The following is a 288,358-nucleotide window of genomic DNA, read 5'->3' on the forward strand; positions in this document are numbered from 1 at the left end:
CAAAATGTTCCATTACCGTTTGTAGAAACATGTCAAACGATGTTTACAATCAATCCTTAGAGTCTTTTTAACATAAATATTCAATAATATTCCAACCAGACAATAGCGTATTCATTACAGAGGAAAAAGAAGGAACGGCGCGCCTGCGTACTTGCGCAGTAAACAACTCCTTGATCTCAGGCAGTCCACTGGTTGACTGGGCTCTTATTCTCTGCCCAGTAACAGTAGAAGCATGAAACAAGGTTCTAAAGACTGTTGACATCTAGTGGAAGCCTTAGGAAGTGCAATATGACCCCACAGACACTGTAGTTTGGATAGGGATTCAAATGATAAACTACAACCCTCAGATTTCCCACTTCCTGGTTGGATTGTTCTCAGGTTTTTGCCTGCCATATGAGTTCTGTTATACTCACAGACATCATTCAAACAGTTTTAGAAACTTCAGTGTTTTCTATCCAATTCTACTAATAATATGCACATATTTGACTCCTGGCCCCGAGTAGCAGGCAGTTTACTCTGGGCATGCTTTTCATCCGAACGTGAAAATACTGCCCCCTATCCCTAACAGGTTTTAAGACACCTGACCAGCTGAGTGCAGGTGGGCTCTCCTGTCAACCTAAGGCTCCTACCATTGACAGATTTTTCACCTAGTGTTACGTACGCGTCTTGGAAGAGGGAACGCAACCCCCTGCTACAACGCAACTCCCAGTGGAGTGAAAGCGGTATGGGATTGTAGGTGCGAATAAGGTTGACAAAGGCAGAGAATTTACTGTTTACTGAGAATGTATTGCTTCCTTCACACGGCAATTTGGGGAAAATGGGCTGAACGGAACCAAAGCAAAGAAAGTAAATGTCAAAGCCCCCTCTCATACCTTACCTGCCTACCCACTACTTACCTAACTTAGCACCACCTGGTGCGCTAACCAAAATACAAGGGGTGGTCCGCCCAGGTCTTACCTAGTGTGCATAGACAGTAAATACAACGGGTTATGTATGCCCACAGGCCTCTTGCCTAAGCACTCCCTAGGTGCCTTCCCCTTCCCCCCTGGGAACAAATGAAACAGAATAATACAAACGTAATTAAACAATTTCAAGAATCAAAAACACTGCATCCTATTGGCACACGGATACCTCAGGTCAGCGGCTACAAAATACTTAACAAAAACCTGTCTCTGAGCAACAACCAACACAGGACATATGAATCAGCTCTCTTCTAACAAAGGAACACTTGCTTTTCTAGCTTCAGAAGGAGTCGGTAATTGAAGACAGCTGTTTCTGACGAAAGGGCGGGGTCAGCTCCAATCATCAATCGGGCCGACCAATCAGCTGCTTAGAGGAATCCAGGAAGCCATTTCCTGAAATACAAACCCATAACACAGAAACTGGGGAATGTAACACCAAGTCGTCTCTGGGATTGAAACCAGAGACCTTTCGGTTACTGGCCCAACACTCTTAACTGCTAGGCTACCTGCAGCAGGAGGCCCATGTTGACAGGAGAGCCCACTTTTATTTTTCCCTCATTATGTACATTCATATTGGTCAACAGTCAACCTATTGTGTGTATTGAACATTCATATTGGACAGCCTTACCTATAGAGTAGCACCACCACCCATCAGCCCATTCTCTTCTTGACTTCAACACTGCAGTGTATTGTTGGTATAGGAGTTTATGATTAACAATCCTATTTAATTCAAGCCACACTAAGATGTCACCATACTATTCCTTTAAAGCCCCTCTGTCAGATATAAATCATCAGAGTGGGAAACCAACTGAAATGGAAACAATGGAGCAAATGTATCACTATCAGAGGGGTGTATTATGACATCAGATAGAACTACTCAAACATTCCAAATATCACTTGATTATCAGAGGGGTGTATTATGACATCATATAGAACGACTCAGACATTCCAAATATCACTTGATTATCAGAGGGGCTATTATGACATCATATAGAACTACTCAGACATTCCAAATCAGGCTTCATCCAAATCATGAAGGTGGATATTGATCCAACCATTTCAAAAGTAATGACCAGGCTGATGGAAACAGGATTTGCCTGTACACTTTTATAAATGCCGACAGAAGATTTGTTAGTTTGTTTGACATGGTCGGGTCATTTTGTGTCAGTAAAAATGTATGAGCGAGAAAAGGCGGTGGAAACTCCTTTATGCGCAAATATTTATATAATAACCATCACATCGAAGTTAACTTTGAGTCACACGATGATATGTTGATTGGTCCTCCCACTGTGACTTGGGAACCCATGCAGTTTATTAGGCTACTGATGAAATAAATTATGAACTTCACAGGGTGGTGAAAGTGCAGGTGATGAGCTTGATGCTCCTTTCCAATACATTTTGATGGTCCTATTCTGGTGACATGATGATCGATGATTGGTTGCCATTTGACAAATAAAATAATATCTCTCTTATCCATACTAATCTCATCATGTAGGTAGCCTACCCGCACTGTATCTGTGAGCTGCTGGCTACATTCAAAGAGCATGTTTGCTATTTCACGCAACAGTTTTTTAAAACCATCAGAGTTGAAAATGTGATGGAAACCCATTTAACTCGTTTTTTTAAATTCGGTACATGGGAATTTAACAGCAAACGTAATTTTTTTGTGCACCACGTCAGCCTTTTATCCACAATAAGTTTGATGGAAACATTTCGGGTGGGAAAATGTGTATATTGTTTTAAGCAGATTTGAGAATATTCACATGAAAATCTGTCGCAAATTGCATGGAAACTTAGCTACTGAGGTGAATATTGATCCATAAATAAAAATACCTGATTTTTTAAATGTATTTTTTATTTCACCTTTATTTAACCAGGTAGGCTAGTTGAGAACAAGTTCTCATTTACAACTGCGACCTAGCCAAGATAAAGCACAGCAGTTCGACACATACAACAACACAGTTACACATGGAATAAACAAACATAGAGCTAATAATACAGTAGGAAAAAAAGCCTATATACATTGTGTGCAAATGAGGTAAGATAAGGGAGGTAAGGCAATAAACAGGCCATGGTGGCGAAGTAATTACAATATAGTAATTAAACACTGGATGAATGTGCAAGTAGAGATACTGGGGTGCAAAGGAGCAAGATAAATAAATAAATACAGTATGGGATGAGGTAGTTGGATGGGCTGTTTACAGATGGGCTATGTTCAGGTGCAGTGATCTGTGAGCTGCTCTGATAGCTGGTGCTTAAAGCTAGCGAGGGAGATATAAGTCGCAGTGGTGGGTAGTATATGGGGCTTTGGTGACAAATGTTGATGTTGATGGCTTTTCACAAATCCAATCAGTTTTGTACATTGATCTATCATCATCACATGGATTTGTTTTGTTGAAATGATGTGGACCTCTTCATTGAGACAATGATGAAACAGCAATCCGTGATCGAGTTGTGGTGGATATTATAAAATAAGGATCTGCTGGAGTCCAAGTCAAACCAAGATTCTTTATTTCTGAGCTCAGAGAGAATAACAGAGTTACGCAGTGTAGACAGTCTGAATTCCTGAAGCATTGGGTGACGAGCACATATCTTTATAGATTCCTGTTCCTGGCAGGACTTTATTTATACAAGGATGCAGGTTTGCAACGCAGGATGATACTCCCAGGAACAGATTATAATAGGACAGTTTCACAAGGTTAGTCACATACTCAGTTATGTGGACACATACAATTAACATTTTCCATTACAGAGTCTGTGAACATTTTCATTTAATTAAATTATCAGTGGGCCAACAATGGGAATGTCAACAATGGAGCAAATGCATCACATCCAAGTATCACTTGATTATCTGTAGTGCTGGAGGAATGACACACCCAGATAAACACACACACAGAGATTAAAAAAGGACGATTTAAACACAAGGAATCTGATCTACTCTATATTCAAACTGACATACTCAATATTCAATTCATGTTTTATAATAAAACTTTAAATATATGTTTAAGAATACTTTGTACAATTCAATATGGTATAAACAGTAAACACATTCTCAGTCAACAATATAAGTAAATAGGAGCACCGTGTATGTTCTCTGTGATGGGAAATAAGTTCACACACTAGGAGAAGTAATTGTTCTCCCCTGTGTGCAGTCTCATGTGTTGTTTCAGCTTTCTGAACTGGTTAAAACGCTTTCCACACTGGGAGCAGTGGTAAGACATCTCCCCTGTGTGCATTCGCTCATGAACTTTCAGGTTTCCTAACTGAATGAAGCGCTTTCCACACTGGGCGCAATGGTATGGCTTCTCCCTTGTGTGTATTTGCTCATGAACTTTGAGGGTGTCTAACCGCTTGAAACTCTTTCCACACTGGAAGCAATGGAAAGGCTTTTCCCCGTGTGGATTCTCGCATGACTTTTAAGTGACTGTGATGAGTAATATGTCTTCCCACAGTCAGCGCATTTGTAAGGCTTCTCCCCTGTGTGCAGTCTCATGTGTTCTTTTAGGCTTCCTAATTGGGTAAAACGCTTTCCACACTGGGAGCAGTGGTAAGGCTTTTCCCCTGTGTGTATTCTCTCATGTCGTTTCAGGTCCCCTAAATGGTTAAAACTCTTTCCACACTGGGAGCAGTGGTACGGCTTCTCCCCTGTGTGTATTCTCTCATGTCGTTTCAGGTCCCCTAACTGGTTAAAACACTTTCCACACTGGGAGCAATGGTAAGGCTTCTCCCCTGTGTGTATTCTCTTGTGTTGGTTCAGGTGTCCTTTCTGGTTAAAACACTTTCCACACTGGGAGCAGTGGTAAGGCTTCTCCCCTGTGTGTATTTTCGCGTGTTGGTTCAGGTGTCCTTTCTGGTTAAAACTCTTACCACACTGGGAGCACTGGTGTCGTCTTGCTGGTCTGGACGTTCCTGGCTCTGGTTCCTCTGAGTCTGGTCTTTCTCCTGCCAAAGACAGTGTGTTTTTTAAAATAGAGACCTGAATGAAACCTCTACGTGATAAAACGACCTTGCTACGAGGGTTAATCCTAATCAGATCCCTCAATAACCTGAGGCCAGTTTTAACAATTTTGGTGTGATTTTAAAACAAATGTTGTGGAGCTTCCGCCTTATCTCAACTCACAGGTTACCATAGCAGCACCCACCCATAGCACGCGCTCCAGCAGGTATATCTCACTGGTCACCCCCAAAGCCAATTCTTCCTTCGGCCACCTCTCCTTCCAGTTCTCTGCTGCCAAAGACTGGAACGAACTGCAAAAAATCACTAAAGCTGGAGACTCTTACCTCCCTCACTAGCTTTAAGCACCAGCTATTAGAGCAGCTCACAGATCACTGCACCTGTACATAGCTCATCTGTAAATAGGCCATCCAATCTACCTCATCCCCATACTGTATTATTTATTTATCTTGCTTCTTTGCAGCCCAGTATCCCTACTTGCACATTCATCTTCTGCACATTCTACCATGCCAGTGTTTAATTACTATATTGAAATTACTTCGCCACCATGGCCTATTTATTGCCTTACCGCTCTTATCCTACCTCATTTGCACGTGCTGAATATAGATTTTTCTACTGTATTATTGATTGTATGTTTGTTTATTCCATGTGTAACTGTGTTGTTGTATGTGTCGAACTGCTTTGCTTTATCTTGGTCAGGTCGCAGTTGCAAATGAGAACTTTCCTGAGGGGGAATAGGCTTTGTCGTGCCCTCTTCACAACTGTCTTGGTTTGTTTGGACCATTCAAGTTTGTTGTTGATGTGAAAGCAGCAGCTCTACCCTTTAGCTCAGTGCGAATGTTGCTTGTAATTCATGGCTTCTGGTTGGGGTATGTACGTACAGTCACTGTGGGGACGACGTCCTCGATGCACTTATTGATAAAGCCAGTGACGGATGTGGTGTATTCCTCAATGCCATTGGAAGAATCCCGGAACATGTTCCAGTCTGTGATAGCAACACAGTCCTGTAGTTTAGCATCTGCTTCATCTGACCACTTTTTTATAGAACGAGTCACTGGTGCTTCCTGCTTTCATTTTTGCTTGTAAGCAGGAATCAGGAGGATAGAGTTGTGGTCGGATTTACCAAATGGAGGGCGAGGGAGAGCTTTGTACGCGTCTCTGTGTGTGGAGTACAGGTGATCTAGAATATTTTTCCCTCTGGTTGCACATTTAACATGTTGATAGAAATTTGGTAGAACTGATTTAAGTTCCCCTGTATTAAAGTCTCCGGCCACAAGGAGTGCCACCTCTGGGTGAGTGGTTTCCTGTTTGCTTATTTCCTTATACAGCTGAGTGAGTGCGGTCTTAGAGTCAGCATCTGTTTGTGGTGGTAAATATACAGCCACAAAAAGTATAGCTGAGAACTCTCTAGGCAAGTAGTGTGGCCTGCAATTTATCACAATATACTCTACTTCAGGCGAGCAAAATCTAGACACTTCCTTAGATTTCATGCACCAGCTGTTGTTTACAAATATGCACAGACCGCCCCCCCCTCGTCTTACCGGAGTGTGCGGTTCTATCCTGCCGGTGCATCGTGTATCCCGCTAGCTGAATATCCATGTCGTCATTCAGCCGATTCCGTGAAACATAGGATATTACAGTTTTTGATGTCCCGTTGGTAGGATATTCGTTATCATAACTCGTCTCATTTATTGTTCAATGATTGCACATTGGCGAGTAGTATTGACAGTAACGGCAGCTTTCCCAGTCACCTTCTCCGGGTCCTGACCAGTAATCCGGCTCTTTGTCCTCTATACCTGCATCACTTCCTCTTGCAAATAACAGGGATGTCGGCCCTGTGGGGTGTTTGGTGAACGTCTTGTGCGTCGCCCTTGTTGTAGAAAAAATCTTTGTCTAATCCGAGGTGAGTGATCGCTGTCCTGATATCCATAAGCTCTTTTTTGCCGTAAGATACGGTTTGCCCTAAGATACGGTTGCAGAAATATATCTGTAGATCAGATGTTAATGAAGCAATATATACAAATTGTCTTGAGTTATGTTTGCCTGTTCTAGAGTCTTGTAAAGATAGGGGGATGACTGGTATAGGCAATGTAACAATGTTTTGAGAAAATGTTTTTGTAATCGGATCATCTTGAAACTCTCCCTCTAAACCTAACTTTCATCAAGGTTTTATATGGTCTATTGGTTTCTCTCTTTTCATTGGCAGAATCCTTTTTCAATGTTATGATATTCATAACATCCATATCCACCAGTCTATCTTCCTGTCAACTAACAGAACTCTGCTGGTGTCCTGGTAACAGATACCAGATCTATTGTATTTGTTCTAACTAACCTACAGCACTTACTTTGAGTCAAATCTGATCCTTTCTTCTCTTCTCCTCCTCTCACAGTTCCACTCAGCCCCGTTGTTTTCCTGCAGTCCACCAGCAGCACAGACAACCTCTTCATACCCAGCAGTAAGGTGCTACCGGGAGAGGCATGACACAGGGACTCCGGGAGGGAGGAAGGGCTAGCGTTGTCCTGGTAACCATAAAGAGGGCACACAGACACATATCATTATGGATGCTGATGTCACTGTTGACATAAAGTGCTTTACAGAAACCCAGCCCAGACCCTGATAGAGCAAGCTGTATGCTAGACCAGACCAAGCTGTACCATCTGGTGTTCTGATCTGGAGAGACTCTTCTCTGCCTCGTCAGCATCAGGATGTTGTTGAGGCTCCCCAGAGGATCCACAATAGTCATGTCTCTCTCCTGTGTGAATGAGAACATCAAACAGATGGTCAACTTATGATCTTCTATTGCAATCAGAGGGTCTTACAGGAGGCCAGGTCTAAAAAGGGCCTAAAAAGGCCACTTCCATCATGATTTTATAAAATATTGTTTGTGATGCAAATGCAAAAGGGTCCTTCCATAAAATGGGTTCCTTTTTGCATCCCTTTGATATTTTAAGTATCAATTATTTACCATTACTGAAATTTAAAATCATGTTGTATTAGAAGAAGTGCACTTTAAATATAGACAACATGGAGAATTCAATAAATAACATTTAAAAGTCCCAAACATATGAAACAATATATTCAAGTGTAGAACTTCAGTAGAATGCCCCTTAAAAACCCCACAATAGTTCAACAACTGCATAGTTTGTGCCCCTGTTTTTAAGACAGTACTCACTGGTGGTAATCTGATATTCAGTCTCCTCCTCTTTCACTCCCAAAACGTCTTCCTTCTTCACCTTTACTGAGAAATAACCGTTCAGAGAGGATGCTTTCTCTCCTTTCACTATAACAGCCTCCTCTTCCTCCTTTTTCAGTCTGAAAGGTTCTTTCTCTTCTTTTACTATAACAGCCTCCTCTTCTACTTCCACGACAACGTTCAGCGCCAGAGCTTCTTTCTCCGTCCAGCAGATATCCTCTTCTTTAGCAGGGGATGAGTAGTTTTGTGAGCTCATGGTCAGGGATGCTAGCTAGCTAGTTAGCATTAGCGACTAGCCTAGTGCTAGGCTCAGTATCAATCTTTAACAAGTTTGCAAATTGAACAAGCAAATTAGGTTAAACAGTTGATACGTCAACAGAAATGTGCTTAAAACACTGAGATTAGCTAATGTACACAAACATGGTCTAAAGCATCAATCTTTCAGTTTTATGTTGGCTAGCAAGCTACCGAGGTGGTTGAAAGAGTAGCCGCGCCTTGTTGTTCCTGAAGAAGCGTCCCGTCCAGTTCATTATACGTCACGCAAGAAGCATCACATGAAAGACGCACATCGTCATCTGATGACTGGAGTGGGTAACGCAGTTTGGAAACAATAGTTACTACACTTTTTGTATTGAAAGAACGTCATAATAACTTAACGATAAGCTGATATATTTTCTATTACGTCTTACAAATAATAATTTCCTGTACACAGACGTAGAAGCTTAATATGAATATGTAGATGATGAATAAATACTTCCATGAATAGGTAGTGTGTTAATACACATTTGCTCTGTTCATTTTTCACATTCGTTTTTATCTAGATGTGACCATACTATTCCCTTAAAGCCACGCTCTATAAGATACCAATCATCCTGTAAACAATAGAGCAAATGCATCACATGCAAATAGCACTTGATTATCTGTAGTGCCATACACTGAGTATACAAAACATTAAGAACACCTGCTCCTTCCGTGACTTAGATTGACTCGGTGAATCCAGGTGAAAGCTATGATCCCTTATTGATGTCACTAGTTAAATCCAATTCAATCAGTGTAGATGAAGGGGGAGAGACAGGTTAAATAAGGATTTTTAAGCCGAGAGACAATTGAGGCATGGATTGTGCATGTGTGCCATTCAGAGGGTGAATGGGGAAGACAAAATATGTAAGTGTTTTTGAACAGGGTATGGTAGTAGGTGCAAGGCGCGCCAGTTTGTGTCAAGAACGGAAACGCTACAGTTTTTCAGCTCAACAGTTTCCCATGTGTACCAAGAATGGTCCACCACCCAAACAGTGGCGGTCAGTGGTGTTTAAGATGAGGCAGGATGATTTGTTTTTTCATGAGCATGGCCTTATTTCTATTACAGCATATTGGATGACTGTCATTCATATTCCATTTACCCTGTTCAATGTAACAGCAATAGGTTCAGACTACTACATGATTCTCAAATTTATATTATTATTTGGTGACGTGATTATATTTAGTATAGATTTATCTAAAAAGGATTCAACATTTTAAATGTTATAACATTTTTATTTTTATGAAAATCACTGAGGAGGATGGTCCTCCTCTGAGGAGCCTCCACTGAACCCAAAGGACATCCAGCCAACTTGACACAATTGTGGGAAGCATTGGAGTCAACATAGGCCAGCATCCCTGTGGAATGCTTCGACACCTTGTAGAGTCCATGCCCCGACGAATTGAGGCTGTTCTGAGGGGGAAAAGGGGAGGGTGCAACTCCATATTAGGAAGGTGTTCCAAATGTTTGGTATAATCAGTGGATACAGTTGAAGTCGGAAGTTTACATACACCTTACCCAAATACATTTAAACTCAGTTTTTCACAATTCCTGACATTTAATCCTAGTAACAATTCCCTGTCTTAGGTCAGTTAGGATCACCACTTTATTTCAAGAATGTGAAATGTCAGAATAATACCAGAGAGAATGATTTATTTCAGCTTTTATTTCTTTCATCACATTCCCAGTGGGTCAGACGTTTACATACACTCAATTAGTATTTGGTAGCATTGCCTTTAAATTGTTTAACTTGGGTCAAACGTTTCGGGTAGCCTTCCACAAGCTTCCCATAATAAGTTGGGTGAATTTTGGCCTATTCCTCCTGACAAAGCTGGTGTAACTGAGTCAGGTTTGTTGGCCTCCTTGCTCGCACATGCTTTTTCAGTTCTGCCCACAAATTTTCTATAGGATTGAGGTCAGGGCTTTGTGATGGCCACTCCAATACCTTGACTTTGTTGTCTTTAAGCCATTTTGCCACAACTTTGGAAGTATGCTTGGAGTCATTGTCCATTTGGAAGACCCATTTGCAACCAAGCTTTAACTTCCTGACTGATGTCTTGAGATGTTGCTTCAATATATCCACATAATTTTACTCCCTCATGATGCGACCTATTTTGTGAAGTGCACCATTCCCTCCCGCAGCAAAGCACCCCCACAACATGATGCCGCCACCCCCGTGCTTCACAGTTGGGATGGTGTTCTTTGGGGGAGGCTTGTGAGGGGGAGGCTTGCGAGCCTCCCCCTTTTTCCTCCAAACATAACAATGGTCATTATGGCCAAACAGTTACATTTTTGTTTCATCAGACCAGATGACATTTCTCCAAAAAGTACAACCTTTGTTCCCATGTGCAGTTGCAAACCGTAGTCTGGCTTTTTTATAGCGGTTTTGGAGCTGTGGCTTCTTCCTTGCTGAGCGGCCTTTCAGGTTATGTCGATATCAGACTCGTTTTACTGGGATATAGATACTTTTGTACCCGTTTCCTCCAGCATCTTCACAAGGTCCTTTGCTGTTGTTCTGGGATTGATTTGGACTTTTCGCACCAAAGTACGTTAATCTCTAGAAGACAGAATGAGTCTCCTTCCTGAGTGGTATGACGGCTGCATGGTCCCATGGTGTTTATACTTGCGCACTATTTTTGTACAGATGAACGTGGTACCTTCAGGCATTTGGAAATTGCTCCCAAGGATGAACCAGACTTGTGGAGGTCTACAATTTTTTTCAGAGGTCTTAGCTGATTTCTTTTGATTTTCTCATGATGTCAGGCAAAGAGGCAGGTAGATTTGAAGGTAGGCCTTGAAATACATCCACAGGTACACCTCCAATTGACTCAAATGATGTCAATTAGCCTATCAGAAGCTTCTAAAGCCATGACAAAATTTTCTGGAATTTTCCAAGGCTGTTTAAAGGCACAATCATTGGACACATGGAATCTGATCTACTCTATATTCAAACTGACATACTCCATATTCAATTCATATTTTCTAACAAAGATATACAAATGTATTTTAGAGTATACTTTGTACAATTAAATTTCATATGGTATAAACAAAACACATTCTCAGTCAACAATATAAGACAACGGGAGCACTGTGTATGTTCTCTGATGAATTTTAAGTCAATGTGATGTGAAATATCAGTTTACACACTAGAAGTTATTTTTCTCTCCTATGTGGATTCTCACATGCCTTTTAAGTGACATTTGTAAGGCTTCTCCCTGTGTGTATTCGCTCATGAGCTTTCAGCTTTCCTAACTGCATAAAACTTTTTCCACACTGAGCGCGATGGTATGGCTTCTCCCCTGTGTGTATTTCGCTCATGATATTTCATGTTTCCTAACTGGTTAAAACTCTTTCCACAATGGGTGCAATGGTATGGCTTCTCCCCAGTGTGAATTCGCTCATGAGATTGTAGATTTCCTAACAAGCTAAAACTCTTTCCACACTGGGCGCAATGGAAAGGCTTCTCCCCTGTGTGTATTCTCTCATGTCTTTTCAGGTTTCCTAAATGGTTAAAACTCGTTCCACACAGGGCGCAATGGAAAGGCTTTGCTTCGGTGTGTGTCCTCTCATGTCTTTTCAGACTTCCTAACTTGGTAAACTTAGTTCCACACTGGGAGCAGTGGTAAGGCTTATCCCCTGTGTGTATTTGCTCATGAGATTTCATGTTATCTAACTTGTTAAAACTCTTTCCACACTGGTCGCAATGGTATGGTTTCTCTCCTGTGTGTATTCGCTCATGAGCAATTAGGCTTCCTAACCGGTTAAAACGCTTTCCACAATGTGAGCAGTGGTAAGGCTTCTCCCCTGTGTGTATTCGGCCATGAGCTTTCAGGCTTCCTAACTGGCTAAAACTCTTTCCACAATGGGAGCAATGGTAAGGCTTCTCCCCGGTGTGTATTCGCTTATGAGCTTTCAGGCTTCCTAACTTACTAAAACTCTTTCCACACTGAGAACAGAGGTGTCGTCTTGCTGGTTTGGACATCTCTGGTTCCTCCGAGTTTGGTTTTTCTCCTGCCGAAGACAGTGTTTATTTAAAGAGAGACCTGAATGAAACCTTCACATGATAAAACCGCCTTGCTATGAGGTTTAATCCAAATCAGATCCCTCAATAACCTGAGGCCAGTTTTCAAACATTTCATAATTTAAAACAATCTTTGTGATTGATTTTAAATCAAATGATGTTGTAGAGCTTCCTGGTAATATAGTTACATTACTTATTCATTCTGTTTTAGAAGTCAGAACACAAAACACTAGACATTTCTATCACACTCAAGACACAGACATCGCTGGATTCCTATCAAGCAGGTGGTTCTTAATTTATAACCTTCATATAGCTGTATGATACAGAATGGGACCTACACACTTCCTTGAACCTAAAATAAGTAAAGAAGTAGTTTTGTGTTGAAGTCAAACACTTGTTTTTTTTACATTGGAGACAGACACAAAGCACCTCAGTAACTTTTTGAATAACCACTAATGTCATGATATTTTGGGTAAAGTAAAAAGAATGAAATATTTGGGGCAGATTTAACCCCTTTTTCTCCCCAATTTCCGTCAATTGGTAGTTACAGTCTTGTCTCATCGCTGCAATTCCCGTACGGAGTCGGGAGAGGCGAACGTCAAGAGCCAACCCAGAAGCCAGCCTCACCAACGTGTCGGAGGAAACACTGTACATCTGGCAATCGTGTCAGCATGCATGCGTCCAGCCCGCCACAGGAGTCACTAGAGCGCGATGGGACAAGGACATCCCGACCGGCCAAAATCTCCCCCAACTCAGATGAAGCTGGGACAATTGTGCGTCGCCTCATGGCTCTCCCAGGCGTGGCCGGCTGCGTCACAGCTGGGTATCGAACCAGAATCGGTAGTAACGCAGCTAGCACTGCGATGCAGTGCCTTAGAATGCTGCGCCACTCGGGAGGCTGTATTTATATTTCTGTTCAGTCAAAAATTTTAGAACACCTACTCATTCAAGGGTTTTTCTTTCTTTTTGCTATTTTCCACATTGTAGAATAATAGATGAAGACATCAGAACCATGAAATAACACGTATAGAATCATGTAGAAACCAAAAAAGTGTGAAATAAATCAAAATACATTTTATATTTGAGATTCTTCAAAGTAGCCACCCTTTGCCTTGATGACAGCTTTGCACGCTCTTGGCATTCTGTCAACCAGCTTCACCTGAAATGCTTTTTTCAACAGTCTTGAAGGAGTTCCAACATATGCTGAGCACTTACTGGTTGCTTTCTTTCACTCTGTGGTCCAACTCATCCCAAACCACCTCAATTGGGTTGAGGTCGGGTGATTGTGGAGGCCAGGTCATCTGATGCAGCATTCAATCACTCGCCTTGGTCAAATAGCCCTTACACAGGCATGGAGGTGTGTTTTGGGTCATTGTCCTGTTGAAAAACAAATGATAGTCCCACTAAGCCCAAACCAGATGGGATGGCGTATCACTGCAGAATGCTGTGGTAGCCAACCTGGTTAAGTGTGCCTTGAATTCTAAATAAATCACTGACAGTGTCACCAGCAAAGCACCATCGCACCTCCTCCTCCATGCTTCACGTGGGAACCACACATGCGGAGATCCTCTAATTCACCTACTCTGCGTCTCACAAAGACACGGCGGTTGGAACCAAAAATTTCAAATTTGGATTCATCAGACCAAAGGACAGATTTCCACCGGTCTAATGTTCATAGCTCGTGTTTCTTGGCCCAAGCAAGTCTCTTGTTGTTATTATTATTGGTGTCCTTTAGAAGTGGTTTCTTTGCATCAATTCCAACATGAAGGTCTGATTCACGCAGTCTCCTCTGAACAGTTGATGTTGAGGTGTGTCTGTGAAGCATTTATTTGGGCTGCAATTTCTGAGGCTGGTAACTCTAATGAACTTATCCTCTGCAGCAGAGGTAACTATGGGTCTTCCTTTGCTGTGGCGATCCTCATGAGAGCCAGTTTCATCATAGCACTTGATGGTTTTTGCGACTGCACTTGAAGAAACTTTAAAAGTTCTTGACATTTTCCGGATTGACTGACCTTCGTGTCTTAAAGTTATGATGGACTGTCGTTTCTCTTTGCTTATTTGAGCTGTTCTTGCCATAATATGGACTTGGTATTTTACAACATAGGGCTATCTTCTGTATACCACCCCTACCTTGTAACAACACAACCAATTGGCTCAAACGCATAAAGAAGGAAATAAATTCCACAAATTAACTTTTAACAGGGCACATACGTTAATTGAAATGCATTCCAAGTGACCTCCCCATGAAGCTGGTTGAGAGAATGCCAAGAGTGTGCAAGGCAAATGGTGGCTACTTTGAAGAATTTGTTTAACACTTTTTTGGATACTATATGATTCCATATGTGATATTTCATAGTTTTGATGTCTTCACCATTATTCTACAATGTAGAAAATAGTAAAAATAAAGAAAAACCCTTGAATGAGTAGTTGTCCTAACTTTTGACTGGTACTGTATATGGTCGATTCAGTGGGAAAGTCGACCTGAACATGTGTAACGGAGGTAAGAACGTGCCGTAAGATCACTCCACAGTTAGCTTGAAACGTAACAGATGGAGCTATCCAACTGGTACCTTTTGTATAGCTCAATAGGTTTATTGTCAAGGAGAACGGTCACGCATGTTGAGAAGCAGAGGATCACTAGTTTCAGCCAAGTATGGGGACAGTGGAGGCAACTAAACTGTTAGCAGCACACTGGCATCAGTTACACATGAAATTAATCAAGTTAGTCATTTCCAAATGAAACCATGTTCTGTAAGGTCTATATGTTGGAGTTCAGGCTTTATTTGACCTGTTAAAGTAGGAAATTAAATGAATTTTTGTCCATTACAGAGACGGAGGCCAAGTCTCACAAGAAATGCTTTTCATTCAATCATATTGCATAGCTTTTAGAAAAGGCTTACGGAGCTTGTTTTAAATATATATATTTTACATTTTTAACAAGTTCTGTAGATCAGATGTAAATGAAGCAATACAGACCACATTGAAGTGTCTGGAGTTTAGTTTGCCTGTTCTACAGTCTTGTAAAGACAGGGGGGTTGACTGGGACAGGCAATGTAACATCCATAATGTTTTTAGGAACAGTTTTTGTAAAACATGCACCTTACATTGGATCATCTTGAAACTTTCTCTCTATAGTTAACTTTCATCAAGGTTTTATATGGTCTATTGGTTTCTCTCTTTTCCTTTTGCAGAATCCTTTTCAGTGTTATGATATTCATAACATCCATATCCACCAGTCTATCTTCATGTCAACTGATGGGTTTTGACCTATGTGGTAGCAAAACTCATGACTCCAATATTAGCAGGCAGTATTTAGACTGTCCACTTTGAAGTGCTTAGACAGAATGACTATATAAGGAATGGAACATATATGACCAGGGCCCACTACCATTATAACGTAGACAGCTGTCAGATGTGGGCGTTAACAAGTAAGAACTGAGATGGAAAGATAATGGTAAAGAAAGGTCAAGAGGAGTTATTTTCGTAGGGGAATCCATACGTTAAGTAGAGACAGAATACTATAAAGGCAGGGCTCCGGGATTAGAGAATTTAGCTGTTCCGTGGAATTGCTTCGCTTTGTTATGATTGTGATAGTCTAATTGAATCTACAAGTTCCGGTATCTGTGCAATTATTTGACTCAATGTTTTTCCACAAGACCAATAAACTTCAAACATCCTTAAATCATGTCACGGAGGGAGAGAGAGGAAGGCAGGACGTGTAAATACTGTCAGAACATGTTATTGTTAGACATCAGGGATCCTATGGAAAGGAGGGGTGGGACACAGACTGGTACGATTCAACAGGACAGCTCTGAGTTAGGGAGGATTAAGGAATTCGGGCTGAGGTCAGATGAAGTGAGAAAGAACAGTCATCATTACAGTTCTGCCTAGCAACAGAGCGGTATTGTCTGACCAGGAGGAGACTCCGTCTAGGAAGAGTTAAATACCAGTGCTGGTGTGAATATGTTTCTTGTCTAATGCAGCTGTATGAACAAATGGGTGAATAAACTTGATTTAAGCTTTACTAATCGTCCCTGAGTTTTTTTACTCTGTTTACTTAGAACCTAACACAACTAACATAACTGTCTAATGTGGTGGAAATATACCAGTCTGTCGTCATGTCAACTAACAGAACTCTGCTGGTTGTCCTGGTAACAGATACCAGTGGGCAGATCTATTGTATTTGTTCAAACTAAACTACAGCACTTACTTTGTGTCAAATCTGATCCTTTCTTCTCTTCTCCTCCTCTCACAGTTCCACTCAGCCCCGTTGTTTTCCTGCAGTCCACCAGCAGCACAGACAACCTCTTCATACCCAGCAGTAAGGTGCTACCGGGAGAGGCATGACACGGGGACTCCAGGAGGGTGGAAGGGCTAGCGTTGTCCTGGTAACCATAAAGAGGGGACACAGACACATATCATTATGGATGCTGATGTCACTGTTGTCATAAAGTGCATTACAGAAACCCAGCCCAGACCCCGATAGAGCAAGCTGTATGCTAGACCAGACCAAGCTGTACCATCTGGTGTTCTGATCTGGAGAGACTCCTCTCTGCCTCGTCAGCATCAGGATATTGTTGAGGCTCCCCAGAGGATCCACAATAGTCATGTCTCTCTCCTGTGTGAATGAGAACGTCAAACAGATGGTAAACTTACGACCGTATATTACAATCATAGGCATTCATATCTAAAAATGCCTCTAAAATGTAAATGTAAAAGGGTCGTTCCACGAAACGGGTGCCTTTTACGTCCCTTTGATATTTTAAGTAGAAATTATGCACCAATATTGCATTTTAAAAGCCTGTTGGCGCAGGTAGGCTAGTGGTTAGAGCGTTGGACTAGTAACAGAAAGGTTGCAAGATCGAATCCCCGAGCTGACAAGGTAAAAATCCGTCGTTTTGCCCCTGAACAAGGCAGTTAACCCACTGTTCCTAGGCTGTCATTGAAAATAAGAATTTGTTCTTAACTGACTTGCCTGGTAAAATAATGGTTAAATAAAATAAAAGATGAGGGAACTTTAATGTAGACCACATTGAGAATTCAATAAATCTCATTTAAAAGTCCCAAAAATATATGTACCAATGGCGGATTGACCCTTTAACAATTCCTACAGTACTGAACAACATATTCAAGTGTAGAACTTCAGTAGAATGCCCCTTTAAAACCCCACATTAGTTCAACAACTGCATAGTTTGTGCCCCTGTTTTTAAGACAATACTCACTGGTGTTAATCTGATATTCTGTCTCCTGCTCTTTCACTCTCAAAACGTCTTCCTCCTTCACCTTTACTGAGATAGAATCTTTTAGTGAGGAAGAGGATGCTTTCTCTTCTTTTACTTTAACAGCCCCCTCTTCTTCTTCCACGAAAATGTTCAGTCCCAGATCTTCTTTCTCCATACAGCAGATCTCCTCTCTCTTCACCGTTATTGAGATAGAATCTTTCAGAGAGGAAGAGGATGCGTTCTCTTCTTTCACTATAACAGCCTCCTCGTCCTCCTTCACTATAACAATCTCTTCTCCCTCATTTTTCATTCTGAAAGGTTCTTTCTCTCCTTTCACTATAACACCCTGCTCTTCTTCTTCCAAGACAACGTTCAGCGCCAGAGCTTCTTTCTCCATACATCAGACCTCTTCTTCTTTTGCAGGGGAGGAGTAGTTTAGTGAGCTCAGGGTCAGGAATGTTAGCTAGCTAGTTAGCATTAGTGACTAGCCTAGTGCTAACCTCAGTATATTTAACACGTAAAAATGAACAAGCAAATTAGGTTAAAGTTAACCAGTTGATACGTCAACAGAAAAATGTTTAAAACATTGAGATTAGCTAATGTACACAAACATGGTCTAAAGCATCAATCTTTCAGTTTTGTTGGCTAGCAAGCTACGGAGGTGGTTGAAAGAGTAGGCGGCCTTGTTAGTCCTGATGAAGCGTCCCGTCCAGTCCATTATACGTCACGCAAGAAGCAACACATGAAAGACGCACATCGTCATCTGTTGACTGGAGTGGGTAACGCAGTTTGGAAACAATAGTTACTACACTTTTTGTATTGGAAAGAACGTCATAATAATTTAACAATAAGCTGATATATTTTCTCTTACATCTTACAAATAATACGTTCCTGTACACAGACGTAGAAGCTTAATATGAATATGTGGATGATGAATAAATACTTCTATGAATAGGTAGTGTGTTAATACACATTTGCTCTGTTCATTTTTCACGTTCATTTTTATCTAGATGTGACCATACTATTCCCTTAAAGCCACGCTCTATAAGATACCAATCATCCTGTAAACAATAGAGCAAATGCATCACATTCAAATAGCACTTGATTATCTGTAGTGGTATACACTGAGTAGACAAAACATTAAGAACACCTGCTTCTTCCATGACATAAACTGACTAGGTGAATCCAGATGAAAGCTATGATCCCTTATTGATGTCACTAGTTAAATCCAATTCAATCAGTGTAGATGAAGGGGGAAGACAGGTTAAATAAGGATTTTTAAGCCTCGAGACAATTGAGGCATGGATTGTGTATGTGTGCCATTCAGAGGGTAAATAGGGAAGACAAAATATGTAAGTGTTTTTGAACGGGGTATGGTAGTAGGTGCCAGGCGCGCCGGTTTGTGTCAAGAACTGCAACAGTGCTGGGTTTTTTAGCTCAACAGTTTCCCATGTGTTCCAAGAATGGTCCACCACCCAAACAGTGGCAGTCGGTGCTGTTTACTATCAGGGAGGACCATTTTGTTTTTCATGAGCATGGCCTTATTTCTACTACAGCATGTTGGATGACTGTCATTCATATTCCATTCACCCTGTTCAATGCATGGACATAGTCATGGTAGGATACATGAATCAAATCAAATCAAAATCAAATCACATTTTATTTGTCACATACACATTTACATTTACATTTAAGTCATTTAGCAGACGCTCTTATCCACATGGTTGTGTAGTGAAATGCTTGTGCTTCTAGTTCCGACCATGCAGTAATATTTAACAAATAATCTAACCTAACAATTTCACAACAACTACCTTATACACACAAGTGTAAAGGAATGAATAAGAATATGTACATAAAAATATATGAATGAGCGATGGCCGAACGGCATAGGCAAGATGCAGTAGATGGTATAGAGTACAGTATATACATATGAGATGAGTAATGTAGTATGTAAACATTATATAAAGTGGCATTGTTTAAAGTGACTAGTGATACATTTATTACATTATTTACATGATTATTTTCCATTATTAAAGTGGCTAGAGTTGAGTCAGTATGTTGGCAGCAGCCACTCAATGTTAGTGAGGACTGTTGAAAACCTCTTAGGGATAGGGGGCAGTATTTTCACGGCTGGATGAAAAACATACCCAAATTAAACTGGTTACTACTCTTGCCCAGAAACTAGAATATGCATATTATTAGTAGATTTGGATAGAAAACACTCTGAAGTTTCTAAAACTGTTTGAATGGTGTCTGTGAGTGTCTGTGAGTATAACAGAACTCATATGGCAGGCAAAAACCTGAGAAAAATTAAACCAGGAAGTGGAAGGTCTGAGAATTGTAGTTCTTCTTTTGAATGCCTATCGAAACTACAGTGTCGGTGGGGTCACATTGCACTTCCATTGGCTGTCAAAAGCCTTCAGAAAGTTGTTTCATACGTATCCAGTAACTGGGCAGAATATAGGAGCTCAGTCACTGAGTGGACTGCCTGGAAACAAAGGGATTGTATATGCGCGGTCCGGCGAGCGTGCCTTTCCTTATTTTTCTTCTGGAATGAATACGCTATTGTCCGATTGGAATTTTATTGCATTTCTACATTAAAAACACCATAAAGATTGATCGTAAACAACGTTTGACATGCTTCTAAGAACGGTAATGGAACATTTTGACTTTTTGTGTCTCAAATTACGCTCGCGCGTTATGCATTTGGATAGTGACCTGAACGCACGAACAAAACTGAGGTATTTGGACATAAATATGGATTATTTCGAACAAAAACAACATTTCTTGTGGAAGTAGCAGTCCTGGGAGTGCATTCTGACGAAGATCAGCAAAGGTAAGAGAATATTTATAATACTAATTCTGAGTTTAGATGACCCCAGAGCTTGGCGGGTGTCTGTATTGCTTGCTTTGATGGCGAGCTATGTACTCAGAATATTGAAAAATGTGCTTTCGCCGAAAAGCTATTTTAAAATCTGACACAGTGGTTGCATAAAGGAATACTGTATCTATAATTCTTAAAATAATTCTTATGTATTTTGTCAACGTTTATGATGAGTATTTCTGTAATATGTGTGCTCATTGTGCACATTCACCGGAAGTTTTGGAGGCTAAACATTTTCTGAACATCATGCGCCAATGTAAAATGCTGTTTTTGGATATAAATATGAACTTTATCGAACAAAACTTACATGTATTGTGTAACATGATGTCCTAGGAGTGTCATGTGATGAAGATCGTCAAAGGTTAGTGCTTCATTTAGCTGCGTTTTGGGTTTTTGTGACATATCTCCTTGCTTGGAAAATGGCTGTGTGGTTATTTTTGTCTATGTACTCTCCTAACATAATCTAATGTTTTGCTTTTGCTGTAAAGCCTTTTTGAAATCGGACAATGTGGTTACATTAAGGAGAAGTGTATCTTTAAAATGGTGTAAAATAGTCGTATGTTTGAGAAATTGAAATTATGATATTTTTGCTGTTTTGAATTTGCGCCATGCTATTTTGTCAAACGATCCCATTAACGGGATCCTGTCTCGAAGGGGTCACTAAGAGGTTAACAGTCTGATGGCCTTGAGATAGAAGCTGTTTTTCCATCTCTCGGTTCCAGCTTTGATGCACCTGTACTGACTTCGCCTTCTGGATGATAGCGGGGTGAACAGGCAGTGGCTCGGGTGGTTGTTGTCCTTAATGATCTTTTTGGCCTTCCTGTGACATCGGGTGGTGTAGGTGTCCTGGAGGGCAGGTAGTTTGCCCCGGGTGATGCGTTGTGCAGACCTCACTACCCTCTGGAGAGCCTTACGGTTATGGGCGGAGCAGTTGCCGTACCAGGTGGGGATACAGCCCGACAGGATGCTCTCGATTGTGCATCTGTAAAAGTTTGAGTGTTTTTGGTGACAAGCCGAATTTCTTCAGCCTCCTGAGGTTGAAGAGGCGCTGCTGCGCCTTCTTCACCACGCTGTCTGTGTGGGTGGACCATTTCAGTTTGTCTGTGATGTGTACGCCGAGGAACTTATAACTTTCCACCCTCTCCACTACTGTCCCGTCAATGTGGATAGGGGGCTGCTCCCTCTGCTGTTTCCTGAAGTCCACGATCATCTCCTTTGTTTTGTTGACATTGAGTGTGAGGTTATTTTCCTGACACCACACTCCGAGGGCCCTCACCTCCTCCCTGTAGGCCGTCTCGTCGTTGTTGGTAATCAAGCCTGATAGAGGCAACACATGGAGTTGGGTTGGATATAGTCAAGGTAGGATACATGATAGTGGCAACACATGGAGTTGGGTTGGATATAGTCATGGTAGGATACATGATAGTGGAAACACATGGAGTTGGGTTGGATATAGTCATGGTAGGATACATGATAGTGGAAACACATGGAGTAGGGTTTGATATAATCATGGTAGGATACATGATAGTGGAAACAGATGGAGTTGGGTTGGATATAGTCATTGTAAGTTATAGTATTCCATTTTAACTACAATTGTGTTACTAAGTGCAGCATTTATTCCAGTTCAAATAGTTTATCAAAATACAAATTAATTACTTAAAAATCATACAATGTGATTTTCTGGATTTTTGTTTTAGATTCCGTCTCTCACAGTTGAAGTGTACCTATGATAAAAATTACAGACCTCTACATGCTTTGTAAGTAGGAAAACCTGCAAAATCGGCAGTGTAACAAATACTTGTTCTCCCCACTGTATATAGAAGGTAATCAGAGAGGTGATGGAGTCCAGGTGAGTCTGATGATGAGCAGGTGTGCGTAACGATGGTGACAGGTGTGCGCTATAATGAGCAGCCAGACGACCAAGAGGCCGGAGAGAGAGCACACATGACAACACGTTTTCTGTTTATTTAGGAATAAATGATTGACAGGATATGGACCACAAAACAAAAAAAAGGTAATTTTACCCCATTAATAACCTTTTACTGCAGAGGGCTAAATCAGGGGCACACCGAGTGTTTTCTTGGTAGTCTTAAACAAATCTACTGTGAAACAAAAGTATCCACATCACACACATGGTTATGGGCTTAAAAAAAGAAGACAAGCAGTACAGATATAGTTTTCATGTATTTATATTTGAGTTTGCATCTCAATATGACACTTTAAATAAACTCAGCAAAAAAAAGAAACGTCCCTTTTTCAGGACCCTGTCTTTCAAAGATAATTTGTAAAAATCCAAATAACTTCATTTTGACAAAACAATATTGTTAATGTATATAATAGTTGTTTAATAGACATTCTAACATATAACCCAATGCCTAGATTTTATATGCAACATTTGAACAACAATTTCGACCACCCTTGGGTTATGATGTATATGACATGACAAGATACATTGGCTACTTTAGTAATCTTTTTTTATTGACATGTTTATAATCCAAAAGTATGTTTTTAGAGGGGAGGGAAATACTGTTTATGTTAAACTGTAGAAAACAAGAACCTCTGGTGAATCAAGGACTCCCTGATATTTAAATACTACACGTGTCCAGAAGGCTGGTTATGACAAACACATTTCAAAGTTTAAAACGAGGCTGTCAAGACTTACATGTCTTTGAGTCGTCAACTAAAGTGAATTCAACACAAAATGTCATTGGATTTAGGTTGCAAGTTGGGTGAAAAATATTTGTAAAAATACCTGATGTTGATGGCTTTATACAAGTCCAATTAGTTTTCTACATTGATCTAACATCACATGGATTTGTTTAGTGAAATAATGTGGAAACAACATTTATTCAACCAGTGGGAGGCTTGCACATTCCCCCAGGAAAGTGGAACAAGGAACTCTTCATTGAGACAATGATAAACAGCAATCCGTGGGCGAGTTGTGGTGGATATTATAAAATAAGGATCTGCTGGAGTCCAAGTCAAACCAAGATTCTTGATTTCTGAGATCAGAGAGAATAACAGAGTTACACAGCACAGTGTACAGTCTGAATTCCGAAGCATTGGGTGATGGGCACATATCTTTATAGTTTCCTGTTCCTGGGAGGGACGTCCTCTATACAAGGACGCAGGTGCAGCTGGTTTGCAACACAGGACGAGACTCCCAAGAACAGGAAATTATAATATGACAGTTTCACAAGGTTAGTCACATACTCAGTTATGTGGACACATACAATTAACATTTTCCATTACAGAGTCAGTGATAACTTTCATTTCATTAAATCTTCAGTGAGCCACCAATGCAAATGTCAACAATGGAGCAAATGCATCACATCCAAATATCACTTGATTATCTGTAGTGCTGGAGGAATGACACACCCAGATAAACACACAGTCAGAGTTTAAAAATTGACCATTTAAACACATGGAATCTGATCTACTCTTTATTCAAACTGACATACTCCATATTCAATTCATGTTGTTTTCTCCCCTGTGTGGATTCTCACATGTCTTTTAAGTGATTGTGATGAGTAATATGTCTTCCCACAGTCTGAGCATTTGTAAGGCTTCTCCCCTGTGTGTATTCGCTCATGAGCTATCAGGCTTCCTAACTCGCTAAATCTCTTTCCACACTGGGAGCAGTGGTAAGGCTTCTCCCCTGTGTGTATTCTCTCATGTTTTTTCTGGTTACTTAAGTGGGTAAAACTCTTTCCACACTTGGAGCAGTGGTATGGCTTTTCTCCTGTATGCATTCTCTCGTGTATTTTCAGGCTCCATAATGTTGTAAAACTCTTTCCACACTGGGAGCAGTGGTATGGCTTTTCTCCTGTATGTATTCTCTCGTGTATTTTCAGTGTCCCTATCGTCGTAAAACTCTTTCCACATTGGGAGCAGTGGTAAGGCTTCTCACCTTTGTGTATTCTCTCATGTCTTTTCAGGTCCCTTAGCTGATTACAACCTGTTCCAAACTGGGAGCAGTGGTAAGGCTTCTCCCATGTGTGTATTCTCCCATGTTGCTTCAGGTGTCCTTTCTGGTTAAACCGCTTTCCACACTGAGAGCAGTGGTAAGGCTTCTCCCCTGTATGTATTCTCTCATGTGTTTTCAGGTTACATAACAGGGTAAAACTCTTTCCACACTGAGAGCAGAGGTAAGGCTTCTCCCCTGTGTGTATTCTCTCATGTTGTTTCAGGTCCCTTAACCCGTTACAACCCGTTCCACACTGGGAGCAGTGGTAAGGCTTCTCCCCTGTGTGTATTTTCTCATGTTGGTTCAGGTGTCCTTTCTGGTTAAAACTCTTTCCACACTGGGAGCACTGGTGTCGTCTTGCTGGTTTGGACGTCCCTGGCTCTGGTTCCTCCGAGTCTGGTCTCTCTCCTACCAAATACAGATTGTTTATTTAAATAGAGACCTGAATGAAACCTCCACATGATAAAACAGCCTTGCAACGAGGATAAATCCTAATCAGATCCCTCAATCTATGGCCAGTTTTAACAATCTTGGTGTAATTTTAAAACAAATTATGTTGTGGAGCTTCCTGGTAATTACAAACAATGTTTACATTACTTATTTTATTCATTCTGTTTTACAAGTCAGGACACAAAAAACTAAACAGTTCTAGGACAATCAAGACACAGACATCGCTGGATTCCTATCAGCAGGTGGTTGTAAATATATAACCTTCATAGCTGTATGATACAGAATGCGACCTACACACTTCCTTAAACATAAAATAAGTAAAGAAGTAATTTTATGTGGAAGTCAAAAACATGTTTTTACGTCGAAGACACAAAGCACATCAGTAAAATCTCCCCATTGTTTAAATGGCTCGACACGATATTTAAATGGCCCAATTTATTTAGACGTTAACAAACTTTCAACATTTTGACTGTCACTGATGTCATGACATTTTGGGTAAAGTAAAAAAAAAGGTACAAAAATATAAACGCAATATGTAAAGTAGAGGTCGACCGATTATGATTTTTCAATGCTGATTATTGGAGGACCAAAAAAAGCCTATGCCGATTAATTGGCCGATTTTTATATATTTGTAATAATGACAATTAGAACAATACTGAATGAGCACTTTTATTTAACTTAATATAATACATAAATTAAATCAATTTAGTCTCAAATAAATAATGAAACAAGTTAAATTTGGTTTAAATAATGCAAAAACAGTGTTGGAGAAGAAAGTAAAAGTGCAATATGTGCCATGTAAAAAAGCTAACGTTTAAGTTCCTTGCACAGAACATGAGAACATATGAAAGCTGGTGGTTCCTTTTAACATGAGTCTTCAATATTCCCAGGTAAGAAGTTTTAGGTTGTAGTTATTATAGGACCATTTCTCTCTATACGATTTGTATTTCATATACCTTTGACTATTGGATGTTCTTATAGGCACTTTAGTATTGCCAGCCTAATCTCGGGAGTTGATAGGCTTGAGGTCATAAACAGCGCTGTGCTTCAAGCATTGCGAAGAGCTGCTGGCAAACGCAGAAAAGTGCTGTTTGAATGAATGCTAACGAGCCTGCTGCTGCCTACCACCCCTCAATCAGACTGCTCTATCAAATCATAGACTTAACTATAATAAACACACAGAAATACAAGCCGTAGGTCATTAATATGGTCAAATCCGGAAACTATCATCTCGAAAACAAAACGTTTATTCTTTCAGTGAAATACGGAACCGTTCCGTATTTTATCTAACGGGTGGCATCCCTAAGTCTAAATATTTCTGTTACATTGCACAACCTTCAATGTTATTTCATAATTATGTAAAATTCTGGCAAATTAATTACGGTCTTTGTTAGGAAGAAATGGTCTTCACACAGTTCGCAACGAGCCAGGCGGCCCAAACTTCTGCATATACCCTGACGCGAATGCGCTTTTGTTAAATCATCACCCGTTTCGCGAAGTAGGCTGTGATTCGATGATAAATTAACAGGCACCGCATTGATTATATGCAACGCAGGACAACTATGTGTAGTTAACTAGTGATTGTTAATATTTATATTCTGGGTTTTGGGTAAACTTCTCCTTTAAAGCATCATTGAGAAATAATGAATTGAAGTTGGAACATCTGTAACATTTGTAGACTAGCGGTTAAGAACGTTGGGCCAGTAACTGAAATGTCTCCGATTCGAATCCCCACGACGGCAAGTAGGAAAAATCCTCCTTTAAGACTCTATAATGTTTCACCATTAGATGCTACAGGCCTCCTATAAGACTCTATAATATTTGAAGAATCTAGTTATAGTGTAGCTATTATTATATATAGATAGAAATGCTTTTCATTTAATCACATTTCATGGCTTTTAGAAAAGGCTTACGGAGCTTGTTTTAAATATATATATTTGCATTTTTTAACAAGTTCTGTAGAGCAGATGTTAATTTTTTTTACATTTTTTTATTTCACCTTTATTTAACCAGGTAGGCTAGTTGAGAACAAGTTCTCATTTACAACTGCGACCTGGCCAAGATAAAGCAAAGCAGTTCGACACATACAACAACACAGAGTTAGACATGGAGTAAACAAACATACAGTCAATAATACAGTACAAAAACAAGTCTATATACAATGTGTGCAAATCAGGTGAGATCAGGGAGGTAAGGCAATAAATAGGCCATGGTGGCGAAGTAAATACAATATAGCAATTAAACACTGGAATGGTAGATGTGCAGTAGATGAATGTGCAAAGTAGAAATACTGGGGTGCAAAGGAGCAAGATAAATAAATACAGTAGGGAATGAGGTAGTTGTTTGGGCTATATACAGACGGGCTATGTACAGGTGCAGTGATCTGTGAGCTGCTCTGACAGCTGGTGTTTAAAGCTAGTGAGGGAGATATGAGTCTCCAGCTTCAGTGATTTTTATAATAATTAGTTCCAGTCATTGGCAGCAGAGAACTGGAAGGAGAGGCGGCCAAAGGAGGAATTGGCTTTCGGTGAGATATACCTGCTGGAGCGCGTGCTACGTGTGGGTGCTGCTATGGTGACCAGCGAGCTGAGATAAGGCGGGCCTTTACCTAGCAGGGTCTTGTAGATGACCTGTAGCCAGTGGGTTTGGCGACGAGTATGAAGCGAGGGCCAGCCAACGAGAGCATACAGGTCGCAGTGGTGGGTAGTATATGGGGCTATGGTGGCAAAACAGATGGCACTGTGATAGACTGCATCCAATTTGTTGAGTAGAGTGTTGGAGGCTATTTTGTAAATGACATCGCCGAAGTCAAGGATCGGTAGGATGGTCAGTTTTACGAGGGTATGTTTGGCAGCATGAGTGAAGGATGCTTTGTTGCGAAATAGGAAGCCAATTCTAGATTTAATTTTGGATTGGAGATGTTTGATGTGAGTCTGGACGGAGAGTTTACAGTCTAACCAGACACCTAGGTATTTGTAGTTGTCCACATATTCTAAGTCAGAACCGTCCAGAGTAGTGATGCTGGACGGGCGGGCAGGTGCGGGCAGCGATCGGTTGAAGAGCATGCATTTAGTTTTACTTGTATTTAAGAGCAGTCGGAGGCCACGGAAGGATAGTTGTATGGCATTGAAGCTCGTCTGGAGGGTTGTTAACACAGTGTCCAAAGAAGGGCCAGAAGTATACAGAATGGTGTCGTCTGCATAGAGGTGGATCAGAGAATCACCAGCAGCAAGAATGCAGACCACATTGAAGTGTCTGGAGTTTTGTTTGCCTATTCTAGAGTCTTGTAAAGATAGGGGGTTGACTGGGAAAGGCAATGTAACATCCATAATGTTTTTAGGAAAAGTTTTTGTAAAACATGAACCTTACATCAGATCATCTTGAAACTTTCTGTCTAAAGCTAACTTTCATCAAGGTTTATATGGTCTGTTGGTTTCTCTTTTCATTGACAGAATCCTTTTTCAGTGTTATGATATTCATAACATCCATATCCACCAGTCTATCTTCATGTCAACTAACAGAACTCTGCTGGTTGTCCTGGTAACAGATACCAGTGGGCAGATCTGTTGAATTTGTTCAAACTAAACTACAGCACTTACTTTGATGAGTCAAATCTGATCCTTTCTTCTCTTCTCCTCCTCTCACAGTTGCACTCAGCCCCGTTGTTTTCCTGCAGTCAACAAGCAGCACAGACAACCTCTTCATACCCAGCAGTAAGGTGCTACCGGGAGAGGCACGACACGGGGACTCCGGGAGGGAGGAAGGGCTAGCGTTGTCCTGGTAACCATAAAGAGGGACACAGACACATATCATTATGGATGCTGATGTCACTGTTGACATGAAATGCTTTACAGAAACCCAGCCCAGACCCAGATAGAGCAAGCTGTATGCTAGACCAGACCAAGCTGTACCATCTGGTGTTCTGATCTGGAAAGACTCTTCTCTGCCTCGTCAGCATCAGGATGTTGTTGAGGCTCCCCAGAGGATCCACAATAGTCATGTTTCTCTCCTGTGTTAACGAGAACATCAAACAAATGGTAAACTTATGATCTCCTATTGCAATCACATAGTCTTACAAGAGGCATGAATATGTCTAAAAAGGGCCTAAAATGGCCACTTTTATCATGATTTTATCAAATACTGTGTGATGCAATTGTAAATGGGTGCCTTTTGTATCGCTTTGATATTTTAAGTAGAAATTACACACCAGTATTACCTTTTATATTAGATGAAGTGCACTTTAACAAATCTAATTCAATAAATCTAATTTAAATCTCCCAAAAATATATGTACCAATGGCAGATTGAACTAACAATTCCTACAGTACTGAACAACATATTCAAGTGTAGAACTTCAGTAGAATGCCCCTTTAAAATCACACATTAGTTCAACAACGACATAGTTTGTGCCCCTGTTTAAGACAGTACTCACTGGTGGTAATCTGATATTCTGTCTCCTCCTCTTTCACTCCCAAAACGTCTTCCTCCTTCACCTCTACTGAGATAGCATCCTCTTCCTCCTTTATCATTCTGAAAGCTTCTTCGCCTCCTTTTACTGTAATATCCTCCTCTTCTTTTATCATTCTGAAAGCTTCTTCCTCTCTTTTCACTGTAACACCCTCCTTTTCAACTTCCACGACAATGTTCAGCCCCAGAGCTTTTTTCTCCGTCCAGCAGACACCCTCTTCCTTAACAGGGGAGGAGTAGTTTAGTGCGCTCATGGTCAGGAATGCTGGTAAGCTAGCTGGTAAGCTAGCTGGTAAGCTAGCTGGTAAGCTAGCTGGTAAGCTAGCTGGTAAGCTAGCTGGTAAGCTAGCTGGTAAGCTAGCTGGTAAGCTAGCTGGTAAGCTAGCTGGTTAGCATTAGCCTAGTGCTAGGCTCAGTATCAGTCTTTAACACGTTTGCAAATTAAGTTAACCAGTTGATACGTCAACAGAAATGTGTTTAAAACACAGATTAGCTAATGTACACAAACATAAAGCGTCAATCTTTCGGTTATATGTCGGCTAGCAAGCTACCGAGGTGGTTGAAAGAGTAGGCGCCTTGTTGTTCCTGAAGAAGCATCCCGTCCAGTCCATTATACGTCACGCAAGAAGCAACACATGAAAGACGCACATCGCCATCTGTTGGCTGGAGTGGGTAACGCAGTTTGGAAACAATAGTTAAAACACTTTTTGTATTGGAAAGAACGTCATAATAATTTAACAATAAGCTGATATATTTTCACGTACATCTTACAACTAATACGATTTGATTTAAGAATGTCCTGTACACAGACGTAGATCTTAATATGAATATGTAGATGATGAATAAATTAGTCTATGAATAGGTAGTGTGTTAATACACATTTGCTCTGTTGATATTTCACATTCGTTTTTATCTAGATACTAGTGACTATATTATTCCCTTAAAGCCACGCTCTATAAGATACAAATCATCCTGTAAACAATAGAGCAAATGCATCACATGCAAATAGCACTTGATTATCTGTAGTGCTATACACTGGGTAGACAAAACATTAAGAACACCTGCTCCTTCCATGACATAGACTCACTAGATTAATTCAGGCTAAAGCCATGGGCCCTTATTGATGTCACTAGTTAAATCCAATTCAATCAGTGTAGATGAATGGGGGAGACGGGTTAAATAAGGATTTTTAAGCCTTGAGACAAATGAGATTGATTGTGTATGTGTGCCATTCAGAGGTTGAGTTGGGAAGACAAAATATTTAAGTTACTTTGAGCGGGGTATGGCAGTAGGTGCCAGGCGCACCGGTTTGTGTCAAGAACTGCAACACTGCTGGGTTTTTCAGCTCAACAGTTTCCCATGTGTACAAAGAATGGTCCACCACCCAAACTGTGGCGGTTAGTGCCGTTTAAGATGAGGGAGGACCATTTTGTTTTTCATGAGCATGGCCATATTTCTACTACAGCATGTTGGATGACTGTCATTCAACTGTCATTCATATTCCATTCACCCTGTTCAATGTAACAGCGATAGGTTTAGACTACTACATGATTCTCAAATGTTCCCTTTTCCAATCATGAGGTTGCTACAACCTAGCCTATGAATGAGGTTTACAACCTAGGAGCACACAGGTCAGTGACAGTGACACATTCAATACCACCTTGCATACTCTTGCCTGCATCTAGCTGATATAATATAATCATTAGTCCAGCAGTTGCAAACAAGAGTTTCTATTGGACAAATTCAGGTATGTTTATTCCCGTTTTGTTCCGTTTCAGAAAGGCGTCACCCTTCTTTACCCTTTCAGATAGTGTCTTGAACGCACGAACAAAACGCCGCTATTTGGATATAACTATGGATTATTTTGAACCAAACCAACATTTGTTATTGAAGTAGAAGTCCTGGGAGTGCATTCTGACAAAGAACAGCAAAGGTAATAACATTTTTCTTATAGTAAATCTGACTTTGGTGAGGGCTAAACTTGGTGGGTGTCTAAATAGCTAGCCCTGTGATGCCGGGCTATCTACTTAGAATATTGCAAAATGTGCTTTCACCGAAAAGCTATTTTAAAATCGGACATAGCGAGTGCATAGAGGAGTTCTGTATCTATAATTCTTAAAATAATTGTTATGTTTTTTGTGAACGTTTATCGTGAGTAATTTAGAAGTTTGCGGGGGGTATGCTAGTTCTGAATGTCACATGCTAATGTAAAAAGCTGGTTTTGATATAAATATGAACTTGATTGAACAAAACATGCATGTATTGTATAACATAATGTCCTAAGATTGTCATCTGATGAAGATCATCAAAGGTTAGTGCTGCATTTAGCTGTGGTTTGGGTTTATGTGACATTATATGCTAGCTTGAAAAATGGGTGTCTGATTATTTCTGGCTGGGTACTCTGCTGACATAATCTAATGTTTTGCTTTCGTTGTAAAGCCTTTTTGAAATCGGACAGTGTGGTTCGATTAACAAGAGTCTTGTCTTTAAAATGGTGTAAAATAGTCATATGTTTGAGAAATTGAAGTAATAGCATTTCTAAGGTATTTGAATAACGCGCCACGGGATTCCACTGGCTGTTACGTAGGTGGGACGAAATCGTCCCACTGGCCCTAGCAGTTAACTTCTCTACACACAGCTTACATCGTTGTCACCATATTAGCTAAAGTAACGTCATAGTCAACACAGCTAATAGAACTAATGCATTAGTAAACCTGCTACAATCATGCAGTAACGTTACAGTGTACAGTCAAAGCTGGGACCGAGAGACTGAAAAACAGCTTCTATCTCAAGGCCATCAGACTGTTAAATAGCCATCACTAGCACATTAGAGGCTGCTGCCCTATACACATAGACTATTAATATCTGGCAACATTAATAAATGGAACTCTAGTCACTTTAATAATGTTTACATATCCTGCATTACTCATCTCATATGCAGTGTACAGTAAGCAGTTTTAGCAATTACACCGAAGGGCCCCGGTGGCAATTAATTTGTCAAACCAAAAGCTTACCTTGACTTGGAAGAGTTACAGTGTTGTGTTGGATAGTCATAGCCAGCTAGCTAACATAGCATCCCTCTGTTTGAGCAGGGTGTTTGAGTAGGCTAAACTAGCTAGCTGCATTTGCTAACTAATTAAGAGAAACTGAATGTGGAAAAAAATGACAAAATCAGTGAGAGACAGAATAACAACAAAAAAATCCAGAAAAACGCATGTCAAAAATGTTATAAAATGATTTGCATTTTATTGAGGGAAATAAGTATTTGACCCCTCTGCAAAACATGACTTAGTACTTGGTGGCAAAACCCTTGTTGGCAATCACAGAGGTCAGACGTTTCTTTTAGTTGGCCACCAGGTTTGCACACATCTCAGGAGGGATTTTGTCACACTCCCCTTTGCAGATCTTCTCCAAGTCATTAAGGTTTCGAGGCTGACGTTTGACAACTCGAACCTTCAGCTCCCTCCACAGATTTTCTATGGGATTAAGTTCTGGAGACTGGCTAGGCCACTCCAGGACCTTAATGTGCTTCTTCTTGAGCCACTCCTTTGTTGCCTTGGCCGTGTGTTTTGGGTCATTGTCATGCTGAAATACCCATCCACAAACCATTTTCAATGCCCTGGCTGAGGGAAGGAGGTTCTCACCCAAGATTTGACAGTACATGGTCCCGTCAAATGATGCGGTGAAGTTGTCCTGTCCCCTTAGCAGAAAAACACACCCAAAGCATAATGTTTCCACCTCCATGTTTGACGGTGGAGATGGTGTTCTTGGGGTCATTGGCAGCATTCCTCCTCCTCCAAACACGGCGAGTTGAGTTGATGCCAAAGAGCTCCATTTTGGTCTCATCTGACCACAACACTTTCACCAGTTGTCCTCTGAATCATTCAGATGTTCATTGGCAAACTTCAGACGGGCATGTATATGTATTCTTGAGCAGGGGGACCTTGCGGGCGCTGCAGGATTTCAGTCCTTCACGGCGTAGTGTGTTACCAATTGTTTTCTTGGTGACTATGGTCCCAGCTGCCTTGAGATCATTGACAAGATCCTCCCGTGTAGTTCTGGGCTGATTCCTCACCGTTATCATTATCATTGCAACCCCACGAGGTGAGATCTTGCATGGAGCCCCAGGCCGAGGGATATTGACAGTTCTTTTGTGTTTCTTCCATTTGCGAATAATCGCACCAACTGTTGTCACCTTCTCACCAAGCTGCTTGGCGATGGTCTTGTAGCCCATTCCAGCCTTGTGTAGGTCTGCAATCTTGTCCCTGACATCATTGGAGAGCTCTTTGGTCTTGGCTATGGTGGAGAGTTTGGAATCAGATTGTTTGATTGCTTCTGTGGACAGGTGTCTTGTATACAGGTAACAAACTGAGATTAGGAGCACTCCCTTTAAGAGTGTGCTCCTAATGTCAGCTCGTTACCTGTATAAAAGACACCTGGGAGCCATAAATCTTTCTGATTGAGAGGGGGTCAGATACTTATTTCCCTCATTAAAATGCAAATCATTTTATAACATTTTTGACATGCATTTTTCTGGATATTTTTGTTGTTATTCTGTCTCTCACTGTTCAAATAAACCTACCATTAAAATTATAGACTGATCCTTTCTCTATCAGTGGGCAAACGTACAAAATCAGCAGTGGATCAAATACTTTTTTCCCCACTGTATATTTCTTTGAGTTGTCAACTAAAGTGAATTCAACATGAAATCAACACAAAATGTCACCTGTCATTGGATTTAGATTGCAAGTTGGGTGAAAAATAAATACAAATACCTGATGTTGATGGCTTTTTACAAATCCAATCCATTTTTTCACATTGATCTAACATCACATGGATTTATTTTGTTAAAATGATGTGGAAACAACGTTTATTCAACCAGTGGGAGGCTTGCACATTCCCCCAGGAAAGTGGAACAAGGAACTCTTCATTGAGACAATGATAAACAGCAATCCGTGGGCGAGTTGTGGTGGATATTATAAAATAAGGATCTGCTGGAGTCCAAGTCAAACCAAGATTCTTTATTTCTGAGCTCAGAGAGAATAACAGAGTTACACAGCACAGTGTACAGTCTGAATTCCTGAAGCATTGGGTGATGAGCACATAACTTTATAGTTTCCTTTTCCTGGGAGGGACTTCATTCATACAAGGACACAGGTGCAAACTGGTTTGCAACACAGGATGATACTGCCAAGAAAAGGAGATTATAATATGACAGTTTCACAAGGTTAGTCACATACTCAGTTATGTGGACACATACAATTAACATTTTCCATTACAGAGTCTGAACATTTTCATTTCAGTAAATCATCAGTGGGCCAACAATGCAAATGTAAACAATGGAGCAAATGCATCACATCCAAATATCACTAGATTATCTGTAGTGCTGGAGGAATGACACCCAGATAAACACAAACACAGTCAGAGTAAAAAAAAAAAAAGACAATTTAAACATGTGAAATCTGACCTAATCTATATTAAAATGGAAATACTCCATATTCAATTCAAGTTTTCTAATAAAAACATACAAATATATGTTTGAGTATACTTAGCACAATTCAATTAAATATGGTATAAACAAGTAAACACATTCTCAGGAACAACATAAGACAACGGGAGAACTGTGTATGTTCTCTGATGCATTTTAAGTCAATGTGATGTGAAATACAAGGTTACACACTAGGAGAAGTAATGAAGTCAATGTGATGTGAAATATCAATTTACCCACTAGGAGAAGTAATGAAGTCAATGTGATGTGAAATATCAATTTACCCACTAGGAGAAGTAATGAAGTCAATGTGATGTGAAATATCAATTTACCCACTAGGAGAAGTAATTCTTCTCTCCTGTGTGGATTCTCACATGACGTTTAAGTGACGATGATGAGTAATATGTCTTCCCACAGTCTGGGCATTTGTAAGGCTTCTCCCCTGTGTGCAGTCTCATGTGTTCTTTCAGCTTTCCTAACAGGTTAAAACTCTTTCCACACTGGGAGCAATTGTAAGGCTTCGCCCGTGTGTATTCGCTCATGAGCTTTCAGGTGTCCTAACTGCTTAAAACTCTTTCCACACTGGGAGCAATGGTGTGGCTTCGCTCCTGTGTGTATTTTCTCATGTTTTTTCATGTTAGCTAACTGGTTAAAACTCTTTCCACAGTGGGCACAATGATATGGCATCTCCCCTGTGTGTATTTGCTCATGAGATTTCAGGTGTCCTAAGCGGCTACAACTCTTTCCACACTGATGTCTTTTCTCATGTCTTTTCAGGGTTCCTAATGTGGCAAACATTTTTCCACACTGGGAGCAGAGGTGTCGTCTTGCTGGTTTGGATGTCTCTGGTTCTTCCGTATTTCCTCCTGCCAAAGACAGTGTTTATTTAAAGAGAGACCTGAATGAAACCTCTACATCAGGTATTCCCAAACTGGGGCAATGCCATCGGGGTACGCCAAATACAAATGTGATTGACATTTCAAAAACATTTTTTTTATAAATAATAAATCATTTCACCATCTAGTGTTCGCTAAATTACAACACAATGTCAAATACAGGTAGCCTAGTCAAATAATTATGTAGACAAACGTAGCTGCTGCTCATTCCGTTTGCTCTAAAATGGAAATATGGTTAAAAAAGTAAGGCCCGCGTCCATAGACACACATACCAGCTCTACTGGTAGTACTGATACTACCAGCAGTACAACACTTGCAACTGTTGACGACACAAGTTGTTCTGCTTCCATGAACACATCCAATGCTAGCATCAGTAATTCTACATTTGTTTTTAGCCCAGCTAGCATGGACACTGACAGTTGTAACTGACAATTAACCTGTAAGTCTATGTCGTTGTTTTTTGTTTGAATTGTTTACGTGTTCGCTATGCGGGGGAAATGATAAGACAAGCGGAACTACGTGGCTAATAACTGTTGTAACGGGACTCATTATCGTAGCAAGACACCATTGGAGTGAAGGCAATCCCGCGCTGTGTTAGCTAAATTTTCATGTCATCGGGTGTAGTTCGTAAAGGTTGAAGTGTGTATGTTAGGATGGTAACGTGATAATAACTAAGGATGAAGCGTGAATTCATGGCAGGAATAATAAGTGTGAAGTTTGATTTCCTCCCTTCTGTAATAAGCAGCCAATGAGGTATTTTTCATTCATTCATGTGTTTAATCTGATACTGTTATAGCTCCGGCTAAACTGTTTATGTATGTAAGCACTTCAGAGTTATACCAAGCTAATAAGTCACTCATAAGACAAGAAGGTTGTAAGAGTGTGCTGTATTTTCATTTACTTTATAGTGATAGGTGATAATTCTGACTAAATCTACAGAATAAAGCCGCCAGTTAAAATCAAGGAACGGTTGTGCTCGTGGTTACTGGAGGGAGCTACAACAGTTGTGAATCTGATGCAGCCGAAGAGCGACTGCCCCTTTACCCGGGAAAGCACCGAACAACAGACATGAAGGTTAGACCATCGAAGAGGCGCAAATATGATGAGAACTACATTGATTTTGGGTTCACTTATATTGGGAGTAGTGCCTTTCCTCAGTCACAGTGTTATGTGCAAAAGTACTCTCTCACAACTCGATCACACCTTCACTCTTGCGCAGACATTTAGAAACAAAACAACAACAACAAAACAGTAATTGTCATGCTGACTGCAGGAATATCCTCCGGACCTGTTGCCAGAGAACGGAATATTAATTTCTCTACCATAAATCGCCTCCAACGGTGTTTTAGAGAATTTGGCAGTACATCCAACCGCAGACCACTTATAACAATGTCAGCCCAGGAGCTCCACATCGTCTGAGACCAGCCACCCGGACAGATGATGAAACTGAGGAGTATTTCTCTCTATAATAAAGCCGTTTTGTGGGAAAAAATGAATTATGATTGGCTGGGCTGGGTTATGCCCTCCCAGGGCCACCAATGGCTGCCCCCCTGTCAAGTCAAGTGAAGTCCATAGATTAGGGCCTAATGAATTTATTTACATTGACTTATTTTCTTATTTGAACTGTAAATCGTTGAAATTGTTGCATGTTGCGTTTATATTTTTGTTCAGTATATATACAGTGCCTTCGGAAAGTATTCAGACTCTGACTTTGTCCAAATTTTGTTAGGTTACAGCCTTATTCTAAAATTGATTAAATCATTTTTTCCCCCTCATCAGTCTACACACAGGACCCCATAATGACAAAGCAAAAACATAAGACATTTTTGCTAATTTACTAAAAATAACAAACTGAAATATCACATTTACATAAGTATTCAGACCCTTTACTCAGTACTTTGCTGAAGCACCTTTAGCAGCGATTACAGCCTAGTCGTCTTGGGTATTTGCGGAGTTTCTCCCATTCTTCTCTGCAGATCCCCTCAAGCTGTCAGGTTGGATGGGGAGCGTCGCTACACAGGATAATCAATGGAAGCATGATGAACAGGTTGGATGGGGAGCGTCGCTACACAGGATAATTAATGGAAGCATGATGAACAGGTTGGATGGGGAGCGTCGCTACACAGGATAATCAATGGAAGCATGATGAACAGGTTGGATGGGGAGCATCGCTACACAGGATAATCAATGGAAGCATGATGAACAGGTTGGATGGGGAGCGTCGCTACACAGGATAATCAATGGAAGCATGATGAACAGGTTGGATGGGGAGCATCGCTACACAGGATAATCAATGGAAGCATGATGAACAGGTTGGATGGGGAGCATCGCTACACAGGATAATCAATGGAAGCATGATGAACAGCTCAGTTTCGAGTCTGATAGCAAAGGATCTGAATACTTTCTATTTTTAATACATTTGCAAATGTAACCGATGTGAAATGGCTAGTTAGTTAGCGGTGGTGCGTGCTAATAGCGTTTCAATCAGTGACGTCACTCGCTCTGAGACTTGAAGTGGTTGTTCCCCTTGCGCTGCAAGGGCTGCGGCTTTTGTGGCGCGATGGGTAACGATGCTTCGTGGGTGTCAGTTGTTGATGTGTGCAAGGGTCCCTGGTTCAAGCCCGGGTTGGGGCGAGGAGAGGGACGGAACCTACACTGTTACATTGGTGCCGTGACCCGGATCATTGGTTGCTGCGGAAAAGGAGGAGGTCAAAGGGGGGGTGAGTGTAACCGATGTGAAATGGCTAGTTAGTTAGCGGTGGTGCGCGCTAATAGCGTTTCAATCAGTGACGTCACTCGCTCTGAGACTTGAAGTGGTTGTTCCCCTTGCGCTGCAAGGGCTGCGGCTTTTGTGGCGCGATGGGTAACGATGCTTCGTGGGTGTCAGTTGATGTGTGAAAGGGTCCCTGGTTCGAGACCGGGTTGGGGCGAGGAGAGGGACGGAACCTACACTGTTACACAAACATTTCTAAAATCCTGTTTGCTTTATCATTAAGGAATATTGTGTGTAGATTGATGAGGAATATTTATTTTTTTAATCCATTTTAGAATCAGGCTGTAACTTAACATAATACGGAAAAAGTCAAGGGTTCTGAATACTTTCCGAAGGCGCCATATATAGTGTATATAATAATGTATATAGTGTATATAATAATGTGTATAGTGTATATAATAATGTGTATAGTGTATATAATAATGTATATAGTGTATATAATAATAATGTGTATATAATAATGTATATAGTGTATGTAATAATGTGTATAGTGTATATAATGTATATAGTGTATATAATAATGTATATAGTGTATATAATAATGTATATAATAGTGTATATAATAATGTATATAATAATGTATATAGTGTATATAATAATGTGTATAGTGTATATAATAATGTGTATAGTGTATATAATAATGTGTATAGTGTATATAATAATGTGTATAGTGTATATAATAATGTGTATAGTGTATATAATAATGTATATAGTGTATATAATAATGTGTAGTGTATATAATAATGTGTAGTGTATATAATAATGTATATAGTGTATATAATAATGTGTATAGTGTATATAATAATGTATATAATAATGTATATAGTGTATATAGTGTATATAAGTGTATAGTGTATATAATAATGTATATAGTGTATATAATCATGTATATAGCCATGTTATAAAGTATGAAAAGGCTTGTGGAAGACACATTTAGGATGAATGGGTTCGGTTGTGACTGACTAGATATTCTCTAATGTTTCATCATTAGATGCTACAGTCCTCCTCTAAGACTCCATGATGTTTCATCATTAGATGCTACAGTCCTCCTTTAAGACGCCAGGATGTTTCATCATTAGATGCTACAGTCCTCCTTTAAGACTCCATAATGATTCATCATTAGATGCTACAGTCCTCCAACAATGGGTGTCATATGAATCTTTACCACTTGCTCTGTAATAGGAGTAGCATTTTTCCTTGACTACCCTGTGCCCCCACACATTGACTCTGTACCGGTACCTCCTGTATACAGCTTCGATACTGTTATTTTACTGCTACTCTTTAAATATTTGTTATTTTTCTTTTTTTTACTTATCTGTTTTTTACTTAACACTTATTTTTCTTAAAACTGCATTGTTGGTTAAGGGCTTGTAAGTAAGCATTTCAATGTAAGGTCTACAGCTGTTGTATTTATCGCATGTGACAAATCAAATTTTATTTGTATTTTGATTTCATTCAAACCAGTGGGCAGATCCATTTTATTTGTTCAAACTAAACTACAGCACTTACTTTGATGAGTTAAATCTGATCCTTTCTTCTCTTCTCCTCCTCTCACAGTTCCACTCAGCCCCGTTGTTTTCCTGCAGTCCACCAGCAGCACAGACAACCTCTTCATACCCAGCATTAAGGTGCTACCGCGAGAGGCACGACACGAGGACTCTGGGAGGGCAGAAGGGCTAGCGTTGTCCTGGTAATGATAAAGAGGGGACAAAGACACAAATCATTATGGATGCAGATGTCACAGTTGACAAAGTGCTTTACAGAAACGCAGCCCAGCCCCCGATAGAGCAAGCTGTATGCTAGACCAGACCAAGCTGTACCCTCTGGTGTTCTGATCTGGAGAGACTCCTCTCTGCCTCGTCAGCATCAGGATGATGTTGAGGCTCCCCAGAGAATCCATGATAGTTGTGTCTCTCTCCTGTGTGAATGAGAACATCATAGATAGTAAACTTATGATCTTTTATTGCAATCACAGGGTCTTACAGAAGGTATTAATATGTCTAAAAAGGACAAATTGACCACTTTAATTAAGCTTTTTTTTTTACATTGTTTGTGATTGATTCAATGTAAAAGGGTCGTTCCACAAAATGGGTTTCTTCTACGTCCCTTTGATATTTTAAGTAGAAATGATGCACCAATATTGAATTTTAAAAGCCTGTTATACTAGATCAAGTGCACTTTAATATAGATCACGTGGGGAATTCAATAAAAAATAATTTAAAAGTCCTAAAAATATGTACCAATGGCAGATTGGCCCTTAAACAATTCCGACAGTATAGAACTGAAGTAGAACGCCCCTTTAAAACAACACATTATTTCAAGAACTGCATAGTGCCCCTGTTTTTAAGACAGTACTCACTGGTGGTAATCCGATCTTCAGCCTCCTCCTCCTTTTTCACTTCCAAAACGTCTTCCTCCTCTTTTATTGAGATAACCTCCTCTTCCTATTTTACTCCAAAAGGTTCTTCCTCTTCTTTCAATGTTACCGCATCTTCCTCCTTTTTGATTCTGAAAGCTTCTACCTCCTCCTTTTCCACTCTTGTAGTAGAGTTAAAATGGTTATTCCAGCAAACTTCAAATTATTAGAATAGTACACAACGCAGAACAGAACAATCAGGTTGAGGGTCAGTGGCCAAAGCCCGCGAACAGGAATATTCCAAGTTCAGACAGAAGGGGGGAGTCAGATCGCTATGATCGCCAGGAACTTTACTTTTGGTTTCTAATTTTAATTGTTGCGCTACTGGTGATGCCTGTTGATGTTAGGTAGGCAGCTACAGTAGCTGAATGATGTTAACATCTTCAGGTTTTGTTTCATTAAATGTATTTTATTTTATCTGGGTGCTTACGTCACCTACTAACACCCTGGTACTACCCATAGCTCCCGATCTCCTCAGTCTGAGAAAACACAGAGAGAAAGGTACGGGTTGCAGATTACTCCTTTGTAGAAGTCCGTAACGTGAAATAAATAAAACGTCCCAAGGTTAATGCTGTAGATATTGTTATAAGGGGATGTGAGACTATCGAAACACGTAACTTTCAGAGTTTTATTGTTATTAATATAGTTACAGTGTGCTAAAAGTGTTGCTAGCTAGCATGACTTTCTGTGATGCAGAAGGCTAGCTGAGCTGCTGACTAGTGATGGTGTTGCATTAGAGGGCAAAAACTACATCCCCCATAAGGCGATTTTACGTTGTAACTTGTTTGTGTTGCAGTGGTTTTGTACATGAGTTGTTGCATTTTGCTACTATCAACACTGAAAGTACCTAGCAATGTATTGGGGATGTGAGACAGGATATGTGTTTTACCTTTCTTCATGCTCCTGTGTAGAACAACTTGTCAGGCGTTGCATTGGAGACTGATGTGTTCCTGTCCTGTCTTTTCATAATACTATTGCAGGTATGGTTCTATTGTCTAAGAATTAAGATTATACATTCTTTGTATTAAGGACTGGTTATTATTTTATACTATACATTATGGCTTTATGTATGAGTGTGATTCTGAGAGTCTGAGAAAACACTGAGAGAGAAAGAACAACTTGTCAGGCGTTGCATTGGAGACTGATGTGTTCCTGTCCTGTCTTTTCATAATACTATTGCAGCAGATCAACATAAAAGCCTTAAAGACAGCCGTGGTGTCGCTCTTCAATTCTGGGTTCTCCTGTGGTGCATAAGAAACCCGCTACACTCTGACAACCTCTTTCCCATCTTCCTCTTTCACTGTAATATCATCCTCTTCTTCTTTCAATGTGATTAAGCCTCCTCTTCCTCCTTTTTCATTCTGGAAGCTTCTTCCTCTCCTTTCACCAGAGTTTATTTCTCCGTCGAGTTTAGTGAGCTCATGTTCCGGGCGATTGGCCTAGTGCAGTATCAATGTAACACATATGCTAATTTAACAAGCAAATTACGTTTAAATTAACTAGATGATAGGTAAACAAAATTATGTTCAAAACACAAAGAGTAATATACACAAGGCTGGTCTTAAACGCTTCAATGTTTCGGTTTTATTTTCGATTGCAAGCTACCGCGTAGTTGAATCTGTTGTCGTTGTTGAAGAAACCTCCCGTCCATTAGATTACACGTCACGCAAGAAGCATCACCTGAAGTACTCACATCACCATCTCAGGGGAGCCAAGATGGGGTCGCTGTGAGAGGGAGTGTTTTCTCGCTCGTCTAAGCAACATTGAGGGTTAGGTGGTTAACAGTCTAATATTGGCTATCAATTTTGAAAGAAACTAACTATAACTTGTTTTAGCAACATAGGATAAGTTTAGAGTTAGTTTTTGTAAAGTTGAATGGGAAGAACACGACAGAAAGACAATAGTAGACGGAATATCCAAGTCTCACAGAAGACGGCAGACATGCTAGCTAGCCACAACGAGAACCAGATCAGCATGGATACACAAGAAGCCGCGACCTCAAGCAAGAGAAAGAACAAAACTGACCAGGATGAAATCCTTGCAACCTCTTTACCCCAGACCCCAATTAAAAATCCACCGGTGAAAAAAGTAAGAGGCCATTTCCATGTCTGAACTTTTCTCTGCAATCCAGTCCCTGTCTACTAAAATAGACGACGCCACGCTCTCCAAAGTGTCCACCATAAAGCGGGCTACCGAAGAAACTTCAAATCTGATCGATAATTTGGAAAAGATAACGTTCCTAGAGAATGAGTTGAAGAAACTGCAATCCCAAAATAATGAGCTGTGTGAGAATGTAGCTGAACGTCAAAGGTACTGTCGCAGGTGGAATCTGAAAATCCAAGGTGTAAAAGAGGTAGAGGATATTAGGGAAGCGGTCATTCATATCCTGGGAAAGGTGGCTTCGTGCATCAAATACAGGCTAAGAGATGTGATTGTGGTACATCGACTTGGGAAACGAAGATCTGATGGACCCCCTCGCAATATCATATTGCACTTAACTCTGCGCCATTACAGGGACATCATCTGGAGAATGGCCAAGGGGAACACGTTTCTGGACGAGAAGTAGCTCCGCATCAAAGCAGCTCTGATACCGCAGGATCAGACTGCCAGGGAGAAACTGTGGCCTCTTATACAGAAGTCACGACAAGAGGGAAAGAAGGCTAGGTACAAGGGCCCACACACGTTTATCGAAGGAAGAATGATTACTGGGTAACTCTGTTGACATTAACCAAACTGGAACTGTGAGTACTGCCAAGAGTACAGTTAATGTACTGACACAAGTAAATGTACCGTTCGAACTACAACTGATGAACACTTGCCAACTGAAAAAAAAGGAAGTAAATAGATTTGTTATACTGTTAACCACCGCTACCTCAGCTGAGCGTAGTTTTCCGTCGGAGTAATCCTCTGAAGGTTCACTGTTTGTTTTATTGTTCACATTACAACTTCTGTTATCTAGTTTGTGTTCTTTCTTTTTTAACGCAGGAGTTCGTTTTCAACTCACTCAATATCGTTAGTCTGATTGCTAGGGATTTGAGAGATCTTACAAAAAGGAAAGCTTTATTTTTATATTGTAAACGCAGTAACGCAGATTTTGTCCTTCTTCAGGAAACTCATTCGGGTGAAAGTGATTTCAAATGTTGGAAATCACAATGGGGAGATATGGCCTATTTCAGTCATGGATCAAGTCATTCTGCTGGTGTTTTGACACTTATTCACAAGTTTAAAGGTGACGTTCGAGAATCCACATTTTCACAAGATGGGAGATGGGTCATAGTAACTGTTAAACTTGACTGCTATTTTCATAATTTGTAATGTGCATGGACATAACTCACATTCTCCAAATAAAACCTTTTTTTACCCAATTTACCAGGAAAGTACAGGATTTAAGCAACAAATACTCAGAGGCTTTTCTAATTATTTCAGGGGATTTTAATGAAACACCTGATGCATCTGCTGATCATTTTCCTCCTAGAACGAGTTAAAGCCCTCAAAATAGCAATATTATCACTACATTATGCAAGGATCTCTGTGTTGAGGATGCCTGCCGTTATTTCAATCCAGATGCAAAGGGTTATACCTGGACCAACAAAACTGTCACGTAAATCTAGAATAGATTTATTCCTAATTTCCCCCTTTTTGTTACAATTTGTTATAGATGTAGATCATCAGTTGGCTCCCTTTTCTGATCATCATTTGATTTCCCTGAATTTACAAGCTACTAAAAATTCAAAAAGGTACTTGAGGATATTGGAAATTAAACAAAACACTTCTTAAAGATACAACTCTTATTGAAAACATCAAATCGTTAGCTAAAGATATTTTTGGAAGTAGATGGGAATTTTTCTAATATAAAGTCAGTGGTAGCCATTAAACGCGCCAAAGAGCTGATGCAATTAAAGAACCTTAAAGAAAAGGAGATGATGAGCAAGCCAGACAGATTATCTTTCTTTAGAAAACTATCTGAAGAAGAGGAGTCTGTATTCAAGTCTTTAGAACAGCTTTACACGGATCTGGCAAAGGGTGTCTTCGTAAGGTCAAGAGCAAAATGGATTGAAGAGGAGGAAAGAAACACTAGTTACTTTTTTGCACTTGAAAAGAGAAACTACAAAAGAAAATCTATAACTGCACTCAAAATTAATTATGTTTTATGCAAAGAACCCATTACAATATCATCATTTGTCAATTCCTTTTATGAAAACCTTTACAGCTCTCAATTTCAGGAAGATGGTTGTGAAAGCTACATTTGCCACATTTAGAATTATGTCCCTGTAATTGAGGATGATTTCCACTCCGTTTGCGATTCACCTGTGTCAATTGAAGAAATTTGAGAGGCTTTGAATTCAATGAAAAAAGGGAAATCCCAAGCTAACAAAGTTGGTGCCAGATGAGTTTTGCAATGGAGCCCTCTTTGTCTGGAGAAATAAATTAAGGGTTCCAGCGCTGTAGGAGCTGTATCTATTACGCTTTGTTTCTGGACAAACCGGATCACTCGGAGTTCCAATGTGCCAATTGTTTACTTGCTGAGGATTATAGGTTTGCTTCCATGATCACGCAGATCGTCAGCCTACGAAAGAAACTGGGGAAAACGCAGAATGGAATGTTTACATTTTCTACGCCAGTGGCTGGACGGCGTTTGCGGCAGCTCCATGGTAAGAAATGTGACCGTTCCTGCAGCAAAAAAATCAGAGAGTTGATGACATTACTAAGCTGCTCCCGAATGTCAGGACATGGACATCGATTCTATCGTAGTCCATGTGGGTTTTATTGACATTATGCATGGCAGCACTGAACAGTTGAATCTGGATTATAACCCTTGTGTAGTCTTAACAACAGTCTTCTGTATACTCCCCTTTGTCCTAAGGGTAAAAAATGACTCGCCTTCACTAAATCCCTAAAATAAAGCAGCTTAATTGAATTTTAAACTCCAAATCTATTTTGCATGAAGAAACAACCTGTCATTCATCACAAACTATGTGAATATCTGGGTTTTCCGTCTTCACAATGCAGAAAGACTGCATTTAATCAGTGGACACCACTCGTTTTTATTACAATACACCTGTCATAATTGTTTTCTTTACTAAAGTAGAGATTTATTATTATTATTATTATTATTATTATTGCTAAAGGTACTGCATAGGTGTAAACATACATTTTTAGCAAGTGATAGCACTTGTATAGCCTAAGAAAGTAGAATAAATGTGCAGAAAGTAGTTTTGAATGCATTTTAGCAGATGTAGGACAGTATGCAAGTGTGTGTGCATGGACTTTGCAGATGTATTTCTCACATGTGCAGCACATAGTATTTGTTTCACAGTCCTTCTTTGCGGGGCAGAATTGGCATCTCCTCCTCTTGCCTGCCCCAGCTGCAGCCTCAGGTGGATCAGGACAAGATTCAGCTCCCTGAACAGCTTTCACAAGCCCTGCAGAGGCTGCTGTGCGGCGGAGGCGCTCCCTTCTTTCAATGTGTGGGGTTACAAGTGCCTTTCCCAGCTGCTCCAGGAACACCCTCCTCTTGTTCCGCTTTTCAGGCATCCAGGTAGGGTTGAGCTTGTTCCGTATCACGAAGGCATTGTATGGGGCAGCAGCGTAGCCTAGTGGTTAGAGGTTGCGAGTTCGAATCCCCGAGCTGACAAGGTACAAATCTGTCGTTCTGCCCCTGAACAAGGCAGTTAACCCACTGTTCCTAGGCCGTCATTGAAAATAAGAATTTGTTCTTAACTGACTTGCCTAGTTAAATAAATGTAAAATAAAAATTAAAACAAATTTAAAAATGAGGACACATCAATGATGTTATGGAAGATGACCAGGGGACAGCGGGCAGTCATCCTCCTGCAGCTGTAAGTTCCAATCACCTTGTCCAGGTTGTCAATGCCTCCTTTGTTGTGGTTGTAGTCCAGGTTGATGTCCGGCTTCCTGTCCTCATGATCACTGATCTCAGCCGTTTTGTGCAGTGTGCTCAGGAAGACCACATTCTTGTTCCTCTTTGGGAGTTAAGAAACTAGAGTGGTGGTGGGGGCGAAGGCAAACTTTGATGAGAAGGCCTCTTCCCCCTTGTTGCGAGGAGTGCAGGGGGAGCTCAGGCTTGTTCTTTCTAACTGTGCCAACCATGGTGATCTTCCTCTTCAGGAGCTGCTGGCTGAGTTCAATCAGTAGCACACATAATCTCAATTTCTCATTGTGTGTGTGTGTATGTGTTTTTGTGGTGTGTAAATGATTTTATAACTGCTGGGTCAAAAATGACCCTAAGACAATCATTGTACCCTGATGGTGTACAGCTTTCATGGAAATATGAACAAGGTGATGTTTCACTTTTTCTAATGTTGGGGTCACTCTAAGAAAAGTCATAAAATTTCAAGTTGAATAAATATCATTTTGGGTATTTTCTCTGCTGTTAAACAGAGTGGTGGGTCATTTTTTACCTTTAAGACAACACAAGGGTTAAAGAGCTGATTGACTCTCTGCTAGACACAAACAAAAAGACCCATCATATCTGGCCCTGTGGCTTCTCTGAATCGTGGCATTGAACGCTTCAGTAGGGTTCTTTCTCGTCACAGCTGGCTATGTGATTATTGCAGCTCAATGGGTGTAACTTTTGTTGACAATTTCGATACCTTTTGGAAACAAAACAAGTTTTATAAGGAGGATGGGATCCACCCAAATCATTTGGTTTCCTGGATCCTTTCACGGCATTATAAGGCTGCATTGAGACAATGACTTATCAATAACCCAAGCCCAGCTCAGCTAATCCCTACCATTGGGACGCAGCATAGTCATAATGCTTCAGCAAATGACATTACACCAGTGGTGTCGGTAGACAATATATGTAACCTAATTTATGTCCCTCTAACTGCTATGAATGCCTCTACTGACCCTACAGATATTGTATGTAGTAATCATGTGCCTACGAACCCGATTTATACTGTTAGCACTGAGCCAGTGTGCCCTAGGAGGAAGTCCACTGTGTGCAGCTCACCCTGTACTAGTATAAATAACATGAGCATGTCTACTGCTAAGCTTCCCAGTAAAGCAATAAAAACATGTAAGCATCCCAGAAGAAAAGTGCGCAAAATAGCCCATGTTAACATATATAGCTTAAGAAATCAATCATTTGCTCGTAACAGATGACATTCATATTCTGAAACTCACTTAGATAATACCTTTGATGATACAGTGGTAGGAATACAAGGTTATAACATTAACAGATTAGATAGGATTTCATGTTAAATACTGTTGAAGTAATATGGCTGCAGGTTCATCTGCCTCACCAAAAGCCCATTCGGGTGGGAAGCCGCTATAGACCACCAAGTGCTAACAGTCAGTATCTGGATAATGTGTGTGAAATGCTTGTTAATGGATGTTATGTCAATAGAGAGGTTTACTTTCTGGGTGATTTAAAAATTGACAGGCTTTCATCAGGCTGCCCACTCAAGAGAAATCTTCAAACTGTAATTAGTGCCTGCAACCTGGTTATCAATCAACCTACCAGGGTATTTACAAACAGTACAGGAAAGAAATCATCAACATGTATTGATCATATCTTTACTAATGCTGCAGAGATTTGTTTGAAAGCAGTGTCCAAATCCATCAGATGTAGTGATCACAATATAGTAGCCATATCTAGGAAAATCAAAGTTCCAAAAGCTGGGTCTAATATTGTATATAAGAGGTCATACAATAAGTTTTGTAGTGATTCCTATTTTATTTTTATAGATTTTTATTTAACTTTTATTTAACTAGGCAAGTCAGTTAAGAACAAATTCTTATTTACAATGACGGCCTACCAAAAGGCAAAAGGCCTCCTGCGGGGACGGGGGCCTGGGATTAAAAAAATAAAATAAATACAATATAAATATAGGACAAAACACACGTCACAACAAGAGAGACAACACAACACTACATAAAGAGAGACCTAAGACAACAACATAGCAAGGCAGCAACACATGACAACACAACATGGTAGCAGCACAAAACATGGTACAAACATTATTGGGCAGTCAACAGCACAAAGATCAAGAAGGTAGAGACAACAATACATCGCACAAAGCAGCCACGACTGTCAGTAAGAGTGTCCATGATTGAGTCTTTGAATGAAGAGATTGAGATAAAACTGTCCAGTTTCAGTGTTTGTAGCAGCTCATTCCATTCGCTAGCTGCAGTGAACTGAAAAGAGGAGCGACCCAGGGATGTGTGTGCTTTGGGGACGTGTGTGCTTTGGGGACATTTAACAGAATGTGACTGTCAGAATGGGTGTTGTATGTGGAGGATGAGGGCTGCAGTAGATATCTCAGATAGGGGGGAGTGAGGCCTAAGAGGGTTTTATAAATAAGCATCAACCAGTGGGTCTTGCGACGGGTATACAGAGATGAGGAGTATAGAGTGCAGCAATGTGTCCTATAAGGAGCATTGGTGGCAAATCTGATGGCCGAATGGTAAAGAAAGTCTAGCCGCTCGAGAGCACCCTTACCTGCCGATCTATAAATTATGTCTCCATAATCTAGCATGGGTAGGATGGTCATCTGAATCAGGGTTAGTTTGGCAGCGGGGTGAAAGAGGAACGATTACGATAGAGGAAACCAAGTCGAGATTTAACTTTAGCCTGCAGCTTTGATATCTGCTGAGAGAAGGACAGTGCACCGTCTAGCCATACTCCCAAGTACTTGTATGAGGTGACTACCTCAAGCTCTAAACCCTCAGAGGTAGTAATAACACCTGTGGGAAGAGAGGCATTCTTCCTACCAACCCACATGACCTTTGTTTTGGAGGTGTTCAGAACAAGGTTAAGGGCAGAGAAAGCTTGTTGGACACTAAGAAAGCTTTGTAGTAGAGCATTTAGCACAAAATAATAATTCTACATTGTAGAATAATAGGGAAGACATCAAAACCACACTTAACCAAAAAAACTAAAAAGCGTTAAACAAATCAAAATATATTGTAGATTCTTCAAAGTAGCCACCCTTTGCCTTGATGACAGCATGTGTGTGTAAAAATACAGTTGAAGTCGGAAGTTTACATACACCTTAGCCAAATACATTTAAACTCAGTTTTTCACAATTCCTGACATTTAATCCTAGTAAAAATCCCCTGTCTTAGGTCAGGTAGGATCACCACTTTATTTTAACAATGTGAAATGTCAGAATAATAGTAGAGAGAATGATTTCAGCTTTTATTTCTTTCATCACATTCGCAGTGGGTCAGAAGTTTACATACACTCAATTAGTATTTCGTAGCATTGCCTTTAAATTGCTGAACTTGGGTCAAACGTTTCGGGTAGCCTTCCACAAGCTTCCCACAATAAGTTGGGTGAATTTTGGCCCATTCCTTCTGACAGAACTGGTGTAACTGAGTCAGGTTTGTAGGCCTCCTTGCTCGCACACGCTTTTTCAGTTCTGCCGACAAATTTTCTATAGGATTGAGGTCATGGCTTTGTGATGGTCACTCCAATAACTTGACTTTGTTGTCCTTAAGCCATTAAGCCATTTTGCCACAACTTTGGAAGTATGCTTGGGGTCATTGTCCATTTGGAAGACCCATTTGCGACAAAGCTTTAACATCCTTACTGATGTCTTGATGTTACTTCAATATAACCACATCATTTTCCTCCCTCATGATGCCATCGATTTGGTGAAGTGCATCAGTCCCTCCTGCAGCAAAGCACCCCCACAACATGATGCTGCCACCCCCGTGCTTCACGGTTGGAATGGTGTTCTTCGGCTTGCAAGCCTCCCCCTTTTTCCTCCAAACATTACTCCAGACATTATGGCCAAACAGTTTCATCAGACCAGAGGACATTTCTCCAAAAAGTACGATCTTTGTCCCCATGTCCAGTTGCAAACCGTAGTGTGGCTTTTTTATGGCGGTTTTGGAGCAGTGGCTTCTTACTTGCTGAGCGGTGTCATGACGTTGGCCTGTGGGTAAGGTTTATGACCCCCCCCCCATAAATACCTTTCTCCCTTCCCCTCTCTTACTGACCCTACTGAAGGACTGCTGTCCTGTTAAATATAGAGAGTCTGGGAACATCAAACAAATGGGGAAAGGAACCATATTTACATAATAAAACCAGTTGGAAATATGCTTGATAACGTAATGAGTATGTATGTCAGGTTCGTTGTTATCTGGGACATTATGATTGATGACAGGACGACATAAACTGTACCTGAGAAAGTATACACCCTCTAGTTATCAGAGTCACATGGAATTGTTATGCAATTGAAATGTTTGATATTGAAATTGTTTGTTAGGAGATTAAATGTAATTTTAGCTTCCAAATGAGAGAATTGGGTTTTCATAAGGAAAGTGCCCTGCTCGATCAGTGGTCCAACCCTGTGAAGAGACAGGGGTTATAAACGATGAAACACCTCCTTCCCCCCTCTCCACTATATAAGCCTTTGATGAAAAGATAACCAGCATGTTCCAATACAGGAGGTCTGCAGCCTCCACGTTAGAAGGACACACATGACAGAACTAAGCCAACCTCGGCGTGAGCTTTGATGGCGAATGGTATGAACTTTGAGCTTATTCACTACAGAAGTGATACTTCCTAGCCGTTGAGTTAGCCGCTGCTAACGTGGGCTAGGAAAGGACGGACGACGGATCCAGTCTAACAACCAGACGAAGATACCACCACGTATCCAATTTACCACCACTGACATTCTTCCACTACAGGAAGATCTGTTGGCCAACCCGGCCAGCATCTACAACCAATCTACCGAAGCGCAGCTCAGAGTAAATATTTATTGCATTTTCCTTTTCCAAATGGGCAGTAATTTAGAATGCATAAGATAATGTATTTACGATAGCATAGCTGCTGTTTCTTTGTTCCTAAGTCTTCCCGCCCTTTCATTCAAGCCCAACCCCCTTTCCTTTGTGTAACCAACTTTCATACAGGTTCCGTTCACCAGGGGTGAATTCTGTATGACATCATTGTATTCTGTGTATTTGTAATTCTGTGTGATTAGTTAGGTATTTAGTAAATAAATAATTAAACCCAATTTTGTATTGCTGATTCAACTTGTTAGCCAGGGTTCGTGAAGATAACCAAGAATTTACAACTTTCATTATGAGACTGAAAATAAGATAAGGGTTAATATTGACTGCTATCGATGTAAAATATTACTAAGTATTTTAAGAGTTTATTCGGAAGATAACAGCTCTATAAACGTTCTTCTGTGGTGCCCCGACTTTCTAGTTAATTACATTTACATGATTAGCTTAATCAGGTAATATTAATTACAGAGAAATCATTTTATAAGTTAGCATGTCATATCACTTAATCCGGCATAGCCAAAGACACGACAGCGGCCTTTCATGTAATGTCAATATAGGACTCGTTTTACTGTGGATATAGATACTTTTGTACCTGTTTCCTCCAGCATCTTCACAAGGTCCTTTGCTGTTGTTCTGGGATTGATTTAAACTTTTCGCACCAAAGTACGTTCATCTCTAGGAGACAGAACTGATCTCCTTCCTGAGCGGTATGATGGCTGCGTGGTCCCATGGTGTTTATACTTGTGTACTATTGTTTGTACAGATGAACGTGGTACCTTCAGGCATTTGGAAATTGCTCCCAAGGATGAACCAGACTTGTGGAGGTCTACAATTTTTTTTCCTGTGGTCTTGGCTGATTTCTTTTGATTTTCCCATGATGTCAAGCAAAGAGGCACTGAGTTTGAAGGTAGGCCTTGAAATACATCCACAGGTACACCTCCAATTGACTCAAATTATGTCAATTAGCCTATCAGAAGCTTCTAAAGCCATGACATAATTTTCTGGAATTTCCCAAGCTGTTTAAAGGCACAGTCAATTCAGTGTATGTAAACTTCTGACTCACTGGAATTGTGATACAGTGAATTATAAGTGAAATAATCTGTCTGTAAGCAATTGTTGTAAAAATTACTTGTCATGCACAAAGTAGATATCCTAACCGACTTGCCAAAACTATAGTTTGTTCATTATATACATCTACATTATGTATTGTTACACCATGTAGGAGCAGTATAGATATCGCTGCTTATTGTGATATTATCTGTTTGTTTGACTGATTTCCAAAATTGGTATTATTGTTTTATTATTTATTTAACTATGCAAGTCAGTTAAGAACAAATTCTTGTTTTACAATGACAGCCTACCCCAGCCAAACCCTGCCCTGACCTGGGCCAATCGTGCGCCGCCCTATGGGACTCCTGATCATGGCCGGTTGTGATACAGCCAGGGATTGAACTAGGAACTAGAGACGCCTCTGGCACTCGGGAGCCCTCACTCAATATATGCACCTATTAACACATGCTTCTGTTTGTACGTTTCCATTTAACATTACTCTTTAATTAAATAAATGACAAATGCATTTTATTTTCAGACCAAAATTGTATCGTATTTTCCTAAACTGCGTTACCCATTCTAGTCAGCAGATAGCGAATGACGTATTTCAGGCAATGCTGCCATTGTGACGTATAATCTAATGGACGGGAAGTTTATTCAACAACCACAACTGCGACCTCGGTAGCTTTGCTAGCCAATGTAGCAGGAACATGTGAGCTCTTTATACGCTTTCGGTGATTATTAGCCACTGTTTTAAACACACTTCTGTCGTATCTGCTAGTTACCCCTTTTAATAGCACATTTATGTTGGTGTTAGTCAGCTAGCTGTCTGGTTAAGGTAGCAGTAGCTTTAGGTTAGTCGCTAATGCTAACATCCCCGACAATGACTTCAAAAAGCTACCACCCCTCTGCTGAAGAGGAGGACTGCTGGACGGAGAGAATTGCTCTCGTGAAAGAGGAGAAGGAAGAGGAGGCTGTCACAGTTAAACAAGAAGTAAAGGACGAGGCTGTTACAGTGAAAGAGGAAGATGTTTCAGTGAAAGAGGGGGAAGATAAACAAGAGGGTGCAGTTTTTACAGTGAAAGAGGAGACGACTGTCACGGTGAAAGAAGAAGACGTTTTCGGAGTGGAGGAGGGGGAGATTACTGTCACATTGGAGGAGGAAGAAGAGCAGAATGGAGATCTGATTAACACCAGTGAGTACTGTCTTTAAAAAAAGGTGCACACACTCGAGTTGTTGAACTGATGTCCCTGAATATCTCTTTCTGTTGAACTGATGTTATTTTAAAGGGTCATTCTCCTGAAGTTATGGGCAATTCCAGCGTTATGGACATTACATTTGCACGCAAAATCACTGATTTTGGCAATGAGGCCCTTTATCTACTTTCCCAGAGTCAGATGAACTCGTTGCTATAATTTGTATGTCTCTGCGAGTAGTTTGAAGGAAGTTGCTTACCAGGAATAAAATGACCGGAAGTCTATGAGAACAAATCAAATAGGCCTAATTGACCCCACGGGTCTATTGTCGGATTTTGGCTCGGCTAATTTGAAGCAAAGACAGCCTTCATAATATGAAGTAAAAAGTTCGGGTTTCAAACGATTAAGTATATGTTTTCAAAATGCATACTGCCTCCAGCTCACATTGCAAGTCTGCCTACCGTTGGCTATGCACTTAAATGGCGAATGGGAAGTGCGCTTGAAATTACCAGCTGAGAAAAACAAATTGATTATTATTGATTATTATTTTTAATTATTATTATTATTATTTTACATGTGATTGCATTTAGAATTGCTGCTTATTAAAGCAGATTGCTAGCCGTTTCTTCTTGTTTTTAGCTGATAGGAATGGAACCTTGTGTGATTGTCTGCTGCAATAGTCTATCCATGACAAGGATTGACCAGTTGTGCATTCTGAGATGCCGTTCTTTGTCGCCCGCCTATTAGCTTGCATGATTCTTGCCGTTCTCCTTTGACCTCATCAACGAGGCAAGTCAGTTAAGGACAAACTCTTATTTACAATGACGGCCTACCGGGGAAGAGTAGGTTAACTGCCTTGTTCAGGGGCAGAATGACAGATTTTTACCTTGTTTACCTTTATCTTACACCTGGGTTACTAGTCCAACGCTCTAACCACTAGGCTACCTGCCGCCCACTTACACCTGGGTTACTAGTCCAACCCTCTAACCACTAGGCTACCTGCCGCCCTTTGACCTCATCAACAAGCGCTTTTCGCCCACAAAGGACTGCCACTGACTGGATTTTGTTTTTGTTTGTCACACCATTCTATTGTAAACCCTAGATACTGTCATGCGTGAAAAACCCAGGAGGGCGGCTGTTTCTGATACACTGGATCCGGCCCGCCTGGCACTGACGACCATACCACTCTGTCTCTTAGGTCATTCGTTATCCCATCCTAACGTTCAATCGAACAATAACTGTAATTCAATAATTCATCGATGCCTGTCTGCCTGCTTTATATAGCAGGCCACGTGACACACTGTCTGTAGGAGCGATCCATTTTCGTGAACAAGGTGGTGTACCTAATAAACTGGATATAATAAAACACCCATAAGTTGAATGTTTTTTTAATGTGATTTTTAGGCCATATAGCCCAGCCCTACCTGTAATTATGCAAACCTATGGTACTACTACTTAACATTCCAAATGTAAACAAATGTGTTATGATAGATTTTAATCAAGAAATATTTAAGATCTGAATGTCTGTCCGTCTGTAACGTCCATAACGAAGGGCGTAGCGTCCATAACGAAGGGCGTAGCGTCCGTAACGAAGGGCGTAGCGTCCGTAACGAAGGGCGTAGCGTCCGTAACGAAGGGCGTAGCGTCCGTAACGAAGGGCGTAGCGTCCATAACGGTTGTTTTCCTCTCTGAATTAATAATGGAAATCACAATCTTAAAAAATGTATAGTTTTTGTGTTCAACCAAGCCTTTCCTTCGATATGCCTATCCATGTTATAACTAACACTGGGGGACAGCTGTGAGTGGAGAAACAAGTTCTGAGAGCTCTTTCAAATAGACATGAAATATGATTGACTGAAAAGCCTTTTTTGAGACTTTTCCTCCTACTCTGTAATGGCCAAAATACATGTAATTTCCGACTTAAACTTTTAAAATGAACCCTGAATTCCAATATAAATACCTTAAGGATAATTGTGAACGTGGCATTGTTTCAGTTAGGAAAATGTGGCGCCGGACAACGTGACCGTAAATATTTTTAACTTACTGGTCATTTGAGAAATTTTGCTGACCCATATGCATTGGGTGGTGTAACCAATTAGAGCATCCACCCACGATGCTCAGAATGACAGAAATCATATTTAGATTAGGATTATGGTAATTCAAATAAACAGAACATGCAACTCCTGTAATGAAGCAGCCAATAAAAGGATATTTTCAAACATTTGCCAAAATGCAATTCGCGGGAAAACACAATTTTAAACAGCTCACTTGATGCTAGCGGTTCTAAATGTGACAGATATTTTTTTAATCTCCGTCAGGATCTTAGAAAGAGAGGGAATTCTAAAGATGCATGGGTTGCTAATATGACTAGGATTGTGCCTTTGGCTTCTGGACAATGAAAGACAGGAGAACAGGAGACAAATGCTGACCAATGAGAACCAATAAAATAGGCCTAATTGACCCCAGGTATCTATTGTCGGATTTTGGCTCGGCTAATTTAAAGCAAAGTAAGACAGCCTTCATAATATGAAGTAAAAAGTTTGGTTTCAAACAATTAGGTATATGTTTTCAAAATGCATACTGCCTCCAGCTCACATTGCAAGTCTGCCTACCGTTGGCTATGCACTTAAATGGCGAATGGGAGGTGCGCTTCAATTACCAGTTGAGAAATACAAATTGTAGATATTTTTAATTATTATTATTTATTTTTTTACATGTGATTGCATTTAGAATTGTTGCGCAGTGTCTGGGCTTATTGAAGGAGATGGTTCACTCCAGCAGAAACAAGGTGTTTAAAGAGCTGAAGCAGGCTCTCAGCAGCACCTCTGGTGCTGTCTGACAGGTGATATTCCGTTCATAGGCTCTGTATGCGTGTGATAAGATACTTGACAACTAAAGAAAATACACACGCAGCAATTTCATTCCGCTAAATGATGCAACTGTACCTATAGACTGACAGGTTGAATGCATTAACATTGACAGGTATTTCCATTAATTAATAAAAGCGTTATTTGGCGATGTTTTAAAAAAAAAATACATGTATAACGTTCAATTTGGCTGGCGGCAATTATACACTGCTCAAAAAAATAAAGGGAACACTAAAATAACACATCCTAGATCTGAATGAATGTGCTGACAACAAAATCACACAAAAATAATCAATGGAAATCCAATTTATCAACCCATGGAGGTCTGGATTTGGAGTCACACTCAAAATTAAAGTGGAGAACCACACTACAGGCTGATCCAACTTTGATGTAATGTCCTTAAAACAAGTCAAAATGAGGCTCAGTAGTGTGTGTGGCCTCCACGTGCCTGTATGACCTCCCTACAATGCCTGGGCATGCTCCTGATGAGGTGGCGGATGGTCTCCTGAGGGATCTCCTCCCAGACCTGGACTAAAGCATCCGCCAACTCCTGGACAGTCTGTGGTGCAACGTGGCGTTGGTGGATGGAGCGAGACATGATGTCCCAGATGTGCTCAATTGGATTCAGGTCTGGGGAACGGGCGGGCCAGTCCATAGCATCAATGCCTTCCTCTTGCAGGAACTGCTGACACACTCCAGCCACATGAGGTCTAGCATTGTCTTGCATTAGGAGGAACCCAGGGCCAACCGCACCAGCATATGGTCTCACAAGGGGTCTAAGGTACCTAATGGCAGTCTGGCTACCTCTGGCGAGCACATGGAGGGCTGTGCGGCCCCCCCAAAGAAATGCCACCCCACACCATGACTGACCCACCGCCAAACCGGTCATGCTGGAGGATGTTGCAGGCAGCAGAACGTTCTCCACGGCGTCTCCAGACTCTGTCACGTCTGTCACATGTGCTCAGTGTGAACCTGCTTTCATCTGTGAAGAGCACAGGGCGCCAGTGGCGAATTTGCCAATCTTGGTGTTCTCTGGCAAATGCCAAACGTCCTGCACGGTGTTGGGTTGTAAGCACAACCCCCACCTGTGGACGTCGGGCCCTCATACCACCCTCATGGAGTCTGTTTCTGACCGTTTGAGCAGACACATGCACATTTGTGGCCTGCTGGAGGTCATTTTGCAGGCCTCTGGCAGTGCTCCTCCTGCTCCTCTTTGCACAAAGGCAGAGGTAGCGGTCCTGCTGCTGGGTTGTTGCCCTCCTACGGCCTCCTCCACGTCTCCTGATGTACTGGCCTGTCTCCTGGTAGTGCCTCCATGCTCTGGACACTACGCTGACAGACACAGCAAACCTTCTTGCCACAGCTCGCATTGATGTGCCATCCTGGATGAGCTGCACTACCTTGTGTGGGTTGTAGACTCCGTCTCATGCTACCACTAGAGTGAAAGCACCGCCAGCATTCAAAAGTGACCAAAACATCAGCCAGGAAGCATAGGAACTGAGAAGCGGTCTGTGGTCACCACCTGCAGAACCACTCCTTTATTGGGGGTGTCTTGCTAATTGCCTATAATTTCCACCTGTTGTCTATTCCATTTGCACAACAGCATGTGAAATTTATTGTCAATCAGTGTTGCTTCCTAAGTGGACAGTTTGATTTCACAGAAGTGTGATTGACTTGGAGTTACATTGTGTTGTTTAAGTGTTCCCTTTATTTTTTTGAGCAGTGTATTTATTACCTCGAGTCTGTGACTGTTTTGAGCAAAATAAGTATTGAGACAATGCGCACTTGTATCCCAACTGCCACTTGTCAATATTCCAAAATTCTAAACCCATTCGTGACCATTTTGTGTCCGGCTGCCTGTTTTGTAAAATTGTTCGCAATGAAACACTGCAAGACAGACTCTCACTCTGGTAATAGATATAGTGATAAAGTTGTAAATGACTAAATGTGTCTGAAGCCAGTGACTTGATAAGCTGATTGTGGCCTGGCTGCTCAATGTGTCTAGCTTAATTTACAAACAACATTGGAATTTAGCTAGGTAGCAAGGCACTGATAAACAGCGTGTAGCAGCTTGTGCTTTATTAACAGTAGTTTGACAGCTTGCTGGTGATGATGTTATAAACATGTTCTAAGAAATCAGTCCGCAGCTGACTCGATATTTACTGTATCCACTGCACTGACTAGTTTTCCATGCACATTTTTTAACATGAGAAATACTCCACCAAACACTTTAGCTGGATGTAAAATTACATGACGAAGACCTTAGCAAAAACATCAAAATGAATGACAGATTTCTTGATCTAGCTTAGATTCATTCTGACTAGCCTATTTTGAGGAAGTGGTAGTGGCTATCTTGTTGCTATGGTGAATTTGGAGCAACAAACAACAGTAACTGCCAGGGTATGATATGCAACATAACACTCCCACATTGAAACCACACCCCCAACCACATCCCCAAGACCCAAATCACATTTTTCATAATGAGCACCAGAAAACACATGTGGAATCGCTGCGTTCATTCCTCCTTTAACTTCTATGGGCTAGGTGGGACGTGACCGTCCCACCTGCGGGACACACTATTCAACAGCCATTGAAATAGCATGGCGCAAAATACAAAACAGCAAAATCTCATAATTTCATTTTCTCAAACAATCAACTATTTTACACCATTTTAAAGAAACGTCTTGTTAATCTAACCACATTGTCCGATTTCAAAAAGGCTTTACGGCGAAAGCATAAAATTTGATTATGTTAGGACATAAACTTAACAAGAAAAACCACACAGCCATTTTCCAAGCAAGGACATGCATCACAAAAACCAAAAATACAGCTAAAATATTCACTAACCTATGATAATCTTCATCAGATGGCACTCATAGGACTTCATGTTACACAATACATGTATGTTTTGCTCGATAAAGTTCATATTTATATCCAAAAATCCCATTTTACATTGGCGCGTGATGTTCAGAAAATGTATTCCCACCAAAACGTCCGGTGAATGTGCACATCAATTTACAAAAATACTCATCATAAACGTTGATAAAATTTACAACAGTCATTGAAAGAATTATAGATATACTTCTCCTTAATGCAACCGCTGTGTCAGATTTTAAAATAGCTTTACGGAGAAAGCACATTTTTCAATATTCTGAGTACATAGCTCAACCATCAAAGCAAGCTATACAGATACCCTCCAAGTTCTGGGGTCAACTAAACTCAGAATTAGTATTATAAATGGTCTCTTACCTTTGCTGATCTTCATCAGAATGCACTCCCAGGACTCCTACTTCCACAAGAAATTTTATTTTTGTTCAATAAACTCCATATTTATGTCCAAATACCTCCGTTTTGTTCGTGCGTTCAGATCACTATCCAAAGGCATAACGCGCGAGCGTAAATCCAGACACGAAAAGTCAAATGTTCCATTACCGTTCGTAGAAACATGTCAAACGTTGTTTACAATCAATCCTTAGGGTCTTTTTAACATAAAACGTCCATAATATTCCAACCGGACAATGGCGTATTCATTACAGAGGAAAAAGGAGGGGCGCGCTGGTGGGCCCCTATACTGCCCCCTATACCTTAAGTTAAAGCTACAAAGAGTGTGGGGGGCGGGGCGGGGCGGGTTACTTTTCTAGATGAGACTTGGTTTCCAGCTGTTGTAATGCTTGTCTTTGTCCTAGTGATTAACTTGGCCTCAGATTTTTGAGGGATCTAATATTCAACCTCACAGGAATACAGTTTTATCATATGGAGGTTTCATTCAGGGCCGTATTCATTTGTGCACACTGTAGCAAAATGTTTTGCAATGGAAAGCAGAAACAAGCGTTTTTTTATTGGACAAGTTCCGCTAGTTGTCCCTCCCCATTTCGGCCTGTTTGCTTGCGTTTAGTTTCTAGTAAATACGACCCTGATCTCTCTATTAAAATAAACACTCTGTCTTTGGCAGGAGAGAGACCAGACTCAGAGGAACCAGAGACGTCTGAACCAGCAAGACGACACCACTGCTCCCAGTGTGGAAAAAGTTTTACCCAATTACGGACACTGAAGGTGCATGAAAGAATACACACTGGAGAGAGGCCCTACCAATGTTCCCAATGTGGAAAGAGTTTTGCCCTGTTAGAGAGCATGAAAATACATAATAGAATACACACAGGAGAGAAGCCTTACCAATGCTCCCAGTGTGGAAAGAGATTTTCACAGTTAAGTTGCCTAAAATCACATGAGATAATACACACAGGAGATAAGCCTCACAAATGCCCTCTATGTGGTAATACTTTTAAGCGGCTAAGTAACCTGAAGGACCATCAAAGAGTACACACAGGCGAAAAGCCTTACCACTGTTTCCATTGTGAAGAGAGTTTTAGCTGGTCAAGGCAACTGAAAGCGCATGAGAGAACACACACCGGAGAGAAGCCCTACCAATGTTCCCAGTGTGGAAAGAGTTTTACCCAGCTAGGGAGCTTGAAGATACATAATAGAATACACACAGGAGAAAAGCCTTACCAGTGCTCCCAGTGTGGAAAGAGATGTAAACGTTTAAGTTGCCTGAAATCACATGAGATAATACACACAGGAGATAAGCCTCACAAATGCCCTCTATGTGGTAATACTTTTAAGCGGCTAAGTAACCTGAAGGAACATGAAAGAGTACACAGAGGGGAAAAGCCTTACCACTGTTTCCATTGTGAAAAGAATTTCAGCACGTTAAGGCAACTGAAAGAGCATGAGAGAACACACACCGGAGAGAAGCCCTACCAATGTTCCCAGTGTGGAAAGCGTTTTAACCGCTTAAGTAACCTTAAATCACATGAGTGGACACACAGGAGGAAAGCCACATCACTGATCTGTGTGGAAATAGTTTAACCTCATCAGGCTTCCTGAAGATTCATGAGCAAAGACTCACACGTTCCTGAAGATTCATGAGCAAAGACTCACACGGGAAAGCCTTTCTACTGCTCCCAGTGTGGAATGACATTTACCTGGTTAAGGCAACTGAAATCACGTGAAAGAATCCACACGAGAGAAATGTTATGAATGCTCCAAGTGTAAAAATATATTTACCCAGTTTAGGCACCTGAAAAACCGAGGTTACACACACAGGGGAGAAGCCTTACCCAAGCTCCCAGTGCGGAGAGCGATATTTCACATACTTACAATTCATGATGTAACGCACACATTTCTCCCACACTTGTCTCATATTTTTGACTGGAAATTGGTGTTTTGTCATTTTGTTAATGCCCTTATTTCCATATGAAATCAAATTGGAGAAAACCTACTCAAAAATACATTTGTTTTGTTTTTTAAAATCCAGAGACATGAAATGAATATGGTATGTAGCAGTTTTTATGTAGATTATGTACACACACACTGTGATTAAATAGTCTTTTTCTTTTTACTCTGACTGTGTTTTTTGTGTTTTTTTTTTAATCGAGTGCTATGTTGTTAATGGAGAGCTATATGTTGTTAATCGAGTGATATATGTTGTTAAGCATGACCTGTTGTTTACAAATGTGATGGATATGCATCTTAGAGAATGTGACTTTAAAGCCCCCATGCGGTCTTTGTGTTTATTTTTTAATGTCTCAAATGTATTTTTAATTATACATTTTCCTGAGAGACAAAGAACTGTGTTCCCTCTTCTCTGTTTCTGGATCAGGTTTGGGGTTAGACAAGGGTGAGGGGCATTGTAGTTCACAATTTTTTGTCGTCCTCGGCTTGACTTAATTAAAATATACTTTATTTGCTTTGAAACATGTAAAGAAGATAATACAAATAAAGCGGAGGTAGGGTTGGGTACAGGATATGAACCCGGGGTTGGATTGGGTACAGGATATGAACCTGGTTTCGGGGTAGGGTTAGGTACAGGATATGAACCCGGTTTAGGGGTAGGATTGGGTACAGGATATGAACCCGGTTTAGGGGTAGGGTTGGGTACAGGATATGAACCCGGTTTAGGGGTAGGGTTGGGTGCAGGATATGAACCTGGTTTAGGGGTGTGGTTGGGTACAGGATATGAACCCGGGGTTGGATTGGGTACAGGATATGAACCCGGTTTAGGGGTAGGGTTGGGTACAGGATATGAACCTGGTTTAGTGGTAGGGTTGGGTACAAATCAAATCAAATGTTATTTGTCACACGCGCCAAATACAACAGGTGTGTGAAATGCTTACTTACAAGCTCTTAACCAACAATGCAGTTTTAAGAAAATACAAAAAAAAGTAAGAGATAAGAATAACAAATAATTAAAGAGCAGCAGTAAATAACAAATGCGGGGCTATATATAGGGGGTACTGGTACAGAGTCAATGTGTTGGGGCACCGGTGTCGAGGTAATTGAGGTAATATGTACATGTAGATAGAGTTATTAAAGTGACTATGCATAGATAATAAAAGAGAGTAGCAGCAGCATAGAAGGGGGTGGGGGGGGGGGCAATGCAAATAGTTTGTATAGCCATTTGATTAGCTGTCTATGAGGCTTATGGCTTGGGGGTAGAAGCCGTTTAGAATCCTCTTGGACCTAGACTTGGCGCTCCGGTACAGCTTGCCGTGCAGTAGCAGAGAGATCAGTCTATGACTAGGGTGGCTGGAGTCTTTGACAATTTTTAGGGCCTTCCTCTGACACTGTCTGGTATAGAGGTCCTGGATGGCAGAAAGCTTGGCCCCGGTGATGTACTGGGCCATAAGCACTACCCTCTGTAGTGCCATGCGGTCGGAGGCCGAGCAGTTGCCATAACAGGCAGTGATGCAACCCGTCAGGATGCCTTTGATGGTGCAGCTGTAAAACCTTTTGAGGATCTGAGGACCCATGCCAAATCTTTTCAGTCTCCTGAGGGGGAATAGGTTTTGTTGTGCCCTCTTCACGACTGTCTTGGTGTGTTTCGACCATTCTAGTTTGTTGGTGATGTGGACGCCAAGGAACTTGAAGCTCTCAACCTGCTCCACTACAGCCCCGTCGATGAGAATGGGGGCGTGCTCGGTCCTCCTTTTCCTGTAGTCCACAATCATCTCCTTTGTCTAGATCACGTTGAGGGAGAGGTTGTTATCCTTGCACCACATGGCCAGGTCTCTGACCTCCTCCCTATAGGCTGTCTCATTGTTGTCAGTGATCAGGCCGACCACTTTTGTGTCATCAGCAAACTTAATGATGGTGTTGGAGTTGTGCCTGGCCGTGCAGTAATGAGTGAACAGGGAGTCCTGGAGGGGACGCACCCCTGAGGGGCCCCCATGTTGAGGATCAGTGTGGCGGATGTGTTGTTACCTACCCTTACCACCTGGGGGCGGCCCGTCAGGATGTCCAGGATCCAGTTGCAGAGGGAGGTGTTTAGTCCCAGGGTCCTTAGCTTAGTGATGAGCTTTGAGGGCACTATGGTGTTGAACTGTAGTCAATGAATAGCATTCTCACATAGGTGTTCCTTTTGTCCAGGTGGGAAAGGGCAGTGTGGAGTGCAATAGAGATTGCATCATCTGTGGATCTGTTGGGTGCGGTATGCAAGTTGGAGTGGGTCTAGGGTTTCTAGGATAATGGTGTTGATGTGAGCCATGACCAGCCTTTCAAAGAATTTCATGGCTACAGACATAATTTAGGCAGTTTACCTTAGTGTTCTTGAGCACAGGGACTATGGTGGTCTGCTTGAAACGTGTTGGTATTACAGGGAGAGGTTGAAAATGTCAGTGAAGGCACTTGCCAGTTGGTCAGCGCATGCTTGGAGTACACGTCCTGGTAATCTGTCTGGCCCAACGGCCTTGTGAATGTTGACCTTTTTAAAGGTCTTACTCACATTGGCTGCGGAGAGCGTGACGACACAGTCGTCTGGAACAGCTGATGCTCTCATGCATGTTTCAGTGTTACTTGCCTCGAAGCGAGCATAGAAGTGATTTAGCTCGTCTGGTAGGCTCGTGTCGCTGGGCAGCTCTTGGCTGTGCTTCCCTTTGTAGTCTAATAGTTTGCAAGCCCTGCCACATCCGACGAGTGTCAGAGCCGGTGTGGTATGATTTGATCTTAGTCCTGTATTGACCCTTTGCCTGTTTGATGGTTCGTCGGAGGGCATAGCAGGATTTCTTATTAGCTTCCGGGTTAGAGTCCCGCTCCTTGAACTCGGCAGCTCTACCCTTTAGCTCACTGCAAATGTTGCCTGCAATCCATGGCTTCTGGTTGGGGTATGTACGTACTGTCACTGTGGGGATGACGTCCTCGATGCACTTATTGATAAAGCCAGTGACTGATGTAGTGTACTGCTCAATGCCATCGTAAGAATCCCGGAACATATTCCAGTCTGTGCTAGCAAGACAATCCTGTAGTTTAACATCTGCTTCATTTGACCACTTTTTTTATTGACTAAGTCACTGGTGCTTCCTGCTTTAATTTTTGCTTGTAAGCAGGAATCAGGATGATAGAGTTATGGACACATTTGCCAAATGGAGGGCGAGGGAGAGCTTTGTACACGTCTCTGTGTGTGGAGTATAGGTGGTCTAGAATATTTTCCCTCTGGTTGCACATTTAACGTACTGATAGAAATGAGGTAAAACTGATTTAAGTTTCAGTGCATTAAAGTCCCTGGCCACTAGGAGCGCCACCTCTGAATGAGCATTTTCCTGTTTGCTTATGGCGGAATACAGCTCATTGAGTGCGGTTTTAGTGCCGGCCTCGGTCTGTGGTGGTATGTAGACAGCTACAAAAAATACAGATGAAAACTTTCTAGGTAGATAGTGTGGTCTTCAATTTATCATAAGATACTCTACCTCAGGTGAGAAAAACCTTGAGACTTCCTTAGATGTCGTGCACCAACTATTGTTTACAAATATATAGGCCCCCGCCCTGTGTCTTACCAGAGGCTGCTGTTCTGTCCTGCCGATAGAGTGTATAACCTGTCAGTTGTATGTTTTTAATGTCGTCGTTCAGCCACGACTCGATGAAACATCAGATTTTGCAGATTTGAATGTCCTGTTGGTAGGATATACGTGCTTTCAGTTTGTCCCTTTTATTTTCCAGCAATTGAACGTTAGCTAGCAGAATGGAAGGCAAGGGCAGATTAGCCACTCGTCGCCTGATCCTCGCACGGCACCCTGATCTTTTGCCTCGAAATCTCAGTTTTCACAGATTTTGGTGTACCGGGGCCGTATTAAAACCAACTATCACCAAGTTTACCATTGCAGACAGTCATTTCCCTTCACCCCAATACACATAAGCTGTTCATCTGATGTCACCATTAGTCTCACTCTTGTTACAAAATAGTCTTTTAACATATTTACTCAAAACCTCAGGCTGGGAGGCAAGAGCAGATTAGCCACTCATCGCCTGATCCTCACAAAGCACCCTGATCTCTTTCCGCGAAACCTCTGTTTCCTTTTCCAGCGAATCACAGAGATCTGGGCCTGGTCGGGTGTCTGTAGTAGTATATCCCTCCCATCCGACTCATTGAAGAAGAACTCTTATTCCAATTTGAGGTGAGTAATCACCAGTTCTGATGTCCAGAAGCTCTTTTCGGTCATTTTATAGGTCATAAGAAGCTTTTTTCGGTTACAGGATATGAATCCGGTTTAGGGGTAGGGTTGGTTACAGGATATGAACCCAGTTTAGTGTAAGGGTTTAGTGGTAGGGTTGAGTACAGTATTTGAACCCAGTTTAGTGTCAGGGTTTAGTGGTAAGGTTGGGTACAGGATATGAACCTGGTTTAGTGTAAGGCTTTAGTGGTAGGGTTGGGTACAGGATATGAACCTGGTTTAGGGGTAGGATTGGGTACAAGATATGAACCTGGTTTAGGGGTAGGGTTGGGTACAGGATATGAACCCGGTTTAGTGTAAGGGTTTAGTGGTAGAATTGAGTACAGGATATGAACCCGGTTTAGGGGTAAATTTGGGTACATGATATGAACCCGGTTTAGGGGTAGGGCAGTGTGGGGGGGGGGGGGGTCTGGGGTAGTGCTTTGTGGCTGTGAATAAGTAGTTGGATGAGTGGTGGTTGTTATTGTAATGAGCTGTTTTTATTTGTCCAACAGGAGCGGGCAGAGAAGATTACGCACAGGTCAGGTCCTTTCCAGAACTGGTAAGTATTGGTTGAGGTTTTTAAAGGACCATTCCAGGTAAGTATATGTTTTAAAAGCTATTCATGCTTTTAAAAGTTATTTCCAGGTAGGTACACATGTTTAAAATGCCAGCATGTCTTTATAAGCCATTCTGGGTAAGAGAGTGAGATTCAGATTCATTGAGTGGATTAGACTACAATCTGCTTCTGTAACAGTTTATTGATCAATCAATATTTATCCATTGACCCATATTTGCAAAACGTAACTATTCAGTATTCAGTGAGGTATAGCAGCTCATCTAGCAGGACTCTACAGTGAGACCATTTTGGTCACATATGCGCCTAAATATTTTGCTGTGCTACCTTGTGAAATTGTTTTGTAATAGCCAATGTATGTAAGAAAGTATTTCACACAGGCACACCTTCTTTTATTTTTTTTTTTATGATTAATTACAGAAAACACAAGGAAGGGGTAACATTAAAGTATTAGAACATGAAGGACAAACAATACAGCATCAAGACACTATCAAACATGTATCAGTCTTTTTCCGCAACAGAACCATCCTTATGTGTGAGGGTGCGTGTGCATGATAGTGATATAAAATATATGTCATAGTTTCCTTTTTCATGATCACAATCTTGTGACTCCCGAACCCTCCAAGATCCCCCCACAGTTCCCCAATAGCTGTCCCTCAACCATTCGAGACCCCTCCCACAGCCCCCCCCCGGAAGAAAATAAATAAATAATACAATCAATTCCATTCCCCACCCCCAAGAACCAACAACCAAGAGAATGACCTAAAGAGAAAAAAGGAAAAGACAGAAGAAAACAGCAATCAACAATGCAAAAAAAAATACTAAATAATAAATTTAAAACAAAGGACATCAAGGACAACTGAAATCATAACAGCAATGCCTACTGTATATGTTTGTGTGCATGTCTGGCACTATTACATGTATGTGTGTGTTCTTGTATGTGTTTATTTGAATGAGAGTGTGTGTATATGCATGTGTACAAACACATGCACGGCATCAGCCTCAGGCAAACTGGCATTAGTTGTAAAAACACTGCCACTTAGTGTCATTCAAATGTACTTTTATTATGTTTTATTTAGACTTTTTTTCCCTTTAACTTTTGACCATCATTCTCTCTCTCTCTCACACACAGCAACTCCACTCCCACTTGTCTCCAATTCCACATACCAACCCTCAGCTTCCCTCAGCCCATCCCATCTATCTCTGCTGGCCACCCACTTCGTGTTCCTATGCAACACATATCTTTCAACTATGCTATGATGTTTAACGTACAATTTCAATCTATCTAATCGAATAGAATCTACAGATTGCGTGTTGAAGATAAATACTTTTACTAAGAGTATTAGTATATTAGAAATTGACTGACTCGGTCTCTCCAGATCTCCTAACAGTACTATATCTTGGGTCAATTTTAGATCAATGCTATGCATTTTCAGCCATTCCTGAACCTGAGACCAGAAACAGGCTACCTGAGGGTTATACCAAAATAAATGGTCTATTGATTCTGTATCCTCACAACAAAATCTGCAGAGCGTCGATGATTTTATGCCCCAAATATTCAACATTTTGTTGGTGGCAAGAATTCTGAATAATAAATTTAACTGAAAAGCACGAAGTCTTGAATCTTGCATTGTTTTATATATCAACTCATACCTTGGAATCGGTACATCAAAAATCTCTTCCCAACTATTTTGCAATCTGTATGGCACAGTTGTCAACATCCTGGTCTTCAAATGAAACTGGTATACTTTCCTATTTATGCTATTTTTTATTCCTCCGCCAGTTTTGATCCTTTATATTGGGCAGACAGACCAGTTCCCTACCCCCTCCTGCTGCCACCCGCCTCCTCCATTTTTGGGGCAATGCTGTAATCAATTGGTTGTACTCTTGGATTCAGCAGACCTTCCCGTACAATTCTGATAACTCCATGAAGGACATAACTCTACCATTACAATTTACAATATAATTTAAGAACAAAATGCCCATTTCAAACATCTTTCCCATAAATACAGTTTTTTTCAACCAGCACATTTCAGTTCAGCCATAATATTTGTTCTATCTTTTCAGGGGGATGAAATTGAAATTGTAGCCAGCTCTGCAATGCTTGTTTGAAAAAGACAGATACTTTGAAAAAAGTATCATTTTCAATTAATCGAAAATGTAACATGGCAATCTGCACAAAGGCAAAAAGGCCACTTTTAAACAATGGATGAGCTTTTCTTATTAATCTACTTGAGAACCATTTAGGGTTCAAATTAAACTTTTGAATGACTGAAGCTTTTAGAGAGGTTTAGTGCTTTTATATTTAATAATCTCAACCCACCCAATTCATATTCATTATATAGATAGGCTCGTTTTATTTTGTCTGGTTTAGCGTCCCAGATAAAGCGAAATATTTTTTGCTCATATGATTTGAAAAATTAATCATCAGGAGTAGGCAGCGCCATAACTAAGTGAGTAAACTGAGATATGACGAAGGAGTTAATCAGGGCAATTTTTCCATAAATAGACAGGTATTTACCTCTCCATGGTTGCAGGATCTTGTCTATTTTTTTAAGTTTTCTATTGAAATTCATTGTGGAGAGCTTATTTATATATTTTGTGATATGAATACCGAGTATGTCTACTTCACCATCAGCCCATTTTATAGGTAAGCTGCAGGGTAATGTAAAAGTTGTATTTTTTAAGGATCCAATACGTAATATTCTACACTTGTACACTAGGTTTTAGTCCAGAGAGTACAGAAAAGTTATCTAGATCTTCAATGAGACATTGCAGGGATCTAGCTTGCAGAGTTAACATAAAACTTGAGTCATCGGCATACATGGACACCTTTGTTTTTAAGCCTTGGATTTCTAATACTCTAATGTTGTTATTGAATCTGATTTTAATAGCTAGCATTTCGATGGCCATAATGAATAGATATGGTGACAGCGGACACCCTTGTTTAATTCCCCTTGACAATTCAAAACTCTCTGAGAAGTAGCCGTTATTTACTATTTTACACCTGGGGTTGCTATACATTATTTTTACCCATTTTATGAAAAAATCCAGGCATTTATAAATAAAATCCAGTCTTACTTTATCAAATGCCTTTTTAAAATCCGCTATAAATACCATTCTTGGCTTCTTATATGTTTCATGATGTTCTATTATTTCTAGCAGTTGTCGTATATTATCTCCAATGTATCGTCCATGTAAAAAACCTGTCTGATCAGGATGAACAATACCTGGTAAACCCCTTTCAATTCTGAGTGCTATCCATTTTGCTAGTATTTTTGCATCACAACATTGAAGTGTAAGAGGCCTCCAGTTTTTTAGATGGACTGGATCTTTATATTCGCCATCTGGGTCTTGTTTTAATAATAGAGAAATCAGACGTTCCTGCTGAGTACCTGACAGACTACCATTTCTATAAGAGTAGTTAAAACAATCTAACAATGGAGCTTTAAGTATGTCAAAAAATACTTGATATACCTCTACCGGTATGCCATCAAGCCCTGGGTTTTTTCCAGACTGAAAGGATTTAATAGCCTCAAAAAGTTATTCCTCTGTAATTTGGCCTTCGCACTGATCTTTCTGTACATTTGTTAATTTTCCATTTTTTATATTATTTGGAAAGAATTCCTTACCGTAATCTTCATTCAGTGGGAGAAGATGAGAAGGAAAAGAGAACTTCTGCCTAAAATAATTTGCTTCCTCTTTTAGAATATCATTCGGAGAATCATAGATGACTCCGTCTTCAGTAATGAGTTTTTGCAAATTCTTTTTGTTAGCGTTCCTGTATTGGAGATTCATGAAGAATTTTGTGCCTTTTTCTCCATATTCCATCCAGTTTGTTTTATTTTTGTAATAGATTACATTAGATCGTTCTTGAATAAGTTCCTCAAGTTCTTTTTGTTTTTCCTCTAACTTATTTTGTATCTCTGTAGTATCATTTTTATTGCTATCTACCTGTACTATTAGTTCATGGATTTCCCTTGTTAGTCTTGTTTCTTTAGCCAGAAACAGTTTTTTTTAATTATTGATGACTATTGAATTGAATGACCCCTGAAGGTACATTGAAAGGTATCCCAAACAATAAGGGGATTTGCTGAACCTATACTATACTGGAAAAATTCAGTTAGAAATTATTTTGTCTTAGTTAAAAATAAGTTGTCCTCCAGTAAACTTTGATTAAATTTCCAATATCCCTGTCCACGTGGAAAATCTATAAGAGTTATGTGAATGCCAATTAGATGATGATCCAATCGCATTCTGTCTCCTATTCAACTTTTTTAACCTTTTGATGCAAGAGAGAAAGAGACAAGAAAGTAGTCAAGACGACTAGCTTGATTAAGTCTCCTCCATGTATATCTCACTAGGTCGGGGTTTTTTAGTCTCCAAATATCCATTATTACTAATGTGTCCATAATATTTGTGATTTCCTTAAGGGCACGGTGATGATAGTTTGTAGAGTGATTACCTTTACGGTCCATTGAGGTACTTAACACTGTGTTATAGTCTCCTACCATAATGATTAGATCATTTGTTGCCTGTAAGTTCAATAAATTGGTATAAATGTTTTCGAAGAAGTGTGGATCATCCTGATTTGGACCATAAAGGTTAATAAGCCAAATCTCTTTTTCATCCACTTTCATATTCAAAAGGATCCACCTTCCTTGCGAATCATTCATGATTATTTGCACATTCAGATCGACATTTTTGTTAATTAATATCATCACACCCTTTGAGTTCCTTTGTCCATGACAGAAAATTATTTCACCACCCCATTATTTTTCCACGCAACTTCATCTAAGGATGTAGAGTGAGTTTCCTGTAAACAGTATATGTTATATTAATTTTCTTTTAGCCATCTTTTTTAGAATCTACCAAACCATTACAATTATAACTGGCTGTACTTATTTCACCCCTTACCATAACTAGATACTATTCTCAGGCTAAATTGACCATAATTAGTGCTTGTAAAGTTACTGCCATCAGAGGTATTATGACGGTCAAAACTAGAGCTTTCAAATGTCTGATATTTAGAATTCAAGAAATTGGTTCTAGCAATATTTGTTTTATTCCCTTGCCTGTTTGCCTGTGAGCCAGTGCCACAGATGTTAGAAAATTGAAACAAATGATGTGTGTAACAAATCTGAGTAGGTTGATGTGTATGATATTGGATATGATATAATGAGAGTGTGTATGATGTCTGTATAAGAGTAAGACTATAATGTGTGATGTCCAAATAAATAATAACTGTTTGAGTGTCTATGTGTGTAACATGTAGTGCGTATAGCCTTAATATTCATAATTGTAATCCATATCGTATCACCATCATAGTTGCATCATAATTACCTTTAACATAATTGAAAAACACATCCCAGCATTTCCATAGCAATTGACATAGCAATTTCACATGATCATGAAAGAGACCTTGCATTACTCTAGAGACGTCTTCACTACAGAACAAATGTATTCTGTACAATATGTTGTTATTCCCCAATGCCCCTATTTTGATATCTTCCCCTTGCTTGTTGTAAACATATATAAACTTGTAGACAAATACATAAAAAAGAGACAAACAATAAACACATTAAATTATAAAACGGTTCTCGACAATAGAGGGAGAGAAGAGGAGAGAGAGTGAGAGAAGAGAGCGAGATCAGGTGTGTGTGTGTATGTATAAGTCTGTATGTGTAAGCAAGCATGTAGTTGAGTACGTGTGTGTTCATATCCACTTCATAATGTTCAGATATTTTAAACAGTTCCCATACTTTTTTTTTTGTAACCTGAAGTCCCTGTAGAATTTAGTACAGCCACGGTGTTATGGAGCTGTCTCGGAATAGCTGTCCATTAATAAAGAGTTTGTCCACAATGATAAAGGCATGCCTACCATCCATCCTTTGTTGTCTTTGTACCGGATACAGTCTCTTACGACGTTCGTTTATCTCCTTTGGAAATCGATCATTGAGACTGAATTTGGTCCCTTTAAGCTCCCTTCCTCTGCTTTTGATCAGCAACTTTTGTTGGTAGTGTTCAAATTTTGCGATGATCGGTCGGGGACCCTTGGTCTTGTCGCCCCAAGTTTGTGTACTCGGTAGAAAGCCACCTTGTTTACAGTCTCTATAGAAAGTTTCAATGCTGATTTAAAAAAATAGATTTTAACTCGTGCTACGACTTTGTATGTCTAGTAGCGTCCCCTTCATCACCCTGTTTTCCCTGAGTAGACAATCCATGTTGGAATCGTGTATTTTTACCTTGGCTGTGGGTGTCTTGTTTTCTCTTTGGAGCGTGAGAATTTCACTCTGGCTGAACTCCAAACTCTCCCTCAGCCCTGCTACCTCCTCACACAACTTTTCCATTGTTGCATGAATTCCAGCCAGAGCACTAGCCTCAACCTCAATGGTAAGTAAATCGTCCGTGTCTGTAGATTAATCTGTTTTTCTTTTTTTTTGTCGGGTTAAAGTTATTTTGTGAGGTGGTTGGATCTTTCCACAAAGAAGTATGTTGTTCCTCCATAGCGTAAAGCTGTTGGTACTCTTCAATTTCCCTCAGGATCTCCCTGGTATCCAGATTGGCTCTATACTGCAACCAGTTGTTTTACGAAAAAGAAAACGAGTCTTTCCCACGACGACGACGACAGGTGTCTGTAGTACAGCCAGCTAGCACTCGTGGAACCCACGCAAAAAAAGGAACACAAACTTTTAGTCCCAGCCGTAAAGGCTAACCTCCTTGTGGAATCCTTAGTAACAAAACTTTAGTTCTGATTAAAATCGATTTAATGATTTTTTAAAAAATGTAAACAACAAACCGAGTGTAGACAATACAGTGTCCTGTTGCGCGCTCTGATGACGTCTGACACAGGCACACCTGTTAATTTAAATGTATTCCTGGTGACTACCTCATGAAGCTGGTTGAGAAAATGCCAAGAGTGTGCAAATCTGTCATCAAACATTTCTAAAAACCTGTTTTCGTTTTGTCATTATGGGGTATTGTGTGTAGAATGATGAGGGGAAAAAATTGTTTAATCAATTTTAGAATAAGGCCTGTGACATAACCAAATGTGGAAAAAGTCACTGGACATCTACATGATGTATTGTAACACTATGTAGGAGCAGTATGGACCTAGTCTGTTCATTATAAACATCTCTGTATTGTTACACCATGTAGGAGCAGTATGGACCTAGTCTGTTCATTATATACATCTACATGATGTATTGTTACACCATGTAGACTGATTTTCTAAATTATTATAATGGTTTTATTTTTTATTTTGCTAGGCAAGTCAGTTAAGAACAAATTACTGTTTTACAATGACTGTCTACCCCGGCCAAATACTCCCCTAACTAGGACGACACTGGTCCAATTGTGCGCCGCCCTATGAGACTCCCGATCATGGCCGGTTGTGATACAGGCCGGGTTCGAACCAGTGACGCCTCTAGCTCTGAGATGCAGTGCCTTAGACCGCTGCGCCACTCGGCAGCCATCACTGAAGATCTGCAGCGATTAACACATGCTTCTGTTTGTACGTTTTCGTTTAACATTCTTTAATGAAAATAAATAAAATACATATTTATTTCCGAAACTGCGTTACCCACTCTAGTCAGCAGATGGCGAATGGCGTCTTTCAGGCAACGCTGCCTGTGTGACGTTTAATCTAATGGACGGGAAGTTTATTCAACAACCACAACTGCGACCTCGGTAGCTTTGCTACCGGTTTTTACATGGTTTATATTGGTTTCTCTGGCTAAGATTCTCTCTCTCTATATATATATACAGTCATCAATATATATATATATATATGCTGAAATGAATTTCTCATACATGGCAGTACTATTTTTTTTAGAAAGATGAGAAGGGTGTTTATCAACTACCTGTGAATAGTCCTGTAGTATTTATTTTTCTTCAATTGAGATTATTGCATAAAAGCAGGTTAAACTATTTATGGTTGTGGAAGGCATATATTTAGCCTAGGTATAATTTCACATGCCCTGAATTCATTCGATTATTGATGACTGTTTGAAATGCAGTGTATTTGACCTTTAATTGTACAAAAATGCTTATTTAGAGAAAACATTAACAATTAAGACACTCATCAGCCAATTTATTAGGTACACCCATCTAGTACCGGGTCAGACCCTTCTTTGCCTCCAACCCTAGACACGAGGCATGAGGGTGGGTGGCCGTTTCTGAGACACTGGATCAGGCCCGCCTGGCACTGACGACGACGCTCAGTCTCTTAGGTCACTTGTTTTGCCCATCTACTTAAAATATTCCAAATCTTAGCAAATGTGTTATGATAGATTTGAATCAAGAAATATTTAAGATCTGAATGTCTGTCCGTCTGTAACATCCATAATGAAGGTTGTAACATCCATAACGGTTGTTTTCCTCTCTGAAGTAATAATGAAAATCACAATCTTAAATTTTTTGGTTTGTGTTCAGCCAAGCCTTTCCTTCGATATGCCTATCCATGTTATAACTAACACTGGGGGACAGCTGTGAGTGGAGAAACAAGTTCTGTGAGCTCTTTCAAAAAGCCATGAAATATGATCGACTGAAAAGCCTTTTTTGAGACTTGCCCTCCTACTCTGTAATGGCCAAAATGCATGCAATTTCCTACTTAATTATGAATGTGACCATTACAGAAATCATATTTAGATTAGGATTATGGTAATTCATATTAAGGTTAACAGAACATGCAACTCCTGTATTGAAGCAGCCAATAAAACATCCTTTTCAAACATTTGCCAAAATGCAATTCGCAGGACAACACCATTGTTAAACATCTCCGTCAGGAACTTAGAAAGAGATCTAAAGATGCCTGGGCTGCTAATATGACGAGGACTGTGTTAATCGAGGACTGTGTTAATCGAGGACTATGTTTAATTAAGGATTGTGGACATCGAAAGACAGAACATTAGACAAATGCTGACCAATGAGAACCTATGAAATAGGCCTAATTGACTCCACCTTTCTATTGTCTGATTGTTGGCTACTGACTCATTTTTCATAATGAGCACCAGAAAAACACATATGGAACTTGGCCTCAGGTTATTGAGGGATCTGATTTGGATTAAACCTTATAGGAAGACAGTTTTTATCATGTGAAGGTTTAATTCAGGGTCGTATTCATTAGTGAACACCGTTTCGTTTTAGTTTCTAGTGAATACGACTCTGATCTCACTGTTAAATTAAACACACGGTTTGTCTTTGGTAGGAGAGACACCAGACTCAGAAGAACCAGAGCAAGAGACGTCTGAACCAGCAAGACGACACCACTGTTCCTACTGTGGAAAGAGTTTTACCCAATTACGGACACTGAAGGTGCATGAAAGAATACACACTGGAGAGAAGCCCTACCAATGTTCCCAGTGTGGAAAGAGATGTTAACAGTTAAGTTGCCTGAAATCACACGAGAGAATACACACAGGAGATAAGCCTCACAAATGCCTTCAATGTGGTAATACTTTTAAGCGGTTAAGTAACCTGAAGGAACATCAAAGAGTACACACAGGGGAAAAGCCTTACCACTGTTTCCATTGTGAAAAGCATTTCAGCTGGGTAAGGCAACTGAAAGAGCATGAGAGAACACACACCGGAGAGAAGCCATACCAATGTTCCCAGTGTGGAAAGAGTTTTACCCAGTTCGGGAGCCTGAAAATACATGAGCGAATACACACAGGCGAAAAACCTTTCCAATGTTGCCAGTGTGGAAAGAGTTTTAACCGGTTAGGTAACCTGAAATCACATGAGAGGACACACAAAGAAGAAGAGCCCCATCACTGCTCCCAGTGTGGAAAATGTTTTACCTCATCAGGCTTCCTGAAGATTCATGAGCAAAGACACACTGGGGAAAAACCTTTCCAGTGCTCCCAGTGTGGAATGAAATTTACCTGGTTAAGGCAACTGAAATCACATGAAAGAATCCACACATGAGAGAAATTTTACGAATGCTCCCAGTGTAGACAGATATTTACCCAGTTTAGGCACCTGAAAGACCGAGGTTACACACACAGGGGAGAAGCCTTACCCATGCTCCCAGTGTGGAGATTACAATTCATGAGGTAACACACACATTGCTCCCACACTTGTCTCATCTTTTACTGAAAATTGGTGTTTTGTGGTTTTGTTTATACTCTTATTTCCATATGAAATCAAATTGGAGAAAACCTATTCAAAAATCCCAATATATGAATTTAATATGGAGTGTGTCAGTTTTTATGTAGATTCTATGTACACACGCTCTGTGATTAAATAGTCTTATTTTTTTACTCTGGCTCTGTGTGTTTTTCTGTGTGTGTTGGGGATGTGGAACGCCGTTTTGGTCTTTGCGTGTTAAAAAACACTGACGTGTCAAATAAGCTTGTTGACCAATCAAAACCTGAATATGACTGCCTGCACGTCACATAATAATTTAACGCATTTATACTTTTTTTCCGTAGTTATTATTACACATTGATTACATGATCACTCGTATTTCATATGCTATGATGCTGGTAAAGTTGTCTCGCGCACCTACAGTGCTGGTCATTAAAAAAAAGCTAGCTAGCTCATGGATGCAAACAGTGTTCTTCCCCAAAACATAGCAACACGACAATCTGTTTCAGTAGCTATAGTTAGCTAGCTAACTATATAGCTAGGTGTCATCATCTAAAATAACCCTAATTTATAAGACAGTTTTTATTTGATTAATGTTGGTCGCACCCATCTATGTGAAGCTAGCCACAATAAGGATTAGACACAATAGTGGACTTTGCGGTTAGCCTTCAAAATAAAAGTGTGTAATTGACAGTGATGCAAATGAATACAAATAGTAGAATTATGCCATAATTGAATAGATCATGCTAATGAGGTTGGAATGATTTGTTAATTTGACAAATCTGTTGAAATCCTAGTGGATGTATTACACTTTCGAATTGCATTGTGGGCATTCTTATTTCACTGTACAGCCTTACCTATGGATTGTGGATCAATGACATGGGGTATCAGTCTACTCAGTGACACCCAGAGAACATTAGCGTCGTAGCTCCGCAGACTTTGAAACAACTGTGAATTGAGACACATTTATTGTACCAGTCAACCAACTATGTGTATTGAACACTATTCCATAGGAAAAACAATGCAATGGGGATGTTGGAGTCTAAGAACTCTGAACTCTTATCTTGAAAGCAAACCGCAAATTCCACTATTGTGGCTACCTTCACAACACATAATCCGGTAGTTTCTTTCCTGAACTGAAGTTCAATAGCCTTGCAGAAGCACCCCCAGATCATCACTGATCCTCCACAAAATTTCACAGTGGTTGCGAGACACTGGCTTATAGGCCTCTCCAGGTCTCGCACCCACTGTGAAATTTGGTGGAGGATCGGTGATGATCTGGGGGTGCTTCAGCAAGGCTGGAATCGAGCAGATTTGTCTTTGTGAAGGACACATGAATCATGCCACATACAAGGTTGTCCTGGAAGAACTTGCTTCCTTCTGCTCTGACAATGTTCCCCAACTATGAGGATTGGTTTTTCCAGCAGGACAATCAAGGTGTGGATGGAGGACCACCAGATCAAGACCCTGTCATGGCCAGCCCAATCTCCAGACCTGAACACCATTGAAAACCTCTGGAATGTGATCAAGAGGAAGATGGATGGTCACAAGCCATCAAACAAAGCTGAGCTGCTTGAATATTTGCACCAGGAGTGGCATAAAGTCACCCAACATCAATGTGAAAGACTGGTGGAGAGAATGCCAAGACGCATGTAAGATGTCATTGAAAATCTGGGTTATTCCACCAAATATTGATTTCCAAACTCTTCCTAAGTGAAAACATTAGTATTGTGTTGTTTAAAAATTAATATGAACTTATTTTCTTTGCATTACTCGAGGTCTGACAACACTGCATCTTTTTTGTTGTTTTGACCAGTTGTCATTTTCTGCAAATAAATGCTCTAAATGAGAATATTTTTATTTGGAATTTGGGAGAAATGTTGTCAGTAGTTTATAGAATAAAACAAACATTTTAATTTTACCCAAACACATACCTATAAATAGTAAAACCAGAGAAACTGATAATTTTGCAGTGGCCTCTTAATTTTTTCCAGAGCTGTATGTATTGGTACACAATGTAGGAACAGCATATACCTTGTCTGTTCATTATATACACCTACATGATGTATTGTTACACCATGTAGGAGCAGTATGGACCTTGTCTGTTCATTATATACATCTACGTGATGTATTGTTACACCATGCAGGAGCAGTATAGACCTAGTCTGCATATTATAAACATCTACGTGATGTATTGTTACACCATGCAGGAGCAGTATAGACCTAGTCTGCATATTATAAACATCTACATGATGTATTGTTACACCATGTAGGAGCAGTATAGACCTAGTCTGCATATTATAAACATCTACATGATGTATTGTTACACCATGCAGGAGCAGTATAGACCTAGTCTGCATATTATAAACATCTACATGATGTATTGTTACACCATGCAGAAGCAGTAGGCTGTTTACAAAGGCAGACCATTTCAGATATTTTTGGGGGACCTAACAGATCAGCTCTGAAAAATATCTAATGTTAAAATATTACATGCGATTGGTCAAAAGACCAACATGAAAAATTAAATAAATATTTCCTTAAACTGCATTACCCGTCCCACTCCAGTGAGCCAGATGGCGATATGTGTTTTACAGGCGATGCTGCCAGTGTGACGTGGCATTAAATTTAGTGGACGGGACGCTTCTTCAACAACAGCTAATCAGCCATCTCAGGTATTTTGCTAGCCAACATAGCCGAAACATTGGAGCTCTTTAGACGTTTTCGGTGTATATTAGTCATTGTGTTAAACACACGTCTGTCGTATCTACTAGTTAACCATTTCACCCCCCCCCCCCCCCCCCGTATTTACGTTGTTAGTCAGCGAGCTGACTGGTTAAGTTAGCACAAGGCTAGTCGCTTATGCTAACTAGTTAGCTAAAATCCCTGACCATGAGCTCACCAAGGTACTCCCCGCCGGTTAAAGAAGAGGATGTCTGCTGGACCGAGAAACAGGGTATGTGGCTTAATGTTGTCGTGAAAGAAGAAGAGGAAGAGGAAGATGTCACAGTGAAAGGCAACGAAGAAGCGTCCAGAGTGAAAGAGGACGAGACTGGAGATCTGATTAATACCAGTGAGTACTATTTTAAAAACAGGAGCAAAACCTTGTCAAACAACAACAAAATGGCCGCCATGATGCTTAAAAAAAAAAGTGTAATTTAGCAGACGCTCTTATCCAGAACGACTTACATGAGCAATTATGGTTAAGTGACTTGCTCAAAGACACATCGACAGATGTTTCACCTAGTTGGCTCTGGGATTCGAACCAGCGACGTTTCAGTTACTGGCCCAAAGCTTGTTTTGGTAAACAGCTAAGGGATGGGGGCTGGAGTCACCGGTATGTAACCACTCTCAAATTCTATATATAAAAAAAGCTATGAATACAATGCCTCACCATCCAAAAGATAAAAAATGATAGTTTTAACCAGGTTTTCCAACTATACAGTGTTTGTTTACAAAAACTCGTTAAACAAGATATCAGCCTAATCGAGTTGTACAATCAAGTTGTACAAACATCAAGGATGATCAATGGAAACAGGATGCACCTGAGTTCAATTGAGTCTCATAGCAAAGGGTCTGAATACTTATGTAAATTAGGTATTTCTGTATGATTTTTAAAAAATATAATTTGCATAAAAATCTAAAACCATTTTCACTTTGTCATTATATTTAACCTTTATTTAATATTTTATAACCTTTATTTAACTAGGCAAGTCAGTTAAAAACAAATTCTTATTTACAATGATGGCCTAGGAACAGTGGGTTAACTGCCTTGTTCAGGGGCAGAAGTACAGATTTTTACCTTGTCAGTTCGGGGATTCGATCTAGCAAACTTTCGGTTACTGGCACAACGCTCTAAACACTAGGCTACCTGCCGCCCCTGATTGATGGAAAAACAAATATACATATATATATATATAAGCCTGTAACATAACAAAATGTGGAAAAAGTCAAGGTCTAAATACTTCCAGAATGCCCTGAATTATAAAGTTAATTTCTCAGAACATTAAGAAAAATGTCCATTTAAAAACAACAAACATAAATGTTCAAAGAACGTACTTAATGTTATTTAAAAACATACATTCCGTTCTAAGTGTCAACAAAACATTCTCTACCCTGTATCTTGTTAAGTGTGTTGGCCACGCCCACTAATAGGCCACACCTGATCTTAATGAGTGCTTGTTTCCTTTGAAATGGGGTCTGTGTGAATAGACTGAAAATTAACAGCTTTGAATGAGTTTTAAAATAATAAAAATATAATACGTTGTATGCTAGCTCCACCCTGGTGGCGCAGTGGACTAATTCTATGGGTAGAAAACAGGAGATCATAGGTTCGAATCTCACTAGACCGTTGCCTGCTATAGGGTGCGTTTTTTTCCATTTAACTATCTCCTGTCAATTTGTTTTTTATTTATTTATTTTATTTGTATTTATTTTTTTAAACACGTAATGACATCACACCTAAAATAAAAAGCATTTTTGGAAAAACACGGTATCTAATAAGAATGTAAAAAGTGTTTTTTTTTTCATAGGTACACTTCAACTGTGAGAGACGGAATCTAAAACAAAAATCCAGAAAATCACATTGTATGATTTTTAAGTAATTAATTTGCATTTTATTGCATGACATAAGTATTTGATCACCTACCAACCAGTAAGAATTCCGTCTCTCACAGACCTGTTAGTTTTTCTTTAAGAAGCCCTCCTGTTCTCCACTCATTACCTGTATTAACTGCATGTGTTTGAACTCGTTACCTGTATAAAAGACACCTGTCCACACACTCAATCAAACAGACTCCAACCTCTCCACAATGGCCAAGACCAGAGAGCTGTGTAAGGACATCAGGGATAAAATTGTAGACCTGCACAAGGCTGGGATGGGCTACAGGACAATAGGCAAGCAGCTTGGTGAGAAGGCAACAACTGTTGGTGCAATTATTAGAAAATGGAAGAAGTTCAAGATGACAGTCAATCACCCTCGGTCTGGGGCTCCATGCAAGATCTCACCTCGTGGGACATCAATGATCATGAGGAAGGTGAGGGATCAGCCCAGAACTACACGGCAGGACCTGGTCAATGACCTGATGAGAGCTGGGACCACAGTCTCAAAGAAAACCATTAGTAACACACTACGCCGTCATGGATTAAAATCCTGCAGCGCACGCAAGGTCCCCCTGCTTAAGCCAGCGCCTGTCCAGGCCCGTCTGAAGTTTGCCAATGACCATCTGGATGATCCAGAGGAGGAATGGGAGAAGGTCATGTGTTCTGATGAGACAAAAATAGAGCTTTTTGGTCTAAACTCCACTCGCCGTGTTTGGAGGAAGAAGAAGGATGAGTACAACCCCAAGAACACCATCTCAACCGTGAAGCATGGAGGTGGAAACATCATTCTTTGGGGATGCTTTTCTGCAAAGGGGACAGGATGACTGCACTGTATTGAGGGGAGGATGGATGGGGCCATGTATCGCAAGATCTTGGCCAACAACCTCCTTCCCTCAGTAAGAGCATTGAAGATGGGTCGTGGCTGGGTCTTCCAGCATGACAACGACCCAAAACACAGCCAGGGCAACTAAGGAGTGGCTCCGTAAGAAGCATCTCAAGGTCTTGGAGTGGCCTAGCCAGTCTCCAGACCTGAACCCAATAGAAAATCTTTGGAGGGAGCTGAAAGTCCGTATTGCCCAGCGACAGCCCCAAAACCTGAAGGATCTTGAGAAGGTCTGTATGGAGGAGTGGGCCAAAATCCCTGCTGCAGTGTGTGCAAACCTGGTCAAGAACTACAGGAAACGTATGATCTCTGTAATTGCAAACAAAGGTTTCTGTACCAAATATTAAGTTCTGCTTTTCTGATGTATCAAATACTTATGTCATGCAATAAAATGCAAATTAATTACTTAAAAATCATACAATGTGGTTTTCTTGATTTTTGTTTTAGATTCCGTCTCTCACAGTTGAAGTGTACCTATGATTAAAAATGACAGACCTCTACATGCTTTGTAAGTAGGAAACACTGCCGATTTTGCAGGTTATCAAATACTTGTTCTCCCCACTGTATATGTGTATGTGTGTGTAAGGTCTTCGCATTTTTCAAACAGTCCATTTATATTTTCCAACAGGGCTATAGATTTGGGTGAGGTTTTTTTTTTTTTTTTCTTTTATCACCTTAGTAGTCTCGTTTCATTACCAAAAATTAAATTAAACCATCTAGTGTTCAGCGAAATAACAACACAATGTCAAATACAGGTAGCCCAGTCAAATAATTAACATCCAATCATATTAACCGTTACTCTCTTGCGGGAATTCAACTAACAGTCCGTAGGTAGCCAAACGTACCGTAATTTCCGGACTATTAAGCGCACCTAAATATAAGCCGCACCCACTGAATTATATATATTTTTTTATTTTGATCATAAATAAGCCACACATGTCTATAAGCCGCAGGTGCCTACCGGTACATTGAAACAAATGAACTTTACACAGGCTTTAACGAAACACGGCTTGTAACAAAAAATTATCAGTAAGCTTTAGTTGTCTTTTTGTACTGAGTCAATTCCTCACGCTGCTGTTTCCAACGTCTTATCATCGACTCATTAAGACCAAGCTCCCGTGCAGCAGCTCTATTTCCTTTTCCAACAGCCAGATCAATCGCCTTCAACTTGAAAGCCGCATCATATGCATTTCTCCGTGTCTTTGCCATGATGAGGGTGACAAAATGACTACCGTAATCAGAATGATGGGAAGTTTGAGAGCGCTCCATTTAATCTAAAAAGTTGTTTGACCTTAACCCGTTCGGCAATTTCATTGGTCTAATGAAAGCTTCATGCCGCCAAAAAACTGAGCACATCACAGAATGTGTTTTTTGGAGAAAAACAAAATTGAAAGCGGGAAAAATCCATATATTAGCCGCGTCATTGTTTAAGCCGCGAGGTTCAAAGCTGGGAAAAAAGTTGCGGCTTATAGTCCGGAATTTACGGTAGCTGCTGCTCATTCCGTTTGCTCGAAAATTGAGAAATGGTTAAAAAAAGTAAGGCCCTCGTCCATAGACACATACCAGCTCTACTAGTCGTACTGCTACTACCAGCAGTACTACACCTGCACCTGTCGACGACACAAGTTGTTCTGCTTCCCTGAGCACATCCAATGCTAGAATCAGTAATTATACATGTGTTGTTAGCCCAGCTAGCATGGACACTGACAGTTGTGAATCTGATGCAGCCGAAGAGCTACTTCCCCCTTTACCCGGGAAAGCACGGAACAACAGACAGGGACGTTGGACCATCGAAGACGCGCAAATATAAGAACTACATTGATTTGGGGTTCACTTATATTGGGAGTAGTGCCTTTCCTCAGTCACATTGTTATGTGCAAAAGTACCATCTCACAACTTGATGAAAACCTTCTCTCTTGCACAGACATTTAGAAACAAAACATGCCAGTTTGAAAAATAAGCCATGAGAGTTGTTTTGATTGAGAATTTAAGACGACTTTCGAGTAGTAAGACGTATAAAAGCAACAAGTTACCATTAATAAGAAGGGTCTAGAAGCGTCTTATATGATGAGCTACCGAGTGGCTAGGACAGGCAAGCCACATACTATTGTGGAGGACTTAATTCTTCCTGCTGCCGCAGATATGACTGGGACAATGCAGGGGGAAAAGGCCCAAAAAAACTATACAGACAAATGCCTTCATCAAACAACACTGTTTCACGACGCATCAGTGACATGGCAGGAGATGTTTTGAAACGCATACAACCCAGTGAATTCTAAGCGTTACAGCTGGATGAGTCAACAGACGTGGCGGGCCTGGCACAGCCCCTGGTATATGTCTGTTATGTTTATGGGGGGTCAATTAAGGAAGACCTCTTCTGCAAACCAATGGAAACCAGGATAACAGGAGAGGATATTTCTAAAGTACTGGACAGCTTTGTGACATCAAATGAACTTTGGTGGTCAAGATGTGTTGGTATCTGTACTGATGGCACAAAATCCATGACAGGGAGACATAGTGGAGTGGTAACGCGCCTGCAAGCAGTTGCTCCCGACGCCACTTGGGTACACTGCAGCATCCCCCGAGAGGCTCTTGCTGCCAAAGGAATGCCTGACCTCTTGAAAGACGTTTTGGACATTACAGTGAAAATTGTTAACTTTGTTAAAACAAGGCTATGCGTTTTGCAATGATATGGGCAGCGACCATGTAACGCTTTTACAACATACAGAAAGAAGTGTGCTGGTTATCAATGGGCAAAATATTGACACATTTCTTTTTCACATTGGGGGACGAGCTTAAAGTTCTTTACTGACCATAATTTTCACTTGTCTGACTGCTTGCATGATGACGAGTTTCTCACACGACTGGCCTATCTGGGTGATGTTTTTTCTCACTGGAATGATCTGAATCTAGGATTACAGGGACTCCGCAACTATATTCAATTGTGCGGGACAAAATTGAGGCAATGATTAAGAAGTTGGAGCTCTTCTCTGTCTGCGTTAACAAGGACAACACACTGGTCTTTCCATCATTGTATGATTTTTTTTTTAAATGTGCAAATGAACTCAAGCTTACAGACAATGTCGAATGTGCTATAGCGAAGCACCTGAGGGGAGTTGGGTGCGCAATTACGCAGGTACTTTCCTGAAACGGATGACACAAAGAAATGGATTCGTTATCCCTTTCATGCCCTGCCTCCAGTCCACTTACCGATATCTGAACGAGAGCGCCTCATTGAAATTGCAACAAGCGATTCTGTGAAAATTGAATTTAATCAGAAGCCACTGCCAGATTTCTGGATTGGGCTGTGCTCAGAGTATGCTGCCTTGACAAGTCGCGCTGTTAAGACACTGATGCCCTTTGGAAAAACGTACCTATGTGAGAGTGGATTCTCAGCCCTCACTAGCATGACAACTAAATACAGGCACAGACTGTGTGGAAAATGATTTTAAGACTGTGACTCTCTCCAATACAACCAACCATTGCAGAGTTATGTGCATCCTTCCAAGTACACCCTTCTCATTAACCTGTGGTGACTTACTCACAATTTTCGATGAACAAATAAAGTTTTATATGTGAGATGGCTAAATAAAGAGCAAAATTATTGATTATTATTATTTCTGCCCTGGTACTATAACAGCTTTTTGTCACTTCCTACGAGCCGGGTTGCGACAAACTCATTCTTATGTTTAATAAATGTATTGTATAGTGTGTGTGGCAGGCTTACAATGATTTGAGAGTTTGAAAAACATTTGAGAGTGCGCTGACCCTGTTGCTAGAGGGGGTACGCAGCTGGAGGTTGAATGGGTACGGGACTATAAAACGTTTGGGAACCACTGATGTAGAGGTTTCTTTCAGGTCTCTCTGTTTAACCAAATACTCTTTGTCTTCAGCAGGTGAAAGACCAGACTCTCACAGCGGGAAAAGCCATTCAGGGGAACCAGACCCACAGAAGACCAAACCAGCAAGACCACACCACTGCTCCCACTGTGGAAAGTATTTTAGACACTCAGGGAACCTGAAAACGCATGAGATGATACATACAGGAGAGAAGCCATATCAATGCTCCCAGTGTGGAAAGGGTTTTAGACTCTCAGGGCATCTAAAAGTACATGAAAGAACACACACTGGAGAAAAGCCATATCTATGCTCCCAGTGTGGAAAGGGTTTTGGACACTCAAGCAATCTAAAACTGCATGAAAGAACACACACTGGAAAGAAGCCATATCAATGCTCCCAGTGTGGAAATACATTTTTCTCATCTGGGGACCTGAAAAAACATGAGAGAACACACTTAGTAGAGAGGACTTTCCAATGCGCCCAATGTGGAAAGAGATTTATTCAGTCAGCGCATCTGAAAGATCATGAGAGAATACACCCAGGAGAACAACCATTCCAATGCTCCTTGTGTAGGAAAAGTTTTACCCATTCATGGAACCTGAAAATGCATGAGATGACACACACAGGAGGGAAGCCTTTCTGCTGCTCCCAGTGTGGAAAAAGTTTTACCCAGTTAGGGGCCTTGAAAACGCATGAAATGACACACACATGAGAAGGAGAGAAGCCTTTCTACTGCTCCCAGTGTGGAGAGTTTTACTTGGTTAGGAAATCTGAAAACACATGAGAGAACACACACAGGGGAGAAGCCCCACCACTGCTCAGACTGTGGAAATAGATTTACCCAGCTAGGCTACCTGAAATCACATGAGTGGACACACTCTGTGGAAAAGTTTTACCTAGTTAGGGAACTTAAATGCATGAGATGACACACACAGGAGAGATGCCTTTCCACTGCTGTCAGTGTGGAAAGAGTTTTAGAAATGCAGGGAACCTGAAAGTGCATGAAAGAAGACACTATGGAGAGAAGCCTTTCCAATCTTCTCATTGTGGAAATACATTTTCCCTGTCAGAGGACCTGAAATCACATGAGAGAATACAGGCACTGTGTTCTGACTTATATTTGTGACTTAAGAAATTGTGATTTGGTTTATGCCACATCAAATCAATGTATATGAAAGCTTACTCAAAAACAGGGTTACTTTTGTTTTTCTTTAAGACATGATCATATCTCAAATCAAAATATATATTTTTAAATGTGTATTTTGATTATGAAGTATAGATTTGAATATTGGTATTTAAAAATGTAAATTATGATATAGAATGTGCATTTTGAGATTCTAACCTTGAAACCTCTTGGATTTGGATATTACTAAAGAAATTTGATTGGATGCATAATTTGGATATTGCAAAGTGTAAATGATTAGATCAGGGATCAAAATTGGTGGAGAAACAAAAATAGCATAAATAGCTAAGTATACCCGTTTTATTTGAGTACCAGGATGTTGACAGAGGTTTTTCGGGTAAGGACTGTGTGTAGGTCTTGGATGGTTGGTGGCCTGGCGTTTGGGAGCTTGGGCCGGTGGCCCGAGTGGTCGCTGGTTTGGGTCCCCGATTCGACTGGGTGTGAGATCTGTCGATTTGCCCCTTGGCGTGGCGCTTGACCCTATTTACTATTGTGGGTCGCTTTGGATGTGATTGGCTGCTAGATAACTGAATGCAATGTAAATATTGAGCAGCTTCACTGCAGGTAGATTGTATGATTTTTCAAATTCAATAAAATAAAAAAATGTAACGTGCATTTCTTACATTTTTACATTTCACATGTTTGTCATTCAGCAGACGCTTCTTATCAAATCACATTTTATTGGTCACATACACATATTCAGCAGATGTTATTGTAGGTGTAGCAAAATGCTTGTGTTCCTAGCTCCAACAGTGCAGTAGTATCTAACAATTCACATCAATACACATATCTAAAAGAATTGAATATATAAATATTAGGACGAGCAATATCAGTGGTATTGACTAAATACAGTAGAATAGAATACAATATACACATATGAGATGAGTAAAGCAGTATGTAAACATTAGTGGCCAGTAATTCCATCTCTATGTATATAGGGCAGCAGCCTCTAAGGTGCAGGGTTGAGTAGCTGGGTGGTAGCTGACTAGTGATGGCTATTTAACAGTCTGATGGCCTTGCGATAGAAGCTGTTTTTCAGTCTCTCGGTCCCAGCTTTGATGCATCTGTACTGACATCGACGTTCTGGATGATAACGGGGTGAAGAGGCCGAGACCCGGTTGGTTGATGGCCTTGATGATCTTTTTGGCCTTCCTGTCACATCAAGTGCTGTAGGTGTCCTGGAGGGCAGGCAGTGTGCCCCCGTGATGCGTTGGGTAGACCATAACACTCTCTAGAGAGCTCTGCGGTTGAAGGGCGGTGCAGTTGCCGTACCAGGCGGTGCTACAGCCCGACAGGATGCTCTCAATGCTGCATCTGTAAAAGTTTGTGAGGGTCTTAGGGTCAAGCTGAATTTCTTCAGCCTCCTGAGGTTGAAGAGGTGCTGCTATGCCTTCACCACACTGTGTTTTGTTGACGTTGAGGGAGAGGTTATTTTCCTGGCACCACTCTGCCAGGGCCCTCATTTCTTCCCTGAAGGCTGTCTTGTCATTGTTGGTAATCAAGCCTACTACTGTTGTGTCGTCTGCAAACTTGATGATTTGAGTTGGAGGCGTGCATGGCCACGCAGTCATGGGTGAACAGGGAGTACAGGAGGTGGCTGAGCAGACACCCTTGTGGGGCCCCTGTGTTGAGGATCAGCGGTGGTGTTGTTTCTTCACCACCTGGGGGCGGCCTGTCAGGAAGTCCAGGACCAGTTGCACAGGGCGGGGTTCAGACCCAGGACCTCGAGCTTAGTGATGAGCTTGGAGGGTACTATGGTGTTGAATGCTGAGCTATAGTCAATGAACAGCATTCTGACATAGGTATTCCTCTTTTCCAGATGGGATAAGGCAGTGTGATGGCGATTGCATTGTCTGTGGATCTAGTGGGGCGGTATCTAGATCGACTTACAATACTGAGTGCATACATTTTTGTACTGGTCCCCCGTGGGAATCAAACCCACATCCTGGGCGTTGCAAGCACCACGATCTACCAACTGAGCCCCATGGGACCTTGGATTCTAACCTTGAAACCTCTTGAATTTTGTCATTAAGTTCATTTGTGTACTAGTCATCAAGTTAAAGGAGTATACAAATGTGATGATGTTGTTCTGATGACATTGATAAGATGTTGACATGAAAAACATTCACCACCACATGAATGTTTACATTAGTATTATTCCACCATGTCAGAGAACTCAGTTGGTGATTGAAAAAAGGATTTGATTAATGCAACATTTTTATCTAAAAAAAAATACATTGAATATTTTATGTATTCACCTGGAATTTGAAAAAGCATTCCAGGTGAAAAAGCATTCCAGGTGAAGCTGGTTGAGAGAATGCAAAGAGTTTGCAAAGCTGTCATCAAGACAAAGGGTGGCTACTTGGAAAAATCTAAAATATATTTGGATTTGTTTAACACTTTTTGGTTACTACATGATTCCATATGTGTTATTTTATAGTGTTGATTTCTTCACAATTATTCTACAATGTAGAAAATAGTACAAAATAAAGAAAAACCCTTGAATGAGAAGGTGTGTACAAACTTTTGACTGTTACTGTACATATTACTTCAATCACCTCAACTACCTGGTACCTCAGCACATTGACCCGGTATCAGTACTCCTTGTATATAGCCTCGTTACTACCTGGTACCTCAGCACATTGACCTGGTACCGGTACTCCTTGTATATAGCCTCGTTACTACCTGGTACCTCAGCACATTGACCTGGTACCGGTACTCCTTGTATATAGCCTCGTTACTACCTGGTACCTCAGCACATTGACCTGGTACCGGTACTCCTTGTATATAGCCTCGTTACTACCTGGTACCTCAGCACGTTGACCCGGTACTCCTTGTATATAGCCTCGTTATTCCTTTTATATTGTGTTACTATTTCCTTATCTTTTTTTTTCTTTTTTTTTCTTAATATGAACATGCCTGGAGGTTGGGTAGGAGGTGTTGATGTGAACATGCCTGGAGGTTGGGTAGGTGGTGTTGATGTGAACATGCCTGGAGGTTGGGTAGGTGGTGTTGATATGAACATGCCTGGAGGTTGGGTAGGAGGTGTTGAATGTGAACATGCCTGGAGGTTGGGTAGGTGGTGTTGATGTGAACATGCCTGGAGGTTGGGTAGGTGGTGTTGATATGAACATGCCTGGAGGTTGGGTAGGTGTTGATACAGTGAGGGGGGGGGAGAGTATTTGATCCCCTGCTGATTTTGTACGTTTGCCCACTGACAAAGAAATGATCAGTCTATCATTTTAATGGTAGGTTTATTTGAACAGTGAGAGAAAGAATAACAACAAAAAAATCCAGAAAAACACATGTCAAAAATGTTATAAATCGATTTGCATTTTAATGAGGGAAATAAGTATTTGACCCCCTCTCAATCAGAAAGATTTGTACGTTTCCATGAAATATATGAAGAATACGCTAATTGTCTGGAATAAACGTTTTCCCAACTGCGCTACGCACTCTAGTCAGCAGATTGCAATGTGAGTTTTTCAAGTGACGCTACAAGAGTGACGTATAATCTAGTGGACAGGACGCTTCTTCAATAACAAAAACAGCTAGCTAGTCAGCCACCTCGGTAGCTTTTTAGCCAACATAGCGAAACATTGGAGCGCTTTAGACGTTTTCGGTGTATATTAGTCATTGTGTTTTAAACACACGTCTGTCGTATCTACTATTTCCATATTTACGTTAGTCAGGTAGCTGGCTTAAATTAGCAATTACACTAGGCTAGCTAACATCCCCGACCATGAGTTCACTAAGCTATTCCTCCCCTGCTAAAGAAGACGGGGTCTGCTGGACGTGGAAAGAAGCTCTCGTGAAAGAGGAGAGGGAAGAGGAGGCTGTCACAGTTAAACAAGAAGTCGAGGATGAGGCTGTTACAGTGAAAGAAGAAGACGTTTCAATGAAAGAAGAGGAAGAAGTTTTCAGAGTGAAAGAAAAGGAGGAAGAGAAAGAGGATACCGTTTTTTCAGTGAAGGAGGAGATTACTGTCACATTGGAGGAAGGGGAATACGTTTTCGGAGTGAAGGAGGAGGGGGAGATTACTGTCACATTGGAGGAGGAAGAAGAGCAGAACGGATATCTGATTAACGCCAGTGAGTACTATCTTAAAAACAGGGTCACAAACTATGCAGTTGTTGAACTAATGTGTGCTTTTAAAATGTAATTCTACTGCAGATCTACACTCAATTATTTAATGTACTGTAGGTGTTGTGCCTGGGCCGTAGGCACTACCCTCTGTAGCTTGTACCCTCTATTTAATTGTGTAAAGGCAGGATGCAGGGCTGTGTTCCTAACAAAACAACTACAAGTGTGCTTGCTTTAGTTCCTGAATGGCACAACTAGGAGAACTAAAAAAGTACCTTATAGTTGAAGACTTCTTTTGAGTCATAAAAGTGCATTGAAATGACTTAGGAACTGTGTCCAGGTTAGAGAGGTGTGTGTCCACTTGGAGACACCAGTTAGACCTCTCACTCAAACGCTGTCATTTCTTAGTTTTATCTTGTACCTACCCCAAATTCAGATTTTGTTATCATCAAATGCATAGAAAAGTACAGTAAATGTAAAATGCACATGAAACATTCAGTCAGTCTTCTCAGGTGAATTGTTGTCCTCACCCTTAGTCTAATACTTTCCCCCATAATCTCCTAACTGTTCCCTTTTAATTGCTACCATGGTTATGGATTCCATATTTCTTCTGTAATAAACTTCAATTTAGCCCTGACCATATTGGGCAATTCCCAGGAGTGTAAGGGGTTAAGCGTGACGTGGGTAAGGGGTTAAGCGTGACGTGGGTAAGGGGTTTAGCGTGACGCGGGTGAGAGGTTAAGCGTGACGCGGGTGAGGGGTTAAGCGTGACGTGGGTGAGGGGTTAAGCGTGACGTGGGTGAGGGGTTAAGCGTGACGCGGGTGAGAGGTTAAGCGTGACGCGGGTGAGGGGTTAAGCGTGACGTGGAGAGGAGCGCCAGGAAACAGCCATTAAGAGTGTGTTATTCATAGTGATCCACAGGGCTGAGGGCCTTGTTGCATTTGTAAAATGGTTATTATATTATTTATAAAATTGCAACCATGTTGCAGAGGTCTGAGAGGCAGATCATGTAGTAAGGTTTATATAAATCCCCTCTGTTGCAAACTAAATGTTAGACTATAGAAGCATGTGGTAATAGTGTCTAGATGGTTTTTTTGCCAGTGAAGATTGAGTTGTTATGAATTGTCTGGCTGGGCTGTGGGACAGTGGTTGTGCTGTCCATTACCCGCGGAGTATTGTGAATAACACCCCTTTTCAGACATGTGGAAGCGCCTCTGGCGTTACGCATCGATTATCATGAGTAACCAACGGCTATCAACCAATCTGCACCCAGGATCCAAATGTACCATTTTATAAAGAGGGATCTAGTCTGGATTAAACCTCATAGGGAGACAGTATTATCATGTGGAGGTTTCATTCAGGTCTCTCTGTTTTAACCAAGTACTCTCTTTGTCTTTGGCAGAAGATAGACCAGACTCTCACTTCGACAGCGGGAAGAGTCGTTCAAGGGAATCAGACCCAGAGACGGCAAAACAATTAAGACCACACCACTGTTCCCAGTATGGAAAGAGATTTACCCGGTTAGGGCACCTGAAAGAACATGAGAGGACACACACAGGAGAGAAGCCTTGCAACTGCTCTCAGTGTGGAAAGGATTTTACCCAGTTAGGGAACAAGAAAGATCATGAAAGAACACATTCAGCGGAAAAGCCTTTTCAATGCTCCCAGTGTGGAATGAGATTTACCAGATTAAAAAACCTGAAACTTCATCAAAGAACACACATAAGAGAGAAGCCTTTCCAATGCTCTCAGTGTGGAAAGAGATTTACCGAGGTAGAGAGTCTGAAAAAACATGAGAGGATACACACAAGAGAAAAGCCCTACCTATGCTCCCAGTGTGGCAAGAGTTTTACCCAGGTTGGGAGCATGAAACGACATGAGAGAGCACACACAGGAGAGAAGCCTTACAACTGAGAATGTGTTTTTGTTCATGTCACATTGTACAGAATGTAACAAATTGAATATGGAATATGTTTGTTTAAAACTACAATGTGTAACTTTTTGGGCGACCCCACCAAATTCACATAGAAATATTAGCTAAAGATCTTACATTCTCATCAAAAGCAAGTTGAAAAAGCGGTATTTGTTCTATGTGTGCTATTTCTTTGCTTCCTGTTCTGAAGTTTTGTTTTTCTTTCTTTTACTTTCGGTTTTGTACACCAGTTTCAAACAGCTGAAAATACAATATTTTTGGTTATGGAAAATATATTTAACAGCGGTTTTGATGGTACAATGATTCTCGACATCAAGGGTACTCAACTACTATTTGAGAAGGTCCAGTGACACAAATTTCCTCGGTGGCAAAGGTCCGGATGGATATCGTCCTTTATCGGGCGCTGTGGTACAGCGTAGCAACAAACATATTCGTCTACGACTTAGGAAACATGTTGTTAAATAAAATGTCCATTAAATGAGACTAAGAACATGAATGAATTGCAACTTCTTTTGAACATTACTGAAGAACAAAAGTGGTTGCATATGCAAAAAGTGTACTATGAACTATTAGACATGGGCTGTTAAATTAAGATTTAAGCCATCAGCTTCTGGATGAAATCTACGTGGTTGGGAGCATCTTTGTCTCCCTGCGTTTGCACGAGAAGATTGGGGAAGTGGACAATTGCTAATAAGCCTGTACCTTGGTTCTAACCCTAAGTACTGCTAATAACCCAGTACCTTGGTTCTAACTATAGGTATCAAATCAAATGTATTTGTCACATACACATGGTTAGCAGATGTTAATGCGAGTGTAGCGAAATGCTTGTGCTTCTAGTTCCGACCATGCAGTAATATCGAACAAGTAAAATAACCTAACAATTCCACAACAACCACCTTGTACACACAAGTGTAAAGGAATGAATACGAATATGTAGATAAAAATATATAAATGAGTGATGGCCGAACGGCATAGGCAAGATGCAGTAGATGGTATAGAGTACAGTATATACATATGAGATGAGTAATGTAGGGTATGTAACATATGTTCTACTGGATATTATAGGTGAATGCACCAATTTGTAAGTCGCTCTGGATAAGAGCGTCTGCTAAATGACTTAAATGTAAATGTAAATGTATATAATATAAAGTGGCTAGAGATAAATTGATTACATCAATTTTTCCATTATTGAAGTGGCTGGAGTTGAGTCAGTATGTTGGCAGCAGCCACTCAATGTTAGTGATGGCTGTTTAACAGTCTGATGGCCTTGAGATAAAAAGCCATTTTTCAGTCTCTCAGTCCCCACTTTGATGCACCTGTACTGACCTCGCCTTCTGGATGATAGCAGGGTGAACAGGCAGTGGCTCGGATGGTTGCTGTCCTTGATGATCTTTTTGGCCTTCCTGTGACATCGGGTGGTGTAGGTGTCCTGGAGGGCAGGTAGTTTGCACCCGGTGATGCGTTGTGCAGACCTCACTACCCTCTGGAGAGCCTTCCGGTTATGGGCGGAGCAGCTGCCGTACCAGGCGGTGATACAGCCTTACAGGATGCTCTCGATTGTGCATCTGTAAAAGTTTGTGAGTGTTTTTGGTGACAAGCCGAATTTCTTCAGCCTCCTGAGGTTGAAGTGGTGCTGTTGCGCCTTCTTCACCACGCTGTCTGTGTGGGTGGACCATTTCAGTTTGTCCGTGATGTGTACGCCGAGGAACTTAAAACTCTCCACCCTCTCCACTACTGTCCCGTCAATGTAGATAGGGGGCTGCTCCCTCTGCTGTTTCCTGAAGTCCACAATCATCTCCTTTGTTTTGTTTACATTGAGTGTGATGTTATTTTCCTGACACCACACTCCGAGGGCCCTCACCTCCTCCCTGTAGGCCGTCTCGTTGTTGTTGGTAATCAAGCCTACCACTGTAGTGTCGTCTGCAAACTTGATGATTGAGTTGGAGGCGTGCATGGCCACGCAGTCATGGGTGAACAGGGAGTACAGGAGAGGGCTGAGAACGCACACTTGTGGGGCCCCAGTGTTGAGGATCAGCGGGGTGGAGATGTTGTTACCTACCCTCACCACCTGGGGGCGGCCCGTCAGGAAGTCCAGGACCCAGTTGCACAGGGCAGGGTCGAGACCCAGGGTCTCGAGCTTAATGATGAGTTTGGAGAGTACTATGGTGTTAAATGCTGAGCTGTTATCGATGAACAGCATTCTTACATTCCTCTTGTCCAGATGGGTTAGGGCAGTGTGCAGTGTTATGGCGATTGCATCGTCTGTGGACCTATTGGGGCGGTAAGCAAATTGGAGTGGGTCTAGGGTGTCAGGTAGGGTGGAGGTGATATGGTCCTTGACTAGTCTCTCAAAGCACTTCAGGATGACGGAAGTGAGTGCTACGGGCGGTAGTCATTTAGCTCAGTTACCTTAGCTTTCTTGGAACAGGAACAATGGTGGCCCTCTTGAAGCATGTGGGGACAGCAGACTGGGATAAGGATGGATTGAATATGTCTGTAAACACACCAGCCAGCTGGTCTGCGCATGCTCTGAGGACTCGGCCGGGTATGCCGTCTGGGCCTGCAACCTTGCGAGGGTTAACACGTTTAAATGTTTTACTCACGTTGGCTACAGTGAAGGTACAGGTATTGCTAATAGTCCTGTACCTTGGTTCTAAACCTAGGTATTGCTAATAAGCCTGTACCTTGCTAATAAGCCATCTTATTTCTGACGACTTTAGAGGTCCTATCCAACCAAAATATGACCAGTTTATAACCTCCCAATAATAATAATAATGTAATGCTGTGCTCAAGCATCTCACCACAGCAATGGATGCAAATCAATCTATATATATTGTACAGTACTTTACACTGCTAATTCACAATATTTAAAATAACTAAAATATTCTCGGGTCCCATTAGCTAAAACTGTTGAACATTTAGTTTGTATATAAAAATCGCATTAGTAAAGAAATACAATTTCTATGTCAAATAACGTATTTTATTAACTGGGTGATGGGGAAGATTATATTATGAATACAACCAAACAAGAAATAATTAGTGGCCGTCCTCCATTATCGCGTCTGTCCGGAGCATACTTTAGCACCAGTCAGAGGTCCCTTTTCCTGTAACTGTGGTCTGTCTGGAGCATACTTTAGTCCGAGGTCCCTTTTCCTGTAACTGTGGTCTGTCTGGAGCATACTTTAGGACCAGTCTGAGGTCCCTTTTCCTGTAACTGTGGTCTGTCTGGAGCATACTTTAGTCCGAGGTCCCTTTTCCTGTAACTGTGGTCTGTCTGGAGCATACTTTAGGAGCAGCCCGAGGTCCCTTTTCCTGTAACTGTGGTCTGTCTGGAGCATACTTTAGGACCAGCCCGAGGTCCCTTTTCCTGTAACTGTGGTCTGTCTGGAGCATACTTTAGGACCAGCCCGAGGTCCCTTTTCCTGTAACTGTGGTCTGTCTGGAGCATACTTTAGGACCAGCCCGAGGTCCCTTTTCCCGTAACTGTGGTCGCAGACTGGTTGAGATATTATTACAATAAAAGGGGAAAGCAGCACAATCTTACAATCTGTTGACTAAAGATTTTGTTAACTATTTGAACTGGAATAAATGCTGCACTTAGTAACAATGACCAACACAATTCCAGTTAAATTATAAGATTGTCTGTATCCTACCATGACTATATCCAACCCAACTCCAAATGTTGTCTGTCATTACAGCCATAGTAAGATAGGCTACGGAAATAAACTGCATTTTACACCTGCCTTTGGAGCTGAACTTCGTTCATGTTAGCAGCCAATATCAAGTAGGGATATATCATGTCACATCTCTGGAGTCCAGAGCAAGCTACATCAACTAGGGATATATCATGTCACATCTCTGCAGTCCAGAGCAGAATCAACAAGGGATATATCATGTCACATCTCTGCAGTCCAGTGCAGAATCAACAAAGGATATATCATGTTGCATCTCTGCAGTCCAGAGCAGAATCAACAAGGGATATATCATGTTGCATCTCTGCAGTCCAGAGCAGAATCAACAAGGGATATATCATGTCACATCTCTGCAGTCCAGTGCAGAATCAACAAAGGATATATCATGTTGCATCTCTGCAGTCCAGAGCAAGCTACATCAACTAGGGATATATCATGTCACATCTCTGCAGTCCAGAGCAGAATCAACAAGGGATATATCATGTCGCATCTCTGCAGTCCAGAGCAAGCTACATCAACTAGGGATATATCATGTCACATCTCTGCAGAGCAGAATCAACAAGGGATATATCATGTCACATCTCTGCAGTCCAGAGCAGAATCAACAAGGGATATATCATGTCACATATCTGGAGTCCAGAGCAGAATCAACAAGGGATATATCATGTCACATCTCTGGAGTCCAGAGCAGAATCATATGACCTACTTGTAGCAGAGGCTGCAAGATCAGTTGGAAAGGATGTTCTTTCTGCACCGCTGCCATCACGTTGGAGGACAGCCTGCCTGCTCGTTGTCAGCCGGGGAAGCCATTTTCTTCCTCACACATATCTTAATAAATTCACCAGCATACGTTACATCTTCATCCCATAATATTGAAGTCAGTGCGATGTTACAGCTGTTTATCTTTAGACACACAGCCAGTAGCCACCCAAACTAGGTATATCTGAAATATGACAATGATCCATTCACTTCTTGGGTAGCCTCTTGTCCTAGCAATCATGAGTCAGTAGTAAAACTGTATTTAATACTGAACTCTATGCTATATTGAATGATGAACGTAGGCCTACTCTGTTTTTGTCAGACAAAAAAGCTCAAGGAAATGAAACAAGTTCTTTCTGGTCACTAATCTGGATAATGGCGCTAGCCTTTGCGTCCCAGTGCTAACGATTTGGATATTGACTGATAATCAAGACGCGCGGCGCAACTTTTCGGTTCTGAAGTATAGATGAGAATTTAATGAAGACTTGCAAGCAATGGATTCAGAACAACGACTAAAAAATGTATACAGAAAACAATTCGTGGGTGAAATTATGCCACCACCCAAAAGGACACTTTAGAGACAGGCAGGGCAAAAGGCCATGTGCTCTACACAGGTAGAGTCTTATCTGTGCATGTGCCAAAGAAAATTCACTATTTTAAGATTTGTTTTAAATAACGAATGCCATGAGAGCTGACGTCTGGTTTGAGTCATTTGGGAAGATGTTAGGCAAAATGCGTATTTTTTTGGTCATAATAAAGACTTATAAAAGAAGATGATGTCGTGACCAGAATATACCCAGAATAAGACTTTGTGTGCCCGCTGGGATAGCAGCTAACCGCTACACACGGTCTACATCGTTATCACCATATTAGCTAACGTCAAGTCAACGTAGCTACTAGAACTAACGTGTTAGTAAACCCACTACAAGCAGTTTAGCAGTTACACCAGCTGCAATAAATGTATAAAACCAAAAGCTTACCTTGCCTTGGAAGAGTTCCAGTGTTGGATAGCCAGCTAGGTAAGCATCGCTCTCTGTCTGGCCGGTCAGGAAATGTATTGCTTCGTTCCCGATGGGAAACCAAAAACACATGTTCCCACAACTTCCAAGGAACCGAATGTGCTTGTTGGGTTCATTCTGTAAGTAAAACATATAATTTGACCCCAACAGTAACCTCTTATCTCATCAATGGAAAAGCATTGGCACTAAGCCTGTATTTGGCACCACTATTTGTAAATGTCACTTTAAATAATACCACTTTAATAATGTTTACATATCTTGCATTACTCATTTCATATGTATATACAGTATTTTATACCATCTATTGCATCTTGCCTATGCCGCTCTGTCATTGCTCATCCATATATTTATGGACGGCAGGTAGCCTAGTGGTTAGAGCGTTGGACTAGTAACCGAAAGGTTGCAAGATCGAATCCCCGAGCTGCCAAGGTAAAAATCTGTCTTTCTGCCCCTGAACAAGGCAGTTAACCCACTGTTCCTTGGTCATCATTGAAAATAAGAATTTGTTCTCAACTGACTTGCCTGGTTAGGTAAAGGAAGTTTATATATTCCTTTACTTAGATTTGGGTATATTGGGTAGTTCTTGTGGAATTGTTAGATATTACTTGTTAGATATTGCTGCACTGTCGGAACTAGTTGCACAAGCATTTTCGCTACACTCGTAATAACATCTGCTAAACATGTGTATGTGACCAATACAATTTGATTAGAATTTCTTTGGCTTTTACTTTATTTTTATTTTTTTATCTAGGAACCTTTAGCCACGACAGTACTAGTCATCAAAGCTGTTGACATTAAAAACAGTCACTACCTCATGAATGTTCCATCAGTATTATTCCACCATTTCAGAGAATATATGTGCTGATTGTAAAAAGGATCATGTAACATATGTTTATCTGAGTAAAAATGAATAAGACATTGTAGGTGATCTAACTTCTCACTCATAATTATTTTTTGGAACTAATCAATCAACACATGTTTTCCTTTGTACTTCTTTACGTAATATTATTCTTTAATGAATTAAATGAAAAATAAACATTTTCCTCTACTGCTTTACCAACTCCAATCAACAGATGGCGATATGCGTCTTTCATGCGCTGTTGCGAGTGTGACTTCTATTCTAGTGGACGGGACGCTTCTTCAACAAGAACAACACGGCTACTGATCCAACCAGCTAACTGTTAGGTAGCTTGCTAGCCAACATACAACCGGAACATTGACGGTTTTTTAGACCGTTTCGGGGAGTTAAAAATACATGTATGTCGTATCCACTAGTTACCCCTTAATTTTCATATTTACATTTTTATTAGTCAACAAGCTGTCTGGTTAAGTTAGCAGTAGCCTAGTCGCTAATGATATTTAGCTAACGTTACCTCGCTAACAACCCTGACCATGAGCTCACTAAGCTACTCCCCCCCTGTTGAAGAAGAAGAGGTCTGCTGGACAGAGAAAGAGAAGGAAGATGAGGCTGTTGAGGCTGTTACGGTGAAAGAAGAAGACGTTTTTGTGAAAGAGGAGGAGGATGTTACTGTGAAGGAAGAGGAGGAAGATAAAAATGACGATGCTGTGATGGGCGTGAAAGAGGAAGGGGAGGAGATGACTATCACAGTGAAAGGAGAGGAAGACGTTTTTGAGGTGAAGGAGGGGGAGATTACTGTCACATTGGAGGAGGAAGAGGAGGTTGGAGATCTGATTAACACCCGTGAGTACTATCTATCAGTGACACAAACTCTGCAGTTGTTGAACAATGTGTGGTTTTAAATGGGGCATTCTACTGAAGTTCAACACTTGAATATGTTGTTCAGTACTGTAGGAATTGTTCAACTACACTGTAAGATCTGTGTACCGTCCAGAGTAGGGCCATCACCAAAGCGTTTATTAACAATGGATCAAATGCATCCAATGACATTGACTGAAATTAGGACTGTCTCCGACCAACAACAAAAAATCTTGGTCGCCTGAAAGTCCAATTGATTGGTCGAAATTTGTAAATATATAGACACACCCAATGTATGTGAGCTTGTCTGATGCTTTAAGCTTACGGTTTGATGCATTAAGACAAATGCCTCAAGAAGCCGCCTGAGATCTAGATAACCTGACCCAACTTTTCTCCTCCCTCTTTCTGCTGGCTTTCACAGATTCTGCCATTACTCCTAAAGTTGCCGGTAATACACTTAGAGTTGGCAACCTTTCTCATTGAATGAGAAATGGCAATTTATCTTACCATTTCTACCGATCTGCGTGCCAATTATGGTTTTTCATATGCACAGTTTCGTGGAACAGTCTCATTTAATTTATAATAACGTGTTCATGTCTCTAAATCATTGTCACGTGATTAATCAAAATTATATCCAAATCTAAATGAAAATAATCAACCTAAAAGTAACTAAAATAGCTTATATAAAGCCAACAAATAAAAACATTGTAGCCTGCAGGTAGAACAAATCCTGATTAAAAATAAAATATCCTATAAATCACATTGGCTACACATGGCCTGTCTGCAACGATCTTGAAACATTGTTTAAACTATTAACTTGGGTCTCTCTGGAAGTTTGCTCTAGCAAACTTACAACATTGAATAAAAGATTCTGAGGCCCTCAGAGTGTCCAGTGCCAGTGAGCTCAGGACAGACACAGCTGTAAGCTATTTGCATAAGGGATAAGAAGCAGTGCTTGACTTGGACAGGAGCTCATTGGAGCTGCGTGCCGGCACCTCAAATGTTCTACTGCTTGATCTCCTGTTCCTCTTATAGAATATTATCTCTAAAGCATTGTGGAGCTCCTGCACCTAAATATAAATAGTACCAGCACCCAAAATGAGTACCAGGAACCTATTTCAGTCCAAGTCAAGCACTGATAAGAAGTAATCAGGTAGGCCTATTTTATGACGTTTCTGCTGGATCAGAGCATTACATTTTCCCTTTCACGCTATGTGATTATCGAAAGGGAAAGAGCTGGAAAGATTTTTCAAATACATTGAGGAACTATTGTAATTCTCAATGGATGTAAAAACAGACTTTGTTTGCTTGTTGTTTGAGGTGAAGAAAACATTACTTTGAGAAGCTCCACAGGTTATTAGTGGTGGTGAGTTAAGACAATCAGAAATACTATCAGATCCCCAAATGGGCACATTTATATGCCTACATTTTCGCTCAAGCCAGGTAGTAGAGGTCGACCGATTAATCGGCATGGCTGATTTCCACTTTTCAAAACAATCGGTAATCAGCCTTTTTGGACGCCGATTATGGCCGATTACATTGCAATCCACGAGGAAACTGCGTAGCAGGCTGACCACCTGTTACGCGAGTGCAGCATCAAAAGGACCTTGTGGCTGCAAGGAGCCAAGGTAAGTTGCTAGCTAGCATTAAACTTATAAAAAACAATCAATCTTAACATAATCACTAGTTAACTACACATGATTGATGATATTACTAGGTTAACTAGCTTGTCCTGCGTTGCATATATAATCAATGCCGTGCCTGTTAATTTATCATTAAATCACAGCCTACTTCAACACCAAAAGGGTGATGATTTAACAAAAGCGCATTCACGAAAAAGCACAAGCACAATTTCACAAATGTACCTAACCATGAACATCAATGCCTTTCTAAAAATCAATACACAGAAGTATATGTTTTTAAACCTGCATATTTAGTTAAAAGAAATTAATGTTTGCAGGCAATATTAACTAGGGAAATTGTGTCACTTCTCTTGCGTTCAGTGCAAGCAGAGTCAGGGTATATGCAGCAGTTTGGGTCGCCTGGCTCGTTGCGAACTGTGTGAAGACCATTTCTTCCTAACAAAGACCGTAATTAATTTGCCAGAATTTTACATAATTATGACATAACATTGAAGGTTGTGCAATGTAACAGCAATATTTAGACTTAGGGATGCCACCCGTTAGATAAAATACGGAACGGTTCCGTATTTCACTGAAAGAATAAACGTTTTGTTTTCGAGATGATAGTTTCCGGATTTGACCATATTAATGACCAAAGGCTCGTATTTCTGTGTTTATTATATTATAAGTCTATGATTTGATAGAGCAGTCTGACTGAGCGGTGGTAGGCAGCAGCAGGCTCGTAAGCATTCATTCAAACAACACTTTACTGTATTTTGCCAGCAGCTCTAAGCAATGCTTGAAGCACAGCACTGTTTATGACTTCAAGCCTATCAACTCCCGAGATAAGTGCCTATTAGAACATCCAATAGTCAACGGTATATGAAATACAAATGGTGTAGAGATAAATAGTCAACGCATCATAATTCCTATAATAACTACAACCTAAAACTTCTTAACTGGGAATATTGAAGAACTGGGAATATTGAACCACCAGCTTTCATATGTTCTCATGTTCTGAGCAAGGAATTTAAACGTTAGCTTTTTTACATGGCACATATTGCACTTTTACTTTCTTCTCCAACACTGTTGTTGCATTATTTAAACCAAATTGAACATGTTTCATTATTTATTTGAGACTAAATAGTTTTTATTTATCTATTATATTCAGTTTAAATAAAAGTGTTCATTCAGTATTGTTGTCATTGTCATTATTAGAAATATATATATATATATATATATATATATATATATATAATCGGCCAACTAATCGGCACGAATTGTTTGGGTCCCACAAATAATCGGCAGCGGGTTTTTTTTGGGGCCCTCCAATAATCGGTATTGGTATCGGCATTAAAAATCATAATCGGTCGACCTCTACCAGGTAGCCTATAGGCCTACTTTTATGCATGCGCATCCTTACTCAACATTGACAGGAGCGCTCCAAACAAAAGACAATGACTAAATTGCCAAAACTCATAAATTAAATGAAATAAACCAAAACTTGTTTCTCACAACTGTTTCATAGGTCGTGCAAACAATGTCTGACAATGATAACGGGAAGACTGGAATAATAATATTGAATGCATTCTCAAACATTACTGTAACCAAAGTAACACATTTTGTAGATTAGAAATGATAGGAATTAACAGCACATGTTCTACTGGTGGTACTTGTAATGGGGAATTGATAGGCACTAAAACGCAAACTATTCACAGAATGAAGTTATGAAACAATGTGCACAAATTGGCAGGAGAGAGTGTGTTCTGGAGAGAGAAGTGCATCGTGTGTCTGGGCGCATGGTGTGGTGGCTAATTTCTGCATTACCAAATAAGAAGAGTTACAAACACACCAGTCCGAGTTAAACTACATCTTTAATACTTAAGATACTTTTGCAAAAGTACTTGACCCCCAATAATGCACTCTCTCGAATGAACCATTGAATGAGGTGATTACAGAATGGCTACAGAGATCTTTTATAGCAACGATACACCCCCTTCAACGTACATTGACAAACCACAGATGCTTAGTAACAGTTCACAAAGGTTAAGTTTTGTATGACAGATATCCATAAAACACAGCAGACAGTAACTGCTATGTCAACCTGGTTCATTGAATAGCCCAGTATCTGGTCTCCTTAGAACCGTCCCTCCCTGGTACGGTATAGAACAAAAACACAATTTCATCCAATGGCATATATCAATTGTCAACTCTAGATACTCCCATCTCAAGCAAACCCCCTCCTGACCCTACTCCTGGACAGGCTCACTGGAGGGAGTGAGCCTCTAGGCCATATATTATCACAGGATAAGTGTGAGATCTAAGAGAGGACATACAAGGGTCCATTTACTGCCATAATCCTCCACACAATAAAGAAAAGGAGGGAGTGACTTGCTCACAGACATTGTGGAGACAAGTCATTGGTTCCCCATTAATCACGCCATCCCTTCACATGGTTTAAGAATAAGTAAAGACACATTCCCATGATGACAAATCTGATCTCTCCCCTCTCTGGGCCCCAAGTGTCTGAGCCCCAGCTAAGGTAGACGTGCAACTGAAAAGACACCAGAGTCCAATGGACACTTTCTAATGACAAGTACCTCAAATAAGCATATTATACTAATAAAACATCTTAATTATCTATGTTACCCAATTAATTCTGATTCGTCCACGACAATGGTCAATCCAACGTCTGTATTGACCATGCAGTTTTACGGTGATACGACCTCAGCAGAAGTCAGGGCATTCATACTTCTTTGCTTCGCGGAGCAGTGCTGAGCTGTTGTGAAGGAAGTGAGTTTGTGTTTATACCGTCAACCAATCATGTCAATGCAGAGCTATACAGAGCCATGGCGATGCGGTACAGAGCTTGATTTGGCCTCTGCATGCCTCCGGAGGCTCCATAATTGCGTCACACCCTCCATATGGAGCCACCAACCACATTTTCGGATCAAACATACATTTGCTTTTAGTCTAGGCCTCCGCAATGGATTAGTTCATTGAGATGGGTGCAAATATACATGTGTGTTACTGCTTGACTAAAACCATCTCGGTCAACCAACGGCCTAATGACCAAACAATTGACCAGTCAACTAATTGGGGTCAGCCCTAACTGAAGAAATACTGTAGTCCTCATTTTCTATTATTATAGAGCTCTGTTCAGCCTGTAAACATGACATTATCTATTATTATAGAGCTCTGGACAGCCTATAAACATGACATTCCATGAGAGCCAGATTATAGCGGTCTGCTCAACCTCTGCAGATCCTCTCAAGCTCTATCAGGTTGGATGGGGAGCATCGCTGCACAGCTATTTTCAGGTCTCTCCAGCGATGTTCAATCGGTTTCAAGTCTGGGCTCTGGCTGGGCCAGTCAAGGACATCCAGAGACTTGTCCCGAAGCCACTCCTGCATTGTCTTGGCTGTGTGCTTAGGGTCGTTGTCCTGTTGGAAGGTGAACAGTCTGAGGTCCTTATCAAGGATCTCTCTCTGTACTTTGCTCCGTTCATCTTTCCCTCGATCCTGACTAGTTTCCCAGTCCCTGCCGCTGAACAACATCCCCACAGCATGATGGCACCACCACCATGCTTCACACTAGGGATTGTTGTGGACATTCTTATATAGGACACTAAAAGTCAATATTAAATTAATCACTTTTTATTGTCAGCGAGCTGGAGAGGTCATAGTCAAACTTAGATGCGTAAGTACTGGTCTGAAGTGAGCTGTGAAAGGGCCTTCCTTACATAGAGCCTTATATACTGATATCTAAACCTACATAAACATGATTCATTGGATTGGTTCACATGTGACTGGCTCCGTCTATCTTAACATAAATAACATATTCTGGGCGTTCTGACAGATGTTCCTCTGGAGGGGCCCCTCTCCCTCATCTCTTGGCCAGACACAGACAGGAACCAAGGATTGTTTATGACACCAAAGATAAGATGCACAAAGTAAATTTAACCCGTTACATTCCATCCTTTTATCACTTGTGTGATAACAATAATTACATGTTAAAGTAAGCATTTATATTTTAGCTTCTATCAAAAGGAGTTTCTATAACATGATGTTATAATAAATAAAACGTTTTCTTTTATTATTTAACCGTTATTTAACTAGGCAAGTTAAATCAAGCTAAAAACCTACAATCAGAAAGTTCTAACCAATGTGAGTGAGTATATGACAAAGAATACACACATACATACACAAGGGATCTGTAGATTCAGAGGTGAATAAGTCTCTCAATGTTATCCATTGTTTCCATACCTCTTTCCACAGTCGGGTTGGATTGACCTGTGTTTTTCACTAACTGTCCCTGGGACATAAACCTAAAACCCTGTTGTTTAACAATTCTGCTAAGACCTTCAAAAGGTTGGTGCTCATCAGCTCAGTGTCCCACATAATGTAAAACGGGTTTAAGGGTTTAGATGACCTCACCCTCAACCAAAGAAAACAACCTTCAACCATGAATCATCGTCTGCATCTACAGGGGGAAATGGGACCCTCATCCAGTGTTGGCAGCTCAATAGTTTCACTGTTCTCTGTAGGAGCAGAAAACATGATAGCTGCTGAAATCTTACCAGCCAGAGAGGCACAAATCACCGTAAAGCATGTTAATGACACAATTAAACAAACTAAACAAAAAACACACACTGCAGCCCACTGGGCAATTTGGGATCCCCAATTTCCAAGCAGGGATTCAAACCAAGTTGCAAGCGTCCAATCTGGTTTTGGAGAATTATTTTTTAGCAACAGTGGCAATGTATTCGGCAAGATCAGTCACATTAGAAGAGCAACCTGGGACAAAAGTACAACATTCATCACCAATGATTGCATACGTGCCCCCTTGACCTGCCAAAATATAGTCAAGGACCAATGATTGCATATGTGCCCCCTTGACCTGCCAAAATATAGTCAAGGACCTCTCTGTACGCAATTATTTTATTTCCCCATTTAATTCTTCCAGGGCATTTCGAGTAGCATTGCCAATTTCTCTGTGGCTAGAGATGTCTCAAATTTGATTTAACTCACATGCAACTCCATACACAGGAAAAAACACCCCCAAAGAACCTGGAGGCATGTGCCTGAGTGTGAGTGATGCCTGCCAGAGATCTCTTATCTCTCCTCATTCCAGGAGGTCTGTAGTCTTTAAACAAAGCCTTCAGATCCCTCTCATTATTCTGAACGGTTCTCATAGCTGTCACCACAAACCCTACAGTACACGTCCCTCCCCAGTTCCATGGAATACTATAGTAAGCCATTTTTCCACACAACCAATAGGTTCCATTTGGAGCTCCTCTGAAAGAACACTATTCTGATGATAATTTCCTATTGGAATTTGACCTCTAGGTACCCTCTATAAGGTCAGAGGTCACCATAAAGCAGGTCTTAGTGATTGGTACATCAACCCATAGGGGTCCTGAAGTGATTCAAATGTAAAGTCTATTCAACCCCCAAGTCAGCCTTGATTTCATGTTTTGACCCAGGGAAGGATGAAACAAGGAACTTTTAAGGCCAGAGTATTTAGGTCTGCCCTCCCTCCAGGAGGGTGGCACAGTGTTACAACCTTGTAGAAGAGGCATTTCAGTCTCTCTGCAGTCTTCCTGTGCACATCTTTGTTTAATAAAACGATACAGAAGTTGTTCAGCTAATCTCTTGCATCCATCATAGCCTGAAGGAACGGAGGAGCAGTTCCCCTTACTCCTCCGTAACCAAGCACCAGGGTCTTGAAGATGAATAATTTTATTGAGGGATCTAGTCTAGATTAAACCTTGTGGAAAGACAGTTGTATCATGTAGAGGTTTCATTTAGATCTCTCTGTTTAACCAAATACTTTGTTTGCCTTCAGCAGGTGAAAGACCAGACTCTCACAACAGGAAGAGTCCTTCACACTCAGAGAAGACCAAACCAGCAAAACCACACCACTGCTCCCAGTGTAGAAATAGTTTTACCTGGTTAGGGAATCTGAAATCACATAAGCGCACACACACAGGAGATAAGCCTTTCAATTGCTCCCAGTGTGGAAAGAGTTTTACCGAGTTAGGGACACTGAAAAAACATGAGAGGACACACACAGGAGAGAAGCCTTTCCAGTGCTCCCAATGTGGAAAGAGATTTACCCAGTTAGCGAACATGAAAAGGCATGAAGGAACACACACTGGAGAGAAGCCATGTCAATGCTCCCAGTGTGAAAATACATTTTCCTCATCAGGGGAATTGAAAAAACATGAGAGAACACACTCTATAAAGAGGCCTTTCGAATGCACTCAGTGTGGAAAGAGCTTTACCCTGTTAGGGAGTCTACAAACTCATGAGAGAACACACACTGGGGAGAAGCCTTTCAACTGCTCCCAGTGTGAAAAAAGTTTTACCCAGTTAGGGAACTTGAAAACACATGAGATGACACACACAGGAGAGAAACCTTTCCACTGCTCCCAGTGTGGAAAGGGTTTTAGACATGCAGGGAACCTGAAAGTGCATGAAAGACGACACACTGGAGAGAAGCCATATAAATGCTCACAGTGTGAAATAACATTTTCCTCATCCGGAGACCTGAAAAAACATGAGCGAACACACTCTATAAAGAGGCCTTTCCAATGCTCTCAGTGTGGAAAGAGTTTTACCCAGTTAGGGAATCTACAAAAGCATGAGAGAACGCACACAGGGGAGACGCCCTACCATTGCTCAGACTGTGGAAAGAGATTTACCCAGATAGGGGACCTGAAATCACATGAACTGACACACACAGGAGATAAGCCTTTCCAATGCTCCCAGTGTGGAAAAAGTTTTCCCCGGTTAGGGAACTTGAAAATGCATGAGAGAATACACACTGGAGAGAAGCCTTTCCACTGCTTCCTGTGTGGAAAGAGTTTTACAGAGTTAGGGACACTGAAAAAGCATGAGAGGACACACACAGGTGAAAAGCCTTTCCAATGTTCCCAATGTGAAAAGAGTTTTACCCAGTTAGCAAACATGAAAAGGCATGAAGGAACACACACTGGAGAGAAACCATATCAATGTTCCCAGTGTGAAAATGCATTTTCCTCATCGGGGGACCTGAAAACACATGAGACAACACACTTAGTAGAGAGGCCTTTCCAATGCTTTCAGTGTGGAAAGAGTTTTACCTGGTTAGGGAATCTGAAATCACATGAGCGCACACACACAGGAGATAAACCTTTCCACTGCTCCCAGTGTGGAAAAAGTTTTACCCAGTTAGGGAACTTGAAAACGCATGAAATGACACACACAGGAGAGAAGCCTTTCCACTGCTCCCAGTGTGGAAAGGGGTTTAGACATGCAGGGAACTTGAAAGTGCGTAAAAGAATACACACTGGAGAGAAGCCATATCAATGCTCCCAGTGTGAAATTAGATTTTTCTCATCAGGGGACCTGAAAAAACATGAGAGAACACACTCTGTAGATAGGCCTTTCCAATGCTCCCACTGTGGAAAGAGTTTTACCCAGTTAAGGAATCTAAAAACACATGAGAGAATGCACACAGGGGAGAAGCCCCACCACTGCTCAGACTGTGGAAAAAGATTTACCCAGATTGGGGACCTGAAAACACATGAGCTGACACACACAGGAGATAAGCCTTTCCAATGCTCCCTGTGTGGAAAAGGTTTTCCCCGGTTAGGGAACTTGAAAATGCATGAGAGAATACACACAGGAGAGAAGCCTTTCCACTGCTTCCTGTGTGGAAAGAGTTTTACCGAGTTAGGGACACTGAAAAAGCATGAGAGGACGCACACAGGAGAGAAGCCTTTCCAATGCTCCCAATGTGAAAAGAGTTTTACCCAGTTAGCGAACATGAAAAGGCATGAAGGAACACACACTGGAGAGAAGCCATATCAATGCCACCAGTGTGAAAATACATTTTCCTCATTAGGGGACCTGAAAGCACATGAGAGAACACACTTAGTAGGAAGGCCTTCCCAATGTTCTCAGTGTGGAAAAAGTTTTCCCCATTTAGGGAACTTGAAAATGCATGAGAGAATGCACACAGGAGAGAAGCCTTTCCAATGCTCCCATTGTGGAATTTTTTTTGCCCGGTCAGGGACATTGAAAATGCATGAGAGATTACACACAGGAGAGAAGCCTTTCCAATGCTCCCTGTGTGGAAAGAGTTTTACAGAGTTAGGGACACTGAAAAAGCATGAGAGGACACACACAGGTGATAAGCCTTTCCAATGCTCCCAATGTGGAAAGAGTTTTACCCAGTTAGCAAACATGAAAAGGCATGAAGGAACACACACAGGATAGAAGCCTTTCCAATAATGTCATTGTGGAAAGACATTTTCCCGGTCAGAGGACCTGAAATCACATGAGACAATAGCGAGGCTGTGGTTCTGACTTATATTTTTGACTAATAATTTGTGTTTTGGTTTATGCAACATCAAATCATATTGTATGTATGAAAGTTTCCTCTAAAATAGGCCTACCTTTGTTTTTGTTTATTCTTCTCAAGTCATGATCACATCTAAAATCAGAATATATATTTTTGCATGTGTATTTTGATTATGAATTTTGATTGATTGAATACAAGTCTAGTGTTGGATATTGGTATTTCAAAATGTAAATGATTAAATAGATTGATAGAATGTGCATTTCTTGATTGTAACCTTGAAACCTCTTGGATTTGATATGATTTGGATATTAGTAAAGAAATTTGATTGGATATATTTTTGGGGATGTTGCAAATTGAATTTGATTGGATACATGATTTGGATTTTGCAAAATGTAAATAATTAAATTACAGTGCCTTCGAAAAGTATTCTGACCATTTGACATTTTGTTATGTTACAGACTTATTCTAAAATGTATTAAATAAAACACATTCTTCAGAAATCTACACACAATACCCCATAATGACAAAGCAAAAACAGGTTTTTGGAATTTGTAGTAATTTTATTAAAAATAAAAACATAAATACATAAATATTCAGACCCTTTGTTATGAGACTCAAAATTGAGCTCAGATGCATCCTGTTTCCATTGATCATCCTTGAGATGTTTAACATGTTTGGAGTCCACCTGTGGTAAATTCAATTGATTGGACATGATTTGGAAAGGCACACACCTGTCTACATAAGGTCCCACAGTTGACAATGCATGTCAGAGCAAAAACCAAGCCATGAGGTCGAAGGAATTGTCCGTAGAGCTCCAAGACAGGATTGTGCCAAGGCACAGATCCGGGGAAGGTTACGAAAACATCTCTGCATCATTGAAGGTCACCAAGATCACAGTGACCTCCATCATTCTTCAATGGAAGATGTTTGGAACCACCAAGACTCTTTCTAAAGCTGGCCGCCCGGCCAAATTCGGCAATCGAGGGAGAAGGGCCTTGGTCAGGGAGGTGACCAAGAACCTGATGGTCACTCTGACAGAGCTCTATAGTTCCTCTGTGGAGATGGGAGAAACTTCTAGAAGGACAATCATCTCTGCAACACCACCAATCAGACCTTTATGGTAGAGTGGGCAGACGGAAGCCACTCCTCAGTAAAAGGCACATTAAATCCTGCATGGAGTTTGCCAAAATGCACCTAAAGACTCAGACCATGAGAACAAGATGCTCTGGTCTGATGAAACCAAGATTGAACTCTTTGGCCTGAATGCCAACCATCACATTTGGAGGAAACCTGGCACCATCCTTACGGTGAAGCATGGTGGTGGCAGCATCATGCTGTGGGGATGTTTTTCAGCAGCTGGGATGTTTTTCAGCAGCAGGGAGTGGGAGACTAGTCAGGTTCGAGGTAAAGATGAACGGAGCAATGTACAGAAAGATCCTTGATGAAAACCTGCCCCAGAGCGCTCAGGACCTCAGACTGGGGTGTAGAGGCCGGACTTAAACCCGATTGAACATCTCAGGAGAGACCTGAAAATAGCTGTGCAGTGACGCTCCCCATCCAACCTGACATAGCTTGAGAAGATCTGCAGAGAAGAATGTGAGAAACTCCCCAAATACAGGTGTGACAAGCTTGTAGCATCACACCCAAGAAGACTTGAGGCTGTAATTGCTGCCAAAGGTGCTTCAACAAAGTACTGAGTAAAGGGTCTGAATACTTATGTAAATGTGATATTTCAGGGGTGTTTTTATATATAAATTAGCAACAACAAAAAATCTAAAAGCATTTTTGCTTTGTCATTATGGGATATTGTGTGTAGATTGATGAGGGGGAAAAACTATTTAAATCAATTTTAGAATAAGGCTGAAATGTAACAAAATGTGGAAAGGTCAAGGGGTCTGAATACTCTCCGAAGGCACTGTATATCAGTAGAATGTGCATTTCTTGATTCTTACCTTGAAACCTCTTGAATTGTGTCATTCAGTTAATTCCTGTACTAGTCTTCAAGTTAAAGGAGTATAAAAATGTGATGTTGTTCTGGTGACATTGATAAGATGTTGACATTTAAAACATTCACCACCACATGAATGTTCACATTAGCATTATTCCACCATGTCAGAGAACTAAAAGAATTTGATTAATGCAACATATTATCTTGTCATGACATTGCCCTCTTTGGGTACAGCGAGCACCATCACCCTCTCCCTCTCTATACTCCTGACACCAGGCTCTGTAAGAGAGGTCGTAAATTCCTGGAGGAGATCCTCTCCTCATGGCCACAGTATAGAGAGAGAGAGTGAGTTTCATAGAGAGAACAAAGGAATTTCTTCCACCTCGCAGAACTGGAGAACCGAATGACATTTATGTTCTGGAGAAGGTATAAAAGATCGGTGAAGAATCCAGCCACGAACTGGTCCATTTGGTACAATTTTGTGAAACTCATGAGAGACAATACGGCCACATTACCATAATGCTGTTTATACAATAGCCTCAGCTATGAGGCTTACATCTAATTGTTGTATAAAATGAATGAGTGGGGATGGAACTGTTTGTGAAATTGTGTAATGTGATTTTGGACTGTTTAATGAAGGAAACTCCAATTCCCTTTGGAGTTGAACTAAATCAGAGGACCGCCCATGAGCACAGTTATGGTCTGGCGTCAGGGGACAGGCCCTTTTCTGCTCTTCCGAAATAAAACCCCCACCTGGGTTTTCCCACTTCAGACCAGCTTACCTCAATTACGAGATGGCTAAAGGTTGCAGACCATGCATTTCTCTTGCTGAACTTTTAACCATACCACGTGGTTAAACTCTTAGACTATTGAAACCGACAGAATAAGAACAAGTCTTTGATATTAATTACTAGTCTGCAGCTAGGAATTCGGTGTCATTGAACGCGAAGACCGACAACCGCCGAAACATCTATCTATAACGACATGAATGAATGTCACTCAGAACTATCCATTCTAACCACGACAGAGAGAGAGAGGACAAACTCTCCAACAGAAACAAACTTTTCAACAGAGATCCCGACGACACACTGAGCGTAAATATATATATATTGATTGCAATTATTCCAGAATGAGTGAGCGTTCAGGTGCAAAGGATTAGCATTTCAATTGTTAGAATTATCAACTCTGTAGTGTCTTCTCAGCTGACCCCACACTCCCCTTTTGTCTAACACGCCGCCATGCCGGTTTAGCCCACTAGGGCACATTCTCCTATCATTTCCTTGTAACCATATCTACTGTTTGTTATGCATTTCTGTGAATTACCTACTTAGTAAATAAATGATTTTAAGACAATTCATGTATGGATGACTCATAGTGAAGACTGGGTTCGTGCAGATAACCAACAATTTACGACGTTTGGAATGACACTAACGTGAGGTAAATAATAATTCATTAAATTGAAGACTAATTGATCAGATATTAAAATATCTGAAATTTATACTAGGAAAATTATAACTTTGTAATCTGAATATTTTCCTTGGTGCCCCGACTTCCTAGTTAATTACAGTTACATGATTAATCGGTTTGATCACGTAATAATTACAGAGAGTTATTTGATAAATAAGTCTTCAGTTTTAATGATGCCAAAGACACGACAATCTGAAAAATAAAATGAATTTTTGTGACAGTGTTAGCCATTATTTGTAACTGTGTTAGTGGATGTTCATTACATACATCTATGTACTGTTACTAGACTCCATAAAAATACCATACAGCTATGACTGCAGGGGCGGAAATCCCGGGGGGGACGGGGGGACACGACCCCCCCATCCTGGGAAAAATATGATTTGTCCCCCCCAATATATCACTGAAACATAACTATGTAATTTAAATAATATTAATAATACGCAATGAAAGCAATTGTGCTGATTATAGACACTTAATAGCGCATTTTTAAGTTTCAAAAGATTGCAACCCCCCCACCCTTTGCCTCACAATGGTTTGATCCACTGCCAGTTCCTTAGCTTGCTACGTAACTGACGTGAGGTTAATCCAGTCAATCGCGCACACACACTAGCTGACTATGCAGAGCTAGCGCGCAAATATTAACTATTAAGCTAGCTAGTACCTATTCCATTTATGTGGCGTCGTCAAAGATGGAATCAGCATGCAGATGATGTAAGTTAGTGCTTCAAAGTCCCTGTGATAAGGTTAGCAATAAACTGAAATCCAAACTGAACAGAACTACACTCTCTTCTACCATTGTCTTAAATATATTTAATGGTCTCGTTGCAAAAGCTAAATTGTCGCAAGTGAACTTTTATTTATTTATTTTATTTCACCTTTATTTAACCCGGGTAGCAAAGATTATAGCAAACACCACTGAAACTGAATTGGTGCTCGCTAGCTTTGCAAATTCAGCTATTGTTGGAAGCCAGCCAATATGAAACAAACTATTAAAATTACAAAAGGTTGCAGCATATGTTGTGTAAATGGTGAACTCATACAGCTGTCAACTCTTGTCATTTTAATCCGTTTCACATTTGCTAGCTACCTTTTAGATCGAAGCCCAAATAGAATGATAAAAGATAAGGTGATAGAAGCCCATCTCCTACTGTATATAACCTACACACTGTGTGTGTGTGTGTAGCCAGCCAGCTAGAAAAATGGCAGAAAAATAAAAGACACACATCAGAGTATTTTTCAGTACACCAAAACGCAAAGTAAGAACCCTAGTAGCCTAATATCTCAAAGACTAGTTGATAAAATGTTCATAAGAAAGAAATGAAATTCTAATGGAAATGTTTCACTATGATGTCATTAGGCAGAGCAGGCAACAGATGGCACACAGACAGCAGAGTTGGGGACATTTATGCAGGGACAGACTGGCAGAGACAGGGAGTCTCAGGTAAGTTTGTTGAGTCTTTGTTTGGCAACATTATGAAAGGTTCTCAATTTTTTTGACTTGTAAAATAGGAACATAATTGGAAAATGCCATGGATACCCCCACTCTCAACTTAAACTGGTGACTGAACTAAGATTTGTTAAAGGCAATGGTATTGCTGTTGTGATTAGTTGTGTAGTTTTGGGTACCGGTAGTTAGGAGTACGGCAAACACCTTATTTCTTTGGTTCCTCAATATACATTTACCATATTACAATGTAGGCTATGTGTTACAGCACTACTTTTGGTGTCCCCCTCAGGAATTGCTCTTGAGAAAATTTCATGTAATTGTCCCCTCCAAAGTTGATATCAGATTTTCGCCAATGTATGACTGGAAGTCAAATTTTCGTAGCAGAGGATTCATTTATAAATAAAAAAAATCTTAGATTTATACTTGAACTTAGTCGTAAGATCATTTCCCGATGGTGTGCTTACGTTCGATTCATAAAAGATACCCAGCATAAGAAAACCTTGCTTACGCAGGTTCTAAGAAGCCCATTTGTAACTTAACGTACCTGTGATCTATAAATCTCAAATTAACTTAGAATTGCTGGCACCTGAATGTTCCTTACAAATCAGCGATTTCCCCGCATAGAATGCTAGTACAAATTACGGTTTAGTTAGGAATAGCCCAAAAAGGACCAAAAGAGAAAAGCAAACTTTTTGGAAGACAAGATCACGGCGATGGTAGAGTAGATTGAAGACAGGCAACACGTATTATTAGGTGGACTCAGGGGCACCGCCAGGGATTTTGGGCCCCGTGAAAAGATATCACATTGGGCCCCACCACCACAGGCCACACCAACCCTGCGCAATTTCTGTAACCACACACTTCCAGAACCCAATCAACCCATTCAAAGCTTTTAATAACTGTACCTGATGGTGGCGCTAGAGGAAAGGTCAAGTGGTCACAAAATCAATAGGTTTCTTCCACTTGGGGACTTGATTGTGCACGGAAACGGTGAAGTCGGCGCACGAAACCCCCACGACTGCATCACTGGATCACAGTAAGTAATTAAAAGAATGTGAAACTTGGTTGTCGGTAACTTAATATACAAAGACATGCACTGATTTATTTTATTATTTTATTTACATAGAAACGGGGGAAGCTGCGTTGCAGCCCGTGCGCCCTCCCCCAGGGATAAAGTGCGCGAGGCTCCCAAATCAGCAGGTGCCAGGAGTGAGGGGAAGGTTTGCCCACAGTTGTCGAGGGTCTGTCCACGTCTGCATCCGTGCGCCGGGATGAAGTCCGCGAGGCCCCGGTTCCCAAGCGTTGCAGACCCACAGGTGCCAGGAGTGAGGGGGAATGTTTGGCCACAGGTGTAGAGGGTCCATCTACGTCTGTTTCCACGTCTACAGTTCGCATGTTGACCGCCTTAGTCCTGCAAACCCAGAACGAGTTGAACACATTGGTTGGGCAGATTGTGACTGAACTCGGAAGAATACGCAGGGTTTTGATTCATTTACATAATGCAGTTGTTGACCGTTTTCCACAACATAAATAAAAAACTTTGCTTTATATATTATCTGGTATTCTGTTTCTTACCACCAATCTCTGTATGAGCTGCCGCCTCCTCAATGCATCAGCCGGGGCAGGTGCTCCATTGGGTGGTGGGTTAGGAGGCTCTTGGGGGTCCATTCTAATCTCTGCATCCATTTCAATACCATGCCTCAGGGCTATGTTGTGGAACACACCACATGCCAGTAATATGCGTGTCACCTTTGATTGGGGAGGGAAACCATTCATTCTTAAAACAGGCCAACATCTTATATTTAGGTTTGAAATTTCACACCCCAATGTTTTTGTCAAACAAACTTGCACTACTAATGGGCACTACAGTTACTGAGATGTCCCCTTGAAATCTGTTCACAGTTTGTAGCAATGCTGGTGTAAACGATTGGAATCAGCTGATTCCATTCATTTACACCAGCATTGCTAAAAAACGAACAAGCTTCAAGAAGTAATCTCAGTAACCGTAGGGCCAAATTAAAAACTGTTTTCAGCTATTTGGCCAGAACCTTTTGTGTGTGCAATTTCATTAAAATGTTGCTATATGTTGACCCATTTAAAAACGTCATTTAAGTTTTGTATTTTTGTTAAATTAGCTTCTCTGGCTTGTAGAGGAGTTTTCCGCCTGATGCATAAAGGCAACGACACCTGCTCTTCAGCAGTCCCATGGGTGTGCTCCACAACCGACCTTGTTCTGCCTTGCGCCAAATTGTAGCGTATTTCCTCTGCTGTTCGGGGATCGGCAAAGGGAGTGAGATGCCACGTTTTCAGTGGATAGCCCCGGTCACCTAATAGGGTAAAACCGTTGTCACATTATTTTGCACGGTTAATGGGCTATTATACACTGGGGGAAAAAGAACTCAAGAGAAGCCACCCGACTCCACTCTCACCAGCTTCTAGACGCAGGCCTACTCTGTGGCGCGTAATGAATGAGTCGTGCGTTGACCCTGGCCACTTGGAGCATACATTTAATAGTTGCATACGGGCATCGCAGATGATCTGAACATTCAATGAATGGAAATTGTTCCTGTTAACATATGCATGTTCATCGACAGGCGGTGTGCGTAAGGCAATATGCTTGCAGTCAACTGCACCTATGACCCCTGAGAAATTAAATGAGCGGACAAACTCGGCTTTGCCTGTTAGTCGACTGTATGGGAAACTAATGTATCTCGTGGACAATACGTGTAGAATCGCCTCGATCACTTGTGGCAGGATGCGGCTGAATGATGGCTGCGATATACCCCGACCTGTCACTCAATTCGCTCGAGAATGTCCCAGTAGTGAGGAATCCCAGAGTGGACAGTACTTTGACAGATAAGGGTATGGCATGATTACAGCGTGTCTTCCTTTCCAACCTCTACGGGCTACGGGGGCAGTATTGAGAATTTTGGAAAAAATATGTGCCCATTTTTAACTGCCACCTACACCAACTCAGAAGCTAGGATATGCATATTATTACCAGATTTGGATAGAAAACACTCTGAATTTTCTAAAACAGTTTGAATGGTGTCTGTAAGTATAACAAAACTCATATTGCAGGCAAAAACCTGTGAAAAATAGATCCAAAAAAAATGTGAATTTTGTGACTGTACTATTTAGTGTCATTGTTTTATAGATACCACAGTGAGAAAGGATTCATTTCGCAACTCCTACGGCTTCCACTAGATGTCAACGATCTTTATAAAGTTGTTTGAAGCGTCTATGGTTAACAGGGAGCAAATTAGAATGCAGGGAAGTTGACATGTTGTCACTTCATTTTTTTGCGCCTGCGCATAAATCTGAGAAGAGTGCATTTGTCATAATCGTTTTTCTAGACAAAGAATAGGTCGTGTGAAAATATTACTGATGTTTACTGATGTTTCACGTTAAAAATGGACCAAAAGATTGATGCTAAACAACGTTTGACATGTTTGAACGAACGTAAATAGATTATTTACTAGGTTTTTTTAGCTTTTCGGCGTGATTTTACACCCCCACCCACCACGTTTTGTGGGAGCCTACTGAACGCTAACTACATGGTGTTATTTGGACATAAATTATGAACTTTGTCAAAAGAAACCACATTTGTTCTGGACCTGGGATTCCTGGCAGTGCCTTCTGATGGAGATAATCAAAGGTAAGGGGATATTTACAATGTTATTATGATATTAGATGCTGCTAACCTGTATAGCCTAGCATGTTGTTATTAGCATAGTACCCCGTTTATTGCAAAATGTGATTTCCCAGTAAAGTTATTTTGAGATCTGGCCATTCGGTAGCAATTACGAGATGATAATATATTATTCTTTGAATGACAATATTATAATTTACCAATGTTTTCTAATAGTAATTCCGTGATTTGTAACGCTGGATTCACTGGGAGCATTCGAGCCGAAAAAAATTCTGAATTTCACCGCGACTGTAAATGCTGTTTTTGGATATAAATATGAACTTGATGGAACTAAAAATGCATGTATTGTATAACATAATGTCCTATGAGTGTCATCTGATGCAGATTGTCAAAGGTAAGTGCATAATTCTAGCTGGTTTTCTGTCTCTGTTGACGCCCTTCTTTGAATTAGCTAAACATTACACACAGCTATTGTCAATGTACTCTCCTAACAACCTAACTTTATGCATTCTCCGTAAAGCCTCTTTGAAAAACGGACAACGTGGTTAGATTTAGGAGATGTGTATCTTTCAAATGGAGGAAAATAGTTGATTATTTGAGTATTTGAAATGATTAGACTCTTGCAGTTTTGAATTCCCCGCCATGGTCACATGACAATGAATCCCAATACCGGGCAGGGATCCTCAACAGGTTTTAAGTGCTAAATCCGCGCACAAATCTAACAGAACATTTATTGGGAGACGATAGCGATTTATAAACCATGGATCGTCATGCGCAAAAAAAGTCATTCACTCTCTCCATTCTAAAAGCACGGTTTTCAATGTCTTCCAATAACGCAAGAACAGCCATGGTTACTTTTTTTTAATTTGACACTATTTATAGAACATCGCATTCTGTTTTTAATTCAAAACACCTTGCGCCTGGCAATTAATTCCTCACACATTTAATTGATAATTCCTCACAAATTGTTCATAAAGCTAATGCAAAGTTCACCACAGGCTTGGATGCAGATGCGTCCCAAACTGCAATACCACTACATAACCAGCAGGAAAAGAATTGATGTCAAGTCTAGACTTTGCATAGAGATAAGATCATTTCCACGTCAAAGTAAAGTTTTATAAATAACTACTTATACGTGGTTTTCTGCATAAGTCATACTTAAGATCAAAATTGATCGTAAATCCGTTTTATAAATGAGGCCCCAGGTTTGGAGAACTTATGCAGGAGGTTAGGATAATGCATGTTGCAGGTTAAAACTTATTTGGTTAGGGGGCAGTATTTTCACGGCCGGATAAAAAACGTACCCGATTTAATCTGGTTACTACTCCTGCCCAGAAACTAGAATATGCATATAATTAGTAGATAGAAAACACTCTAAAGTTTCTAAAACTGTTTGAATTGTGTCTGTGAGTATAACAGAACTCATATGGCAGGCCAAAACCTGAGAAGATTCCATGCAGGAAGTGCCCTGTCTGACAATTTGTTGTCCTTCTGTTGCATCTCTATCGAAATTACAGCATCTGTGCTGTAACGTGACACTTTCTAAGGCTTCCATTGGCTCCCTAAAGCCGCCAGAAAGTGGAATGGGGTGTCTGCTGTCTCTGGGCAAAGTATAGGAGCAGAGTTTGTAAGTGGTCAGCCTGGGGACAGTGAGACTGAGATGCGCGGTCACGAGAACTCGCCATTTTTTTTCTTTCTCTCTTTGAATGAATACAACGTTGCCCGGTTGGAATATTATCGCTATTTTACAAGAAAAATAGCATAACAATTGATTTTAAACAGTGTTTGACATGCTTCTAAGTACGGTAATGGAATATTTTGATTTTTTTTGTCACGAAATGCGCTCGTGCCTTACCCTTCGGATAGTGACCTGAACGCACAAACAAAACGGAGGTATTTGGATATAACTATGGATTATTTGGAACCAAAACAACATTTGTTGTTGAAGTAGAAGTCCTGGGAGTGCATTCTGATGAAGAAGAGGGCAACAGATGCTACTGAGCCAGATGTCTATGTGTCAGGGGAGAAGCTCCAGGTGGTATCTGATTTTAAGTACCTTGGAATCATACTTGATTCCAACCTCTCTTTTAAAAAGCATGTGAAAAAGGTAATTCAAATAACCAAATTCAACCTAGCTAATTTCCGATTTATACGAAATTGTTTGACCACAGAGGTAGCAAGACTGTACTTCAAATCAATGATACTCCCCCACTTAACATACTGCTTGACTAGTTGGACCCAAGCTTGCTATACAACATTAAAACCTATTCAGTCTGTCTACAAACAGGCTCTCAAAGTGCTCGATAGGAAGCCCAATAGCCATCATCACTGTTACATCCTCAGAAAGCATGAGCTCCTGAGTTGGGAAAATCTGGTGCAATACACCGACGCATGTCTTGTATTCAAGATCCTAAATGGCCTAGCTCCCCCTCCACTCAGTACTTTTGTTAAACAGAAAATCCAAACATATGGCAGCAGATCCACAAGGTCTGCCATGAGAGGTGACTGTATAGTTCCCTTAAGGAAAAGCACCTTTAGTAAATCCGCTTTCTCTGTGAGAGCGTCCCATGTCTGGAATACACTGCCATCAGACACACATAACTGCACCACATATCACACTTTCACAAAATGCATGAAGACATGGCTAAAGGTCAATCAGATTTGTGAACATAATCCCTAGCTGTGTATTGCCACTTTCCATGTTGTCTGTTGTCTGTAGCTTGTGAGGTGTGGAAACACTTTGTTTTTATGGATTTTGTCTTGTTGCTTTTTGTTCTATGTTGCTCTGTCTGTATGCTACATCTTGCTTGTCCTATGTTGCTCTGTCTTTATGCTATGTCTTGCTTGTCCTATGTTACTCTGCGTGTGCTCACTGTTCTATGATTGTCTATATTGTAATTGTTTTTAATAACCTGCCCAGGGACTGCGGTTGAAAATTAGCCGGCTGGCTAAAACCGGCAGTTTTACTGAAACGTTGATTAATGTTCACTGTCCCTGTAAAAATAAAATAAACTCAAACTCAAGAACAGCAAAGGTAATCCAATTTTTCTAATAGTAATTCTGAGTTTAGGCTGCCCGACGTTGGCGGGTCTGAACAGCTAGCCTTGATGGCCGAGCTATGTACTCAGAATATTGCAAAATGTGCTTTCGCCGAAAAGCTATTTTAAAATCGGACATAGCGATTGCATAAAGGAGTTCTGTATCTATAATTCTTAAAATAATTGTTATGCATTTTGTCAACGTTTATCATGAGTAATTTAGTAAATTCACCGGAAGTTTTCGGTGGGTATGCTAGTTCTGAACATCACATGCTAATGTAAAAAGCTGGTTTTTGATATAAATATGAACTTGATTGAACAAAACATGCATGTATTGTATAACATAATGTCCTAGGAGTGTCATCTGATTAAGATCATCAAAGGTTAGTGCTGCATTTAGCGCTGGTTTGGGTTTTTGTGACATATATGCTTGCTTTGAAAATGGCTGTGTGACTATTTTTGGCAGGGTACTCTCCTGACATAATCTAATGTTTTGCTTTCGCTGTAAAGCCTTTTTGAAATCGGACAATGTGGTTAGATTAACGAGAGTCTTAACTTTAAAATGGTGTAAAATAGTTGATTGTTTGAGAAAATTGAATTGTGGTATTTTAGTTGGTTTAGTATTTCGCGCGATAAGGTTAGGAAAAGGGTTAGGGATAACGAAAATGCTCTCTTACGAAAAAGTCACTTCCGTATGGAAGTCGTGTTTTTAGGGAGCATTGTTACAGACCTGGCTGCTTGTGGTAACTGTTTTCTCATTTTATTTAAACAGATCGTTTTATCGAATTTATAACAAGGCTGTGACTTAAACAAAATGTGGAAAAAGTGAAAGGGTCTGAATACATTCTGAATGCACTGTATATAAGCAATAGCACGATGACTAATTGGACTCAGGTCACTTTTTTTTTTATTAAACAATATACCACATTACTTCTTACTAATAATACATTTATTATTTTAGAAACATTACAAAGCATGTTCATCCGTTTTTCTGTGTTTTGTTGATGTAGTTTTAGCCAATTGTGGCCTGGTAAAAAATCTGAGTGGTTTGTATATTATTTTTTTATCCACCTGCCACAGTCGCTGATGGACCCCAAAAAGTACATTTTAGGCCCTGTTGGATCTTTACTTCAACATGATTGTGTTTTGATGAATTTCTAATACCTTAGTTAGTCTCAATGATAAACCTTTCCTAGTGTTATTTATCCAGGTTAGTCTCAAAATCAGTATGTTCAGCCCTCTTTTAAATTGTGTAATTTATTTTGATTATGGATTTGATTGATTGAATACAAGATATTTAAAAATGTTAATTTTAACCTTGAAAACCTCTTGAATGTAGTTGTTTAATTGAGTTAATTTGTGTACTAGTCATCAAGCTAGACGTGTATGAAAATGTGATGGCGTTGTTCTGAGGATAACATTGATACGTTGTTGACATTAAAAACATTTACTACCTCATGAATATTCCCATCAGTATTATTAAAAACATTTACTACCTCATGAATATTTCCATCAGTATCATTCCACCATGTCAGAGAAAACCTGTGCGGATTTGTAAAAAAGATTGGATTAACCCAATACATTTTTGTCTGAATAGTATGTGGAATGCCACTAGTGGACGTTACTTTATATATACATCTACATGATGTATTGTTACACCATGTAGGAGCAGTATAGACCTAGTCTGTTGATTATATACATCTACATGATGTATTGTTACACCATGTAGGAGCAGTATAGACCAAGTCTGTTCATTATATACATCTTCATGATGTATTGTTACACCATGTAGCAGCAGTATAGACCTAGTCTGTTGATTATATACATCTACATGATGTATTGTTACGCCATGTAGGAGCAGTATAGACCTAGTCTGTTGATTATATACATCTACATGATGTATTGTTACACCATCTAGGAGCAGTAAAGACCTAGTCTGTTCATTATATACAGTACCAGTCAAAAGTTTGAACCCACCTACTCATTCAAGGGGTTTTCTTTATTTTTTACTATTTTCTACATTGTAGAATAATAGTGAAGATATCAAAACTATGAAATAACACATACAAAATGTGTAGAAACAAAAAAAGGGTTAAACAAATCAAAATATATTTTAGATTTGAGATTCTTAGTCGCCACCCTTTGCCTTGATTACAGCTTTGCACACTCTTGGCATTCTCTCAACCAGCTTCATGCCGTAGTCTCCTGGAATGCATTTCAATTAACAGGTGTGCCTTGTTAAAAGTTCATTTGTGGAATTTCTTTCCTTCTTAATGCATTTGAGACAATCAGTTGTGTTGTGACAAGGTAGGGGTGGTACACAGAAGATAGCCCTATTTGGTAAAAGACCAAGTCCATATAATGGCAAGAACAGCTCAAATTAGCAAAGAGAAACGACAGTCCATCATTACTTTAAGACATGAAGGTCAGGCAGTCCGGAAAATGTCAAGAACTTTGTACGTTTTTTCAAGTGCAGTCGCAAAAACCATCAAGCTCTATGATGAAGCTGGCTTTCATGAGGACCGCCACAGGAAAGGACCCAGAGTTACCTCTGTTGCAGAGTATAAGTTCATAAGAGTTACCAGCCTCAGCATTTGTAGCCCAAATAAATACTTCACAGAGTTCAAGGAACAGACACATCTTAACATCAACTGTTCAGAGGAGACTGTGTGAATCAAGCCTTCATGGTCGAATTGCTGCAAAAAAACAAGACTAAAGGACACCAATAAGATGAAGAGACTTGCTTGGGCGAAGAAACACAAGCAATTGACATTAGACCAGTGGAAATCTGTCCTTTGGTCTGATGAGTCCAAATTTCAGATTTTTGGTTCCAACAGCCGTGTCTTTGTGAGACGCATTGTAGGTGAACGGATGATCTCCGCATGTGTGGTTCCCACTGTGAAGCATGGAGGAGGTGTGATGTGTGGGCGTGCTTTGCAGGTGACACTGTCAGTGATTTATTTAGAATTTAAGGCACAGTTAACCAGCATTGCTACCTCAGCAGTCTGCAGCGATACGCCATCCCATCTGGTTTGAGCTTAGTGGGACTATCATTTGTTTTTCAACAGGACAATGACCCAAAACACACCTCCATGCTGTGTAAGGGCTATTTGACCAAGAAGGAGAGTGTTGGAATGCTGCATCAGATGATCTGGCCTCCACAATCACCCAACCTCAACCCAGTTGAGATGGTTTGGGATGAGTTGGACCGCAGAGTGAAGGAAAAGCAGCCAACAAGTGCTCAGCATATGTGGAAACTCCTTCAAGAGACTTGGAAAAGCATTCCCCATGAAGCTGGTTGAGAAAATGCCAAGAGTGTGCAAAACTGTCATTAAGGCAAAGGGTGGCTAATTTGAAGAATCTAAAATATATTTTGATATACACTTTTTTTGCTTACTACATGATTCCATATGTGTTATTTCATAGTTTTGATGTCTTCACTATTATTCTAAAATGTAGAAAATAGTAAAAATAAAGAAAAACCCTTGAATGAGTAGGTATGTCCAAACATTTGACCTGTACTATACATCTACATAATGTATTGTTACACCATGTAGGAGAAATTGGCTGCGTTCAGACTTTTTTTCACTCATTGGTATTTTGATCTGAAAAGTATCTGATTTGAAAAGATCAAAAGACCAATTAGTGTGGGGGGAAAAAAATGCAGAATTGGGCTGCCTGTGTAAACGCAAATGAAATAAATGAAAAATAAACGTATTTTCTGAAAATAAAATAAATATTTCCGTTAACTGCATTATCTACTCCAGTCAGCAGATGGCGATATGAGTTTTACAGGCAAAGCTGCCAAAGCGTGACGTATAATCTAGTGGACGGGACACCTCTTCTACAACAACAGCTAATCAGTCGCTTAGATAGCTTGCTAACCAACATAGCTGAAACATTGGAGCTATTTAGACGTTTTCGGTGTATATTAATCACTGTGTTTTAAGCACACGTCTGTCGTGTCTACTAGTTATCCATCTCCCGCTTCATATTGTAGGTAACTGGTTAAATTAGCATTAGGCTAGTCGCTTATGCTAACTATCTAAGTTGGCTATCTTAATAACATTCCGGACCATGAGCTCACTAAACTACTCTGCCCATGCAAAAGAAGAGGATGTCTGCTGGACTGAGAAACAGGGTATGTGGCTTAATATTGTCGTGAAAGAAGAAGAGGAAGAGAAGGATGTCACCGTGAAAGGCGATGAAGAAGCTTCCAGAGTGAAAGATGAGGAAGAGATTACTGTCACAATGAAAGAGGAGAACGAGGAAGAAGAGTATGAGACTGGAGATCTGATTAACAGCCGTGAGTAATGTTACTATCTTAAAAACAGAAGCACAATCTCTGCCAATTTGTTGAACTTATGTGGATTTTCGAAGTGGAAATCCGTGATTCAAACAACAACAAAATGGCCGCCATGACACTCGTTATGGTGAACAGCCAAAGGTTGGGTGCTGGAGACACCGATATGTAACAACTGTCAAATTCCATAAAATAGCTATGAATGCAAGGACTGACCATCCAAATGATAAGAATAATAGTTCAAGCAGGTTCTAAAACTATACAGTGTTTGTTTACGACTTTTTTTAAACAAGCTATCAGCCTAACTGACGTGTAAATTACAACACACATTTCCGTTTTCAAACTTCTAACATGGCTGCATGGCATTTCTACTAACGAGACGCAGTGCATACAATGGCGATGTCCACGATAAGTATAGGGCCCCACAGTGGAGGTGTCATATTACCCATAAAACCTAGCGATCCAACAGGGAATGCTTCCATTCGTTTTTCCGCCATACATTTTTCCCATAGGGAATTTTAGAAATGCTTAAAATAAGGGCTGTGTATTGTGTAGACTTACCCTGGCGTGACGTTTTGATGACAGTTTAAAGTTATCTTGGACAAGGTGACTTTTATCAATATATTCAGATTTATTTACACTCAAATTCGAAAATGCTAATTGACATTATGCAAGACTAGAAATCCCTGCAAGATCCTGTACATCCACTTACGAAAAAAATGTATTGGTCACATACACATGGTTAGTAGATGTTATTGCAAGTGTAGCGACATGCTTCTAGTTCTGACAGTGCAGCAATATCTAACAATTCCACAACAAATACCTAATACACACAAATCTAAGTAAAGGAATGGACTAAGAATATATTAGTATATGGATGAGTGATGTCAGAGCGCATAGGCTAAGATGCAATAGAGTATAGAATACAGTATATACATATGAGATGAGTAATGCAGGATATGTAAACATTGGGTGTGGAATTATTAAAGTGACTAGTGTTCCGTTTATTACAGTGGCCAATGATTTCAAGTCTGTATGCAGCGCCTCTGTGCTAGTGATGGCTGTTTAACAGTCTGATGGCCTTGAGATCTAAGCTGTTTTTCAGTTTCTCGGTCCCAGCTTTGATGCACCTCTACTGACTTCGCCTTCTGGATGGTAGCGGGGAGAACAGGCAGTGGCTCGGGTGGTTGTTGTCCTTGATGATCTTTTTTGCCTTCCTGTGACATCGGGTGCTGTAGGTGTCCTGGAGGGCAGGTAGTATGCTGCAAATACTGCATCAAAAACATGTTTTTTTTACTGCAGTAATTTTGCAGTGTAACTGCAGTTACAGTGCAGTATATCTGCACTTTTACTACAGTTTCAAAACTGCAATCTTTTTTTGTAAGGGTCGTCTCTATTTGACACCTTTGCAAACATCTATTGTGTCACAGAATTGTCAATTTAAAGACATTTGGGCAATTTATTCATGACTAAATTTAGCTAACATTAGCTAGTTAATCCAGAGATTTTTACTTTTGCCTAGATTTGGCAGTCGCGTCCTGATCAGCGTGACATGTAGTAGTGATGCACCGATACGACATTTTTGGCCCATACCGATATCCAATATTTTCCTTGCCAAAAAAAAACTTTACAGAAAACCGATATGGAAAATTTTAGCGTCCTTTTAATCATTCTATTACAGTTAAATAGTTAACACACACACGGACGCAGCGTTCAAGGTGCTGCATCTCAGTGCAAGAGGAGTCACTACAGTCCCTGGTTCGAATCCAGGCTGTATCAGATCCGGCCTTGATTGGGAGTCCCATAGGGCGGCGCATAATTGGCCCACCGTCGTCCGGCGTAGGCCATCATTGTAAATAAGAATTTGTTCTTAACTGAATTGCCTAGTTAAATAAAGGTTACACACACACCACACTGACCAAAAAGTTATTTTGTTGGCATTTTACTTATGTCCCCGTTACCAGTAAAACATAATCAAAACCTATTTTTTTAAAAACCACTTACTTAATGTGCTGTTTCGTTGTTCATTTATTCAGTCGTTTCATTCTCAACCAGGATTTCTATGGAACGCCGTTTGGGTCTTCGGTGTCCAAAAATATACTAATTAACACGATTTGACGTGTCAATTAAGCTTGTTGACCAATCAGGACCTGAATATGACTGCACGTCACATAATAATTTAACGCGTTCATTCATTTTTTACGTAGTTATTACACATTGATTACATGATCACTCGAATTTCATATGTCACAACAATTCATCGATACATACGCTATGATGCTGGTAAAGTTGCCTCGCGCACCTACAGTGCTGGTCATAAAAAAAGCTAGCTAGCTCATGGATGCAAACAATGTTCTTCCCCAAAGACATAGCAAAACGACAATCCGTTTCAGTAGCTATAGTTAGCTAGCTAACTACATAGCAAGGTGTCACCTAAAATAACCCCTTCTTATTTGATTAATGGTGGTCTATTGTGGACTATTGTGGACTACATAGTCCACAATAGTGGACTATGTAGTTAGCCTTCAAAATAAAAGTTTGGCATAATTCAAATATTTTATATTCATTTGCATCACTGTCAATAACACTTTTATTTTGAAGGCTAACCGCAAATTCCACTGTTGCGCCCAATCCTTATTGTGGCTTCACAACACAACCCAGTCCAGTTGAGCCTCACTAGCCAGATGAAGCTAGCTGTCTGCTTATAACTTTAGCTTTGGGCAACAGGGTTAAGTAGCTGGCTAGCTATTTATTTTCATGAACTGAAGTTCAGTTTCAATAGGCGAACAACAAGTGGCTATCTAGCTAAAACTTACTCACAAGGATTCCTAAATCATTGCTAAGAATAATGAAAATGACTGCAGATTCTACGGGTCATTGTTTTCAGGCTGGTTGTATTGGTGCAAGCTAGGTACAAAGCTAAAGTTGGCTACCTCAGAAGTTGCGGTCGAACAATGATGCTTTATTACTAACTCAGTATTGTAAACACATCGTTCATGGCCGGTGTTTGCTTGTATGCAGATTTTTATGTACAGCTTTGACAGTACTACTGTATCTTTTTTGACACGCAAAGACCCAAACGGCGTTCCACGGTATGTATGTCATGAAGCTAATAGCAGTGATGCTATTACTGCGTAACTCCGGTAGGGCAACATCTGAAAAATAGCGCACTTGGTAGTGTGTACCAGTGCTCGACCCGTCGGCGAAAGCCAACATCACCCACGACAGAGAACGGTTGCTTGTCGAGGGCAATGAATTCCATTATCTTGGCTTTAATGGATTTCCTCTTTGAGTTGTCTCGCTGGAATTTTGTTTCTCTTTCAAATGACTGCTCGACTTGTTGACTGCTCAATCCTACGTTATATCGGTATGGACGTCAGCTTTGACATCGGTTTTGCACATCGGCGTTAAACTAGACATCTGGGCCGATGTTGGCATTTTTAGATAATATCGTCTGATTCTGATATGTTCACCGATATATCGTGCATCCCTAATTTGTAGTTATTTGTGATAGCCACATTAGCAGCTAATTAGCATTACATTTTTACGGGGTAAATACAGGCGAATATATTGGTAAAAGCCATCTTGTCAAAACATCACTCCAGGGTAAGCCTTAGTGTTTCTAAAATCCCTTATGGGAAAAATGAATGGTGGAAAAACAAGTGGAACCATTTCCTTGTTTGACCGCTAGGTTTTATGGGTATTATACTGTACTACTCTATAACACTGGGAGCTACTTTTGGATTTCAGCTCCAAAATAGTTACACCTCCCACATTGAATAGACAAGGGGTGCGTTCAGTTCGCTTTAACGTTTGTTACGTTGGGGAATGGTTTGTGCTGAACGACAAGTTTACCAAAACGTTCTTGAACAGACTTTGAGGTATGTTTGGTGGGTGTGCCAGGGTGCGGGTGTGGCTTAAAGCAATGGAGCGTGTTTGTCTGGTGCACCGTGGCTCAGCATAATCAAAGGCCAGTCATGTCATCAATCAATCAGCTGATGTCACAAAGTGCTGTAAAGGCCAGTCATGTCATCAGGTCGAAAGCAGCGAGGGAGCATGGTACATCATCCAGAAACATACAATGTCTTTTCTGACTAGTTTTCTTTGGGAAGGCATGTGGAGAGAAAAAAACAAATCCTACTCATTACTCCACATGCTCTATGTCACTTTGTTTTGAGCCGACCTCGCTTTGGGGTTCCAAAACGATTGCAGTCAATTTTCACCCAGTGCAAAACATGCCCAAACACACGCCCCCTCAGTGAGGGATGCATTTATCTACTATCCCCCATAGTATAAAGTTCACCTTTTCTGTGCAGCCTGGGACAGGGATGCGGTAGATCCCAAATTAATACAAGCACTACCATCAAAAAAATGTTTTTATGCGATGTGGGTGACGCAAAACAGATCAGAACTTTTAGCTTAAAATGTTGATTAACAATTAGGCTATTTCTTCACATTATAAGCGCAGCAATGCGCACATGGTAGTAGGCTATAAGCACAAATGTTCCGTTAGCGGAAAACACCATTATCAAAAGTGACTATTTTTAATAATAGCGCTGCTTATTAATGCCAGTTACGCTCTACACCCTTTGTAAAGCGGATTAATGTGCTTAATTTTTAAGGAGTTATTTGGCCACTTTAGTTGTGATACAAACCTTATTAATACATATAGGCCTATCGGCTAGGCTACATGAGGGGGCAGGGGCACAACGACAGATTTTTACCTTGTCATTTCGGGGATTCGATCTTGCAACCTTTTGATTACAAATCCAATAATTTTCCACGCATAGTTTGTGCCTGTATTTAGTTTTCATGCTAGTGAGGGCCGAGAATCCTCTCTCACATAGGTACGTGGTTGCAAAGGGCATCAATGTCTTAACAGCTCGATTTGCCAAGGCAGGATACTCTGAGCACAGCCCAATCCAAAAATCTGTCAGTGGCTTCTGATTAAATACAATTTTCACAGAACCGCTTGTTGCAATTTCGATGAGGCTGTCTTGTTCAGATATCGGTAAGTGGACACGAGGCAGGGCTTGAAAGGGATAACAAATCCAGTTGTTTGTGTCATCCGTTTTGGGAAAGTACCTGCGTAATTGCGCACCGAACTCACTCAGGTGCTTCGTTATATCACATTTGACATTGTCCGTAAGCTTGAGTTCATTTGCGCACACAAAAATCATACAATGATGGAAAGACCTGTGTGTTGTCCTTGTTAATGCAGACAGAGATGAACTCCAACTTCTTAATCATAGCCTCAAATTTTGTATGTTGTAAAAGTGTTACATGGTCCCTGCCATATCACCTTGCTTTAACTTCTTCAGGATTGGTGTGTCCCCCACGAGACGGTTGAGCTAACGTAGGCTAATGTGATTAGCATGAGGTTGTAAGTAACAAGAAAATTTCCCAGGACATAGACATATCTGATATTGGCAGAAAGATTAACAAAAATTTAAGCTAACTGATCTGTCCAATTACAGTGAAGTAATACCATGCTATTGTTTGAGGAGAGTGCACTGTTATGAACTTCAAGTTATTAATAAACCAATTAGGCTCATCTTGATACATTTGTTTTACAGAAATGCAATGGTACATTGGATCAGTCTAATGCTTTGCACATACACTGTTGCCATCTTGTGGCCAAAATCTAAGTTGTACCTGGGGTAGAATAATACATTATGGCCTTTCTCTTGCATTTCAAAGATGATGGTACAAAACAACGAATGTTTTATCTTTGTATTTTCTTTTACACGATCTAATGTTATATTCTCCTACATTCATTTCACATTTCCACACACTTAAGTGTTTCCTTTCAAATGGTATCAAGAATATGCATATCCTTGCTTCAATGCCTGAGTTAGATTTGGGTATGTCATTTTAGGCGAAAAATTGAAAATAAGGGGCGGATCCTTTGTTAACCATTTTCACTCTAGTGTCCAAAACGTCTTTCAAGCTGTCAGGCATTCCTTTGTCAGCAAGAACCTCTCGTTGGATGCTGCAGTGTACCCAAGTGGCGTCGGCAGCAACTGCTTGCGCGCGCATTACCACTCCACTATGTCTCACAGTCATGGCTTTTGCGCCATCAGTACAGATACCAACACATCTTGACCATCGAAGTCCATTACTTTAAAAATATCCTCTCCTGTTGTCCTGGTTTCCAGTGGTTTGCAGAAGAGGATGTCTTCCTTAATTGACCCCCCATAAACGTAACCGACATACTTCAGTAGCTATGCCAGGCCCGCCACGTCTGTTGACTCATCCATCCAATGTTTTACTACTCGAAAGTCATTTTAATTCTCGCTCGAAAACTGGCTTATTTTTCAAATTGTCTTGTTTTGTTTCTAAAAGTCTGCGCAAGAGTGAAGATTTAATTTAGTTGTGAGATGGTACCCAGGAAAAGGCACTACTCCCAATATAAGTGAAATTCCAAATCAATGTATTTCTTATCATATTCGATGGTCCAACGTCCCTGTCTGTTCCGTGCTTTCCCGGGTAAGTGGTAGCGGTCGACCGATTAATCGGAATGGCCGATTAATTAGGGACGATTTCAAGTTTTCATACCAATCGGTAATCAGTATTTTTGGCCACCGATTTAATATATTTTTTATTTTAACACCTTTATTTAACTAGGCAAGTCAGATTAAGAACACATTCTTATTTTCAATGACGGCCTAGGAACGGGGGTTAACTGCATTGTTCAGGGGGGATTCGTTTTTGCAACCTTTCGGTTACTAGTCCAACGCTCTAACCACCTGCCTTACATTGCACTCCACGAGGAGCCTGCATGGCAGGCTAACTACCTGTTACGCGAGGGCAGCAAGAAGCCAAGGTAAGTTGCTAGCTAGCATTAAACATATCTTAAAAAACGATCAATCGCAGGACACGTTAATATAATCACTAGTTAGCTACACATGGCTGATGATATTACTAGTTTAACGTGTCCTGCGTTGCATATAAGCGATGCGATGCCTGTTAATTTCTCATTGAATCACAGCCTACTTCGACAAACGGGTGATGATTTAACAAGTGCATTTGCGAAAAAAGCACTGTCGTTGCACCAATGTACCTAACCATAAACATCAATGCCTTTCTTTAAAATCAATACACAAGTATATATTTTTAAACCTGCATATTTAGTTAATATTGCCTGCTAACATGAATTTGTGTCACTTTTCTAGCATTCCGTGCAAGCAGTCAGGGGATATACAGCAGTTTGGGCAGCCTGGCTCATTGCGGACTGTGTGAAGTCCATTTATTCCTAACAAAGGCCGTAATTAATTTGCCAGAATTGTACATAATTATGGCATAACATTGAAGGTTGTGCAATGTAACAGGAATATTTAGACTTGGGGATGCCACCCGTTAGATAAAATATGGAACGGTTCCGTATTTCACTCAAATAATGAACGTTTCGTTTTCTAAATGATAGTTTCCGGATTCGACCATATTAATAACCAAAGGCTCGTATTTCTGTGTTTATTATGTTATAATTAAGTCTATGATTTTGATATTTGATAGAGTAGTCTGACTGAGCAATGGTAGGCAGCAGCAAGCTCATAAGCATTCATTCAAACAGCACCTTCGTGCGTTTTGCCAGCAGCTCTTCGCAATTCTTCAAGCATTGCGCTGTTTATGACTTCAAGCCTATCAACTCCCAAGATTAGGCTGGTGTAACCGATGTGAAATGGCTAGCTAGTTAGCAGGTGCGCGCTAATAGCGTTTCAAACGTCACTTGCTCTGAGACTTGGAGTAGTTGTTCCCCTTGCTCTACATGGGTAACGCTGCTTCGAGGGTGGCTGTTGTCGATGTGTTCCTGGTTCGAGCCCAGGTAGGAGCGAGGAGAGGGACGGAAGGTATACTGTTACACTGGCAATACTAAAGTGCCTATAAGAACATCCAATAGTCAAAGGTATATGAAATACAAATCGTATAGAGAGAAATAGTCCTATAATAACTACAACCTAAAACTTCTTACCTGGGAATATTGAAGACTCATGTTTAAAGGAACCACCAGCTTTCATATGTTCTCATGTTCTGAGCAAGGAACTTAAACGTTAGCTTTTTTACATGGCACATATTGCACTTTTACTTTCTTCTCCAACACTTTGTTTTTGCATTATTTAAACCAAATTGAACATGTGTAATTATTTATTTGAGGCTAAATTGATAGTATTTATCTATTATATTAAGTTAAAATAAGTGTTCATTCAGTATTGTTGTAATTGTCATTATTACAAATACTTTTTTTTTAAATCGGCCAATTAATCGGCATCGGCTTTTTTGCTCCTCCAATAATCGGTATCGGCGTTGAAAAATCATAATCGGTTGAACTCTAGTAAGGGCTCTTCGGCTGCATCAGCTCTTCGGCTGCATCAGATTCACAACTGTCAGTGTCCATGCTAGCTGGGCTAACAACAAATGTAGAATTACTGAATTATTGGATGTGCTCGTGGGAGCAGAACAACTTGTGTCGTCGACAGGTGCAGGTGTAGTACTGCTGGTAGTAGCAGTACTACCAGTAGAGCTGATATGTGTCTCTATGGACGCCTTACTAAATGGACTGTTTGAAAATGTGAAGAACATTTTCAAATGTTTTATTAATATCTTTTTTTTAAATAAAAAATAAAGACGTGAATCACATTTTTATTTGCCGTACCCTAGACGGCGTTGCTGTACCCCTGGGGGTGCGCATAACCTAGACGGCATTGCTGTACCCCTGAGTGTGTGCGTACCCCGGACGGCATTGCTGTACACCGGTGTGGCAGTAATTTGGTCACCGCAACAGCCCTATGTGTGCATCCAGGTATACCTAGTCAGGTATTTTAATGACAATATGTTATTAACAAAGTGTGTTCCATTTGAATTATAAAAATAAAAATAACTTTGACATGAAGCAAAATGTTTAGTCATTTTGAGACTACAGGAAATAGGGTGACTGCTGTGTTAAAAAATGACAATATTGGGGGCCTCCCGAGTGGCGCAGCAGTCTAAGGCACTGCATCGCAGTGTTGCGGTGTCACTTCAGCCTGGGGTTCTATCCCAGTCCCACAGTCCCTCATGTTTTGGGAGGACGAGCCTGTTTGGGAGTTGCAGCAATGAGACAAGATCGTAATCACGAAAAAGGGGGTAAAAATGACAAAATATTAACTACGGTAATCTCAGTCACAGCCAGGCAGTCAGAGACACAGGTCAAACCATCAAAATAGAATGAGTAGAAGGGACTCGGAACCTCCAAATCTGGCAATTTCACTGGTCAACTCATGGCTACACTAACAACAGCTGCCTGGTATTGTGACGCTTTAGCCGGGGGAGGGGAGCAGGCCTGCCCTGGCTTTACGTGGGTAGAGTGGAAGGCTCAACAAATCACACAATTTAACTCAACAAATCACAGCACAGATTGAAGAGAGAACTTCCTGCTTTTACTACCTGCAATGGTACACTTGCAATGGCTGCCAGTTTACTCATTATGACATCATTGACTTGAATGTTCATTTCTGTTCTATTCATTCTATTTCTGTGGGTCAAACATGGAAAGGGTTTTGATCAAATCAAGCTTTATTTATACAGCACATTTCAGACATGGAATGCAACGCAATGTGCTTTACATGATTTTTTTTGAATGAATGATAAAAGATGAAATATTTACTACACAAGATAAACATAAAAAAAACTAAGAATCACATCAACTGAAAAGCACCTTGAGGAAAAGCAAAGCTAAAAATATGTTTTGAAGATCTTTTTTTAAAGTTTTAGAAGTTTCATCCCCCCTCAGGTTCTATGTTAGGCTATTCCAGATAATAATTGATAGAACACAAGAAACAAACCTCTGTCATTTTAACTTTAACATAATGTAGTATAAATAATAGATGTGGTTCTCAATGGGTTTTTCTTCTTCACTAAGAAACATTTGCTCTTCACTTTTGGCACACAAAAAGAATTTAGAAGCAAAAACTATTTCATAGGCTTTTGTCATGTGCAAAGAATCTTGGGGATAGTACCAGATATTATCGTCAGGTTAAGGGGAGTACATGGGCCACCTTCCAAACCTTGGGGATAGTACCAGATATCATCGTCAGGTTAAGGGGAGTACATGGGCCACCTTCCAAACCTTGGGGATAGTACCAGATATCATCGTCAGGTTAATGATTCAGCAATCAAGGGGGCGAATAACCAGTAAAAAAATAGGTCAAGGATATCAACCCCAGTGTGACTTTTAACAATGTTTACTGACACCAGCGAGATTACGAGTCTCATGGGGCGGCGCACAATTGGCCCAGCGTCGTCCGGGTTTGGCCGATGTAGGCCATCATTGTAAATAAGAATTTGTTCTTAACTGACTTGCCTAGTTAAATGAAGATATATATATATATATATATATATATATATTTACAAACGCGAAACACCTGTTGAATGAATATATATATATATATATTCAACAGGTGTTTCGCGTTTGTAAATTCAGTTATTCTGCGCTCTGGTACACTCAGACGAGAGTCCTCTGAAATTGGAGTTGATTGCCCGAGTGAATTTCCGAACCCAAGAGATATATGCTAACTGGATAACAGTCGTTCTTGCTAGCTAACCAAATGACTCCTGCATCTCTAGCTGTGTAGCCACCAAAAAACTAAATGAGGGGGAAAAGTCAGTCACTCACCCACTCCTCCAATGACATCACATGACATCCTCCTATTAGCTAGCTCCATGTTTTTAGCTTGCTACTGTTACGAACCGGCTCAGAGTTCGCAACAAAAGGGAGACAACGTGGAGACAAGGAGTATCAAAATATATATTTATTAAATAAAGTAACAAAGTAATTAACAATGGTGTGTGTAATCAGTAATCAGTAGTGTGTGTTTTGCATACCTGAATGTAATAATGCAGGGTGTTGAAAGGTGCCAAAGCAAATAACCAAAAAGCCACAAAACTACATAACCAAAATCAACAAAGTGTCTGGGTTGAGAGAGTCTCCTCAATGAATGTGGAAGAGGTGCCTTTATCCTGGGACACACCCGGACCCAGGTGTTTCCCATGTTGCTGATGACCTTCCCAGCTCCGCCCACCGGCATCCCAACAAGGAAACAAGAACAAAAAGAAAGAATACGGCAGACAGAGTGGGAGGGTCGTCACACTACCAAAATAGAAACGCTAGCCCATTAGCCACATGACTGACTTGTGATCATTGCCCTTGCTAGTCTGATTGTATTGACATTCCCAGCCTTAGTTACATTCGTCTGTTTTTGTCCAAAATATTGAAACTGAAACGGTGCATCCTGAATGGAGGCAGCAAACATACCAGGCCAGCTGTAATTTACAACCTGAGAGCAATATTTTTTGGACTACTAAGAAATGTATTGGTGAATTATATTATTCATGCATTGAACTGTATCCATCTGTTCTGCCAACAATGCCTTAGTGTACGTCATAATGTTGAGTCAAATATAACCTATTTTTAAAAACCTCTTAAAGTTGGTTTTGTAGCATAAACTGGGAATTTTATAATTTTGACTTATGATTGTCTGTTTGTTTCATATCTGCAAATTAGTTAAAATGCTGTCAGTTCCACTTTAAATAAACTCTGTCTTTGGCAGGAGAGAGACCAGACTCAGAGGAACCAGAGCCAGAGACGTCCGAACCAGCAAGACGAAATCACTGTTCCTACTGTGGAAAGAGCTTTAACCAGTTAGGGGACCTAAAGAAACATGAGAGGATACATACAGGAGAGAAGCCTCACAAATGCTCCCAGTGTGGACAGTGTTTTACCTGGTTACAGAATCTAAAACAACATCAAATAATACACACAGGCGAGAAGCCTTACCAATGCTCTCAGTGTGAAAAGGCTTTTACCCGGTTAGCACACCTGAAAGAACATAAAATAGTACACACGGGAGAAAAACCTTTCCACTGCTCTCAGTGTGAAAAGCGGTTTACCAAGTTAGGGATCCTAAAACAGCATGAGAGGACGCACACAGAAGAAAAGCCCTACCATTGCTCCCAGTGTGGAAAGAGATTTTCCTTAGCAAAGTACCTGAAGGAGCATGAAAAAATACATACAGGAGAAAAACCCGGAGAGAAGCTTTTCCTCTGCTCCCTGTGCGGAAAGAGTTTTACCCAGTCAACCCACCTGAAATCCCACACAAGAACACACACAGGGGAGAAGCCTTATCAATGCTCTGTTTGTGGAAAGAGTTTTTCTCAATCAAGTTGTCTGAAAAAACATAAGAGAATACACACTGGAGAGAAGCCTTACCACTGCTCCCTGTGCGGAAAGAGTTTTACCCGGTTAGATTACCTGAAATCACATAACAGAACACACACAGTAGAGAAGCCTTTACACACAGTAGAGATGCCTTTACACACAGGAGAGAAGTCATCATTGTAAATAAGATTTTTTTCTTAATTAAATTACCTGGTAAATTCTAGATGTTTTTTTTTTTTTTTTTAATGAATAATGTAGACTACCAATATGTCAGTTTGAATGTGTATGCTCTCTGCGATTACATGGTCATTTTTCAACTCCGGCTCTGTGTGTTGTGTTCATCTGTGTGTGTCATTACTTGAGCACTCTCAAGTGCCATTTACCAGTGACGCGGTTGCTCTATTGTTTACATTTGCATTCGATATGTACAGGCTTTAAGGGAATAGTATGGTCCTGTAAAGATAACAGACCAAGAAAACAATTAGTGCCACAAACGAAGGCAATTGTCACAAAATGTTTGTCCTTGCGGTTCTACAGTGGAAATGTACCTCTAGTTCCAACTTCTGAACAGCAACGTATGTCTCCTTTTATAAATATGGATGAATTGAGATGTTTAGCTCCTTTTAAAAAATATGAATGAATTGAGTGAGCACACCTCACGTTCCCCCCAGTCTCTGGCACAGCCCACAGGCTCTGGGACACGTGGGCCGTCCAACAACAACCCCCGACATGAAAGCAAGTTCACAGCACTTTGGTGGCAGTCAGTGGCTTTGCTAATCGCTACCGAACTCAGATCAAAAATAAATATATATATTTTCTTACTCCCCGTTTCACCATCAGCCCATCCAGCATTGCAGACAGAAGTAAACCACTGTAGCAACAGGTCATAAACAGGAAGTAATAAGCTCACACGTGGAGTATGTTTGTAGATGGTTACAAATGAACTAAACCCAGCCCTTATCAGAAATTTAGTCAAATGACTTTGCAAGTCAGTTTATCTATGAAAGACCATTGACACGGATTTCCACAAAATGAATTATTAACTTAAATCGTTTTGTACAACATCACAGGTAAGCCCAGCATTATCTTTCAACTGACAGAAGTTATTTTTCTTTTTTCTTGCTAGCTTTAGCTCAATGCTTGGTGGCTTTTAATATAAGATCCCTGTCTAACTAACGTCACTTGTTGGTGGCCCTTAACTAGCCTGGTGAAGGCTCGCTAGCTGGAGCGATGGTCAGGTAACATTAGCTAGAGTCAGACAGATTTTACTTTGACAAACTGCTATTTTATGCTTTTCTTTTTTTTTGTTACTTTGGGATTTGCCCTTTTTGCCATCTATATCACTTGGATACCATGCTTCTACATCTGCATTGCTTGCTGTTTGGGGTTTTAGGCTGGGTTTCTGTACAGCACTTTGTAACATCGGCTGATGTAAAAAAAAAAAGGGATTATAAATACATTTGATTGATTGGAAGCTGTTACACCTCACCTGGATTACAATGCTTTCTGTTACCTCTTACCATCCTGGACTCTGTGTGGATAACAATGGACATTTCCAAGATAAAAAAAGTTCTGAGAACCATATGTTTCTAAGAGCGTGGTCATCTTAAGGTTATTTTGCATTCAAACTTTCCACAACGTTCTGGGAATGGTGCAGTATAGTTGATTGGCTTTGGAACATTCTCCGCGTATTTAAGGAACTTGACGAAATAATTTTCTTGGTATTTCATTACTGTAACAGAACGTTTCCTAAAAATTCAAACATGATTATATTTCATTTAATATTTGGTGACGTTCTAGGAACGTTCTCTGAATGGTTTGACATTGGGAATTTTCTCAAATAGTTCCGAGAACGTTAACATTATTTTGTGGGAATTTCAATACTTCAACAAGAACAGCTAGTCAGCATGACCAAAACATTGTACCTCTTTAGAACGCTTTCCGTATATATTAGCCACTGTGTTTTAACACACTTCCATCGTATATACTAGTTACCCCATTTAATTTCACATTTACGTTGTTTGTTAGCTAGCTGGCTGTATAAATGAGCAGACGCAGCTACCCCTTTTAGCTGTCGCTATCACGTTTAAGGTAAGACCCAAATGCAGACTGTCGAAGTAACAATGTTTATTTCAGCAACAAGGGCAGGCAAATGACAGGTCAAGGCAGACAGGGGTCAATAATCCAGAGTAGTGGGGCAAAGGGGCTGTCAGAAAGGTGAAAACAGGAACAATAGTGACAGGAGCAGAGGGAAAACTGCTGGTAGGCTTGAAGAAACAAAAAGAACTGGTAACAGACAAACAGAGAACACCGATATAAATACACGGGATAATGGGGAAGATGGGCAACACCTGGAGGGGTGTGGAGACAATCACAAAGACAGGTGAAACGGATTAGGGCGTGACAGTCACACAGTTTGTCTTTGTCGTAGTAATAAACTTGACCTCAGGTCGAGGGATCTGATTTGGATTCAACCTCACAGGAAGACAACTTTATCATGGGGAGATTTAATTCAGGGTCATATTCATTAGTGCACACCATAGTGAAATGTTTTGCAACAGAAAACAAAAACAAGCTGTATTGGGGACATTTAAGATGAATGCAGTTTATATTCAGTTAAGAGTAATTAACACAATGCTTAGCTTATTTCTATGTTTTCCCTGTCTGTAATACACATTATTTCCACTGATCTTAAGTGCGACACTTTATTTGTGTATGGGCTGATGGTCACTTGACTTGATACTGAATGTTCTTATATCAATCTTATATCTGGTCTGACGCCAGACTGAAGGTACCAGGACTGAGGACACTGATTTGTTGTCGTATTTTTAAAATGTATTTAACCTTTAGTCATGCTGAGACCAAGGTATATTTATAGATGGCCCTGTAGTTATAAAAACTATACACATCAATACTTTTTTATTTCTTTAGGATACAACAACTATACACATCAATACACATTTTTATTTCTTTAACATTTACAGACCAAGGTCTCTCTTTATAGATCAGCCCTGTGGTTAGAACAACAATCTATACACATCAATACACTAAAAGCCAACCAGAGACCCGAAACACCCAATCATAGAACACAGACCCATTTTCCAGTAAAAAGGATCAGCCATCTGAACTGTCCAGTCATAGAACACAGACCCATTCTTCAGGGGTCTCCAACCTTTCTGCCCTGGAGCAGGGGTCTCCAACCTTTCTGCCCTGGAGCAGGGGTCTCCAACCTTTCTGCCCTGGAGCAGGGGTCTCCAACCTTTCTGCCCTGGAGCAGGGGTCTCCAACCTTTCTGCCCTGGAGCAGGGGTCTCCAACCATTCTGCCCTGGAGCAGGGGTCTCCAACCATTCTGCCCTGGAGCAGGGGTCTCCAACCTTTCTGCCCTGGAGCAGGGGTCTCCAACCTTTCTGCCCTGGAGCAGGAGTCTCCAACCATTCTGCCCTGGAGCAGGGGTCTCCAACCATTCTGCCCTGGAGCAGGGGTCTCCAACCTTTCTGCCCTGGAGCAGGGGTCTCCAACCTTTCTGCCCTGGAGCAGGGGTCTCCAACCTTTCTGCCCTGGAGCAGGGGTCTCCAACCATTCTGCCCTGGAGCAGGGGTCTCCAACCATTCTGCCCTGGAGCAGGGGTCTCCAACCTTTCTGCCCTGGAGCAGGGGTCTCCAACCTTTTCTAGCATTACGTCATGAGTTACATTTTTTTTTTAAATCTATCTTTCAAATAGGCACATTCTTCTGTCCTCCTCTACCCTGCAACTCTTCCCCGGGTCCTTAGTGTGTAAGATATTTTGTTTTCTATTAGTATACCTGGTAAAACTTAGCCACAAGTGGATCTTCCATCAAGACAGTATGCAGGTTTCCATTGACCCAGGTTTATTCAACAAAAGCAATGTCACTTTTGTGGTTTAACAGTAAGGGTGTTAAGGTGACAGTAGGGGGTAATGGTAGGGTGTAGGGAAACACTAATATGTCCTCCCCCATACCAGACTCCTCTGGCACACAACACTCATACACACAAACATGGAAATAGGGGAGCGTTCCTAATTGTGAGTGGGTGTATTAGGGACGGGAGCACCAGGAGCCTCATGTTGACGGAAGAGCCCACCGGCACTCGGCAGGCTAGGTGCCTAAACAGGAACAGGATATGACATCACACAGGGAAAACGAGATGGCAGCAGCAGTGGTGCCCTGTATGTCCTGGGATTCTATGGTGTAGGCCGGGTTACTGTAAAAGCACTTTGTGACAACGACTGATGTAAAAAAAAAAAAAAAAGGGCCATATATAATAACCATGTAATTTACATTGATTGATTGATTAATTGATTGATTGATTGTATAATTAGAAGTGATGTCATCTTACCCGTCAGGTAGGAAGTAGCAGTGCCAACACTGCAAAGTGGCTGGGATGTCCTCCGCTGAGTCCACAGTCCTCTCCACCCCAAATACCTCCACCACTGTCCTTTCCACCCCAAACACCTCCACCACCTCCACTCCCACTGTCCTCACTCTCTCCACTCCCACAGTCCTCTCCACCCCAAACACCTCCACCACCTCCACTCCCACCGTCCTCTCCACCTCCAACCACCTCCTCTCACCGTCCTCTCCACCTCCTCACCGTCCTCTCCACCTCCTCTCACCGTCTGCACCCCAGCTCCCTCTGACCATAGATAGACCACACATTAACCACTCAACATGGTCAATACACAGACACCTTGTCCCCAGGCTCCTGAGCACAGCGCATATAAGCCTGGGATATCAATCACTCAAAGTTGACCTTACTGGGAGTGACCATAGAATTCTAAATTGACCTTACTGGGAGTGACCATATAATTCTATGGACCTACTGAATGATAATAGAGACAGTCAGACTTTTCTATCACAAATGTTTTACTGTGTTCTTGAAATATGACACTCAGAAAACAGTGATATTGAAATATGACAACAGGAGACATTCCAGAGCAGCAATTAATCTCAGATAAAAAAAAGGGTCAGCTTCAAGGGTCCATTTAAAAAAAAAAAAACTGTTGTCATAAAGTGGGTCAATTTAGAAGTGGAGCGCCTGGGCCAATCTTATACGAATCAAATCCCCCTCAGATGTCCACAAGGGCATAGGTTTTAGGGGATGATTTTGGGATTGGTACAGGCTCTCTACTTTTAACATGACCCCCCCCCCCCTCCTCTACACAAACTGTTTTTATTTTTTATGTTTGTCAAGATCCTTTTTCAAACTGGTTGGTTTTAAATGACTTATTTTGAAATTGTTTGCCAGAATAAACAATGTCATGAATATTTGTCGAAACTGCGTTACGCACTCCAGTCAACAGATGGCGTTGTGAGTCTTTCATGTGGTACTTCTTGCGTGACGTATAATCTAGTGGACGGGACTGGACGCTTCTTCAACGACCAACAAGGCTACTTATTCAACCATTTCGGTAGCTTGCTTGTCAACATAAAAGCGAAACGTTGAAGCTCTTTAGACCGTTCTTGTGTATATTAATCCGTGTTTTAAAGACAATTATGTGTACGTATTAACGTAAAAGTCATTTGCTTGTAAATTTTACCAATTTGTCAAAAAAGGTATACCAGCACCAGGCTAGTAGCAAATGCTAACTAACTTGCTAACTAACATCCCCGACCATGAGTTCACTAAGCTACTCCCCCCCTGCTACAGAACAGAAGCTCTGCTGGATGGAGAAAGAAGCTCTGGGTCTGAACATTGTCGTAAAAGAAGAGGAGGATATTACAGTGAAAGAAGAGGAAGAAGCTTTCAGAGTGAAAACGGAAGAAGAGGAGGCTATCACATTGAAAGAAGAAAATGATGTTACAGTGAAAGAAGAGAAAGAACCTTTTGGAGTGAAAGAGGAAGAGGGCATAGAGGCTGTTACAGTGGAAGAAGATTTCAGAATAAAAGAGGAGGAAGAGGATGTAACAGTCCAAGAAGTGAACGAGCCTTTTGGGGTGAAAAAGGAAGAGGGGGTAGAGGCTGTCACAATGGAAGAGGACGCTTTCAGAATTAAAAAGGAGGAAGAGGAGGCTATCACATTGAAAGAGGAAGAGGATGTTACAGTGAAAGAAGAGAAAGAACCTTTTGGAGTAAAAGAGGAAGAGGAGGCTATCTCAATAAATGAAAATGAGGATGTTATAATGGAAGAACCTTTTGGAGTGGAAGAGGAAGCGATCTCAAAAGAGAAAGACATTTTGGGAGTAAAAGAAGACGGAGATGAGGAGGAGGAGCCTGAAGATCCGATTAACACCAGTGAGTACCGTCTTAAAATAGGGCCACAAACTATGCAGTTCTTGAACTAATGTGTGGTTTTAAAGGGGCATTCTATTGAAGTTCTACACATGAATATGTTGTTCAGTACTGTAGGAATTGTTAAAGGACCAATCTGTGATTGTTACATGCATTTGGGGATTTTTAAAGGAATGATATATATGCCTTGCTCGAACTTAGACCCCTTTATTCATTAGTTCATGTATTAATAAGATTGGGTCTCTGGCGTTCCATAGCGAATGCGTTGGATTCCATAGCGACCAAATCTGTATCCGTGTAGCAGCACGTGTTCCATGTCAGAATTAATATTCATAGTCAGTATGCAGTGTTTCTTTAAAAGGTCGTCCCTTACATCACCGAGCAGTGCCTAGGAAATAATTAAGTCAAATTGTTAGATGCTACCACCTCCCGTGGTATACGTTTGGGCTAATAATGAATAAAAAGGGGTCTACGTTTGGGCTAATAAAGGCATATCCATTGATTCTTGGAGACTATAATTTATTAATGTCCAATACATTTAGTTCAACTGTCGTACCCCGTTTGAAGGGAAATACGTAGCGAGATAGAGTTAGCGAGCTAACTTTGGTAAATTCTGAATTTAACTCATTGAATTGTTTTTGCCCTTTGATTGTTAGTCTATCAATTCCCCATTACACAAATCGCCAGTAGTAGCCTACAATTACCCATAATTTCTCATCTACAATGTTTGTTTATGGTAATTTCTGTTTAACGCATTTAACATATTATTTACAGTCGTGTACCGTTGTCATTGTCGGTGTGGACACGTTGTTTGCAAGTTTTGGATTATTTCATTCTATTTACGAGTTTGGTCAATTTATTAATTGTCTTGTTTGGAGCGCTCCTGTCAATGTCGACTAATGTTGAATCAGACCCTTTGACTTTTTCCACATTTTGTTACGTTACAGCCTTAAACCTTTTTTCACTTTGTCATTATGGGGTATTGTGTGTAGATTGATGAGGAAAATAAATAATTTAATCAATTTTAGAATAAGGCTGTGACGTAACAAACTGTGGGAAAAGGGAAGGGTCTGAATACTTTCCCAAATGCACTGTAGTCCGGAAATAAGCCAGTATTTAGTTATATTTTCTGAGGTTTAGAGACAAGCACTGGTTGTCCCTTCTATTGGCATAGTTTCTAGCCAAGCACACTGGTTGTTTGTTCTAAACAGAAATGGTTGCTATGCAGGCTGGCTAACGTGCATCTCCATTGCTAGCTAGTTAACACAATCACATCAAACTCTGAAGCTGGAATGACAGCAAACCAGATGCAATTTCGTCGAACTTTTTTTCTATTGACATTTCTTTAAATGTATCCGTAATACTGATGATGATGATGATGATTGATTTTGAGTGGCTCAGAAAAGGTTGCTCTCATCCGGTGATGTTTATTCTCTAAGGCAGGGTGTAGATCGCATTTCTAAATTGCAACATTGTTGTCGAGGCAGATAGTTTATACAAATGTTGCAAACCAAATGTTGGACTAAAAGCATGTTGTAAAAATGTCTAGATACCTTTTTCCAGTGGAGATTAGTTTATGAATTGCCTGCCTGGGCTGTGGGGCAGTGGATGCATAGAATGGAAATGTCAACAGTCAAACAGATATCAAAATGAGCAGCTAGGTCTAAAGTGCTCGTACATGGTGTAACAATACATCATGTACATATATATATAATGAACAGACTAGGTCTATACTTCTTCTACATGGTGTAACAATACATCATGTAGATGTATATGGATTGATGAGGAATTGAAAAACTGTATGGTTGAAAGAGATGGGGCAAAAGGAGTGGCTAATAAGTCTGTACATCTGACTAGTTTACTTACTGCAAATTGAGAAATTATGTGACTAAACTCAACAAACATAATAAACGTTATGAAGCCAAGATCAATGATATAAAGAATTATGGAAAAAAACTTGAGTACTTTGAATGAAATTATGGGCAGAAAGACATTCTCAACTGCGTCTTTTATCGAATCAGATGGCATGTTCATTACAAAACCATTTAATGTTGCCAATTATTGAAATTATTATTTCATTGACAAAGTGGGCAAACTTAGGCAGGAAATTCTCACGACAAACAGTGAGCAATTATATTAATGCATAAAAAATTTAAAAAATGAAAGAAAAGCAGTCCAAGTTTGAATTTTGCAAAGTTAGTGGGGAAGGTGGAAAAATTGTTATCGATCAATAATGACAAACCTCCTGGCATTGATAACTTATATGGAAACCTACTGAGGACAGTAGCTGACTCTATAGCCACTCCTATCTGTCATATTTTTAATCTGAGCCTGGAGGAATGTCTTTGTCCTCAGGCCTGGAGGGAAACCAAAGTAATTCCGCTACCCAAGAGTGGTAAAGTGACCTTTACTGGTTCTAGCAGCAGACCTATAAGCTTGCTGCCAGCACTTAGCAAATTGTTGGAAATAATTGTGTTTGACCAAATACAATGCTATTTCTCGGTAAACAAATTAACAACAGACTTTCAGCATGCTTATAGAGAATAGAGGTCGACCGATTATGATTTTTCAACGCCGATACCGATTTTTGGAGGACAAAAAAAACCGATGCCGATTTATATTTAAAAAAAAAAGTTTTATTTTAACATTTTTTTGTAATAATGACAATTACAACAATACTGAATGAACACTTATTTTAAGTTAATATAATACATCAATAAAATCAATTTAGCCTCAAATAAGTAATGACACATGTTCAATTTGGTTTAAATAATGCAAAAACAAAGTGTTTGAGAAGAAAGTAAAAGTGCAATATGTGCCATGTAAGAAAGCTAACGTTTAAGTGCCTTGCTCAGAACATGAGAACATATGAAAGCTGGTGGTTCCTTTTAACATGAGTCTTCAATATTCCCAGGTAAGAAGTTTTAGGTTGTAGTTATTATAGGAATTATAGGACTATTTCTCTCTATACGATTTGTATTTCATATACCTTTGACTGTTGGATGTTCTTATAGGCACTTTAGTATTGCCAGTGTAACAGTATAGCTTCCGTCCCTCTCCTCGCTCCTACCTGGGCTCGAACCAGGAACACATCGACAACAGCCACCCTCGAAGCAGCGTCACCCATGCAGAGCAAGGGGAACAACTACTCCAAGTCTCAGAGCGAGTGACGTTTGAAATGCTATTAGCGCGCACCCCGCTAACTAGCTAGCCATTTCACATCGGTTACACCAGCCTAATCTTGGGAGTTGATAGGCTTGAAGTCATAAACAGCGCAACGCTTGAAGCATTGCGAAGAGCTGCTGGTGCCTACCACTGCTCAGTCAGACTGCTCTATCAAATCATAGACTTAATTATAATATAATAAACACACAGAAATATGAGCCTTAGGTCATTAATATGGTCGAATCCGGAAACTATCATCTCGAAAACAAAACGTTTTTTTCTTTCAGTGAAATATGGAACCATTCCGTATTTTATCTAACGGGTGGCATCCCTAAGTCTAAATATTCCTGTTACATTGCACAACCTTCAATGTTATGTCATAATTACGTTAAATTCTGGCAAATTAGTTCGCAACGAGCCAGGCGGCCCAAACTGTTGCATATACCCTGATTCTGCGTGCAATGAATGCAAGAGAAGTGACACAATTTCACCTGGTTAATATTGCCTGCTAACCTGGATTTCTTTTAGCTAAATATGCAGGTTTAAAAATATATACTTGTGTATTGATTTTAAGAAAGACATTGATGTTTATGGTTAGGTACACGTTGGAGCAATGACAGTCCTTTTTCGCGAATGCGCACCGCATCGATTATATGCAGGACAGGCTAGATAAAGTAGTAATATTATCAACCATGTGTAGTTAACTAGTGATTATGATTGATTAATTGATTGTTTTTTATAAGATAAGTTTAATGCTAGCTAGCAACTTACCTTGGCTTCTTACTGCATTCGCCTAACAGGCAGGCTCTTCGTGGAGTACAATGTAAAGCAGGTGGTTAGAGCGTTGGACTAGTTAACCGTAAGGTTGCAAGATTGAATCCCCGAGTTGACAAGGTAAAAATCAGTCGTTCTGCCCCTGAACAAGGCAGTTAACCCACCATTTCTAGGCCGTCATTGAAAATAAGAATGTGTTCTTAACTGACTTGCCTAGTTAAATATAGGTGTAAACATTTCTTTTAAATAAATAAATCGGCAAATCGGTGTCCAAAAATACCGATTACCGATTGTTATGAAAACTTGAAATCGAACCTAATTAATCGGCCATTCCGATTAATTGGTCGACCTCTAATAGAGAAGGGCACTCAACATGTACTGCACTGACACAAATGACTCATGATTGGTTGAAAGAAATTGATAATAAGAAGATTGTGGGAGCTGTACTGTTAGATTTCAGTGCAGCCTTTGATATTATTGACCATAACGTGTTGTTGAAAAAACGTATGTGCTATGGCTTTTCAACCTCTGCCTTATCGTGGATTCAGAGCTATCTAATAGAACTCAAAGGGTTTTCTTTAATAGAAGCGTCTCTAATGTCAAACATGTAAAGTGTGGTGTACCGCAGGGCAGCTCTCTAGGCCCTCTACTCTTTTCTATTTTTACCAATGACCTGCCACTGGCATTAAACAAAGCATGTGTGTCCATGTATGCTGATGATTCAACCATATTCTGCATCAGCAACCACAGCTAATGAAGTCACTGAAACCCTTAACAAAGAGTTGCAGTCTGTTTTGGAATGGGTGGCCAGTAATAAACTGGCCCTGAACATCTCTAAAACTAAGAGCATTGTATTTGGTACAAATCATTCCCGAAGTGCTAGACCTCAGCTGAATCTGGTAATGAATGGTGTGGCTGTTGAACAAGTTGAGGAGACTAAATTACTTGCATTACTTTAGATTGTAAACTGTCATGGTCAAAACATATAGATTCAATGGTTGTAAAGATGGGGAGAGGTCTAGCCGTAATAAAGAAATGCTCTGCTTTTTTTGCCACCACACTCCAATAGGCAAGTTCTGTAGGCTCTAGTTTTGTCTAATCTTGAATATTGTCCAGTCGTGTGGTCCAGTGCAGCAAGGAAAGACCTAGTTAAGCTGGAGCTGGCCCAGAATAGAGCGGAACGTTTTGCTCTTAATTGTAATTAGAGGGCTGAAATAAATACTATGCATGCCAGTCTCTCTTGGCTAAGAGTTGAGGAGAGACTGACTGCATCACTTCTTTTTTTATAAGAAACATGAATGTGTTGAAAATCCCAAATTGTTTGCATAGTCAACTTACACACAGCTCTGACACACACACTTATCCCACCAGGGGTCTTTTCATAGTCTCCAGATCAAATTCAAGAAAACGTACAGTATTATATAGAGCCCTTATTGCATGGAACTTCCTTCCATCTCATACTGCTCAAATAAACAGCAAACCTGGCTCAAAAATCAGATAAAGCAACACCTCGTGGCACAACGCCTCTCCCCTATTTGACCTAGATAGTTTGTGTGTATGCATTGATATGTAGGCTACGTGTGCTTTTTTTAAAATGTATGTAGTTCTGTCCTTGAGTTGTTCTTGTCTAATGATGTCATTCTGTATTATGTTTCATGTTTTGTGTGGACCCCAGGAAAAGTAGCTGCTGCTTTTGCACTGCTCCAAAAAATAAAGGGAACACTTAAACAACACAATGTAACTCCAAGTCAATCACACTTCTGTGAAATCAAACTGTCCACTTAGGAAGCAACACTGATTGACAATAAATTTCACATGCTGTTGTGCAAATGGAATAGACAACAGGTGGAAATTATAGGCAATTAGCAAGACACCCCCAATAAAGGAGTGGTTCTGCAGGTGGTGACCATAGACCACTTCTCAGTTCCTATGCTTCCTGGCTGATGTTTTGGTCACTTTTGAATGCTGGCGGTGCTTTCACTCTAGTGGTAGCATGAGACGGAGTCTACCCACACAAGTGGCTCAGGTAGTGCGGCTCATCCAGGATGGCACATCAATGCGAGCTGTGGCAAGAAGGTTTGCTGTGTCTGTCAGCGTAGTGTCCAGAGCATGGAGGCGCTACCAGGAGAAAGGCCAGTACATCAGGAGATGTGGAGGAGGCCGTAGGAGGGCAACAACCCAGCAGCAGGACCGCTACCTCCGCCTTTGTACAAGGAGGAGCAGGAGGAGCACTGCCAGAGGTCTGCAAAATGACCTCCAGCAGGCCACAAATGTGCATGTGTCTGCTCAAACGGTCAGAAACAGACTCCATGAGGGTGGTATGAGGGCCCGACGTCCACAGGTGGGGGTTGTGCTTACAGCCCAACACTGTGCAGGACGTTTGGCATTTGCCAGAGAACACCAAGATTGGCAAATTCGCCACTGGCGCCCTGTGCTCTTCACAGATGAAAGCAGGTTCACACTGAGCACATGTGACAGACGTGACAGAGTCTGGAGATGCCGTGCAGAACGTTCTGCTGCCTGCAACATCCTCCAGCATGACCGGTTTGGCGGTGGGTCAGTCATGGTGTGGGGTGGCATTTCTTTGGGGGGCCGCACAGACCTCCATGTGCTCGCCAGAGGTAGCCTGACTGCCATTAGGTACCGAGATGAGATCCTCAGACTCCTTGTGAGACCATATGCTGGTGCGGTTGGCCCTGGGTTCCTCATAATGCAAGACAATGCTAGACCTCATGTGGCTGGAGTTTGTCAGCAGTTCCTGCAAGAGGAAGGCATTGATGCTATGAACTGGCCCGCCCGTTCCCCAGACTTGAATCCAATTGAGCACATCTGGGACATCATGTCTCGCTCCATCCATCAACGCCACGTTGCACCACATACTGTCCAGGAGTTGGCGGATGCTGTAGTCCAGGTCTGGGAGGAGATCCCTCAGGAGACCATCCGCCACCTCATCAGGAGCATGCCCAGGCGTTGTAGGGAGGTCATACAGGCACGTGGAGGCCACACACACTACTGAGCCTCATTTTGACTTGTTTTAAGGACATTACATCAAAGTTGGATCAGCCTGTAGTGTGGTTTTCCACTTTAATTTTGAGTGTGACTCCAAATCCAGACCTCCATGGGTTGATATATTGAATTTCCATTGATTATTTTTGTGTGATTTTGTTGTCAGCACATTCAACTATGTAAAGAAAAAAGTATTTCATAAGATTATTTCATTCATTCAGATCTAGGATGTGTTATTTTAGTGTTCCCTTTATTTTTTTGAGCAGTGTATAATGAACGTCCACTTGTGGCGTTCCACATTTAATTTATATTCCTACAAAATTCATTAAATCCTTTTTACAATCAGCACCTTAATTTTCTCTGACATGGTGGAACTATTGGGTATTTATGTGCTCCTGGGAAGTGGGAAACTAGGAAGTGGGAAGTCCAACATGATTCATGTGTTCAAGTGCTTTTGATGTCGAAACAATTCTTCAAGCAAATAAGATTTAACATTGCTAATAATAAAGTTAGCTAGCTTGCTTAGAATTGGCGCTGGTCAAATTAGCTACATTATACATATTGATAAGCTTGTCATTGTCAAAAAAATGATTTTGGTTGAAAAGGTCAAAGGTCAGTGGTGAAACGTCACAACTCGAGTAACATTTTCTCAGAATTTCCCACCTGTAATTCCGACTTAGAGGGTCAATCAAGTGAAATTTCTCACTGGGAATTAGGAGCTTATGATAACTCTGGCGGTAGTGTAGCGGTTAAAGGTGTTGGGCCAGTAACCGAGTCCCTTGTTCGAATCCCGGAGCTAACTAGGTGAAAAATCTGTCCATGTGCAAGGCACTTAACCCTAATTGCTCCTGTAAGTCTCTCTGGATAAGAGTGTTGTGCTAAATGAGTCAAATGTAAATAATGAGGTATCTTGTCTGGATTAAACCTCATAAGAAGATAGTTGAATCATATGGAGGTTTCATTTTGGTCTCTCTGTTTAACAAAATACTCTGTCTTTGGCAGGAGAGAGACCAGACTCTTACTCTGACAGCGGAAGTACTTCAGGGGAACCAGACCCAGAGATGCCCAAAACAGTGAAACCACACCACTGCTCCCAGTATGGAAATAGATTTTTCTCATCAAGTGACCTCAAAAAGCATAAGAGAACACACACTGCAGAGAGGCCTTTCCAATGCTCTCAGTGTGGAAAGAGATTTATCCAGTCATCACATTTGAAAGAGCATAAGAGAATACACACAGGAGAGAAGCCTTTCCAATGCTCCCAGTGTGGAAATAGTTTTACCCGGTTAAGGGACCTGAATAGGCATAAGAGAACAAGAGAAGCCTTACCACTGTTCTCATTGTGGACAGAGTTTTAGGTGGTTAGTGACCCTGAAAACACATGAGAGGACACATACAGGAGAGAAGCCTTTTCAATGCTCTCAGTGTGGGAATGCTTTTACACGGTTAGAGAAGCTGAAAGAACATAAGATAATTCACACAGGAGAAAAGCCCTTCCAATGCTTGCAGTGTGAAAAGAGATTCATCCAGTCATGGCATCTCAAAGAGCATGAGAGGATACACACAGGGGAGAAGCCTTTCCAATGCTTCCAGTGTGGAAAGAGTTTTACCCGGTTAAGGTACCTGAATAAGCATAAAGGAATACACACAGGAGCGAAGCCTTACCACTGTTCTCATTGTGGACAGGGTTTTAGGTGGTTAGTAAGCCTTAAAACACATGAAAGAATACACACAGGAGAGAAATCTTTCAATTGCTCTCAATGTGGAATTACTTTTACCTTGTTAGGGAGCCTGAAATCACACCAGAAGACACATGATAAAAGCCATACCACTGCTCTCATTGTGGAAAGAGGACATGAAATCACATGATTGAATATAAAGGCTGGGGCCATATTTGCGAACATAAGCAAGCATTTAAAGCTAAATGGTTTTCACACACAAAATGCATATCAGCCAATGAAAAGTGTTGATTTACTTAAATGTGACTGACCGCTAATTTGTAGCTGCTTCCATCAGATAACATCAACCCTATGCTAACATCCCCAGGTGGCAGTGATTACATCCTGGCACAACTTCTGCCTCAGCCTATCAAATATCTTAGATATTCTATACACCAACCAGTGTTAGTTCTAAAAATAGATCAACCCTGGCTATGTGTTTTTATGAGAAAAAGATAAATCAGGTCCTTACAAAAAAGTTTATCATCGTTAAAAAAAAAAAGACTTATGGATTTATCAAATAGTGTAGCAGTCATGTAGTCTGTCGCCAGTGGTGGAAAAAGTACCCAAGGTAAAAGTAAAGATACCTTTCTTAGGTTCTAATTTTCAGAGTTAAAACTCAAAGGACAATATGAAAGCTTAAACCAAGTTTATTCTTCCCAGAGGGTCAGTACAGCTGCATCAGACATACGTTGTTCACACAAGCACTGATATTGAACCCTTTCTCCTAGGCTGAGTCTCCTCCTACACGTCTGAACAAACATAGTCTCTTTACTGCTAGGCAGGAAACTAAGTGATACGGGCCATAAACTTTTCTTTCTCCCTTAACGTGACCTGACCTCGACCTGACCCCCCCCCCCATCACAAATCCATGACTCTCTCCCCTTATCAATGCCTGCCACATGTGATCACTTTCCCTGCACTCAGCACATTCCAAGTTTAATTGCACACACTATATACCTTCCTCCTACAGATAACCATTCAATTCTGGTGTAGACCCTCTGAACCTAAGCACTCAATATTTCAATAGGATACCTGATAATTAATCCTGTCCCAAGTTTAGGAGTTAGTACCCAGAATCCATCACCATAATAGAAAATGACTCAAGTGAAAGTCACCCAGTAAAATACTACTTGAGTAAAAGTCTAAAGTATTTGGTTTTAAATATACTTACGTATAAATATTTTCTATTTTTTTTTTAAATTTACGGATAGCCAGGGGCACATTCCAACACTCATATTTACAAATGACGCATTTGTGTTTAGAGACAGATTAGAGGCAGTAGGGATGACCAGGGATGTTCTCCTCATTAGTGCGTGAATTTGACAATTCTCCTGTCCTGCTAAGCATTCAAAATGTTCAGAGTACTTTACGGTGTCAGGGAAATGCATTATTTTCTGTAGGAATGTAGTGAAGTAAAAGTTGTCAAAAATATTAATGGTAAAATAACATACGGATACCCCAAAAAACGACTTAAGTAGTACTTTAAAGTATTTTTACTTAAGTACTTTACACCACTGGCTATCGCTATCATCATCACATCTAGGTGGCACACACTGCTAAAGCTTTTTAACCGTCGGTTCAAGTCCACCCTGCATCAAGCTTTTTAATCGTGGGTTTGAGTCCACCCTGCATCAAGCTTTTTAATCGTGGGTTTGAGTCCACCCTGCATCAAGCTTTTTAATCGTGGGTTTGAGTCCACCCTGCATCAAGCTTTTTAATCGTGGGTTTGAGTCCACCCTGCATCAAGCTTTTTAACCGTGGGTTCAAGTCCACCCTGCATCAAGCTTTTTAACCGTGGGTTCAAGTCCACCTCGCATCAAGCTTTTTAACCGTGGGTTATTGAGGAACAAGCTGTTCAATGTCGGTCCTTGATGCTCGACCCAAAACGCTTGTGACGAAGTGGATTATTCTAATAATGCATAAACTATAAAATATTGTAGGCCTGCATAAGAATATACTGTGGCAGACCAGGGGGTTGGGTCAAAACGTTTACACAGATCAGACATGGACAGAGTAGGATCAGCTCAGTTTCAAAGGTGTTTATTAAAATAATAGTTCAAAAGAAAAGGATAGGTCTCCCCCATGAGACCCTCTCCGGGATACCATCTTCTGGGCTCCGGATCTTGCTGTATCCTGTGGGGGTCAAAAACTGAACTCACTCCTGTTACCTCTGCAACCGTCCCCAACTATACAGGAGTCCTTTCTTCCCCCACTCTTCCCTGTGTGCTGCCCTTCTGGCAGCTTTATGGGCCTTGCACAGCTGGTGAGCAATCAGCCCTTGATTACTCACCAGCTCCCAATCAGCCCCAATTAGTCCTGGCTGGAGAGCCCGTTGAGACCTGGCACGTCCAGCAGATGGAGCCAGCGCCTCGTGATATATACTCCGTCTGTCACCAGGCCTCGATGAGTCTCCCCCTGGTGGCTGACCTGCTGTACGCCACAATACAAATGACAGCCAAGTGTTATTATAAAATCCATAGAGAATGTCAGCCTACATTTAGGTGTACACGTCCATGTAATATAGCCTATGCAATATGATTATTATGCAATAGCAGTGTGTTGCTGAAGAAAGGGTAGCTCCTTATTAAATTCATTCTTCATTTTCAAGCTGTCCCTTTTCAACACAATACACGTGATCGTTACTTTAATGACCAGAACATGCTGTTGGACTGAGGTATGTTAGACACTTCCATCCAGGAACAAGTGTTGAAACAGGTCCAACTACTTCAACGATTTTAATTGGCTGATGCACTTGTGCCAGGATATAAGCAGTACTAGCTGTTGAACTTAGCATAGGGCTGATGTGACCGGCTACAATTTAGCGTTTGGCCATCAACACATTTCATTGGCTGATAAGCATTTTGTGCACGATAACCCATATGTACTGAACAAAAATATAAATGCAACATGCAACAATTTAAAAGATTTTACTGAGTTACAGTTCATAGAAGGAAATCAGTTAATGAATAAATTGATTAGGCCCTAATCTACAGATTTCACATGACTGGGCAGGGGCGCAGCCATGGGTGGGCCTAGGAGGGCATAGTCCCACCCACTGGGGAGCCAGGACAAGCCAATCAGATTGAGTTTTTACCCACAAAGGGGCTTTATTACAGACAGAAATACTCAGTGGGTGGGCCTATGCCTCAGAAGATCCCGCAGGTGAAGAAGCCGGATGTGGATGTCCTGGGTTGGCGTGGTTACACATGTTCTGCGGTTGCGAGGCTGGTTGGATGTACTGCCAAATTCTCTAAAACAACGTTGGAGGTGGCTCATGGTAGAGAAATTAACATCAATTATCTGGCAACAGACTTGAGACATCTGTGGCGTTGTGTGACAAAACTGCACACTTTAGAGTGGCCTTTTATTGTCCCCAGCACAAGGTGCACCTGTGTAATGATGTAACCTTTATTTAACTAGGCAATTGTGGGCCAATAGTGTGCCGCCCTATGGGATTCCCAATCACGGCCGGATGTGATACAGCCTGGATTCGAACCAGGGACTGTAGTGATGCCTCTTGCACTGAGATGCAGTGCCTTAGAAACCTGCACCACTCGGGATCATGCTGTTTCATCAGCTTCTTGAAATGCCACACCTGTCGTCAGGTGGATGGATTATCTTAGCAAGGAGTAATGCTCACTAACAAGGATGTAAATAAAATTGTGCACAACATTTCATAGAAATAAGCTTTTTGTGCAAATGGAACATTTCTGGGATCTTTTATTTCAGCTCATGAAACATTGGACCAACACTTTACATGTTGCATTTTTGTTCAGTATAACTTTAAATGCTTGCTTATGTTCACAAGTATAGCCCGCTGTTTTCCGACGCATGTTTTTGACTGAAAATGTGTGTTTGTTTATGCAACATGAAATCAAATTGTCTACACTCAGTCAGGGGTCTTCAACAGATCGATCACAAGCTATCTCAATCCAATTGAGCGTCTGTGGGATGAGACGTAACGAGCTATTCGGGGTAGAGATTCACTACCAGCCAACTTGACACAAGCATTGGAGTCAACATGGGCCATTATCCCTGTGGAATGTTTTTGACACCTTGTAGTGTCCATGCCCCGACAAATTGAGGCTGTTCTGAGGGCAAAAGGGGGTGTAACTCAATATTAGGAATGTGTCCAATAGTGGGCGTTTATTATATATATGATGTATTGTTACGCCATGTAGGAGCACTACAGACCCAGGTGCTCATTTTGATATCTGTTTGACTGATTCCTTAAATGCAGATCTGAGCAGTGGAGGCTGCTGAGGGGAGGACGGCTTATAATAATGGCTGGAGTGGAGTGAATGGAATGGTGTCAAACACATGAATGGAATGGTGTCAAACACATGAATGGAATGGTGTCAAACACATGAATGGAATGGTTGATTCCATTCCATTCACTCCATTCCGGCCAATATGATGAGCCGTCCTCCCCTCAGCAGCCTTCACTGATCTGTAGTAGATGTTAGGTATGTTTTAAATTCTCACTCATAAACATTCTGAACTAATCAATGCATGGTTTCCTTTGTACGTCTCAATATAATGTTATTCTTTAATAAAATAAATGAAAAATATACATTTGTCTGAATTTCTTTTACTTTCCCTCAATTTCGTTACCCACTCCAGTCAGCGATGTGCATCTTTCAGGCGATGCTGCTAGTGTGACGTATAATGTAGTTGACGGGATGCTTCTTCAACAAACAGCTAGTCATCCACCTCCATAGCTTACTAGCCAACATAGCCGAAACATTGAAGCTGTTTTAAAAGTGATCCCATACAAAAAAATTATAATAATTTGGGGGATTTTCACCAAATTATATCCATAGAATGGTCATTTGGAGGAAGGAATGTAGACATATATTTCAAATTTGTATCTTAAAGCATAATTGAGAAATAATTGATAAAAGTTGGCATATTTATGTCATTTTGGCCTTGCCCTGGCCTCCTTTTCAAGGGGCAATCAGCAGTTGCTACATCCATTTTTGGTCTTAGTTTAATGATATATATCCACTGATTGTTGAAGAATATAACTTATAAATGCCTCATGAGCTTAGTTCATAAACAGAAGTAAATGTAAACAAACACTATATAGCCATGAAACATGGTTAAAACAATAATGTTGATATCATGGATGGTCGCTGTGTGCATCCGTAGGTCTATCTATGAATTTGAGAGTGGTTACAGTTCTCCAGCCCCATCCCTTAGCTTTTTACCAAAACAGGAGTGGGAAGACACTTTGTTATTGTTCATACTGCTGATGTTTCATCAATAGATGCTACAGTCCTCCTTTAAGACTCCATAATGTGTCATCATTAGATGCTACAGTCCTCCTTTAAGACTCCATAATGTGTCATCATTAGATGCTACAGTCCTCCTTTAAGACTCCATAATGTGTCATCATTAGATGCTACAGTCCTCCTTTAAGACTCCATAATGTGTCATCATTAGATGCTACAGTCCTCCTTTAAGACTCCATAATGTGTCATCATTAGATGCTACAGTCCTCCTTTAAGACTCCATAATGTTTCATCATGCTACAGTCCTCCTTTAAGACTCCATAATGTGTCATCATTAGATGCTACAGTCCTCCTTTAAGACTCCATAATGTTTCATCATGCTACAGTCCTCCTTTAAGACTCCATAATGTGTCATCATTAGATGCTACAGTCCTCCTTTAAGACTCCATAATGTGTCATCATGCTACAGTCCTCCTTTAAGACTCCATAATGTTTCATCATTAGATGCTACAGTCCTCCTTTAAGACTCCATAATGTGTCATCATGCTACAGTCCTCCTTTAAGACTCCATAATGTGTCATCATGCTACAGTCCTCCTTTAAGACTCCATAATGTTTCATCATTAGATGCTACAGTCCTCCTTTAAGACTCCATAATGTGTCATCATGCTACAGTCCTCCTTTAAGACTCCATAATGTTTCATCATTAGATGCTACAGTCCTCCTTTAAGATTCCATAATGTTTCATCATTAGATGCTACAGTCCTCCTTTAAGACTCCATAATGTGTCATCATGCTACAGTCCTCCTTTAAGACTCCATAATGTTTCATCATTAGATGCTACAGTCCTCCTTTAAGATAAAATATAAACATTTAACAAAGCAGAAATGAGTGTCATATGAAGCTTTACTACTTGCTCTGTAATAGTATTTTGATAAAACTTTTCTTACATTTAATTTATGAATATTGAAAAAATATAAACATGAATATATAAAATATATCATCTTTGATTTAGTCAAATGTTTTAATATATTGTTGAAAGGCAGCCTGCAGCTCTTTGATTCAGTCAAATGTTTAAATATATTGTTGAAAGGCAGCCTGCAGCTTTTTGGACCACTGGTCTGGAACAAGCTGGACTTATCCTTATGACAGTTAGCCAGTATGCCTGCCTTGAAAAGAGCTGCACACAAATCTAGACAGATGTAATTGGAGTGTGATTTAGTGTGTATGCTACTGCATATGATGTGTGTGCTTCTGTGTATGCTGTGATTTGAACTGTGCTGCTTTACTATGTATGCTAATGAGTATGCTGTGATTTGAACTGCTATTTTAGTATGTATGCTAATGAGTATGTTGTATATTTATTTATTTGTATTTATTTTACCTTTGTTTAACCAGGTAGGCAAGTTGAGAACAAGTTCTCATTTACAACTGTGACCTGGCAAAGATAAAGCAAAGCAGATCGACACATACAACACCACAGAGTTACACATGGAGTAAAACAAACATACAGTCAATAATACAGTACAAAAACAAGTCTATATACAATGTGAGCAAATGAGGTGAGATAAGGGAGGTAAAGGCAATAAAAAAAGGCCATGGTGGTGAAGTAAATACAATTTGGCAATTCAAAAACACTGGAATTGTAGATTTGCAGTAGGTGAATGTGCAAAGTAGAAATACTGGGGTGCAAGGGAGCAAAATAAATAAATAAATACAGTAGGGGATGAGGTAATTGTTTGGGCGATTTATAGATGGGCTATGTACAGGTGCATTGATCTGTGAGCTGCTCTGACAGCTGGTGCTTAAAGCTGGTGAGGGAGATAAGTGTTTCCAGTTTCAGAGATTTTTGTAGTTCGTTCCAGTCATTGGCAGCAGAGAACTGGAAGGAGAGGCGGCCAAAGAAGGAATTGGCCCTGGGGATGACCAGTGAAATACACCTGCTGGAGTGCGTGCTACGAGTGGGTGCTGCTATGGTGACCAGCGAGCTGAGATAAGGCGGGACTTTACCTAGCAGGGTCTTGTAGATGACCTGGAACCAGGGGGTTTGGTGATGAGTATGAAGCGAGGGCCAGCCAACGAGAGCGTACAGGTCGCAGTGGTGGGTAGTATATGGGGCTTTGGTGACAAAACGGATGGCACTGTGATAGACTGCATCCAATTTGTTGAGTAGGGTGTTGGAGGCTATTTTGTAAATGACATCGCCGAAGTCGAGGATCGGTAGGATGGTCAGTTTTACGAGGGCATGTTTGGCAGCATGAGTGACGGATGCTTTGTTGCGAAATAGGAAGCCAATTCTAGATTTAACTTTGGATTGGAGATGTTTGATGTGAGTCTGGAAGGAGAGTTTACAGTCTAACCAGACACCTAGGTATTTGTAGTTGTCCACATATTCTAAGTCAGAACCGTCCAGAGTAGTGATGCTGGGCGGGCGGGCAGGTGTAGGCAGCGATCGGTTGAAGAGCATGCATTTAGTTTTACTTGTATTTAAGAGCAGTTGGAGGCTACGGAAGGAGAGTTGTATATGCTTTCTGTCTATGTATTTTATCTAGACAACTTTGTGATGTGAATGCTTTTATTGATTGTATGGGACCCAGGACCCTAGGAAAACAGTGGCAATTCTTATTGAGTGGACTATCCTGGCTAAATAAATCAAATGAAATTAACATGATATACTCTACAGCTGTATCACAGTTCCAGAGTGGGATCTCTGCTACTTGGAGAGTTATGATCCAATTTGTAAGCTTTACCAACAGAATGAATGTGCTTTTTTTTTAAATGGTCGCCCTCTGCTGGTGATTTGCAGGGTGTGCAATGATACATGTAAAAGGTTGGCTGTAATTACAATAGGTTTTAATTAATGCAACATAATTTTATTTGAATTAAAATGAAGTGAATATTTCTTAACTATGTTAGCTACTAGTGGTAATTCATGATATACATCCTAATGATGTATTGTTACACCATGTAGGAGCACTATATACCTAGTCTGTTCATTCTATACATCTACATGATGTATCGTTACAGGTATATGGGTGCACTTGATATTGCTGCCCAGCAGAGAATCAGGTATGAGGTGGCACTTGATATTGCTGCCCAGCAGAGAATCAGGTATGAGGTGGCACTTGATATTGCTGCACAGCAGAGAATCCGGTATGAGGTGGCAGCACGATATATACATACATTTTTTTTCGGGACCTAGAATAGTTCTCCCTATAATTCAATATGTAATGTATAGGCCTATAGTGTATTGCATTGGGACCAATGGAGTGGGTGAAGTAGAAAGGACTTCTGGGCATATAGACCTTAGTCCACCATGACATAACACCATATATATAGATTCTACAGACCCTACTGAGTACTTCCCACACTATTTTTACATCGGCAAAAATAATAGTTTTTTCTCTATAAATCAATGTGTTCCATATAAAGTGATTTATAAAAAAATATATATATTTAACCTTTATTTTACTTGGCAGGTCAGTTAAGAACAAATTATTATTTACAGTGAAGGCCTACACCAGCCAAACCTGGACCACCCTGGGCCAATCATGCACCGCCCTATGGGACTCCCAATCACGGCCGGTTGTGATACAGCCTGGAATCGAACCAGACCCTTCTGAGTATTCCCTACAATACTTTTACTGCGGCACACATAATAGTTTTTTCTCTATAAGCCAATATGTAACGTTATTCCATATAGAGTGATTCGCGTTGGGGGCATTTATTTGACCTTGGAACATGTTTTAAAACCCAGATTTAATACAAATGTCACTTATATATGAATAATTGTTCATGTTTAGACAATTATTTTTCATATATAATTAATGAATACAAGTTATTGACACGCTATTTAGAAAAATGTAGACATTCCATGACCCGGAAGTTTTAGTGTTGCTGACGAGACGTCGATCTAGTGCCGTGTTCAAAACAACTGGGAACTCGGAAAAATACGTGGTCAAATCTTGACATCAGAGATCTTCAGGCCGGAAAGTCGGAGGTCTGGAAAGAGGCCTGAGTTCCCAAGTTGGAATTCCGAGTTGGATGACCGTTCAAATCGACTTTTCCCAGTCGGAGCTAGTTTCCCCCCTTATTTCCCAGTTGTGTTGAACGCACTGAATCGGAAGTCGGAGATTTTGTTTTGTACGCGGCATAGATCTGTACCGCAGGAATCACAGACGACAGATGCTGTGGTGGCAGCTGCAGAGAAGTACTTGTGTTTATGAGATTTTACTGCAGAAGAGTTACAAGGTGTTTTGAGCGATAGTGTCCCGTCCTCCCGGGCTGCTGTCCTGGTGTAGGATCAGATAGGTCCAAAGTAGTGGAAACGGTGATGAGTTTTAAACGGGTGTAGGGTTAGTTGCTAGATCATTTTTTTTCACAGTGTAAAGAATTCATACTACAGAGTAGGTTGATGCACAGCCATACAGTAGGTGGCGGCATGCACCTATAACATTTATTTGCAGACCGCCATAATACCAAAGAAGAAGAAGAAGACGCTGCTCCTGTCAGCCATCTCGTTAGCTTGCTAGTCAACATAGCCGAAACATTTCGGGGATGAGGCTGTTACAGTGAAAGAAGACGTTTCAGTGAAAGAAGAGGAAGAAGCTTTCAGAGTGAAAGAGGAGGAGGATGCAGTTTTTGGAGTGAAGGAGGAGGGGGGGATGACTGAGGAAGACATTTTGGGATCGAAGGAGGGGGAGATTACTGTCACATTAGAGGAGACTGAAGAGAAAGACATTTTTTGGAGTGAAGGAGGAGGGGGAGATTACTGTCACATTAGAGGAGACTGGAGATGTAATGAACACCAGTGAGTACTGTCTTAAAAACATGGGCCAAACGCTGCTGTTGTTGAACTGTGTGGCTTTAAAAGGGCATTCTACACACATTCTATTGATCGCATATACATATTTGCAGATGTTATTCCAGGTGAAAAATGCTTGTGTTTCTAGCTCCAACAGTGCAGTAATACCTAGCAAAACATAATACCAAACAATACACACAAATCCAGCTCCTTAGTTTTGTTGATGTTGAGGGAGAGGTTATATTCCTGGCACCACTCTGCCAGGGCCCTCACCTCCTCCCTGTAGGCCCTCACCTCCTCCCTGTAGGCCCTCACCTCCTCCCTGTAGGCCCTCACCTCCTCCCTGTAGGCCCTCACCTCCTCCCTGTAGGCTGTACTCAGGTCTACCACTGCTGGGTGGTCAGTAAACTTGATGATTGAGTTGGAGACATGCGTGGCCACGCAGTCATGGGTGAACAGGTAGTACAGGAGGGGGCATTATTATAGAATAATATAGTAACCAAAAAATATTAAACAAATCTAAATATATTTTATATTTTAGGTTCTTCAAAGTAGACACGCTTTGCCTTGATGATAGCTTTGCATGCTCTTGGCTGTTGCAGCAGACGACCTCACCGGGTTCCAGTCCTATCAGCTAAAAACATTTGTCACATCCCTAGTTTATACAAACCAAATGTTAGACTACCAGAAGCTAAGGGGTAATAATGTCAAAATGTTTTTTTCAGAGTGGAGATTAGTTTATGAATTGCCTGGCTGGGCTGATGGGACAGTGGATGTGTAGAATGGAACTGTCAACAGGCATTACCAGTGGATCATCGTGATTAACAGCTATCAACCATTCAGGATTCAAGATCCAAATGTACCATTTTTGAGGGATCTAGTCTGGATTAAACCTCATAGTTTAATCATGTGGCGGTTTCAGTTAGGGCTGTTTAACCAAATACTCTGTTTGTATTTGGCAGGAGAGAGGCCAGACTCTCACTCTGACAGCGGGAAGAGTCCTTCAGGGGAACCAGACCCAGAGATGCCCAAACCAGCGGGACGACACCCCACCTCCCATTGTGGAAAGAGTTTTAAGCGGTTATGGACACTTAAAGAGCATGGGAGAACACACACAGTAGAAGAGCCTTACCACTGCTCAGACTTTGGGAAGAGGTTTTGCCAGATAGACAGCCTGAAACGACATGAGAGAATACACTCTGGAGTGAAGCCTCATCACTGTTCCCAATGTGGAAAGAGTTTTACCCATTCAGGGAGCCTGAAAAAATACGAGAAAACACACTCAGGAGAGAAGCCCTACCACTGCTCCCAGTGTAGAAAAATATTTATCAGTTTATGGCACCTGAGAACGCATGAGAGAGCACACACAGGAGAGAAGCCTTATCACTGTTCCCACTGTGAAAAGAGTTTTACCCAGTTAGGGAACCTGAGAACACATGAGAAGGCACACACAGGAGAGAAGCTTTATCACTGTTCCCACTGTGGAAAGACTTTTACCCGGTTAGGGCACCTAAGAACGCATGAGAGGGCACACACAGGAGAGAAGCCTTACCACTGTTCCCATTGTGAAAATAGTTTTACCTGGTGGGGGAGCCTGAAAAAGCATGAGTGGATATACACGCGTGAAAAGCCCTACCAGTGCTCCTTGTGTGGAAAGAGTTTTACCCAGTTAGGAAACCTGAACCAGCATGAGAGGACACACACTGCTCCCAGTGTGAAAATAGTTTTACCCGGTTAAGGCATCTGAATAAGCACGAAATAATACATACACTGGAGGAGAAGACATACCACTGCTCTCAATGTGGAAAGACATTTTCCCAGTCAGAGGACCTGAAATCACATGAGAGAATAGAGAGGCTGTGTTCTGACTTATGTTTTTGATTGAGAATGTATTTTTTTTATGCCACACAAAACCAAACTATGTATGAAAGCTTTCAAAAAAAGAATAGGTCTACTTTTTATTTTTGATTGAGACCATGATCATATATAAAATCTGATTTTAACATTTTGTTTTGATTAGGAACTTTGATTGATTGGATAGTATCAAGCCTTAATGTTCATTTTATGATTTGGATATTTCAAAATGTAAATAATTAAGTAGATTATTGGAAGTTTTATTTCTTTGTTTTAACCTTAATCTCTTGAATTTAGTTGTTTCATTGCATACATTCTTGTACCATTCATCAAGCTAAAGGTGTATGAAAATGTGATAACGTTGTTCTGATAACATTAAGTTGTTGACATGAAAAACATTCACTACCTCATAAATATTCCCATTAGTATTATTCCACCATGTCAGAGAGAACTCAGGTGCTGATTGTAAAAAGGATTTGATTAATGCAAAATATTGTGTTTGAAAAAAAAATGTGGAACACCAATGTATATAATTATCTATCTACGTGATGTATTGTTATACCATGTAGGAGCAGCATAGACCTAGTCTGTTCATTATATACATCTACATGATGTATTGTTACACCATGTAGGAGCAGTATAGACCTAGTCTGTTCATTATATACATCTACACGATGTATTGATATACCATGTAGGAGCAGTATAGACCTAGTCTGTTCATTATATACATCTACACGATGTATTGATATACCATGTAGGAGCAGTATAGACCTAGTCTGTTCATTATATACATCTACACGATGTATTGATATACCATGTAGGAGCAGTATAGACCTAGTCTGTTCATTATATACATCTACATGCAATCTGTTTTCCTCTCAGGTTATGGATGTGTTACTGCAACTTTAAAGGTTCTAAATGATGTCACCATTGCCCTTGATTCTAAGCAATGTTGTGCTGCTATTTCTATTGACTTGGCCAAAGCTTTTGTTACAGTAGACCATTCCATTCTTGTGGGCCAGGTAAGGAGTATTGGTGTCTCTGAGGGCTCTTTGGCCTGTTTTGCTAACTACCTCTCTCAAAGAGTGCAGTGTATAAAGTCAGAACATCTGCTGTCTCTGCCACTGCCTGTCACCAAGGGAGTACCCCAAAGCTTGATCCTAGGCCCCACACTCTTCTCAATTTACATCAACAACAAAGCTCAGGCAGTAGGAAGCTCTCTCATCCATTTATATGCAGATGATACAGTCTTATACTCAGCTGGCCCCTCCCCGGATTTTGTGTTAAACACTCTACAACAAAGCTATCTTAGTGTCCAACAAGCTTTCTCTGCCCTTAACCTTGTTCTGAACACCTCCAAAACAAAGGTCATGTGGTTTGGTAGGAAGAATGCCCTTCCCCACAGGTGTGATTACTACCTCTGAGAGTTTAGAGCTTGAGATAGTCACCTCATACAACAAGTACTTGGGAGTATGACTAGATGGTACACTGTCCTCCTCTCAGCACATATCAAAGCTGTAGGCTAAGGTTAAATCTAGACTTGTTTTCCTCTATTGAAATCGCTCCTCTTTCACCCAGCTGCCAAACTAAGCCTGATTCAGATGACCATCCTACCCATGCTAGATTACAGAGACATAAGGGCGCTCTCAAGCGGCTAGAGTTTCTTTTACCATTCGGCCATCAGATTTGCCACCATGCTCCTTATAGGACACATCACTGTACTCTATACTCCTCTGTAAACTGGTCATCTCTGTATACCTGGCGCAAGACCCACTGGTTGATGCTTATTTATAAAACCCTCTTAGGCCTCGCTCCCCCTATCTAAGATATCTACTGCAGCCCTCATCCTCTACATACAACACCCGTTCTGCCAGTCACATTCTGTTAAAGGTTCCCAAAGTACACACATCCCTTGGTCGCTCCTCTTTTCAGTTCGCTGCAGCTGGCGACTGGAACAAGCTGCAACAAACACTCAAACTGGACAGTTTTATCTCCATCTCTTCATTCAAAGACTCAATCATAGACATTTACTGACAGTTGTGGCTGCTTCGCGTGATGTATTGTTGTCTCTACCTTCTTGCCTATGTGCTGTTGTCTGTGCCCAATAATGTTTGTACCATGTTTTGTGCTGCTCCCATGTTGTCATGTGGTGTTGCTACCATGCTGTGTTGTCATGTGCTGCTGCCTTGCTATGTTGTTCTTAGGTCTCTCTTTATGTAGTTTTGTGGTGTGTCTCTCTTGTCGTGATGTGTTTTGTCCTATATTTTGATTTAATTTATTTTTAATCCCAGCCCTCATCCCGCAGAAGGCCTTTTGCCTTTTGGTAGGCCGTCATTATAAATAATAAGTTGTTATTAAAACTTCTTACGGATAGGCATCCCGTTAACGGGACAGTTGTAAATCATGTAGCGCCTTGTGTCACGATCGCAGATTTTAGAGAAAGAACAAATGTCGGTACATATAAGTATCTTATATCGGCTGAAAGCTTAAATTCTTGTTAATATAGCTGCACTGTCCAATTTACTGCAAAAAATGCCATGCTATTGTTTGAGGAGAGCTCCTAACAACAAAACACTTTTTTCACCGCGATAGGTTTGATAAATTCACCTCTGAAGGTGAAATGTGTACTTACATTCTGAAATCATGCTCTGATTTAACATCCAAAGGGTCCCAGAGATAACATGAAGTGTTGTTTTGTTAGGTAAAATCCTTTTTCATATCCTAAAAATGTCCATATAGCATGCATGATCGAATTTGTATTTCCACTCGTTCAATTTGCAAAGAAAGGAATCTGTGAAAATCTAACCCTAAACGTTGTTTCAACCAGTCAAATCACGTTCGTATGTATTCCTCAGAGATCCTAGAACGTAACCAGACTCCACTATATCATTAGGGGTGTAGTATATCCTATAGGACGCCAAATTTGGTCAGAGAGCGATGCCTTCATGGCACGCCGATGACGCGGCCAGTCTTCATTTGATCGACTGTATCTTTGTCAAATAAGCACCAGTCGGGGTCAAACAAAGCTAGCTAGATAGCCAACGATTAACCTTTTGCGACAGCATGCCTTTTCCTTTTGGACAAAAATGATAAGAATATTCAGAGTTATGAAAACTGGTTGTTTTGTAAATGTTTAACTTATAATATGGCTATTAATACTAGAAAAGCTAAATCAAAGTCCAAGTATACAGATTTGACGATGTTCTTGCAGAAAAATGTAATATGAATGCAAATGTCTCTGTCACGATTTGCCCAAACATACCTGGGTGACTTCACACTAAATGTCATGTAGTTCGCTCATACTTCAAGTTATCCATCTCAAACTATGCACATACACTGATGCCATCTTGTGGACACCATCGGAATTACAACCAGAGTGATAGCTAGAACTGGGACCTTTCTGTTGCATTTCAAAGATGGTGGTAGAAAAAAATGTGTATTTTTTCTTTGTATATTCTTATACCAGATCTATTGTGTTATATTCTCCTACATTCTATTCACATTTCCACAAACTTCAAAGTGTTTCCTTTCAAATGGTACCAAGAATATGCATATCCTTGCTTCAGGGCAAAACTATGAAATAACACATATGGAATCATGTAGTAACCCAAAAAGTTTTAAACAAATCCTAACATATTTTATATTTGAGATTCTTCAAAGTAGCCACCCTTTGCCTTGATGACAGCTTTGCACGCTCTTGGCATTCTCTCAACCAGCTTCACCCGGAATGCTTTTCCAACAGTCTTGAAGGAGTTCCCACATATGCTGAGCACTTGTTGGCTGCTTTTCCTTCACTCTGTGGTCCATCTCATCCCAAACCATCTCAACTGGGTTGAGGTCGGGGTGATCGTGTAGGCCAGGTCATCTGTGGGCTGCGAACAATCACATGGCAGTTATCTTTCCAAGGGAATTAACTTAAATATGATTAGACAATAGTTTACTACAATGTCTGTAAATAAACATTGCTAATGGAAATAAGTGGAGGAGAAACAAGCAACGGGAGTCGAGGTGCAGTTAAAAAAAACAGAATTGAAAAGGAAAATGTGTGCACAGGCTACCATGGTGAGCACACATTGTGCCTTCACATTTTCAATAAAATATTGATTACCCATTTATTTGTTTCTGCCTGCAAATCGTCCTCCTAAAAGGTAGGCTATATCCTGTATGCCAGACGTAGCTCAAGAGAAAGTGCAAGCGTCTGCTGTCATCATTCTGACTGCTTGTGATGCTGAAACGGGAAAGGGCCTTTCCCAAACTGTTGCCACAAAGTTGGAAGCACAGAATTGTCAAGAATGTCATTGTATGCTATAGCGTTAAGATTTCCCTTCACTGGAACTAAGGGGCCTAGCCCGAACCATGAAAAACAGCCCCAGACCATTATTCCTCCACCACCAAACTTTACAGTTGGCACTATGCACTGGGTCAGATAACGTTCCCCTGGTATCTGTAAACACAGATTTGTTCGTCGGACTGCCAGATGGTGAAGCGTGATTCAACACTCCAGAGAACGTATTTCCACTGCTCCAGAGTCCAATGGCGGCGAGCTTTACACCACTCCAGCCGACGCTTGGCATTGCGAATGGTGATCTTAGGCTTGTGTGCGGCTGCTCGGCCATGGAAACCCATTTCATGAAGCTTCCGGCGAACAGTTCTTGTGCTGATGTTGCTTCCAGAGGCAGTTTGGAACTCGGTAGAGAGTGTTGCAATCGAGGACAGACAATTTTTATGCGCTACGCACTTCAGCACTCGGAAGTGCTGTTCTGTGAGCTTGTGTGGCCTACCATTTTGTGGCTGAGCCATTGTTGCTCCTAGGCGTTTCCACATCACAATAACAGCACCCCTACAGTTGATCGGGCCGGCGGGGCAGAAATTTGACGAACTGACTTGTTGGAAAAGGTGGCATCCTATGACTGTGCCTCGTTGAAAGTCACTGAGCTCTTCAGTAAGGCAATTCTACTGCCATTGTTTGTCTATGGAGATTGCATGGATGTGTGCTCGATTGTATACACCTGTCAGCAAGGGGTGTGGCTATATGTGTATGTTGTTATTTTGAAATTACTTATGATCAATGATGTGTAGAAACCCTGGATTATTGACAGGGGGCGCTGTATTGCAGACACTGCGCAGCCATCTTGGTACGCCTCAGTTGTAAAAAAAAAATATTTTGGAAGCTATAGAATTGCATTCATTAATGTCTACATTCGTTTTTGACACACTTATTCAAGTACAGACACCTGAATTGATACTTTTAAATTATATTATGTGAGCTAAACATACAAATATATATTTTTAAACAATTATAAAAACATTTTCCTTAACGCATTTGTTTTGAGAGTACTAATGTTTTGGAGTTCCCACTCCAAAAGGCTTTCGGAACCATCATCGACTCAGTGGGTTTTGTCCAACATGTCTCCGGACCTACTCACTGCCACAGTCATACTCTGGACCTAGTTTTGTCCCGTGGAGTAATATATATTGATTATCTTAATGTTTTTCCTCATAATCCTGGACTATCGGACCACCATTTTATTATGTTTTCAATCGCAACAAATAATCTGCTCAGACCCCAACCAAGGATCATCAAAAGCCGTGCTATTCATTCTCGGACAACCCAAAGATTCCTAGATCCCCTTCCAGACTCCCTCCAACTACCCAAGGACGTCAGAGTTCAACAGTACTCTAGATGCATTCGCACCCTTAAAAACAAAAAACATTTGTCATAAGAAACTAGCTCCCTGGTCTACAGAAAATACCCGAGCTCTGAAGCAAGTTTCCAGAAAATTGGAACGGAAATGGCGCTACACCAAACTGAAAGTCTTCCGACTAGCTTGGAAAGACAGTACCGTGCAGTATCGAAGTGCCCTCACTGCTGCTCGATCATCCTATTTTTCCCACTTAATTGAAGAGAAAAAGAACAATCCCAAACGTATACTGTTGCAAAGCTAACTATAAAAAGCAGCATTCCTCAAGAGAGGATGGCTTTCACTTCGGCAGTGATAAATTCATGAACTTCTTTGACGAAAAGAGCTAGCTAGCTAGCTAGCAAACATCCACAACCATGAGCTCAATAATAAGCGACTCGCCTACTAAAGAAGAGGTCTGCTGGACGGGAAAAGAATCTCTGGGACTGAATATTGAATATTAAAGAGGAAGAGGAGGAGATGACTGTCACAGTCAAATAAGACGATAAAGAAGCTTTCGGAATGAAAGAAGAAGAGGAGAAAGATATCACATTGAAAGAAGAAGAAGAGGAGAAAGATATCACATTGAAAGAAGAAGAAGAGGAGAAAGATATCACATTGAAAGAAGAAGAAGAGGAGAAAGATATCACATTAAAAGAAGAAGAAGAGGAGAAAGATATCACATTGAAAGAAGAAGAAGAGGAGAAAGATATCACATTAAAAGAAGAAGAAGAGGAGAAAGATATCACATTGAAAGATTTGTAAGTCGCTCTGGATAAGAGCGTCTGCTAAATGACTTAAATGTAAATGTAAATGTAAGATAATGTTACAGTGAAAGAAGAGGAAGAAGCTTTCAGGGTGGAAGAGGATGTTTTAGCGAAGGAAGAAGAGGACGTTTTTGTGGTGAAAGAGGAGATCTGATTAACACCAGTGAGTATTGTCTTAAAAACTAGGGCACAAATTCTGCAGTTGTTTAACTAATGTGTGGTTTTAGAGGGGCATTCTACTGAAGTTCTACACTTGAATGATTTATTTTGTACTGTAGAAATTGTTAAAGCTACAAAGACTGGGGGCCACCTATAAAACGTTAAACAAGGAAAAACAGCGTCTCTACAGGGAGAAGAAGAAAGCCCAGATTAGAGAAAAGGCCTGGAATATAATAACTGCAGAGAGGAAATGCACTGCCAGATCAGCCAAGGCTGAGGCAGTCGAGAGAAGATTGGGAAATGCACTGCCAGATCAGCCAAGGCTGAGGCAGTCGAGAGAAGATTGGGAAATGCACTGCCAGATAAGCCAAGGCTGAGGCAGTCGAGAGAAGATTGGGAAATGCACTGCCAGATCAGCCAAGGCTGAGGCAGTCGAGAGAAGATTGGGAAATGCACTGCCAGATCAGCCAAGGCTGAGGCAGTCGAGAGAAGATTGGGAAATGCACTGCCAGATAAGCCAAGGCTGAGGCAGTCGTGGGAGACGCAGAGACAGAAGATAGGAAATGGAAAGTCCAAGGAGGAGGCTGTAGTTGTTTAACATGCACGTAATAACAGACATCTCTGAATATCTCTTTCTCTAGTGCTTTGTTCGATCTCAATACTCAACATCTCATGAGAAAAAAATTATGATTTGAAAATCTCAATGGTCTTTTTAGGTTTTTTAGTTTTAGTTTTGTTATAAAGTCATGTCTTATTTTGTGACATTTGGTTGAAATCTTGCCTTTCGGTTTCTTTTCAAATAATGAAGAGGACAGAATCAAGACAGGGAAGGATCATTTTGATCAGGCTTAAATGTTCTATTGTTCTACTGGCCACGGGTGATTGAATTTAAGCAGTAAGGCACTCAAACCCCTGTATTATCGTTAATACCACACAACTAAGGGCTGTCCATAGCCCTTTCCACTCGCACCCGTGTACCAATTTAAAAAAATTCAGATTTGGACACTGATAATCTCCTAAATTGGAAGACGGCGGCTGTACAGTAACATGCTATACATGACGTCGGAGCTCAGGCTCTCCGCTTCACAGCTCTGTGAATGTGTTTAGAATGACAGCCGTTCTGAACTGGAGCACTGCGCGACAAGAAGTTGCCCCCATCCCTCCAGCTGATTGGGCAACTTTTGCTAATGTTTTGTTGTCTGAGTGAGGGAAATGCTGTACATTATGAGGACTCCATGTATTTTGAAAGATGAGACGTTGAGGATTATAATAAATGCCGCTTTGATGCCACACAAGAAAACCAAAACACCCTTGAGTCCAAAATGCGCTCTTCAAAATGTCCATATCATAAAACTTGTGTATTGTACAGTTACAAGACGACATGGTGTAATACCCTGGGTTGTCCTGAACAGAATGAATGAACATTACCGGTCGGCCATATTGGCACTCGCCAGTAGGAGCAGTCCTCCATAGGAATGAATGAAATTCCACAGAATGTTCAAGAAAATCTCCCGCAGACAACACATCTGAATGCACTCATGACTCCATTCTATGCCCACCAACATTACCATCTACTTCTCTGAATTGCCTTGTGAAAGCCAAACACTGTAAGATCGTATTTTTGTAATTTAGCTTGTCATGTTGGCAATAGAACAAGGGTACCAGTACCAAGTCCATGTGCAGGGGTACGAGGAAATAACTTAGTTATATACACGGGGTACGAGTACCGAGTCCATGTGCAGGGGTACGAGGTAATAACTTAGTTATATACACGGGGTACGAGTACCGAGTCCATGTGCAGGGGTACGAGGTAATATCTTAGTTATATACACGGGGTATGAGTACCGAGTCCATGTGCAGGGGTACGAGGTAATATCTTAGTTATATACACAAGGTACAAATACCGAGTCCATGTGCAGGGGTACGAGGTAATTGAGGTAGATATGTACATATAGGTAAGGATAAAGTGACTAGGCAACAGGATAGATAATAAACAGTAACAGCAGTGTGATGAGTCAATGCAGATAGTCCAGGTAGCTATTGGTTAGCTACTTAACTACTTAGCAGTCTTATGGCTGGGAGGTAGAAGCTAGTCAGGGTCCTGTTGGTTCCAGACATGGTGCATCGGTACCGCTTGGGTGCAGTAACAGAAAGAACAGTCTATGATTTGGGTGGCTGGAGTCTTTGACAATTTTTAGGCCTTCCTCTGACACCGCCTGGTATAGAAGTTCTGGATGGCAGGGAGCTCGGCCCCAGTGATATACTGGGCCGTACGCACTACCCTCTGTAGCATTTACCCTCTATTTAATTGTGTAAAGGCAGGATGCAGGGCTGTGTTCCAAACAAAACAACTACAAGTGTGCTTGCTTTAGTTCCTGAATGGCACAACTAGGAAAACTAAAAAAGCACCTTATAGCGGAAGACTTCTTTGAGTGATAAAAGTGCATTGAAATTACTTAGGAACTGTGCCCAGTTTAGAGAGGTGTGTGTCCACTTGGAGACACCAGTTAGACCTCTCACTCAAACGCTGTCATTGTTGTTTTATCTTGTACCTACCCCAAATTCTGATTTTGTTATCATCAAATGCAGCGAAAAGTACAGTAAATGTAAAATGCACATGAAATATTCAGTCAGTCTTCTCAGGAGAATTGTTGTCCTCACCCTTAGTCTAATAATTTTCCCCATATCTCCAAACTGTTCCTTTTTAATTGCTATCATGGTTATGCATTCCATATTTCTTCTGTAAGAAACCTGTCACTTTAGCCCTGTCCATATAGGCCAATTCCCAGGAGTGTGAGGGGTTACGCGTGACGTGGGTGAGAGGTTACGCGTGACGTGGGTAAGGGGTTACGCGTGACGTGGGTAAGGGGTTACGCGTGACGTGGGTAAGGGGTTAAGCATGACGTGGGTAAGGGGTTACGCGTGACGTGGGTGAGGGGTTACGCGTGACGTGGGTGAGGGGTTACGCGTGACGTGGGTAAGGGGTTAAGCATGACGTGGGTAAGGGGTTACGCGTGACGTGGGTAAGGGGTGACGTGGGTAAGGGGTTACGCGTGACGTGGGTGAGGGGTTACGCGTGACGTGGGTAAGGGGTGACGTGGGTAAGGGGTTACGCGTGACGTGGGTGAGGGGTTACGCGTGACGTGGGTGAGGGGTTACGCGTGACGTGGGTAAGGGGTTACGCGTGACGTGGGTAAGGGGTTACGCGTGACGTGGGTGAGGGGTTACGCGTGACGTGGGTGAGGGGTTACGCGTGACGTGGGTGAGGGGTTACGCGTGACGTGGGTAAGGGGTTACGCGTGACGTGGGTAAGGGGTTACATGGGTAAGGGGTTACGCGTGACGTGGGTAAGGGGTTACGCGTGACGTGGGTAAGGGGTTACGCGTGACGTGGGAAAGGGGTTACGCGTGACGTGGGAAAGGGGTTACGCGTGACGTGGGTAAGGGGTTACGCGTGACGTGGGTAAGGGGTTACGCGTGACGTGGGTGAGGGGTTACGTGGGTAAGGGGTTACGCGTGACGTGGGTAAGGGGTTACGCGTGACGTGGGTAAGGGGTTACGTGGGTAAGGGGTTACGCGTGACGTGGGTAAGGGGTTACGCGTGACGTGGGTAAGGGGTTACGCGTGACGTGGGAAAGGGGTTACGCGTGACGTGGGTAAGGGGTTACGCGTGACGTGGGTAAGGGGTTACGCGTGACGTGGGTAAGGGGTTACGCGTGACGTGGGTGAGGGGTTAAGCGTGACATGGAGAGGAGTGCCAGGAAACAGCCATTAAGAGTGTGTTATTCATAGTGATCCACAGGGTTGAGTGCCTTGTTGCATTTGTAAAATGGTTATTATTATATTATTTATAAAATTGCAACATTATGGCAGAGGTCTGAGATAGCGAAGTTCATATAAAAACACTCTGTTGCAAACCAAATGTAAGGCTGGAAGCATGGGTTTAAAATGTCCATATGTTTTTTTTCAGTGGAGATTAGTTTATAAATTGCCTGGCTGGGCTGTGGGACAGTGGATGTGTAGGTATAATTCAAATGGAACTGTTAACAGGTATTACTAGTGGATTATTGTGAACAACTAAGAGCTATCAACCAATCAGCATCCAGGATCCAAACTAACCATTTTATAATGAGGGTATCTACAGTAGTCTGGATTAAACCTCATAGACAGTTTTATCATGTGAAGATTTTATTCAGGTCTCTGTTTAAAACCTGTTATGGCTAGGGGGCAGTATTTTCACGGCTGGATAAAAAACGTACCCGATTTAGTCTGATTATTAGTCCTGCCCAGAAACTGGAATATGCATATAATTATTAGCTTTGGAGAGAAAACACTCCAAAGTTTCTGAAACTGTTTGAATGGTGTCTGTGAGTATAACAGAACTCCTATGGCAGGCAAAAACCTGAGATGCTTCTGTTCAGGAAGTACCCTGTCTGAACATTTCTTGCCCTTCTTTATTATCTCTATCGTTTACAAAGGATCTCTGCTCTTACGTGACAATTCACACGTCTCCAATGAGGTCTCATAGCCCGGGAAAAACAGGAATGACGTAATTCAAAGCCCTGGCTGAAGCACAGGAAGGCAAAAGCTAAGTGGTCACTCAATGGACTAAGCCTTAGGCGCGTGACACGCCCCGCCCCCGGCTTTCGGTTTTTTCCTCAGTTTACAGACAGGCAGATTCCCGGTCGGAATATTATCGCTTCTCTACGAGATAAATTGCATAAATATTGGTTTTAAACAGCGGTTGACATGCTTCGAAGTACGGTAATGGAATATTTAGAAATTTTTTGTCATATTTTGCGTCATGCTCGTGGCCGAGATTTAGCGTTGGGATAGTGTCTAGAACGCACGAACAAAACGTCGCTGTTTGGATATAACGATGGATTATTTGGGACCAAACCTACATTTGTTATTGAAGTAGAAGTCCTGGCAGTGTATTCTGATGAAGAACAAGCAAGGTAAGAACATTTTTCTTATAGGAAATGTGATTTTGGTGAAGGCTAAACTTGCAGGGTGTCTAAATAGCTAGCCCTGTAACGCCGGGCTATGTACTTACATTATTGCAAAATGTGCTTCATCCGAAAAGCTATTTTAAAATCGGACATATCGAGTGCATAGAGGAGTTCTGTATCTATAATTCTTAAAATAATTGTTATGCTTTTTGTGAACGTTTATCGTGAGTAATTTAGTAAAATCACCGGAAGTGTTCGGTGGGAATGCTAGTTCTGAACGTCACATGCTAATGTAAAAAGCTGTTTTTTGATATAAATATGAACTTGATTGAACAGACATGCATGTATTGTATAACACAATGTCCTAGGTGTGTCATCTGATGAAGATCATCAAAGGTTAGTGCTGCATTTAGATATGGTTTGGGTTTATGTGACATGATATGCTAGCTTGAAAAATGGCTGTGTGATTATTTCTGGCTGGGTACTCTGCTGACATAATCTAATGTTTTGCTTTCGCTGTAAAGCCTTTTTGAAATCGGACAGTTTGGTTAGATAAAGGAGAGTCTTGTCTTTAAATAGCTGTAAAATAGTCATATGTTTGAAAAGTGTAAGTTTTCGGATTTAGAGGAGTTTGAATTTCGCGCCCCGCCCATAATTGGATATTGGAGCAATCGTTCCGCTAGCGGAACGTGTAGGTGTAAGTTAACCAAATACTCTGTTTGTCTTTGACAGGAGAGAGACCAGACTCTCACTCTGACAGCAGGAAGAGTCCTTCAGAGGAACCAGACCCAGAGACGTCCAAACCAGCAAGACCACACCAATGCTCCCAGTGTGGAAAGAGATTTATCTGCATAGGGCATCTGAAAGAACATAAGAGAACACACACTGGGGATAAGCCTTATCACTGCTCCCAGTGTGGAAAGGGTTTTGGACAGTCAGGGTATTTAAAAGTGCATAAAAGAAAACACACTGGAGAGAAGCCGTATCAATGCTCCCAGTGTGATAATACATTTTTCTCTTCAGGGAACCTGAAATCACATGAGAGAACACACTCTGTAGAGAGGCTATTCGAATGCTCCCAGTGTGGAAAGAGATTTATTCAGTCATCACATCTGAAAGATCATCAGAGAATACACACAGGAGAAAAACCGTTCCAATGCTCTCAGTGTGGAAAGGGTTTTACCTGGGTAGGGAGCCTGAAAGCACATGAGATGAAACACACCGGAGAGAAGCCTTTTCAGTGCTCTCAGTGTGGAAAAAGTTTTACCCGGTTAGGGAACTTAAAAACTCATGAGGTGACACACACAGGAGAGAAGCCTTTCCACTGCTCCCTTTGTGGAAAAAGTTTTACCCATTTATGGAACCTGAAAATGCATGAGAGGACACACAAAGGAGAGAAGCCTCACCTCTGCTCCCAGTGTGGAAAGGGTTTTGTTCAGTTAGTGCACCTTAAAAAACATCTAAGGACACACACAGGAGAGTAGCCTCACATCTGCACCCAGTGTGAAAAGGGTTTTGTTCAGTTAAGTGGCCTGAAAGAGCATGAGAGAGAATACATAGAGATTTTAATGAGCATGGAAAGCTTCATTCTGGCAGGACATATGTAGGCTGAACAGTAGGACATAGGACAGGTAGAGGCTGCTGAACAGTAGGACATAGGACCGATGCAGGCTGCTGAACAGTAGGACATGTAAATGGACAATAAAGTATATAATTTTTGCAATTGGAATTACATTCTGAATTGAAATGGAATTGACCCCAACCCTGGTTTTGACTGAGAATGTCTGTTTATGCCCCTTTAAAATCTAATTGTACATATGAAATCATACTCAAAAATAGGACTACATTTGTTTTAATTTTTTTTATCTTTAGACATGATCATATCAAACAGGCCTTTGGTTCATATACTAGTTCAGGTATTTCTATTACTTTTGTTAAGATTTACAATTGTTAAGATTACCATTATTTGAAAAAACAAGTAATTGAAAATTGGAATGCATTTGAAAATACCACTTGGAAAGTATTGGCATGTATTTACAATTACTTCAAATACATATTGTTTTAAGTATTTGAAATACAGTACTTTCAAATAAATATTAGAATTATTTGGATGTATTTAAAATAGTTGTTAATGTAAAAACAGCTTAACATGTCAGGTCTTATTTTACCCTGTAATCACAGCTGGGCCCTGCGTATACATGTTTACACATTCAGTTTAGGTACAATGATTAAGAAATTACACTGGACAAACAAAACGATCACAGATAACACACAAAAAATACAGCTGCAGATTGTTACATTTACACATAGGTTATTCCCCTAATAGCACAAGAACTTGCATTACCCGAAGCAGTTACAAGCAATACAATAATACAAATTCTCCAATAAATGTTTAAAATTGGCAAGGGGGACAAGAGACTCAAGTTTAAGTTTCATCTGCAAGCTATTCCATAAGCAAGGAGCGTAACAGGAAAAGGCAGCCATACCCAACTCTGTGGAGATCACAGGGGCCTCAAGTGTAATCCATGCTTGAGACCTGGTTTTATGAATTATAATTATAATGTTGATGAGTGGTAAATAAGTTTATTCAGAAGTGTTTTATAGACAAACACGAGAACATGTTGTTCTCGTCTCATGGACAGCGAAGTCCAACCCACATTTATATAAAAACAAAAATGTAACCCCTTTTTTCTCCCCAATTTTGTGATAGTTACAGTCTGTCCCATCGCTGCAACTCCCGCACGGACTCGAGAGAGGCGAAGGTCGAGAGCCATGCGTCCTCCGAAACACAACCCAACCAAGCCGCACTGCTTCTGCACACAACGCACATCCAACCCAGAAGCCAGCCGTACCAATGTGTCGGAGGAAACACCGTACACCTAGTGACCTGGTCAGCGTGCACTGCGCCCGGCCCGCCGCAGGAGTCGCTAGTGCGCGATGAGACAAGAATATCCCTGCTGGCCAAACCCTCCCTAACCCAGACAACGCTGGGCCAATTGTGCGTCGCCCCATGGACCTCCCAGTCTGGTGGCACAGCCCTTAGACCACTGCGCCACCCGGGAGGCGTCCAACCCACATTTTGATATAAAACACAGTGGTGAGTTCTGTTGCTAGCACCCGTAATAAAGTGCGCAATGATAAGTAGCATCCAGCGGTTTAAGTGTGGATGCCGTAGCATGCATATGGAGAATATCCTCATAATCTATAACAGACATAAAAGTAGCTTTCACAATTTGTCTTCTATTTGTAGAGGACAAACATGTCTTGTTTCTACACACAATACCCCATAACGACAAAGCAAAAACAGGTTTGTAGAAATAAAAAAATGAAATATCACATTTACATAAGTATTCAGACCCTTTACTCAGTACTTGGTTGAAGCACCTTTGACATAGATTACAGTCTTGAGTCTTCTTGCGTATGACGCTACAATTTTGGCACACCTGTATTTGGGGAGTTTCTCCCATTATTCTTTGCAGATCCTCTCAAGCTCTGTCAGGTTGGATGGTGAGTGTTGCTTTCCAGTTATTTTCAGGTCTCTCCAGAGATGTTAGATTGGGTTGAAGTCTGGACTCTGGCTGGGTCACTCAAGGACATTCAAAGACTTGTCCTGAACCCACTCCTGTGTTGTCTTGGCTGTGTGCTTAGGGTTGTTGTCCTGTTGGAAGGTGAACCTTCGCCCCAGTCTGAGGTCCTGAGCACTCTGGAGCAGGTTTTCATTAAGGATCTCTCTGTACTTTGCTCCGTTCATCTTTCCCTCGATCCTGACTAGTCTCCCAGTTCTTGCTGTAGAAAAACATCCCCACAGCATGATGCTGCCACCACCATGCTTCACCGTAGGGATGGTGCCAGGTTTCCTCCAAACGTGACACTTGGTATTCATGCCAAAGACTTCAATCTTGGTTTTATCAGACCAGAGAATCTTGTTTTTCATGGTCTGAGAGTCCTTTAGGTGCCTTTTGGCAAACTAAGCGGGCTTTCATGTGCCTTTTACTGAGGAATGGCTTCTGTCTGGCCACTCTACCATAAAGGCCTGATTGGTGGAGTGCTGCAGAGATGGTTGTCCTTCTGGAAGGTTCTCCCATCTTCACAGAAGAACTCTGGAGCTCTGTCAGAGTGACCATGGGGTTCTTGGTCAACTCCCAGACCAAGGCCATTCTCCCTCGATTGCTCAGTTTGTCCGGGTGGCCAGCTCTAGGAAGAGTCTTGGTGGTTCCAAACTTCTTCCATTTAAGAGTGATGGAGGCCACTGTGTTCTTAAGGACCTTCAATGCAGCAGACATTTTTTGGTACCCTTCCCCACATCTGTGCTTCGACACAATCCTACGGACAATCCCCTCGACCTCATGGCTTGGTTTTTGCTGAACTGTCAACTTGGGACCGTATATAGACAGGGGGGGTGTCTTTCCAAATCATGTCCAATCAATTCAATTTTCCACAGGTGGAATCCAATCAAGTTGTAGAAACATCTCAAGGATGATCAATGGAAACAGGATGCACCTGAGCTCAATTGTGAGTCTCATAGCAAAGGGTCTGAATACTTATGTAAATAAGGTATTTATGTTGTTTTAAAATATGTCTAAAAACCTGTTTTTGCTTCATCATTATGGGGTATGACACATTACTATGGCATAATCAAGCATGACCCAATACTATGGCAACACCAAGCATGAACCATTACTATGGCATCACCAAGCATGACGGATTACTATGGCAACACCAAGCATGACGGATTACTAGTGCTCAGGAAGAATCAGAACGCTTATATGGGGAAACAGGAATGAAAAATTAGAGGAGAGGTGATTAAGGGAGTGGGAACAGGTGTGGAGGGAAGGGGTGTGGCCTTTGGTAATTGGAGGCAATTAGAGTCATGTATGTAGGGGTGCCATAACCCTTCACAACAGTAAGTGTTTAAGCTAATGGACCTATGTAATTAGTGCTGCACTCTCATGGAAGCCAATTGACATTATATTGTCAACATTGGCTTAGCTACGTTTTTTTAACATTTACTATTCTAGTTCATAATGTACATATTCATATTCAGGTCTAAGTCTGTGTATAGGAAAATATTGTCTGTACATTTTTATGACATTGTTTACGTTTGTTTCTAAACTCCGTTACCCACTACAGTCAGCAGCAGGCGATATGAGTCTTTCAGGTGGCGCTTCTTGGGTGACGTATAATCTAGTGGACGGGACACATCTTCAACAACAACAACAACAACAAAGCTACCGATTCAACCCCTTCGGCAGCTTGCTAGCCAACATAAAACCGAAACATTGAAGTTATTTTTAAACACAATCCTGTTAACGTATATACTAGTTCACTTAAAAGTAATTTGCTTGTTCAATTTGTTGAAATTGTTACTCAGCCAAGCACTAAGCTAGTCGCTAATGCAAACTAGCTAGCTAGCTGACAACCCCAACCATGAGCTCACTAAACTACTCCTCCCCTGCTAAAGAAGATAATGTATGCTGGGCGGAGAAAGAAGCTCTGGGGCTGAACATTGTCGTGAAAGAGGAAGAGGAGGATATTACAGTAAAAGGAGAGGAAGAAGCTTTCAGAACGCTAAAGGAGGAAGAGGAGGAAGATCATGTTACAGTGAAAGAAAATAAAAAAACATTTGGAGTGGAAGAGGAGATAGAGGCTGTCACAGTGGAAGAGGGGGAGGTAGAAGATTTCAGAATAAAAAAGGAAGAGGAGGAGGATGTTATAGTGAAAGAAGAGGAAGAACCTTCTAGAGTGAAAGAGGAAGAGGAGGCGATCTCAATAAAACTGGAGGAGGAAGACGTTTTGGGAGTGAAAGAGGAGGAGGAGACGGATCAAGATCTGATTAACACCAGTAAGTATAGCTTCTTTTGTCCTGCAGGTGTGCACAAAAAAGGAATAACTTGTGGGGGACTTTTATTTTGACATGAGGTAAGCAGAGAGGAAGTGTGTCTACAAAATACCCATGTTTCTAAAGTATGTTTAATAATATACTATGTATACAAAAGTATGTGGACACCCCTTCAAATTAGTGGATTCGGCTATTTCAGCCACACCTGTTGCTGACAGGTGTATAAAATCGAGCACACCGCCATGCAATCTTCATAGACAAACATTGGGAGTAGAATGGCCTTATTGAAGAGCTCAGTGACTTTCAACATGGCACCGTCATAGGATGGTACCTTTCTAACAAGTCAGTTTGAAAAATGTCTGCCCTGCTAGAGCTGACCCGATCTACTGTAAGTGCTGTTATGTATTTAATTGGGGATCCCCATTAACTGCTGCCCAGGTAGCGGCTACTCTTCCTGGGGTTTATTATGGATACCCATTAGTTCCTGCCAAGGCAGCGGCTACTCTTCCTGGGGTTTATTATGGATACGCATTAGTTTCTGCCAAGGCAGCGGCTACTCTTCCCGGGGTTTAGTTCCTGCCAAGGCAGCAGCTACTCTTCCTGGGGTTTATTAGGAATCCCCATTAGTTATACTATAAAGTATAGGGAGACACGTATTCCTTTCTTAGGTCTTTAATATTACAGCTATAAGGTATAGGGAGACGTAGTCCTTTATTAGGTCTTTAATATTACAGCTATAAGGTATAGGGAGACGTAGTCCTTTATTAGGTCTTTAATATTACAGCTATAAGGTATAGGGAGACGTAGTCCTTTATTAGGTCTTTAATATTTCAGCTATAAGGTATAGGGAGACGTAGTCCTTTATTAGGTCTTTAATATTACAGCTATAAGGTATAGGGAGACGTAGTCCTTTATTAGGTCTTTAATATTACAGCTATAAGGTATAGGGAGACGTAGTCCTTTATTAGGTCTTTAATATTACAGCTATAAGGTATAGGGAGACGTAGTCCTTTATTAGGTCTTTAATATTACAGCTATAAGGTATAGGGAGACGTAGTCCTTTATTAGGTCTTTAATATTACAGCTATAAGGTATAGGGAGACACGTAGTCCTTTATTAGGTCTTTAATATTACAGCTATAAGGTATAGGGAGACGTAGTCCTTTATTAGGTCTTTAATATTACAGCTATAAGGTATAGGGAGACGTAGTCCTTTATTAGGTCTTTAATATTACAGCTATAAGGTATAGGGAGACACGTAGTCCTTTATTAGGTCTTTAATATTACAGCTATAAGGTATAGGGAGACACGTAGTCCTTTATTAGGTCTTTAATATTACAGCTATAAGGTATAGGGAGACACGTAGTCCTTTATTAGGTCTTTAATATTACAGCTATAAGGTATAGGGAGACGTAGTCCTTTATTAGGTCTTTAATATTACAGCTATAAGGTATAGGGAGACGTAGTCCTTTATTAGGTCTTTAATATTACAGCTATAAGGTATAGGGAGACGTAGTCCTTTATTAGGTCTTTAATATTACAGCTATAAGGTATAGGGAGACGTAGTCCTTTATTAGGTCTTTAATATTACAGCTATAAGGTATAGGGAGACGTAGTCCTTTATTAGGTCTTTAATATTACAGCTATAAGGTATAGGGAGACGTAGTCCTTTATTAGGTCTTTAATATTACAGCTATAAGGTATAGGGAGACACGTAGTCCTTTATTAGGTCTTTAATATTACAGCTATAAGGTATAGGGAGACACGTAGTCCTTTATTAGGTCCTTAATATTACAGCTATAAGGTATAGGGAGACGTAGTCCTTTATTAGGTCTTTAATATTACAGCTATAAGGTATAGGGAGACGTAGTCCTTTATTAGGTCTTTAATATTACAGCTATAAGGTATAGGGAGACGTAGTCCTTTATTAGGTCTTTAATATTACAGCTATAAGGTATAGGGAGACGTAGTCCTTTATTAGGTCTTTAATATTTCAGCTATAAGGTATAGGGAGACGTAGTCCTTTATTAGGTCTTTAATATTACAGCTATAAGGTATAGGGAGACGTAGTCCTTTATTAGGTCTTTAATATTACAGCTATAAGGTATAGGGAGACGTAGTCCTTTATTAGGTCTTTAATATTACAGCTATAAGGTATAGGGAGACGTAGTCCTTTATTAGGTCTTTAATATTACAGCTATAAGGTATAGGGAGACGTAGTCCTTTATTAGGTCTTTAATATTACAGCTATAAGGTATAGGGAGACACGTCACGTAGTCCTTTATTAGGTCTTTAATATTACAGCTATAAGGTATAGGGAGACGTAGTCCTTTATTAGGTCTTTAATATTACAGCTATAAGGTATAGGGAGACACGTAGTCCTTTATTAGGTCTTTAATATTACAGCTATAAGGTATAGGGAGACACGTAGTCCTTTATTAGGTCTTTAATATTACAGCTATAAGGTATAGGGAGACACGTAGTCCTTTATTAGGTCTTTAATATTACAGCTATAAGGTATAGGGAGACGTAGTCCTTTATTAGGTCTTTAATATTACAGCTATAAGGTATAGGGAGACGTAGTCCTTTATTAGGTCTTTAATATTACAGCTATAAGGTATAGGGAGACGTAGTCCTTTATTAGGTCTTTAATATTACAGCTATAAGGTATAGGGAGACACGTAGTCCTTTATTAGGTCTTTAATATTACAGCTATAAGGTATAGGGAGACACGTAGTCCTTTATTAGGTCCTTAATATTACAGCTATAAGGTATAGGGAGACGTAGTCCTTTATTAGGTCTTTAATATTACAGCTATAAGGTATAGGGAGACGTAGTCCTTTATTAGGTCTTTAATATTACAGCTATAAGGTATAGGGAGACGTAGTCCTTTATTAGGTCTTTAATATTACAGCTATAAGGTATAGGGAGACGTAGTCCTTTATTAGGTCTTTAATATTTCAGCTATAAGGTATAGGGAGACGTAGTCCTTTATTAGGTCTTTAATATTACAGCTATAAGGTATAGGGAGACGTAGTCCTTTATTAGGTCTTTAATATTACAGCTATAAGGTATAGGGAGACGTAGTCCTTTATTAGGTCTTTAATATTACAGCTATAAGGTATAGGGAGACGTAGTCCTTTATTAGGTCTTTAATATTACAGCTATAAGGTATAGGGAGACGTAGTCCTTTATTAGGTCTTTAATATTACAGCTATAAGGTATAGGGAGACACGTAGTCCTTTATTAGGTCTTTAATATTACAGCTATAAGGTATAGGGAGACGTAGTCCTTTATTAGGTCTTTAATATTACAGCTATAAGGTATAGGGAGACACGTAGTCCTTTATTAGGTCTTTAATATTACAGCTATAAGGTATAGGGAGACACGTAGTCCTTTATTAGGTCTTTAATATTACAGCTATAAGGTATAGGGAGACACGTAGTCCTTTATTAGGTCTTTAATATTACAGCTATAAGGTATAGGGAGACGTAGTCCTTTATTAGGTCTTTAATATTACAGCTATAAGGTATAGGGAGACGTAGTCCTTTATTAGGTCTTTAATATTACAGCTATAAGGTATAGGGAGACGTAGTCCTTTATTAGGTCTTTAATATTACAGCTATAAGGTATAGGGAGACACGTAGTCCTTTATTAGGTCTTTAATATTACAGCTATAAGGTATAGGGAGACGTAGTCCTTTATTAGGTCTTTAATATTACAGCTATAAGGTATAGGGAGACGTAGTCCTTTATTAGGTCTTTAATATTACAGCTATAAGGTATAGGGAGACACGTAGTCCTTTATTAGGTCTTTAATATTACAGCTATAAGGTATAGGGAGACACGTAGTCCTTTATTAGGTCTTTAATATTACAGCTATAAGGTATAGGGAGACACGTAGTCCTTTATTAGGTCTTTAATATTACAGCTATAAGGTATAGGGAGACACGTAGTCCTTTATTAGGTCTTTAATATTACAGCTATAAGGTATAGGGAGACACGTAGTCCTTTATTAGGTCTTTAATATTACAGCTATAAGGTATAGGGAGACACGTAGTCCTTTATTAGGTCTTTAATATTACAGCTATAAGGTATAGGGAGACGTAGTCCTTTATTAGGTCTTTAATATTACAGCTATAAGGTATAGGGAGACGTAGTCCTTTATTAGGTCTTTAATATTACAGCTATAAGGTATAGGGAGACGTAGTCCTTTATTAGGTCTTTAATATTACAGCTATAAGGTATAGGGAGACGTAGTCCTTTATTAGGTCTTTAATATTACAGCTATAAGGTATAGGGAGACACGTAGTCCTTTATTAGGTCTTTAATATTACAGCTATAAGGTATAGGGAGACACGTAGTCCTTTATTAGGTCTTTAATATTACAGCTATAAGGTATAGGGAGACACGTAGTCCTTTATTAGGTCTTTAATATTACAGCTATAAGGTATAGGGAGACACGTAGTCCTTTATTAGGTCTTTAATATTACAGCTATAAGGTATAGGGAGACGTAGTCCTTTATTAGGTCTTTAATATTTCAGCTATAAGGTATAGGGAGACGTAGTCCTTTATTAGGTCTTTAATATTACAGCTATAAGGTATAGGGAGACGTAGTCCTTTATTAGGTCTTTAATATTACAGCTATAAGGTATAGGGAGACGTAGTCCTTTATTAGGTCTTTAATATTACAGCTATAAGGTATAGGGAGACGTAGTCCTTTATTAGGTCTTTAATATTACAGCTATAAGGTATAGGGAGACGTAGTCCTTTATTAGGTCTTTAATATTACAGCTATAAGGTATAGGGAGACGTAGTCCTTTATTAGGTCTTTAATATTTCAGCTATAAGGTATAGGGAGACGTAGTCCTTTATTAGGTCTTTAATATTTCAGCTATAAGGTATAGGGAGACGTAGTCCTTTATTAGGTCTTTAATATTACAGCTATAAGGTATAGGGAGACACGTAGTCCTTTATTAGGTCTTTAATATTACAGCTATAAGGTATAGGGAGACACGTAGTCCTTTATTAGGTCTTTAATATTACAGCTATAAGGTATAGGGAGACACGTAGTCCTTTATTAGGTCTTTAATATTACAGCTATAAGGTATAGGGAGACACGTAGTCCTTTATTAGGTCCTTAATATTACAGCTATAAGGTATAGGGAGACGTAGTCCTTTATTAGGTCCTTAATATTTCAGCTATAAGGTATAGGGAGACGTAATCCTTTATTAGGTCCTTAATATTTCAGCTATAAGGTATAGGGAGACACGTAGTCCTTTATTAGGTCCTTAATATTTCAGCTATAAGGTATAGGGAGACACAGTCCTTTATTAGGTCCTTAATATTTCAGCTATAAGGTATAGGGAGACACATAGTCCTTTATTAGGTCCTTATAGTCCACATAATTCCTTTGTAGCTCCTTCCCCCGCTGCTTGGTCCGTTGTTGGTGGGAGGTTCTGTAACGGCCGTCGTAGGAAGGGGACCAAAATGCAGCGGGTACGTGAATACTCATATTTATTTTATGACGAACGTTACGAAAAAACGAACGACAGCGAGACAGTCTTGCAGGCTAAACATAACAATGCAAAAAAAAAAAAACTCCCACAATTCCTACAACAAACACACCCCTATACATAGGACCTTCAATCAGAGGCAACGAGGAACAGCTGGCTCCAATTGAAGGCCCAATCTCAATTAACTAAACATAGAACTAAACACCCTAGATCTAACATAGAAATACACAACATAGAACCTAACCAAAAACCCCAGACTAATCTAAACAAACACCCCTCTACAAAACACATATACCAACAAACCCCGAACCACATAAAACAAACACCCCCTGCCACGTCCTGACCAAACTATAATAACAAATAACCCCTTTACTGGTCAGGACGTGACATAATGTCTGATTTCGTGACATTTGGTTGAGATCTTGACTTTCAGTTTCTTTTCAAATGATGAAGAGGACAGAATCAAAACAACAAATTATAATTTGGATTTGGATTAAACAACCTAAAATACTGACCTCAGGTTATTGAGGGATCTAGTCTGGATTAAACCTCAGAGGAAGACAGTTTTATCATGTGCAGGTTTTATTCAGGTCCCTGTTTAGAATTTACCTGAATACACTGTTTGTCCTTGGCAGGAGAGAGACCACACTGTCACTCTGACAGCAGGAAGAGTCCTTCAGGGGAACAAGACCTAGAGACGCCCAAACCAGTGAGACCACACCAGTGTTCCCACTGTGTAAAGAGTTTTAAGTGGTTATGTTACCTAAAAGAACATGAACGAATATACACAGGAGAAAAGCCTTTCCAATGTTCCCAGTGTGGAAAGAGTTTTACCCAATTAGGGAGCCTGAAAATACATGAGAGATCACACACAAGAGAGAAACCTTACCACTGTTCCCATTGTGAAAATACTTTTTTCTCATCAGGGGACTTGCTAAAGCATAAAAGAACACACTCTGCCGAGAGGCCCTACCAATGTTCCCAGTGTGGAAAGAGTTTTATTCAGTTAGGGAACCTGAAAAGGCATTTGAGAACACACACAGGGGAGAAGCCCTACCACTGCTCATACTGTGAAAAGATATTTACCCAGCTAGCGAACTTAAAAAGGCATGAGAGGACACACAAAGGTGAAAAACCTTTCCAGTGTTCCCAGTGTGAAAAGAGTTTTACAGAGTTTGGGAGCATGAAAAGGCATGAGAGAATACATACAGGGGAGAAGCCTTACCACTGCTCCCAATGTGAAATGAGATTTTCCTCATCATGGTGCCTAAAATCACACAAGAGGACACACTCAGGAGAGAAGCATTTCCAATGCTCTCAGTGTGTAAAGAGTTATACCCGATTAGGGGACCTGAAAAGACATGAGAGGACACACACAGAATGAGCCTCATCACCGCTCCCAGTGTTGCAAGAGTTTTATCTGGTTAGGGAGCCTGAAAAATACACTCTGGAGAGAAGCTTTACCACTGCTCTCACTGTGGATTTAAACTTACCTGGTTAAAGCAACTGAAAGAGCATTTAAGTCCACACCTGAGAGAAAAGTTATCAATGCTCTCAGTGTGGAAAGAGATATGAAATCAAATTATAAAAAGCAGACTCAAAAATAAATGTGTGTTTTTTATTTCAACACATGACCTGAATATGGAGTATGTCAGAAAGAATGCAGATGCCCTGTGATTAAATTGCCCATTTTAAACTCACTCTCTTTGTGTGTCATTCCTGGAGCCCTACAGAGGGGTATACTACAACACGAGATAGAGGAGATAGATGGAGGGGGTAGAGGAGATAGATGGAGGGGGTAGAGAGATGGAGGGGGAAGAGGAGATGTAGGGGTAGAGGATATATAAGAGATAGAGAATATGTAGTTTGGAGAGCGTTTGCACATTGCAAGACGTTGCTGAGCATTCAGAATAGAATGTTGATGCCTGGGCCTCCCGAGTGGCGCAGCAGTACCTCTTACATCTAGATGTTCCGCTAGCGGAACACCTGCTCCAATATCCAATGATGGGCGTGGCGCGAAATACAAATTCCTCTAAAATCCGAAAACTTCAATTTTTCAAACATATGACTATTTTACAGCATTTTAAAGACAAGACTCTCGTTAATCTAACCACACTGTCCGATTTCAAAAAGGCTTTACAGCGAAAGCAAAACATTAGATTATGTCAGCAGAGTACCCAGCCAGAAATAATCAGACACCCATTTTTCAAGCTAGCATATAATGTCACAAAAACCCAGAAGACAGCTAAATGCAGCACTAACCTTTGATGATCTTCATCATATGACAACCCTAGGACATTATGTTATACAATGCATGCATGTTTTGTTCAATCAAGTTCATATTTATATAAAAAAACAGCTTTTTTACATTAGCATGTGACGTTCAGAACTAGCATACCCCCCGCAAACCTCCGGTGAATTTACTAAATTACTCACGATAAACGTTCACAAAAAACATAACAATTATTTTAAGAATTATAGATACAGAACTCCTCTATGCACTCGATATGTCCGATTTTAAAATAGCTTTTCGGTGAAAGCACATTTTACAATATTCTCAGTAGATAGCCCAGCATCACAGGGCTAGCTATTTAGACACCCACCAAGTTTAGCACTCACCAAAATCAGATTTACTATAACAAAAATGTTATTACCTTTCCTGTTCTTCGTCAGAATGCACTCCCAGGACTTCTACTTCAATAACAAATGTAGGTTTGGTCCAAAATAATCCATAGTTATGTTCCATCAGCGACGTTTTGTTTGTGCGTTCTAGACACTATCCGAATGGTAAATAAGGGTCGCGCGCATGGCGCATTTCGTGACAAAAGATTTCTAAATATTTCATTACCGTACTTCGAAGCATGTCAACCGCTGTTTAAAATCAATTTTTATGCCATTTTTCTCGTAAAAAAGCGATAATATTCCGACCGGGAATCTGCAATTAGGTAAACAGCCGAAAGAAAATAAAACACGGGGTCGACTCGGGCACGAGCATGAAGCCCTTTGTCCTCTGATAGACCACTTAGCAAAAGCGCTCGTGTGTTTCAGACAGGGCTTTGAATTACGTCATTCAGCTTTTTCCCGGGCTCTGAGGGCCCATGGAAGCCGTAGGAAGTGTCACGTAACAGCAGAGATCCTTTGTAATGGATAGAGAGAATCAAGAAGGGAAAGAAATGGTCAGACAGGGTACTTCCTGAACAGAATCTTCTCATGTTTTGGCCTGACAAATGAGTTCTGTTATACTCACAGACACCATTCAAACAGTTTTAGAAACTTTGGAGTGTTTTCTATCCAAAGCTAATAATTATATGCATATTCTAGTTTCTGGGCAGGAGTAATAATCAGATTAAATCGGGTACGTTTTTTATCCAGCCGTGAAAATACTGCCCCCTATCCATAACAGGTTAAGGCACTGCATCGCAGTGCTTGAGGCGTCACAACAGCCCCGGGTTCGATCCCAGGCTATGTCACAGCCGGCTGTGACTGGGAGAACCATGAGGCGGCGCACAATTGGCCCAGCGTTGTCCGGGTTAGGGGAGGGTTTGGCCGGCTGGGATTTCCTTGTCCCATCGTGCTCTAGCGACTCCTTGTGGCGGGCCGGGCACAGTGCACGCTGGCTTCGGTCGGCAGCGGGATAGTGTTTCCTCCGACACGTTGGTGCGGCTGGCTTCCGGGTTAAAGCGAGCAGTGTGTCAAGAAGCAGTGTGGTTTGGCAGGGTCGTGTTTCGGAGGACACATGGCTCTCGACCTTCGCCTCTCTCCCGTCCGTACGGGAGTTGCAGCGATGAGACAAGACTGTAACTACCAACTGGATATCACAACATTTGCGACCAAAGGTGTAAAAGTTAAAAATAAAAAATAAATGTTGATGCCTGGCCGACTTGTAAATGATGTAGAACTGTAGAATGTAGAATGTAGGCATTCTAAATACATATGTAAGACATCTTGCCAATGTGCAAATGCCCTCAATAATACATCTACCTGATGTATCACACTTTGGGCAGACGTACACTGAGTGGACAAAACATTAAAAACACCTGCTCTTTCCATGACATAGACTGACCAGGTGAATCCAGGTGAAAGCTATGATCCCATATTGATGTCACTTGTTAAATCCACTTAAATCGGGGTAGATGAAGGGAAGAGACAGGTTAAAGAAGGATTTTTAAGCCTTGAGACAATTCAGACATGGATTGTGAATGTGTGCCATTCAAAGGGTTAATGGGCAAGGCAAAAGATTTAAGGGCCTATGAACAGGGTATGGTGGTAGGTGCCAAGCGCACCGGTTTGTGTCAAGAACTGCAACGCTGCTTGGTTTTTCCACGTTCAACAGTTTCTCATGTGTATCAAGAATGGTCCACCAACCAAAGGACATCCAGCCAACTTGACACAACTCTGGGAATCATTGGAGTCAACATGTGCCAGCACCCCTGTGGAATGCTTTCGACACCTTGTAAATTTCATGCCCCGACGAATTGAGGCTGTTCTGAGGGCTGAAGTGGGGGGTGGGGTGGGGGAGTGGAAGGTGTCCTTAATGTTTTGTACACTCCCAACTGGTAAAAAAAATCGAAATAAAATAACATTAGCTGATCACCTGCAGTACCACTGTGGACCACAGGTTAGTACTCTACGTTATGCAACTAGGCTACAGTTCAATCCTAGGGAGAAGATAGGCATTTTTGACCTCGTACTTTTACATAAAATTGATTATTTTTTTTTATAAACAAGATGAAATGACATCGTGATTGTTCTGGGGAAAAATACAAAGTTGGTTCAACCCTTTAGACTGGTGGAAATTGTCCTGTGTGGATTGAGCCAGATGGAAATGTTTCTAACAGAAGAAATATAATAAGCATATGCCCATGGTAGCAATTAAAAGACAACAATTTGGAGAACACGGGGAAATTATCAGACCAAAGGTGAGGACTCAACACTTCACCTGACACAAGACTGAATCCAAACATTACAGTGGTGAGGACTCAACACTTCACCTGACACAAGACTGAATCCAAACATTACAGTGGTGAGGACTCAACACTTCACCTGACACAAGACTGAATCCAAACATTACAGTGGTGAGGACTCAACACTTCACCTGACACAAGACTGAATCCAAACATTACAGTGGTGAGGACTCAACACTTCACCTGACACAAGACTGAATCCAAACATTACAGTGGTGAGGACTCAACACTTCACCTGACACAAGACTGAATCCAAACATTACAGTGGTGAGGACTCAACACTTCACCTGACACAAGACTGAATCCAAACATTACAGTGGTGAGGACTCAACGCTTCACCTGACATAAGACTGAATCCAAACATTACAGTGGTGAGGACTCAACGCTTCACCTGACATAAGACTGAATCCAAACATTACATTGGTGAGGACTCAACCCTTCACCTGACACAAGACTGAATCCAAACATTACAGTGGTGAGGACTCAACGCTTCACCTGACACAAGACTGAATCCAAACATTACATTGGTGAGGACTCAACACTTCACCTGACACAAGACTGAATCCAAACATTACAGTGGTGAGGACTCAACACTTCACCTGACACAAGACTGAATCCAAACATTACAGTGGTGAGGACTCAACGCTTCACCTGACACAAGACTGAATCTAAACATTACAGTGGTGAGGACTCAACGCTTCACCTGACATAAGACTGAATCCGAACATTACATTGGTGATGTAATGTTTAGATTCAGTCTTGTGTCAGCCCCGGGGCTGAACCCGGGGCTGCTAATGTTGAAATTCAATTAGAGACCATGGAAATGTCAAGTTTATTTTGAAAAATATATTAAAACATATCCCCCATAATAATTAGGCAAGTTAGCTAATTATCTCATTGATCTTGCTTTGTTGAATCCCTTTCAGGTCTAAATCTGCATAGAGGAAAGTATTACCAATTCAGAACAAATTCTTATTTACAATTACTGCTGGCTAACTCATTGATTCTGCTTTGTTGTACCCCTCAGGTGTAAATATGTCTAGTGGAAAGCATATCTGTAAGAAGTAAGAGAACACATGTCATCTGGTTGTTTTGAAATGACTTCTTATGACATTATTTGCCAGAATAAACAATGTAGTGAATATTTTCCTAAACTGCGTTACTCACTCCAGTCAGCAGAGGGCGATGGGTGAATTTCAAGTGATGCTTCTTGCGTGACGTATAATCTAGTGGACAGGGCGCTTACTTTTCAAAAAACAACAACATGGCTACTGATGCAACCAACTCCATAGCTTACCAGTAAACATAAAACCAAAACATTGGAGCTCTTTGGACCATTATATAGGTATTAACCTCAGCGTTTTAAACACACTGTCTGCGTATAAAGTTGATTAATTTCATATTGACGTTGTTAGTCAGCTCTGGTTAAGATAGCCGAGCACTATAGGCTAATCGCAGTTCTGCCCCTGTGCAAGACAGTTAACCCACTGTTCCCTGGGCGCAGAAGACGTGGATGTCGATTTAATGCGGACGACACATTTCAGTTGAAGTCATTCAGTAAGGAATACCTGGGATAGGATAAAGTAATCCTTCTACCCCCCCCCCCCCTTAAAAGATTTAGATGCACTATTGTAAAGTGGTTGTTCCACTGGATATCATGAGGTGAATGCACCAATTTGTAAGTCGCTCTGGATAAGAGCGTCTGCTAAATGACTTAAATGTAAATGTACAACTGACTAGGTATCCCCCGTTCCCTTTCCCTAATGCTTATTAGCTAGCTAGCTAACATCCCAGACCATGAGCTCAATAAGCTACTTCCCCCCTGCTAAAGAAGATGTTACAGTGAAAGAAGAGGAAGAAGCTTTCAGGGTGAAAGAGGAAGAGGATGTTTCAGTGAAAGAAGAGGAGAAAGCTATCACATTGAATGAAGTGGAGGAGAAAGCTATCACATTGAATGAAGAGGAGGAGAAAGCTATCACATTGAATGAAGAGGAGGAGAAAGCTATCACATTGAATGAAGAGGAGGAGAAAGCTATCACATTGAATGAAGAAGAGGAGAAAGCTATCACATTGAATGAAGAAGAGGAGAAAGCTATCACATTGAATGAAGAGGAGGAGAAAGCTATCACATTGAATGAAGAAGAGGAGAAAGCTATCACATTGAATGAAGAGGAGGAGAAAGCTATCACATTGAATGAAGAAGAGGAGAAAGCTATCACATTGAATGAAGAGGAGGAGAAAGCTATCACATTGAAAGAAGAAGATGATGTTACAGTGAAAGAAGAGGAAGAAGCTTTCAGGGTGGAAGGGGAAGAGGATGTTTTAGTGAAAGAGGAGGAGGAAGAAGCTTTGAGAGTGGAAGAGGAGGAGGAGACTGGAGATTTGATGAACACCAGTGAGTACTGTCTTAAAAACAGGGGCACAAATTCTGAAGCTGTGTGGTTTTAGAGGGGTATTCTACTGAAGTTATACACTTTAATAATTTTATTCTGTAGGCATTGTTAAAGCTAGAAAGACTGGGGGCAACCTAGCCCAATAATGAACTAAAGCAGTCTGTTACTCCTTACAGTCCAAGGACATGTTCTGTTTTACAGGCAAATTGGCTCTGGAAGCCAAAAAGAGCCAAATACTCAATCAAAACGTGAATCAATTCTCAATTGCGGTACGGTTCTAGAAACACAAATCTCTCGACTTTCATATCACATCAAAATAATTTCACAAATGTGAAATACACACTTACTGTTTTAACCGGTTACATTTGTGGCTTCCGTCTTCCCGTTTACACACAGGTGTTCGGAGATGCATATAGCTAATTAGAGCACGTAGTCCACGCTGTCTTCCGTCTGTTTTCTGTAAACGCGCTGCTGTAACATGGAGATATGGCCGTGTGGGAACACAAACCCTATAAAGGTGTGTTTCTATTGAACCTTTTAGTTGTTTTTAATTTATTATTTCTTGCTGATATGAAAGATATGGTCCTTATTTCTACCAAAACCAATGTGTGTTAGTGTGAGCATCAGGGCTCTTAACAAAACTCAATGACTCTTATGTGTAATGTAATGGAACTGAGTCATGATCAAATTACTCTTATGTGTAATGGAACTGAGTCATGATCAAATTACTCTTATGTGTAATGTAATGGAACTGAGTCATGATCAAATTACTCTTATGTGTAATGTAATGGAACTGAGTCATGATCAAATTACTCTTATGTGTAATGTAATGGAACTGAGTCATGATCAAATTACTCTTATGTGTAATGTAATGGAACTGAGTCATGATCCAGAGCTAGGGGCAATTCACAAACGTTAACAATGGATCTAATGCTCCTATTTAGGATATATTTTTCACATTTAAGCCAAAACATCTCTGAATATCTATTTTGTAGTGCTTTGTTCAGTCTCAAAACTCAACATCTCATGAAAACATTATTATTATTTTTAAAACAAACATGATTTGAAGCTCTATATTATTTGTTTTTAAAACATCTATGGTGTTGTTAGGTCCTTAATATTGAGTTAGGCCTATAAGGTAAGACAGACTGAGTCAATAGAAATATGGAACTTTGAGGGTTTATGAAATAGCCTCTCTGGTAATTTAATAGGTCGTTATCAATAAAACGTCACAATATGGTGCCGAGTGTTCAATTTGGCTGCTGGGAGGTAAGGAGACCTCAGCTCCACTAAAACCCTTGACAACTACGTGCCGTTTTGTGGGATTGGTAAATAAATGTTATAACTATTTGGTTTTAATATCATCACCTCTTTTTAGCGCCTAGTCAGAACTACACATTTCTGATTATTCCACATGTATCTCTATCAGAGTTAAACAGCAAGCAACTGCATGCTTTTCATGATCAGTAAACATCAATGGATCATGTATTTTCAGATATGTGAGGGTAGCCAGATCCATTAGCTAAGCAAACAACATGTCATTTAGCTTGCTTCATCAGAGATTAGGCTTTTGGAAAGAGTTTGACATTGGCAAGTCCTCCTCCTGGTAAAGTTGTCAGTCGGACCAACTGTCATCACCACTATAGATGGCAAGCAAATATAGCCATCTAGTTTATTCCCTGAAAGTTAGCTAGTTAATTAACTAGCCATAATGACATAATCTGTTATTAGCTTGTTAACTAGTCATTTTGACATAAGCTGTTATTAGCTAGCTAGCTATCCATATTGACATGATCTGTTATTACCTTAGGTAGCTAGCCATATTGATGTGATCTGTTATTAGCTAGCTAGCCAATTTGACGTGGTCAATAAATCTATTTAGCCTTTCATGTTTTGTCAGCAGCCATTGTGATTAAACACTATTAAGATACAGTATATAGTTTAAACAGATTTTTATGGGGATTTTTTTATGCTAATTCGTTTTCCGCTGGGCTGTGGAAATTGACTCAGGAGTGTTTTAAAAACAATGCTGAAAAGGGGCTAATGTTAGCTAATTTCGCTAGGTAGGCCTACGTGGGTTGGAGAAAAAAGTACCATAGGTCTACTCGCCACTATTTTTAGCCAACTGTACAAAGTTTCCTCATATACATTTTTACATTTTAGCAGATATTATTATCCAGAGCAACCTAATCTAAAGTTTGTAAATCTAGATTTATAATTAATCAGAGATGTGTTGCACCACTTAATTTTAAACCTGGATTAGTTAATGTAAGGTTAAATCACTAAACTATGGTTAGTGATACGTGTCAATGGATTCACCATAGCAACATGTTCTAATTATTTTTCTTTGGAAACAAACCAGCACGGGTCATTGCTAGCTTACTAGATAGTTAGCAAAGTGAGTTTTCACTTCAGGCTAATGATTAGAACAAATGTTAATGAGTTAGCTGGCTAGTTGAATTGTACATTCACTGATAAACCACAGGAGCTAAAATTGTGAATCACACCTAAAATAAAGCACATACATGGACATTTGATGAATTTAAACTTCCTTAATCAGTAGCAGTTTAAATGAAACTACATGTACTTTTTTTAAACAATGGAGCATCAAGATTCCATTTGATCTTGGATTAAAGTCCAAATTAAAGTTAGTTTAGCAGAAGGATTACATATATCTAGGATTAATTCAAATCTAGGTTTTAAGTTTGGTGCAACAAGATTACGTATTAAACCTTGATTTAGCTCAGTTTAAGAGTTAATCCATGTTGGTGAAACCCACCTTAAATGTAGTAGTGTTTTTATTAGCCTACGAAGCACTACAGCCACTCTGTGATGACGTGCTCTGCTCTTTTATTGAGGGATCTAGTCTAGATTAAACCTCAAAGACCATTTTATCATGTGGAGGTTTCATTCAGCTCTCTTTTTAACCAATTACTATGTTTGTCTTTGACAGAAGAGAGACCAGACTCTCACAGTGGAAAGAGTCCTTCAGAAGAAGCAGCCCCAAAGACATCCAAACCAGTAAGACCACACCACTGCTCCCAGTGTGGAAAGAGATTTATCAGGTTAGGGAACCTGAAAGAACATAAGAAAACACACACAGGAGAGAACCATTTCTACTGCTCCCAGTGTGGAAAGGGTTTTAGACACTCAGGCCATCTAAAAGTGCATGCAAGAACACACACTGGAGAGATGCCATATCAATGCTCCCAGTGCAATTTTTTCTTTTACTCATCAGGGGTCCTTAAATCACATGAGAGAACACACTTAGGAGAAAGGCCTTTCCAATGCTCTCAGTGTGGAAAGAGATTTACCCGGTCAGGGAATCTGAATATGCATTTGAGAACACACACAGGGGAGAAGCCTTTCCACTGCTCCCTGTGTGGAAAGAGTTTTACGTGGTTAGGGAACTTTAAAATGCATGAGAGAATACACACAGGAGAGAAGCCTTTCCACTGCTCCCTGTGTGGAAACAGTTTTACCTATTTAGTGACACTGAAAAAGCATGAGTTGACACACACAGGAGAGAAGCCTTTCCAATGCTCCCAATGTGGAAAGAGTTTTACCCAGTTAGTGAACCTGAAAAGGCATGAAGGAACACACACAGGAGAGAAGCCTTTCCACTGCTCCTTGTGTGGTAAGCGTTTTACCCAGTTAGTGAACCTGAAAAGGCATGAAAGAACACACACTGGAGAGAAGCCATATCAATGCTCCCAGTGTGGAAATACATTTTTCTCATCACGGGACCTGAAATCACATGAGAAAACACACTTAGCAGAAAGGGCTTTCCAATGTTCTCAGTGTGGAAAGAGTTTTACCCAGTTAGGGAACCTGAATAGGCATTTGAGAACACACACAGGGGAGAAGCCTTACCACTGCTTAGACTGTGGAAAGAGCTTTACCCAGCAAGGGGACCTGAAATCACATGAGCGGACACACACAGGAGATAAGCCTTTCCAATGCTCCCTATGTGGAAAGAGTTTTAGCTATTTAGGGACACTGAAAAAGCATGAGATGACACACACAGGAGAGAAGCCTTTCCAATGCTCCCAATGTGGAAAGAGTTTTGCCCAGTTAGTGAACCTGAAAAGGCATGAAGGAACACACACAGGATAGAAGCCTTTCCAACGTTCTCATTGTGGAAAGACATTTTCCCAGTCAGAGGACCTGCAATCACATGAGAGAATAGAGAGGCTGTGTTTTGACATACAGTACCAGTCAAAAGTTTGGACACACCTACTCATTCAAGGATTTTCTTTATTTTTACTGGCAGAGCTTGAGAGGATCTGCAGTGAAGAATAGGAGAAACTCCCCAAATACAGGAGTGCCAAACTTGTAGTGTCACACCCAAGAAGACTTGAGGCTGTAATCGCTGCCAAAGGTACTTCAACAAAGTACTGAGTAAAGGGTCTGAATACTTATGTAAATGTCATATTTTTTGTGTGTGTATAGATTGATGAGGTAAAAAGCTGGTGGAGAGAATGCCAAGAGTGTGCAAAGCTGTCATCAAGGCAAAGGGTGGCTACTTTAAAGAATCTCAAATATAAAATATATTTTGATTTGTTTAACACTTTTTTGGTTACTACATGATTCCATATGTGTTATTTTATAGTTTTGATGTCTTCATTATTATTCTACAATGTAGAAAATAGTAAAAATAAAGAAAAACCCTTGAGTAGGGTTTGAATGAGTAGGTATGTCCACACTTTTGACTGATACTGTATACAGTTGAAGTCAGAAGTTTTCATACACTTAGGTTGTAGTCATTAAAACTCGTTTTTCAACCACTCCACAAATTTCTTAAAACCTGTTGGGGATAGGGGGCAGTATTGAGAATTTTGGAAAAAATATGTGCCCATTTTTAACTGCCTCCTACACCAACTCAGAAGCTAGAATATGCATATTATTGTTCAGGTTTGGATAGAAAACACTCTGAATTTTCTAAAACTGTTTGAATGGTGTCTGTGAGTATAACAGAACTCCTATGGCAGGCAAAAACCTGACAAGGTTTCAAGCAGGAAGTACCCTGTCTGACAAGGAGTCGTGCGTCTTGCATCTGTTTATTGAAAAGTAAGGATCTTAGCTGTAACGTGACAATTCCCAGGGCTCCGATAGGCTCTCAGAACCCGGGAAATACCTGAAGGTTGACGAGGGAGCCTCAGGCTGAAACACATTATCGGCTTTGGTAAGTGGCGGCTCAGAGGACCTTTGAATGAGGCGCGTGCACGATTCGCTCCTGAGGAGAAATTTAATTCGGCTGTTTAGGCTCAATGCATATTCCCGGTCGGAATATTATCCCTTTTCTACGAGATAAATGGCATAAAAATTGGTTTTAAACAGCGGTTGACATGCTTCGAAGTACGGTAATGGAATATTTAGACATTTTTTGTCACGCCAATGTGCCATGCGCGAGACCGTGATGAAGCATTCTGATAGTGTCTAGAACTCACGAACAAAACGTCGCTGTTTGGATATAACGATGGATTATTTGGGACCAAACCAACATTTGTTATTGAAGTAGAAGTCCTGGCAGTGTATTCTGACGAAGAACAAGCAAGGTAAGAACATTTTTCTTATAGGAAATGTGATTTTGGTGGAGGCTGACCTAGGTGGGTGTCTAAATAGCTAGCCCTGTGATGCCGGGCTATGTACTTAGATTATTGCAAAATGTGCTTCATCCGAAAAGCTATTTTAAAATCGGACATATCGAGTGCATAGAGGAGTAATGTATCTATAATTCTTAAAATAATTGTTATGCTTTTTGTGAACGTTTATCGTGAGTAATTTAGCAAACTGTTAGTAAATTCCCCGGAAGTTTGCGGGGGTTATGCTAGTTCTGAACGTCACATGCTAATGTAAAAAGCTTTTTTTTTTATTTAAATATGAACTTGATTGAACAGACATGCATGTATTGTATAACACAATGTCCTAGGTGTGTCATCTGATGAAGATCATAAAAGGTTAGTGCTGCATTTAGCTGTGGTTTGGGTTTATGTGACATGATATGCTAGCTTGAAAAATGGGTGTCTGATTATTTCTGGCTGGGCACTCTGCTGACATAATCTAATGTTTTGCTTTCGTTGTAAAGCCTTTTTGAAATCGGACAGTGGGGTTAGATTAACGAGATTCTTGTCTTTAAATAGCTGTAAAATAGTCATATGTTTGAGAAATTGAAGTAATAGTATTTCTAACGATTCAAAAATCGCGCCACTGGATTTCAGTGGCTGTTACGTAGGTGGGACGAGTTCGTCCCACATGCGCCAGAGAGGTTATTAACAAACTATAGTTTTGGCAAGTCGGTTAGGACATCTACTTTGTGCATGACACAAGTAATTTTTCCAACAATTGTTTAATAGATTATTACACTTATCATTAACTGTATCACAATTCCAGTGAGTCAGAAGTTTACATACACTAAGTTGACTGTGACTTTAAACAGCTTGGAAATTTTCAGAAAATGATGTCATGGCTTTAGAAGCTTCTGATAGGCTAGTTGACATCATTTGAGTCAATTGGAGGTGTACCTGTGGATGTATTTCAAGGCCTACCTTCAAACTCAGTGCCTCTTTCCTTGACATCTGTATCCCTGTGGCTCAGTTGGTAGAGCATGGTGTTTGCAACGCCAGCATGGTGTGTGCAACGCCAGAGTTGTGGGTTCGATTCCCACGGGGGGCCAGTACAAATGTTTTTTTTTAAATGCATGAAATCTATGCATTCACTACTGTAAGTCGCTCTGGATAAGAGCGTCTGCTAAATGACTAAAATGTAAAATGTTAAATCAAAGAAATCAGCTAAGACCTCAGAAAAAAAATTCTAGACCTCCACAAGTCTGGTTCATCCTTGGGAGCAATTTCCAAATGCCTGAAGGTACCACGTTCATCTGCACAAACAATAGTACGCAACTATAAACACCATGGGACCACGCAGCCGTCATACCGCTCAGGAAGGAGACACGTTCTGTCTCCTAGAGATGAACGTACTTTGTTGCGAAAAATGCAAATCAATCCCAGAACAACAGCATGCTGGAGGAAACAGGTATAAAAGTATCTATATCCACAGGAAAACTAGTCCTATATCGACATAACCTGAAAGGCCGCTCAGCAAGGAAGAAGCCACTGCTCCAAAACTGGCATAAAAAAAGTCAGACTACAGTTTGCAACTGCACATGGGGACAAAGATCGTATTTTTTGAAGAAATGTCCTCTGGTCTGATGAAACAAAAATAGAACTGTTTGGCCCTAATGACCATGTTTTGAGGAAAAAGGGGGAGGCTTGCAAGCCGAAGAACAATATCCCAACCATGAAGCATGGGGGTGGCAGCATCATGTTGTGGGGGTGCTTTGCTGCAGGAAGGACTGGTGCACTTCACAAAGTAGATGGCATCATGAGGGAGGAAAATTACGTGGATATATTGAAGCAACATCTCAAGACATCAGTCAGGAAGTTAAAGCTTGGTTGCAAATGGGTCTTCCAAATGGACAATGACCCTAAGCATACTTGCAAAATGGCTTAAGGACAACAAAGTCAAGGTATTGGAGTGGCCTTCACAAAGCCCTGACCTCAATCCTATAGAAACATGTGGGCAGAACTGAAAAAGCGTGTGCGAGCAAGGAAGCCTACAAACCTGACTCAGTTACACCAGCTCTGTCAGGAGGAATGGGCCAAAATTCACCCAACTTATTGTGGGAAGCTTGTGGAAAGCTACCTGAAATCGTTTGACCCAAGTTAAACAATTTAAAGGCAATGCTACCAAATACTAATTGAGTGTATGTAAACTTCTGACCCACTGGGAATGTGATGAAAGAAATAAAAGCTGAAATTAATCATTCTCTCTACTATTATTCTGGCATTTCACATTCTTAAAATAAAGTTGTGATCCTAACTGACCTAAAACAGGGAATTTTTACTAGGATTAAATATCAGGAATTGTGAAAAACTGAGTTTACATACACCTTAGCCAAATACATTTAAACTTCCAACTTCAACTGTATATTTGATATTTTTTACTAAGAATTTGTGTTTTTGGTTTATGACGTATACATTTGTTGTTTTTTCTTCTCAAGACATGATATTAATTATGAGGTTTGATTGATTGTGTTCATGTATTAACCCTTAGATGTTCATTGTAGTATTTGGAAATTGGTATTTCAAAATGTAAATACATTTCCAGATGAATAAAATGCATTTCTTGATTCTACCCTTGTGCATTTCTTGATTTTAACCATGAAAGCTCTTGAATTTAGTTGCATTTCATTGAGTTAATTTGTGTAGCAGACATCAAGCTGAAAATGTAATGACTTTGCAACATTTATATCTGAATTAAAGTCTAAATGAATATTTGTTTAACTGTGTTAGTCACTAGTGAACGTTCATTATACATCTACATCTATTTATTGTTTTTGTAGGAGCAGTATAGACCCAGCTGCTTATTGTTACACCATGTAGGAGCAGTATAGACCCAGCTGTTTATTGTTACACCATGTAGGAGCAGTATAGACCCAGCTGCTTATTGTTACACCATGTAGGAGCAGTATAGACCCAGCTGTTTATTGTTACACCATGTAGGAGCAGTATAGACCCAGCTGCTTATTGTTACACCATGTAGGAGCAGTATAGACCCAGCTGCTTATTGTTACACCATGTAGGAGCAGTATAGACCCAGCTGCTTATTGTTACACCATGTAGGAGCAGTATAGACCCAGCTGCTTATTGTTACACCATGTAGGAGCAGTATAGACCCAGCTGTTTATTGTTACACCATGTAGGAGCGGTATAGACCCAGCTGCTTATTGTTACACCATGTAGGAGCAGTATAGACCCAGCTGTTTATTGTTACACCATGTAGGAGCAGTATAGACCCAGCTGCTTATTGTTACACCATGTAGGAGCAGTATAGACCCAGCTGCTTATTGTTACACCATGTAGGAGCAGTATAGACCCAGCTGTTTATTGTTACACCATGTAGGAGCAGTATAGACCCAGCTGTTTATTGTTACACCATGTAGGAGCAGTATAGACCCAGAGTATTTATTTAAACAGAGAGACATGAATAAAACCTGCACATGATAAAACTGTCTCCCTATGAGGTTTAATCCAGACTAAATACCTCATTATGAAAAGGGCAGTTTGGATGTTAGTGGATTGGCAGTATAGGCACATGTACAGTGCCTTCGGAAAGTATGCACACCCCTGGACATTTTCAACATTTTGTTGTGTTACTGCCTGAATTAAAAACAGATACAATTTTGATTTTCTGTCACTGGCCGTCAGAAAATTGAGGGTTCGTCGACCACCATAGACTAGCTCAATCTCCCTGCCTGTTTCATTACTTCACGAGACTGTCAATCTCGACTAATAGAAAACACATTCCTACCTTGTAGGCTTAACCAATACCGAAGGCTTGGCTTGACAATCTACAAATAAAAAGCATTGATCTACATTCTTAACAGCACTATCAACATGCAGGTCCTACAGGCTTTAGTTTTGTCGCACTTGGACTACTGTTCAGTCGTGTGGTCAGGTTCCACAAAGAGGGACTTAAGAAAATTGCAATTGGCTCAGAACAGGGTAGCATGGCTGGCCCTTGGATGTACACAAACGGCTAGCGTTAATAATACGATTGTCATTCTTTCCTGGCTCAAAGTGGAGGAGAGATTGACTTCATCACTACTTGTATTTGTGAGAGGTATTAACATGTTGGAAGCACTGAGCTGTCTGTTTAAACAAATAGCACACAGCTCAGACACCCATGCATACCTCACAAGACATGCCACCAGAGGTCTCTTCACAGTCCCCAAGTCCAGAACAGACTATGGGAGGCACACAATACTACATAGAGCCATGACTACATGGAACTCTATTCCACATCAGGTAATTGATGCAAGCAGTAGAATCAGATTTAAAAAGCAGGTAAAAATACACCTTATGGAACAGCGGGGACTGTGAAGCAACACAGACATGCATACACACACACGATAACATACGCACTATACACACAGGTAAACATGGATTTTGTGTTGTAGATATGTGGTACTGGAGTAGGGGCCTGAGGGCACACAGTGTGTTGTGAATTCTGTAATGAATGTATTGCAATGTTTTTAAAATTGTATAACTGCCTTAATTTTGCTGGACCCCAGGAAGAGTAGCTGCTGCCTTGGCAGCAGCTAATGGGGATCCATAATAAACCCCAGGAAAAGCAGCCTAATGCCTTGGCAGCAGCTAATGGGGATCCATAATAAACCCCAGGAAAAGCAGCCTAATGCCTTGGCAGCACCTAATGGGGATCCATAATAAACCCCAGGAAGAGCAGCCTAATGCCTTGGCAGCAGCTAATGGGGATCCATAATAAACACTTGGAAGAGCAGCCTATTGCCTTGGCAGCAGCTAATGGGGATCCATAATAAACCCCAGGAAGAGCAGCCTAATGCCTTGGCAGCAGCTAATGGGGATCCATAATAAACCCCAGGAAGAGCAGCCTAATGCCTTGGCAGCAGCTAATGGGGATCCATAATAAAATGCCAGGAAGAGCAGCCTAATGCCTTGGCAGCAGCTAATGGGGATCCATAATAAACCCCAGGAAGAGCAGCCTAATGCCTTGGCAGCAGCTAATGGGGATCCATAATAAACCCCAGGAAGAGCAGCCTAATGCCTTGGCAGCAGCTAATGGGGATCCATAATAAACCCCAGGAAGAGCAGCCTAATGCCTTGGCAGCAGCTAATGGGGATCCATAATAAACCCCAGGAAGAGCAGCCTAATGCCTTGGCAGCAGCTAATGGGGATCCATAATAAACCCCAGGAAGAGCAGCCTAATGCCTTAGCAGCAGCTAATGGGGATCCATAATAAACCCCAGGAAGAGCAGCCTATTGCCTTAGCAGCAGCTAACGGGGATCCATAAAAATAATAAATACAAAAATAAAATGTCATTAAACTTTTTGGTGTTTTGTTGTCATCACTATTGTCATTTTGAATGGTGGATAGACGCCAGGATAGACGGTTAGACTAGATGAATGGGGGATAGAGGACAGGATAGACCATTAGACTGGATGACTGGTGGATAGAGGACAGGATAGACGGTTAGACTAGATGAATGGTGGATAGAGGACAGGATAGACCATTAGACTGGATGACTGTATGAATGGGGGATAGAGGACAGGATAGACCGTTAGACTGGATGACTGGTGGGTAGAGGACAGGATAGACCGTTAGACTGGATGACTGGTGGGTAGAGGACAGGATAGACCGTTAGACTGGATGACTGGTGGGTAGAGGACAGGATAGACCGTTAGACTGGATGACTGGTGGGTAGAGGACAGGATAGACCATTAGACTGGATGACTGTATGAATGGGGGATAGAGGACAGGATAGACCGTTATACTGGATGACTGGTGGGTAGAGGACAGGATAGACCGTTAGACTGGATGACTGGTGGGTAGAGGACAGGATAGACCGTTATACTGGATGACTGGTGGGTAGAGGACAGGATAGACCGTTAGACTGGATGAATGGTGGATAGAGGACAGGATAGACCGTTAGACTGGATGAATGGTGGATAGAGGACAGGACAGACCATTATACTGGATGACTGGTGGGTAGAGGACAGGATAGACCGTTAGACTGGATGAATGGTGGATAGAGGACAGGACAGACCATTATACTGGATGACTGGTGGGTAGAGGACAGGATAGACGGTTAGACTGGATGAATGGTGGATACAGGACAGGATAGACCATTAGACTGGATGACTGTATGAATGGGGGATAGAGGACAGGACAGACCGACTGGATGACTGGTGGGTAGAGGACAGGATATACCGTTAGACTGTATGAATGGGGGATAGAGGACAGGACAGACCATTATACTGGATGACTGGTGGGTAGAGGACAGGATAGACGGTTAGACTAGATGAATGGTGGATACAGGACAGGATAGACCATTAGACTGGATGACTGGTGGGTAGAGGACAGGATAGACGGTTAGACTGGAAGACTATACTGACCTGTGGTATAGTTAAGCAATAAGGCCTGAGCAATAAGTACAGTATATGGCCAATATACCACGGCTACGGGCTGTTCTTAGTCACGAAGCAACGCGGAGTGCCTGGATACAGCCCTTAGCCGTGGTATATTGGCCATATATCACAAACCCCTGAGGTGCCTTATTGCTATTATAAACTGGTTACCAACGTAATTAGAGCAGTACAAATACCTGCGTTATACGGTCTGATATACCACGGCTTTCAGCCAATCAGCATTCACAGCTCAATCCACCCAATTTAGAAAAGTTAGCAGGACAGCACAAGGGAAGCACCAAAACACCTTGATATAGGGGTGGCGCATGCAAGGAGACGAGGACGTGGCTAGGATGGAAGAAATTATATACACTGAACAAAAACATAAACGCAACATGTAAAGTGCTGGTCCCATGTTTCATGAGCTGAAATAAATGATCCCAGAAATGTTCCATACGCACAAAAATATTATTTCTCAAAAAATGTTGTGCACAAGTTTCTTTACATGCCTGTTAGTGAGCATTTCTCCTTTGCCAAGATAATCCATCCACCTGACAGGTGTGGCATATCAAGAAGCTGATTAAACAGCATGATCATTACACAGGTGCACCTTGTGCTGGGGACAATAAAAGGCCACTCTAAAATGTACAGTTTTGTCACGGAACACAATGCCACAGATGTCTCAAGTTTTGAGGGAGTGTGCAATTAGCATGCTGACCTCAGGAATGCCCACCAGAGCTGTTGCAAGAGAATTTAATGTTCATTTCTCTACCATAAGCCGCCTCCAACGTCATTTTAGAGAATTTGGCAGTATGTCTAACTGGCCTTACAACCACAGACCACGTGTAACCACGCCAGCCCAGGACCTCCACATCCCACTTCTTCACCTGCTGAAGAGTATTTCTGTCTGTAATAAAGCCCTTTCGTGGGGAAAAACTCATTCTGATTGGCTGGGCCTGGCTTTGCCCTCCCAAGCCCAACCATGGCTGCGCCCCTGCCCAGTCATGTGATATCCATAGATTAGGGCCTAATGAATTTATTTCAATTGACTGATTTCCTTATATGAACTGTAACTCAGCAAAATCTTTGAAATTGTTGCATATTGTGTTTATATTTCTGTTCAGTATAGTAAAACCTGCAAAATAGTTAATTTTAACCAGAAATTGTTCCCAATTAAAAACATTTTTAAAACACAACCCTCTCCAAAGCAAAAAATGTTGTTTGACAACACTCCCCTATTTTGGACCACCCCTCCTCCCAGTAAATTGTGATCTGTCCTTTACCCAAGAAGACTCACAGCTGTAAGGTGTTTCTAACATGTATTTAAGTACATATACCAACCAGGAGACATAGATTACAGGTAGGGATGTTAACCGTTAAAATAGATTTAACCGGTCATCCTTAGATTAATTTGCATAATTTTGTAGTATGAAAGTAGCACATGTGTATTTTTGTGTCTTTGGTGTGAAAACTAATTTGAACTGTAGATGGTGCTATACAACCAAGAATCCGCTTGGAAGTGTTCACATCCGCTAGAGGCCTTGCTAACATTAGCTTGGCAACTGAGGGAAAATGAAGTGCCTCAAACGTAGCTCTGTGTGGGACCATTTCATTCAAAAGGGTGATGAAGTTCGCTGCAAGCTTTGCGATGCTGCATTAAAATTCAGCAGTACCAGTACTGTTTAGATTTTTTTTTTTTTACAGTTTGTTGATCGATTAATAAGGGTCAGTTAGTCGGCAGCAAAATTTACCGAAATTACAAGAAATCCTGCTATGCCATCCGAAGAACCATCAAAGCATCAATATAGGGCTAGAGCTAAGATTGAATTCTAGTACACCGGCTCTGACACTCGTCTGCTGTGCCAGAGTTTGCAAACTATCACCGATTACAAAGGGAAACCCAGCCGCAAGCTTCTCAGTGACGCGAGCCTAACAGACAAGCTAAATGCCTTTGATGCTTGCTTCAAGGCAAGCAACACTGAACCATGTGTAAGAGCACCAGCTGTTCAGGACGACTGTGTGATCACTCTTTCACACACAACTTCTTTTTGTATTACTTTTTAAACTACTGTTGGGAAAGGGCTCGTCAGGAAGCATTTAACAGTAAAGTCTACACCTGTTGTATTCGGCGCATGTGACAAATACATTTTAAATTGACTTGAAAAGGCGTTTAGAAATATTTTGAAATACAATTGGAAAACATTTTGGACGAGTCAGTACCACTGGAAAGTTTGTGGATCATAGTTTTCTCCTTATGTTGTTACCATATCTGTGTCTCCACCCTTTTCATTACGCAATACTATTGGTTGTCAAATCAAATGGTTGCATTTAAGACAGAGTCAATCATTTTAATACCACACAAAATAGCGAAAAGACAGGCTACTCTGAGATCATTAAAAAATATCCTTCTATTATCACCAGTCGTGACAAATACATTTTAAATTGACTTGAAAAGGCGTTTAGAAATATTTTGAAATACAATTGGAAAACATTTTGGACGAGTCAGTGCCACTGGAAAATTTGTGGATCATAGTTTTCTCCTTATGTTGTTACCATATCTGTGTCTCCACCCTTTTCATTACGCAATACTATTGGTTGTCAAATCAAATGGTTGCATTTAAGACAGAGTCAATAATTTTAATACCACACAAAATAGCGAAAAGACAGGCTACTCTGAGATCATAAAAAAATATCCTTCTATTATCACCAGTCGTGTAAAATGACAAAGAAAATGCATTAAATTATTTTAGAGAAGGCATTTTTATCTCAGACACGCAAATACGATGATATGCATGCAATGTTTTATTATAAAGGTGGGTACCCCCCCCCCCAGAATGTTATGAAGTCCTAAATGTGATGAAACTCTGGTGACGCCCTGCTTAACAGGTATTATAGAGTACTGAGATGGTATTTAATAAAACGTTTTTACATCTAACAAGTCAATGCAGGAATGCGTGATTCAGAATATATTGATATGCAAGCTAATTCAGTGATTGTCATGAATTTTGGGTTGACAATTAGGCTATTTTTGTTATATTTTACTGTCAAATTAGGGTTCCAGAATTTCCGATTTTTTTGTTTAATAGAGAGGAATTTTCCTTCATCTTTATGTGCACTAATATATAGGTCTAATTCAATTAGTGCTAATTCACCACCTGAGGAAGTGGAAACTGTAACGGGCGTCATATGAAGGGGACCGAGGCGCAGCGTGTTGAGTTCTCATCGTAAATTTTAATGAAAATGAACACTGAATACAAATAAACAAAAATGACAGCCGACAGTTCTGTCAGGTTAATCTAACAAATCAGAAAACAACTACCCACACAAACCAAGGGAAAAAGGCTGCCTAAGTATGGCTTCCAATCAGAGACAACGATAGACAGCTGCCTCTGATTGGAAACCATACCCGGCCAAAACATAGAAAACAAAAACCTATCACACCCTGACCTAAATAAACAGAGAAAAAACAGCTCTCCTAGGTCAGAGCGTGACAGAAACGTAAAACACCGATGCTAACTCTAAATTTAACACCTACTGCTAGTAGCCATTAATCCAACAATCAATGTAATGTTCTAAAAAAAAAAACTTTGTATTGAGGCTTAGTGTACTAGCCATGTCCAAACGTTAAATAAAAACATAAAATACAAATATCCAATGCACTTTCAAATTTGAGGAATTGGTGCCTCTAGGGCAGGGGTGTCAAACTCATCCATGGAGAGCCTAGTGTCTGCTGGTTTTTGGTTTTTCTTTTCAATTAAGACCTAGACAACCAGGTAAGAGGGGTTCCTTACTAATCAGTGTCCTAGACAACCAGGTGAGGGGAGTTCCTTACTAATCAGTGACCTAGACAACCAGGTGAGGGGAGTTCCTTACTAATCAGTGACCTAGACAACCAGGTGAGGGGAGTTTCTTACTAATCAGTGACCTTACTTCATCAATCAAGTACACTGCAGGAGTGATAACCCTGCAGTCACTCGGTGGGATGAGATTGACACGTGCTCATTTTAAAAATAATAATTCTGTTCTCATGGGATGTCAAGTATTGAGACTGAGCAAAGCACTACAGAAAGATATTGAGATGTTTACATGTGAAAAATATAGCCTATTTTACCAGGCAAGTCAGTTAAGAACAAATACTTATTTTCAATGACGACCTAGTGGGTTAACTGCCTTGTTCAGGGGCAGAACGACAGATTTTTACATTGTCAGCTCGGGGATTTGATCTTGCAACCTTTCGGTTACTAGTCCAAAGCCCTGACCACTAGGCTACCTGCCGCCCCAATAAAAAGCCTTTGATCCATTGTTAACATTGTGTTTGTTGCCCCCAGTCATTGTAGCTTTTACAATTCCTACAGTACCTAACATTATTTATGTTTATAACTTGAGTAGAATGCCCCTTTAAAACCACACATTGGTTCAACAACAGCAGAGTTTGTGCCCCTGTTTTTAAGACAGTACTCATTGGTGTTCATCAAATCTCCAGTCTCCTCATCCTTCTTCTCCTTTTTCACTGTGATGGTCATCTCTTCTGTTTCTTCCTCCCCCTCCTCTTTCACTCCAAAAACATCTTCTTCCTTCACTGAAACACTCTCCTCCTCTTTCACACAGATAGGTTCCTCCTCTACTTTCACTGTGACAGTCATCTCCTCCTCCTCTTTCACTACAAAAATGGCATCCTCTCCTTTCTCTTCGTCCTCCGCTTTCAATCTTGTGATAACCTCTTCCTTCTCCTTCATTCCAAAAGTTTCCTTCTCTTCTTTCACTGTGACAGTCATCTCCTCTGATTCCTCTTTCGCAACAATATTCAGCCCCAGAGCTTCTTTCTCCATCCAGCAGACCTCCTCTTCTTTAGCAGAAGGGGAGTCGCCTATTAAGCCCATGGTCGGTGATGTTAGCTAGTTAGCATTAGCGACTAGCGCTAGGCTATCTTAACTGTTAGCTAGCTGACGAACAACGTAAATATGAAATGGAGTAACTAGTTTTGCAGTAACTAGGGACACAGACAGTGTGTTTAAAACACTGATGTTAATACACACAAAATGCTCCAATGTTTAGGTTTTATGTTGGCTAGCAAGCTACTGAGGTCGCTTCTTCTTCTTTTGTGTGGCTTTCCGGCAGACTAGATGCTGTATTGTCTATTGCTGCCTTTTGCCGGTCGGAGTGCAGATTGCATATTTTGGTGAATTTAAGTTGTCCCAAAAGGGACAACTTAAATTGCACCACCATCTAACCCAGCACCTGTACCAGGAGGCTGTACCCAGCAATCCAGCACCAGGAGGCTGGTGGCACCTTAATTGGGGAGGACAGGCTCGTGGTAATAGCTGGAGCAGAATCAGTGGAATGGTATCAAATACATCAAACATATGGTTTCCATGTGTTTGATGCCATTCCCTTCCCTCCATTCCAACTATTATTATGAGCTGTCCTCCTCTCAGCAGCCTCCACTGACCTATAGACTATCCCCGAAAACCCACCACCCCATGTCACTACTTTGGCCTGGGACGGTGGAACACTTTCTCTTAAAAACTTCCTATATAGATCGAAAATATTCCTATAGCACTAAAATCTCTCACACCAAATATTTATCTGCTGCTACAACTACCACATGTATCTTCTGTGATTTTTCCGCTCCTTCACCCTGAAAGCTTCTTCCGCCATACAATGAATCCTTTAGCTATTTGATTTAGAATTTTAAGACCCCTAAAATTACATATAACAAATATATACAGTAACAGTCAAAAGTTTGGACACACCTACTCATTCCAGGGTTTTTCTTTATTTGTACTATTTTCTACATTGTAGAATATTAGTGAAGACATCAAAACTATGAAATAACACATGGAATCATGTAGTAAAAATGGTTTGTTTTTTTAAATAAGAAAAATCCTTGAATGAGTAGGTGTGTCAAACTTTTGACTGGTACTATATATCGGTCAGATAATACAGGACTAATTCACCCGATACGGATGAAAATACCCTCAAATTAAAGCTGACAATGCACTTTGACCTCATAGTCGTTGTTTGATTTCAAATTGAAACTGTTGGAATATAGAGCCAAAAGAAGAAGAAAAAAATCACTGTCCCAATAATTACGGCGGGTGACTGGAACAAGCTGCAAAAAAACACTCAAGCTGGACTGTTTTATCTCTTCATTCAAAGACTCAATTATGGTCACTCTTACTGACAGTTGGAGTACGTGGTGAGCAGTACACACACCATTTACAGCACACAGTACATACACACTAAAGTATCAGATACTATGTCTGCTAATGAGTTGAATAGTAGGAGAACGCTACACACATACACACTAAAGTATCAGATACTATGTGTGATATGTGCTGCTTCATATGATGTATTGTTGTCTCTATCTTTTTGCCTTTGTGCTGTTGTCTGTGCCCAATAATGTTTGTGCATGTTTTGTGCTGCTACCATGTTGTGCTGCTGCCATGTTGTGTTGCTACCATGTTGTTGTCATGTGGCGTTGCTACTATGCTGTGTTGTCATGTGTTGCTGCCATGCTATGTTGTTGTTTGAGGTCTGTGGTGTCTCTCTTGTCGTGATGTGTGTTTTGTCCTATATTGCTATTTTTAATCCCAGCCCCCTTCCCCGCAGGATGCATTTTGTCTTTTGCTTTTTGGTAGGCCGTCATTGTAAATAAACATTTGTTCTTAACTGACTTGCCTAGTTAAATAAAGGTTAAATAAATACATAATTTCATGATTCAGATGTACATTGACTATGTTACGTTTAGTCTATGAGACCAGGCTGGGTGAAGTGATAAAAGAGGATGATAGCAGTGTGGTGATTGTGAGGTAATATACAAATTCGACAGTCACAAGATGGGGACTTCAAATAGGGCTACGGCACATCAAGGGAACTGTAGCCTTCTGTTCAGATGTGTTAAATGAAAACTAAAATCTGGACACTGATTGTAGGTCCATAACCTCTCACATAGCCTTAATATTAACTCTTGCAGAATTAAGCATGTCGTGCAGTAAAATGATACAGCAAATGTAGGCTAAATTCTTACTCGGGAACAGGAGTGGAGAAATATGATTTCTTTCTTTCAGCATCTTGAGAGAATGCGAATGAGCAGTTAGATACCACCTGTAGAGGTGCTATCTTTATCTGCATCATAAAAGCTGATAGTATTTCAAGCACATAAAATATGTATCTAGAAGAACTTCAATCTTATCAGAAACATGTTGGGTCGTTTTCACAGCTTTCTGTTTCCTTAAAACCGACCAAACTGATGATTAGATTGAAGCATTGTCGATGTATGACATTATTCTGGTGAGCAAGGGTTTATTTAGTCTTCTTGGGCAATCTGCATTTCCCACTCCAGTCAACAGGTGGCGATGTAAGTCTTTAAGGTAATGCTTCTTGCGTGACGTATAATCAAGTGGACGGGATTCTTCTTCAACAACAGGTAGGGTTTGTTCAACAACCTCGGTACCTTGCTAGCAAACATACAACCGAAACATTGAAGCTCTTTATACCATTTTTATATGAACCTCCGTGTTTTAACCTGTTATGACTAGGGGGCAGTATTTTCACGGCCGGATAAAAAAGAATATAGAATATGCATATAATTATTAGCTTTGGATAGAAAACACTCCAAAGTTTCTAAAACTGTTTGAATGGTGTCTGTGAGTATAACAGAACTAATTTGGCAGGCCAAAACCTGAGAAGATTCCAAACAGGACCATTTCTTGGCCTTTTTGATTATCTCTATCCAATACAGGGGATCTCTGCTGTTACGTGACACTTCCTACGGCTCCCATGGGCTCTCAGAAGGCGGCAAAAAGCTGAATCGTGGCTTTGCAGGCTCTGGCTGAAAAACATTAGCGCGTTTGGATAGTGGCTGGTCACAGTACTATGAGACTAAGGCTCGTGCACGAGTCGACTCCATGTTACTTTCTCTCTTTCTTTGAACGAAAACCACCACTCCCAGTCGGAATATTATCGCTTTTTTACGAGAAAATTGGCATAAAAATTTATTTTAAACAGCGGTTGACATGCTTCAAAGTACGGTAATGGAATATTATAATTTTTTTGTCACGAAATGTGTCGTGCTCGTAACCCTTCTTTACCATTCGTATAGTGTCTTGAACGCACAAACAAAACGCCGCTGTTTGGATATAACTATGGATTATTTGGGACCAAACCAACATTTGTTATTGAAGTAGAAGTCCTGGGAGTGCATTCTGACGAAGAACAGCAAAGTTAATAACATTTTTCTTTCTGACTTTGGTGAGTGCTAAACTTGCTGGGTGTCTAAATAGCTAGCCGTGATGGCTAGGCTATCTACTGAGAATATTGCGAAATGTGCTTTCACCGAAAAGCTATTTTAAAATCGGACATATCGAGTGCATAGAGGAGTTCTGTATCTATAATTCTTAAAATAATTGTTATGTTTTTTGTGAACGTTTATCGTGAGTCATTTAGTAAATTCACCGGAAGTTTGCGGTGGATATGCTAGTTCTGAACGTCACATGCTAATGTAAAAAGCTGGTTTTTGATATAAATATGAACTTGATTGAACAAAACATGCATGTATTGTATAACATAATGTCCTAGGAGTGTCATCTGATGAAGATCATCAAAGGTTAGTGCTGCATTTAGCTGTGGTTTGGGTTTATGTGACATTGTATGCTAGCTTGAAAAATGGGTGTCTGATTATTTCTGGCTGGGTACTCTGCTGACATAATCTAATGTTTTGCTTTCGTTGTAAAGCCTTTTTGAAATCGGACAGTGTGGTTAGATTAACGAGAGTCTTGTCTTTAAAATGGTGTAAAATAGTCATATGTTTGAGAAATTGAAGTAATAGCATTTCTAAAATCGCGCCACGGGATTCCACTGGCTGTTGAGTAGGTGGGACGATTTTGTCCCACATACCCTAGAGAGGTTAAAGTTAGTGAGGGAGATATAAGTCTTAAACTTCAGCGATTTTTACAATTCGTTCCAGTCATTGGCAGCAGAGAACCGCCTTCTTTGGGGATGACCAGTGAGATATACCTGCTGGAGCGCGTTCTATGGGTGGGTGTTGTTATGGTGACCAGTGAGCTGAGATAAGGCGGAGCTTTACCTAGCATAGACTTATAGATGATCTGGAGCCAGTGGGTCTGGCGAGGAATATGTAGCGGGGGCCAGCCGACGAGAGCATACAGGTCGCAGTGGTGGGTGGTATATGGGGCTTTGGTGACAAAACGGATGGCACTGTGATAGACTGCATCCAGTTTGCTGAGTAGAGTGTTGGAGGCTATTTTGTAAATGACATCGCCGAAGTCAAGGATCGGTAGGATAGTCAATTTTACGAGGGTATGTTTGGCAGTGTGAGTGAAGGAGGCTTTGTTCTGAAATAGGAAGCTGATGCTATATTTAATTTTGGACTGGAGATGCTTAATAAGAGTTTGGAAGGAGAGTTTACAGTCTAGCCAGACACCTAGGTATTTGTAGTTGTCCACATATTCTAAGTCAGAACCGTCCAGAGTAGTGATGCTAGTCGGGCGGGCGGGTGCGGGCAGCGATCGGAGAGCATACATTTAGTTTTACTAGCGTTTAAGAGCAGTTGGAGGCCACGGAAGGAGTGTTGTATGGCATTGAAGCTTGTTTGGAGGTTTGTTAACACAGTGTACAAAGAAACACCAAATGTATACAAAATGGTGTCGTCTGCGTAGAGGTGGATCAAGGAATCACCCGCAGCAAGAGCGACATCATTGATATATACAGAGAAAAGAGTCGGCCTGAGAATTGAACCCTGTGGTACCCCCTTAGAGACTGCCAGAGGTCCGGACAACAGGCCCTCCGATTTGACACACTGAACTCTATCTGAGAAGTAGTTGGTGAACCAGGTGAGGCAGTCATTTGAGAAACCAAGGCTGTTGAGTCTGCCGATAAGAATACGGTCATTGACAGAGTCAAAAGCCTTGGCCAGGTCGATGAAGACGGCTGCACAGTAATGTCTTTTGTCGATGGCGGTTATGATATCGTTTAATACCTTGAGCGTGGCTGAGGTGCACCCATGACCAGCTCGGAAACCGGATTACACAGCGGCGAAGGTACGGTGGGATTCTAAATGGTCAGTGATCTGTTTGTTAACTTGGCTTTCGAGGACTTTAGATAGGCAGGCTAGGATAGATATAGGTCTGTAACAGTTTGGGTCTAGAGTGTCACCCCTTTGAAGAGGGGTATGACCGTGACAGCTTTCCAATCTTTAAGAATCTCAGACAATACAAAGGAGAGGTTGAACAGACTAGTAATAGGGGTTGCAACAATGGCGGCGGATAATTTTAGAAAGAGAGGGTCCAGATTGTCTAGCCCAGCTGATTTGTACGGGTCCAGGTTTTGCAGCTCTTTCAGAACATCTGCTATCTGGATTTGGGTGAAGGAGAAGCTGGGAAGGCTTGGGCAAGTCGCTGTGGGGGGTGCAGAGCTGTTGGTTGGGGTAGCCAGGAGGAAAGCATGGCCAGCCGTAGAGAAATACTTATTGAAATTCTCGATTATCGTGGATTTATCGGTGCTGACAGTGTTTCCTAGCCTCAGTGCAGTGGGCAGCTGGGAGGAGGTGCTCTTCTTCTCCATGGACTTTACACTGTCCCAGAACTTTTTGGAGTTAGAGCTACAGGATTCAAATTTCTGTTTGAAAAAGCTAGCCTTTGCTTTCCTAACTGACTGTGTATTGGTTCCTGACTTCCCTGAAAAGTTGCATATTGCGGGGACTATTGGATGGGGGGCAATCAATTCACATATGGTGTTCAGGGCACAGCTGGGTGCTGAGGGGGGTCTATAACAGGCGGCAACAGTGAGAGACTTATTTCTGGAGAGATACATTTTTTTTATTAGAAGCTCGAACTGTTTGGGCTTAGACCTGGAAAGTGTGACAGAACTTTGCAGGCTATCTTTGCAGTAGATTGCAACTCCTCCCCCTTTGGCAGTTCTATCTTGACGGACAATGTTGTAGTTGGGGATGGAAATCTCACCAAGTTTTGGTGGCCTTCCTAAGCCAGGATTCAGACACGGCAAGGACATCAGGGTTGTCGTTCGTGCAAGTAGAAAAAACATGTTGACTCACCCTACTTGTAGAGAAACACCATCCTCCTCTCTCATGTTGACTCACCCTACTTGTAGAGAAACACCATCCTCCTCTCTCATGTTGACTCACCCTACTTGTAGAGAAACACCAATGCCATCCTCCTCTTTCATGTAGACTAAATGGTCTAGCACTCTATAATACAATACACATTTGTATTTTTTGTTGTCCTAGGTTACCTGTCTAAAATGTTTGCGCGCTAGCCTAACTTCATTCATGGGCAACGTTAGCTAATTAACATTAGCCTTCTATGTCTAGCTACAAACATTCTGCCAGGGGGCACAATGTTTGAATGAGTAGTTGGATCAGAATCAACGTTATAATCATTGGCCAGTACGGAGAATTAAGTAAAAAGTACTTAATGTACAAGAGAAAGTAGTACACTATGTTGTCAACTCTTCCGCAAGTCCTTAGTGCACAACTTTATCTTGTACACTGTTTTCTGTCAATATACCTGGTAAAATAATAATTATATAAAAATGGTTTTTGTTTTCTATTTTCCAAAATGTTTTCTGTTTTATTTTTCTGGTAATTTTTTATATATTTTTTTACTCTAAATTACAATTGTTAGTAGAGAAACAACTTAATTGTATTTTCTGAGTCTGTCAATAGTTAAATCACATTAGAATACTTTTTAGGGAGGGGGGTGGGGGTCTAGAAGAAAAGGAACACATTTATTTTTGAGTGTAATTTTCTCTTTAATTGTGAATCTGGCCCTTTAACTTCCCGTCTAGCGAGTGAGGAATGTGCTGGTCTAGTGATGTTTCTGTACTGCTGCTGCTAATTTCATTATTTGAAATCATACAAACAGGATTGAAGCTTGAAATCTCTATGGTGTTATTAGGTCTGTCATATTTTAGCTATAAGGTAAGACAGACTGATCTGATTGAAATCTCTATGATACCGCATCATATATCCTTTAATTACAACCAACTCATATCTGATTTCATGACATTTGGTTGAAATCTTGCCTTTTCAGTGGACAGAATTAAGACCATGCAGGATCATATTACTCATTTGATTATTCTGGATTAAATGTTGTTTTTTTTAAATGACCTCAGGTTATTGAGGGATCTAGTCTGGATTAAACCTCAGAGAAGACAGTTTGATAATGTAGAGGTTTCATTCAGTGCTCGTATCCACAAAGCGTGCTGAACTAGCGTCACTATTCACTTTTATATAACAATGAATGAGATTGTATGGAAAGATCCTAGATCAGTATTCCTACTATGAGACGCTTTGTGAATATGGGCCCAGGTCTCTCTGTTTACTAAATGCTGTCTGTCTTTGGCAGGAGAGAGACTAGACTCTCACACTGACAGCGGGAAGAGTCCTTCAGGGGAACAAGACCCAGAGATGTCCAAACCAGCAAGAAGACACCACTGCTCCCAGTGTGGAAAGAGTTTTTCTAGGTTAGGAAGCCTGAAATCACATGAAAGAATACACACAGGAGAGAAGCCCTATCAATGCTCCCTGTGTGGAACAAGATTTTCTCAGTTAGGGCATCTGCAAACTCATAATAGAAAACACACAGGAGAGAAGCCCTACCAGTGCTCCCAGTGTGGAAAAAGATTTTCTGCATCCAGGGATATGAAATCACATGAGAGGACACACACAGGAGAGAAGCCCTATCAATGCTCCCTGTGTGGAACAAGATTTTCTCAGTTAGGGCATCTGCAAACTCATAATAGAATACACACAGGAGAGAAGCCCTACCAGTGCTCCCAGTGTGGAAAAAGAGTTTCTGCATCCAGGGATATGAAATCACATGAGAGAATACACACAGGAGAGAAGCCCTACCAATGCTCCCAGTGTGGAAAGGGTTTTCACTGGTCAGGGCAATGGAAAATATGATGAAAATACACACAGGAGAAAAGCCTTAACATTGATCTCAATGTGAAAAGAGATTTACCACTTCAAGGACCCTGAAAGTTTATGTATGAAAACATACAGGAGAGACGCCCTAACACTGCTCCCAGTGTGGAAAGAGTTTAACCACATCAGGATCCCTGAAAAACCATGAGCAAACACATTCCGTAGAAAAGCCTTTCCACTGTTCACGTTGCAAAAGGAGTTTTACGAATTTAGAGTACCTGAAAAGGGATGAGAAAAGACATACACAAGATAAGACTTCACTGCTCCCAGTGTGGAAAGGAATATAAAACATCAAATGGACTTAAAGTTCATGAGAGAACACACATACTGCTCCCACACTTGTGTCATATTTTTGACTGAGAAATTGTGCTTTTGTTTATGGCACTTGAAATCAAATTATATAAAGCACAAATACATTTTGTTTTTTATTTAAACACCTGAACTGAAGATGGAGTATGTTAGTTTGAATGTAGATACTGATTAAATTATAGTTTTCAAACTCTGTGCGTTTTTGTATTTGCGTCATTCCAGCACTACACATAATCGTGTGCTATGTGGTATTTTCTCCATTGTTTATATTTGCGTTGGTGGCTCACTCTGACATTTGTATCTTACAGAGTGTGACTTTAAGGGATTAATATGTTCACATCAGAGTGTGGCTTTAAAGGGGCAATCTGTGATTGCTACATACATTTTCAAACTTTAAATTAATGATATACAGTTCTGGCCAAATGCACTACAACATTTGTTTATACAGTGCGTTCGGAAAGTATTCAGACCCCTTGACTTTTTCCACATTTTGTTATGTTAGCCTTATTCTAAAATTGATTAAATAAATGTTTTCCTCATCAATCTACACATAATACCCCATAATGACAAAGCAAAAACAAGTTATTAGACAGGTTTGCAAATGTATTAAAAATAAAAAACAGAAATACCTTATTTACATAAGTATTCAGACCCTTTGCCATGAGACTCGAAATTGAGCTCAGATGCGTCCTGTTTCCATTGATCATCCTTGAGATGTTTCTACAACTTGATTGGAGTCTACCTGTGGCAAATTCAATTGATTGGACATGATTTGGAAAGGCACACACCTGTCTATATAAGGTCCCACAGTTGACAGTGCATGTCAGAGCAGAAACCAAGCCATGAGGTCGAAGGAATTGTCCGTAGAGCTCCGAGGCAGGATTGTGTTGAGGCACAGATCTGGGGAAAGGTACCAAAACATGTCTAAAGCATTGAAGGTCCCCAAAAACCCAGAGGCCTCCATCATTCTTAAATGGAAGAAGTTTGGAACCACCAAGACATCCTAGAGCTGGCCGCCCAGACAAACTGACCAATCAGGGGAGAATTGGCCTATTTTTTAGCCTTAACTCCCTAATCTTAATACATTTGCACACACTGTATATAGATTTTTCTATTATGTATTGACTGTACGTTTGTTTATCCCATGTGTAACTCTGTGTTGTTTTTGTCGTACTGCTTTGCTTTATCTTGGCCAGGTCCCAGTTGTAAATGAGAACTTGTTCTCACCTGGTTATATAAAGGTGAAATAAAATAAAGTTAAAACAATAAGAGGCTGCAGCCTACATACAGACTAAATCATTGTCCACTTTAATGTTTACATATCTTGCATTACTCATCCCATATGTACAATTGAAGTTGGAAGTTTACATACATCAGAGCCAAATACATTTAAACTCAGTTTTTCACAATTCCTGACATTTAATCCTCGTAGAAAATCCCTGTCTTAGGTCAGTTAGGATCACCACTTTATTGTTAGAATGTGAAATGTCAGAATAATAGTAGAGAGAATGATTTATTTCAGCTTTTATTTCTTTCATCACATTCCCAGTGGGTCAGAAATTTACATACACTCAATTAGTATTTGGTAGCATTGCCTTTAAATTGTTTATCTTGGGTCAAACGATTTCAGGTAGCTTTCCACAAGCTTCCCACAATAAGTTGGGTGAATTTTGGCCCATTCCTCCTGACAGAGCTGGTGTAACTGAGTCAGGTTTGTAGGCCTCCTTGCTCGCACACGCTTTATCAGTTCTGCCCACAAATGTTGTATAGGACTGGGGTCAGGGCTTTGTGATGGCCACTCCAATACCTTGACTTTGTTGTCCTTAAGCCATTTTGCCACAACTTTGGAAGTATGCTTGGGGTTATTGTCCATTTGGAAGACCCATTTGCGACCAAGCTTTAACTTCCTGACTGATGTCTTGAGATGTTGCTTCAATATATCCAGATGATTTTCCATCCTCATGATGCCATCTATTTTGTGAAGTGCACCAGTCCTTCCTGTAGCAAAGCACCCCCACAACATGATGCTGCCAACCCTGTGCTTCACGGTTGGGATGGTGTTCTTCGGCTTGCAAGCCTCCCCCTTTTTCCTCCAAGTATAATGATGATCATTATGGCCAAATTGTTCTATTTTTGTTTCATCAGACCAGAGGACATCTGCACAAGGTCCTTTGCTGTTGTTCTGGGATTGATTTGCACTTTTCACACCAAAGTACGTTCATCTGTAGGAGACAGAACGAGTCTCCTTCCTGATTAGTGTGGTGGCTAATTTCTGCATTACCAAATGAGGAGAGTTAAACACACCAGTCTGAGTTAACTACATCTTTAATACTTAAGATACTTTTGCAAAAGTTCTTGACCTTCAATAATGCACTCTCTCGAATTAACCATTGAATAAGGTGATTACACAATGGCTACAGAGATATTTTATAGCAAAGAGACACCCCCTTCAACGTACATTGACAAACCACAGATACATAGAATGGGTCACAAAGGTTAAGTTTTGTATGACAGATATCCATAAAACACAGCAGACAGTAACTGCTATGTCAACAGGGTTCATTATATAGACCAGTATCTGGTCTCCCAAGAACTGTCCCTCCCTGGTACGGTATTGAACAGAACCATTAGCTCATGTCCTCTGGAATGCTTTTTAGGCGTTCTTATCAAAATACATCATAAATCTCCTTTGTCAGTGCTATCTCATAGTGGCCCATCCTCAGTAAAACACCTCTTGTTCCCACTCCTGGACAAGCTCACTGAGAGGGGAGTGACCTGCGCACAGACATTGTGGAGACAAATAATTGGTTCCCCATTAATCACGCCATCCCTTCACATGGTTTAAGAATAGGTAAAGACACATTCACATGAAGACAATATCATTCTGTCCTCCTCTCTTGCTGATATTCTGCATAGCAACAGAGACATGTAAAAAACAAGTCTGACCTCTCCCCTCTCTGGGCCCCAAGTGTCTGAGCCCCAGCTAAGGAAACGTGCAACTGAAACATACCAGAGTCCGAAGGACACTTTCTAATGACAAGTATCTCACATAAGCATATTATACTAATAAAACATCTTAATTATCTATGTTACCCAACTAATTCTGATTCATCCACGACAGCAGTATGACAGCTATGTGGTCCCATGGTGTTTATACTTGCGTACTATTGTTTGTGCAAATGAACGTGGTACCTTCAGGCGTTTGGAAATTGCTCCCAAGGATGAACCAGACTTGTGGAGGTCTACAATTTTTTTTCTGAAGTCTTGGCTGATTTATTTGGATTTTTCCATGATGTCAAGCAAAGAGGTACTGAGTTTGAAGGTAGGCCTTGAAATACATCCACAGGTACACCTACAATAGACTAATTAACATAATTTGAGTCAATCAGAAGCTTCTAAAGCCATCATTTTCTGGAATTTTCCAAGCTGTTTAAAGGCACAGTCAACTTAGTGTATGTAAACTTCTGACCCACTATAATTGTAATACAGTGAATTATAAGTGAAATAATCTGTAAACAATTGTAGGCAAAATTACTTGTGTCATGCACAAAGTAGATGTCCTAACCGACTAGCCAAAACTATGGTTGAAGTGGTTGAGTGGTTGAAAACTAGTTTTAATGACTCCAACCTAAGTATGTAAACTTCCGACTTCAACTGTATTTTATACCATCTATTGCATCTTGCCTATGCCGCTCAGTCATTGCTCATCCATATATTTATATAATCCATCTCTTTACTTAGATTTGTGTGTATTAGGTAGTTGTTGTGGAATTGTTATATTACTTGTTAGATATTGCTGCACTGTCGGAACTAGAAGCACAAGCATTTCACTACACTCGTAATAACATCTGCTAACCATGTGTATCTTGCAATAACATTTGATTTGATGAAACCAAGATTGAACTCTTTGGCCTGAATGCCAAGCGTCACGTCTGGAGAAAACCTGGAACCATCCCTACGGTAAAGCATGGGTGGCAGCATCATGCGGTGTTTTTTTTTCAGTGACAGGGAGACTAGTCAGGATCGAGGGAAAGATGGACGGAGCAAAGTACAGAAAGCTTCTTGATGAAAACCTCAGACTGCTTAGGAAAACGACCCTAAGCACACAGCCAATACAATGCAGGATTGGCTTCGGTACAAGTCTCTGAATGTCCTTGAGTGGCCCAGCCAGAGCCCAGACTTGAACCCGATCGAACATCTCTGGAGAGACCTGAAAATAGCTGTGCAGGGACGTTCCCCATCCAACCTGACAGAGCTTGAGAGGGTCTGGGAGAATGGGAGAAACTCCACAAATACAGGTATGCCAAGCTTGTAGCGTCATACCCAATAAGACTCTAGGCTGTAATTGCTCCCAAATGTGCCTCAAACAAGGTATTGAGTAAAAGGTCTGAATACTTATGTAAATGTGATATTTCAAGGTGGTTTTCTTTATACATTTGTTTTTGCTTTGTCAATATGGGGTATTGTGTGTAGATTGAGGGGGAAAATACAATTGAATACATTTTAGAATAAGGCTGTAACGTAACAAAATGTGGAAAAGGTCAAGGGTTCTGAATACTTTCGGAATGCACTGAACGCATCTGGTGGGAAAAGCCGGTTTGGTTAGCATGTTATCCCACTACATTTCACTAACCGTTCCTACTCCTGGCCGCCTCTACACTCAACGCTACCCCAATGATCACCCCTTTGAGCGGCGTCCTGCTCCGGAGAGCAAAGCACAACACAGGTTGAGACCCAAGTGGCGTGACACGAAGCGCCCACTTCCTCTGGGCAGAGGAAGTGGGAAAAATCTAAACAATTCCACTTCTTGAAACTTTCACAGATGTAACCATTCCCAGTTTGTCCTTTACCCAGCTTGACACAGTGTATGGGGGGCCAAAAAGCAGGAATCCACTCTTTCCAAAAATCTCACTCCTACTGACTCCATTTCGGGATCATTAATGTTCTCAAGAGAGCATGTAGACTTTTAAGTTTACTTGGTTTGTATTCAGGAGACCAAGGTATGTACTCATGAGACGAAGGTGTGTACACAGGAGACGAAGATATTAGCGACATTCTTATGCCCTCACGTCATCACACTTTCGTGTTCCTCACAATTCCCCCAGAGGTGGCTGAATCAGTAGCCGTGTTGTTGAAGGGTCCCGTCACATAGATTACACGTCACGCAAGAAACGTCACTTTAAAGACTCACATTGCCATCTGCTGACTAGGTTGGGTCACGCGGTTTGGAAATGTTTAATGACTGTTTATTCTTCTGAACGGGACATTTTAGAAAGGGGTTGTTTTCTAAAATGGAGAATTCAAACTTTTTTTATACTGGCGTATTGCTGCCCCTCAGATTTGTATCATTATTATGAGAAGCTCACGTTATTCCGAAATAATTCGGTAAATCTTTATAACGAAATAATACATTATCTCGCTATTACGAGAATGATCACATTATTAGAAAAAAAGATATTGTTAATACGAGAGATTATGTTATAACTAGAAAGATGTTGTTATTACGAAGTAGTCTGGTTGCAAGTTATTATGAAAAATAGCCTATGCCTTCATTTTGCTGAAATGCTAACATAGGCTACTTGGCAAGCTTGGCTTCGTCTCATGCACAGGTTAACATTATGGCCGGGTTTGTTTGAGTTGATCAACTTTTATTTTCTCATCGGTTTGAGGCACTGGGAGATATTAGTTTCATTGAGCAATATGGATGGTGTTGTCATTCGTTGACAGTTTTATTTAAAAAATATATATATTTCACCTTTATTTAACCAGGTAGGCTAGTTGAGAACAAGTTCTCATTTGCAACTGCGACCTGGCCAAGATAAAGCAAAGCAGTTCGACACATACAACAACACAGAGTTACACAATGGAATAAACAAACATACAATCAATAATACAGTAGAAAAATATATATACAGCATGTGCAAATGAGGTAGGATAAGAGAGGTAAGGCAATAAATAGGCCATGGTGGCAAAGTAATTACAATATAGCAATTAAACACTGGAATGGTAGGATGTGCAGAAGATGAATGTGCAAGTTGAGATACTGGGGTGTTAAGGAGCAAGATAAATAAATACAGTATGGGGATGAGGTAGATTGGATGGGCTATTTACAGATGAGTTATGTACAGGTGCAGTGATCTGTGAGCTGCTCTGACAGCTGGTGCTTAAAGCTAGTGAGGGAGGTAAGAGTCTCCAGCTTCAGAGATTTTTGCAGTTCGTTCCAGTCATTGGCAGCAGAGAACTGGAAGTAGAGGCGGCCAAAGGAGGAATTGGCTTTGGGGGTGACAAGTGAGATATACCTGCTGGAGCGCGTGCTACGGGTGGGTGCTGTGGTGACCAGTGAGCTGAGATAAGGCGGGGCTTTACCTAGCATAGACTTATAGATGACCTGGAGCCAGTGGGTTTGGCGACGAGTATGGAGCGAGGGCCAGCCAACGAGATTATACAGGTCGCAGTGGTGGGTAGTATATGGGGCTTTGGTGACAAAACGGATGGCACTGTGATAGACTGCATCCAATTTGTTGAGTAGAGTGTTGGAGGCTATTTTGTAAATGACATCGCCGAAGTCAAGGATCAGTAGGATGGTCAATTTTATGGGGGTATGTTTGGCAGCATGAGTGAAGGATGCTTTGTTGCAAAATAGGAAGCCGATTCTAGATTTAATTTTGGATTGGAGATGTTTAATGTGAGTCTGGAAGGACAGTTTACAGCCTAACCAGACACCTAGGTATTTGTAGTTGTCCACATATTCTAAGTCAGAACCGTCCAGAGTAATGATGTTGGACGGGCGGGCGGGCGGGTGCGGGCAGCAATCGGTTGAAGAGCATGCATTTAGTTTTACTTGCATTTAAGAGCAGTTGGAGGCCACGGAAGGCATTGAAGCTCATCTGTAGGTTAGTTAACAGTGTCCAATGAAGGGCCAGAGGTATACAGAATGGTGTCGTCTGCGTAGAGGTGAATCAAAGAATCACCAGCAGCGAGAGCGACATCATTGATGTATACAGAGAAGAGAGTCGGCCAGAAAATTTAACCCTGTGGCACCCCCATAGAGACTGCCAGAGGTCCGGACAACAGGCCCTCCGATTTGACATACTGAACTCTATTGGAGAAGTAGTTGGTGAACCAGGTGAGGCAATCATTTGAGAAACCAAGGCTGTTGAGTCTGCCAATAAGAATGTTGTGATTGACAGAGTCGAAAGCCTTAGCCAGGATGATGAATACGGCTGCACAGTAATGTCTCTTATCGATGGCGGTTATGATATCGTTTAGGATTTTGAGCGTGGCTGAGGTGCACCCATGACCAGCTCTGAAACCAGATTGCATAGCGGAGAAGGTACGGTGAGATTCGAAATGGTCGGTAATCTGTTTGTTAACTTGGCTTTCAAAGACCTTAGAAAGGCAGGGAAGAATAGATATAGGTCTGTAGCAGTTTGGGTCTAGAGTGTCTCCCCCTTTGAAGAGGGGGATGACTGTGGCAGCTTTCCAATCTATGGGAATCTCAGACGATACCTTGCAGAGAATTATCGGGCCTCCTGGACATAACGCTATTCCTTCTTGATCAACTGGGCCAACATGTGAAGCTTAATGGATACAATCTAATGCACCAAGTGGGATATACGGTGACCCAAAATACAGTCACACGTTTAGTGCAACAGAGACGTAGGAATCATCTGCAAAAGTGTCTTTATAGGAACCCAGGTCTGATTTCTTTTAATTTCTTTTTTATTTTTATTATTTTTTGTGGCACATTAACTCCTACGATAAACTGAAGCCATATGGCATTTGTATTAATAAGTTTAGGAGTAAGGTTAAGGTTAGGTTGAGGGGAAGGGTTAGCTAACATGCTAAGTAATTCCAAAGTAGCTAAAAAAAGTAGTAAGTTGTTGAAAAGTTGCTATTTAGCTAAAATTCTAAAGTGGTCCATGATGATATTCGAACTCGCAACCTTTGGGTTTCTAGACATTCGTGTTATAAGACCAAATCAAATCAAATCAAATCAAATTTATTTATATAGCCCTTCGTATATCAGCTGAAATCTCAAAGTGCTGTACAGAAACCCAGCCTAAAACCCCAAACAGCAAGCAATGCATGTGAAAGAAGCACGGTGGCTAGGAAAAACTCCCTAGGAAAAACTCCCTAGAAAGGCCAAAAACCTAGGAAGAAACCTAGAGAGGAACCAGGCTATGAGGAGTGGCCAGTCCTCTTCTGGCTGTGCCGGGTGGATATTATAACAGAACATGGTCAAGATGTTAAAATGTTCATAAATGACCAGCATGGTCAAATAATAATAATCAGAGTAGTTGTCGAGGGTGCAACAAGCACGTCCGGTGAACAGGTCAGGGTTCCGTAGCCGCAGGCAGAACAGTTCAGTTGAAACTGGAGCAGCAGCATGGCCAGGTGGACTGGGGACAGCAAGGAGCAAGGAGTCATCATGCCAGGTAGTCCCGAGGCATGGACCAAATTTCATAGTCTCGGATTTACATTTATTATGTTACGTTTAGTCTATGAGACCAGGCTGAGTGAAGTGATAAAAGAGGATGATAGCAGTGTGGTGATTGTGAGGTAATATACAAATTCAACGGTCACAAGATGGGAACTTCAAAAAGGGCTACGGCACATCAAGGGAACTGTAGCCTTCTGTTCAGATGTGTTAAATTATAGACTGTAGATCTACAACCTCTCACACAGCCTTAATATTACCTCCTGCAGAATTAAGCATGTCGTGCAGTAAAATGATACACCAAATGTAGGCAAAATTTGGGAATAGGTGTCACGGATGTCGTCGGTGAAAGAGGACCAAAACGCAGCAGGTACGTGTATGCTCATCTTGAGATTTATTCACTTCCAAAATGAACGTACAAAATAACAAAAACAAATGAACGAACGAACAACTACAAACAGTCTGGCCAAGCAAAGCTCAAACACAGAACATCAACCAAAAACCCCGGAAATACTAAATCAAACCCCCCTTTGAACAAACACACCACCCTGAACCACATAAAACAAATACCCTCTGCCACGCCCTGACCAAACTACAAAACAATTAACCTTATATACTGGCCAGGACGTGACAGTACCCACCCCTTAAAGGTGCTACCCCGGAAGCACCTTAAAAAAAAAAAAAAAAACCCAAACAATACCCAAAAGAAAAATTCCCCCTTACTAAAGGGAGGGAAGGGAGGGTGGCTGCCGTCAACGACGGCACTGTGCTACACCCCCCCTCCCCAACCCACCTATTTTTGGAGGTGGCTCCGGCTCAGGCCGTTCCAGGCTGTCTGGGCAGTCTGGCAGCTCGGGACAGTCTGGGCAGTCTGGCAGCTCGGGACAGTCTGGGCAGTCTGGCAGCTCGGGACAGTCTGGGCAGTCTGGCAGCTCGGGACAGTCTGGGCAGTCTGGCAGCTCCGGCAGTTCAGCGCAGTCTGGCCACTCCGGCAGTTCAGCGCAGTCTGGCCACTCCGGCAGTTCAGCGCAGTCTGGCCACTCCGGCAGTTCAGCGCAGTCTGGCCACTCCGGCAGTTCAGCGCAGTCTGGCCACTCCGGCAGCTCAGGGCAGTCTGGCCACTCCGGCAGCTCAGGGCAGTCTGGCCACTCCGGCAGCTCAGGGCAGTCTGGCCACTCCGGCAGCTCAGCGCAGTCTGGCCACTCCGGCAGTTCAGCGCAGTCTGGCCACTCCGGCAGTTCAGCGCAGTCTGGCCACTCCTGCAGTTCAGGGCAGTCTGGCCACTCCGGCAGTTCAGGGCAGTCTGGCCACTCCGGCAGTTCAGCGCAGTCTGGCCACTCCGGCAGTTCAGCGCAGTCTGGCCACTCCGGCAGCTCAGGGCAGTCTGGCCACTCCGGCAGCTCAGGGCAGTCTGGCCACTCTGGCAGCTCAGCGCAGTCTGGCCACTCCGGCAGTTCAGCGCAGTCTGGCCACTCCGGCAGTTCAGCGCAGTCTGGCCACTCCGGCAGTTCAGCGCAGTCTGGCCACTCCGGCAGTTCAGCGCAGTCTGACCTCTCTGGCGACTGTTGACTGGCGGGCAGCTCTGACGACTGTTGACTGGCGGGCAGCTCTGACGACTGTTGACTGGCGGGCAGCTCTGACGACTGTTGACTGGCGGGCAGCTCTGACGACTGTTGACTGGCGGGCAGCTCTGGTGATGGTTGACTGGCGGGCAGCTCTGACGACTGTTGACTGGCGGGCAGCTCTGACGACTGTTGACTGGCGGGCAGCTCTGACGACTGTTGACTGGCGGGCAGCTCTGGTGATGGTTGACTGGCAGGCAGCTCTGACGACTGTTGACTGGCGGGCAGCTCTGACGACTATTGACTGGCGGGCAGCTCTGACGACTGTTGACTGGCGGGCAGCTCTGTCGACTGTTGACTGGCGGGCCGCACTGACGACTGTTGACTGACGAGGCTGGGTTCACGCACTTGAAGCCTGGTGCGTGGTGCTGGTACTGGGCGTACCCGATTGTGACCACGCACCTCCATGCTAGTGCGGGGAGCTGGCCTGGGGCTCCATTCTTGCCCCGCAACACTCCCCTTGTGCCCCCCCTAAAAAATTCTTGGGGGTGCCTCTCGGTCTCCCTTACCTCGCCAGCCTTCTTCCGCTGCGGCTTGGTCCTTTGGTGGTGGGTGATTCTGTCACGGATGTCGTCGGTGAAAGAGGACCAAAACGCAGCAGGTACGTGTATGCTCATCTTGAGATTTATTCACTTCCAAAATGAACGTACAAAATAACAAAAACAAATGAACGAACGAACAACTACAAACAGTCTGGCCAAGCAAAGCTCAAACACAGAACATCAACCAAAAACCCCGGAAATACTAAATCAAACCCCCCTTTGAACAAACACACCACCCTGAACCACATAAAACAAATACCCTCTGTCACGCCCTGACCAAACTACAAAACAATTAACCTTATATACTGGCCAGGACGTGACAATAGGAGTGGAGAAATATGATTTATTTCTTTCGGCATCTTGAGAGAATGCGAATGAGCAGTTAGAGTGCCCCTGTGACAACAATTTTGGACCCCCTTTTGTGGCCCCCCTAATTGTGGAGTATGAAATAATTTATACATAACTCATTTTTGCCATCGTTCTTTTTTTACATCCATTATTAGACAGTGGCAACGCGGAACACTAATTTAACCCACACATTTTCTAGAGGGACAGCTTTAGGCGGAACACAACAGTATCGTACCACATGCAAAACGATATGACAACAATAACGTTTAATGTAACTGGCCCCTCTAACAGTACAACTGGCCCCAGCTTGGCCTCCACCCCAGTTGAAATGGTCTAGAACCGCCACTGATCTGGACAAGAGGAATACCTACATCAGAATGCTGTTCATTGACTATAGCTCAGCATTCAACACCATAGTACCCTCCAAGCTCATAATTAAGCTCAAGGCCCTGGGTCTGAACCCCGTCCTGTGCAACTAGGTTCTGGACTTCCTGACAGGCCGCCCCCAGGTGGTGAAGGTAGGAAACAACACCTCCACTTTGCTCATCCTCAACACAGGGGACTCACAAAGGTGCATGCTCAGCCCCCTCCTGTACTCCCTGTTCACCCATGACTGCGTGGCCATGCACGCCTCCAACTCAATCATCAAGTTTGCAGGTGACACAACAGTAGTAGGCCTGATTACCAACAGTGATGAGACAGCCTACAGGGAGGAGGTGAGGGCCCTCGGAGTGTGGTGTCAGGAAAATAACCTCTCCTTCAACGTCAACAAAACGAAGGAGCTGATCGTGGACTTCAGGAAACAGCAGTGGGAGCACGCCCCTATCCACATCGACGGGACTGCAGTGGAGAAGGTGGAAAGCTTCAAGTTCCTCTGCGTACACATCACTGACAATCTGAAATGGTCCACCCTGACAGACAGTGTGGTGAAGAGGTGCAACAGTACCTCTTCAACCTCAGGAGGCTGAAATAACGTGTCTTGGGCACTAAGACCCTCAGAAACTATTACAGATACACAATTGAGAGCATCCTGTCGGGCTGCATCACCACCTGGTACGGCAACGGCACCGCCCGCAACTGCAGGGCTCTCCAGAGGGTGGTACAGTCTGCCCAACCCATCACCGGGGGGCATACTACCTGCCCTCCAGGACACCTACAGCACCCGATGTCACAGGAAGGACAAAAATATCATCAAGGACATCAATCACCCGAGCCACGGCCTGTTCACCCCGCTAACATCCAGAAGGCGAAATCAGTACAGGTGCATGAAAGCTGGACCGAGAGACTGAAACAGCTTCTATCTCAAGGCCATCAGACTGTTAAACAGCTACCACCTGGCTACTCAAACCCTTAGAGGCTGTTTCCCTATATACATAGACATGTCATCACTGGCCACTTCAATAATGTTTACATGCTGCTTTACTCCAGGTCGCAGTTGTAAATGAGAACTTGTTCTCAACTAGCCTACCTGGTTAAATAAAGGTTAAATAAAAACATTTCATAAAAATACTCATATGTATGTACTGTATTCTATTCTACTGTATTTAGTCAATGCCACTCTGACATTGCTCTTCCTAATATTTATATATTTCTTAATTCTATTATTTTACTTTTAGATGTGTGAATTGTTAGATACAACTATACTGTTGGAGCTAGGAACACAAGCATTTCGCTACACCCGCAATAACATCTGCTAAATATGTGTATGTGATTGTATTTGAATTGATGTATCTAATTATAGACAACAAATAGCTTACGAAAATGTCGAGAATTATAAGCAGAAACATCTCAATCAGGCAACAACAAAAAATCATGCCCTCCCTGTCAATTTTTTTTTATCTGACTGTAGTCTACGGTGTATTTCCTCATATTAGCGGGTTACAGTCGTGTACGTGCCTCAGATTTAACACTTTTTCACATGGAGTCGGGCGGTTGCGTATGAGTCAAGCTGACCCGCGCTCCACTAGCCACCATACGATTCAGATTCTACGTCTGCCTAGAGCAAATTATTATCTGAAAGAACTAAGAGAGAACACGTCTGGTTATTTTTTTACAATTATTTGTTTTGACGTTGTTTGACAGAATTATTTTTGTTTGTTAAACTGCGTTTCCAACTCCAGTCAGCAGATGGCGATGTGAGTCTTTCAGGTGATGTTTCTCGAGTGACGTAAAATCTAGTGGACGGGACAGGAGGATTTCTTCAACAACCATCTCGGTAACTCGCTAGCAAACATGACACGTTGAAGCGCTTTGGACTAATTTTGTGTATATTAATCACAGTGTTTTAAACACACTGTATATGTATGTACAAGTTAATCCATTTAAGTTCATATTTACGTTGTCAGCTATCTGGCTTGTTAAGTTAGCCCAGCACTAGGCTAATGCTAAATAGCTAGCTAGCTCACGTCCCTGACAATGAGCTCACTAAGCTACTCTTCCTCTGCTAAAGAAAATGAGGTCTGTTCGACGGAGAAAGAAACTCCAAGGCTGAACATTTACGTGAAAGAAGAAGAATTTACTGTAAAAGAAGAGGACGTGGAGGAAGCTATCACAGTAAATGAAGAACAAGATGTTACAGTGAAGGAAGAGGACGCTTCAACATTGAAAGAAGAGGATGTTACAGTGAAAGAAGAGGAAGACGCTTTCAGGGTGAAAGAGGAGGGTGCCGTGTTTGTAGTGAAAGAGGAGGACGAGGTGACTGTCACATTGAAAGAAGAGGAGCAATTTTTTGAAATGAAGGAAGAGGGGGAGATTACTGTCACATTGGAGGAGGATGAGGAAGAAGACGAGACTGGAGATCTGATAAACACCAGTGAGTACGGTCTTAATTTTTTTCTAGCTTTCAATTAGGCACATTCTTCTTCTCACGTGGGTAAAACCACTGGGGAGACTTCCATTCTCCTGTCCAGGAGCAATGCGTGGTCAAAAACACTGGGGAAACTTCCATTCTCCTGTCCAGGAGCGGTGCGTGGTCAAAAACACTGGGGAAACTTCCATTCTCCTGTCCAGGAGCGGTGTGTGGTCAAAAACACTGGGGAAACTGCAACTCTACCCATGTCATTAGTACACTACTTTCTCTTGAACACTAAGGACCTGGGGAAGAGTTGACAACATAGTGCACTACTTTCTCTTGTACACTGTGTTGCCAACTCTTCCCCAGGTTCTTAGTGTACAAGAGATTGTAGTGCACTATGTTTTCTGGTAAAATAATGGTTAATAAACAACTCTAAGGGGGCCCTATAAAATCTGTGATTTTGTTTTTTACTTTCCCAAATTATGTTTTCTCTGTTTTACTTTTCTGGTTTTAGATTTTGCTTTTTCATTCAAAATTACAATTGTTTTATAGAGAAACAACGAAACTGGATGTTCTGAGAATATGTCAATGGTTAACCTCTATGGGCTATGTGGGACGCAAGCCTCCCATCCTGGCGCACCCTATCAACAACAGGTGAAATATCAAGAGCGCCAAATTTGAAAACAATTAAATGTCATAATTCAAATTTCTCAAACATACAACTATATTACACCCTTTGAAAGATAAACATCTCCTTAATCTAACCACGTTGTCCGATTTCAAAAAGGCTTTACGGCGAAAGCATAAAGTTAGATTATGTTAGGACAGTACATTGAAAATAGCTGTGTGTAATGTTTTGTCAATGCAAAGACACGCGTCACCAAAAGCAGAAAACCAGCTAAAATTATGCACTAACCTTTGACAATCTCCATCAGATGACACTCCTAGGACATTATGTTAGAACAGAAAATGCATGTATTGTCTATCAAGTTCATATTTATATCCAAAAACAGCGTTTTACTATGGCGTTGAGGAAATATTTTCCCTCCAATACCGCCAGTCAATCAGCACAACAAATTAAATAATTACTATTCGAAAACATTGGTAAAATATTATATTGTCATTCAAAGAATTATAGATTTACATCTCTTGAACGCAACCGCATTGCCAGATTTAAAAATAACCTTACTGGGAAATCACACTTTGCAATAATCTGAGCACTGCGCCCAGAAAAATACGCTTTGCGATACAGACTAACCGCCATGTTGGAGAGATCTAAAATCGAAAATACTATGTAAATAATCCATTACCTTTGATTCTCTTCATCAGATGTCACTTCCAGGAATCCCAGGTCCATAACAAATGTGGTTTTGTTCGAAAAAGCTCATCATTTATGTCCAAAAAGCTCCGTGTTGTTAGCACATGAACTACGCCCGCCGGACTTGTCTTCATGAAAGAGGGGGAAAAAATGATTTACGTTCGTTCAAACATGTCAAACGTTGTATAGCATAAATCATTAGGGCCTTTTTCAACCAGAACATGAATAATATTCAAGGCGGACGATTGCATTCTCTAAAACGTATTGGAACGAGAGTACCCAACATGAACTCGCGCGCCAGAGTCTTATCGGCCACCACCGTTCCAAGGCTCTTGTTCGGTCAGATCTCACAGTAGAAGATTCAAACCACTTTGTAAAGACTGGTGACATCTAGTGGAAGCCATAGGAAGTGCTCAACGATTAATAAGCCCCTGTGTGTTTCAATGGCATAGGCTTAAAGGTAATTCAACACATCAGGTTGATGTGACTTGATGTGACTTGATCAGACTTGATCTGACTTCCTGTCAGAATTTGTCTCAGGGTTTTGACTGCCATATGAGTTCTGTTATACTTACAGACACCATTCAAACAGTTTTAGAAAATTCAGAGTGTTTTCTATCCAAACCTGAACAATAATATGCATATCCTAGCTTCTGAGTTGGTGTAGGAGGCAGTTAAAAATGGGCACATATTTTTTTCTGAATTCTCAATACTGCCCCCTAGCCCCAACAGGTTAAATCACGTTAGAATAATTTTTTTAGGTCTGGAAGAAAACTGACATCCCTTTTAATTGTTCATCTGGCCCTTTAATTGCCTGTCGAGCGAGTGAGGAATGTTCCATCTAATGAGCCGGTCTAGAGATGGTTCTGCTGCTCATTTCATGACAACGTTAGGCAAATAACAAATAATGGATACAAATGATACACTTCCTCGTGATATACCTCTGCCAGGTAAGCCTACTCTGCAGTTAACATTTAATTGAGAAGATTTTGGGGAAAGTATTTCCATCAACCCACAAGACGGTTATGACATCAACTGGCTTCAGACAGAGTGATAGACAAACATGCACACCACACAGACAGACCGGGGCAATATTGCTGTAAATTAATTGGCAGATATTGTGTAAGGTTTGGCTTTTAAAGCCAATAGTGTCTAACCAGGGGTGGGAATAATGTCAATGTTGTGTTGTTTAGATAGTAGCTGGGAGCTTGCGGTGTCTGATACTTCAATCAATCAATCAAATGTATTTATAAAGCCCTTCTTACATCAGCTGATGTCACAAAGTGCTGTACAGAAACCCAGCCTAAAACCCCAAACAGCAAGTAATGCCTGTGTAGAAGCACGGTGGCTTGGAAAAACTCCCTAGAAAGGCCAGAACCTAGGAAGAAACCTAGAGAGGAATCAGGCTATGAGGGGTGGCCAGTCCTCTTCTGGCTGTGCTGGGTGGAGATTATAACAGAACATGGCCAAGATGTTCAAATGTTCATAGATGACCAGCAGGGTCAAATAATAATAATAATAATCACAGTAGTTGTAGAGGGTGCAACAGGTCAGCACCTCAGTTGGCTTTTCATAGCCGATCATTCAGAGGATCTCTACCGCTCCTGCTGTCTCTAGAGAGTTGAAAACAGCAGGTCTGGGACAGGTAGCACGTCCGGTGAACAGGTCAGGGTTCCATAGCCGCAGGCAGAACAGTTGAAACTGGAGCAGCAGCACGGCCAGGTGGACTGGGGACAGCAAGGAGTCATCAGGCCAGGTAGTCCTGAGGCAAGGTCCTAGGGCTCAGGTCCTCTGAGAGAAAGAGAGAATTAGAGAGAGCATACTTAAATTCACACAGGACACCGGATAAGACAGGAGAAATACTCCAGATATAACAGACTGACCCTAGCCCCCTACACATAAACTACTGCAGCATAAATACTGGAGGCTGAGACAGGAGGGGTCGGGAGACACTGTGGCCCCATCCGACGATACCCCCGGACAGGGCCAAACAGGCAGGATATAACCCCACCCACTTTGCCAAAGCACAGCCCCCACACCACTAGAGGGATATCTTCAACCACCAACTTACCATCCTGAGACAAGGCTGAGTACAGCCCACAAAGATCTCCGTCACGGCACAACCCAATGGGGGGGTGCTAACCCGGACAGGAAGATCACGTCAGTGACTCAACCCACTCAAGTGACGCACCCCTCCTAGGGACGGCATGGAAGAGCACCAGTAAGCCAGTGACTCAGCCCCTGTAATAGGGTTAGAGGCAGAGAATCCCAGTGGATGGAGGGGAACCGGCCAGGCAGAGACAGCAAGGGCGGTTCGTTGCTCCAGTGCCTTTCCGTTCACCTTCACACTCCTGTGCCAGACTACACTCAACCATAGGACCTACTGAAGAGATGAGTCTTCAATAAAGACTTAAAAGTTGAGACCGAGTCTGCGTCTCTCAAATGGGTAGGCAGACCATTCCATAAAAATGGAGCTCTATAGGAGAAAGCCCTGCCTCCAGCTGTTTGCTTAGAAATTCTAGGGACATTAAGGAGGCCTGCATCTTGTGACTGTAGCGTACGTGTAGGTATGTACGGCAGGACCAAATCGGAAAGATAGGTAGGAGCAAACCCATGTAATGCTTTGTAGGTACTTGTGAGATTTGTTTATGACTGTTTGCGGTGGAACACATGAAAAATTGCATTTACTTTCGGAGTTGTTTGGCGAGCTATGACCTGCTGGAGACCCCTGCATTAGATATTGGTTTGATATTTGGAGTTCACTCGTCAATACCTCTTCAATGAAGGTCATAGGATGATGAGTGATATGCCTAGAATCAGATCAAAGTTGACCCTTTCTGCCAGTCATACTCCACCCTACCATGAGACAGACATATCTTGGTCATTGATCAAGACAAAAGGTTTGATTTTGATCATATTTGAAGTCTTACAAACAGGTTTGAAGTTCTGTGTCATTTGTTTTTAAAATCTCAATTGTGTTGTTAGCTCCTTCATATTTTAGCTATAAGGTAAGACAGACTGATCTGATTGAAATCTCTATGATACCGCACCATATATCCTTTGATTACAACCAACTCATATCTGATTTCATGACATTTGGTTGAAATCTTGCCTTTTCAGTGGACACAATTAAGACCATGCAGGATCATATTACTCATTTGATTATTCTGGATTAAATGTTTTTTTTTTAAATGACCTCAGGTTATTGAGGGATCTAGTCTGGATTAAACCTCAGAGAAGACAGTTTGATAATGTAGAGGTTTCATTCAGTGCTCGTATCCACAAAGCGTGCTGAACTAGCGTCACTATTCACTTTTATATAACAATGAATGAGATTGTATGGAAAGATCCTAGATCAGTTTTCCTTCTATGAGATGCTTTGTGAATATGGGCCCAGGTCTCTCTGTTTACTAAATACTGTCTGTCTTTGGCAGGAGAGAGTCTAGACTTTCATTCTGGCAGCGGGAAGAGTCCTTCAGGGGAGCCAGACCCAGAGACGTCTAAACCAGCAAGACGACACCACTGCTCCCAGTGTGGAAAGAGTTTTTCTAGGTTAGGAAGCCTGAAATCACACGAAAGAATACACACAGGAGAGAAGCCTTACCACTGCTCTCAATGTGGAAATAGATTTACCTCTTTAGGGACCCTGAAAGACCATGTAAGAAAACATACAGGAGAGAAGCCCTACCAATGCTCCCACTGTGAAAAGAGTTTCCCCCGGTTATGGGACCTGAAATCACATGAGAGGACACACACAGGAGAGAAGCCTTACCCCTGCTCCCAGTGTGGAAAGAGTTTTTCCACATCAGGGTCCCTGAAAAACCATGAGCTAACACATTCCGAAAAAAAGAATTTCCGCTGTTCAAATTGTGAAAAGAGTTTTGGGAATTTACAGTACCTGAAAAGGCATGAGAAAAGACATACACGGGAGAAGAATTTTCACTGCTCCCACTGTGGAGTTAAATTTACCTTGTTTCAGCAACTGAAAAAGCATGAAAGAATCCACAGCGGAGAGAAACGTTATGAATGCTCCCAGTGTGGAAAGATATTTACCCAGTTAAGGCACCTGAAAGATCATGAGGTAACACACACAGGGGAGAAGCCTTACCACTGCTCACAGTGTGGAAAGGAATATAACACATCAAATGGACTTAAAGTTCATGAGAGAACACACATACTGCTCCCACACTTGTCTCATATTTTTGACTGAGAAATTGTGCTTTTGTTTATGCCACGTGAAATCAAATTGTATAAAGCGCGTTCCAAAATACATTTTTTATTTAAACGCATGAACTGAATATGGAGTATGTCAGCTTGAAAGTAGAGTTTGTATATTTGAATGTAGATGCTCTGTGATTAAATTATCATTTTCAAGCTCTGGCTGTGTTTTCTTTCTGTGTGTGTTTATATCTGTGTGTGTCATTCCTCCAGCACTACACATAATCAAGTGCTATATGCTATTTTCTCAATTGTTGATATTTGCTTTCGTGGCTCACTCTGACATTTGTATCAATAGAGTGTGGCTTTAAAGGGGCATATGGAGCCCCCCCGACTTTCAATGTGGCGCCGTCATTGTATGCCACCTTTACAACTGTTATATTCGTTAAGAATCAATAGATACATATTAATGTATAAGTCCATAGGATGCCAGCTTCACAAATCAGTTATATTCTTCAAGAATCAATAGGTACATCATTAATGTATCAGTCCAACAATGGCTGTAGCAACTGCAGATTGCTCCTTTAAAGCCACACTGATGTGAACATATTAATCCCTTAAAGTCACACTCTGTAAGATACAAATGTCAGAGTGAGCCACCAACACAAATATAAACAATGGAGAAAATAGCATGTAGAATAAATGTAGCCCTGTGAGTCCAACAGAAAACACAGGGTCCATTGTCTTATACGTATAGAGAGTCTGCAAGCTCTTTCAAATTATTCACCTTTTGTTGCCTTATAGCCTGGAATTCTCTTTAATTACCTGTTGCTCTTTAATTACTTGTTACTTTTTATTATTCTTATCCATATTTTTTGAAACTGCACTGTCTGTTAGGGGCTCTTAAGTAAGCATTTCACTGTTGTATTCGGCGCATGTGACAAAGTTTGATTTGTTTTGATTTGGAATTAAAATGCATTCAAATACTTTTTTTCTCCATTGATCTACACATCCTACCCTGCAACTTCCAAGGGAAAAAAATATTTTATATATTTATATTTTTGAAAATCAGTAAAAACATTTAAGTTGAAATAGCTTGGTCGGATAAGTGTCCACCTTGTAAAAGCAATCCTAAATTAGCTCAGGTGTAATCGATCACCTTGTGTTAAACTGTCGTGATTCACATGATTTCAGGATAAATTCAGCAGTTCCTCTAGGATCCCTCTGCTGGGTTGTGAATTGCAAAGCAAATACTCAACAATGAGTACCAAGGAGCTTTCAAAAGACTGAGTAAGTAGGAGACTGATCAGAGAGGCTACCAAGATGTCAATGGCAACTTTGAAAGAGCTACAGGCTTCTATGGCCAAGACTGGTCAAAGTGTGAATGTGACAACAATATCCAAGGCACTCCACAAATCTGGCATCTATGGTAGGGTGGCAAAAAGGAAGCCATTACTCAAGAAAGCCCACCTTGAATCCCGTTTTTGAAGTAGGCAAAAAAAAATCACTTGCCAAATTAAATTTTTTGTCCTAATTGCAACATGTTGCATTTGGCGCAAACACAACACGGCACATCACTGAAAGAACACCATCCCAACTGTGAAGCATGGTGGTGGCAGCATCATGTTATGGGGATAGAAAGGAGCAGAAATGTACAGAAAAGTAATTGAGCAAAACCTGCTGACCTCTGCAAGAAAGCTGAAAATGGGATGTTCACATTTCAGCATGACAACTAGACGAAGCACACAGTCAAAGATACAGTGGAGTGGCTCAGGAATAAAAAGGTACATTTCCTTGAGTGGTCCAGTCAGAGCACTGACCTAAATACAATCAACAATGTGTGGCATGACTTGAAGATTGCTGTCCATCAACACTAGCCCAAGGAACTATATTGCCAAATCTACACGTTTAAAGTTGGTAGAGACCTATCTCAGAGTCCTTATTTAAATGCATGAAACTCTGAGGCCCTGACAACAAACTGTGGGAAAAGTAGGAGGTGTAGACTTTTTATATGCACTTTGTATTTGATTGGGAATGTGTTTTGGTTCATGTCACCTGAAATCGAATTGGTCAAAGTGTTTTTTATTGTTGTATTTTTTTTTTACAGAAATGTCACATCAGTTTGAATATAGATTATGTCAGTTTCCATATAAACAACCTGTGATTAAATGATATGTTTCAAACTTTAGCCGTTTGTGTGTGCATGTTATTTCTTTGTTTATCTTCCTGTGTCATTCCGCTACAGATAATCAAGCTATTTGCTCCATTGTTTGCATTTGGGCCATTGTTTACATTGCGATGGTGGCCCCTTCTGATGACATGCACTACAAGTTGTTTAACAAGTAATAAAGCAATTATTGGTACCCCTTGTTTTCAATAATCCAGCACCCTCCACTTGCGAGGATAACAGCACAGAGCATTTTCTCTGAAAGGTTTTATGACATTGGAGTTCACATTGGTTCTAAGACCATTCTTCCATACAGAATCTTTCCAGATCCTTGATATGCTTCAGTCTGAGCTTACGGACTGCCCTCTTCAATTCAAACCACAGGTTTTCAATGGGGTTCAAGTCCAGAGACTGAGATTGCCATTGAAAAATGTTGATTTTTGTGGACAATTAATCATTTATTTGTCGATTTTGATGTGTGCTTGGGGTAATTGCCTTGCTGGAAGATCTACACTGAACAAAAATATAATGCAACATGTAAAGTGTTGGTCCCATGTTTCATGAGCTGAAATAAAAAATCCCAGAAATGTTCCATATGCACAAAAAGCTTATATCTCTCAAAGTGTGTGCACAAATTTGTTTATATCCCTGGAAGTGAGCATTTCTCCTTTGCCAAGATAATCCATCCACCTGACAGGTGTGGCATTTCAAGAAGCTGATTATTAAACAGCATGATCATTACGCTGGTGCACCTTCTGCTGGATACAACAAAAGGCCACTTTAAAATCTGCAGTTTTGTCACACAAGACAGGTAGTGTGAAAATGGCACGCTGACTGCAGGAATGCAGACCAGAGCTGTTGCCAGAATTGAATTTTCATTTCTTTACCATAAGCTGCCTGCAAAGTCGTTTTAGAGAATTCGGAGGTACGTCCAACCGGCCTCACAACTGCAGATCACTTGTAACCACTCCAGCCCAGGTACTCCATATCCGGCTTCTTCACCTGTGGGATCGTCTGAGAGTGGGGGGTGCTGAGGAGTATTTCTGTCTGTAATAAAGCCCTTTTGTGGGGAAAAACTCATTCTGATTGGCTGGGCCTGGCTCCCCAGTGGGTGGGTGATAAGAGAATTATCTAATAAAGGTAAATGAATCAATAAACCATGATGAATTATTAGTCATACAGCATGGTTAATGAATAATCAATGTAATGATCAATGTAGTGATCGATTGGTCTGATTAGTCCCAGAAAGTCCAGGAACCACTGGAGAGGGAAAGAAATGTGTGTATGTAATTAGTGTAGAGAGCAGGGGACAGATGGTAAAGGGGGTAAAACTTCAAAGGGTTCCTAACCTTGAGGGAAAGGAACAGGCTGAGCTAGGTAGTGATAAACAGTGTGGGAAGTCAATGGGGGATGCAGGTCACCAACAGTTTGTGTGTAAATGCAGGGGGCGTAAGTAAGCAAGAACTATAAAATGACTGTTTTGTTATCCTGACTTCAGAACGTTCTCTGAATAAAGCTACAGAAACCTTTTGCAGAAAGCTGAGTCCTTGCCTAATTATTTAACCCATTGTCTTACAAACCTTGGGCATTAGTCAAGGCGAATTGATTATTGATTATTATCATCAAGAAATAAAATTCCTTCAACAGTGTGTCAAGTGGGTGGGCCTATGCCCTCCCAGGCCCACCCATTTCTGCACCCACAGAGATACCGTGACGAGGTCGTGAGGCCCTTAAAGTATCTGTTTCCCAGTCATGTGAAATCCATAGACTAGGGCTTAATTTATTTATTTAAATTGACTGATTTCCTTATATGAACTGTAACTCAGTGAGATCTTTGAAACTGTTGTGTGATGCGTTTATATCTTTGTTCAGTATACTTGTGGCTAAGTTTCAGCTTACTGGCAGAGGCAACCAGGTTTTTGGCTAAATGATCCTGGTACTTGGTCGAGTTCATGATGTTGTTGACCTTAACAAGGGCCCCAGGATGCTTTCATGAAAAAGTGTTTGATCACGTCCAACTATGTAAACATAAAATCAAATTGTATTTGACACATGCACCGAATACAACAGGCCTTTACCATGAAATGGTTACTGACGAGCCCATTCCCAACAATGCAGAGTTAAAAAGTAAGAAAATTAGCAAATAGAAAATAGTAACACAAAAAATAACAGTAACGAGCCTATAGGTAATAATGAGGCTATATACAAGGAGTACCGGTACTGAGTCAATTTGCAGGGGTACCAGGTGGTAATGAGGCTATATACAGTTGAAGTCGGAAGTTTACATACACCTTAGCCAAATACATTTAAACTCAGTTTTTCACAATTCCTGACATTTAATCCTAGTAAAAATTCCCTGTCTTAGTTCAGTTAGGATCACTACTTTATTTTAAGAATGTGAAATGTCAGAATAATAGTAGAGAGAATGATTTCTTTCAGCTTTTAATTCTTTCATCACATTCCCAGTGGGTCAGAAGTTTACATACACTCAATTAGTATTTGGTAGCATTGCCTTTAAATTGTTTAACTTGGGTCAAACGTTTCGGGTAGCCTTCTACAAGCTTCCCACAATAAGTTGGGTGAATTTTGGCCCATTCCTCCTGACAGAGCTGGTGAAACTGAGTCAGGTTTGTAGGCCTCCTTGCTCGCACATGCTTTTTCAGTTCTGCCCACAAATTTTCTATAGGATTGAGGTCAGGGCTTTGTGATGGCCACTCCAATACCTTAACTTTGTTGTCCTTAAGCCATTTGCCACAACTTTGGAAGTATGCTTGTGGTTATTGTCCATTTGGAAGACCCATTTGCGACCAAGCTTTAACTTCCTGACTGATGTCTTGAGATGTTGCTTCAATATATCCACATGATTTTTCATCCTCATGATGCCATCTATTTTGTGAAGTGCACCAGTCCCTCCTGCAGCAAAGCACCCCCACAACATGATGCTGCCACCCCGTGTTTCATGGTTGGGATGGTGTTCTTCGGCTTGCAAGCCTCCCCCTTTTTCCTCCAAACATAACAATGGTTATTATGGCCAAACAGTTCTATTTTTGTTTCATCAGACCAGAGGACATTTCTCCAAAAAGTACAATCTTTGTCCCCATGTGCAGTTTCAAACCGTAGTCTGGCTTTTTTATGGCGGTTTTGGAGCAGTGGCTTCTTCCTTGCTGAGCGGCCTTTCAGGTTATGTCGATATAGGACTTGTTTTACTGTGGATATAGATACTTTTGTACCTGTTTCCTCCAGCATCTCCACAAGGTCCTTTGCTGTTGTTCTGGGATTGATTTGCACTTTTCGCAACAAAGTACGTTCATCTCTAGGAGACAGAACGTGTCTCCTTCTTGAGCGGTATGATGGCTGCGTGGTCCCATGGGGTTTATGCTTGCGTACTATTGTTTGTACAGATGAACGTGGTACCTTCAGGCATTTGGAAATTGCTCCCAAGGATGAACCAGACTTGTGGAGGTTTTTTCTGAGGTCTTGGCTGATTTCTTTTGATTTTCCCATGATGTCAAGCAAAGAGGCACTGAGTTTGAAGGTAGGCCTTGAAATACATCCACATGTACACCTCCAATTGACTCAAATGATGTCTATTAGCCTATCAGAAGCTTCTAAAGCCATGACATTGTTTTCTGGAATTTTCCAAGCTGTTTAAAGTCACAGTCAACTTAGTGTATGTAAACTTCTGACCCACTGGAATTCTGATACAGTGAATTATAAGTGAAATAATCTGTCTGTAAACAATTGTTGGAAAAATTACTTGTGTCATGCACAAAGTAAATGTCCTAACTGACTTGCCAAAACTATAGTTTGTTAACAAGAAATTTGTGGAGTGGTTGTAAACCGAGTTTTAATGACTCCAACCTAAGTGTATGTAAACTTCCGACTTCAACTGTACAAGGAGAACCAGTGCTGAGTCAATGTGCAAGGGTACCAGGTAGTAATGCGGCTATATACAAGGAGTACCGGTACTGAGTCAATGTGCAAGGGTACCAGGTAGTAATGAGGCTATATACAATTAGTACCAGTACCAATGTGCAGGAGTACGAGGTAATTGAGGTAATATGTATATGTAGGAAGGGGTAATATTGACTAGGCAGGATAGATAATAAACAGAGTAGCAGAACCGCTTGCCGTGCAGTAGCAGAGTGAACAGTCTATGGCTTGAATGGGTGGGGTCTTTGACAATTTCCCGGGCCTTCCTCTGACACCACCTGGTATAGAGGTCCTGGATGGCAGGGAGCATGATGTACTGGGCAGTCCTCACCACCCTCTGTATTGCCTTGCTGTCGGATGCCAAGCAGTTGCCATACCAAGTGATGATGCAGCCAGTCAAGATGCTCTTAATGGAGCAGCTGTACAACTTTTGGAGGATCTGAGGGCCCATTCTAGGTTTTTATGAAAAGATGGTGCTGCAGTGGATAGAGGCCGTTTTACTGTCTCCTGACTAATTCTGCTACTTTGTGTGGGTTTTTACGCTGATCTTTACTTTTTTTGTACATAATGTCTCCGCCATAATTTCCTATAACCAAAAACAGCTTCTGGAACAACTTCAGAACAGCAACATCATGTGTAACTACGTTGAGGATTTTAATTGGCTGATGCGGATTTTGAGATGGAGAATTAACATTTTTGTAATGTTCACAAGTATGGACCCTGTATGTTCACATCTAGATGTGAAAAAATAACAGACAGAAAACAATTCCTATTCTAACAGTATGTATTCAAAGTCCCTGTGCCCAAGGAAGCGAAGGTAACCTGCCTAAATTATTACCGCTCCGTAGCACTCATGTCGGTAGCAATGAAGTGCTTTGAAAGGCTGGTCATGGCTCACATCAACAGCATCCTCCTGGATACCCTAGACCCAGTCCAATTCGCATACCGCCCCAACAAATCCACAGATGACGCAATCTCAATCGCACTCCACACTGCCCTTTCCCACCTGGACAAAAGGAACACCTATGTGAGAATGCTGTTCATTGACTACAGCTCAGCGTTCAACACCATAGTGCCCATGAAGCTCATCACTAAGCTAAGGACCCTAGGGCTAAACAACTCCCTCTGCAACTGTATCCTGGACTTCCAAACGGGCTGCCCCCAGGTGGTAAGGGCAGGCAACAACACGTCTGCCACGCTGATCCTCAACACTGGGGCCACTTAGGGGTGTGTACTTAGTCATCCTGACTGGTTGCATCACCGCCTGGTATGGCAACTGCTCGGCATCTGACCGTAAGGCGGTAGGTAGCCTAGTGGTTAGAGCGTTGGGCCAGTAAACGAAAGGTTGCGAGATTGAATCCCCGAGCTGACAAGGTAAAAACCGGTCGTTCTGCCCCTGAACAAGGCAGTTAACCCACTGTTCCCCGGTAGGCTGTCATTGTAAATAAGAATTTGTTCTTAACTGACTTGCCTAGTTAGATAAAAAATAAAATACAGAGGGTAGTGCGTATGGCCCAGTACATCACTGGGGCAGAGCTTCCTGCCACCATACGGCAAGTGGTACCGGAGCGCCAAGTCTAGGACCAAAAGGCTCCTTAACAGCTTCTACCCCCAAGCCATAGACTGCTGAGCAATTAATCAAATAGCCACTGGACTATTTACATTGACACCCTCCCCCTCCATTTGTTTTGTACACTGCTGCTACTCGCTGTTTATTATCTATGCATAGTCACTTCACCCCTACCTACATGTACAAATTACCTCGACTAACCTGTACCCCAGCACATTGACCCCCTGTTCATAGCCTCGTTACTGTTATTGTATTGTGTTACTTTTTATAATTTTTACTTTAGTTTATTTGGTAAATATTTTCTTAAATATTTTTGAACTGCACTGTTGGTTAAGGGCTTGTAAATAAGCATTTCATGTTAATGTCTACACTTGTTGTATTCGGCACATGTGACAAAATTTGTAAAGTGGTTGTTCTACTGGATATTATAGGTGAATGCACCAATTTGTAAGTCGCTCTGGATAAGAGCGTCTGCTAAATGACTTAAATGTAAATGTAAATAAAGTTTGATTTGATTTGATGTATTCAGCATATATTCAGTATATATTCAGTATATACAGTATGTACATATTCATATCCAGGACTTAGAGGAATATATTGGCTGCAACAAAAGAGAAAACATATTTGCTTATTTAGAATTATTTGCTATGTCATTCAGACATTGTTTGCCAGAATAAATAATGTGGTGAATATTTCTTCTGAACTGTGTTACCTACTCCAGTCAACAGATGGCAATGTGAGTCTTTTAGGTGGCGCTTCTTACGTGACGTTTAATCCTGTGGACGGCACCGGATGTTTCTTCAACAACAACACGGCTACTGATTCAACCACCTCGGTAGCTTGCTAGCCAACATGAATTCGAATCATTGAAGCTCTGAATACCGTTGTTGTGTAACTACGCGAATTCCAGTGTTTTAAACACAGCTCTGTTAACGTATGTACTAGTTGATTTAAACTTCATTCGCTTCGGAGCCTAGCACCAGGGTAGTCGATAATGCTAGCTAGCAAACATCCCCGACCATGAACTCACAAAGTTATTCCCCCCCTGCTATTGAAGAGTTCTGCTGGATGGAGAAAGAAGCTCTTAGGCTGAACGTTGTCGTAAAAGAGGAAGATGATGATATTACAGTGAAAGGAGAGGAAGAAGCATTCAGAATGAAAAAATATAAAATGGAGGCTATCACGTTGAAAGAAGAACAGGATGTTAAAGTGAAAGAAGAGAAAATACCGTTTGTTGTGAAAAAGGAAGAGGGGATAGAGGCTGTCACAGTGAAAGAGGAGGTAGAACCTTTCAGAATGAAAAAGGAAGAGGAGGCTGTCACATTGAAAGAAGAGGAGCAACCGTTTGAAGTGAAAGAGGAGGAGACTGAAGATCCGATTAAAACCAGTGAGTACTGTCTTAAAAACAGGGGCACAAACTATACAGTTGTTGAACCGATGTGTGGTTTTATATAGGCATTCTGGTGACCTCCATTTTAGTGTCGTTTGTATTCAGAGTTCGCTCGTCAATTGCTCTCCGACGGAAGATCCTAGGATGGTGAGGAATATGTCTGAAATCATATGACGGTAGAGAGCAAGCTACACCCTCTGTTTTTACCGATAGTCAAACTCTTCCCTTTACAGAGCCAAAAACGAGGCAATATGCTCTTTTCTGGCCCTCCCAGAGCTCTACATTGAAAGAGCACATCAGAAAGATACAGGAAGAGTCTAGCGTGGCACCCATGAGTCCCAGACAGTTTGCTGGTGGTGAAGACGCTATTCACTGCAACGGAGAACGGGACATGAAGGACAGCGATTGGTTTCCTAGCAACAGACTGGAGTCGGCTCCAGAGAAGCACAAGCAAGCGCAGAGGGAGGGTGGTGTGAGTATAGAATATAGGCTTATCTTATAAATTCATGAAAACTAACTATGTGCTTTTTGGTTGATATTTTTTTTAGCCTCTGTAACTTTGTCACTCGTCATTATTCACCATTCATTCAGGATGATCCGTAATCATGGTGTCATCCACATTAATGTAGAAGTGTTTAGAAACATATTATATTGTTATTTACAATAAAAGTTACTTCAAAATGATACAATACACTATTTACCATTCATTTATATTTGGCACAAAAGTATCTGGAACACTACCAAAACAAAACAGAAAATGCATCCAACAAGTTTGTTGAGTCATACGCTTGATGTAATCATTGTGTGCTAGGAATATGGGACAAAATATGACACTTTTTACTACTTTAATACACATAAAAGTGAACTTGTCCCAATATTTTTGTTCCCCTAAAATCAGGGGGACATTGTACAAAAAGTTGTGTAATTTCTAAACGTTTCACCCAATATGGATGAAAATACCCTCAAATTAGACATGACACTCTGCACTTTAACCTCATAGTCGTTGTATCATTTCAAATCCGAAGTGCTGGACTACAAAGACAAAACAACAACAACATGTGTCACTGTCCCAATACTGTTGGAGCTCACTGTATGTAAATGTACTTGGTAAATAGAGGTTCCTCCTCTTGGACTTTCTCCTCCAATGCATTTATAGCAGGAGGTCCAGAAAATGAGAGGATTCAAGGATTCTTCTTCGATGCATTTATAGCAGGAGGTCCAGAGAATGAGAAGATTCAAGGGAAAGACTGGCAAAGACTTTTGAGAATTTTAAATTCCTTGTCAGGTAGGAGAGTTTTTCCCACCTTAAATTGATTGTCTTTATTTCTGTGGTTTTCAGGACCCAGCTCTCCCACACCCCTCCCTTCTCCCCGAGTCCCCAGGTCGTGCCTCTCCCGGTAATGCCTTAATGTGGGGTCTGAAGAGGGTATCTGTGCGGCTGGTGAACTGCAGGAAAACTCCAGGGCTGAGTGGAACTGTGAGAGAAGGAGAAGAGGGAGATTCAGATTCAATGTCATCAAGTAAGAACAACGGTGTGTGTGGATTAGACCAGGGGTTTCCAAACGTTTTCACTCGGGGGGGCCCCCCTTCCAGTATTGGGGAACATCTCGCGCTCCCTACCTGCGCGCACACGCCATGTCTTTCTATGGGCACAAGCACTGTTCTTGACACAAACTGTTCACACCCCTCTTGTTTGGTGGAGAGAATTTTGCATGTTTCAAACTACGCATATTGTCATGGGGTGCAAAGAAAACGTAGCAGTTTTAAAGCACACTTTCTTGCAATTCTATACATTTCGCCAAAATCTGTGAACCATACATGATACAGACATCATCTTAGTGTCATTATACTGTCAGACCTATGATCTGTAAACCAGACATGATACAGACATCATCTTAGTGTCATTATACTGTCAGACCTATGATCTGTAAACCAGACATGATACAGTCATCATCTTGGTGTCATTATACTGTCAGACCTATGATCTGTAAACCAGACATGATACAGGCAACATCTTGCTGTCATTATACTGTCAGACCTATGATCTGTAAACCAGACATGATACAGACATCTTAGTGTCATTATACTGTCAGACCTATGATCTGTAAACCAGACATGATACAGACATCATCTTGGTGTCATTATACTGTCAGACCTAGGATCTGTAAACCAGACATGATACAGACATCTTAGTGTCATTATACTGTCAGACCTATGATCTGTAAACCAGACATGATACAGACATCATCTAGTCATTATACTGTCAGACCTATGATCTGTAAACCAGACATGATACAGACATCATCTTGGTGTCATTATACTGTCAGACCTATGATCTGTAAACCAGACATGATACAGACATCATCTTGGTGTCATTATACTGTCAGACCTATGATCTGTAAACCAGACATGATACAGACATCATCTTAGTGTCATTATACTGTCAGACCTATGATCTGTAAACCAGACATGATACAGGCAACATCTTGCTGTCATTGTTCTCCTTATAGTGAGCCCTAAAATATGGAGTATGTCTAGATTCAGAAATGCAATGAATTTTTCACATTCATTTATTCAACATATTAGTAGGCTCAGAAGTACCCTTTTTGATTTTGTAAAATGTTTGACATATTGTTATAAATAATATACTTTACCTAGTACACACTACATTACATTTCTAGCCTCCTACTCTGTAATTGTGGGCTTTTTTGAGACCTGGCCTCGTACTCTGTAATTTTCACCGCATTTAATCCATAGAAGGGTCATTTGGAGGAAGGATTGTTGACATAAATTTGACATTTGTATCTTAAAGCATAGTTGAGAAATAATTACTTGAAGTTACAATATTTGGCCTTACCTAGGCCTCCTTTAAGACTCCATAATGTTTCATCTGTAGGTGATACAAAGAAAAAAAGTTGTAATATGAAGCTTTACTAGAATATGAGTAGTGTTATTTATGAATATTGAAATATAGAAACACACTTAGCACATTTTTTAAAATATATTGTTGAACATAATATACTCTATGGGCGTATCAATGTTACAGAGTGGGATCTCTGCTACTTTTACATTTATGATTCAATTTGTAAGCTTTACCAACAGAATGAATGTGAAAATGGATTCAAAATGTTAACCTTCTGCTGGTGATTTGCAAGATGTTTAATGATACAAGTAAATGGAGGGCTATGATTGGTTACATTGCCCACTGGGCCATACCACCAATTCGTTGCCTTTTGAGAAGTATAATTTGTATAAAAATAAATATATGATTTTACAAAAATGTCCATTCTGTCATGTTCAGCTTCATAAAAAACACGTTTTCCTATTTATATTTTTGTCCAGTATAGGAATTGTTAAAGGGATACTGTGAGATTCTGGCATTTTTATCTACTTTCCCAGAGTCAGATGAACTCGTGGATACCATTTTTATGTCTCAGCGGATGATGTGAAGGAAGTTAGAGGTAGTTTCAGTAGCCAATTCTAACCAGGATATTACTTCCAGTCATTGCACTAACGCTAGATGCCAGAATCTCACAATATCCCTTTAAAGCCACAATGTAAGATGTTTACCATCAAAGAGTGGGCCACCAACAAAACATTATCAATGGATCAAATGCAGCCTATGACATTGATTTAAATACTGTAGTCCTCTATCTATTATTATAGAGCTCTGTTCAGCCTAAAAACATGACATTCCATGACGGCAAGATTCGAGTTGGAACTCTACATAATTTTTTTTTTTTAAATCATATTTTTTTATTGGCCCCAGGTTATTGAGGGATCTGATTTAGATTAAACTTCATAGCAAGACAGTTGTATCATATGGAGGTTTAATTGGGGTCTGTATTTAAATAAACACTCTGGGTTTGTCTTTGGCAGGAGAAAGACCAGACTCAGAGGAACCAGAGCCAGGGACATCAGAAAGACGACACCACTGCTCCCAGTGTGGAAAGAGTTTTACCCGGTTATTACACGTGAAAAGACACGAGAGGACACACACAGGAGAAAAGCCCTTTCACTGCTCCCATTGTGGACAGAGTTTTACCAGGTTATATAGCCTGAAAAGACATGAAAGGACACACACAGGAGAAAAGCCTTTCCACTGCTCCCAGTGTGGAAAGAGTTTTACCCGTTTATGGCACTTGAAAATGCATGAGAGAAGACACACAGGAGAGAAGCCTCACGACTGCTACGATTGTGGAAAGAGTTTTACCCAATCATGGCACCTGAAAATGCATAAGAGAATGCACACAGGAGAAAAGCCCTTCCTCTGCTCCCATTGTGGAAAGAGTTTTGCCCAGTTAGGGAGCCAGAAAGAACATGAAAGAATACACTCTGGAGAAAAGCCCTTCCAGTGCTCCCATTGTGGAAAGAATTTTACCTGGATAGGGAACCTGAAAACTCATGAGAGGACACACACAGGAGAGAAGCCTTTCCACTGCTCCTTGTGTGTAAAGAGTTTTACTCAGTTAGGGGGCCTGATCAAACATAAGAGAATACACAAAGGAGAGAAGCCTTTCCACTGCTCCCTGTGTGGAAAGAGTTTTACTCAGTTATGTACTTTAAAAACACATCAGTGGACACACACAGAAGAAAAGCCTCACACCTGTTCCCAGTGTGGAAAGGGTTTTGTTACGTTAAGGGGACTGAAAAAGCATGAGAGAATACATACAGGGGAGGAGAAGCCTTATCAATGCTCTCATTGTGGGAAAGGTTTCGGACGATCAGGGTATCTAAAAGTGCATGAAAGAACACACACTGAAGAGAAACCATATCAATGCTCCCAGTGTGAAAATACATTCTTCTCACAAGGGGACCTGAAAAAACATGAGAGAACACACTCTGTAGAGAGGCCTTTCCAATGTTCCCAGTGTGGAAAGAGATTTATTCAGTCATCGCATCTGAAAGAGCACACAAGAATACACACAGGAGAAAATCCATTCCAATGCTCTCATTGTGGAAAGGGTTTTACCAGGTTAAGGAGACTGAAAACACATGAGATGACACACACAGGAAAATAGCTTTTCCACTGCTCCCAGTGTGGAAAGAGTTTCACCCAGTCAAGATACCTGAAAAAGCATGCGCTAACACACTCTGCAGAGAAGTCTTGAAAGAGAGAAGCTTTTCCACTGCTCCCAGTGTGGAAAGATATTTACCTAGTTAGGGAACCTGAAAGACCATGGACCACACACTGGGGAGTTGCCTTACATCTGCTCCCAGTGTGGAAAGAGAGATTTCACATAAACACAGGCAGTTTAGCTAGGTAGTTGGCTAGGTAATTAAACTAGCTAGCTGGCTACGTAGTTAAGCTAGCTAGTTAAGCTGGCTAGGTAGTTAAGCTAGCTAGTTAAACTGGCTAGGTAGCTAAGTTAGCTAGCAGAGAGAACAGTCTATGACTAGGGTACCTGGAGTCTTTGACAATTTTTGGGCCTTCCTCTGACACCGCCTGGTATAGAGGTCCTGGATGGCAGGAAGCTTGGCCCCAGTGATATACTGGGCCATACACACTAATCTATGTAGTGCCTTGCGGTCGGAGGCCGAGCAGTTGCCATACCGGGCGGTGATGCCCTGTTATCAGGGTTATCATGGCAACGTTGAGTCTTATTCTTCTGGATCATTTTGATCAAACTTAGCCCCCCTCGCTCTCTCTCTCTCCACAGTTTTATGACGGTCTTAAATACTCTGCTTCTGGGTCTGTAGAATTGGAATTGGAATATGTGACTGTGGGACACAGAGAGAGACTTGGCCAAACTTTAACATCAAAAGGTTGAATGATGAAACCGTATTTCTGTAAATCCGGACAGTTCGAATGGTCGGTGGGAAATCAAGGAATGACCATGTCGAGTTTGTTTCATTTGGTGACCTCATGAAAGACAGGAGACCCACATTACTGTATGTTTGTTTGTATACACTTCTCAACTATGGGGTTTGCATCTGAATGTTGTATAAAATAAATGATTAAGCATAAGAATACTTTTGAAAGTATTTTAGTGTTTTAGTCTTCTAAATGAGAATTGTTTTTCATAGTAACTTATGATCAGGCAGTGGCCACGCCCCCCCCCCCCCCCCCCCCCCCCGTGAGCACAGACATTTACATTGGCGTCATGGAACGCCCCTTCTCTACTCCAGTATGAAACCCACTTCGGACGAAATTTACATTCGACCAAAACATCCCAGGTTGCTGCCGGCGTGTGAAGTGGTTCTAGCTGTGACCTGACCAATTAACCATTGAGACCAGAGAGCATGGAACGGTAGTGACATGGTTGGCAATTTAAATACAGACCAGAGGTCCCTACGTTACAAATGGTTAAGAAGAAAATCTCTACAAAACTGAACACTACGTATTCAGTCTGCAGCTGTTTGAGTACTTTAGTCTGGTAAACACGACTGATCGAACGACGAATGGTACTCTGAAAGATCCATTCTGGAGAACATTTCACTATCGAACAACTATTGGTACGATTGACGTATCCATTATAATATGCTACAACTACAAAAGACTTTGATCTTTGGTGAACAAACCAGAGACTTTCTGTCGACTGACTATCCAGCAGACGGACCGGCGATCACAGAGAATGACAAAGCTATACACTCGTAAATATGTAAATTGTAATTTATTTTCGAATGAGTGGCTGTTCATGTGCAAAAGGGTTAGCATTTCCATGAGCGTGGTTATCAACTGTATGTACATGGGTCCACTTTGTTTTTCCCACTCTTTATCTGTCCTCACCCCTTTCCTTTGTCTACCAAGCCGTCATATCGGTTTAGTCCCCTAGGGACTTTTCAGTGTATCATGTGAGTAACCAATGTATAACCTATCCTGTGTGTGTTTATGTAATTCTATGTGATTATTTAGTTAGTTAGTAAATAAATAATTATGCCAATTTGAATATCGCTGATTCATAATTTATGCTAGGGTTCGTGCAGATATCCAAGGGTTTGCGCAATTTTGAATATGACTGAGGTAATAATACATAAATAAGTGACTAATCGATAAGATATGAAAATATCTGAAAAGAGTTCAATTCGAGAAATTGTAACTCTTTAAACAACATTTTCCCGTGGTGCCCCGACTTCCTAGTTAATTTCTATTCTAATTACACATTAATGAACAGCCAACGTTACGAGACTGGGTTATTTGGTGAAAATAATTCTCAAAATACTAAGCGTCTGACTCAAACAAACACGAGTGTCTCATTTGACTAATGGTAAGCGCATGTCGCCAAGCAATCCGCACACTCAGTAAATGACATGAACGATGGGGTACCTCGTGGCAGGTAAAGATGTAAGGGTTCTGTGCCTTTCTCTGCTGGGAGAGGACTGCAGGTGGGTTATAATGCATGTAGGTCTATGAGCCATACATTGACACGTTGAGTCCAAAACAGGTGGTTTAAAAAATAACGAGGTAGTTTCCAATCCTTTGGAATGCCTCTTTAAATGTCAAATGATCTAGCTTCTTCCACCATGTTTCCCACATGTTCAGACTACAAGTTGAGAAAATAGATGAAGTGCAGTGTTTTATTATAATTATAGGGTTTACTTGGTAGATGACTTTTAATCTGAATAGTGATTATTTGACACAATGGAGCATGATATTTTTTTACATTTGAATTATTTATTTACATAGTCCTGCACGTAACAGGAATGGTGCCTTTCATCTCGTATCTTTGGTGACTGATTTACTGCCACAACACTGAACTGCAGAAACCCAAAAGAAGGCCGTCAATGTAAATAGGAATTTGTTCTTAACTGACTTGACTAGTTAAATAAAAGTCAAAATAAAAAATTTATAAAGGATATACAAATTATGTGAATTGCTGCAGGAGGGCTGGGGGAGTCGATCAATCAAGTTCAAGTTAAGATTTTTTGTCATATCCACTTGTAAATCCACTGTTAACACATGATTTACCAGCCGGTTTAGAAAAGGGTTTAAGGGTCAGAAGGTTAAAAGGTCAAAGGGGCATTCAACTGAAGTTCTGCACTTGAATACTGTATGATGTACTGTATTGTTACAGCTACAAAGAGTGGGAACCAACAACAAGACGTTGTTGGATCAAATGCATCCTTATTATACAGTGCCTTCAGACAGTATTCAAACCCCTTGACTTGTTCCATGTTTTGTTTTGCTACAGCCTGAATTCAATTGATTTTTGTTTCACCCATCTACAAACAACACATCATAATGACAAAGTGAACACATATTTTTAGAAACATTTTTATTTCCGTTTATTTTTATTTAAAAAAAACTCCATATTCATTGCCGATGACAAGCATGCCCATAATATGATGCAGCCACCACCATGCTTGACAATATAAAGAATGGTACTCGGGGATGTGTTTTGTTAATTTCCCCAAGCATAACACTTTGTATTCAGGACATAAAGTAAATTTCTTTGCCACATTTTTTGCAGTTTTACTTTAGTGCCTTTTTGCAAACTTTTTGATTAATATTTGTATTCTGTACAAGCTTCCTTCTTTTCACTCTGTCAGGTTAGTATTGTGGAGTAACTTCAATGTTGTTGATCCATCCTCAGTTTTCTCCTATCACAGCCATTAAACTCTGTAACTGTCTTAAAGTCACCATTGGCTTCATGGTGAAATCCCTGAGCAGTTTCCTGCTTCTCTGGCAGCTGAATTAGGAAGGACGTCTGTATCTTTGTAGTGACTGGGTGTATGGATACACCACCTAAAGTATATAACCTAAAACACAAAGCCAACAAGCAACTTGACAGAGCTTGAAGAATTTTATGGAATAATAATGTGCAAATATTGTACAATGCTGATGTGCAAAGCTCTTAGAGACGTATCCAGGAAGACTCACAGCTGTAATCACTGCCAAAGGTGATTCTAACATGCATTGAATCAGTGGTGTGAATACTTATGTAAATGAGATATTTCTATATTGCATTTTCAATAAATTTGCAAACATATCACATCACTTTGTCATTATGGGGTATTGTGTTTAGATCAATGAGAATTTGTATTTATTTAATCCATGTTGAATTCAGGCTTTAACACAACAAAATGTGGAATAAGTCAAGGGGTATAAATATTTTCTGAAGGCACTGTAACTCTGAGCCAGATGCTGGATGTAACTCTGAGCCGAAGGCTGGGTGTAACTCTGAGCCGAAGGCTGGGTGTAACTCTGAGCCGAAGGCTGGGTGTAACTGAGCCGGATGCTGGGTGTAACTCTGAGCCGAAGGCTGGGTGTAACTCTGAGCTGGATGTTATACTAGATTAAACATACAGTTTATAACCCTGTGTTACGTCCCCAACTGCACATTTTCCATCATCCATCACTTTTTTGCTGCAATAAAGAAAGTTATACAAAAGACAATTCCAGCCCTGCTTAACTGAGACTAAAATGGTATCTTTTGAAGATATCTCCTGCCGTTTCTGTTCCACAGGTCGCAATGATTTTCTTTTTGCGACATTGCTTTTCGAATTATCCTGGGTATATGAAAACCTGCCTAGTGTTTAATTAATTGCAAGAATATTATTTTTGTTAAATTGCATTACCCACATGAGTCAGCAGATGGCAATTGAGTCTTTCAGCTGGTGCCTCTTGCGTGACGTATAATCTAATGGACGGTGCGGGACGCTTTATCAACAACAGCTACAACACTGCTACTGATTCAGCCATCTTCACAGCTAGCTAGCCAACATAAAACCGAAACATCGGAGCTCATTGACCATTTTTGGTGTATATTAACCTCCGTGTTTTAAACACACTATCTGCTTATTTACTATACTTCATAAAATGTCATATTTACGTTGTCGGTCAGATTACTTATTAACTTAGCCTAGTAACGTTACTGGGCTATTCGCTAATGCTAACTAGCTAGCAAACATATTCGACCATGAGCTTGTCCCTTGCTAAAGAAGAGCAGGTCTGCTGGACAGAGAAAGAAGCTCTCGTGAAAGAGGAGGAGGGAAAGGAGGCTGTCACAGTTAAAAAAGATGAAGCTGTTACATTGAAAGAAGAAGCTTTCAGAGTGAAAGAGGAGGATGTTACTGTGAAGGAAGACGACGAGGAAGAGGATGACGTTTTCGGAGTGAAAGGGGAGGAAGAGGCGATGACTGTCACAGTGAAAGAAGAGGAGGGGGAGATTACTGTCACGTTGGAGGAGGAAGAAGAGCAGACTGGAGATCTGATTAACACCAGTGAGTACTATCTTAAAAACATGGGCACAAGCGCTGCAGTTGTTGATCCAAATGAGTGGTTTTGAAGGGGACATCTGCAGTTGAAACAATATCAAACTGGGGTCCCCGCCCCTGTTTTTATAAGAATCTGAGGGATGGGTCTGATGAAATGTAACCACTCTCAAATTCATAGACAGAACTATGGATGCAAAGACTGACCATCTAAAATGCTAATTTTAACCTTGTTTTGATTGTAAACAGTGGGTTCTGATGGGGTATGACAGTTGAACTAAGCTCATGAGGTATTAATAACTTATATTTTCAAGAATCAATGGGTTCATATAATTAATGTAGAAGTCCAAAAAAGTGGACGTAGCAACTGCAGATTGCCCCTTTAAATGGGCATTCTACTGAAGTTCTACACTTTCAATAATTTGTTCTGTAGTAGGAATTGTTAAAGGTATGGAATCGCGAGACTCAGATTTCTTACTTTAAATGTATGCCAAACAAAAAAAATACATTGATTTCAAAGCTGAACAAACCTTTCCACTCTATGCACAATCACTACTTTTAACATTTGACAAACAAAAAAACTTTTACTGGCGGAATTGTGCAGATATTTTAATGAGCTCTGCCCCCAAACAAGACCACATTGGGTTGGTCCGTACCAAATCTGAAGTTTGGACATCAAAGGACAGCACAGTTCAGTACAGAAAAGTAGAGTAGAGAACAGATCAGTAGAGTATAGAACAGTACATACTGTAGAGTGCAGTACATACTGTAGAGTGCAGTACATACTGTAGAGTGCAGTACATACTGTAGAGTGCAGTACATACTGTAGAGTGCAGTACAGAACATAACAGTAGAGTTCAGTACAGAACATAACAGTAGAGTGCAGTACATAACAGTACATTTACATTTACGTCATTTAGCAGACGCTCTTATCCAGAGCGACTTACAAATTGGTGCATTCATCTTATGATATCCAGTGGAACAACCACTTTACAAAAGTACATCTATATCTTTTTTAGGGGGGGTGGGTTAGAAGGATTACTTTATCCTATCCCAGGTATTCCTTACAGAGGTGGGGTTTCAGGTGTCTCTGGAAGGTGGTGATTGACTCTGCTGTCCTGGCGTCGTGAAGGAGCTTGTTCCACCATTGGGGTGCCAGAGCTGCGAACAGTTTTGACTGGGCTGAGCAGGAACTGTACTCCCGCAGAGTTAGGGGGCCAGCAGGCCAGAGGTGGATGAACGCAGTGCCCTTGTTTGGGTGTAGGGCCTGATCAGAGCCTGAAGGTACGGAGGTGCCGTTCCCCTCACAGCTCCGTAGGCAAGCACCATGGTCTTGTAGCAGATGCGAGCTTCAACTGGAAGCCAGTGGAGTGTGCAGAGGAGCGTGGTGACGTGAGAGAACTTGGGAAGGTTGAACACCAGACGGGCTGCGGCGTTCTGGATGAGTTGTAGGGGTTTAATGGCACAGGCAGGGAGCCCCACCAACAGCGAGTTGCAGTAATCCAGACGGGAGATGACAAGTGCCTGGATTAGGACCTGCGCCGCTTCCTGTGTAAGGCAGGGGCGTACTCTGCGAATGTTGTAGAGCATGAACCTACAGGATCGGGTCACCGCCTTGATATTAGCGGAGAACGACAGGGTGTTGTCCAGGGTCACGCCAAGGCTCTTAGCACTCTGGGAGGAGGACACAATGGAGTTGTCAACCGTGATGGCAAGATCATTGAACGGGCAGTCCTTCCCCGGGAGGAAGAGCAGCTCCGTCTTGCCGAGGTTCAGCTTGAGGTGGTGATCCGTCATCCTCACTGATATGTCTGCCAGACATGCAGAGATGCGATTCGCCACCTGGTTATCAGAAGGGGGAAAGGAGAAGATTAATTGTGTGTCGTCTGCGTAGCAATGATAGGAGAGACCATGTGAGGATATGACAGAGCCAAGTGACTTGGTGTATAGCGAGAATAGGAGAAGGCCTAGAACAGAGCCCTGGGGGACACCAGTGGTGAGAGCACGTGGTGCGGAGACGGATTCTCGCCACGCCACCTGGTAGGAGCGACCTGTCAGGTAGGACGCAATCCAAGAGTGAGCCGCGCCGGAGATGCCCAACTCGGAGAGGGTGGAGAGGAGGATCTGATGGTTCACAGTATCAAAGGCAGCAGATAGGTCTAGAAGGATGAGAGCAGAGGAGAGAGAGTTAGCTTTAGCAGTGCGGAGAGCTTCCGTGACACAGAGAAGAGCAGTCTCAGTTGAATGACCAGTCTTGAAACCTGACTGATTTGGATCAAGAAGGTCATTCTGAGAGAGATAGCAAGAGAGCTGGCCAAGGACGGCACGCTCAAGAGTTTTGGAGAGAAAAGAAAGAAGGGATACTGGTCTGTAGTTGTTGACATCGGAGGGATCAAGTGTAGGTTTTTTGAGAAGGGGTGCAACTCTCGCTCTCTTGAAGACGGAAGGGACGTAGCCAGCGGTCAAGGATGAGTTGATGAGCGAGGTGAGGTAAGGAAGAAGGTCTCCGGAAATGGTCTGGAGAAGAGAGGATAGGGTCAAGCGGGCAGGTTGTTGGGCGGCCGGCCGTCACAAGTCGCAAGATTTCATCTGGAGAGAGAGGGGAGAAAGAGGTCAAAGCATAGGGTAGGGCAATGTGAGCAGGACCAGCGGTGTCGTTTGACTTAACAAACAAGGATCGGATGTCATCAACCTTCTTTTCAAAATGGTTGACGAAGTCATCAGCAGAGAGGGAGGAGGAGGGGGAGGAGGATTCAGGAGGGAGGAGAAGGTGGCAAAGAGCTTCCTAGGGTTAGAGGCAGATGCTTGGAATTTAGAGTGGTAGAAAGTGGCTTTAGCAGCAGAAACAGAGGAAGAAAATGTAGAGAGGAGGGAGTGAAAAGATGCCAGGTCCGCAGGGAGGCTAGTTTTCCTCCATTTCCGCTTGGCTGTCCGGAGCCCTGTTCTGTGAGCTCGCAATGAGTCGTCAAGCCACGGAGCAGGAGGGGAGGACCGGGCCGGCCGGGAGGATAGGGGACATAGAGAGTCAAAGGATGCAGAAAGGGAGAAGAGGAGGGTTGAGGAGGCAGAATCAGGAGGTTTGTTGGAGAAGGATTGAGCAGAGGGAAGAGATGATAGGATGGAAGAGGAGAGAGTAGCAGGAAAGAGAGAGCGAAGGTTGCGATGGCGCAATACCATCTGAGTAGGGGCAGAGTGAGTAGTGTTGGAGGAGAGCGAGAGGGAAAAGGATACAAGGTAGTGGTCGGAGACTTGGAGGGGAGTTGCAGTGAGATTAGTAGAAGAACAGCATCTAGTAAAGATGAGTTCAAGCGTATTGCCTGCCTTGTGAGTAGAGGGAGACGGTGAGAGGGTGAGGTCAAAAGAGGAGAGGAGTGGAAAGAAGGAGGCAGAGAGAAATGAGTCAAAGGTAGACGTAGGGAGGTTAAAGTCACCCAGAACTGTGAGGGGTGAGCCATCCTCAGGAAAGGAACTTATCAAGGCGTCAAGCTCATTGATGAACTCTCCAAGGGAACCTGGAGGGTGATAAATGATAAGGATGTTAAGCTTGAATGGGCTAGTGACTGTGACAGCATGGAATTCAAAGGAGGAGATAGACAGATGGGTCAGGGGAGAAAGAGGGAATGTCCACTTGGGAGAGATGAGAATTCCAGTGCCACCACCCCGCTGACCAGATGCTCTCGGGGTATGCGAGAACACGTGGTCAGACGAGGAGAGAGCAGTAGGAGTAGCAGTGTTTTCTGTGGTAATCCATGTTTCCGTCAGCGCCAAGAAGTCGAGGGACTGGAGGGTAGCATAGGCTGAGATAAACTCTGCCTTGTTGGCCGCAGACCGGCAGTTCCAGAGGCTGCCGGAGACCTGGAACTCCACGTGGGTCGTGCGCGCTTGGACCACCAGGTTAGAGTGGCAGCGGCCACGTGGTGTGAAGCGTTTGTATGGCCTGTGCAGAGAGGAGAGAACAGGGATAGACAGACACATAGTTGACAGGCTACAGTAGAGGCTACGCAAATGCAAAGGAGATTGGCATGAAAATTAACTAAACAATTGGGGAAGCGAGAGAGCAGGGCCTCCCTCACTAACCATTCACTGAAACACTCAAATATAACTTTTCCAACTTCCACTTTAGAAATTATAATTGATAGAACTGTACTGTGCAGTACATAACAGTAGAGTGCAGTACATAACAGTAGAGTGCAGTACATAACAGTAGAGTGCAGTACATAACAGTAGAGTGCAGTACAGAACATAACATAACAGTAGAGTTCAGTACATAACAGTAGAGTTCAGTACATAACAGTAGAGTTCAGTACATAACAGTAGAGTTCAGAACAGTAGAGTTCAGTACAGAACATAACATAACAGTAGAGTTCAGTACAGAACATAACAGTGGAGTGCAGTACAGAACATAACAGTAGAGTGGAGTACAGAACATTACATAACAGTAGAGTGCAGTACAGTACAGAAGATAACAGTGGAGTGCAGTACAGAACATAACAGTGGAGTGCAGAACAGAACAGTAGAGTGCAGAACAGAACAGTAGAGTGCAGTACATAACATTAGAGTGCAGTACATAACAGTAGAGTGCAGTACATAACAGTAGAGTACAGAACATAACAGTAGAGTGCAGTACAGAACATAACATAACAGTAGAGTTCAGTACATAACAGTAGAGTTCAGTACATAACAGTAGAGTTCAATACATAACAGTAGAGTTCAGTACAGAACATAACATAACAGTAGAGTTCAGTACATAACAGTAGAGTTCAGTACAGAACAGTAGAGTTCAGTACAGAACATAACATAACAGTAGAGTTCAGTACAGAACATAACGTAACAGTGGAGTGCAGTACAGAACATAACAGTGGAGTGCAGTACAGAACATAACAGTAGAGTGGAGTACAGAACATTACATAACAGTGGAGTGCAGTACAGAACATAACAGTGGAGTGCAGAACAGAACAGTAGAGTGCAGAACAGAACGGTAGAGTGCAGAACAGAACGGTAGAGTGCAGAACAGAACGGTAGAGTGCAGAACAGAACGGTAGAGTGCAGAACAGAACGGTAGAGTGCAGAACAGAACGGTAGAGTGCAGAACAGAACGGTAGAGTGCAGAACAGAACGGTAGAGTGCAGAACAGAACGGTAGAGTGCAGAACAGAACGGTAGAGTGCAGAACAGAACGGTAGAGTGCAGAACAGAACGGTGGAGTGCAGAACGGAACGGTGGAGTGCAGAACGGAACAGTGGAGTTCAGTACGGAACAGTGGAGTTCAGAACGGAACAGTGGAGTTCAGTACAGTACAGAACGGAACAGTGGAGTTCAGTACAGTGGAGTTCAGAACATAACAGTGGATTTCAGTACAGAACATAACAGTGGAGTTCAGTACAGAACATTACATAACAGTAGAGTACAGTACAGTGGAGTTCAGAACATAACAGTGGAGTTCAGTACAGAACGGAACAGTGGAGTTCAGTACAGTGGTGTTCGGAACATAACAGTGGAGTACAGTACAGAACATAACAGTGGAGTTCAGTACAGAACATAACAGTAGAGTTCAGTACAAAACATTACATAACAGTAGAGTGTAGTACAGAACATTACATAACAGTAGAGTGCAGTACAGTATAGAACGGAACAGTAGAGTGCAGTACAGAACATTACATAACAGTAGAGTGCAGTACAGTATAGAACGGAACAGTAGAGTGCAGTACAGAACATTACATAACAGTGGAGTGCAGTACAGAACATAACAGTGGAGTGCAGTACAGAACATAACATAACAGTGGAGTGCAGTACAGAACATAACAGTAGAGTGCAGTGCAGTACAGAACATAACAGTAGAGTGCAGTGCAGTACAGAACATAACAGTGCAGTGCAGTACAGAACATAACAGTAGAGTGCAGTGCAGTACAGAACATAACAGCAGAGTGCAGTACAGAACATAACAGCAGAGTGCAGTACAGAACAGTAGAGTTCAGTACAGAACATAACATAACAGCAGAGTTCAGTACAGGGTGGACACTCTAACCAGAAGGCCACTGAATTGGTTAGGTCAGAGGTTAGGAGTACACATTTTTACAGTCCACTGCAGTCCACTAAATAATTACATTTGACATACACAAGAGTTTGAACCTAACACTTTCAATCTCTAAGGATGTAAAGACTTGTTTTCAATGAGAATGACAGATCTATAAGGTGCATTTCTATGTGAATTTGGTTGGGTTCGCCCCCCCCCCCCCCCCCCGATCACCCAAAAAGTGACATATTGCAGCTTTAAATAAGACATCTCAGTCAGTCTTATCCTCTCCTCCCCCCACTTGCCTTTTCCTACTAGCGCTAACTTTGCTGAGAATGTCTTTATTGAGGAAAACATTTACTTACTGTCACTGACATGTGGTTGTCTCACCGAGAGATTTTAAGATGAACTGTGAGTCGCTCTGGATAAGAGCGACTGCCAAAGGATGTAAATGTACATTTCCAGAGTAGGCTCTCTGCTACTTTTGAAGTTATGATCAATTGTATTAAGCACCACCAACACAGTGAATGGGAAAATGGATTCAAAGGACACTCCCTCTGCTGGTGGTTTACTGAATGTGCAATCATAAAGGAGGGCTGTGATTGGTTAACTTCATTACGGTAGGGGGTACTATTTTCACCTCCGGATGAAAAGCGTGCCCAAAGTAAACTGCCTGTTACTCAGGCCCAGAAGCTAGGATATGCATATAGATTTGGATAGAAAATACTCTAAAGTTTCTAAAACTGTTAAAATAATGTCTGTGAGTATAACATAACTGATATGGCAGGCGAAAACCTGAAAAAAATCCATCCAGGAAGTGGGATTTTTTTATGTTTGTAATTTTCCATAGACTGCCTATACAGATTCCATTGACTTAGGACTCAAATTGCACTTCCTATGGCTTCCACTAGATGTCAACAGTCTTTAGAAATTGTTTCAAGCTTGTATTCTGAAAAATGAGGAAGTAAGACCACTCTGAATGAGTGGACCATTCAGTGTCCCAGAGGTTTTTCATGCGCACAACCGAGAGTGCGCCTTTCTTGTTTTCCTTTTATATTGACGAAGCTTTTGTCCGGTTGAAATATTATTGATTATTATGACTAAAAACAACCTGAGGATTGATTATAAACATTGTTTGACATGTTTCTACGAACTTTACTGATACTTTTTGGATTTTTCGTCTTCCTGTTGTGACTGCCTTTGAGCCTGTGGATTACTGAACAAAACACCTGAACAAAACGGAGGTTTTTGGATTTAAAGAGGGACTTTATTGAACAAAACAAACATTTATTGAGTAAATGGGAGTCTTGTGAGTGCAACCATATGAAGATCATCAAAGGTAAGTGATTAAATGTATCGCTATTTCTGACTTGTGTAACTCCTCTACTTGGCTGGTAACTGTTTGTTATGATTTGTCTGCTGGGCGCTGTTCTCAGATAATCGCATGGTATGCTTTCGCCGTAAAGCCTTTTTGAAATCTGACACTGTGGTTGGATTAACAAGAAGTTCATCTTTAAACCGATGTATAACACTTGTATGTTTTAAGAATTTTTAGGAGTATTTCTGTTTTTGAATTTGGCGCGTTGCAATTTCACTGGATGTTGGCCAGGTGGGACGGTACCGTCCCACACCCCCTATAGAGGTTAATAGCCTATAATGTCAATTTCTACGTGTAAAATGGTCATTACTTCAAAGGTAACAGAGAGCCCACTCTGGAAATTCTCTGTTAAACTGAAAAATACTCTGTCTTTGGCAGGAGAGAGACCAGACTCTTACTCTGAAAGTGGGACGTGTCCCTCCGAGGAACCAGACCCAGTGATGTCCAAATCATCAAGACCACATCACTGCTCTCAGTGCGGAAAGAGATTTATCCAGTTAGGACACCTGAAAAAACATAAGAGAATGCACACAGGAGAGAAGCCTTTCCAATGTTCCCAGTGTGGAAAGAGATTTTCCTCATCAGGTTCCCTGAAATCACATGAGAGAATACACTCAGGAGAGAAGCCGTTCCAATGCTCCCAGTGTGGAAAGAGATTCATCCGGTCATCGCATCTTAAATTGCATAAGAGTGTACACACAGGAGAAAAACCATTCCAATGCTCCCAGTGTGGAAATAGTTTTACCTCATCAGATTCCCTGAAAAGACATATAGGTTTACACTCTGGAGAAAAGCCTTACCACTGCTCAGACTGTGGGAAGAGATTTAGCCGGTTAAACGGCCTGAAACGACATGAGAGAATACACACTGGAGAGAAGCCCTACCAATGCTCCCAGTGTCAAAATAGTTTTTCCCAGTCTGCATACCTGAAATACCATGAAAGAACACACACAGGAGAGAAGCCTTACCATTGCTCACAGTGCGGAAAGAATTTCACCATGTCATGTAACTTGAAAACACATGAGAGAATACACTCAGGAGAGAAGCCCTATCAATGCTCCCAGTGTGGAAAGAGTTTTAACCAGCTAGGGAGCCTGAAAATACATGAGCGAGCACACACAGGGGAGAAGCCTTACCACTGCTCCCAGTGTGGAAAGAGTTTTAAGAAATTAGGCAAACTGAAACAGCATGAGAAAGTACACACAAGCGTGAAGCCTTTTGGAATTTCTCCCACTGTAGATAAAAATTAACATGAGCTAACAAACTCTGTAGAATAGCCTTTCCACTGATCCTACTGTGGAATGAGATTTACTTTGTTAAGCAACTGACAGAACGTGAAAGAATCCACACCAGAGAGAAACAATATCAATATTCCCAGTGTGGAAAGATATTTACCCAGTTAGGGAACCTGAATGACCATGAGGTAACAAACACAGGGGAGAAGAGAACAGGGGAGAAGCCTTACCACTGCTCCCAGTGTGGAAAGAGATCTAGTACATCACACATACTTAGAATTCATGAGAGAACACATACACAGTGCTCCCATTGTCTCATATTTGTTACAGAAAATGTGTGCTTTTTGTTATGCCATATGAAATCTAATTGGATAAAGCCTACTAAAAAAATAATTGGTATGTTTTAAAACAAATCTCAAGACATTAATTCATGTCTTGAGTATAGAGCACATCAGATTTCATTTGTATGCTTTCTTTGATTAAATTGTTATTTTCAAACTCTTGGCTCTTTCTTTCTCTCTGTGTGTGTGTGTGTGTCATTCCTCTACAGATAATCTGGTTATGTTTGCATGTGATGCATGTGCTCCATGGTTGACATCTGCATCGTCGGTCCCCCATTTGGAATATTGTTATTACGGTGTGGCTTGAAAGGAATAGTATGGTCTCATCTAGATAAAAAACTTTGGATGTGAAAAAGAGCAAGTTTACAACAATAGAGTACTCCAAAAAATTAACACTACCTGTTTTTAACAGTATTTATTAATAATGTGTATTCCTATTCAGCGTCTACATCGGGGTAGAGGACATTATTATCTGTAAGATGTAAGGGAAAACATGTCTGGTTATTTTGATATGATTTTTTTATGACAGTAGATAGGTTTTCATTAACTTGTCCAGTAATTTTTGTCGATATTTAGAAAGTTTGGTGTATTTCCATTGAACTGTCTTGTGGCGATAACAGCTGGAGGCGAAAGAAACGCACACCTGTTTTGGCGAGGTGCTGGCTAGGGGAGTAGAACAGTTGTTTAGGAGAGGTGCTGGCTAGGGGAGTAGAACAGTTGTTTTGGCGAGGTGCTGGCTAGGGGAGTAGAACAGTTGTTTAGGAGAGGTGCTGGCTAGGGGAGTAGAACAGTTGTTTTGGCGAGGTGCTGGCTAGGGGAGTAGAACAGTTGTTTAGGAGAGGTGCTGGCTAGCGGAGTAGAACACCTGTTTAGGAGAGGTGCTGACTAGCGGAGTAGAACACCTGTTTAGGAGAGGTGCTGGCTAGGGGAGTAGAACAGTTGTTTAGGAGAGGTGCTGGCTAGCAGAGTAGAACACCTGTTTAGGAGAGGTGCTGGCTAGGGGAGTAGAACACCTGTTTAGGAGAGGTGCTGGCTAGGGGAGTAGAACAGTTGTTTAGGAGAGGTGCTGGCTAGGGGAGTAGAACAGTTGTTTAGGAGAGGTGCTGGCTAGGGGAGTAGAACAGTTGTTTAGGAGAGGTGCTGGCTAGCAGAGTAGAACACCTGTTTAGGAGAGGTGCTGGCTAGGGGAGTAGAACACCTGTTTAGGAGAGGTGCTGGCTAGGGGAGTAGAACACTTGTTAAGGAGAGGTGCTGGCTAGGGGAGTAGAACACCTGTTTAGGAGAGGTGCTGGCTAGGGGAGTAGAACACCTGTTAAGGAGAGGTGCTGGCTAACGGAGGAGAACACCTGTTTAGGAGAGGTGCTGGCTAACGGAGTAGAACACCTGTTTAGGAGAGGTGCTGGCTAACAGAGTAGAACACCTGTTTAGGTGGGGTTATGCACCATCTGCTTTTCTAATTTATTACTTTGATTCAATCAGATCAAGTCTTAACTGGTGATAGCAGACACCCACATAGCGGATGTGGTGGTGGAACTGCGTTGGAGCCTCAAATCGGTGAGCAGCTACTCTTGCGACTGTTGCCACAACCGCCCCACTTGCTTTAGAAGTTAAGAATGAGAAAGTGTAGGTTATATAGAAATAACAACATGGTCTCGGAGCGTTTTGTATTATTCTGTACGTAAATCTAAGACACTCCATTTAGTATGATACCTTGTGTTACGTTTCGTATTATTCTTTACGTAAATCTAAGACACTCCATTTAGTATGATATGTTACGTATGGTGTGGATTAATTTGTGAATGTCCAGCATCCATTTTATGCAATATGTTATGAATTTGAAAAACGTATGATATGTGACGAATTCCAATTTGTTGTAGCTAACATTAGCTAGCTCTAGGAGTTGGGGGTTAGGTTAGAGGAAGGGTTAGCTAACATGCTAAGTAGTTGCAAAATTGCTAATTAGCTACAATGCTAAAGTTGTACGTGATGAGATTCGAACGCGCAACCTTTGGATTGCTAGACGTTATGCATCCTTTTGTTTTTGCCTCATGTAACCATACGAAACATAACATATACTAATTTGAGTGTCCTGGGTTTTAAGTTTACTATGTTGCATCTAATCTATGAGACCAGTCTGAGAAATAATTAAGCTCAAATTGAAAAATAAAGTAATAATTAGGATTTGTATCATCCTAATCGAGGTGTAGATTACATCTCATATTTCAGTGTTCGAACTTGTAAATAAGGCTGCATGGGATTTCTGTTAATGCGATTCCGTGCAGCCAATGCCAGTGTCCACCTTGAAAACAACCGGTATGCAGATGTCGGCTAAAGCGGATTTGATTCAATACAGACCTTTATTTTCAAATGTGTTTATTAAAGCTCCTAGAAATTTGCTCATGAAACCAGAAGTTAATCACAACAGGCGAGTGGCACAGATGAATAGTGCTTTAGGGGAGATGGGCCATCTGCAGTTTCTACATCCATATAAGTGACCCACCACCTGGATTTGGTCTTATGTAGCAAAATTTGAATTATTATTATTTATTTTTTTACATCGGATAAAAGTAAAGACTCAGAGCTTCAAAATGGTATATCATACACTGCAGTTGAGGAACAATGGGAAACTAATTCTGCTTTGAAAGTTGATTTACTTCTAACCGTACTTTTGAGAAAATGGCCCTTGAATGTTTTGTTACACCTACTTGAGAGCTCTTCTTTGTCTACACCCATTCAGCATAGTTCACACCCTCTTAAGGCTTAGCCCCACCCATCTCTCTTTAAGGATTTACATGTGAGGCCATGTGCTAAACAGAGTGAATATGGTAGTGTAGTAAACTACCAAAGATTTCAAGACTAAAAGTGTTCAAAGTAGTAGCATAAAGTAAAAATACCCTTTATCTAGTCCTTGGCGTATATCCTAATCTGACTTTGGTGCAAATGATGTTGTTCTTCACATTACCATCTCTGGTAAACACACACTATATCAAATTAAATGTATGTTTATTTGTCACATGCGCAGGATACAGAAGGTGTAAACGGTACAGTGAAATGGTTACTTGCATAGTGGATTCTTTTGTTTATGCATGTAGCTAGCTAGCTAAACACTGAACCATAATCCCAACTCATAATACCATACACCGTGCTTGAATCTGCAGGTAGCTAAAGCTTACCAACCAGGTTCAATGTTAGTTAGCTAGCTGACATTAGGCTATAACTAGGAATAGAAATGGCTTTCTGAGATACGAATAATATAACTACAAAGATCATACACCTAACGTTAGCTAGCTAAAAGTGCGCTTTAACTTGCAATGAAAACGACTTTCTGACAAAATATGAAACATAATATCTGAACATGTAGCTCAGTGGTGGCTGCTGAGGGGGGGAGGGCTCATAACAATGTCTGGGACGGAGCAAATGGAATGGCATCAAACACATGGAAACCATGTATGTCATGTATTTGATACCATTCCACTAATTCTGCTCCAGTCTTTACCACGAGCCTGTCCTCCCCAATTAAGGTGCCACCAACCTCCTGTGATTTAGCTAGACTCTTACCTGTAAACATGGATGAACGCTTCTCCCTCTGTCATGGATGCCCTTAGTTTGAAGATATAATCCGGAGACAGGTGTTTTGTATTTTTTTTGTGGCTAAACCAACTAGGCTCGTAATTTAACCATTTTATTTGTATTTACAAACTTTGACTAGTTTAAATGGTGGAAGCCCTCAATGCCGCTGCCCATGCTAAAATTGCCTTTTAAGCCACTAGAGCCATCTATCAATCTCTATGTTCACCACACACTGGCGCAGCAGCAGACGCTGGTTGCTTGCGCCCCCTTTAGAAGCTAAACTATCTTCCTCAATCTACACAGCACAAAACTAGCTACAATAGGACAATTTGACTGAACACGGTGAAGGATAAACTAGGAAAAGCTACCTAACATTTGACACTCGGTTGGAAACGTTGGACGGAAAGTCCGGCTTTGTCTCTTTCTACTATGGATCAGGTGAGCTAGCTAAAGTTAACGCGTTTCAGCTAGCTAGCTTGCTACAGTTCAACAAATCGAGATTTTAGTTGTTGCCAATATACTGTATTATAACTAGAGGATATTTCTAAATAGTGGTAATATTGAACTACAGTGATAATATGATGACATGATCCTAGTTAGAAAGAAAATGCATAAAGTTAGCTAACTGGCTAACTTTTAACTAAACAACCTGGCTAACTAACGTTACTAGCTAGACTAGGCTAATATTAATGTAATATGAAGGTAGTGGCACCCGCTAGGTAATAGTTGTCGTTGGCAAGTTTAGCTTTAGTTAACATTAGCTAGTTGTTGATTTCTGTAAACAGGAATTCGACCTGTTTTTTTTAGGATGTCATATTGCTGAGTCTACCTAATGTTGTTGCACTCTCACTCCCTACATTTTATAATGTAGCTTGTTGTGAACTGCGCTGTAACTCTTCATCATATAGGACTCTGAAGACCCGTCCAGCCCGTCTCCATCCTGCTCCACTAAACCCCAACCCAAGGTGTCCCCGGGTCATGAAAGTAACCACTGTGACCAGGAGGACGGTAACCACGGTGACCAGGATTGTCAGGAGATGGTTGCCTTGAGCCTCTACTACGGTGGTGAAATAATACCAGGAATGAATGTTGTAGGCAAAGAGGCTGGCATATACTGGGCATGGAATTGTACAGGTAGGCACTGTAATAATCGGTCTCATTCCAAACCAGTGTTGCAATGGGGAAAAACAATTATACATGTTAGTCATTTAGTAGACACTTATCCAGAGAGACTTACCGTAGTGAGTGCATACATTTTCACACTGGTCCTCCGTGGAAATCAAATCCACAACCTTGGTGTTGCAAGCACCATGTTCTACCAACTAAACCACACGGTTTCTCCTTTAATGAATAGGCTCGTTGAGTCAGTTGTGTTCGTGCTGGGCCGAGTGAAAGCCTTCACACCCAGGACTATAATAATGAATAACAACATATTGAGCTTGACTCACCTGTTGATCTTTTCTGATCCATACAGGAGAGAGTTCCAATAAAAACTCTGGTAGTGAGTGGAATCCTTCTACATCGGTACAACCGGGACATTCTACATCGGTACAACCGGGACATTCTACATCGGTACAACCGGGACATTCTACGTCGGTACAACCGGGACATTCTACGTCGGTACAACCGGGACATTCTACGTCGGTACAACCGGGACATTCTACGTCGGTACAACCGGGACATTCTACGTCGCTACAACCGGGACGTTCTACTTCGGAAGAAAATTAAGATCCTGGATATTCTAAATTAGGAATACTTGAACATTCTACATCAGAACAACCTGAACATTTGACATCAGGAGAACCCGGACAACACCAGGAGAGGCACACAGCAGCTCCAACGTTCCACTGCTGCTCAGTGTGTGGAAAAGACTGTAAACATTTATCAGTGCTAAAAGTCCACATGAGATCCCACACAGGAGAGAAGCCTTACTCCTGCCTTGACTGCGGCAAGAGTCTTGCTTAAAATGGTACGCTGAAAGTTCACCAGAGGAAGCACACTGGGGAGAAGCCTTTCCTCTGCGCAGATTGTGGCAAGAACTTCCAAACCAACAGGAAGCTGATATCGCACCAACGGAAACATCATCCAGAGAACGTGATCGACCCCTGGTGTACCGTGTGTAGACTAGCATTCAGCACTAAGCCCAAGCTAGAACGGCACCTGAAGACTCACATCGGGGAGAACCCCTACTGCTGCCCTTTCTGTAGCAAGAGGTTCTCCACCAAATGGCGCATGATGCAACACCAGCAGGTACACAGTGGAGAGAAGCCCTTCTCCTGCTCTGACTGTGGCACAGAGGGAAGGCATTGGTAAGACCTCAAATCCAGAGGAGGCAACATATCCCAAGGACCCCAGCTTCTGCAGCCATCGTGAGGAGGATTCAGGAGGGGGATGCTGTTGCCCCATTCGCCCGACCCACAGAACCAACAACTCCAATACCGGAAGTGTGAGTGATGTTGTTGCATGTGTGACTCTCCTACCTTGGCCTGCTGTAACTATATATGTGAGTGAGTGAGATGTTAGTAAAATCCCTGAACTAAGTGTTTTCCTCATTCTAGATTGCAGCCGGTAGCAACAAGAAGAAACGCTGTGATGTGTGGACCCAAGAAGAACAGGAAGACATGCAACAACTGCAAGAAATACATTTCCAACACACACACACACAGTAAAACTCTATCCCTCATGTGGTGTGTATACTGGCCTCAATTTGTGTACAATGGGGTTCATTTATCATTTCCATTAAATGCTGTATGTAAAATTTGTCATTCCAATTTCTTCAGTTCAATGCAATAAACATCAACACTGATGAAAACCTTGTTTCATTTATATTTGTTCAAGATAAACATGATTTTTTCCACCCATGTCTTGATTATATTAGATTTTTGTTTACAAAAATCACATTTTATTTAAAAAAAACTAATAGCGCTTTTATTGATAAATGTGATCTAGCAGAGGTAAATAGCAAATATTAACCATGTATGCTGCCTATATTGCTTGTAATTGATAAAAGTCAACATCAAAGTATTTTCACATAAATTGTTATGGCTGTATTGTTTTAGAAACCCAATAATGTTGTATGGCTCTAAATGCGTAGTGATATGAGCTCTCTGTAGGGAGGTTTGGGGAGAGGTTGGTACACGCATGATGATTTTCTATAGTTTCATTTACTTCTAGCTGAATCATGCCTGTTCTAACAATATATTCACATGTTTACAAAGTATGAATAAAATAAAATAATACATCTGCTTGCAACTTTATTACATTTAATTTCATGAAACTTTTGTGTTTTTAACTTTCATTCATTTTTTTATATTTTTTAAAGCTCCTAATTATAAAATCAGAACTTGTACACAAATAAAGAAGAGTCTGATTCAGGGTGGGAAAACAGGAAGTGATGATAACGTTGGGTTTCTTATGTTTAGTGTTCTTGTAGGTCAGATGTCCAGTAGGGTGGAGAGAGGAGTGTACTTCTAATATATTGCTTGTTCTCTAAAGAAAGCAATAGAAGTCTAGACTAGCCTGAGTGGTTTAGGAGCAATGCTGAATCCTGGCCCATCTTATGGCTGATCGATCTAGACTAACGTGCGGATAAGGCCGCCAAATATTTGGTATTGAACAGGAAATTACTGTCTTGTGACACAACTAGATACTTTTCCCTCACGGGTTGCTTTGATGAAAGTAATTTTGTCCTTACACTGTACACAGACATGTACAATCGACATGAATATAAAACACAAAATTGTCCGCCTTTGGTCCTGGATATTTACTGGATTTGTAGACTTTTGTTCCAGCCCAACAGTAACAGACCTCATTACATAAGAAGCATTTTACATTTGTCATTTTTTTTAATCCTTCTTAAATGTTTATTAATGGGGCTAGGGGGCAGTATTTTCACGGCCGGATAAAAAGCGTACCCGATTTAAACTGGTTACTACTCTTGCCCAGAAACGAGAATATGCATATAATTAGTAGATTTGGATAGAAAACACTCTAAAGTTTCTAAAACTGTTTGAATGGTGTCTGTGAGTATAACAGAACTTATATGGCAGGCCAAAACCTGAGAAGATTCCATGCAGGAAGTGCCCTGTCTGACAATTTGTTGTCCTTCTGTTGCATCTCTATCAACATTACAGCATCTGTGCTGTTACGTGACACTTTCTAAGGCTTCCATTGGCTCTCTAAAGCATTCAGAAAGCGGAATGACGTGTCTCCTGTCTCTGGGCAAAGTACAGCAGCAGAGATGGTAAGTGGCCTGCCTGGGGACAGTGAGACTGAGATGCACGGTCACGAGACTTCTCCATTTTTTTCTTTCAGTCTTTGAATGAATACAACGTTGTCCGGTTGGAATATTATCACTATTTTAGGAGAAAAATAGCATAAAAATTGATTTTAAACAGCGTTTGACATGCTTCTAAGTACGGTAATGGAATATTTTGACATTTTTTGTCACGAAATGCGCTCACGCGTTACCCTTCGGATAGTGACCTGAACGCACAAACAAAACGGAGGTATTTGGATATAACTATGGATTATTTGGAACCAAAACAACATTTGTTGTTGAAGTAGAAGTCCTGGGAGTGCATTCTGATGAAGAACAGCAAAGATAATCCAATTTTTCTTATAGTAATTCTGAGTTTAGGTTGCCCCAAACTTGGTGGGTGTCAAAATAGCTAGCCGTGATGGCTGAGCTATGTACTCAGAATATTGCAAAATGTGCTTTCGCCGAAAAGCTATTTTAAAATCTGACATAGCGTTTGCATAAAGGAGTTCTGTATCTATAATTCTTTAAATAATTGTTATGTATTTTGTCAACATTTATCATGAGTAATTTAGTAAATTCACCGGAAGTTTTTGGTGGGTATGCTAGTTCTGAACATCACATGCTAATGTAAAAAGCTGGTTTTTGATATAAATATGAACTTGATTGAACAAAACATGCATGTATTATATAACATAATGTCCTAGGAGTGTCATCTGATGAAGATCATCAAAGGTTAGTGCTGCATTTAGCTGTGGTTTTGGTTTTTGTGACATATATGCTTGCTTTGAAAATGGCTGTGTGATTATTTTTGGCAGGGTACTCTCCTGACATAATCTAATGTTTTGCTTTCGCTGTAAAGCCTCTTTCAAATGGTGTAAAATAGTCATATGTTTGAGAAATTGAAGTTATAGCATTTTTGAGGTATTTGTATTTCGCACCACGCGATTCCACTGGCTGTTGACTGGACGCTAACGTCCCACTGGCCCAGAGAGGTTAAAGTTGTCTTCATTAGTAGCTGTAGCCTAGCCGACTGTGCCGTTCTCTTAGGTTATAAGGTCAACAGGTGAATGACGTTCTGTTCTCTTAGGTTATAAGGTCAACAGGTGAATGACGTTCCTTACGTGACCAATAGAAAGGAGGAGGAGCTGTAACCTCTAACATTTAAAAAAAAAAAATCTAACTAGACAAGTCAATTAAGAACAAATTCTTATTCACAATGACGGGTTAAATGCCTGTCAGATCGACAGATTTTTTTTACCTTGTCAGCTCGGGGATTCGATCCAGCAACCTTTCAGTTACTGGCCCAACGCTTTAACCACTAGGTTACCTGCCAACCCCTACTTCACGTTCCCACTATGCACATAGAATAGGAAACTATGTGAATTATATTACCGTTACTGTATTATGTTAAAGCATTCAGACCAGCCTTACTGATTGAACTTTCATAAACTGCAATTCTCTATCACTGGGTTTTATCATGTGAAACTAAATAGGTAAATATATGGGTGTGTGGGAGGGAGGGAGAGGTTGGTAGACGCATCTTATTCCATTTACTCCTGGTTGAATGATGCCTGAGTGGCTGTTCTAACAATATGTTCACATGTTTACACGAATAAAAAGGAGCCATATTCCAGGATGGGGAAAGGGAAGTGATATTAGACCTATGTTGGGTTTATTTATATAAATCTATACTCGACTACTCTGGCCTGGTCTGTGTTTTTTTTTGGGGGGGGGGGGAGTGAGTCAAAGCAGACGTTATTGCCTTGCTGAAAAAGTATAACCTTCTCTAGCGGAGGACTCAGCTCTCAAACTACAAAGTACAGCTCAAACTACAAAACCCAGGGCAACTAACTGAACGTCGTGAAGGATCTAGCTACGCATGGTAGTTATTTGATACGTGGAACGTCGGACAGAGACTTGCTAGTAGCTACACAGCTAACTATAGCCATGGATCAGGTGAGTTATCTAGCTTGCTGTCTAGCAATGTTACTCGTTTATTCTGTTGTGGGTTCTGCTCTGACGATAGATTTACTTAAATTAAAATGTGCAGTGTCAAAATAATCCCCCATAGTTAGGGTAGCTATTTTATCATTAATCGCCATTTTATGCATCCGACCCTGGCTCTGACCGATTTACTAGTTATCTCGGCATTTAGCTTATTCCCCTGGAAGGTGGAACAGATGCTCACTCACTATCTGGCCTAGTGGCAAAGACAGAAGCCCCATTTAGTTCAACTATTTATTTTCTTAAAATCAGAAAAAAGCCTAGCCTTAACAACACTGCTAACCCTAACCTTTAATTAAAGGCGCTACACCTAATGTATGTGGAAGCTAGGTGAATTACAACAGCACGAGGCTTCATTCAAAACAAATCTCCTTCTCCCTTTTCCACTGTAACATGGCGGAGACTTGCTCTTGAGCTTTTTCCTTTCGGTTTTGGTCCACCAGCTTCAAACATCTGTTATTGAAATATATTTCACAGCGATTTCGATTGTACAATGATTCCCTACGTTATTCAGTGTTTGTATTCAAGCACAAACTGAAATTGAGCAAACAGTGTTGAATTTTACCAACCAGGAAATGACTATTTCTACATTGGGCGCTTGACCCGATTTCCACTATATAACACAAACACAAAACAGCTTTCCCATTTTGACAACAGATGCAGGACGGGTGGGAGAAATTAATAGGCGAATATCACAGCCAATCACAACACTGGCGGGTAAGTAATACTGTGAAACACTATCATTCCACTATTACTGCAGATATACGAAGGACATTTTCACAAATTATAATGCAAAATATGTGTAGCACCTTTTAAGACCAACACCCAAGTGTTTATTTTCATACATTTCTATGATCTACCCTTTGACTTTGTAGCTTGGCCATCTAGTGGGAAAGGGAGAGGCTATACGGACACGCCTACTGCCCAAATTAATGATGTATGTCGTGCAGCTGAAAGTCGTGGAGACGATTGGATTCGGGTTCAGTCAGGCGTCCTGAAGAGCCCTTCCCCACTTCCCAGCAAGCTCGTTTTTGCTCGCTAGCTGGCAACAACAACAACAACATGGCGCTAGTTAAAACTTGTCACAGAAAGTAATGTTTATTTTGATGGGTGAGGGAGAAATAGCTTGTGGTAGTAACCTGGATGTCACCATGACCAATTAGCTAATGTATCGACAAGCCGGTGTGAATCAGTAGTGCAACGGGGCTGTTTGGAGGTGCTTGATAGCAGCTTACATGAGAAATAACTTGTTATATTGGTAGTAAACCACCTGGATATCACCGTGATAGTCTACTGCTCAGTCGGGAGTTTGCTTTGCAAGCCGGTAACACGACAACACGTGTGGCAGTGTCCTCCTGCTGACCGCAGAAAGGAGAGAGAGGGAAGTAGCTAGATACTGTAGCCAGTATCAGGCCAGGGTGAAGTGCATTTATTGTAATGATTTTCACTGAAAATGTAAAACTACGGCATTAACGTCTATTAAAATAAATAAATACTAACAATTACTCTGATTTAAAAAACGGAATGATTCTGAACACGCTCCCAAGTCCCAACTTCAACAGACAAGTTTCAAATTCTGTCTGACTTTGCTACCCACAACTACAAACTAGCTAGCTGGGAAGGGCTCATCAGGACGGCTGACTGAACAGAATCTGTTTGTCTCCACTCAAATCTCGCAGTGGAACCGCGAACGTCAACTAGCCTATTGTATAACTCAGGACAACTTTAGAGCTCCATTTTGTCCCACAGTGCTACAGTCAATAGAATACCCCTAAATGACCGTTTGAAAATGACTAATACAACCAAGCTTTTGTTTGGCTACAGTATCATCAAAGATGGTTTAGTATGAAGATATGTAGAAACGGCTTCTCCACTAGAAATCCCTGATCATGCTTATAGACGATATCACGGCGACGTTGGCTACCTAAGCTCATGCGCAGAAGCACATCATCAAAGCATTGAGATGCAGTAAATTCTGTGGTGAGTGTCCAGGGGGGCTGTATGGAACGTGAATTATCATTAAACATTCCTCCCCTCCTGTGGTTTCCAGGACAATGCTAGCCCGCACCCCTCCGCCCTCCCAGAATCCCCGTGTAGCGCCTCTTCTGGTAGCGCCTTACTGCTGGGTCTGAAGAGGGTGACTGTGCGGCTGGTCGACTGCAGGAAAACAACGGGGCTGAGTGGAACTACGAGAAGAGGAGACGAGGAGGAAGAGGGAGATTTGACTGATCAAAGTAAAAGACTGCTGGGTCTGAAGAGGGTGTCTGTGCGGCTGGTGGACTGCAGGAAAACAACGGGGCTGAGTGGAACTGTGAGAGGAGGAGGAGAAGTAGATGACGAGGGAGATTTGACTGATCAAAATAAGTAGGATGTTTATGTAGGAGCAGAATGTGTTTACTTTGGACTTCAACCTACACATTAATAATATGAAGAAGACGCAGAAGAAGCAGCTGCTATCCTACTAGGAACATGAAACACAACTCATCTCCTGGCGGCACACAACATTTAAAATAACATGTTTTTATAATAAATATTCTGCACTGGCATTTGAACAAAATACAAATATTCTGACCATTATGAATAACTTCATTGTGTAGTAGATCATAAATAATCTGTAAATGTGATTAGGAAGTGGAATCTGGACCAGTGGTGAGAATTCTCATTCAACATAAACATGATTAGGAAGTGGAATCTGGACTAACAGATCTTACAGGAAGTACAGGTCGTAAAAACATTGTCTTGAGACACCATGACACGTCAAGACATAAGAAAACTATATTTAGAGAAGTGTCTTCAAGACATTTTCTAGGCTCTTCCCGACAGCTAAAGGGATTCTCTACTTTACGCTCAGTCTCTGCTCTACTCATTTGGCTAATCAGAGAACAGGCTACTCTGGAAAGAATTGTTAAATCAAAGCTCAATCAATCTCCTCAAGATCACATAATGATAGGATTCTACATAACAGAACCGACTATAAACAGAACACAAAGAGACTGTGTGTGTGTAAAGTAGAGAAACCCGTACATCCACATGCGCAGAAACATCAGGACATTTAGCTGTCGGGAAGAGGGGTCCAGAAAAGTCAGACCTGTAGCCACTCCGTTTTTTATATTAGTGGTTTGAGAGATGCCGTAAAATGTTTTAAGACATACATTTTGAAGACATGTCTTGAGACATAATGGCATCTTAAGATGTCTTTAAAAAAGTATATGTCTTGAAGTGTCTCAAGATGTCTCAACTTGTGATGGCTGGGTATGTAGGTTTCTAAACGATCAGAAACACATTTTCGCAGTCTTCACTTTGGACTTCCATAGTCCGATTGTGTTAGAAAACCATTTTGGTGAAAGGTGGTAATAAAGGGAACAAAGACGGTGTGATGAACGTTTCCATATCTTCTGTCGGTGGCTTTTATCCTTTTATGGAAATAGGGAGAACGTGCATTTTATAGCTAAAAAAAGTCTTGAACAAATTGTTGACAGTTCTGAATAACTTAAACATCAGCTCTTTGCTGTATTCGTTGAGTCTTTCTCTAGTCATGTTTTTCAAAGTTTAGAAATCTCACAATATCCACTTTGCTGTGCGTTCGAGGTTTCTTTTTACAGTCTATGGCTCGTGGAAACTGCAGACACAGTGATCTGAGCTATCTGATTGGCCAGTGGTAGGCCTATAGGTGCACTTGATTTGCTCTCTGGGCCTGTCAGGTAGGCATAGTTCTACCTTCAAACACATTAAATGGTTAAAAATGGGAACACTTTGCCTTCCCGGTGCTAGGGCTGTTGAATTTGGGTGCACATACAACCAACAGTGCGCAACGAATAAAAAATAAATAGGAACAGGTTTTATCTTAGTTTTTTTTTACAGAAATGTTTAGTGATCAACTAGGAATGCCTTGGAGATCTACCAGTTGGTGACCACTGTAGTAAGATGTTCTCTCAATTGGCAAGTCTGAAAAGACACCAGCGGGGACACACACTGAAGAGAAGCCATACCACTGCTCTGACTGTGGAAAGAGTTTTGCTGACTCAAGAAGCCTGAGACTTCACCAGACAACACACACTGGAGAGAGTTTTTCACAATCAAGTGAGCTTAAGGTTCACCAACTTAAGAAACACAGAGGAGAAGCCTTACTTCTGCTCTGGATGTGGGAAACGCTTTTCACAATCATAAGCATTAAAGACAAGAGAACACACAGTGGAGAGAAGCCTTAACACTGCTCAGGCTGGAAAGAGTTTTTCACAATCAAGTGGGCTTAAAAGTCACCAGCGAACACACATGGGTGGAGAAAAAAATATGACATTAAACACCAGTTTTCCCTTTTAAAAAGTTTAACTACAGACCCCTCAGAGCTTTACAGTAATGTTTTCCTCATTGAAATAAGAGCCATGTTTATACCTGGTGCTATCATGTGTTTCCTTTGTCCTGAACTTGTCCACATTCTGATTTGTGTCCACATTTACACAGACAAGTAAAATAACTGATTAGCAGCAACATTTCCTGAGGTAGTTTGGGACAAATTGATTGGCTGGATCAAAGCTTACTGACAGGCCAGTGGGCAGGGTTTACAGGTGAGCGTGAAATAAGAAAAGGAGTGTCTGCGGAGCTGACTTTTACGGGATCTTTAGTCCACTGGATCCTGATGCTTTACACTATATATTCTCTGTTCTCTATTACACAGGTGGCAAACGGGGGGCGAGTGTCTGTGTGTTATCACTCCTGCCTTGTACTTAATTAATAAATGAAGGTCACTGATTAGTAAGGAATTCCCCTCACCTGGTTGTCTAGGGCTTAGTTGAAAATAAAAACCAAAAACCAGCAGACACTAGAACCTCTATGGAATGAGTTGGACACCCCTGTTCTACTACGTGTAAAGAACAAACAACGGGTGGTTCTCCTTTAATGAAGTTAGATCACAGCCTAATGGTGCTCCTTAATGAAGTTAGATCAATGCTGAATGGTGCTCATTTAATGAAGTTAGATCAAAGCTGAATGGTGCTCCTTTAATGAATGGTGCTCCTTTAATGAATGGTGCTCCTTTAATGAATTTAGATCAAAGCTGAATCCATGTCTGCAAGATCACATTATGATACACAGCAAAATACACAGGTAGGCTTTGGTACAGTAACACCATCTGCTCTAAAATTCACTGTACATCATTTAAAACAACACTGTACATAACTGCATGGTTGGTATGCAGATGCTGCATGGATGTTTTACCCATAAAACTTGAATTATAATTCACCATTGAATGCGGTGGTGTTTTGTCTTACAGTAATGTTATACTACGCTACTATTATATTTCTATGTATGTATGTAGTTCTGTCCTTGAGCTGTTCTTGTCTATTAATGTTCTGTATTATGTCATGTTTCATGTTTTGTGTGGACCTCAGGAATAGTAGCTGCTGCTTTTGCAACAGCTAATGGGGATCCTAATAAAATACCAAATATACACAGGTTGAAACCAACAAGCTTGTCAGTTCCAATCCCAGTCACACCTTTTGTTTTCCAACTTTATCGAACATTCGTAACTAATCCCATGTCAAATCTACTGCTGTTCTAATCTAACCTTCTGACTGGCGCTGAGATAGGGAGGGTAAGGTCACAGGTGTGGAGCCTCCCTCCTGCTGGGGAGGTGGACTAAACTACTAATCTACCTTCTGACTGGCGCTGGGATAGGGAGGGTAAGGTCACAGGTGTGGAGCCTCCCTCCTGCTGGGGAGGACTAAACTACTAATCTACCTTCTGACTGGCGCTGGGATAGGGTAAGGTCACAGGTTATAATCTTGCTGATGCCCAATCTCAAAACGATTTATCAGTTTGTCATTGCGGTAAAAACACATTTCACTCATATTGTTAGTCAATGTCTTTTTTTATTTATTTACAATTTGGGAGTAATAGATAACTGAATAACTCTACATGTACACCGGCACAGCAATAAAGAAAATGTCGTCTTTTGAGGAAACCCAAAACGACAAGATACTATTCCCATAGGACTCTGGTCAGATGTAGTGCACTATATGTCCTAGAGAATAGGGTTTCATTTGGGACTACGACTCTAGCTTTATATATATATATGTCCTAGAGAATAGGGTTCCATTTTGGACTACGACTCTAGCTTTATATATATATATATATATATATATATATATATATATGTCCTAGAGAATAGGGTTCCATTTGGGACTACGACTCTAGCTTTATATATATACATCCTAGTGAATAGGGTTCCATTTGGGACTACGACTGACTGTAGCTTTATATATGTCCTAGTGAATAGGGTTCCAATTGGGACTAGGACTGATTATAGCTTTATATATGTCCTAGTGAATAGGGTTCTATTTCAGACTACGACTGCAGCTTTATATATAAACACACACTACCGTTCAAAAGTTTGGGGTCACTTAGAAATGTCCTTGATTTTGAAAGAAAAACACATTTTGTCCATTAAAATAACATCAAATTGATCAGAAATGCAGTGTTGACATTGTTAATGTTGTAAATGACTATTGTAGCTGGAAATGGCTGATTTTGTATGGAATATCTACAGAGGCCCATTATCAGCAGCCATCACTCCTGTGTTCCAATGGCACGTTAGAGCCAGTTTGCGCTGTTCTGTGAAAAGAGTAGTACATAGTGTTGTACAAGATCCTCAGTTTCTTGGCAATTTCTCACTTGGAATAGCCTTCATTTCTCAGAACAAGAATAGACTGACGAGTTTCAGAAGAAAGTTTGTTTCTGGCCATTTTGAGCCTGTAATCAAACCCACAAATGCTGATGCTGCAGATTCTCAACTAGCCTAAAGAAGGCCAGTTTTATTACTTCTTTAATCAGGACAACAGTTTTCAGCTGTGCTAACATAATTGCAAAAGGGTTTTCTAATGATCAATTAGCCTTTTTAAAATGATAAACTTGGATTAGCTAACACAACATGACATTGGAACACAGGAGTGATGGTTGCTGATAATGGGCCTCTGTACGCCTATGTAGATATTCCATAAAAAAATAAAAAGCTGTTTCCAGCTACAATAGTCATTCACAACATTAACAATGTCTACACTGTATTTCGGATCAATATGATGTTATTTTAAATGGACAAAAAAAAGTGCTTTTCTTTCAAAAACAAGAACATTTCTAAGTGACCCCACATTTTGAACGGTAGTGTACGTCCTAGTGAACAGGGTGGCATTTGGGACTAAGACTGCAGATTTGTTTATACTTGGTTCTAATAGAAGTCTGCATTCTGATTGTACCCACATTTTCAGACATACGTCTACACATGGTATTAAAATGTGATTCTTATCCGTCCGCTGTGTCCACATTGTGACCAGATTTCCTGGTCCCTACCTGAATGCAAGTTATTTGACAGGTAATAATATTTGAAACACATTGATGCTGCCTACCTGAGTTATTTGACACATTGATGCTATAAGTCAATGTGCTATAAATCCTGTCAAGGATTTTAGAGGGTCGGAATAATTATGATGATTAAAAATAGTTCCACTGTCCAGATCCATCTGCACAATGTGTGCCTGAATACCTCCGCAGGTAGGCAGGAAGATCTAATCACAATGTGTCTTTTGATTGTTTACACCCGTCTTAAAATGTGGTCACAATCAGAATGTGGACAAGATCAGGACAAAAGGATGCATATTAGAACCTGGTATAAAACAGATATTTAGAAACGTCCTAAATGTTTAATCAAGTCAACAACATAACAATTCAGCTTGTAAATGCTGGGGGGAGGGGGTGCGAAATCTAACAAATCAGGGTCACCACATTCTGAAATAATTTCAAGAAATATAGCTTTGAAATTGGCACCATGTTACAACACTCAGCAATGAACAACCCATATTAATAACATATAATAATAATAATAATAATATAAGCCATTAACGCTTTACACTCATACCCGTATACAGGTTGAAATTAGAACGCAATGGCTGTTCAGTAACATGTTATCAATGTGGCCTAATGTACAGTAAATATAAAATCGACAGTAATATTTGGATTCAGTCTTGTGTCAGGTGAACTGTTGTGTCCTCAACGTTTTTTTTTCAATTGCTACCATGCTGTTCATATTTAATCTGTAAGACATTTCCATTTTACCCTAAGTCTGGTGTGATTGGTTGATGGACAGGTCATTCAACCACGAGGCCTAGGGTGATTGGTCGCTCAAGGGCTGGAGTATCTCCTACATGTGTTTTCATGTGTTTTACCAGGCACCTATGATAGGAGAACCTCTCACCACATGGATCACACCTATAGGGCTTCTCTCCTGTATGTGTTCTCATGTGTGTAGCCAGAGTATCTGACCTGGGAAACCTCTTTCCACACTGACCACAGCTGTAAGGCTTCTCCCCAGTGTGTGTAAGCTGGTGCTTCTTCAGTGCCCCGGAGCGAGCAAAGCTCCTCCCGCACTCAGAGCAGTGGTAAGGTTTTTCCCCGGTGTGCGAGCGCTGGTGTAGAGTCAGGCTTCCCGATTCGGCAAAGCTCTTCCCACACTGGTCGCAGACGTACGGTTTCTCTCCTGTGTGTGTCCGCTGGTGTGTTTTGAGCTGAGTCAGGGTGAGGAAGTTCTTGGGACAGTCGGCGCAGTGGTGAGTCTTCTCACCGTTGTGTGTTCTCATGTGTGCATTGTAGATGTCTAGAGAGTAGTAGCCCTTACCACACTGCGGGCAGAGGTGAGACCTCACTTTAGCATGCGTCTGTTGGTGTACTTTCAGGTGGCCCATTTGGGAGAAACTCCTCCTGCACTGGGAGCATTGGTAGGGCTTCTCTCCAGTGTGAGTCCGCTGGTGTGCTTTAAACGTGGCCCTGTGGCTGAACGTCTTCCCACAGTGGGAGCACTGGAAAGGTTTCTCTCCTGTGTGAATCCTCTCGTGGCTTTTCAAGCCTGATTGTTGGCGGAAGCGCTTCCCACACTGGGAGCAGAGGTGAGGTTTCCCTCCGGTGTGGATTCTCTGGTGAGTTCTGAGGTCTGCCAACGAGGTGAAACTCTCCTCACACTGATCGCAGCCATAATTTGTTTCTCCAGTGTGGAACCGCTGGTGTAATTTCAGACTATATTTTGATGAAAATCTTTTCTCACACAGTAAGCAGCTGTAAGGCTTCTCTTCTGTGTGGGTTCGCTTGTGCGATAACAGCTGACTTGAGGTACAAACGCTTATCCCACAGTCTGAACAGCTATAAGGCTTCTCGCCTGTGTGTCTTCGCAGGTGTACTTTAAACTGGCTTGAATAACGAAAACTCTTCCCACATTGATCACAGTTATAAGGTTTCTCTCCTGTATGGATTCTCTGGTGTTTTTTTAGTTCTGATGAAGATTTGCAACTCTTCCCACAGTCAGAGCAGCGGTGACGTTTCATCCCTGTGGGTCTCCATTCATGTTTCTCAAGGTGTTCTGATCTGGAAAGACTTTTCTCTGCCTTATCAGGATGTCGTTGAGGCGCCCCAGAGGAACCAGGATAGTCACATCTCTTTCCTGTGTAAATGAAACAATTTATAAAACAGTGAATACAGTGTAAGTCTTCATCATAAACTATCAGTCCTAGAGAAGTTGAATCACACAGCTGTGTTGTCAAAACAATATTGCTTCCTCCTCTAGACCACATTATTAACACATCAACACACCCCTTAACCCCAAACCACATTATTAACACATCAACACACCCCTTAACCCCCAAACCACATTATTAACACATCAACACACCCCTTAACCCCCAGACCACATTATTAACACATCAACACACCCCTTAACCCCCAGACCACATTATTAACACATCAACACACGCCTTAACCCCCAGACCACATTATTAACACATCAACACACCCCTTAACCCTCCAGACCACATTATTAACACATCAACACACCCCTTAACCCCCAGACCACATTATTAACACATCAACCCCCCCCTAACCCCCAGACCACATTATTAACACATCAACACACCCCTTAACCCCCAGACCACATTATTAACACATCAACACACCCCTTAACCCCCAGACC

At 41.1% G+C, this 288,358-nt stretch overlaps 11 protein-coding genes, 3 long non-coding RNA genes and 3 pseudogenes across 20 annotated transcripts in view; 14 read left to right on the top strand and 3 right to left on the bottom strand.

Annotated features, from left to right (window-relative positions):
* Positions 1–3,456: 3,456 nt before the first annotated feature.
* On the bottom strand, positions 3,457–7,600 carry LOC115178221 (gastrula zinc finger protein XlCGF17.1-like; annotated as a pseudogene).
* Positions 7,601–22,707: 15,107 nt separating this feature from the next.
* On the bottom strand, positions 22,708–28,918 carry LOC115178215 (zinc finger protein 239). Its single transcript, XM_029739313.1, has 3 exons — positions 28,865–28,918; positions 28,553–28,730; positions 22,708–24,911 (listed from the first exon to the last, which is right to left on the bottom strand). The coding sequence occupies exons 1-3, from the start codon at positions 28,865–28,867 to the stop codon at positions 24,010–24,012; spliced, it is 1,083 nt and encodes a 360-aa protein (XP_029595173.1). The 5' UTR covers positions 28,868–28,918; the 3' UTR covers positions 22,708–24,009.
* A 24,411-nt stretch (positions 28,919–53,329) lies between these two features.
* LOC115178207 (zinc finger protein 501-like) lies at positions 53,330–76,398 on the top strand. 3 transcript variants are annotated; one of them, XM_029739303.1, is made up of 3 exons: positions 53,425–54,005; positions 60,826–61,098; positions 61,435–62,625. In XM_029739303.1, the coding sequence occupies exons 1-3, from the start codon at positions 53,675–53,677 to the stop codon at positions 61,740–61,742; spliced, it is 912 nt and encodes a 303-aa protein (XP_029595163.1). In that variant the 5' UTR covers positions 53,425–53,674; the 3' UTR covers positions 61,743–62,625. The 3 variants fall into 3 exon arrangements, with proteins under 3 accessions (XP_029595164.1, XP_029595162.1, XP_029595163.1); XM_029739304.1 differs by lacking the exons at positions 60,826–61,098; positions 61,435–62,625 and adding an exon at positions 76,144–76,398 and having other exon boundaries at positions 53,330–54,005; XM_029739302.1 differs by having other exon boundaries at positions 53,424–54,005; positions 60,826–62,625.
* Positions 76,399–79,816: 3,418 nt separating this feature from the next.
* On the top strand, positions 79,817–88,141 carry LOC115178245 (uncharacterized). The gene is made up of 2 exons (XR_003872576.1): positions 79,817–80,097; positions 86,403–88,141. It is a non-coding gene; the product is annotated as an uncharacterized LOC115178245 (long non-coding RNA).
* A 2,898-nt stretch (positions 88,142–91,039) lies between these two features.
* LOC115178230 (oocyte zinc finger protein XlCOF19-like) lies at positions 91,040–94,041 on the top strand. The gene is made up of 2 exons (XM_029739328.1): positions 91,040–91,623; positions 93,019–94,041. The coding sequence occupies exons 1-2, from the start codon at positions 91,275–91,277 to the stop codon at positions 93,528–93,530; spliced, it is 861 nt and encodes a 286-aa protein (XP_029595188.1). The 5' UTR covers positions 91,040–91,274; the 3' UTR covers positions 93,531–94,041.
* A 14,707-nt stretch (positions 94,042–108,748) lies between these two features.
* Positions 108,749–111,133, top strand: LOC115178200 (oocyte zinc finger protein XlCOF6-like). Its single transcript, XM_029739294.1, has 2 exons — positions 108,749–109,646; positions 109,815–111,133. Exons 1-2 carry the CDS (start codon positions 108,757–108,759, stop codon positions 110,620–110,622), a joined length of 1,698 nt encoding a protein of 565 aa, XP_029595154.1. The 5' UTR covers positions 108,749–108,756; the 3' UTR covers positions 110,623–111,133.
* A 14,940-nt stretch (positions 111,134–126,073) lies between these two features.
* On the top strand, positions 126,074–139,556 carry LOC115178219 (zinc finger protein 436). Its single transcript, XM_029739316.1, has 2 exons — positions 126,074–126,565; positions 138,148–139,556. Exons 1-2 carry the CDS (start codon positions 126,337–126,339, stop codon positions 138,936–138,938), a joined length of 1,020 nt encoding a protein of 339 aa, XP_029595176.1. The 5' UTR covers positions 126,074–126,336; the 3' UTR covers positions 138,939–139,556.
* Positions 139,557–144,102: 4,546 nt separating this feature from the next.
* LOC115178222 (zinc finger protein with KRAB and SCAN domains 3-like) lies at positions 144,103–154,757 on the top strand. Of its 2 annotated transcripts, XM_029739320.1 has the most exons (3): positions 144,103–144,273; positions 144,424–145,008; positions 152,953–154,757. In XM_029739320.1, exons 2-3 carry the CDS (start codon positions 144,441–144,443, stop codon positions 153,306–153,308), a joined length of 924 nt encoding a protein of 307 aa, XP_029595180.1. In that variant the 5' UTR covers positions 144,103–144,273; positions 144,424–144,440; the 3' UTR covers positions 153,309–154,757. The 2 variants fall into 2 exon arrangements, with proteins under 2 accessions (XP_029595180.1, XP_029595179.1); XM_029739319.1 differs by having other exon boundaries at positions 144,103–145,008.
* An 8,767-nt stretch (positions 154,758–163,524) lies between these two features.
* LOC115178255 (uncharacterized) lies at positions 163,525–166,082 on the top strand. Its single transcript, XR_003872585.1, has 2 exons — positions 163,525–163,714; positions 164,671–166,082. It is a non-coding gene; the product is annotated as an uncharacterized LOC115178255 (long non-coding RNA).
* Positions 166,083–175,160: 9,078 nt separating this feature from the next.
* LOC115178574 (zinc finger protein 135-like) lies at positions 175,161–178,882 on the top strand. Its single transcript, XM_029739829.1, has 2 exons — positions 175,161–175,165; positions 177,923–178,882. The coding sequence occupies exons 1-2, from the start codon at positions 175,161–175,163 to the stop codon at positions 178,602–178,604; spliced, it is 687 nt and encodes a 228-aa protein (XP_029595689.1). The 3' UTR covers positions 178,605–178,882.
* Positions 178,883–182,547: 3,665 nt separating this feature from the next.
* Positions 182,548–190,175, top strand: LOC115178575 (zinc finger protein 239-like). The gene is made up of 3 exons (XM_029739830.1): positions 182,548–182,589; positions 182,704–182,962; positions 189,111–190,175. The coding sequence occupies exons 1-3, from the start codon at positions 182,548–182,550 to the stop codon at positions 189,857–189,859; spliced, it is 1,050 nt and encodes a 349-aa protein (XP_029595690.1). The 3' UTR covers positions 189,860–190,175.
* An 8,770-nt stretch (positions 190,176–198,945) lies between these two features.
* Positions 198,946–199,981, top strand: LOC115178223 (zinc finger protein 14-like; annotated as a pseudogene).
* Positions 199,982–234,251: 34,270 nt separating this feature from the next.
* On the top strand, positions 234,252–240,559 carry LOC115178231 (zinc finger protein 79). Its single transcript, XM_029739329.1, has 3 exons — positions 234,252–234,284; positions 234,519–234,881; positions 239,616–240,559. The coding sequence occupies exons 2-3, from the start codon at positions 234,803–234,805 to the stop codon at positions 240,389–240,391; spliced, it is 855 nt and encodes a 284-aa protein (XP_029595189.1). The 5' UTR covers positions 234,252–234,284; positions 234,519–234,802; the 3' UTR covers positions 240,392–240,559.
* Positions 240,560–248,778: 8,219 nt separating this feature from the next.
* Positions 248,779–254,734, top strand: LOC115178194 (oocyte zinc finger protein XlCOF6-like; annotated as a pseudogene).
* A 4,245-nt stretch (positions 254,735–258,979) lies between these two features.
* LOC115178209 (zinc finger protein 239-like) lies at positions 258,980–268,677 on the top strand. The gene is made up of 2 exons (XM_029739305.1): positions 258,980–259,563; positions 267,323–268,677. Exons 1-2 carry the CDS (start codon positions 259,260–259,262, stop codon positions 268,192–268,194), a joined length of 1,176 nt encoding a protein of 391 aa, XP_029595165.1. The 5' UTR covers positions 258,980–259,259; the 3' UTR covers positions 268,195–268,677.
* Positions 268,678–272,237: 3,560 nt separating this feature from the next.
* Positions 272,238–274,902, top strand: LOC115178710 (uncharacterized). Of its 2 annotated transcripts, XR_003872672.1 has the most exons (4): positions 272,238–272,528; positions 272,999–273,224; positions 273,565–274,536; positions 274,649–274,902. It is a non-coding gene; the product is annotated as an uncharacterized LOC115178710 (long non-coding RNA). The 2 variants fall into 2 exon arrangements; XR_003872671.1 differs by having other exon boundaries at positions 272,238–273,224.
* Positions 274,903–286,030: 11,128 nt separating this feature from the next.
* Positions 286,031–288,358, bottom strand: part of LOC115178892 (zinc finger protein 883-like) — a 17,064-nt gene continuing 14,736 nt past the window's right edge. For all 3 annotated transcript variants that reach the window (XM_029740300.1, XM_029740302.1, XM_029740299.1), the window contains one exon: positions 286,031–287,833. In XM_029740300.1, coding sequence (XP_029596160.1) covers positions 286,491–287,833 — 1,343 coding nt within the window. In that variant the 3' untranslated portion in view covers positions 286,031–286,490. The remainder of the gene's footprint in view (positions 287,834–288,358) is intronic.

This window comes from Salmo trutta, chromosome 38, assembly GCF_901001165.1.
Source record: "Salmo trutta chromosome 38, fSalTru1.1, whole genome shotgun sequence".
In the NCBI taxonomy this organism is placed as follows: Eukaryota; Metazoa; Chordata; class Actinopteri; order Salmoniformes; family Salmonidae; genus Salmo; species Salmo trutta.

Bases quoted from the DNA above. Each gene is read 5' to 3' on its own strand.
- LOC115178222 (XM_029739319.1), top strand. From the start codon at position 144,390: ATGAGTTCACTAAGCTACTCCCCCCCTGCTACAGAACAGAAGCTCTGC. The intron at 145,009-152,952 runs GTGAGTACCGTC...TGTCTTTGGCAG, and splicing joins TGAAGATCCGATTAACACCA to GAGAGAGACCAGACTCTTAC.
- LOC115178219 (XM_029739316.1), top strand. From the start codon at position 126,337: ATGAGCTCACTAAACTACTCTGCCCATGCAAAAGAAGAGGATGTCTGC. The intron at 126,566-138,147 runs GTGAGTAATGTT...TGTCTTTGGCAG, and splicing joins TGGAGATCTGATTAACAGCC to GAGAGAGACCAGACTCAGAG.
- LOC115178215 (XM_029739313.1), bottom strand. The intron at 24,912-28,552 runs GTAAGTGCTGTA...TGTATTTGGTAG, and splicing joins ATCAGATTTGACTCATCAAA to GAGAGAGACCAGACTCGGAG.
- LOC115178231 (XM_029739329.1), top strand. From the start codon at position 234,803: ATGAAGGAAGAGGGGGAGATTACTGTCACATTGGAGGAGGATGAGGAA. The intron at 234,882-239,615 runs GTGAGTACGGTC...TGTCTTTGGCAG, and splicing joins TGGAGATCTGATAAACACCA to GAGAGAGTCTAGACTTTCAT.
- LOC115178200 (XM_029739294.1), top strand. From the start codon at position 108,757: ATGACACACACAGGAGAGAAACCTTTCCACTGCTCCCAGTGTGGAAAG. The intron at 109,647-109,814 runs GTTTAGACATGC...CTGTGGAAAGAG, and splicing joins TGCTCCCAGTGTGGAAAGGG to TTTTACCCAGTTAAGGAATC.
- LOC115178230 (XM_029739328.1), top strand. From the start codon at position 91,275: ATGAGTTCACTAAGCTATTCCTCCCCTGCTAAAGAAGACGGGGTCTGC. The intron at 91,624-93,018 runs GTGAGTACTATC...TGTCTTTGGCAG, and splicing joins CGGATATCTGATTAACGCCA to AAGATAGACCAGACTCTCAC.
- LOC115178209 (XM_029739305.1), top strand. From the start codon at position 259,260: ATGAGCTTGTCCCTTGCTAAAGAAGAGCAGGTCTGCTGGACAGAGAAA. The intron at 259,564-267,322 runs GTGAGTACTATC...TGTCTTTGGCAG, and splicing joins TGGAGATCTGATTAACACCA to GAGAGAGACCAGACTCTTAC.
- LOC115178207 (XM_029739302.1), top strand. From the start codon at position 53,675: ATGCTAACATCCCCGACAATGACTTCAAAAAGCTACCACCCCTCTGCT. The intron at 54,006-60,825 runs GTGAGTACTGTC...TGTCTTTGGCAG, and splicing joins TGGAGATCTGATTAACACCA to GAGAGAGACCAGACTCAGAG.
- LOC115178575 (XM_029739830.1), top strand. From the start codon at position 182,548: ATGAGCTCACTAAACTACTCCTCCCCTGCTAAAGAAGATAAT. The intron at 182,590-182,703 runs GTATGCTGGGCG...AAGGAGGAAGAG, and splicing joins CCCCTGCTAAAGAAGATAAT to GAGGAAGATCATGTTACAGT. The intron at 182,963-189,110 runs GTAAGTATAGCT...TGTCCTTGGCAG, and splicing joins TCAAGATCTGATTAACACCA to GAGAGAGACCACACTGTCAC.